Source organism: Cydia splendana, chromosome 13, assembly GCF_910591565.1.
Source record: "Cydia splendana chromosome 13, ilCydSple1.2, whole genome shotgun sequence".
Lineage (NCBI taxonomy): Eukaryota > Metazoa > Arthropoda > Insecta > Lepidoptera > Tortricidae > Cydia > Cydia splendana.
The window spans coordinates 12,534,916-12,775,093 of record NC_085972.1 but is presented as its reverse complement, the minus strand read 5'-3'; the positions used below and the strand labels follow the sequence as shown (position 1 = coordinate 12,775,093).

The following is a 240,178-nucleotide window of genomic DNA, read 5'->3' as shown; positions in this document are numbered from 1 at the left end:
TTCTTGGTCACCGGGGTACTAGTCTGGATATGCGGCAGATACGTGCCCTTTGAGCTTTTTCCAAGAAATCATATGACGGCCCAGGATTATAGTGTTATCTCACGCTCAAGCCATCTGCTGATTCCCTCTCTAAAACAAAACAGTCACAAATTAAACAATATAATCTAACTGCCTAATTACTAACGTCGCTAATTGCTACCGGGTCTAAATTTACCAGCTTTAACAATGTGAGGTTTTACATCTATGATGAATTTTGATTAAAATTTCGGACGCGATATAGCGTCCGCGGGACTTACGGGGATAATTAGATTAAATTATTATATTTGAATTTGGCAATTAGTACGCTCATTTTTATTTAAAGATTAATATATGTATTTCTTACCTTGAAATTATCGCTGTTTCTGGTTTACTACAGCGGTTTAAATTTAACTAAGTCTGTGCGAAGACGTATTTAGATATGTTGCTCGTACATATGAATAGTTTTTATTTTAAAATTAATAGGTAAATAAATATATTTCAAGTGAATAAATCGTTTTATATGAAAACTGATATTTTTGCGTTAAATGACTTTAATGACAGCATTGACATTACAGACTTTTGTCTTGCCTATGTTCTTACCGGCCAGACCCAAATCAAGGCCTATCAAAGAGGCCTATTGACAAAGATTTTTTTTAATTTTATCATGGAGGGTAGAGGCACGTCTACCCTTCATAGATTTTATGAACATAGACAAAGACAAACTGAAATAGATAATAATTTACATATGACTTCGACTACTTCATAAAATACAAATCAAAATATATTTGATAAAATAATTGGATTTGTTCCTAGAAATCGTATAGACAAAGCCAGTTCTAGCAATGTTGCTGTAGTAAAATATTTTTATGGTAATTACTGGCAATCTTCCTCTAGGAACGGAGCACACATGTACAATTATGAAGGGTCACGTCATTCCAAGGAAGTCAATAGGCCTTGGTCAATAGTGTCTAAGTATGTTGCGAACTGTTGCGAACGTAAAAAAACTTTGACTTTGAAGAAAGGCTTCAGGATATTTATTAATACCAGCGTTTTACCTACCAATAAAACGCTTATTAAACAACTTACTCATTCGAAGCCTAATAAATGAGAGTGGCAACCCTGTTTTTCGTGACTATGTTGGTTGAAGTGCCGTTTTTCAGTACTGGTCACCCTACATTCCCGCCATTTGTTTCCGTTTAAAACCCCACCATGGCAGCCATGACGGATTCTCGAATTGAAATCGAGCTTCATTGCGTCTTATTTACACCAGGCAGCGATAGAAATAGGCTTCGAATGAGTAAGTTGTTTAATAAGCGTTTTATTGGTAGGTAAAACGCTGGTATTAATCAACTGTACGTCATTCGAAGCCTAATAAATGAGACGTGTTTGTTATCGTCTGGTGGGGTTTATTTATGATTTCTAGCCAATGTGATGAAATGATTCTGAAGGTACTTAATATCCCAAGTGATTCCTTGGGCCTATTGGTAAGTATCATGTATGAAAAGCAAAATTATATGAAAAGGTATGCAGTCTTCAGAATCATTATGTTTCACTAGAAAAATAACTGGTAGTAAGTATTACTTGGTATTATTGAACTGACAGACAAGTGTATAATTATGTATGTTCACTTACTACCTATTATGATTTATACAAAAGAAACCAAGCTAAGGAAAATCATATGCTCTGACGCTTAGTAAAAGACACTTAGCTCAGTTTCTAATCAGGGAAAGCCGGGATAAGCACAACTTGTGAGAAATTAAATGCAGACATCCAGTACAATAAACGGTATTTATTGTCATACTCACAAAAAACCATATAATGCTAAGTTATTCAAAAACATCAGGATTTAGTTAGCACATAATACCTAAATGTTTTATTTTGAGAAAGAAACACTTGTGAGATACATCAATCACTGTTAATATTAGACATATTTTAAACCAATCTCCTTATATTTATAACAGTAATCATTAGCTATCTGTAAGGATAATCACATTATCCCTTCATCCGGCAAACTCCTGCAGACGGCCCAGCGGGAATATGAAACTTTAATTAATTGACAGAAACTATAAATTGATAAACTACTACTACTAACTAGCGGCTCAAAATTGTGTATGCCAGCTGAGGGATTATATAATACAATGACAATGTATTTATACATAAATCTAATTAATATTTACATGTGTTAGCTTCTTTAGCTCATTAGAATTGATTAATTATCACATTCTAGTTTCCTACAATTATTCATAATTACTACTTCTGAGGGGTTAAATTCTTTGTGATTTAATAACTTTGCTACAATAACAATACAGCAATCTAGAGATCATCTCAAGCTAAAACACATTTTAGACTTGGACCATGTCTGTTTACACAAACCAAATGTACAGAAAAATAAACCAACATCATTTTAAAAAATCGCAAAACACCAAAATGGTGTTTGTAAACAAATAAATCAACACGTTATTGTTTATTCTTGAGAAAAACTTAATGATATTTTCATTATATATATATGTAAATGAGGTTATATTTATAATCAGTCATTTTAGTATAAATTATACTATTATATAGGCACAAACGAGGATACCCCAGGTGTTTGGGGCAAATTTATTGGTTGGATTTCACGGCGGTAAAAGCGAGTGAATGTGTCCTGGCTACGCCAGTTACCTTGCGCTAAGATGTCGTCTAGAGGTAGTTGTAGCACCCAGTTTTTGGATGCCACCGCCGGCCGAAGACTCCCTGGGCTAGCTTTAATGCCTGCCTCGTTTAACGTCCGTTTCACCCACCCAGCAATCACTGTACGTGATGCGGGTTTTGGTGGTCCACAGCAAGTAAGAAACAGATTGTCGTTATTACACACACTTCGCCGGTCTGCAGACAATGTAATGACCCGCTTCACCCAGTGAACTGGGTCAATAGTAATGTTGTTTTTATTGCGCAATAGGCGCCAGCCAGATTGCCTTTGCCTCTCATTGTCTGTTTTGGAACCAAACATTGGAAAAAAGGACACTGAATCTTCTTCTATTACACATCGGTTTTGATTTATTGACAACAATGTGAGGTCATGAACCCTACGTCCTGAACATAGCAACAAAAGTGTTGCCGTCCTTTTGGAGCACTGAAATAAGTTATTTTCATCGCAATTATTATTTATGAGATAATTAGTCAAAATATCTGTATCCCAAATTGGTGGTTTATATGTTTCGCGTGGTTTTTGAATAGCTATTGATTTTAGAATTTTCTTTACCAAAATATTTGAGCTTAGCCTGTCTGATACATCGGGATTACATAAAGTAGCAATTGCCGATTTATAAACTAAAATAGTGCGATATGATAACTTATCTTTTTGGTACAAATCAGAGAGAAATCTAGCTAATTGAGACCCACTAGGATCATAAGGAGACGATATATTATTATCTGAGCACCATTTTAACCATTTACTCCATGCATTTTTATAGGTCTTTAGAGATGATTCGCGCCAACCTGATTGTAAAAGTAATTTTTGTTCTGGAGTCCAGTCTGTTAATTTACAAGTCCACCCCCACATCTCCAGACTTGAAGAGTCATTTCGTGGACTTTCTTGGGGGGCAGACCCGTTAGCGTATCTACTAGGACCCGGTGAAGGCGGTGTATTGTGAAAGGAGGGCTCAGGGATCTGTTCCGTATATCTGGCTTCCAAAATACTTTCTCCCACTTGGGAGCTACAATCAGATAGGTCCCTTTGGCAGAATTCAGGTGAGAAAGTACTTTCGGAATTAGGAACGGCGGAGGGAAGACCCATGCTAGAGGAAAGTCCCAATTTCGGCTGAAAGCATCGTGAAACAGTGCCTTTTGATCCAATATGTCCAGACTGACATACTGTGGTACTACATGAGCTGTTTCTGATGCCATCAGATCGACACGGGGCACTCCCCATTTTTGAAATATGACTCGTGTTACCTCGGGAAGAAGATGCCATTCTGGATCGGTCCTGAGACGAGATATGTGGTCCGCTTCTCCATTGAATCTCCCTGGTATGTGGTGAGCCGTCAGGTAAATGTTGTACCGGTCCAATAGTTTGAACACTTTCCTGGTTATGCTCATCAGGCTGGTAGACTTCGTCCCGCCTTCCTTCCTCAAGTACGCTATTGTCGTCTTGTTGTCGCATTGTAACATCACAGACGAATCCTTTAGGTAAGGACCTCGTTCTCGCAAAACGTGGAACACAGCGAGCATTTCCTTTTGATTGGAGTGTAGGAGAGTCTCCTGCGGTGACCATCTGCCCGATAGTTGCAATTTGTCTAGCCGCGCTCCCCACGCCAAGCCTGATGCATCGGTCGCCAGAAAGTGATCGATTGGTGGCTTGTGTAGGGCAGACGGGTAGTTGTGATGTCTCAGCCACCACTTTAATTCTTTTAGACCCTGTTTGGGGACCTGATAGCGGCGAGAGAAATTGTTGGCCGGTAAGCTTAAGGAAAATTGGATTAGCTCTCGATGGTTCAAGCGACCTCGTGGCACTACAAAACTTGCGAAGTTTATAAGACCTATGAGGCTTTGAATTTCTTTTAGTCGAACCGATTGTCGAGACAAAACATGAAGTATTTTCTCTTTCAACGCCGTGCATTTTGCATTTGGGAGGCTTTTTATCCCGTGCCACGGGTCCCATGTGATCCCTAAATATTCTAGACGTCTTTGTGGGGTCAGTATGGACTTCGCATAATTGATCTGCCATCCTAAGGTTTCTAGGAGGTGTACAGCCTCGATTGCTTGTACAGATAAAGTCTGCTTGTCTTGGTGGGCTAACAAAAAATCGTCTAGGTATACTATAACCCTGAGACCCCTTTCTCTTAATTTTTGGGTGACCCAATTCGACAAGCTGGCGAATACCTTCGGTGCCGTGGCCAATCCGAACGGCAATGACGTCATCTGATATATTTTGCCTTTGAACATTATTCGTAAGTATCTTCGATGTGACTCCGCAACGGGGAGATGAAAGTACGCGTTGGATAGGTCGATTTTTACTAACCAATCGTGTGGTTGAATAAAATCTGGTATTCGTTGAATATTTATCAGTCGAAACTTGGACACAATTAGGTAATTGTTCAAATTGCGCAGATTGAAAATCGGACGCATTGTCCCGTCTGATTTGGGGGCCAAAAACATTGGGGATATGTAACTTGGGGATGGCAACACCGGTTCCAGTGCCCCGATTTTTATTAATGATTTTACAGCTAACTTCATTTCGCATGAGAATTTTGTTTGATGCTTGTGATTTATCTTTGGCCAACAAAGAGGCACTTTTTGTTTCAGAGGTAATCGATACCCTCGAATCATTTTTATTAAGGAGTCTGGCGCCTTCATTTGTTCCCAAATATGAATGAATTCTAGAAGGCGACCCGCTATGAAAGTCTGCGCGACCGAGTCAGAATTTTCGCTTGCCTCGAAACCTTTTGTTGTCTCGACGGCCTCTAACGCTAGAATTTGGCATTTGTTCGTCATTTTTCGGGGTACTACGATTTTTATTATATTTCCTATTTTGTTTGCCATCTCGATTTTGCGAAAATCGTTGTGGCATATAATAAGGCGCCTGCTGAGAAGGCGGATTCATGAAATATCCTTGCGGAGGATATTGGTAGTATGGGAAACCATGCGCTGGTGGAGTAGGCAAAGGTTTGCCAAAATAGCCCGTATTAGGACAATTATTTGAGCCCTGCGCGGGCTGTCTAGCACGAGACGGTCCAGCTTGCGCAGCCGGCCAGTTAGACTTTGATGAAGTTTGACTTGGTAACGGCCAAAGGGTTTTCGCAATCCCGCCGTTCTTCTCCAGCTCAGCAGATAGCAATTGTATATCAAACAACGCTTCGCACGTTGGCGGAATCTTGCGAAGGCCCGCGCGAATGAATTTATCCTTCACATACCTTAAAATACCGTCGCGCCTTTGTTGAATTAAATCTGCTCTATGTCCACATGCCATTTGGAGAAGGTCCACAGAAATTTTATTAAAAGACCCACTGATAAAAATTTCATTAAGTTTCTCTCTTAAAACAGCTACAGTAACATCTTCAGTAGATGTGGAAATCCACGAGAGTAAAGACTCTAACCCAGATTGCAACGATTCCTTTTGTTTAATTAATGCCTGAGTAATGGCGGCAAAGCCCTTCTCAGTAACACTAAGCGAGATATTTCGGTCGTACGGTTTAAATTCATCGTTACACTCGGTTTCGATGAAACCTGGGGTCGAGCTATACGTCTTCTGGACTTCCGCGTATCGCACGTCAGCCCAATCGGGTGCGCCAAAATGCTGGACAGTATTTAAAAAATCAACATGAGCTTGGCATGATTTAGGAACTGTCGGTTCTTTTACAGTAGTACTAAACGGTAAATTAATGCTTAAATCTGCCGATTCAGATGTACCCGCGCCACGTGGTTCATTGTCGGGACAAAGTTCACCGCTGACATTCAAACTGATATTATCGTCCCCATCTTCCGAGCTAAGATTCAACGAGGGCACGGGCATGGGCGGCGGAGCATGTGGGTATACCATTGAGGATAAAAAGCGTTTTACCTCACTCACCTCTTTGGCGAGGTTATGAACCATACCGTCTTCTCGACGTTTCCTTTTTGAAGATTTGTGTGGCGCTCTCCGTTTCCTCTTTGAAGGCCCTGGTATTGACGGATCCACCGATTCCATGCTCGCTTCCGAGCTATCTGACGATGAGGAATTACTCTCGTCGTCGCCCATTGTACGTACTGAAAAACAAAACTAATTAAAATCTATCATACGAACGGTTACACCGTTAAAATGTTTTCAATATATACATAAATAGATATGAATAATGAAAAATAGGCACTTATTTTTACCAGATCGCAGAAATATCGAGCGTGCTTTCTGGTAACAACCTTCTAGTCGGAAAACAAAATTGCCAATGAAGCTCGATTTCAATTCGAGAATCCGTCATGGCTGCCATGGTGGGGTTTTAAACGGAAACAAATGGCGGGAATGTAGGGTGACCAGTACTGAAAAACGGCACTTCAACCAACATAGTCACGAAAAACAGGGTTGCCACTCTCATTTATTAGGCTTCGAATGACGTACAGTTGATTAATACACGAAAACAGATTAGGTACTTTTAAATGGACAGTTGATGTAAATAAATTACCTATCATACACGGCTGGAATAACACACAATTGACCACGAAAAACAATTACACGCAGCAGGTTGTGAATCTACCCGCCATAATTTTTGTAATTTTTTTGGTAATAAAGATCTCGGCAACTGTGATGGCGTATGAAAACTTTGTTTCTTTTAACACTGTAAAACTGAAAGTATTTTTATTTATCTGAATTATGTCGTAGTACAGACAATAAATGGGGTGTTATAATATTTTGAGTTTTATTTGACAAAGTTGTTTTTTTGTGACAATCGCCTCCATGGCAACGATGGCCATAAATAATCTGTTCCAACAGATGTTTTTGTTTGATCCATGCCATGGATACAAGACTTTTAAGACATTCTGACGAAATAAAGTGAAGCCATATTAAAAAAAAAGTTTAGCGTTAAGTAATATAGATGTCGCTATTTTTTCGAATAAAGTGTTTTATATACGACTGTCCCTCCCCTGGATTTAAGTCATCATAGAAATCATAGAGATTAAAATTAATAAACTGTATCTGTGCTAAGCCGAAATATTTCCTGTCAAATGTGAAATACCTATATTATGTTTATATTATTTTATTTTTATCTTGCTAATTATTTCAAAATGGTAAATTTAAAAACGATATTATAAAAGTGCAAACCGAGCACTTTCATTTGATATTAAATTCGACCATGTTTTTTGCAAATAAAATGACCAGAATAGCAAGACCTCTCACAAACCACTTTTTGGCCTTCTAAGCTCTTCTACTTTAATAATCCCATGATCGAGCCTGCTCATAATTTAATGACTAAAATATAATGCCCTCAACTACACGTTTACCCAATTTCATTTAAATTAGAACAAATTTACTTAAGTTTTTGAGTATCAAACTATCTCCTGACAGTTCAGCTTAAAAACATCGAAATGCCGGGACGTGCCGCTAGCCAGCCGCGTGATCCAAGTCAAATGTAAGAACTTCGCTTCGCTTCGCTCGCTCGTTCGATAAATAGGTACACGTTTACAACAATATTAAAAATACAATACATAAAACAATTAAATCATTGGTTTGTTTGATTTTTTTCCACTCGATTCCTTTTCTGTTTAGGGTCAAACAAAACCTTCTTAACAAACCAATGTTCCCTAACATAACTTGAAATGTTTTTCCCACATTAAATCACTCGTCTACTTTATTTTCCATTTTCCATACATTTCCTTCATCTCAGCACTATCGGTTCCGTTTTTCGACATTTCTAATAGGTACTCTAAATTAATTAAATAGGAAAAAGACGTAAAAAATTGATACGTGTGATAATATTATTTTGTTTTGTTATTTTATTTTTTAGGTACTCTAAATTAATTAAATAGGAAAAAGACGTAAAAAATTGATACGTGTGATAATTTTATTTTGTGTTAGGTATGCTGTTTGAAAGTTGCTACAAATAGATCCCAGGTACCTATATTGGTCAAAGAGACGCCACTGGAATACGTAGATAGTTATATATACCTAGGAAAACAAATATCTTTTAAACCTTCAAGGCATTTAGACGAAGTAGAAAGAAGAATATATATAACTTGGAGAAAATTCTGGGGATACAAAGAGATTCTTAAATCAAAAATGCCAGTTAAACTAAAGAAAAAAGTTATAGACTCATGTATATTACCCAGCTTAACTTATGCCTCACAAACTTGGACGTTTGACAACAGAATAAAAAGAAAAGTACAAACACACCAACGGTCAATGGAAAGGAGCATACTTAATATCAAACTAAGGGAAAGGCAAAAATGTAAAGACATTCGAAAACAAACAAATATAATAGATGCTGTACAGCACTCCTTGCACCTGAAGTGGATGTGGGCCGGCCATGCGGCACGTGCACCAAAGGATAGATGGACTAAAAAGGTTACTACATGGTCTGGCCCAGTTAACTATAGAAATAGACACAATTTATAACTACATATTCAACCAAACGCAATTGAAAATATTTGTAATTTAAGGAAAGAAAAAGGCTTAATATATATGTAATATATGCTGTTTGAAAAACTATTTCTTTCATTTGTATAATCTAAAACGTAATGCCTTAAATGCACTTAAAATTGTGTAACTGTAATGAGTTAATGACGATTTATCTCAAGCTTTGCTGACTTTGTACGATGACCTCGTACCGTTTGGCCAGTCATAACATAAACGAACCATCGAGTCTATTCTCGAATGCATTCGCATGACAAATCGAGGCTAAATTTAAAAGTTTTTGGTTGCACTCCTGTACGAACCAGCGTTTATTCAAAATGTGTGTCAGTACGAGGCATGGATATACAGGGTGTCCCATAAGTGACACGTCACAGTGACACTGGAGGTAGACCAGGCCAAGAGGACCCAAACCAACTTAACATGACCCCAGTAAAAGTGGCACGGTTTTCGAGTTATTGCCAAATTAAGGTTTTTCATGAATTTTGACCGTTTTTAACATTGTTAGTGCCAGTGTGCACTCGTAAAGGTCTCGAAGTTAGTTTTTTTTATGTGTACGACATCATGAATAGTTAATTAAGTTAAAAGAATAGGTATTTTATCGATAAACAATGTAAAATGCAAAAAAGTACTGGTTTAATCTTGAATTAAATTCACAGCGGAACGCGGAACATTAATTTCGACTTTAACCACCTGTCGTGAAAAAAAATTACTAGTTAAGTAATGAGCAAATAACGTCAAGCTATTAAGCATGTATGACACATGTACCTTCCTGCAATAAAATAGGGGTGTACTTTCGTTTGGGCCAAATACCTTTCGCCAAATTTCACTTCCCAACAAACTTATGAGTTTCATTTCCCAAAGGAATCTTCAGCAAAGTTACACTTCGCATATGTATAATTTATTTGGTCAAATAATAATTTGGCATGATTTTATTTTGTCAAATGTTATTAGGACAAAAACTTATTTAGCAAACGTCAGGTCGGTGTAGGTACGACGACGAGCGAAGCGAGGAGGAGTGTTAGGTTAAACTGCGACCTTTTTTATAATGACCAGAACCGACTTTTTTATAATAATAAAAGCTCCCTTTTAAAAACATCAATCTTTGGTCGCGTCTAACTCGGCCAATTTAAAATTTAGAGAGTTTATTAATAAAAAAGTGCTTATTTCATCAAAATCTTGTAAATTATACTGTTTTGAAACTAATTTTACATTTTCTCAAAAAAAATGCTAAGTTCCAGAAACGGCCCTCCTTTGGTACAGTCTGACCGGCATCTCTATTTAAATTTGAACCTAAATTTGTACTGTTAGAATTTTTAATTGATATAATATTTCTACTCAGAATCAGTAGCTTTCTCCATTCTTACTGAAAAAAATATCCTCAAGTTTTTAGTGCATTTGTACGAAATTTTTGGGGACACTTTTTTTGTCGTAACGCCATGCAATATTTTGGGACATGTACGTTATGCTTAATGATATAATGATACATTTGACTAAATAATACTTGGTAAAATGAAACTTGTCCAAGTAATTATTTGCTAAACAATAACTTGCCAAAAAAGACTATTGCTAACTGAAAAATTGCGATAAGTTGTTTTGCCAAACATTTTTTTTAGAGATGATAATTTGGGAAACATAGTTTGGGATGTGATACTTTGGGAAACGTTTTTGGTCCATTCGTTAGTAAACCTAAAATAGGAATTATAATCATCTTTCGAAAGCCTCATAAAAAATAAGTTAAAACAAGGAAATCTGCAATCCGTTGCTTCTTAGTAAAAATAAGGATTTATGTTAAGATTTATGTAACTCTGGATACAGAAATAAAAAAACGCCTATTCAGTATTTGTCAACGCCTAAAGGAAAGAGATGGAAAATGGTTATCTCCCTTTTTAAGGACATCATAAAGGTTCAAAGAAAATAAAAAAATGCATCTATCTTTAAGTATCCCCAATAAAAAAAAATCTAATGGGTTTAGGTCCGGGGAACGCTAGGCCATGCCACCAGATAAATTTTACTCCAAGCCAATAAGGTCCCAAGAGGAACTACAGCGGCGTATGTTCGAGGCAGCACGAAACATATCCGAAATTAATTTAAGGAAATTAACTTGAAGTTTTACAAGACGGTGCCAAGCGTGCATACGAGCCGGGGAAATACAATTCGAGCTCCTATTGTAAAATAAAATTATTTTAATAAATTGATTAAACTTCAACCTGCAGTATTTTATTTTCTTTGAAAATTTATCAACTCAATGATATCCTTAAAAAGGGAGATAACCATTTTCCATCTCTTTCTTTTAGGCATTCGGCAAATACTGAATAGGCGTTTTTTTATTTCTGTATCCTGAGTTACATGAATCTTAACATAAATCGTTATTTTTACTAAGTAGCAACTGATTGCAGATTTCCTAGTTTTAACTTATTTTTTATGAGGCTTTCGAAAGATGATAATAATTCCTATTTTATTGCAGGAAGGTACATGTGTCATACTATTTTTGAATCTGCATAACATGCTCAATAGCTTGACGTTATTTGCTCATTACTTTACTAGTAATTTTTTTTCACGACAGGTGGTTAAAGTCGAAATTAATGTTTCGCTGTGAATTTAATTCAAGATTAAACCAGTACTTTTTTGCATTTTACATTGTTTATCGATAAAATACATATTCTGTTATCTTAATTAACTATTCATGATGCCGTACACATAAAAAAAACTAACTTCGAGACCTTTCCGAGTGCACACTGGCACTAACAATGTTAAAATCGGTCAAAATACATGAAAAACCTTAATTTGGCAATAACTCGAAAACCGTGCCACTTTTATTGGGGTCATGTTAAGTTGGTTTGGGTCCTCTTGGCCCGGTCTACCTCCAGTGTCACTGTGACGTGTCACTTATGGGACACTCTGTATGTACCTATTATTATTATTTTAGTAGGTATCTTGTCGCTTAATTCAATCCCGAAGCAATGTAAGTAAACCTATTATAAGCCATAATGTATTAGAACGTGATTGGCCCTGCATACTGGTATGGTATGTATTATGCAAAATTTTGGTATTTATAGAAGTGTAAGTGTCTATTTATATAGTTCGTTTTTTTTAAGCATTAGAAATAAGGTCTTGTCAATCTTGATGTGTCTTTTAACTGAAAAACACATTTTATAAATAAGTTACGGCAAATATGTAACAATTATGAATCTAATAGGTACGATGTTTATTATTCTTCTGCTTTCATAAGTAATAGTTATTGATTTTTAAAAAGCGTTTTTCAATTAAAAGACATGTCAAGATCGCTTACCTTCTTACAAGTTCTTTCTAATGCTAAAAAAACGAATTATAGAGATAGGCACCTAACGAAAGTAAAAAGAAACACCAAATACAAAAACATTTTTATTCATCGAAAAATAAAGAAATAATACATTATTCAGGTAAAAAACACATTTCATTAAATTGTGAAGCCCAATTGAATAAAATTCATTGAAATAAAAAATTAGTTATATTTATTATTTAAGAAATACAGGTTCCATGTAAACCTAAATATTTTTGCTGCTTGATTTTATTTTTATTTTTCATTGTTTGCAATAAAGATGATGAATTACCATTAGGAACTAGTCTTTTTATCTACTCTCTCCAATATAGGATAAGTAAGGTATTATTTGGTCCAAGAAAGTACCACTTACACACATCAAATGAAAACAAAGCATACTGGTCATCTAGTAATTATCATTAAAATAAATAGAAAGATTACGTTATTCGAGGGTAATAATACTACAGCTACTCAATCTGTCAGTTCGGAACCTTATCAAGAATGTGGTTTAAACAAAAGATATGACAATTGTACTTGTTAAAATGTAACAAGGGAATTTAACCATTTTCAAACTACGTGAACTTCAAATCGTTTTTACTGATCTGCGGGCTAGCCGCAAGCGCTACATTTTTACTTAGGGTGATACTAGCACCACAAAACTTGCTGCGTTGCGGTGTTCTGTCTGTGGTGCCTTAATGTTGTTGATTCCGATGCACACAATCCTCATGCACTGTATTGTTTGCAACCGAGATACAATCTGTTAAGATATAGCGTGCTTATCACGCTCTCGGTTGCAAATCGTGACCAATCGGTTGACGTTAGACGGAGCCTCAGTCGCGCCCGGTAAGTTTTATAGTATCACAATGTTGGGATATATCCGTCTCAAGCATTGTAATACCATCGTTCCCCGTGTGTTGTTTAAGGCATGGGGTGGAAGGTGAGCTCGGTCTGTGAGTGCGCGAACAGGAGGTTCAGCTGCGAGTCGAGACCGACGTTGTAGACCTTGACCAAGTTGGCGACGGCCTGGCCCGGCTCCTTGCGGACCAGAGCGACTCCCGACACCTTCATCAGGTGAACTTCAGAGTCGACGGAGCCACCGCCAGTTGTGGCCAGCTTCACGTGACAGGTGACGTCGACGTGGATGTACTTCTCCACGGCTTTTCCTCGCTTTCCCGGGACGTCCACGTATTCAGTCTTCTCTTCGACCTGGGGCAGGTCGGCGCGGAACACGCTCGCCTCTCCCAGAAGACCCTGTAAATTTTAATTACAATAAATATGAGCGTCAACGTACGGGAACGGCCAAGCCTGTCAAGGTTAAATTATACTTCGTTTGGCATCTATCCAGAGTTATTTTTATACTATTTGTCCTTCTGCCAAAACATAATTTTTTGAACTTTAACATATGACGAAATAAAAAAATATATAAACCAATGTATGCGCCTGTCGGAACTATGGCGGCATTATGGCGAGGTGCCAAATGTTACATCCACAATTTATTTACAGTGACGTTTAGTAATGCTTTAGCTATTCCACTTACCCCGTTTCCTGTAATAGTGAATTTCATGCCAGGCTGGATCGCGCGTGGTTCCATGCCAATGCCCTCGGGGTGCGAGTCGGACCAGAAGTAGTTTTCTGGGGCATTAAGCGTATCCGGCTTGAATGTTATGCGCTTTCCATAACCCATGCCGACGGACTGCAGGAGGAGGCTCCGGCCCTCGAACAGGTGGCGGCGGCAGCCGGCAGGGCGCACTCGGTAGTGGAATCCGGGCACGATCCGGGGATCTACGTATGTTCCAATGACAGGCAACTCATACTTCTCGAGTCCAACTACGCTATACTGGCAAGGAATGTCATTAATGTCGCCACCGTTGACGGTGACCCTCCTGGACGATGACTCGATACCAGGCTTGAGTTCGTAGCCCTTTCGGAGCTGCTTGATGCCAATCGCAACGTTGACTACTCTGGTCACCGCCGCGTTTCCTCGACCTTTCTTCAAGATGGCTAGTCCGGAAACCGGCACCAATTTAGTAGCTCCATCATTTTCATACCACTCTACTTTACAAAGCGTACTGATCTTCACTTTCTTCACGATTGATCCGTCTTCGAAGATTTGCTGATCCACTTCAATTTGATTTTTCTATAAAAGAAAATCAACGTTATTCTCAGTTGAACATAAATAAATAATAAAAAGCATGAACCACATTTGAAAGACACATCATTAGCAAACTTACCTGTTGTTGGACAACTTCAAGAATGCCCTGAGGTTCATGGTTCGCATCATAGACCGTGAATTTATCCCCAATGGAGACGGCCTCAAGCTCGAACAAGAATCCTTCCGGTCTAGAGTCGGTCCAGAAATAATTGTTATTGTCATTGAGCGAGGAGTCATGGGGCTCAAATGTGATGCGGCGCGCGAACCCGCGCCCGATCGACTGCAGCGTCAGGGCCTTGCCTCCAAACAAATACTTGGGTTTCACCGACAATGGGGCCGCATCTAGAGCCTGAAAATTTAAATTTTAATATAATTTATGCCCACAAAAGTTAACTAGAAAACCTTACAGTTTACCGTTCAAAAACAAACAACAAGTTCAAATTATTTACATAATTACGATGCAATCTTTAATTTTACTTTAGAGAAAACCATTTTGTGGAAGACATGATTACTTTTCCAAATGTTCTTCAATGCAAAATATCTGATTATGATTAATGACTTCATGAATCGACGTTATGAAGATGATAACCATATGTGTATTAGAACTCAAGCATTTTTGTTTTTATTATACCCACGGATTAACATTCTAGGAGGAGTGCTCAGATGAAAAAATAACCATACCAATACACAAATGAAATTTTTAATTTTCAGATCATTGATATGATTGACATGGCAAAAAGCCCTTATGAATGATACTAATGTTTACCTATTGTAGACACAACATGCTGCCGGCCAGTATGTCACTTTCGACCCGTCAGGTCTCTGCGCGTTTCTTGAAGGGGTATGGATTTCAGAACGCCGCTCTGGGCGAGGGTCTGAAAAACTGGACGATCCACATACCAACGCCTACAGCGGAAGTGCACAACCAGTGGCAGACCACGCAAGTTAGCAGTGTTGGTCGTTGGTGACATTTTCAGTCTGTAAATTTCATCAACGGACACCGCTACTCACTGAACCAACCCTACACAAACCTAATCTCCTTCCAAATTGCTCTGGACTGCTGAAATCGGTTCGCCGGTAGGAAATTAAATTTAGATTTTCACTGTCTAATTACAATCGACTGTTTGAAACTTTTAAGCGCAAAAACCATTGTAATAAATAAAAGCACAGCATCTTTGAACATTTGTATGTAAGGTTGCCATTACAATATTTCCTGTTATATTTCATAAACACAAATTTTGCAAAGTGGGAATCAAAATAATATTTACAATTATCATAACATCACTTAAATTAAAATAAGTGTTCATAAGTTGAATAGAGTTAATAATACGATTATGAAGAATGATGTATTTTTTATGTTTAATACCTTTAACTCCTACAGTATTGAAACAACATGACAACCTTACTTTTATTGTCCCTACCATAATTACAAACTTTATCAAATCGTACGTGGTTAAGTATAACTAATGATACTAATCGAACATTCTGTTTTTTATGATTTTTTTATGTGAGATTATTTGGATAAAAATAAAACTCCTTAAAATAAAATAAGATATCAGAATAGTCGATTAGGTCATGAACATTTTTGTAAGGCACAAAGACACTCACCATCCTCTTGGTTCTGAAAAGGATTATCCTTACCAAAATGTTCTATAAATAACCACAGCCAATTTTCTAATCAGTAAAACATTTCATAATCAAATGTTATTAAATTGTTTGAAAATCTCATATTACCATATAAAGAAATAACTAAGTATACATACTAAAGTATGTTCATAGATCGCTGTAAGTTGAAATATCCAAACTCAATTTCCTTGATATTTCATTTAATTTATTAATTATTATTTTGATGCAAATCCGTTTCTTTTGCAGTCCAGTATAAAATTTTGCCCCAAACTAATATGGATCTTCGTAGTTTTTCTTTTCGACGTAGGAAAGCTTGACATTGAAGACAAAAGCCATAGTTATGTACGAGTATATGATTTTACAGTTTAAGTATATCCTGCCATGGTTAAGCAACATTCAACTGAACTAATGAGGAATAGTTTTCTTACTTTTAAATTATTGTTGATATTAATGTATCGTTAACATTTTTTTAAGAATAAAATAAAATGTAGAAGATCGCAATCCCATGCAATCGTCCACATTTAATGACAACGAAAAACGATTCCTCAAAGTCCCGCCTGTGACAAATGAAGTGAGTTAAGATTGAAATAAAATTACTCGTCTTACCTGCATGGGTCTAACTTTGTATCGGAAGCCGGTTCTGACGCGAGGGTCGATATAGACCCCAATGACGGGCAGCTGGTGCGGCGCCGGCGGTGGCACGCGGTACACGGCCGGCACATCGCCGAGGGTGCTAGCATCCAACAACACCTCCTTGGCATAACTATCCGTCCAACCCTTTTGCAAGCACTCAGGCTGCTCCTGAAATCACACGCCCAATTATAATTATAGTTGATTATATGTGCAATTACGGCTTGAATTGAAAAGGTAAGTCACCAAATCAGTCACTTCTAAAATCAGGCTATCAGTGTCAGATTCCTCAATCGATAATTTTAATGCCATATAGTGTTTAATATGCGATTACTAAAAGTAAAAAAAACCAGACCGCTAGCCGGCTCGGTATGGGATAGAATAAAGGAAGTCGAGCTAAAGATAAACACATTTGGAAATGTGTCTTGCAGATCATTTATACGCCGCCAAAATAGAAGCCAAGAAAGGCGTAACCCGCTTACATCATAAAGAAATTGCATATGTGCTACGCATCAAATTGTTCATAAGTAACCGAAATTCTTTCTAAAATATAAATATAGCATAGCTAACATTTTAGAGGACATTTCAATGAATGCTCGTTATCTTATGACGTACCAAGACAATTGAGTAACAATCAGCAATTTATAGGTAATAGAAAATCTGCGTCGTATCACTTGCGACAAATTGGTTTATTGTGAACACGAGAGTACAAAGTCCGCTCGTTGCGCTGATCGAGAGTTATATTTACACGGTTTCATCTATTTCCGACACAAGAGACGGCTTGCAGATTCCATTCCGCTTACACGAGTGTATTTGCGGAAGCTCAAAACCGGCATCGAACCTTCAAACGAGGTTATCACCCAGGAAGGTACGATAAAAATAAAATAGAAATATAAAAAAACTTTACGCAAATGTTATCGACCTTAAGCTCGAATGAATGAACGAATCAATGAAGCATCACAAATACTAGATTGATGTGAAGCCCTACAGAATGTGGGTATCTTTTAATAGTAAGGACGATGGTCTATTTAGCATTATAATTGGCAGCGTATACTACGATTAAATTACTTACCCGTATCACATCGTATATAAATATATATACGATGTGATACGGGTAAGTAATTTAACGAATGTTATCAATTACGTGAGTATTGTGTGCGAACGTCTAGACAAGAGGGTCAGGGCATGTGACGTATGTGATAACATTGCGGGGGTGTGTCGGCAATACGATTGCAATAATTAGTACGTATTGGTAAAGAGCAGAATGTTGTTTACGTTATAACTGAACCAAGTACGGAAAGTTTATTAAAAAATTCCTTCGGATATCGCACTGATTTATCGACCAAGACAGCTATATAGGTATATGAAATCTTCTATGTATGAAAACAGTTATGAAAAAAATGGTAACTACGTTTTTCCTTTAAGTTGAAGGAAACAGGGAGACCCATGCGATAGGTTTTTCTAGAAAGGTCTATGGTCTACCAACCGCGCCCAGTGGGAGGCAATCTAAATATATCTATACTACGTGGCGCCCGCGTAGCTGCTATTATGTGTGAATATATTTTGGTCCTTTACAGATGTTGAGTATGAAAATTTGAGCTCGCTGAAGTGCACAATAAATATGTTTTTTTCTGGATGACCACCTCGAGTGCGATAATTGGTCTTCGCACGTAGCCAATATGGTGAAATCCTCGAAATAATAACCTTATACTTACGGGTATTTCTAATTCCGGGAACGCCTCCTCCCCGTCGCTTTCATAATCACTCGGGATTGGGAGTTTACTCTTTGAAGTAGTTTCGGATTCCTGTCGAAGAAGATGAGTTTCTTGTAAACAGTGAATGTACTCGTACTGATTGTATAATGGGGGCGAGACAATTACGATCGATCAAGGCAATTTATGTTCGCCCTTGGACCAAAATAAACAAGATGTTTACTTGCAGAACAATAAATTATGTATGTACCTACTTAGTAAATTGATATAAAATTATTTATATAGGGGTAAGGCAATTTTGTTAAATTACCTTTTGGAGTTATTCTTATTTATAAAAAAATATTAAAAAATAACAATCTATGTCAGAAAGATACTTGCATAAAAGATTAATAACGACGAGAAATATTGAAACATCGCCCAATAGGTTGTCGAACCTAACGGTCATAGAAAATGCCGATTCTGGCGCCAACAATAATTTACTCACTACACCATAGACGTATCTCAGGGTTACTACCAGGAATGGGGCATGAATGGGGCCAGTACAGCGGTGTGACACCGCTACAACGCGATTGGTTGATGAGTTAAAAAAAAAAAAAAAAAAAATTTAAATCTATTTATTTCCCAAAAAGTACTTAAATCTACATACATATGTGTGCAAAATCTCTAGTATGAGATTATGTGCGCGGTCACTAAACTCGCGTTTTGTTGTTACCTAACTAATTCAGAATATAAACAAGTATCTACTTACCTTAGTTCGCGTCACGTGCGCGATTGGTCGCAACTTGTTGCGTTAGACTGCACAATTGGCTCGAATTCGTGACACCGCTGAACTAGTACCATTTTTAGTGGCCGTAACGCCCGTCCTGAGATACCTTTAATACTCCGAGCTTTAATACGTCAATGCACTACACTTAGTCATAAGACCAATTGACCTTCATGCTCGTATTGATTTGCAGGGAGTAAAGTACCTAATACTGATAAAAATGTCTACCACGAGTGTAAATATCAGCATGCAAATTAGCATGTATAATAAATACCAGAGACACATAAACTATAAAGACTATCTACTCGATACTCCTACTATCGCGAGTTCTTGCTATAACCTGCCTACTTTTTCTGTGTAGGTAGATAATACATAAATACCAGTCAGGCTCTCATGATTAGTCTTGACTACAAAACATGTTAAAAGCTTAGGCTTTTAAACAAACAAGCTTAGCTTAGGTTTTTAACATGTTTAGTGGATTTTTGATGGTAAGTATACACTAAGATCTACATATATTAATAGCTACCTGGGCAGAAGGCAAAGTCTCCACAAGTGCTGGCTCCTCATCCAGAGCCGTAGAGGTCCCGGCCAAACGGGCCCTGGTCAAGTTCCAGAGCCGTTGCAGGGCCAAAGGGGTCTCCTCAACTTGCATTTCCATGGCTGGACTAGCGAGCATCTTGACAATTGGTTTTTAAGTTATCTGTAACGAGAAAAACCACCGTAATGACGTTTGCTGATAAGATGGTTAGTCAACTAGAGTAAATAATGAGTCATTGATTTTAATGAATAAGTGGTATTTTCAAATAGTCCAATGTATGAGGCAAGGCACATATATAAATTTATTTACTGTTGTCAACACGTTCAGAAACATATGTGAATAAAAGTCCTACTCTGACAAAAGATTAATGGTATTGCCTCGGAAGACTAAAATACTTAAATAGGAGCCTCCATACTTTGTTATTAAACCTTTATTGCACAACATAAGAAAGTAGGTAGGTACATATGTACAAAAGTGCAAATATACTTACAAAAGGCGAAACCATACACATATTTCATTAACTATGGATAATAAAACAATTTTGAACTTTATTTTATTCTCGCATGCTCTAAGTTTATCTAGAATCAAATATTGATAAAAAAAAAGATTATAGGACCCATGGACCTGATTTATTTTATAAGATATTTAAAAAATATAATTGAAATAAATTGCAGGTGGCTATTGGAGAATGAAGACATTGCACAAAACGTACGCGCAGCACACCTGCATATATAGTGCATCTTTACATCGTTAGTGAGCTTTGGTCTGCCCCAAACTGTGACGTGTATATTGGCACAGCCGGCACAGGTGGTCCTAATGAAAGGAGTATCTGACGTACGGGCAGAGTTGAACAAACTGTTGGTTAAATACTCCATTGTATTAAATGGAAATTTCCTACTGCATGTATGTTTTTTTTTTATGAAATAGGAAGCAAACGAGCAGACAGATCACCTGATGGTAAGCGATTACCGCCGCCCATGGACACCCGCAACACCAGAAGGGTTACAAGCGCGTTGCCGGCCTTTAAGATGTGCCTTTACTTATTTTATTAACACATCGCGTCATGATTCAGACATCCTTGGCCCCGAAATGAAGATTGTGAAGGAAAGTAATCAAATAAATTCTACCAAATGTAGGACAAGACGATTGTATTTGCATACTGTACCTTCATATTTCCTACCTGTCTTTTTTTTAGGCAGACACAAAATAAAACAATTAAGACAAGAAAAATATTTTGATATTTTTTTGATTTTTTTTTTTGTGGTATTCTGAACGTACCTAAATAACTAAATGCAGAGCACCTTTCATCTTTCAGCAATAAAACTACCCGTAATCTTAACAACAGGTTTCTACTTTTTATACTTTTCAATAGCTTCACGGTCAGGTAAACGTCGAAATCCCAGACGGGGAGGTCAACTACCTGCTTTGACAAATACAGCTTGTCTAGCAAGAGGGTAGAAAAAGTTTTACCGACATCCAAAAAAGAAGGCGGTGTTTAAATTCAACCGTAGGTACGTTTTTTTTTGCCTCCATGACCTCCATTCCATTATATAATTTACTGAAAATTTTGGAAACATGCTTTTTAAATTAAATATCCAAGTTTAAAGTTTTAAACTCCCTGGTTCATGTCTGGTTCACTGTGACATAATAGTTGATCCATTTCATAAAATAGTTGTTATGTTTTAAGATACTTATACATTTCCATGCTTGCTTGTGATTATATTGTAAATTTACTTTTGTATGCTATCAAATAAGAAATGTAAGAACATCGTTAACAATAAAAAAAATAACATGCTACAATAACTAGAAGTTACGAAATACTGTTAGGCAAACCCATTGATAAGGAGAATAAACGCATGGACATAAAAAGCATAAAATATTCAAATCCGGCAGACCGGTAGACCCATATCTGCGAATGTATTTATGTATATGGTAATGTGGTAAGGATGAGTAATTATTAAGTCAAACGAAGACTTAAGAAATCACTTTTATTATATTACTTATGGATCATGTCATATGAGGCGGTACGGCACGAAGTCACGATACAAAAAAAGTGTAATAAATAAAGAGTAAAAGTTGACCACTTATTTCTTGGTAAGACTTTCTATTCACATATGTCACGAAAAGCAGTAGTGAAAACTAATCGATTCAAGATTAGCCAAGTGCGCTGCGGCGACCCAGCGAGAGAGAAAGCGCTCGATGCAACCAGTCGGCCATTGCTTGCTGCGCCCGTTAACTTGCCAGAACATTCTATTTACATGCACTGCTTTTTCCTCCTTATACTTACTTGCTTTTCAGGAAAAATCCAATATGTTCCAAATGTATCATGAACTAACAGAAAACGTTTAAACATGCCTTACTTAAACTTACCTCAATAAAATTTTATCTGAGAAATATAGACTTGGCTGGTCAGTGGCAATTCTCAAGAATCCACAAATCTGCAATTCAAAAATTCACAAATTGCGAAAGTATCACACAGTGTAAGAACAAGGTTCTGACAGTGCAGCTCGAACACGACTGGCGGTTAGTGTAAACGCGATGGTATTTTAAACTTGATTTAGATAACACGGCGATCCCCGGCCGTTTAGCTGACTCTGTCTTACATAGGGATTTCTAGACTTGAATGATCGAAAAGTGAGAAGGGTATACGGGCACGCACCGACCGCGTGCTCCGCCAGACGGTAAACCCACACATCGACAAATTATTACGCATGCGTGGAAGCTATAGAGAAGCCCGACGTCACAACTTGTCCCCCTTTCAGAGCAAAGTTCAGGGCAGTATACGCCCTCGATGGTTGCGAAGTTTTCTAGAAAACACGTGAGATCTGGCAGCTTGTTTGACACAGTCCCTTAGAATATATCTTAGTCTTGGACCGTGTAACTGATCCATTAGAAATTTAAGTAGGTAGGTATGTACATATATTCCATTCTGTATTTTCCACTTGATCCACTTCCATATGAAAGAATTCGAGCATTAAGTGTATTTAGGTACAGAACTTGTCACACTCGTCATAAATATTGTTTAATCGATACTAACTGATGACACATTGAAAGACGTAAGTAAGAAATTTGTGGGTGTTGGAATCACGATTCAGGCTGAAACAAAATTTATACAAGAAAACATAACGCTACGCTAATATGTTTGACATATAACTAAATTAATATAATAATACTTCATGACTAACTAAATTATTATAACTACCTAAATAGGTAATATAGACTGCTTTTAGTTTCAGCAATCAACAGCAAATGGTTTTTTTCCTACGATTGAAAATCAAAGAAATATTCACTCGTGGACGGAATAGTCCCTATGACGGAATTAGCCACATTAACCTTAGTAAAAGAGAGTCAAAAATGTAAATCGACGAAATTTGTGGGTGTTGAAATCACGATTCAGGCTGAAACAAAAATTATACAACAAAACATAACGCTAATATTTTTGACATACTTATAACTAAATTAATATAATAATTCTTCATGACTAACTAAATTATTATAACTACCTAAATAGGTAATACAGACTGGAAGAAAACCAAATACCTTACATTCCTCTGGTACAGCTATTAACTAGTGTACAGAGTGAAATTTTTACGCAGAGTATGGCTGGTGATAATAATTTCACACTGTATTTAATTTCAAAACTCTTCATATTTTTATCACTAAAAGCAAAGTTAAACACTGATCTTACAAAAGTGTTGCCATTTTCAATATGATTTCGCTAAGTTATGAAATAGTAGGCAAGCAAGTTTACAATACACTTTAAATAACAATAGGTACACAGGCGTATCGGGTTCTACATGCTTAGTGCCTAATTTGAAACCGAGTAGTAGGTATGTACGCGCGTGTCTATTGGAAATAGAAACGTTACGTCACATATTGACCAAAAGTTTTAGTATCCCTAAAACAACATGCAGTTCATGCAGAAACGAAGCTCTGAGTTACAGGGTATTTAAAACTCTTTGCGTCACTGCCAGCTTGTTTTGTTCAGAACTCGAAATAGGTAGCGGGACTCACCCATGTTGCTTTCGTTATAAAAACGTATTAGGTTATCTTATTATATTTAAATTAATCTTCTTACTAATCTGCATTATTAAACATGATAGTTACTAAATGTGTGCAATCTTAAAATCTCTTTAAATTGTGTACCTAATAAAACACAGCCTTCAAGTATTTTACTTAGGTACCTACTTCCTTATCGAGAAAACCCATAAATCTTATAAAAGTATAAATCGCATTTATTTCGCGTATTACATACGTGTGCTACACATATATATGTACATATTTAGAACGTAATATTTGTTTAGAGGCCCTTCATAGATAAGCTTGTACTTATACGAGCAAGGGCGTTACCAATTTTGTTTATTTTACTATATTCGGCTTATTAACCGTTGAAAAAGATATAAAAAGCTAAGTATGTAAATATGTCTAAGGTAGGGGTTCTATACCATAAACAGGAAAGTAAGTAGGTACCTAACAAATCTATTTCGTATAAATCCTAACATATAAAACATTAAAATTAGAAATAAGCTAAGATTCAAAATAATTGGTATCCATTTTTCCTTCCGCGATAGTCACGATACGATACGAAGAAAATAGACGTTAAATCTGAACACTTTTCTGGAAAATTTTGATATCGTTGATATTAAGTAATGAATCATAATCACAAGGATATGATTTTAAATTCTGTATAAATAAAACTCGATGCGCAGTCACGTTTAAGATAAAATTCTTAGCCCGTGTCTGGGCAGAATAAAAGATAAGATAAGATAGCATTAGTCCTATAGTTTTATCAAACAAATCTGGGGCTTAACCAGAGACTTATCTACCAAAACAAATACGCACCTACTCTGAAAGATAATTTTATCAGTGGCATAGCACGTGTTTAAATTTGCATACTAAACATACAGCTAACCGTCTACATTTAGCAGCAGAAATGGCTAAGCGGGTGACGTGGTCAAAATTATCTGTACATGCTCTTACTCTTTAGTATCCAGTAGAATAAGCTTTTGATCAGATAATTATGAACGCTTCGCTTGCTTAATCACTTTTGCTGCTGAATCTACTGTAACATTACCTACCTAACAAATCCTTATAGATATTTACATGGTACGTAAATATAATATTAATGCAATTAATATACTAAGTACGAAAAGGTAACTAGTTACGGTAACAATTAACATTGTAATACTTATATAATGTTACTACTACATTACTAATATAATGTTAAGAGTTATTAGGGTTTATTATCATTTGTATGTCCTTGCCACATCTCGGGACCATGGGATCTCGGACCTTTGGGAGGCATGCGTCGGGCCGAAGCCAACAGCGCAGATGCCCTTTTAGACAAATTTTTATGTTATGTAATAGAGCTAGAAGCCATTCACGGGTACAAATAGATACCTATTATTAAAGGTGATTTAGTCTTTAGGTAATTTACTCTGTATAAATGACTAAGCACATAAGCAAATACATTCCGGCTTAAACAAAGTACCTATCCTTTTTTTATTACCTTACGATACTTCAGCACAACCTGCACCGATATTAATAGAATGTAATTATTTAACTAATTAAACACATCGGTAAACTCACTAATGTAGCAAGAAATTGCCAATTTCAGTTGAAATGATTAATTAGAGTTAATAACGGTCATATGGACTTTAATTAACCATTTACCTTGGAATTATCCACAGATTTCTTAATTCAAATAAATGATCTTCTATCAAATGCTACAAGATTTTCGATGTGTAGGTAAATTGATACTAGTAGCCTTACCACGACTACCTTACCAGTGTCAAACTGCGAATATGTAATACGTTAACGTCTGCTGCGTCTGTCGCTCGCACTAATATGCGAGTACGAGCGAGATGCATCTATAGAAACTAAGTTACGCACACGCTAGCGTATATGTCAGTGTCAAACTGGTGGTAGCCGTACTGGTGTAGATAATACCTACAACAGTAATTTATTAGGTTAGGTAGGTATGTCATATTTTCTTATCTTACATAGCAACTCTGGTTGTATCATAAAAACCTCGATGCCCTAAATTCGTTATCCGACTTATAGGTAAACATCCAGTAGGTAGTAGTTAGTAGGTATCTCTTCAAGGGAATCCTCAGCAGATTGATACCGTTACGCTAATAAAATATTTTTCACGTCAGCAGCTCGAACAAGGGTACTTTGCTTCTTGAAAACAGTGAGCAAAATGCGATTTTGCTCACTGAGTGAGACAAATTGACATTCAAGTGACCTTTACAGTCAAATGTCATTTCAACATGCGGGGTCTAATACAAGTTCGAAATACTTGGGTTCTATTATCTCTGTCCCTTTCACGCTGTTAGCAGAAAGAAACAGACAAAAAAAAGTTCAAACGTCATTCAACGGTATATTGACGGTTTATAATAGACCCCCCAAAAACTTCAGTACGCATCGTTCCAAACCACGTACGAGTATGAATTCTTAATAATTAATTAATAAAAATAATGTTTAAGATTTGATAAAAACTGATAAAAATACTATATTTTAGGTATTTTATTGTACAATTAAAATAATGAACTCAAAAAATACACAGATTATCATGCAAAATTAATTATTTTACTTTTAAGAATTTCTACTATAGTTGACAAATAGTACGTATCCGCAATTCGGACCGTATCTTACAAAGTTTTTTTTTTACAAAAAACGTTTCGATTGAAATGTCAGTTGTTCGTTATTTCCATATTATTTTAAGGCCAAGCCACACCGGATGCGTGTGCGTAGACGTGCACGTGCACTTACGCGTCCCGATGCGTTGTATAATACGAAAACTCATACGAGAGGACACACCGCTTGCGTGACGTGTGCGTGACGTGCGCGTACGCGTGACTTGCACGCAACGCAGCTCCGACGAGACAAACCGGCTGCGTACTGCGTGCACGCGTCCACGCAGCGGAGCGGCAACGTCGCTTCGTTGCGTGCAGTGATGACGTTGTGTTTAACTGCGTTCCCTATGAGAGGGCGAACCGAGCAGGTTCGGACACGCACAGCTCGGTGCTGCATAGGTGCTGTGCGTGTACACGCGCAGCTCGCTTGTATTTATTTACAACTCGGCCGGTGCGCGTGCTGGTTTTTAATATGGATTCAGTGATAAAAGAAAAACTAATTAAAATCGTTCGTCAATACGAATGTATTTTACATCATAGCACAAAGATTACAAAAAATACGTCTTATAAAAATTTAATTTGGCCTGTGGGAACAAATCGATGTTAGGTATTAACGATACTATTGGAAAACAAGGTTGTTGTATTGTGAACTATTGTGCGTCGGTGAATAATATTATGCTCTCAATTATCTCGATTCAAATATGAGACATTTTTTTCCTCTAATTGCAATGGCGGCATTAGGTGAGCTGCTTCCATTTGCAACGGGAGTTATAATAACATGATGTAGGTACTGTCGCAGCAGTATTTTATTTTACTGCACGCATGACTGAGCTGCAGCGTGCGCCTGCGTGGCGTGTGCAGCACACTGCGTGGCGTGCGTTGCGTGACGTGCGCGTCACCCGGTGTGACAGGGGTGCTGCGCACGTCACGCAGCGCACGCCACGCAGCGTGCTGCACACGCAGCCGGTGTGGCTCGGCCTTTACTGAAATTTATTATTACGTTTTGTTTTTGTGTTCGATTGCGGAAATTAAACTTAATTGTTTGTATATCTTAAGAAAACATGAGTGTATAGGTATTAAGTGATGAAGAAGGATTACATTTTTCAAGTTTTCTAATAGGTATGTTCTCACTGCTCCCGTGAAAAATTTTGTGTACTACACGAGATCAAAGTTATTTACATCTCGTGCGCTTTTGAGTCCCTTACTACGCTCAAGATTCTAAATTAGATTCACTCGCTACGCTCGTGAATCTATTATAGAATCTTTCGCTTGCACGGGACTCAAAATAAGCACTCAAAGAAATATCAAACTTTGATCTCTTGTTGTACAAATAACTATAACTGTGTTATCATTATCAATATGTTATGTAGACAGATCCGGTTACAAAACTAAGGCGGTTCAGATTGCCGTCGAAATACAATTGCAAGAAGCTGTTTATACAACACCAACGACATTCTCGGAAGCCTGTTTTATAAACAAGTCATTATATTCAGGAAACTGATACTAATACATCTGTCTGCTAAGGAAGATAGCTTTTGTGTTGCTATTGGGGGCAGTCACTTAGAGACATATGCAGAAATATGTGAGCGTGAAATTAATGAGGATATCTAAATTTAAAAACAATTTTCTAGTCAGTCCTAGTCAACGTAACTTTGAAGAACTACTTAGGTACTACTTTTAGTAAACACTTATAAGTATGTCTAAGGTGTTCCATGACAAAACTGAATATACAAGAACAGGCACAAGGACAATATTGTAATTTCAAGATAGGTAATGCCGTTTGGAGTTTCTATTAAGTTTTTCTATTTCTCGATTCTATTAATCCAGCAGTGGGTCTTCTTCGGCTGATACGATGATGATGATTATGATATGAACTAACGATATAAAAGTTCTATATCTGATGCCTAGCCGTGGAGTCTTAACATTAACCGTTTAGAACTTTACATATTTTCTTTATATCGAGCAGAATTAAAGTTAACCTGACCAGACCACAGTCAAGCCTTTTTACGAGATTGGCGATTCTACGATCTATACTCTGTATCTCTGTATCTGTATCAAAGTAAACAAATAATTTGTAATTTTTCGGGTAGTTATAATATTTATTGATTAACCAACCAAATACAAAACCACCTGGATCTGTCACTGAACGACCTGACTTTAACCTACATTATTTGATCATGTAATGTTTTCATCTACCCTCAACTCAACTGGCTTAAGAAGCCATTTGAGGGTAGATTTTGTTTACTCTTTTCTAAATACCTTAAAATACAGTCTATACAGCTACAACTTATACAATATATGAAGATAAAGGCTTCAAGGCTCAACTGAAATATAATGCCATCCGTACGTAAGAATGATTGTCTTATACAACCATGTACACGCGGTCTTCACATGAACTTATTTGCGCACAATATTACAGGACAAAGCGAAAACCAGAAATCTCCTAATTGGACAAGCGTGAATTCTTAAAAATTAACGCCTTCGGCTACACTGGAACATTTTCAGACGTGACTTTCATAATGAGCACAAATAGATATTGTAAGAATAGCAATTGTGTGCAAAATCATAACATAGTCATGTTCAAACCACATGAATGAGGCTAGTTCGATTTATTTATGGACGGCTCGTGACATATTGTCTTTAAGAAATAGTACTTACCTGAAGATATTAGGTAGGTACTTAGGGTTCCGTACCCAAAGGGTAAAACGGGACCCTATTACTAAGACTCCGCTGTCCGTCCGTCCGTCCGTCTTGACAGACAGACAGGCTGTATCTCACGAACCGTGATAGCTAGACAGTTGAAATTTTCACAGATGATAGCGGCAACAGAAATACCGCTATAACAACAAATACTAAAAACAGAATAAAATAAAGATTTAAGTGGGGCTCCCATACAACAAACGTGATTTTTGACCGAAGTTAAGCAACGTCGGGCGGGGTCAGTACTTGGATGGGTGCATGGCCGTTTTTTTTTTGCCGTTTTTTGCATTATGGTACGGAACCCTTCGTGCGCGAGTCCGACTCGCACTTGCCCGGTTTTTAATTTTTTACATATTAAAAATAACATAGACAGGGTTGAGTGGAGGGAGCGAGGGGAGGCCTTTGCCCAGCAGTGGGACACTTAACCAGGCTAACAAAAAAAAAAATAACATAAAATTAGTAAGAATGAACGGCTTTTTATTTTTATTATTTTTTAAGTTAGTTACGTTCACGCTAGCTCACGCTACGTTTATATCAATGCCAAACTGGTGGTAGCTGTACAGTAATTTAAAATTGCAAGACACCTTTTCCTTGAAAAGTTATGTGCCGTTTTCATGTTCATATATATCGAAATTTGGTGATACGACTTTAAAAGAAAGTGGCGATACGTACGTATTATGAAGTATCGAATATGTTGAATACTAGAAGTTAGAATTTAGACCTATATGTTGTGCAGTATGCAATATCTCAAGCTGTCAAAAAAGCAATGTAGAATTGCGCTTCAGCACTATTCGATTCGAAATTCACGCAGGAAAATCTTGTATTGCAAAGACGAATTGGTCTTTATTCGTGATGTATAAGGTGCAAAATTGAATAAATTAATTACAATGTTATTGATTCATTAACATGTCCAAACAAGTGCCCTTGGATAGGGCACCAAAATATTATGGATAACGGTTAGTAAGTAGTTAAGTGTATTGTCGATCCGGTTTTATCCAGTTCGTGAGGTCAGTGTTGGCGTAGATCAGTTCATAGTCTAAATTAAGCCAAATTAATACAAAAATATACCTGTTTGTCAGTAAATACCATCAATGCTATTTATATAACATACGTTTGTATGTATATGAGTAGGTACGAATTTCTAAACAAGTAACGGGTTCGGTTTACAATCTATAAGTACTCGGTTCACATTAAGCTAAGCGAAAACTATTTATTTAAGTAAGTTTCATACTTTCTGTATTTTTTCAGTCACCCACATATTTTTTTCATATACAGGATGTCGCATTCAGTAGGTACGCATACGCATCAAAATTAATTCCAAAGATAGAGGATCTTAACTAAAAGATACCGATTTTACCCTCTAGAGAGTCTAGAGCTTTACCCCCTCTTCAGTATGGCTGTAATATATGTTCTGCGAAAAATAATGGTTTCGAAGAAGAAGAATGGTTTTGTTCCATATTACGTACAGTCATTTTAACATATAATTATGTTCTGTCAACCGAATACACGTGCCGTAAAACATGACTACTTTATTTATACTTACAAAGCAGCCGTGCTGCGGTACAGGCACGTGCCAACTGTTTACATAGTAAACCTACTATTTAGTAAAACATTTATGAGTCTCTCTCTACTCTGATTTAACTATAGTAGACATATAAATGCACAAGAGTACCAAAACTATATCGACACGTTGTATAGAAATTCCGTACAACTGTACCTACCAGTTAAGCAGTTTGCTTATTCGCTGAAATGGATTATTCTATAGCTCATTTGCAATTATTTAAGTCCAGTCAACCAGGGGTCAAAACTCATTGATTTTTAAGTTATTTGAGTTTCTTGTTTAATAAACCCGTCCTTCGACCTAAAACTGGTAATTGTAAACAATCTACTTAACTATAAAAGAAAAAAAACATTTGCCCAAAAAACTACTGACTACGTGAAATAAAAAAATCATCAGTTACAATCTCGGGTCACAATGGGAGGGTATGGTGGGGTAAAAAAATTGCGCATCTTTTTAAAACTGTTGAAATAAATGCAAATTATAATGTCGCTTTCTTAATATAATGGCACCCGGGAACATAGCATGTAGTTAATTTGTTAATGTCATTGCATAAAAGTGCAAAATGATTGCATAGGTAAAAAATCAAGTGTAAATTAAGTTATCGACAAAAACTTGCAAACGGTATAAATTAAAAATAGACATTGTTTACTCGTACTCATTACAAATGACAAGCGTGTTGCGTATTAGGTACCGATTGATAACCTCAACTTTAATTTTTCCATTCATCTGTAACCTTCGATATGATCAATATTAATTGTTGCTACTGAAATACGTCAGTAGTGCTTATGTATTGTTTCAGGTTTCGGTATAAACAACAGCATTAGAGTAATTTTAATAACAAAACTTCCATTAACTTAGCATTAGAGTAATTTAATGATATATGTTAAATGTCCATATCATTAGCAAAGCATTAGGTAATTACCAGACATCGTAAAGTTTATAGCATTTTGGTGCAGCGGAGTGGTGTTAACGGAATTGGTATAGATAATTCCAACTGAAATGGTAAATTAAGGTTAATATTAACGTAATTAACGCTAATTAATCATTAGGCTTGAAATTGTTTATACCAATTCCGTTAACACCACTCCGCTGCACCGAAAATGCTATAAAATTTACGATGTCTGGTAGAAATTACCATGCTGAAGGAATCAATAAGCTTTGCGATGTTTTCACTATATAGGCAAAAGGAGATAAACCTACATTATTATTGGTACGAATCTCGAGAGTAGACTCAAAAAAAATTTCGCCAACCAAGAAATTATATTCGACGAAAACAACTTTATGTCCAAATTGTTTAGTAAATATTTACCATGGGATAATGAAATTGCTCTGCAAGGAATCGCGTAGGAAGTACGTATTGAAACCCATCACCTAATTAATTGGTTGGCGAATATAGGTACCTACCTATCGTGAATGAATAAGTGACATAACTATCAAATTACATTAACTAAATTAACAACGGCCCACTTGATCGCAAACGGATGGCACTTACCTACATATCTATAATACACCCTCTCTGATTTATCTGACAGACGAGGGTGTTTATACGGTGGGTGGGCATCAAAATAGCATTTTATACAATCGTGATATAATGGAGAGCTTTTCAGTCAAGTTACCTTAAGCCCACGAAGCTTGCTGAGTAGCCTATGTAAGGTACGAGATTGAAAAGCTTGACTATATCACTATTGTATACGATTATTATCTTCGTATACCGAACTTTAATCGTATACTTTTTATGAACTCATAGTAAAAAGTATACGATTATAGTTTGGTATACGAAGTTTTAACCATTAAAATCGACGAGTAGAAAAAGCATAGGTATTATATTACGTATAGGTATAATATTATTATAGGGCAGAGTGGCGCTCTCTTGTGTCAGAGGCCAAGATCCTCTTTGGGTCACTGAGCCAGTGATGTATGTATGTATGTATAATATTATTATACCTACTACGAGTAGGTATAATAACCTGGATAAAATGTTATGAGATCTGGAACGGCATTCAGATTTAAAATATGTTACCTGTTGATTTGATAGGCGTTAAGTGCATGTTCAGATCATTGACGTATTATATCTATGGACTGGCCTTACGGGCACTAAAAATAGTACTAGTTCAGCGGTGTGACTCACCAATTCGAGCTAATCGCGCAGCCTAACGCAGCTAGTTGCGACCAATCGCGCGCGTGATGCGAACTCATCAACCAATCGCGTGCGTGATGCGAACTCATCAACCAATCGCGTTGTTGCGGTGTCACACCGCTGTACTGGCCCCATTATTATTGCCCGTAAGGCCAGTCCTGAGATTTTATACGTCAATGGTTCAGATATTTTTGAGCACCTGAGGCGTTCCAATATCTTATGGTGACTATACTTCAGAACATTCCGAATCGAGCGAGATTAATTTGAAATGTAAATCTGGTACGTTTTCTTCGATCACGACCTACGCGCGTGACATGACTAACTTATATTATTCTTAAAAACTAAATATAGAAACGAGATAACGACAAAAATCCTCCCGGGAACAAGAGATAGGTATACATTAAATGTTATGTCTTTCTTCCACACGTTACTTTTAATTGTAGAGGTAAAGTTATCATCTGCCCAGAGGTCACCTCTGGGCAGATGATAACTTTAGCGCCGTGCGTCAATGCCCCTCGCTGGCCAATTAGTGGGATAATTCCGGATTTTATCTATGTTGCTTTTTCACCATGCCATAGAGAAAAAAATACATAAAGTGCTCACTCCATACTTCAGTTTTAGTACCAAAAAGACAAAGAGAAAAAAAAAATATTTTCGTAGTTGACATCTAAGTCGCTACTAATTGGCCTGATGTCAGTAACAAAGAATCATGGAAATAATAGTTTCAAAGAAACATATATGTTAATATGGTTCTAAAAAATGGCCCAATCTCAGTATAAACATTAGGATTATTAATATATATTCAATAAAATAAAAGTGAAAAATTCTCCAATCAGCCATTTTGACTCATCATTTGATCAGAAGCGACCTAAGGAGTGACGTCATCAATCCATGACGTATTTCTTAGAGCAGCATAGACAACTTCATTGACCGTAATCCATACCTATAATATATCCTCACCAAAGAGTTTGGAGGTTCAAAAAAAATGTTATTTAGCCACTAAACATTTATTACGTCTAGAAAATATTATCACACGATATAAAGTAAATATTTATTTGTCATTAAATAAATAAAATGCTAAATAATATGATATTTCACCAAAAAACTTTTTTAATTATTTAGCTGAATGGAACTATCATTGCCATGTTGGCTGTCGTAACCAGAAAAAATTAAAAATTAAAAAGTAAAACCGGCGCACGGTGATTTTCACTCAGAATTTGCATGTATCTAAATAATTCATCTTAAATTGCAACCGTGTGAGAGTTTTTGTATAAAATGAGTTATTGTGATTAAATTTTGTAATGTATTTATCATCCCTAATCATAATATGTATATGGTGCTGAATTTACAATATCATTCGGATTCAAGGGAAAATTCGTAACTGTAAGTATGTAAACAATGTCTATCACCCTTCCACCAACTAATTAATGACGTCACAAATGGCTTGAGAGGCGTTTTCGCGCGAGGTTTAAACTAGCTATAAAAAAATGCAATTATTTATGTTAAATCTTATGAGTATAGCTGAAATATTGTGTTTTTCGGAACCAGTACAAGTGTAACGACAATAATAAAAGTGATTTCAAAATTTGTCATCAGGCCAATTGACAATAGATGTAGCACCGACCGAAAAGTCTAATGCTCAACAATTTTCAGCTAATATTATAACCGGATTAACCGGAACTCTATTTTCAACGACTTCTGCTTTTAATATTAGTTGTAAATTGTTCTCAATTTTCGTGAGTCGCGACACTAGAGTATTCTAGTATCGAGTAGCGGTACTGATAATTCCGCTACTCGATGCTAGATATCGACTGCGAAAATAATAGTCGTTTTGGTACCAAAACTAATGTATGGAGTGAGCACTCTATTCTTACTATATTTCTCTATGACCATGCTGACATCTCCTCGTGTGGAGTAAACACCGACTAGATTCAACCAGATACTGAATGACTCACGGAATTTGGAATGTTATGGTCATTGTTTATATTTACACATTCTATACACCGTTGATGTCTAAAATAGTTTTAAGCCTTGAAGCTTGATGCTCGGTAAGTGCAGGTCAAAGTGAATGTCATCTCGCTGTTGTTTGAAAAAGTAGACACTAGGGAATTACCTCTCATCGACATACTTTACTCTGTAGTGTGGGGTTCTATTCGTGGCGCTTATTGTTGCTAGAGCTCCTGATGATGAACTTATGAAATGAAACGTACGTATGTAGTAACCTTAAGAGCTCTCGCGGATGTCGTGTGTGGATGGCGAAGGGTCTAAGTCTTATAGCCCAGAGTGGAAGATACCTTCGTAAGTATGTAAGTTAAAAGTTAAAAAAAGCTAAATAAAAATATTGTACTGACTTCGGTTCATAATAAATATAAGATTATCCCGGTAATCCCACCATCACGTAAGGGTTCGACATATGTTATGTCGACGCGGAATCGGCAAAATCCGATAGGAAAAAGCTTTATGTCTGCGCAATAAGAGCGAAAAAGTCGTCGTTCGGCTCGGCTCGCATCGGCCGGCGCCTGCCGACGCGTCGACAGATTTTTCGCTCTTTTTGGGCGGACATAAAGCTTTTTCCTAGCAGCTTTTGCCGAATGCGCGTCGATATATCTGGGGAGACCCTTAATGTTAGATTACTGAATCGAATGCTGAAAACCATTAAACAGTGGTTTATGTCTGTATCTTATCCTCAATCTGTAAATAGTATCTAGGTGTATGCTAAAGTTGTAAATATTGCAGTTAACTTCTATGTGGAAAGGAGTGAAAAGACAATGTAGTGAGTAAAAAATATTTATTTCATAAGTAAATAACACATGCTTAACATTAACCGGACGACGCCCTTTTAAAAAACAAATAAGATACTTATATGTGCACAATATTACAGCGACTTATAAATAGAATCCAGCATATGTATCACATTTACTAGTTTTACTATTACATCAAAGTGATTGCATTTCATTTTCAGAAAAGTCATAACATTTAAATATTACTTAACGTCATAATGACCGTCTGCTACAAAATATAAGAACAATAAATTGTGATATAGAAGACTTGGTAAACAATCACACAAGTAAAACATTAATATCACAATCACAACAAAGAATAACAAGCAAATAAATTAATTATTACTCACAATATTATCATAAATAGGTCAAATCATGTGTTTACCTACCTACAAAATGCACGGCCACGGAAATAAATCGTTAAATTAATTACCCTTACTGGATTTAAATAATCAAGGCTAAGTCACTAGGTACCTACTTCAAATCAGCCTCATTGAGTATTTAGTTTAGATAAAAATTAATTGAATAAGTTATCGCATATTGCCGAAAATCTGTATTTAAAAATGAATATTTGCTTGTTACAGGAATTGACTCGCGAAATAAAGCCATGTCGGGGTCTCACTTTCGAAAAATATTTAACGACTGTTATTTGGCGCAGTCGTATTGGATCACCAATCCTTAGCATTCAATAGCACTTCATTTTGTTCCTTAATTATATAAGCAAGAAATATAACGTCAGCACTTTGTCTCTATTTCGAGGGTGTAAGACGACGTAAAGAAAAGAAAACATTGAGGATAATGACGCAAAGTTAAACGCTGTAGTAGTAGCAGATTCCAGTATTCCAGATAATATATTTATATGTACAAGCCACTATAATTTGGTTAAACAGTTGCTCACATATCCCAAATAAATATATCCTGCAGCATACTCAGCGACTGAGACTGCGTATCGTTAGCGGCTGTCAAATCTATTGTCACGTACTTGGCAGCCTCCAGGATCCTGAGGCAGGAGCTGTTCTCAGGCGGCAGTTTGTGGCAGAGCTGGGTGAGGAGGGACTTTGCGCAGTCGAAGTGGAAGACGAGGGGGTCGAGGATGTCGGGCAAGTCGGTCTGCTTTAGGAGACAGCAGAGGTGGGCTAGTGTCACGCTGAGCTGTAACAATGATATTTTATGAAAGGCAACGAATTGGCTAAGCACTAACATCTAATTCATAAAACTTAGCAAACCTCTGTTATATTATCGTGGGGTGACAAGCAAAAGTTACTAACTAACACCATTGAAATTATTGGACAATAAACCGTGTTACAAGTGTAATAAAGTGCATTGTTACTTTAATTTTTTGATAGTACTTAGTGACTCTTGCTTGTCACCCGACGTTATGTCCCTTTCTAACAAACACAAACGTCAAAATGAAGTATAGGTACAAACGATTATCAAGACTTTTTAAACTTGACAAGCTTCAAACTTCAACATTTATTCAGCAAATAGGCCACAAGGACACTTTTACACGTCAACATTGAATTAACATACAAGCAAAAATAATAACAATATATCAACAATTTTATAAAATACAACTAACTGCAACTACCAATTCAAACTAACGTATTACAATTACTTAGAGATGTATATGGTATCTTAATGTCGAATTACATATAAAATAAACTATAATAATAATATAAGAAAATACAGATACAAAAACACAAAAAAAAATCTATAATATTTAGAGGTGTTTATGAATAACCCTATTTATTGGCAAAAGATGGGTGGGTGGGTTCAGATATGGGTAAATGTACCAAAAGGCTCAAGGACTCAACCCATCGACGCGCTTAATGGGTCGGCAAACAATATAAAAAAAGTACCTAATTCTAAATAAAACGTCTATTTAGGTCGTCTTTTGACTGGCAAATTTAAACCCTTGACTTCAGTGCGTTAAATGGCGTATAGCTTAGAATTTTAGAGTTTAGAATTCCTTTAATTGGTAATTTGAAAGGAACAACAAAACACGATGGAGAGCTGAGAGAAGCAAGTACGAGTCGGACTCGCGCACGAAGGGTTCCGTACCATAATGCAAAAAACGGCAAAAAAAAAACGGTCACCCATCCAAGTACTGACCCCGCCCGACTTTGCTTAACTTCGGTCAAAAATCACGTTTGTTGTATGGGAGCCCCACTTAAATCTTTATTTTATTCTATTTTTAGTATTTGTTGTTATAGCAGCAACAGAAATACATCATCTATGAAAATTTCAACTGTCTAGCTATCACGGTTCGTGAGATACAGCCTGGTGACAGACGGACGGACGGACGGACGGACGGACGGACGGACGGACGGACGGAAGGACAGCGGAGTCTTAGTAATAGGGTCCCGTTTTACCCTTTGGGTACGGAACCCTAATAACCTGGTTGTAATTTCTTAAATTGTAAGTAAACAGCATTCTCGAAAGAAAATTCAAGTAACTGAATAAATAAAAAAATCGCGTTTGATGTTAACGCCGTAACTGCAAGTGTTCAATAATCTCTATACTCGGTAAAGTCCCAGAAACCTTCCCACTCGGTACTTTGGAAACATTTCCCTCTTTCCTATAAGCAATTCTTGATAACGATAAGTTGTAAGCAACTACATATTTTCACAAACTCATCGCGTCTAGTTAATTAAATAAAAAGTAATTAACTTTTTTCCTTTTATTATCTATTTCAAGCGAAATAATATTGCTTAATTAGTTCACTCATTATTATTGTTTACTTGTATTCATTTCGGTCGCCTAATTAAGCATACTGTTGTTGTGGGGCAGATAACGAAAGTTGTTGTTATGCTACCTAGTTTTACTTTCTTTAAGCTGTAATCTGTGGCCTAGAAAAGATATGATTCCGGTATCCTGCGATATTCGTGTCGAATATAATAATAATAATAAGTATTGTTAGTCTTTTCTAATATTTATATTAATACTTAATTCCTAACGATATGATCTAATCTAAGTTGACTTTTTAACATTAATAAAAATTTCTGCCCAAAATGTTTCTTTCATCCAGGTTTGAACCATACCATAGGTATTACTAAAAAGAGGCGAATGAAACAAATGATAACTAAATAAATGTGTGACACAGGCAAAAAATGTAGAGATAAGAATTCTACACATAGTATGGTTATGTCTTAAGTACATATGTCTATACACGACATAGTATTGCATATGGTGCCCTATTGATATTCCGAAAAAAAATACGCCGATTTTTGTTTCGCCGACAACGATTCGCAGACGGGTTGTTTGGCAGAGTAACGATTCGCCGAATCTCGTTACGCATAATAGTCGTTTGCGAGAGTAGTCAATAAGCAGAACATTGATACGCATATTTACTATTCGTAGAATAATCATTTAGTAACTGTCATAATTGCCCGAGAAACCATTGGTCGAAACACAATAGGTCGAATGTTCATTTGGCATTAATATTGAATGTTCGTTTTTTTAGCATAAAAAAAAAGGTAAACAATCTTGACGTGTCTTTTAATTGAAAAACTCTTTTTAAAAATAAGTCATGGCAAACATGTAACATTCACGAATCTAATACGATCATTTATATTCTTCTGCTTTCATAAGTAATACTTAGTTACTGATTTTTAAAAAGCGTTTTTCAATTAAAAGACATGTCAACGTCGCTTACCTTCTCTCTAATGCTAAAAAAAATTATAAAATAAGCTGAGATTTCAATTATTGATGAAGTGCACCTGATGATGATGATTGTTGATGATAATGATGATGATTTTTTTAAAGTAGTATGTTTAGCGATTACTCCAGCACCCATGGTCCGATTTGAGTTATTCTTTTTTTGTTTGAAAATTTTCCATGAGGAATTGACGGAACCCCTAAATTTTTAAAGGCATTATTGTGATTTCGGTATTTTCTAAAGTAACTCAAGCATTTCCTCCTGAAATCCACCAATTTCATGAAGTACAACTGTAGCCTTACCACGAGTTTGACACTACATATTCGCTAACTTCTTCGTAACTTTATATACATATACTTAACGCATTTACTTAAAAAATGATAATATTTTATTTCATTATTTTGTTTCGAAAATAACGACTTATATGTAAAATGTGAAACGTTATTAGACTAAACATAGCTTAAACGAAACGATTACTCTGCCAAATGGAAATCGTCCAATGATAGTTTTGCGAATTTACACAGAAGCAAACTGAACGGTATGTGAACCAAGAGTCTACGTAACGTTAGTTGACCAGAAGTTACATTGACAAATAAATGACTCTGCGAAACGATGTTCGGCGAATCGTTGTCGGCGAATCGATGATCTGCTACAAGTTTATCGGAGAATCATTAGGTACCCATTGCATATCGCTGCCCCAATATTACAGGGTTCTATGTTAAATTTTCAAGATAGTTGAAATTCGACTTAATGTCACTATGACAATGTTCAAATTTCAGTTCGATAAAAGTGAAACATAGAACCCTGTAATATTGGGGCAGCGATATGTGCATGGTTTCTTATTCTAACTACCGATGAAAACCTATAGCTTAGCCACGTGAGCTAAGCACACACTCAGTAACATAGGTCTGTTTTCACCTCAGATTATCCTTATGCTTGTACTCAGTGAAATCAACTGAAATCATTCATATTGGCAGCGTTCTCGACTGCCGCCATGACGCCTCGCCATATTCTACTCTGGTGGTCGATTGCACTCTCTGGTTAGGGTGCAAGGGTATGGAAAGACTTGGCCCTACAAAGCCATATTCTCACCTATTCAATCAGATTATCCTTATGCCTGAACTCGGTGAAATCATCCACATTGGCGGCGTTCTCCATTGCCGCCATGACGACTCGCCATACGAGCGGGAATAGTTTCGCCATATTGCGCTCTAGTGGTTGGGGCGCGCAGTGCTACCGCTGCGTTGATGCGCACTTTGAGGTTCTTGCAGTCTCTGGTTAGGGTGCAAGGGTATGGAAAGACTTGGCTCTATAAAGGCATGTTTCTCACCTGTTCAATCAGATTATCCTTATGCCTGTATTCGGTGAAATCATCCACATTTGCGGCGTTCTCCATTGCCGCCATGACGCCTCGCCACACGAGCGGGAACAGTTCGCCATATTGCGCTCTGGTGGTAGGGGCGCGCAGTGCTACCGCTGCGTTGATGCGCACTTTGAAGTTCTTGCAGTCGCGGGTTAGGGTGCAGAGGTTTGGAAAGAATTGGCTCTACAAAGGCATATTTCTCACCTGTTCAATCAGATTATCCTTATGCCTGAACTCGGTGAAATCACCCACATTAGCGGCATTCTCCATTGCCGCCATGACGCCTCGCCACACGAGCGGGAACAGTTCGCCATATTGCGCTCTGGTGGTCGGGGCGCGCAGTGCTACCGCTGCGTTGATGCGCACTTTGAGGTTCTTGCAGTCGCGGGTTAGGGTGCAAGGGTATGGAAAGACTTGGCCCTACAAAGGCATATTTCTCACCTGTTCAATCAGATTATCCTTATGCCTGTACTCGGTGAAATCATCCACATTGGCGGCGTTCTCCATTGCCGCCATGACGCCTCGCCAAACGAGCGGTAACATTTCGCCATATTGCGCTCTGGTGGTTGGGGCGCGCAGTGCTACCGCTGCGTTGATGCGCACTTTGAGGTTCTTGCAGTCGCGGGTTAGCGTACAGAGGTTTGGGAAGACTTGGCTCTGAAATAAACGGTGTAATGAATGTAGATTCGTCAGACATCGCCGGAAGACCAGCGCCGACTCTCGGGTCAGCATTATGCTGAGGCGAGCCCATTTCGTGGTAAACAATTTGTAATTATGTTTGTATTAAGCATTTAATTTTACTTTTGTATGTACACTAAGTTTATCACGAAAAATAAATGATTTATGATTTAGACATGCCCGGCCATATTAAAGCACTGACCAGTAAAACAAATTGCGCTTCATTCTATTCTGACCATTTTCTTGGTTGCATAATAAAATTAATAAAGGAGCTTGTGGTCCGCTTTAGGAACCTAATCCCACGAATTGGCGCAGGCATTAGAAACTCATTGGTACGAGTCGGAGAATTGGAGTTCAAAACCGCGGCCTTCGGTTTGAAAGTCACAGCCGCTACCGCTAGGCCACCAACACTTGTTGTAAACCATACTGGCCCATTTTAGCCGAACCTCTCACTCACTTATTCGGACAGGGTAGCTTATTTGGGGTTCAATGTCCTAATACCACACAATACAAATAATAATACCATATAATACAAATACCCTCCAATGAAATTTAAATTTTAATGAAATTGAAACAGAGTTCCTTTTATTTTGTTTCGCTAGATTTTAAAACAAAACAAATTCAGCTCTCTAATACCGTTGATTCAAATTCGAGTCCAATTTTCCTTATATGGTGGGCCGCTACATTAACGTACCTACTTACTATTACGTTGAAAGTATCTAGTGATATTTTTATAAAGTAATTCAAACCCTTGTGTTCTCAGTCTCACCTGCCATCCACTAAAACAAGTGAACAAATCGTCATTCTTCATAGCATTGCCCATCGCGTAGCACGCGTTCCACCGCACCTTCATGTTGCTCACTTTGCACGCGCACTCCAAGAGCTTCCCTATTGCGGCTTCGCATAACACCTTGAATTGCGGATCCCGTTGCAGGTTGGTCTGTTTTATTAAGCGCAGTATGTTGCCAAGTCCCCGCATTGCACTCATCTTTACCTAAAATATTAGAAAAATAACCAATAGAGCCTTATGTTAATTTGCCAAATCAAATGACGGAGAAGAATGCGAGAATGGGGTATTTTCCTACAAGTCAAATCGGTTACTTTTTTAGAACTGTGAAAACGATGGAATTTATATGAAACATTACATCGTGACGTCACGGTCTACTCGCCTACTTTTTACATTTCTATCCAATTTATTAAATAGAACTTGTGTTTTTCTAATAATTATCTGGTGCTTTATTTCATGCATGGTGTAAAATAATTTATTTTAAATACAGTATAATACCCTAAAGAAAAAAAAGCGATAGCGCTGATTTGCGCCAGGTGGCACGTTACGGTACCTTCTTTTAAAAATAACAGTGTAAGGACCGACTAAGACTACAGGTAGACAACAGGCAACCTGTGAAAATAATATCTAGCTCTTAGCGCTCTCTGTAGTAAGCAATAAGATAGTGTACAAACCAGTCAAACTGTATGAAACGTCAAAACGAATTAGTTACTAAGAAATTGGTATAAGAAACGAAAACGGAAACGTCACAATGAATCTACCTCCTTGCAACGATTTAAAGATAATTGAAATCGAAAAACATATGTGATTTTGTATTTTCTTATTTCAATTGAAATAAAATAAAATAATTAAATTTATCTACAGACAGACTGACTACTACTGTAGACAGTCCCTTTTAACAGTTTACAACCCCTTTTACAAACATTGCACATTCTCCACACAGTTGGGAAAAGCTTGATCAAAGAAGGAAAACTAAATATGCTCAGTTTCATTATCAACAAGTCATATCTATTTACAACCGCATTATCCCGCTTTTAGCCGCATAATTGCTTATATAAATATTCCCTTTATCTACTGCAAACGTGGGCTAATACAACATAAATCGCACGTGTCCATAATCCGTCAGCAAATAATTACATATCCTGTTCAAAAACAACGTACGTGACAAGAAAATTCAAATTACATCCGCCGTTCTTATATTCGTTCGTAAGAACACATTAATAATTCTACTCTCAGAGCGGAAAGGCCGTAAGCGGTAAAAATAACATTATGAAATACGACCTTCGGCAATTAATTCAATTATGAGCTTAGTAATGTGCTCCGTGCTAAAAGGGTGTAAGCGACACGCATGTTCTAATGAAATACGTCCTTCTTTCACTAACCTTATCATTATCAGCGGCGCACTGTATGCTGACCTCCAGCAGACGCAGCAGGAGTCGATCGTCGATATCGTCTATCTCCGGATCATCCCTGTAAGTCATTATTCTATGTAGACTTGAACTTTAAACACATACATGTAGAGCGCATAATAGTATGAAAGGTCGGGGGCCACAGGCCAACAGAACTTTTATAATAGGAAAGCTTAGTTAACGTTTTCTTATCGGTCAATGAGATGAGATTAGTTCTGAACAAATATTTAATATAATATAATAAACGTAATTGAAGCGTCAACTAACAAACATGTGGTATATTATAAAATTATAATGGGAAGTTAAGGAAAGTAAGCAATTTCAGTGCGTGTTGATATTGTTAAACAAGAGCGAATTTAACTGTTTTGTTACGACACGAGTTAGTGGGAAGAAATAAAAAGCCGGCTAAGTGCGAGTTGGACTCGCGCACAAAGGGTTCCGTACCATTAAGCAAAAAACGGAAATAAAAATTACGTTTGTTGTATGGGAGCCCCACTTGAATATTTATTTTGTTTTGTTTTTAGTATCTGTTGTTATAAAGGCAACAGAAATACATCATCTGTGAAAATTTCAACTATCTAGGTTCATGAGTTACAGCCTGGTGACAGACAGACGGATGGACAGACGGACAGCGAAGTCTTAGTAATAGGGTCCCGTTTTTACCCTTTGGGTACGGAACCCCAAAAATATATAAAACATTAGTATTATCTCAACAAAATATAGCGTATTTTCAGTGATATGCAATATCACTGAAACTAGCGCACTATCGAATATAATATATACTTCTTACACATTCAACACGAGCGCGTCGCTAAGGTTTCCTAGCGCCCAGGCGCCTTTCGTTCTCACCACCAATGACGACTCCGCTAGAGCACGTAGTATGTTCTCCCCGCAGTCGCTCACAAAACCGATATCCTGGAAATCAAAATTCTTATTACATAGTAGGTCGAGTTGGTAAGGACTCAGAACTCAGTTTGACGCGACTTTACATCAAGTAAGGCTACCTTGAAAAATATGCCACGGTACGGAGTTACTTATGTCACAAGTGAAACCTGAGAAATTCAAAATAATCAAAAATACAGTAAAATACCCAATTTAAGACTATGAAACCGTAGTAAGAAGTGGTGTAATACGTAGACGTAAAAAACACGAGTAGATAATTGGAGCAAATTGAACGAACTAGCGTCAATGATCATAAATTATGTAGGTACATACTTATATTTCGTAAACAAATTGATTATGAAAGCGTTTAGATATAACTGCGTAACTATTTATTATGTATTGATGCCCGTCAATGAATGCCTATTCAAATTAAGTACCAATCTATTGCTTAGGGTGGTATTCCACCTGTCCAATTCGTTGGCCCAATGTGTATTTGCGTCTCAAATTTTGCCTAATGGGAGAGTAAGACACAATGACGTTGAACCAAGAAATTTGACAGGTGGAATACCACCCTTATTTACATAATTTTGATAAGTCACACTTGTACTATAGGTAGGCACATGACGTGTCGTGATAAGTGTTCATAGTCAACGCGTCATATGACATTTAGAAATAGAAAATATGTTTAATTTAAATGAACAATAAGAGATCAAGGCTACGGCTTGATAAAGGAAAATTATAATTACATTTCTTTATAAGGTCACCTAAATGCCACACACGCAGACACATAATATATAAACCCTGTTTTTCCTAAATAAAGCAGTTCAGTATATACTCAACAGACTTTCTTTGTGTTAATTACTACCCGAACGACTCACATTTCATGGCGACCCTGCCAGGATTCATTTAGTCAACCATGCGGGGGGTTTGTAAAATTTTAACTATTGACCAACTACAGTCAACCGCTTACCATCACGAAAGCCTCGGCTCCTTAGAAAATTCGCATAAATCACTAGGGGCATTCCTAAATATACACCATATGAATTGGTGTTTGGTAAAACATGTCGCTTACCAAGCAAAGTTATAAGTCAAGTACCTAGATCCAATTTATAATTTTAACTCTTATTCCCTGGAACTTCAGTATAGATTGCAAAAGTCCCAGGAGGATGCTAGACATAATCTAATTAAGACAAAACAAATTAGAAAACAAAAATATGACAAAAAATTAATTCATGTAACTATAACGTTGGAGACTTAATATTAATAAAATAAGTGAAGATAGAGATAAGATGGACCCAGTATACACGGGACCCTACACTGTAATACAAGACCAAGGTCAAAATGTAAAAATATTAGTGTCAGGAAAAGAAAACATTGTACACAAAAACATAACAAAGCACTATTACTATTAAAACTCACCTCTTCGGCACACTAGACACGAGAAATACACACACAAACACACAAGTCAAAAAATAATCTATTCGCACACGAGGTCACGCCAGTCTAATTCGCGAAGGTTCAATTCCGCCCACAGTCAGTTCAGTTCGATACGGGACCACGTAACGTACCAGAACAACCCACTGGGGGACAGTATGTGGGTAACAACACGACAGAACACACAGTTCGGACAGCAACACGTCCCCCAGGATCGCCGATGGATTATGGGGGCATATAGAGGGTGCCCCTCCGGCGCGTCGAACCACGTTACGAACGTCACCACTAAAATCTATGGTGGTCCGGAACACTCGGACCCCGTGGCGGCGTCCAAAGTCATGGCTAACTATAGACCGACCGCTTAAATGAGTCCTCGCCTGCGCGGTACTACGACGTGCGGGTGGCGGGGAAGGTGCGGGCGCCGTACGCCTGCCACCCGCACCTTCCCCGCCACCCTTTAGTCGTCCCACCCCGTCGCCCCCGTACCGCGCAGGCGAGGACTCATTTAAGCGGTCGGTCTATAGGAAGACATATTCAAAAGTAATTGCAACTTCTATGATCGACACAAATCCGCGAAGCAATCGACAGAACTGATCTGATAATCTAACAATCCACATTTCTTATTTTACAAAATGCAATTTAAAACCGATCACATTTAAACTTACCAAGCCGACAGAATCCAAATAAGGATCTCCATCTTCCTTATTAGAACATAAGAAAGCAAGCGACGCATTGTTTACAGTGTCATGTCTAACGTTACATAGGAATAATTACAACTAAGACACATCGCTGGCCCAATATTACAAGGTTCTATGTTTCACTTTTATCGAACTGAAATTTGAGCATTGTCATAGTGACATTAAGTCGAATTTCAACTATCTTGAAAATGTAACATAGAACCCTGTAATATTGGGCCAGCGACATGCTAAATGTCAATACCGCACTTTTAGCTAGAAGATAAATGTTAGAGCCAATAAGCCATGTAGGTAACCTTTATGATATTTAATAGCAGAGTAAGCAAAATAATAAACAACGACACCAAGGTGTATTGTAATTTAATAACACAGTAAAAATACGTAACATATAGTCAAGTCAAAACCAAGTATTGTAATTACACTTAGAATATAGAGTAGAATAATTTTAAGTACCTATTAATTTATCATAATATATTAACCACTTTTTTTTGTTTAGTGAAATATTGTCAAGATGTTTATCCTTTAATTGTTTAAACTGTATTTACGACAAAAATATACTGTAACCTATTTTTGTCTCATAAAAAAACGGGGAAGATGACAGATGTACTGTAGGAAGGCACATGACGTGTCGTGACGAGTGTTCATAGTCAACACCATGGTATAATAAAATACTCCGCCTGGTACTCTATTCCGAGATTCGCGTATGACCTAACTGACACGGGCCGACGTCATCATGCTGTTTACAGGTTCTCAAACTTTAAAATGTGGGAGAATTTTAACCAACGGTGAAAATTATTTTAACGGCATTCATTTTAAGTTATTCATGTAGAAACATAGTAAAATAAAACAAATCTAATGTATTGAATTAAACTTTATTTATCTATACAAGACAAACGTTTGAAAAACTAATTCACAGTTACACATTAATTACCAAGCTTACGACGTGAAAAGTTTGGAAAACACTGCGACTGCTGACACTGAGCGACAAGGAAATAACAATTAACACGTGTTCGACAAGGATGACGGTCAGGGCATGAAGTTATCTAGATCCGAATTGTCAAATGTGACAGCGCTATCCTGTGTTGCCAGTAATGTAAACAGAATTACCCGAACGTCTGAAATTTCTTTCGTGAATCGGAAGATAATGCTAACGAATAATTAAAAATGACGTGTTATTGTAAAATCTAAGATAAAATACATATAAATGAAAATTATAAAGAAATATTTTAACTTATTAACCATAGGTATAAGTCAAATGTGACAGCGCTATCCTGTGTTGCCAGTAATGTAAACAGAATTACCCGAACGTCTGAAATTTCTTTCGTGAATCGGAAGATAATGCTAACTTATAATTAAAAATGACGTGTTATTGTAAAATCTAAGATAAAATACATAAATGAATAATTATAAAATTATAAAGAAATATTTTAACTTATTAACCATAGGTATAATGTACCCGTGTAACATGTTATGTTGAAATAAAGTGGCAATGTTATTGTGACGTAGGCCCGTGTCACTCTGGGAATAGAAGACCATGTTTTATTAGACCATGGTCAACACGTCATGTGACATTTAGAAATAGAAAATATGTTTAGTTAAAATGAACAATATAGGAGATCAAGGCTACGACTTGATAAAGGATACATTTCTTTAAAGGCCACCTAAATGCCACACACGCAGACACATAATATATAAACCCTGTTTTTCCTAAATAAAGCAGTTCAGTACTCAACAGACTTTCTTTGTGTTAATTACTACCCGAACGCCTCACATTTCAACACAACATTGCAAAAAATAAATGAATAGGTACACGTATGGCCGGATTTTTAACTTTATAAAAAAGGAAAGTAGCAAAATTATCATAGTTCATAACAATTATAACATACGGAATGACGGAGCTAACCCTAACCCTGCCCTACCCTAGAGAAGATGGGAAGAGAAATATCAAAAAGAGAAAAATTATGTCTGTTCATCAAAAAACTTACATCAGAAATTAATCAAAACTTTATATAAGTACATGGGCATCGATTGAGAATTTAATGAAGAGTCTTCTAACCTAATAGGATTCTTCTAACATTCTGACCTTTTTACTGTCCATACCTTGTTAAAACTTTGAAATGCAACGGACTTACTTCTCTGAGTGTCCGGAACATGACGGTCATAGCGAGGGCGTGCCGCGGCCACGCGCACCGCCGCCTCCTCGTCGCTGCACGAACCCACCAGTAGAGTGCAGCATAGTACTTGTAAATGTCGCTGAATGTACTTACTTCTCTGCGTGTCCGGAAGATGACGGTCATAGCGAGGGCGCACACCGCGGCCGCTCGCACCGCCGCCTCCTCGCCGCTGCACGAACCCACCAGTAGGGTGCAGCATAGTACTTGTAAATGTCGCTGAATGTACTTACTTCTCTGAGTGTCCGGAAGATGGCGGTCATAGCGAGGGCGCACACCGCGGCCGCTCGCACCGCCGCCTCCTCGTCGCAGCACAAACCCACCAGTAGAGTGCAGCATAGTACTTGTAAATGTCGCTGCAATGTATTTACTTCTCTGAGTGTCCGGAACATAACGGTCATAGCGAGGGCGCACACCGCGGCCGCTCGCACCGCCGCCTCCTCGTCGCAGCACGAACCCACCAGTAGGGTACAGCATAGTACTTGTAAATGTCGCTGCAATGTACTTACTTCTCTGAGTGTCCGGAACATAACGGTCACAGCGAGGGCGCGCCGCGGCCGCTCGCACCGCCGCCTCATCGTCGCAGCACGAACCCACCAGTAGGGTACAGCATAGTACTTGTAAATGTCGCTGCAATGTATTTACTTCTCTGAGTGTCCGGAACATAACGGTCATAGCGAGGGCGCACCGCGGCCGCTCTCACCGCCGCCTCCTCGTTGCTGCACGAACCCACCAGTAGGATGCAGCATAGTACTTGTAAATGTCGCTGCAATGTACTTACTTCTCTGAGAGTCCGGAACATGACGGTCATAGCGAGGGCGCGCACCGCGGCCGCTCGCACCGCCGCCTCCTCGTCGCTGCACGAACCCACCAGTAGGGTGCAGCATAGTACTTGTAAATGTCGCTGCAATGCAAATAAACTAGGAATATAATTTCTGGCACAGTGTGATATAGTCGTAATTAATTTAATTTATAGGTAATTGGTGTTTTTTAGTTTTTAAGATATAACCCATAATATGTAAGTATGCAAATTTTAAAGTATTTATCTGTAGGCGAATAGCTGCCTGAAAATAAAGATTTATTTTTTTCATAAACGAACGAGTGACGCGAAGTAATTAAATACACTAAAATTATCCCATTAATAAGAGTTTCCTTGCTTGTGAACACCGTAAAAATGTTAAGAGTTTAGTAGACTTTGGCAGATAAAAACTAAAATACTTAGTTGAAACTTAAACATACCGGTAACTCCTTAAACGACCGCTCGCCTATATTAGCAATACAGTCGCACACCGTCGCTTTGCACTGGGGATTATCGTGACATTGCAGCACAGTTGACAGTGGCGTTAGTAGTTTCTGCCACATATACACACATTGGCTCACGGGTGGAGATTCGTTTGTTAGTTCTAGAACAACGCGTAAAATAATAACTATAAGAAATACAAAGACCCCTAAAGTAGTATAAAATGTTTCAAGTTTTGTGTTATAGTTCGTTTTTTTTAGCACTAGAAAAAGACTACGCGATCTTGGCGTGTCTTTAAATTTCTAAACGCTTTTTAAAAATCAGTAATTATTACTTATGAAAGCAAAAGAATGAAAATAATCGTATATGATTCATAATTGTTACATATTTGCCGTGACTTATTTTTTAGAAAGTGTATTTCAATAAAAAGACATGTAAAGATTGTTTACCTTTTTTCTAATGCTAAAAAATCGAACTATAACAAGATTTCCAAAAGTTAGCATTAGACTAGCTACCGTATATTTACAATGCCATACAGCGTCAGCTATTGCAGCTTTCAAAACTGCAGATTCATTATAATCATTATTTTTATTCAATGATTTTTTTTGTCTATGCATCGAACAAAGTATTATTTCAGATATTGATGTCCCACGAGCCTTTCTGATTCTTTAAAAACCTGTATCTACTCTTTTTTTTTGAACACCATATAGTAATCCGCAGAGATAACCTCGACGAGTATATCATCAGATAATAATCATTCAGATAATAATTAAACACTTACCTAGTTTCTGTATAGCATCTCCAATAATGCTAACGGTTTTCGCTGCATGTAACGTGACATCCTGGTGCTCATGTTGCAACATCTCGACCAGAACGTCCTCTAACAGTGTCAAGTGCGGTTGTAGCAAGTTCCGGAGGTGGTGGAAAGCTATGGCTGAGAGGACTTGGAGAGATTCTAGTATCACAGGGATCGCAGAGGGCTTACATTTCTGGAAAGAAATAGGTACCCTAAGCGCCACTTGCACCATCCCACTAACCAGGGGTCAAGCGGTTAAATCGTTAACCCAGTGTCAAATTGTATTGGTAACCATGGCAACTCCAGGTTTAAGCGGTTAACCCCGGGATAGTGGAATGGTGCAAGTGGGCTTAAGTATAATTATTGTAAGCAGGCAGTGAGGTGCGCGCGGGCGCGAGTACGAGCGCACGCGTCTGTGTGCGTGCATTACACACACAAATACAGTCTCTCACGTCGCGGTTACGCCCCGTCAGAGCGACGGGTATATTCACCTTGAAATCTCAAAATTGAGAACGGGCTCAGCTCCTGTTTCGTCTTAATATATATAATATATATTAAGAGTTTAGTTAAGAAGCTCTTGTAAACCAGTACTTTTGGAAGATTATATCAGTTCACTAAGAAATGAAGCTTTTTATTTGAGTCTTCGAGATCCTGACCTGCACGGGCGGCTACAATTTTAATTCGGGGCGTCTTTTATCTGTGGCCCTTACCTTTGGCCCGCTGAAAAAAAGCGAGAGGCAAAAACCACAAAACTCGGCCACAGAAAGGCAGTGGGATAGCCGAGAGCCTAACTGTGGCCCTTGGGACAGAGTTTGGAGACCCTAGAATTAATTTAAAATACTTACAATGACTTCACTATCCTTGAAACTCCAACCCATATTTCTAAAGCATATGTCTAAAATCCAACTTTTGAAATAATGTACATTCTTCTCATCACATATTTTTTCTATACATGTTTGTTCCGCTGCAGTAAACATTTCATCATCAGAATATCCTTCTTCAAAGTCGTCACATTCTTCATTAGTATCATTTTCTTTCTGTATTTGATTAACAGGTTTCGCTTGAGCTGTGTCTTTTTCTATAGACTTTAGTACCTCGTCTACTTTGGGATCAATAGACAGAACACATCCCATGGTGATTAGAGCCCCGACTTGCAATGTTACATCTGAAACAATAACACGATTTAAGAAAATATACAAATAAATGGGAACCTAAATTTGGACTTGGCAGGCTGCGTCTGACGAATGCAAGCTACAATTCTAAAGAATATATCTCATAAGATTGATATCTGGGTAGAGGAAGACCACGATGGAGATGGCGGGACGATACAATATGTGTCCAATTGCGAAGAGTATGGGAATGTCCATGTGCATTCGATTAGCGTTTGGCTTCGTGGTAATAAAATAAATAAAATCGAAGCGTTTTCTTTATTACTAACACGCTCCGTGCCCTCTATCTTCCTCACCACGTCACCAGTACAATAGATATTAACCCCCTTATTCATAAACGTTTACTAAAGTTGACAAGCCGATAATAATCGTTTGTCCCTTTCCGACGTATTGGTATGACGGAAAGGGACAAACGATTATTATCGGCTTGTCAACTTTAGTAAACGTTTATGAATAAGGGGGTAAGAAGTTAGATACTTTTTAATAAACTAAAGGATACATTCTGGCATTTAACATGATAAAAGTGAACATAAACGCCCTCCTACCAAGGTGGCGATATATTACCTGGAACCGATCACCTTTAAGTGCAGAAGTAAATTATTTGCTATTATACAGAAACGCATATATTTTTGTTACAGATCATAGTATGCGCGATCAATAAGCGCTGGTGGACTAGCGGCAAAAGCGTGCGACTGTCAATCCGGAGATCGCGGGTTCAAACCCCGGCTCGTACCAATGAGTTTTTCGGAACTTATTGTACGAAATATCATTTGATATTTTCCAGTTGCTTTTCGATGAAGGAAAACATCGTGAGGAAACCGGACTAATCCCAACAAGGCCTAGTTTCTCCTCTGTGTTGAAAGGTCAGATGGCAGTCGCTTTCCTAGTGCCTTGTTCCTTGTTCCTTAAAAACTAGTGCCTAGGACAATACTTGGGATACTAATCCCAAGTTGGGATTAGTTGTAAAGCAGACCCCAGGCTCCCATGAGCAGTGGCAAAAATGCCGGGATAACGCGAGGAATCATATGCCTATAAATTTCAGCTTTTAACTTACCCTTGTGCACCAGGAATTTCCTCGACGCTCTAACCAGCTCACTCACAAGTCCTGTCCTCATCTTATAGTACGGCGTCGCCTGCAGCAGCGCCGCGCAGCATTTAAGCGCGACTAGTATGACCGCGTGGCTTCGCTCGCTGTCCAAAATGCTAGTTAACACTTTGTGCATACAGTCGATCATGTAGCCGAGTGATACGGAGAAGGGGATGAAGGAGGCGTTGTCTTTTTTGCTGGAAGTAATAATAATTTTAATGATTTAACACTACCACAATACTAAGAGATTGATAGCTAAAGTAGGTGATGTTGTATGGTGCCGTACATTATGGGGTAGCTAACCAGGTCGTAGAAAGCTAACGTTTAACAATCCGGCCAAACGTACGGCACCATATAGCACCAATTACTTCAGCAGTCTAGGGCGTGGGGCGCACTACTTTAGGCGCCTTATTCCTTTTTCTATACTGTATATTAAAGTTTCTTTCATACGACTACACTATAGCAGGCGGCCAGGCGTGGCTCACTCCGCGTTTTAGTCCCGTCGCTAAAAGTACATGCGGCCTACACCAATTTTGGTGGCTAGCAATAGCAGTTGCCACGCCACCTTGCGGTCATATCTGTCGTAATAAACGCGTTAGAGAGTGAACCTTCTGTAACTAGTACCTACTATTATTTATTTTGTGACTATAGTCTGTTTCATACGATTCTTTAAAGCATGTATAATAGGGTATTTTCCTACTAGTCAAATCAGTTACTTTTTTAGAACTGTCAAAACGATTTGCTAATATGGAATTTATATGAAACATTACATCGTGACGTCACGGTCAACTCACCTACTTTTTATATTTCTATCCGATTTATTAAATAGAACTTGTGTTTAAAAATAGCTCCTATCTGTTTTTTTCTAATAATTATCTGGTTCTTTATTTCGTGCAAGGTGTAAAATAATTTATTTTAAATACAGTATAATACCCTATTATACACAATAACTCGTGACATTGTACACAATAACTCGTGACTAAGTTGACCGGCCAATGAGACTTAGGTACTTACAACATTGTTATCCATGGGATAATTTTCCAAACGACTGAGTCACGATGTTTTTTGTTTACATTATTTAAAGATCCATATGGAATAGACTAAAACATATATATATGATCCAGACCACCAATCAGATAACATACCTATCTGTGATAAGTACATCTTAGTTAGAGTCAGACCAAGCTAAGTTGGCAGCGATTTTGATAGCCCAGACGGTGCAAGTGCTATTTTAAACGTCAAACTTCTATGAAATTACGACGTTTACTTTAGCACTTGCACCGCTTGGGCTATCAAAATCGCTGCCAACTTAGCTGGGTCTGACTCTATTTGACGTAGGGTCAGTGTGACCGTACAGTAGGGTATTTTCCTACTAGTCAAATCAGTTACTTTTTTAGAACTGTCAAAACGATTTGCTAATATGGAATTTATATGAAACATTACATCGTGACGTCACGGTCAACTCACCTACTTTTTATATTTCTATCCGATTTATTAAAAACCGGGCAAGTGCGAGTCGGACTCGCGCACGAAGGGTTCCGTACCATAATGCAAAAAAAGAAGAAAAAAAAAAAGCAAAAAAAAAACGGTCACCCATCCAAGTACTGACCACTCCCGACGTTGCTTAACTTTGGTCAAAAATCACGTTTGTTGTATGGGAGCCCCATTCAAATCTTTATTTTATTCTGTTTTTAGTATTTGTTGTTATAGCGGCAACAGAAATACATCATCTGTGAAAACTTCAACTGTCTAGCTATCACGGTTCGTGAGATACAGCCTGGTGACAGACGGACGGACGGACAGCGAAGTCTTAGTAATAGGGTCCCGTTTTACCCTTTGGGTACGGAACCCTAAAAAGAACTTGTGTTTAAAAATAACTTCTGTCTGTGTTTTTCTAATAATTATCTGGTGCTTTATTTCATGCATGGTGTAAAATAATTTATTTTAAATACAGTATAATACCCTGTTGACTAAGGTTTTACCCTTGCCAGAGTTTATTTCGGTCCAATTGTCTATGTATTAAACCAACAGGTAACATACCTAACTTCAGCCTGCGACAAGTATATCCTAGACCCGGAAAACAGCGCCAATATCACGCTCAGCACGCTCGCTCTGTTGTTAGACGTGGGGTCAGTGACCGCACAGTAGGCTAGGGTCTTCCTTGCAGCGTCTGTTGCTGTCCAGTTGTCGACTTCTGGTGAGTCGGGTAGGAGGGCCCACCAGTATCCGAACATGTCTCGCTTTTCGGTTACCTGGAATGACAAGTGTCAACTTGTTAATGTTACTTCAATGTTGACTCAAAATTCAAGGTGCAGGGAAGGAAGCCAAAAGATTTAAACCCCTAGCACCAGTGTAAATGTATCATGCGGGCAACACACACTTCTGGTTGCTGTATAACTGAATTAAATAGATATTTATTTATCGTATGGCAATAGGTACACACAATTAGATAGAGGATGGTAGACTGTTTCGTCCACAACTTAATTAATTGACAGTCCCAACGTCTGCTAAAGGGAGCATAAGAATCGGCCTTGCGACGTCAGCCTACCACACTAAGTTTCAATAGTATATTTTAAGGGCTGATTAAGACGACGCGCAGGGCCGTCTTAAACTATGCTGGGGCCCATGGGCACATAAGAATTTGGGGCCCTGTAAAGAAAGCGAATTAGAAATACTATGGGTAGTCAAATATACTGTTACTGTCTGTCGTTCGGGGCCCCCTGAGGATGGGGGCCCTGGGCACGGGCCCCGTGTGCCCTTATGGTAAAGACAGCAATAACGACGCGCGAACTCGCACGCGATTTTAGTTACATTGCGGACTGTTGGTTACGTCCAATTCAACCGACCGATCAAAACCCGCAATGTAATGAAAGTCGCATGCGAGTTCTCGCATCATCTAAATGAGCCTTGGCTGCGAATTAGAATCTCGCCTGATGCAGTGTAATTTTCCGGTATTTTAATAAACTGTACAGAAATATGATTTGAATACAAACTTACCCTTATTAACACTAATAAGAGATTAGCAGCACTCTGTCTCACTCTCGACTTCAAGGCAACCAATTTAGCTTCTCTACTGCTCTCAACATCAGAAGCGTCAGAATCGCTGGTCAGCACCCAATAGTTCCTGGCTTTCTGAGGCTCCAAGTAGTTTTGACTAGCCGGTCTATATGTTGAGTTGTTTTCAAAAGTATCCACCTCTCTCATTAAACTCTTTTCTGATACCGGTATTTCCTTTTTCAAACTTTCAATGGCATTGTTTCTCTGCCTTCTCAGTTTTTGTTTCTGAAGTGAAATTAGAAAATTATTTACTCAAACTAAATTACAAGACTATTTAGACCCAGAACTATGATCAAAGACTGTGTGGCCCTAATTTTATATTCTAACTAGACTAGAAGTTTCTGAATTCTATATTCTATTTCTAGAAGTAAAAAGTGAAGTCATGCATTTTGACTTTATATAGGAATAGATGTATTTATTATATTATAATACTCTACAAGACTAGTAGTTACTCAGGACCTTTTTGATTCCTAACACACACAAAGGTGTGTGTAAAGGTAACCTTAAAATAAACTATGATAACTATGCAAAATATGTTTGTAACCAAAATCTGCCTACAGATGCAACCGATAGGTTAATAAGACATCAAAAATATATTCATACCTTACCACCTTTTGGATTCCGATTTATAGTATTAGGTACAGCTGCAATGGTTTGTTGTGCTGGCATGATCTTTTCAGGTTTCAGACCCTGAACCACAAGACCATAGACAAGGAAGTATCGAGAAATGCCCATAAGTTCCGGCAGTGGAATACATACATTCTGGTCATTGAAATGGGTTTGAGACAGCACTCTCAATGCAGTAACAACCACCTAAAAATAAATTAAAAATTGTAGGTAAATATACTGCAATTTAACGTCGTAATTTACTACAATAATTTAATAAAATAAATAATGTGTCAGATTCATGAAAAATTGTAACTCTTAACCTTTGACATGTTTTTTTAAATGATTATAAAACATCTTAACAAGTATGATGTCATACCATATTACGTATTTCAGTGGTTACCTAAAGGTTAATCAACACATGACTGAATGAAAAGTTTCAAACAAATAAATAGCTTAAAAAATACATACTCAAAATTAAGATAAACTTACTTTACAATACTGATATTCATCTTGCCCTTTTGTTATTCTCAACAAAAAGTTAACAACTAATTGTGATACTTGTTCCTTTAAATCAGAGCTCAAAATTGGTTGTTCAGATGTCTTGTTTTCATCTGGCACCGAAGTTATTGTACACATGCATTTTAAGGCACTGAGGCAGAGGTGGAGTTGGTTTTGTGTTGTGGTCAGATTACATTTGTTTGTGTCTAGAAACCTATTTAAAACTCCTTGGCTGCCTATAAATTCTTCTGAAAACTGAAAATACATACAATTCATATAATTAATGGAAAGACACTCATAAAAACATTTAGTTTAGTGCAGTGGTGGGCAAAGTACGGCCCGCGAATGGATTTTATCCGGCCCGCCGCCGGTCCTATGAAATAATTAGTATGTGGCATTGGCCCACGATTATCAATTTATCACAAATCAAAATAAATTTTGGCTACAATTCCGGCCCTCCACTTAAATTTTCTAAACTTTCTGGCCCCCCACGAAGAAAGTTTGCCCACCACTGGTTTATGTGATTTCAAACAGAAAATATTTATACAACTTTTATTGCATACTGCATTTAAAAAAAGCTGTACACATCATACAACTTGCAACTATTTAATGTTAACATACCTTTTGAGCCGCAGCCGCATTTAACTGAATAATACACTGAATATTGTGAAGTAAATCAGGTACAACCATCTCAGAGCATGTCTTGAAGCACTGAATATGCCAAAACACCACTTTTTGCACATAATCTGAGTCCAATTGCAAGTTTTGCTTTGTAAGAATGCTATTAATTAGATGTGATGTTTTTGCAGCTAAAACTTCATCAGTAGGTATGATGTTCGAACATAGTACTGTTATCAACGTCAGTGCATCCTGAAAAGTTCAAATGTACTATATCTTACTTCATACAACAATGTGTCCTGAATTAATACCTGTAGAACTCTTACCTGGTTTTTAACAATCAACTCGGCTTTATAAGGTTTTGCATTAAGCTCATCGATAAGCAAGTTTATTCTTTCTCTATCGTATGCTTTCTTGTAAAAAAGATTACACAGTTCACCGGTAATGACCGAAAAGTTACGGGGTAAATTTGTGCCCATTATAATTCTTGTGTCACAAACCAGGTCATGGAGTAAATGAAGCAATAAACTTTTAACGATAATAATTGTTTTTTTGCAACTATTAATGTAACTCTAAGCTTTATTATGCTTCTAACAAACCAATATTTTTACAGATTGGGCCATTTGTGCCACAACCAGTCAACCACACTCAATCACTCATGCATTCATGACAGTGACTTTGACATTGACATGTACTACGTTTCGTTATGCATTTTTATTAGGGTTCCGTACCCAAAGGGTAAAACGGGACCCTATTACTAAGACTTCGCTGTCCGTCCGTCCGTCCGTCCGTCCGTCCGTCCGTCCGTCCGTCCATCCGTCCGTCCGTCCGTCCGTCCGTCCGTCTGTCACCAGGCTGTATCTCACGAACCGTGATAGCTAGACAGTTGAAATTTTCACAGATGATGTATTTCTGTTGCCGCTATAGAGTCTGGCTACTGAAATATTACACAAATGTTTGGCGGGAAATTCAAAAAATCTTGGGCTGGTCACACTTTGTGTAGTAGGAAATATAGTTTTGATACTAGAAAATATTTTTGATTTTCTGTGCACACGTAAGGTACCTAAGGATATAAATTAAATATACGTTGACGTGCACTCAAAGTCAGCTCACATCATTTCTACCACTATGTAAAGTACAGTCAACGATAAACACATATGTTAACACTTTCTCACCATATACCATTGTAACAAGGCGAAAAATGAAATGTAGTGTAAATAAGACCTAGCTCTATAATACCGTAATATTAATCCATCACCAAAAAAATACATAAGTACTATGCCAAATATGCTAAATGCTAAGTATCAAAATATTTATAGAGCACCTCCTAATTTGTTTAGGAGTTGTAAACATTGCAGTTTTTCGTTATACAACGCTACACGTCGACTTCGCACATTGTCGTAATTATTTACGAGCTTAAATAATAGTTTGCGAACCACACTCAGCTTAGTATAGACATTATTAATGTAATTTAAAATAAACCCCTTATAAACCGCAAACAATTTGAATTAATGACATAAATTGACAACTGACTTTTAGCTTTTTTTTTAAATCATAGACAATTGGTGATACAACAACGAAATATCTGTCAACAATTTTTGGCTAGCCAGACTCTAACAACAAATACTAAAAACAGAATAAAATAAAGATTTAAATGGGGCTCCCATACAACTAGCAAAAAGCAGAGCTTTGTAAGGGCTCGCGGAGTTTTTCTACCTATATACATGTAGTTATAATTACTAAGGTAGTTTAATAAGAGATTCATCTTAAAAAACCGGACAAGTTTTTTTCCGATAACTTAGAAGTTTGAATTTTTCACAGCTTTTAGGACCTTATGCTTTAATTTCAACTAGATACATCCACGCGTTCCCGAGATAAAAGGTCTTAGTAGACAGACGGACGGACGGACAACAAAGTGATCCTATAAGGGTTCCGTTTTTTTCCTTTTGAGGTAAGTACTGAACCCTAAAAATGATATGATGTGATATAAGGGCTTCTGTCCGTCGCTACCTTCTGGTCCCGCTTAATATGAAATACGAAACCATTGACACGAGAAGAAGAAGAAGGGCTTCTGAATATATTTAATACCCCAAATCATTTTCAGACTGTTTGTATTATATTATATCAATAGGTACCTACTCCTCGTACGAATATATTCTTGTTTCCTACATTTCAATACATTACGTAATCTATTATAAGGGAACCATCTATATCTATATCTCGATGTATCCAAAACATCTCATATTTTAATGCCGTTTAGTACAGCTTTTATGTCTACCGTTTTGAAAGAAAGAGAGGAGCTTTCTCTTCAATTGCTCAAAGGTTAACTGGAAGAGATCCATGAAAGAGATACATTCGCCTTTGTACTATAAAACTTTGTGTGTGTTTTCATGTTTTATGTTTCTTTTTGTACAATAAAGTGTTTTACTACTACTACTACGAGTACTACATCTCATTAAAATGTCAAAAGGGCCCCACGTGTTGGCTTAAACTCCGCGCACGCCTTACAAATGTCCGAAGCACCTATAGGTTCTTGATGGGTAGACATGAATATGGGCGTAGCGATGTGACGAACCCATCGCCTGCTGATAGACCAGTACAATCAGTCAACGCAGGGCAGTTTATGGAGAGCTGTTGGGAAGAAACATTCCCACTGCTCCTGGGAAGTGAGAAGTTCTACCACCATATGGATAAAAAGGGCCCTCTGCCTCTGTCTTGCTTTAGCCGGTCGTCCAGAGTGGAAAGCGACATCCATTTTGACATTTAAAACAGTAAGACAGTAATATCGCACTGCAATACTGCTGCTGACTGCGATATTACTGCCGACTATATTACTGCAAATGTAAATAATATTAATTAAAAACTCGATATCGACATTTGCGCGCTGCAATACTACTGCCGACTGTGCCGACCGTATTACTACGGCAAATGTCAAAAACCCTGGCAGCGACATCGATTTTGGCATTTGAAACAGTAAGGCAGTCCTATCGCCCTGCAATACTGCTGCTGACTGCAATATTACTGCCGACTACATTATTGCCTCAAATGTCAAAAACCCTGGCAGCGAAATGGCTTTTGGCATTTGAAACAGGAATGAAATACATAATAATATCGTGCTGCAATACTGCTGCCGACTGCGATATTACTGCCAACTGCATGCATTATTGCCGCAATATTGAAAGCAGTCACGTTTGATTTTAACCGCCATAGTAGTAAAAACGATTATATATTCAATAAAAAATAGTCACGTATTCACTCATAATTAATTATTGTTACTAATAGGGTATTAGACTGTATTTAAAATAAATTATTTTACACCATTATCATCAGTTATTTTTAGTCACATTTATATTTTAAATCCCGAATAAAACTATAAAGAGTAGGTAATTTGATTGTGACGTCACATGCTAGTGTTTCATGTAAATTCCTTAGTAGCAAATCGTTTTGACAGTTCGAAAAAAGAAACTCATTTGATTAGTAGTCAATTACCCAATTATACTGAGCCAAAAACCCAGCGCATTTTTAACGGAACAACCTTTAACCTTGTTACTACTAACGCCATCTGTTAGGAAAATAAATAACCAACATTAGGCCAACAGATGGCGCTAGTAGTAATACACATTATTGACCCTTTTATTTATTTTTTATGTTTATAAAATGATATTTTTATGTTTGATAACACATCTAGACATGAATTTAAATTACTATGTTAAATCTCAAACCTAACAGTGCGATAGTTTTTCCGTAAAGTGTACCACAAGAATGCATAGTTTGTCGAATAGTGATAGGGCTCGCTTCGCTCGCCCTAACAAACGTGATTTTTGACCAAAGTTAAGCAAAGTCGGGAGTGGTCAGTACTTGGATGGGTGACCGTTTTTTTTTTTGCTTTTTTTTCGTTTTTTTTTGCATTATGGTACGGAACCCTTCGTGCGCGAGTCCGACTCGCACTTGCCCGGTTTTTTACTTTAAAAGAGGCTTACAATTCTTACAAAATTATTATTTTCATGTGCAATGGTGGCGCAAGTAACATTTGTGCATGATTGAAAATATACTTGCACGGATTATGTGCGACGATTCTATAGATTACCTTAGTTGGTACAACTGACTCGGTGGTTCGTTGCAGTTCGTCTACAGTTTTGGAATCCAGCAAGGTCACCTTGGCCGGAGGCTTTGTTGGCGACAATCTAATATAAAATAACAAGACAAGCGCATGCATAGGTATCGGCAAGTATCGGTATAGCTTGTGCATGCTGTTCGCTAAGAGCCTACGCCTACATGTTCCAGCTACATGCGCATTAGTTGGCAGAGATTTTGATAGCCCAGACGGGGAAAGTGTTATTTTACACGTCCAACTTCTATGAGATTATGACGTTTAAATAACACTTGCCCCGTCTGGGCTATAAAAATGGCTGCCAGCTTGGACTTACTCTATTAAATGCCCTTTAACTTAAAAAAATAATTAACGTAAGTATATAATATTTGACAGGTCAGTGTCAAATGCCCTGATATTTACCAAAAATAATACTTTTTTTCTACAAAAAATTATGTTTCCCATGTTTAATCTTGATGAAGAACTGCAACAAGAAAAGACATATAGTCATCCTTGGGAAAGATCTATAAAAGATGCTTACAGAAACAGAATAAAAACTGCACATAATTCAATAAATAATCGTCGCTATTCAGCAAAGAAAGAAAAAAGTACTGGAAAATCCATTGAGCGAGTAAAGTTTACGGTTATTGGCAATAGAGTTACCAAAGAATTTATTTATTGTATCAATTTGGTAAAAGGTCTTTATAAGTACAGGAAAGACTACTTTGAATCTCCTGTTATAAGAGGTAAGTTATTTTGGTTAGACTGTAGCAAAGCGGGGCCGTTTCTAGGACTTCGAAAATGTCATCATCATCATGTCAGCCGTTTATCGCCCACTGCTGAGCATAGGCCTCTCTTCTAGTACGCCACTTGTTCCGGTACTTAATCTAATCTCATCCAGACGTGACCCGCACAAAATTTGAGTGTGATATTTTTATCCCAGCCTAACACCAACTTTTTATTACTTTGTCATGTCGGAAATGTTAAATTAAGTATCCTTTGTCAAAAATAATAAGTTCCTGCAAATACAATAACAGCAAATTATTCAATGGCGCTCTTTGCTACATTTTCTTGCATGCCGCCAACCTTTACCACGCCAAGCTGTTGTTATAGATGGAAGATTATAGGTTTAGTCAAGTCAAGTTCATAAATATGAAATTGAAATCATTTATTGCATATCACATAGCAGGTACAGATGTTCTTAAATATAAGCTGTTCATGTGACGCCCTGTTAGGGCACGGCAACATAGTTCCACATGGGCAGCATAATAATCCATTAAAATAAGGTTTAATGTATAGGTACATATTTATGAACTTGACTGTAGGTACTTAATTTCACTAAATTCGATTTTAGATCTCCTAATTCAACGTCCTTTATAATTTTAGTAACTTACTTACAAAAATAATGCGTAAAATTAGGTACATTAGGATTTAGGACCGGGCATCGAATAATGTGTTCACTGCATTATGTATTGTATACATTGACGTATTATATCTATGGACTGGCCTTACGGGCACTAAAAATGGTACTAGTTCAGCGGTGTGACTCACCAATTCGACCCAATCGCGCAGCCTAACGCAGCTAGTTGCGACCAATCGTGCGGGTGATGCGAACTCATCAACCAATCGCGTTGTAGCGGTGTCACACCGCTGTACTGGCCCCATTCTTATTGCCCGTAAGGCCAGTCCTGAGATTTTATACGTCAATGATTGTATACAGCAATACAGCCTATACAGGGTGACATTTTTGAAGTATCTAAATTTTGTCCATGCGTCCCCATATTTTATTTTGGCTTATTATTAACCGGGCAACTAAAATATTAAACAGGAACTTTCACTGGGCATATTATAATAATATAATTTGGCTGTGCATTAAGAGCGCTCTTACAAGAAAAGTCGAAATAATGCAAAATTGATGATACTAGTCGACGAAATTCAGGACTTTGCGCTCATTATTAGAAACAATGAGTACTTGTTCCAGTAAAAGCGTCTTCTTATCTTTATAAATATCGTTGTAAATATTAGAAAAAGGACTTATTCAATTAGTAATGATTTTTTTTCTGATGGTCGTTTCCGAAAAACCCCGTGAAGCACTGAATGGCGAGCTCTTATTTGGAAATGTTGAGAATTTTACTCTGCTAAACCTGGCTATTTTGTATTACTAATACCCTGTACTTTAGGCATATCAAACTATATTTTTCCTACATACCTTTGAGAAAGAGAAAATCAAAGTAAAACGAACTCGATTTTCTCTCCGAAACAAGTGTCAATTCCTACGAAAATCTACTTAATATCGAAGTCATTTTCATACTCAAGCAATCTGCAACGTTTGCTTATACTGTTGGTATACATTAGTGTTTATGAAATTCTACTATAATTTTTTGGCAATTTTTTGAAAACTACTCTATATTACCGATGACGCGCGCTGCGCCAGCTCAGTGCCGCGGCAGAGCTTGTAGAGGCAGGACGTGTGTCGGTCGGCTCCGCACATTTTCAACGGCGACGACGAGGTTTTTTATCATTGTGTGCGGCCGGCGCCGTGTAAAACGCTATACTGTGTGCGTGTAAACCGCAACGAGAGACTTTGATCCTAGCACTGTTTTTATAGTATTATAATTTATAATGGTACAGTTTAATAAACTACCGGACAGGATTAAAAATATTTGAAACGACCTGACATTCTATATGTATTTAATTTATTTGACTCAAGATAGTACTCAGGGTCTGATGATGGAGCCGGAAGGTGGTCACCGGTACCAATCAACCATGCAACTAAACCACTTCGTGTTTAGGCTCGTTTTATTCATCTCAACAAGATCTTTGACACAAGATAATACTCAGGGTCTGATGATGGAGCCGGAAGGTGGTCACCGGTACCAATCAACCATGCAACTAAACCACTTCGTGTTTGGGCTCGTTTGATTCGGCTCAACAAGATCTTTGACTTAAGATAGTACTCAGGGTCTGATGATGGAGCCGGAAGGTGGTCACCAGTACCAATCAACAATGCAACTAAACCACTTCGTGTTTAGGCTCGTTTTATTCGTCTCAATAAGATCTTTGACTTAAGATAGTACTCAGGGTCTGATGATGGAGCCGGAAGGTGGTCACCGGTACCAATCAACCATGCAACTAAACCACTTCGTGTTTGGGCTCGTTTGATTCGTCTCAACAAGATCTTTGGCACAAGATAATACTCAGGGTCTGATGATGGAGCCGGAAGGTGGTCACCGGTACCAATCAACCATGCAACTAAACCACTTCGTGTTTAGGCTCGTTTGAGTCGTCTCAACAAGATCTTTGACACAAGATAGTACTCAGGGTCTGATGATGGAGCCGGCAGGTGGTCACCGGTACCAATCAACCATGCCACTAAACCACTTCGTGCTTAGGCTCGTTTTATTCGTTTCTATAAGATCTTTGACACAAGATAGTACTCAGGGTCTGATGTTGGAGCCGGAAGGTGGTCACCGGTACCAATCAACCATGCAACTAAACCACTTCGTGTTTAGGCTCGTTTGATTCGTCTCAACAAGACCTTGGACACAAGATAGTACTCAGGATCTGATGATGGAGCTGGAAGGTGGCCACGGGTACCAGTCTACCATGTAACTGAACCACTTCGTGTTTGGGCTCGTTTGATTTGTCGCAACAAGATCTTTGACACAAGGTAGTACTGAGGGTCTGATGATGGATCCGGAAGGTGGTGACCGGTACCAATCAACCATGCAACTAAACCACTTCGTGTTTGGCTTCGTTCGATTCGTCGCAACAAGATCTTTGACACAAGTTAGTACTCAGGGTCTGATGTTGGAGCTGGACTGTGGCGACGGGTACCAGTCTACCATGTAACTGAACCACTTCGTGTTTGGGCTCGTTTGATTTGTCGCAACAAGATCTTTGACACAAGGTAGTACTGGGGGTCTGATGATGGATCCGGAAGGTGGTCACCGGTACCAATCAACCATGCAACTAAACCACTTCGTGTTTGGCTTCGTTCGATTCGTCGCAACAAGATCTTTGACACAAGTTAGTACTCAGGGTCTGATGATGGAGCTGGACTGTGGCCACGGGTACCAGTCTACCTTGTAACTGAACCACTTCGTGTTTGGGCTCGTTTGATTCGTCGCAATAAGATGTTTGACACAAGATACTACTCAGGGTCTGATGATGATAGACAGGTACCCGTCGCCACCTTCGCGCTCCATCATCAGACCCTGAGTACTACCTTGTGTCAAAGATCTTGTTGAGATGAATAAAACGTGCCTAAACACGAAGTGGTTTAGTTGCATGGTTGATTGGTACCGGTGACCACCTTCCGGCTCCAACATCAGACCCTGAGTACTATCTTGTGTCAAAGATCTTGTTGAAACGAATAAAACGAGCCTAAACACGAAGTGGTTTAGTTGCATGGTTGATTGGTACCGGTGACCACCTTCCGGCTCCAACATCAGACCCTGAGTACTATCTTGTGTCAAAGATCTTGTTGAAACGAATAAAACGAGCCTAAACACGAAGTGGTTTAGTTGCATGGTTGATTGGTACCGGTGACCACCTTCCAGCTCCATCATCAGACTCTGAGTATCATCTAGTGTCAAAGATCTAGTTGAGACGAATCAAACGATCCTAAACACGATGTGGTTTAGTTGCATGGTTGATTGGTAATGGTACCTTCCAGCTCCATCATCAGACCCTGAGTACTGTCTTGTGTGAAAGATCTTGTTGAGACGAATCAAACGAGCCCAAACACGAAGTTGTTTAGTTACATGATAGACTGGTACCCGTGGCCACCTTCCAGCTCCATCATCAGACCCTGTGTATCTTCAGTGTCAAAGATCTTGTTGAGACGAATCAAACGAGCCTAATCATGTTACTACATGGTTGATTGGTATCCGTGACCACCTTAATCATCATCAGATCCTCAGTACCAGTTCGTTTTTAAACCCTCGTTGATACAAACTTTACAACCTATAGGTACCAAATGCAATGACGAAACATGTAAATAAGCAAGTAGGTACCTATAATTTCTTTCGAGTAATATACCTTCATAAGTACGAGTATGGGGCTATTCATAAATTACGTCGTTTCAAATGGGCAGAGTGGGGGGGGGGGGGGTCTGGACATCGGATGATGGTAACATGACTTAGGAGGAAACAGATTCATCCGAAGCTTGATTTTTGGATGATTTGAGGGGTGGGGGGGGGTCAAAAATCGTCAAAAATAGATGACGTAATTTATGAACAGCCCCTATGTACATTTGCACTGCATTTAGTATTTTCGTACTTACCAAATAACAGTTTTAGAACTTTAAAAGTTAAGTACAGTTAGTGTTGTTATGGTTGATTTCAATATGCTTCGCGAAGGATCAAGAATGTTTAATCCATCATTGTAGTGCGAGTGTGGTAGAAGGGATCGGCATACTGAGCTCGCACGGCCTGCCGCAGCGCGTAAAATACCTAAACTCGCTCAACGCCGAAATGTAATAGCGCTCTTAATATTTTAGCGCCAATAAATTTATATTAGCCTCAAATTTAAGCATCATATAATTAAAAAACTGGCAGCAAAATCAAGCCACCAAAAAGTTATAGGGAACTTGAATTGATAGGTTGGAGTCTAAAATAATAAGTTGGCAACTAATATTGTAAAGCGGTCATAAAATTTGGTTGTTTATATATGTACCTACATATACAGAATACCTAAGATACCTATATACATAAAGCTTTAAATACTCAATTTTTAAATAATTTAAACATATGCATACAAATTTATTTACCAATGTCCAGTACCTATACTTATAGTCGAAATTCCTAATCATGAAACACCTAAGGGGTCATCCATTAATTACGTCACACGAATTTCTAGGTTTTTTGACCCCTCCCCCCCCCCCCTTGTCACATTTGGTCACATTTGTCAAACCCCTCCCCCCTAGTGTGACGTCACATTTTTTCTCCGAAATCGCCAAATCGAATTAAGTAAGTACCTAAGTATTATTAATATTTTATCAAAATATTTTTGACGATATAAATATTAGTAATTTTATAACCCAAAACTGCTTAGGAAAGAAAATTAAAAGAATAAAAACGATTATCGTTTTAAAAACTTGTTATTTAAATGTACAGCGAATAAAATAATTTAAAAAAAAAATCGGTTACAGATGAAGTTAAAGTGACGTCACAAAGTTTGTGTCTCCCCCCTCCCCCATGTCACAATATGTCACATTTTCTTGACCCCCCCTCCCCCTAAACGTGTGACGTAATTAATGGATGACCCCTAATGGTCATTAAACCATTAAGTCTTTAAATTATTAATTACTAATTTCAATAGTTATCACGGTGTTCTGCAAGAGTCAACAGATAGGTGCGACGACGAGCGAAGCGAGGAGGAGCGTGTTAGGTTGACCGCATAGTGACCAAACAAAATATTGTATAAAAGAACTATTTTTTTTAGTTAATAGATAGCCGTTTTCTTTTTAAAATGTGCTTCATAAATGGTCTCCAATATAATAAATTTAGTTGCTAAATAAATACTTGGTACCTGCCTAAAAATAAACAAAAGCTGTACGGCATTAAAATGTTGTCTCATATTGATATATTTTAAGGCTCTGTTTTTGTTGCCAAACTATTAATTTTAGTACCCATTTCTATTTTTTAAACTACTCAAATTCGATTAATTAGTTGACCGGTTAAATACGTGCCTTTTATTTTCAGGTGTAACTGGAGTTGATTGGCCACATGTATGGAATGATTTAAAAATTCAATACGGTGGCCTAGCCTACTGCTTGACGTCGCAACTCGTGGTATTCCTCAATGACAAAATCGTTGGCGGAGAAAAGGAACTAAAAGAGTTAATTGAAACGAGATTCACCTACCGCCTGTCTTTGAATTATTATTATGAGAGTGTGAAACAGTTCGCAAATTTTATTAAAGGCTCTGGTGTAAGTTTTTGTAAGCTAGCTGTAATGGTTTTCGCCATTGACATAGATATCTAGGGACTGGCTTTACGGGCAATAATACTGAGGGGCTACAACGCGATTGGTTGATGAGTTCGCATCACGCGCGCGATTGGTTGATGAGTTCGCATTACGCGCGCTATTGGTCGCAACTAGTTGCGTTAGACTGCACGATTGGCTGGAATTCGTGAGTAACACAGCTAGTACCATTTTTAGTGCCCGTAGTGCCCGTCCTTAAATATTATACGTCAATGGTTTTCGCTATAAATTTAAGCTAGGCTTTATACCTACTTACCTATTCTACCTATAATGTTATTTTTTACGTGTTAAATATTTTGCTCAATTTATTAAGTGGTTTATAAATAGGTGCAAATTTAATTTTAATTGCGTTATATGTCAACAGAGACCTACAGTTTTCATGCACATATCGATAAATGATGAACACATTGGGACAATGATATTTATGGTAAGTGGCTTGGTATATATTATAGCCCCAATCGATTCCTGTTGATGCTTCATACCGTTAAGACCTGTGAAGGAACTGGAAGCTACCGCTAATTGTAATTTCGATAGTGAACATTTTACCACCATTATTCGAATATAGATATCATATACTTACAAGTCTAATAAATATAACCCTTCCAAGTCTACAACGTTTACGGCACCTTCCCGACCTTTGAGTTGAAGGATGAGGATCAAGTAGGTACGCTATACATACCAATACTAGGTACTATATACCAATATAGTGCAGGCAAAATATGTAAGTACTTAGAGCTAAAACCCGTCTCAATGGCATCATCAATGTCAAATTTCAATGAAAATATATGACATTTATAATGACACTCCCTCACTTTGTGTTGTTCAAGTCTGTGCAAACTTAGCTTACCTATATGGACTATAAAGCTCTGGAAAAGAGCTTAGTATTTTTTAAGTGAACAATATTATATTTGGTCAATGGGACGATAACCCTTCGCGCCTAAATTTTTTAAATTTGCTGCCGTTTTCTACTGACAAGATTTGCTTGACCAACTATAATTAAGTCAAGTATTGATTTGTTTAGCTCTATGCCGATGTAGTACCATACACTTGCGAGAACTTCTTGCGTTTGTGCAAGACAACAAAAGGCGGGTACAGCGGCACCCCAGTGCACCGGATCGTGAAAGACGGCTGGATACAATGTGGAGGGTATGGTTTAAAGGGCACGAATCTGGATTGCGAAAACTTTATAGTACCGCCTGATAAACGTGGGGTGCTTTGCATGGCTAACGCTGGCAGGTCAGTCTTGATTCAATAGTAGGTAGGGTAGGTAGGTACTCTATTAGAATTAATATCTTACTTACTTACTCCGTTGGCTCAGCGACCCAAAATGAGACTTGGCCTCCGACACAAGACAGCGCCACTTTTCTCGGTCCTGTGCGACCTCTCGCCAATTGTTGACTCGAAGCTCGCGCAGGTCAACCCTTAGGTCAGTCTAATAGTACGTTGCTTCTGGAAAAAAATGTATGGAAAACTTGGCATAATTAATAGAAGACTTTTTTCAATTGGGATATGTACGTTATGGACCGAAATTATTTTTCATCAACCCTCCCCAACCCTCCCCCCTCTGCGTCACCCCCCTACACCCCCGCAAAGTGCCCGAAACGCGGTTTTTCTAAATTTTTAAGAAAACCGTTCAAGATATAGAAAAAGTGTGTTGGAACGAAGTGATCCTTAGTAAATTTGCTATTTATCTCTTATACACACTATAGTGCTATCACTTATAGTTTTTGTGAAATCTGTCACCATATATGCAACTTTTTTAGAATTTACGTTTTTTTTCTTTTGTAAGATAACTTTTCTCAAAATATACTTACGATATCGCCAAATTTTGTTTAATTTAAATAAATAGTTAATATGTTCTTTAAAATGGTGTATTATTTATTATTAAACTCCTTGATTTGATGATGCTATGCCATTTTGAAAATACATCGTCTTCAAACATTTTTAAGCTCACCGAACATCATTACTATTAACCACTTGACTGTGAAACAGACCGCACGGTCGCGTTTTTATAGCTTGCCTCACATAGAAGGTAGGTAGGTTATTTGTTGCCCACCATAACCCATACTAAATGTATGGTGGGGAACAAACAAAAAGTGAGACTGTGACAAGGACAAGCAATAGTACCGCTTTCTTGCTACTCCTACTGAAAGTTCTATAAGTGTATCTCGTTCGGTCATTTGGCCCCTCCCCCGTTTCCTCTCTATTATTGTACCTCTATGTTGCCTCACCATGCCTGTCACCAGGGTTGGGCAAAATACTGGCTTCCACGTATTTCAAATACAAATTACAAAATACATTTTTAAAAGTATTTGAAATACCAAATACAAACTACTTTGGTGACTGGTATTTGAAATACAAAATACAAATTACAGTGTTTAAAATAATGTATTTCAAATACAAAATACTTTTCTTTTTTTTTGTTTAATCATTTGGTTTTTTTTAACGAATATCCTTTCCTAAAAACTTATAGGGTCATTGCGCTTGTTTTCGTCCTTCTCTAGTTTTCGTCCACTTGACGAAATTTGAATATAAACCTACATTGCTGCACAAATTTGGACTGATTTCAATCCTTAGCTAAACAATATATCTGTCTACATATAAAACATATATTTCGCAAATAGTAAATTAAAAATGTTAATATATTACATGCTAATCTGTCAAGTGGTCGAAAACTAGAGCATGGACGGAAACTACTACAATGACTCTATCCCCTGGCTGTTGACGAAAAGTTCTGCGCAGAATAGCTCGCGCAATGTACCTATTTGCGCTCGTACAAGTCGTACATTATATTTAAAAAAATGTTCCATTTTAGGATCATAGAATTTAATAAAATATATTTTGTAGAAATGTATTTAAAAGCTTGAAGTATTTGAAATACAAAATACATGTGAGTGCAGTATTTGAAATACCAAATACAAAATACTTTTCCAGGTAGTATTTGAAATACAAATACAAAATACTAAAATGTATTTCAAATACGTATTTCAAATACATGTAATTGAAATACTGCCCAACCCTGCCTGTCACGCTCTAACAAGTAAGTAAGTGCGAAAGGGACGCGCATAGTGATAGGCGATAAAATTGGAACCGTGCTGCGCCCGCTGACCGAATTTTATACAACACAAACGAGGGTGAACCCACGATTTTTGACCACCACACACATGAAAAGTTCATCATCTTCTTCGCGTTGTTCCCGGCATTTTGCCACGGCTCATGGGAGCCTGGGGTCCGCTGGCAACTAATCCCATGATTTGACGTAGACACTAGTTTTTACGAAAGCGACTGCCATCTGACCTTCCAACCCAGAGGGGAAACTAGGCCTTACTGGGATTAGTCCGGTTTCCTCACGATGTTTTCCTTCACCGAAAAGCGACAACCAACGCAAGGAAGAAGATGTGTGTGGTGATCAAAAATCGTGGGTTCATCCTCGGTTGTGCTGTACCTATAAATTTCGGTCAGGATCCGTTTCATATACAGACAAGTGGTTAATAACGATATTAGCTGACATTAAAAATATTTGAAGGCGATGTATTTAAAAAATGGCATAGCATCGTCAAATGAAGTAGTTTAATAATAAATAACATATAGTTACATACATATAATCACGCCTATTTCCCGGAGGAGTAGGCAGAGACCACGGATTTCCACTTGCTATGATCCTGACATACCTCTTTCGCTTCCTTCACTTTAATTACATTCCTCATACACGCTCGCCGATTTAGGGTGTTCTTGACCTGGCCTTTCTTCAGGATTTCCCCGATCTGATCAGAGAAAATTTTAGTCACTACATCTACATTCAGTCCACACTTTTCCCTTATCACACTGTTCCTAATCTTATCTTGCAGTCTCACACCACACACACTTCTCAGCGCTCTCATTTCCACTGCATTCACTTGGCTCTGATGCCTCTTCTGCCATACCCAACTTTCGCTACCATACATAAGTGTAGGCACCAACACCCCTCTATGAACAGCCAACCGTGCTTTTTGCGACAGCTTCTGGCTGCTCATAAAAGCGTTAAGTGCCCCATTCACACGATTTCCAGCATTTACTCTCCTTTCAATGTCTTTATCATGCTTACCGTCCCACAAACACAAACTCTTTCAATAAATAATACCCATTTTAAATAACTATTTACTTAATTAAAAAAAACCGGTCAAGTGCGAGTTGAACTCGCGTTCCAAGGGTTCCGTACATAAGTCCGACTCACGCTTGACTGCACATTTCTAATAGGTTTTCCTATTATCTATAGGTGAAGTACTATCTTGTGTATTTTTTTCAAAATTTTAGGCCCAGTATTTTTAGAGATAAAGGGGTGGGGGGGGGGGGAATGGTCGGACAGACAGACAGACGCACGAGTGATCTTATAAGGGTTCCGTTTTTTCCTTTTGAGGTACGGAGCCCTAAAAACGTGGATGATATCGTAAGTGTTATTTGAGAAAAGTCATTAGAAGAAAAATAACACTGAAAATGCTAAAAATAGCATCTTCCGTGACGTATTGCGCAAAAACTATAAGTGATAGCAATATAGTGTGTATAAGAGATTAATAGAAAATTTAATAGGGATCACTTCGTTCCTACACCCTTTTTCTGTATCTTGAACGGTTTTCTTAAAAATTTAGAAAAACTGGGTTTTGGACCCTTTGCGGGGGTGTGGGGGGGTGACGCAGAGGGGGGAGGGGAGGGGAGGGTTGATGAAAAATAACTTCGGTCGTCAACGTACATATCCCAATTAAAAAAAGTCTTCTATTAATTATGCCGTAATTTTAGCTAATTTCACTGAACTATAAGGCTTAGTCTTAGGCTTGGTCAGTCCTTAGGAATCGTGATATCGAAGACCTATTAGTGGCTGAACCTAATCATGGGAGAGACTAAAGCTCACAGACTCCGTTGGTCGGGCCACCTTGAGAGAACGGATGAAGATCGGAACGTGAAAAGAGCATACCTGGGCCGTCCAGCAGGAAGACATCCTATCGGACGCCCCAGATTTCGCTGGTGCGACATGGTTTGGGCGGAGAATTAATATATTATCTTAGATACTTTTAACTTTACAATCTTTATATGTCTAATTAGATTACTAGTAATACTCTATCTGATAGAGTCTATCATAACAATGTCGGCGATTTGTGCACAACAAGTGGCTCCATCTGACGGCATGTAAAAAAAAGCGGTACTTAAGGTGCATGGGGACAATTTCGACTGCGGGGAAAATTCAACTAATCGAAATATCTTCCATGTTTTAATTATTAACCAGGGTCACACACAATACATACTACACATCTTTTTAGCAGCGAAATTGCCCCGATGCACCTCATTCCGATTCGGCCATGCTGACAATAGTAGATTGTTAACCAAGGGTTGAAAGGCACCCATTTCTGTCGAGGTAGTTTGGCGCTCGAACGCAGTGAGAGCGCCAATAGTCCGAGACGGAAATGGTGCCTTTCACCCGAGTTAAACACTCTACTTTTCATATCGAATGCGAGGAAACCAAGCAAGACAAGGCAATTTCGCAAAATCAGTAATTGAAGTACCTAATAGACCTACGGCCATGTTTTTTTCCCTTAGGACTTACTTGCAATCGGAGACTTTACATGTGTGAAGATTAATAACCCCTAGCGAAAATCATTTAGATTGCAATATTTACGAGAACTCACATTTTTTAACAAATTGCAGTAATTTTAAAATTATTAGTTCATTACAGTATGAAAATCAGCGGGATTGCCTCTTACTTTTTAATTTTATACTTTTTCGTTCTAAAAGCCGCAACGGACTACCGGACCGCACCACGTAATAACATAATAAAAGTATTTTAAATGTTAAATAACAATTTAATTAATAATATAAGAAATTTTTATGTTGTATTTTATTTTATTTTCATGAATATAGTGCTAAATAACTTTAAAAACCAATTTAATATCGTACAAACGTTTAACTGTGGCTGTATAAGATTCTGCCTTTGCTCATTTACGCAAGTGTAAGGTTTAAAAAAATATTTTTGGTGTATTCCTTTTGGTTCCCGCCTTATAAAATCGAGTAAATAGAATTCAACGAAAGAAATCAAGAATAATTTTTTGTTTTTAACAATTTACTTACATCATTTTTTATAAAAAAATGATCAACGTGGGATTAGTAAAATGAAACAATTACCAATTGTTCCAGGCGAGGAAATAAAGACACTATTTTTCCATTTTGTTCCCACCCAGTTGTTCGTGGGACGGGGACGCAGAGGAGCACACCACTTTTCTGCGCTAGAGCATAAACGTATCACTTTCTGCGCACCTTTTAGAACAACAACGACCCACTTTCAGAGCATGAGACATGAAAAAATATATGCATGTACCTACTTAATATACCTACCCTAACATTCTTAAAGGCACGTGGATTGTTCAACTCAATTCTTCGTCCTTCTTCAACCATCCCCTTGGATGCTACACAAGTATGTGGCGTTCGGTCAGCTCATAGACGGAGATAGCACTTTACGCAAAATTGAAAATGTTGAAACTTGGTATGAATCTCCGAAACAAAATATCACCATTTATCAAGCTGGAATTTTGAACATAGACTGTCAAGATATAATGATAAATCGAGGCACACATGAATATATACATGGACACATTGAAGACCTATTCGCATTGGGAGAGGAGTTATGGGAGGTAATTGTATAGACAGGACGAACGAGTATGAGCCCTATACAATTTGTCAGTAATTATGATTAATTAGTTTATATCGTTTAGGAAATAATTGGAAGAGTTTTCTTAGAAATACAGATGAGAGAAAATGCAATGCTTGAAGTTCTGTTTGAAGGTGAAGAAGAACATGTTTCAAACGAATTGCACCTTCATGCAACCGCGAGGTACCTACCTACCAATTAATCACTTTTGTTGTGTGTTTGCCTTTTATGTCACATAGGTATTTTATGTATTTTTATATACCCTATAAGGTTCATGAAAAAAGGAATTGCACCAAATATGTCAAAACTTCAAAAATCTAAGAGCCTAGATGAGACAAAGTCACCGGATAGTGAGCATGAAAATAATGATTTCGATGTATCTGAGTACCAGTATGAGGAAGAAGAGGACTTGTACAGGGACTTGATATCTGTGAAAGAATCAGAAAGTCTCGTAGTTAAACCTGAAAAGCCGTATTACCTACCACTTACAGACGTGCCTTATCCTGGAGAAGTGAGCTCAGAATATGATTTGAAAAAGTAAGTACTTACATGCTGTAAGTCACGATGCTCGTGACATTTTTGTTTGATATAGTTGGTCAAGTGGATCTTGTCAGTAGAAAAAGGCTGCAGATTTGAAAAATGTAGGCGCGAAGGGATATCGTCTCATAGAACATTTGAATTTGGCGCCTTTTTCTACTAACAACATTTGCTTAACCATCTATAGATATATAGATATACCTAATAAATAATAATAAAATAAAATATTATTATAGGGCATTTTTACACACATTGACTAAGCCCCACGGTAAGCTCAAGAAGTATAGGTACCTAAACACGGATGTACAATCTGCTGTCGGTATGAATGCTGTAACCCTAATTAGCATAGTCAAATAAGATAGAAGATAGAATACCTACGATACGTATCATATCGAGATACGCATTAGGTATAGGTATGTAGGTGATCGAAGAAACAACACATATTAATCAAGCTAACGTTACAGATTTGTAAGGGGCGATTACTGCTTAGAAACAGACTTGATGGAAGCGGATAAAGTTAAAGAAAGTGTATACGTCCATAAAGTTGAAACATTCCCGGCTGAAATATTGCAGTTAGCATCAAATGAGTCTTCGGATGCATCAGGTAAATTTAAAAACCCGAGCGTTGGCGACGTTGGCGTCTAGTCTAGTCAACTGGGGGGCTACCGCGAAAACCGAAATTCGCTAATTGCGGGGATCTTTTCCTTTTACTCCAATGAAAGCGTAGGTAATTAGAGTGACAGAGAAAGATGCCCGCAATTTGCGAACTTCGATTTTCGCGGTTATATAGCCCTCGTAGCTGCTCGACGTAACGTTGGCGCAACTGCGCAGCAACGCCATTTTCCAGCGCTATGAAAATTAGAGATAAACACATTACCCTCCTTTGCGTCGCGCAGTCGGGTAAAAATAGATCCACGTGTTGCAAGTTGCAACGAGCCCGACACACGATGTCGCGCCCGAGCTATAGTTCGTTTTTTTTAGCATTAGAAAGAACTTGAAAGAAGGTAACCGATCTTGACATGTCTCTTAATTGTAAAACGCTTTTTAAAAATCAGTAACTATTAATTATGAAAGCAGAAGAATATAAATGATCGTATTAGATTCATAATTGTTACATATTTGCCGTAACTTATTTTTAAAATGTGTTTTTCAATTAAAAGACACATCAAGATTGTTTACCTTATTTCTAATGCTAAAAAAAACGAACTATAGTGTCGTGATCCGTTTCACGAAATACCGAAACATCTATCTTATCACAAAATCAAAACTCATCCACGAATTGCCCTTTCCCGGCCTTTGCAACAATGTACAGTCGACTTCAAAGATATGTTTACACTTTTGCACCTTACCCCTTTGTGATAAGGCGAAAATTCTAAACATAATATATCTTTGACGTCGACTGTACCTACTATAAAATCTACATTTCAGAGAATTCGTTAGATTCGGACGAGGAAGCGGAAATAAAACAGTTTTTAAAGTACGTAATTCTTTAACTTCATTACATAATATATATTTTTAGTATTTTTTATAATAAAATCCATACTTAATGCTTATCTGGTATTAATGACCATGCAATATTATGATGACATGGAGCTGATCTGATGATGGAGATAGTAGGTACATGGCCATGGGAATGGGAACTCTGTGATTTAAACAACGCCAACTTATTGTGTCTGGGGTTGTTAGAATTGTCTCGATGAGTATTCGTTGCCTGTTGCATGCGGAAAGAAAAGTACAGACAACAAAAGCTGGTACCAAAAATGAAATTTTACCGAAAACCTGTTTGTTTTTCGCGTAATATTATTTTATTACCTACTCTAACTTAGTAATTTATTTTCATCAGACACAAGACTGACACTGCTAGTTTTGCCGGCGAGGTCATACGTGGTATATCAAGAGCTAAGCATGATGGAATCTTGCTGAACCCAAGAAAGTATGGGCTAAGTATAATTATTGAAGTTCCGTAGTCAACTGGGAACAGTGGGAACCCTTATAGTTTCGCCATGTACCTATACCTACGCCTCTGCCTGTCTATAGATCTGTATTGTCCGTCCGCGTCTTAGCTCGCTGACCCTTAGTGCTAGAATGCTGCAATTTGGCATGGGTAGGTATACATACTTGCTAAAGACATTGCGGCTTTTGCCTAAACTAACTCCAAACTACAGTTATTAGTTTAAAAAATGGATGATATTTTCACACAATTTGGACTCAAAATAAACTGCGTGGAAACCAAAATTCTGACCATCTGTAAACACCGATCTTTACACAATCCAATATCACTTAAAAGAACACCGCAATAGGTTCAACAATATAAGTAGGCACCCAGGAAGTATTATGACCAATGACTCCAGTTGCTCGGCGGATATCAAACAGAGGATTGCAAATATTGCAATGGCTTAAAAAGCATTCAATAGCAAAAACACCTGGTCAAAGCACACATCTCGAAGAATGTGAAAAAACGCTTATTTAAGGTGTAGGTATATCTAGAGCATTGCTTTATATGCGTGTTATGGCTCCTCTACACGAATGGCCAACGCCGGCCAATCCAAGGGACGCAGCCATGCGGTAGACTGAGATAGCAATATCACTTGCTCCCTCTAATGCATACATGCGTCCCTTGGATTGGCCGGCGTTGGCCATTCGTGTAGAGGAGCCATTAGACGTGGACACTGACACAACGGGACAGAGGACGATTGGAGCCCTTTGAAATGTGGTGTTGGCGGAGGATGCTACAAGGATTAGCTGATGGACAAGAAAGGAAGACGAACGAAGAGGTACTGAGCATGGCAGGAGGGAAAGGATGCCTGTTAGACACAATAGCTAACAGAAGGGGCAAGATGAAACTTAGCTTAAAAATACCTACTGACATAAAAGTAGGACTTTCCAAAATACGTTCTCTCTGGCCCCAAGAAAAAAAAAAATATGTTTCTCTTACCCCACTTGATCTTATTGTTATTTTTTTCAGGGCAGCATTAACTGACGATGAACTCCGTTACAAAAAGTATGATTTTCTTATACATATTTCTATATTTTCTTATACGTATACCCGGTATACCTAGTAAAAATATTTTAGTGGTTTTCCTAACAAAATTGAAATTTATACTTACATTATCGCGGTGAAAGTATTTATTTCGATTAAAGTACAATCAATGCAAATTAATCAAAATGTTTCATTTAGTTTCACTATTTCATATCCCATCTAATATTTTCACAATATTAAGTATATACCTGTAAGTATTTAATAAAATATGTTTTATAACTTTTAGGTTAAACTCGGAGAAAATCAACACAAATAGGTATGTCAGCCAAATGTGTTTATTTAATTTTCTACTTTCAGGTTAATTTTTGTAATACTGAAAGTGAAAGTAGGAAATTAAACTAAAACAGTTAAATTTAAATCTCTTACAACAATCTGTTAAGTACCTACCAGGGATGTTGCGGATGCAGATTTTTTGACATCCGCGGATGCGGATGCGGATGCGGATATTTAAAGGCTCTCATCCGCGGATGCGAATGTCAAGATCAGAGATGTTGCGAATATTCGCATCCGCATCCGCATCCGCGGAACATCCGCATCTGCTTCCGCATCCGCATAAAATCGATGCGGAGCATCCGCATGATGCGGATGTCGACCAAGTCGGTAACAGGAACGTATTAGCGGCGGCGCCGGCGGCGTAAGTGCTAGGTAATTTCGTCATTATATTATATACACGAAATCGTCTAGATCCCGAAAAGTCGGCCAAGTTACTGTTTATTAAATAAAACGCACCTATATACTTGCTCAAATACTAAATGTTTCGTTTTTTTCAATAAAAAATGCTAAAAATTTAATATTTGACGTTTTTTAAGTACCAAATCTTGACATCCGCATCCGCATCCGCGGATGTGAGGCTTTAAATATCCGCATCCGCGGATGTCAAAAAATCTGTATCCGCAACATCCCTGGTCAAGATTAAGTTCTTAGAAAACGTCAAATATTACATTTTTAGTATTTTATTATTTAAAAAAAACGAAATATTTAGTATTTGAGCAAGAATATAGGAGCGTTATTTAATAAACAGTAACTTGGCCGACTTTTCTGGATCTAGACAATTTCGTTATAGGTAATAATGACGAAATTACCTGGCACTTACGCCGCCGCTAAGACGTTCCTGTACCGACTTGTTCGACATCCGCATCCGCATAAGCTCCGCATCGATTTTATGTGGATGCGGATGCAGATGCGGATGTTGAAAATAATGCGGAAGTTCCGCGGTTGCGGATGCGGATGTTCGCAACATCCCTGGTACCTTACGACTGATATATTAATATATACCTACCTATGGCTATTTTTCTTATCAACTAATGAAATGACCCTTTGGTAACTACGAAGTTCTTCGAATCTCGGAATAGAATCATGTAGGGAAGATATCACCAACCGCAAAGTAAAAAATATGCTTAGATTTTATTTCGTTATTTTTTTTTAGGCAAGTGTCTATGTTAGTTCCCGATAATTCACAACCAGCAAGGCAAATAAAAAGGAAAATAACGGGTTTTTATAAGCCCTGCGATTGGAAACATGAAACAAGTGAAGATAATGACAGTAGCGATGGTCTAAGGTTAGCTACCTAACTTTTTTTTTTTTTTTATTAAGAATTATAAGTACTATTAACAAAACTGCCTGCAAATCAATACTGGTTAATAAATAAAGAGAGAGCTAGTCAATTTATTGTTATTTGCAATGTAGGTACAGTCAACCAAAATACGCATAGCTATAACGAAGTGTGTGAAATGAAAGCGCACTCGCACTTAACATAAAGTAATGAATCTGAAGGCGTATCCAGACTAGTCAATTTTTCGCCAATCTGATTAAATTGCCCGATCGAATCAGGACGTGCGGACGCAAACGCCAATTTGGCTCGCCTAATTCAACCGCCGATAATGACCGATATTACCGATAAAACGAGATGCGGACGCAAGAATACCAATTTCTGAGGCTAGTATTTTCGTTCTAGGGCATCGGAGATTGACGCCAATTTCATTTCTGATCAAATCGATCGATTTGATCAGTCCCGTCTGGATACCGCTTGAAGATCATTTGTTTAATCGTCGCCCGCTTAGCTTCTTATTAAGCTCTACTACGTTGTTCTAGGTCTGTGCGCATAGACCCAGGGTCAGTGGCCTGGGCCCCCCCTTCGAAGATAATTCGCAGGCCCACTACGTTCTCACGACCCGGCGCCTTCGAATCCGGCATGGACTTGCCCGTCCTAAGTCGCAAACGTCCGCAATTGTTCCGTTTCCTCGACACTGAGGACGAAATCTCGGCACCAACTTTAAAAGAATTCAGGTTATTTGCTTATTACAGCACACAGATACTGTTTACAATATTACAATGCATTCACGCATCAGCATGTAAATAAATCGTCAGATGACAAGCAAAACTCACTAATTACTAAAAAAATACTAAATAAAAATCAACCTCATTCGGATATTAATATGATTCACTATGGCTATTAACTTGTGGTAGTAATTAGTGAGTTTTGGTTGTCACCTGACGAAATATAGATTCCAGGTGCAGGCCTTCAGCCATCATTACTCACGGCATATACATATCTCACATGGAACTACACGAATATGTTGCCAGAATGGGCTGCTTTTTAGGGTTCCGTACCCAAAGGGTAAAACGGGACCCTATTACTAAGACTCCGCTGTCCGTCCGTCCGTCCGTCCGTCTGTCTGTCACCAGGCTATATCTCACGAACCGAGATAGCTAGACAGTTGAAATTTTCACAGATGATGTATTTCTGTTGCCGCTATAACAACAAATAATAAAAACAGAATAAAATAAAGATTTAAGTGGGGCTCCCATACAACAAACGTGATTTTTGACCGAAGTTAAGCAACGTCGGGTGGGGGTCAGTACTTGGATGGGTGACCGTTTTTATAGATAATGGTACGGAACCCTTCGTTTGCGAGTCCGACTCGCACTTGGCCGGTTTTTTACCCACCGTCCTACCTTAAACGAGTATATTTATTTATTTATATATATATTTCGGGGATCTCGGAAACGGTTCTAACGATTTCGATGAAATTTGCTATATCGGGGTTATCGGGGGCGATAAATCGATCTAGCTGTCTTATCTCGGATATTGTCAATTAAGTTGATAGGTACCCAATAGCGGTCATAGAATAGCGGTCCTAATAAAAAAAGCGTATCAAGTTATCAATCCCTATAAAATATTGTGACTACATTTTCAGTATTATAGATTTAATAACTCGAGTTGTTTTTAGGCGTTATACTTCAGAGAGGAATAGCATGATGTTGACACGTACAACATTAGAAATTGGATCAGATGACCAACTCACACACTATCGTCCCTATTTCGCCAATGAGACCTCGTCTCATAAGAGGCCCGCCCGTAGTCTCGAATCACTGAAAACTTCTATGCAAAGTGTCGCGTTCGCGAGAAAACGACCTTCCATGTCAGTCGAAGAGTATCAATTGAGAAATCAACAATATAAAGCAAAGACGCAAGAAAATAACTAAACATATCTACTTCATGTGACGTTGTTATAGAAAATATTTAACTTTTTTTACCAGTACGTATCTATTGTATATGTATTTTAAGGAAGTAAAAAGCGCCCTCCACATACATGCGCGAATCGCGGTGCGACGCCGCGAACGCGAGCGTGGAATCGATTTCGCAGGTCTGCGTTCAGGACTCCACACACTCGCGTTCCGCGGCTCGCACGAGTGTGGAGCGGGCTTATTAACCTAGTCTTCGTTGTCAACGATATATTGATGTCAAAGCCATATCGTAGAATTAGCTATTTCCTGTGGCCTATTTTATAAAGCTACAAGTTACAATTTACAAGCGGAAGTCTCTTTCTAACCCTATGTGTTAGAACGAGACTTCCGCTTGTAAATTGTAACTTGTAGCTTTATAAAATAGGCCACTGATCTGCTTTTTCATAAAACAACTTGTTTAATTTTTTTTTAACAAATATAATTAATATAAACTTCATGCTGACCATCATATATGTACCTATACTTTGTTTCTCGAGTACCTAAGTCTTGTTCTTTTGTTAAACCTTAGAAAAATTGTTTGCTTTTGTCTTACAGACACGGCGGCTGGAAAGTCATTCTGAAAATACGTATTAACTATTTTTTACCCTCGTACCATAAATTTTATTAAATAAATTTTACATTGATTTTCTCTTCGTTTTACTATTTGTGGCTATCATAATCGGAGCGACATTCGAATATTCATTTTGTTATTATTCGCGGCGTATGTCGCACAAAATATTTGGATAAGTTCTCAAAAATTGAAAGGATTTTTTTTTAAATCCACACGAAATTACAGGAAGTTTTCGAAATTACTTATTCCATACTGGCGGAAATTACGCAATTAAGGAAAATTTCCAATGGCACATCAGTCAGTACAATAGTCTAACCAAATGCAACATTCAGTTTGAATGTGAGACCTTTGGAGAAAAATAAGAAGACGATGAATAATAAAAACAAAAGAAAACATTTAATCACACCGAACTTGCACTTACAATTTCACATAACATTTTAATTGTAGGTAATACTAGGCACAATAAACATTATTCGATACCTACATTATTAGCTATTTATCTCACTTCCCATTTACTTTATCCTCCTAAGGCCCAGCCATACAAATGAAAAATCCAAAATTTGCCGCTGAAATTTGAACCTATAATGCAGGGAATAGAGTTGAGTTTGTTTTGTTTGAAAACTCTATTCCTATTTTAATATGGTTTAAATTTCATCGAAATGATTAAGCACTTTAGGTAGTACCTTGGTCCTTAGGAGGGTATATTAGATACGTCCTATCATGAACTTTTGATATAATTTCATGGTGTATAATCACATAAGCGGTATAATGAACTTTTGATATATGTAGCAACAAAATAACTATTTTCATGGGGTATAATGTTTAATCGATATAAAAGCTATTCGATATAACGTTTACTGGATATAATGAATATTTTTTATAAGTATTTATGGTATAATGTATTCAAATGTATAAAAAAGTCGGTTCTGGCGCTTCGCCGGCTGCTACCGCGGCACGCTCGCTTCGCTCGCTCGGCTTGCGCGCTGTAGGGTCGCAGTTCTACCTAACACTCCTCCTCGCTTCGCTCGTCGTCGTACCTAACTGAGACCTGCCTTAAGTTCGAATACGTAGGTTGTTATAATAGTAGTAAATATTACAAAATTATACCAGTACTACATTATGCCAACTGAGCGTTATATCGAACATAATTATATCACATATACGTTATACGCTGTTAATGTTAGATTAGAAGTTGTTATATTACAAGTTCATTATACTTGACGATAGTTAGACTCTCTAAGAATATACCATGTATTATTATAGCAAAAGTGCATTATGTCCATCAATCGTTATATCGACTAATAATATATCAAAAGTTGTTATATGGACCGTTACGCACCCCCGTCCGTCTGTCACCAGGCCCCAATTTCACCACGGTGACAGGTGCGACAAATTGTAAAATCACTGTTGCTGACGTCACAGGCATCCATGGGCTACGGTTACCACTTACCATCGGGCGGGCCGTATTCCTGTTTGCCACCATCATTGTATTATTTAATAAAACTTTAATATATCGGAAAAAAACAGATATTTCTTTTGCGAAGTTTCTGACAATTGTCAAGATTTAGAAGAATTGTAGGTAATTCTTGACAGGTAATGAGTTATATGTCGGAATTTCGTGACAATTGTAGTGTTTCTTGTGACAATTGTCATAAACTTAGCAAGAGAAATATCTGTTTTTTTCCGATATAATAAAGTGTTTTTTAATAAAGAATGATGGTGGCAAACAGGAATACGGCCCGTCCGATGGTAAGCGGTAACCGTAGCCCATGGATGCCTGTGACGTCAGCAGCAGTGATGTTTTACAATTGTCGCACCTGTCACCGTGGTGAAATTGGAGCCAGGCTGTATGTCGTGATCTGTGATAGCTAGACAGCTGAAATTTTCACAGATGATGTATTGCTGTTGCCGCTATAACAACAAATACTAAAAACAGAATAAAATAAAGATTTAAGTGGGGCTCCCATACAACAAACGTGATTTTTGACTGAAGTTAAGCAACGTCGGGCGGGGTCAGTACTTGGATGGGTGACCGTTTTTATAGATCCCTTTCCTTACGGAACCCTTCGTGTGCGAGTCCGACTCGCACTTGCCCGGTTTTTTAGAGAATGTATGCTTAGTTTGCCCACACCTAAAAACACTTCGTATGGTAGGATGAGAAATTCTATCATTGGACTGTTTAAGGCGCTGTGTTATATGGCGGCCAACCAAGCTTCCGATGGTCCAAGATTAACCTGACCTTGGACGGGGCGCAATGAAATTTGGTGGCAAACCTGTAGGTGGTTTAAAACCTGCAAGTTCACCTTTTCAAGCTTTGTTGGCAGTCGTGTAGAAGGGACTAACGACGTGAAGGTACATACTTTTATACTATCGAAAAATTGCACAAAGATTGATTTTAAATATTTGAGATGATTCGTCTTCGGTACATCAATGGGTATAATGTCTCGTTTTTCTATTTAAATAGAAAATAAAATATAAATATTATAACAAAATCCATTGAATGTTATTATATCCGTAAAAAATCAGGTACCAGGTTCTACTGTGAAGCGCGGAGTCTGAATTCCCCTTTAGACATTGTTTATGATTTTGCACTATAACAGCGATAATAACTTAACTATACTGCAAAACGTAATTCAAGACCAAAAAAAGTAAGAAAATGTTGCCACTTTTTACTAGCGCGTCTTGTATTTAAGTAAAATTAAGTAAATAAAAGTACTTTTTTAAATAGTAGGAGTAAAATTACTAATAAATAAATTATCTTAGCGTGATTATTTATCAAAAGGAATTTACTATTTTACAAACAAATCATTGCAGTGGCAACATTTTCTTACTTTTTTTGGTCTTGAATTACGTTTTGGAGTTTAGAATGTAATTTAAAGGTAAACAAAAATTTCATCTAAGAATAGGATTTTAAAACAGGCTTGTTTGTCATAATTGAATCATAAGAATTGTCTATTACACTAAACTATCACAAGTCGACGAAACGCGTCTTGTATCTATTACAAACTCGATACAAAAGAGCATATTCACTCAGTACATTCCTTAAATTTTATTTCTTGACTTATCCTTTACAGCTAACCTGTAGACCAATCAACGAAGTCTAGTCTGAAAATAGTTCTCCCGTCAATGTTTGCAATAGTTATATATTTTCATCCAGTTGGTACGTATTCAACATTTTTTGTACACGACCCTTTCAGTATAACTCAATTAAACTCTAGGGTGTTATCGCATTTATCGACGTGGAATTGACTTTAGCACATGGTAACAGACTTTATTCGCAATTAGTCAAGTCATTTTGAAGTTTCGTTTACAGCGAATGCCTAAAAATGTTTCGCAATATTTCAAACAGAATGTGACCACAAAAGAAAGTGACGAGTAGCGAACAGGACCGGTTCGGTCCATGATGTCTAATTCCCTAGATGTCTAGTCGAGTTACGTCAATTCCCCGAATGTCTAGTCGTCATACGTCCATTTACTGAAACGACTAGTGTCCACAAGCCTAATTCCCCGAATGTCTAGTCAGTGGCGTGCCTAGGGTTTCGGAGTAAGGCAAGCCGAAAGATATGTTTTTGTAATAAATGTCCAATCTCACTCTTTGGACTCAAATGAATTGGTTAGCGTATCGCGGCGAGCTATCATAGCGCACAGCACAGGGCATACTAGGTACTACCATAACTACTAGATAGAATTTTACAAACATATCAGAGGGCCTACCGCGTACACTGAAATTTGCTAATTGCATGCTTCTTTCTCTGTCACTCTAATTACGCCTTAATTGGAGTAAACCAACAATGTTTGTGTTTTGTAAACGGCCGTACAAAATTTTCTCTTAATGCGACTGACTTATCTGAGAATACACAAGTCGGGTGTTGGTTTTGGCGCGGAAATGATATATATCCCGTTTTTCTACAAAGTTTAACGATTTTACCTTGCTTTCGTTGAGTAATACGTGGACGCATCTCATACCGTCACAAGGAACAACTTCATCCATTGTTAACACTTATAAACGTCACAACAAACGAACAAATCCACATTCACTACTTAATTCAAATTCACTTAAATAAATTGACCTTTCGTTACTTTCGACTCGACTAAATAATAATACACTTGAAGTAAACGCGTGCCCGTGTAAACTTATGCAGCTAACTTCACACCAAAAGCTCGGCTTAAATCGCCTTATAAAATTGTTATACATACCAACAAATAGTTACATCGTTCTATGGCGTTTGTAGGCTTAGACCGCCTAGAGCGGGACGAAAAAGCAAGCTCGCACTCGTCGGCTTGCAACCGCAAGCCGTCGAGTGCGAGCAGGATAGCTGAATTCTCAGCAGATATTCATCCTACGCCTGATTTCTTTCGCGCGGAGGAGGCGCCGCGGCAAAATTTTGCAACACGCTGGCGCCGCGGTCCGCGCGCTGTGGCTTGAATTTAATAATACGGGTTCATTTGGCGCGCGGTTTAAAAATAATCTATATTGATTATTGATCTTATCACTACTTTCGGTAAGGCAACTAAAGCAAGCCCGGCTTTTGGGCTTGTATGGAAGTACCGCCACTGTGTCTAGTCGTCATACGTCAATTACTTTTTAGTCGTTCGCTATTAGTCTACATCGCAAACGGGCTAGAACGCAAAATGACCACATTATTTATTCCGTTTTATCTTAACTTTATAGCGATGTCGACGGAGACCCGCTTGTCCTATTCTGTGCTGTTTGGCCTTCGGCCATTTGAAGAAACCTAACGAACCTAACCTACCTATATCAAATGTGGTGATATAAAAAGTGGTCATTTGGCATTGGAACTAGACATTCGGGGAAATAGACACTCGTGGAACTAGACGATCAGGAAAATAGACATACGTGGAAATAGACAATCAGGGAAATAGACATTCGTGGAAACAGACATTTAGGGAATTAGACATCATGGACCGAACCGAACAGGACCTGTATAGAATCTATCAAAAGGGACGAGTACAAAAATTGTATAAAACCAATGAAATAAACTGATGCAAAAAACTTTATTTTGCAAGAACGGAACTTCGTTGATTGGCATAGAATATCACCACCACCTCCCGATATGTTAGCGTAATTGTTGTTAGTATTATCTCTAACGTACCAAATATACAAATATTACTTGCGTTGGACCATACCAATAAGTATACTATTAACATCCTAAAAATATATGTATGGTTTTGAGAGATAAAATCATTTAGCAATTAAATTATCGTAAAAATAAAATAAAATTTTCCGTTTATCTACTGATAAAGCAACTCCAATATTAGAAATGTATTATTACATTTTATTTTCGTTCGTTACGAATTTAGGTAATTTAAATCTTAAATAAAAACTGTTACTGTATTTGATCATATGGGCCAACACTGAGCCTAGCACCTTCCCTTCTGTAAAGTTGACTAAGAAAATGTTAATATTGTTTATTATAGGTACTCGGTCATAATCAATGCTGAAAAATATCCTTCGAGTTTTTCGAAACACAATTCACAAACTTACGTTATCGACGACGGCACAAATTTTATCATAGAGCGTTATTTCTTTTATTTTTTGCCATTTTTATTTATTATGACCTTTTTGCCACTTTTGTGTTATTTCTACTCAGAATCACTGCAGAGCTCAGAGCTCTTTCGATCCTAATGGGATAAAAAAATGTCCCAGAGTTTTTTTCCTATTGTGTTACCATTTTCCCATACACTTTGTATGGCGGTAACAAAAAGGAAAATTTGAAACTTGTATGGAAATTTTAGGACACTTTTTTCTCCTATAAGGATGAAAAGGTCTCGCGATCCTGACTAGAAATAACACAAAAGTGGGAAAAAACGTCACAATATATAAAATGGCAAAAAATAAAAGAAACGCTCAATAAGCAACCCGTTATTCGAGAGAGGCGGAAGCTCGATAGCTCAATGACAAATGAGACAACACAATTTCACACAAACCCAAAGGATATTTTACATCTCATAGATTAGCTTAATATTTTCATCAACATACATCAGTGACACAAATGACTGATCATTTATAAGCTTTACTGCATGGAGATAAGGTCTACCATTGATCAGTCAAGTGTTAGACATCTATAAATGTCCATGGCCGTGTCCAAAGGTGCCGTTTGGCGGGAGCTGCGGCCTCTGGTCATTGTTGTTGCTCTCTTCTTCGACGCCGTTGCCGTTCGTGTTTCGGTTCTCGAGTTGGTCCTGCCACATGGAGGCGTAGACGCCGCCTTGTGCTAAGAGGGCTTCGTGGCTGTGAAAGAAAATTAAAAAGTTAGCTGGTTCAAAATTGCTTTTCGGTGAAGGAAAACATCGTGAGGAAACCGGATTAATCCCAATAAGGCCTAGTTTACCCTCTGGGGTTGGAAGGTCAGAGGGCAGTCGCTTCCGTGAGAACTAGTGCCTACGCCAATTCTCGGGCTTAGTTGCCAAGCGGACCCCAGGCTCCCATGAGCCACGGCAAAATGCCAGGATAACGCGAGGAAGAAGAGATCAAAATAGTAAATTAGGAGACTTTTTTATATTTGTTTTTTCGGAATGAAATGTAGCCTAAATGCCACAGTCTCATTTGGGCCTAGGTCACTCCGTTACTTCTTCACTCTCGAGAATATATCAAATGTACAGGTCTGATTTTGAGTTTATATTAAGTTCAGCTACGTAGGTAGCTTGCAACACATGATTTTCAGTGTAAAAAATAGTAATTCTAATAAATAACAGAAAAGAAATAAAAGCACTATACATAATCTTCGTCTTTTAATGTGTTTTCATTCTTAGACAAAAAGTAAAGTTCTATTTAAACAAATAATAAATAAGTTTTTTTCCTAACTTAGCAGAGTTTGTGTTTGAGTTTCCGTAAGTTTGGGAGTCATCTGAAAATGAATACATATTGTATAATAATAAGTAAAGTGTATACTCACTTTCCTCTCTCGATGATTTCTCCCTCCTTGAGGACTAGGATCTCGTCCGCGTGGATGATGGTAGATAATCTATGGGCGATGATGAGCGTCGTTCTGTTGGCGCAGACACGCGCTAGAGCCGCCTGTAACATCATCAGTATGATTTAATCATAAAACATAAATCATTTATTTCGTGATAAACTAACATACAAACATACAGAAGTAACATTATAAGCAAATTTAAATTTAAAAACATATTTACATATTGTTTACCACGAAATGGGCTCGCCTCAGCATAATGCCGACCCGAGAGTCGGCGCTGATCTTCCAGCGAGTCCATTTGTGGGCCACGATCGTAGCTGTACGGCACGGCCTAGTAAAACTGAACGCATCCACTTGCGGTTAGTGATCCAAAAGACTCGAGCCTTCGGAGCTCTATTTTTTAGAGCTCGCCTCATCTCTTGACGCCTAAAAGGCTAAAAGCCTATTTAGCTCTTTAGCCCCCGAGCCTAGACTCTTGGGGCTAATAACCTTATTAATCCCCTAAAAAAAAGCCTTATTTAGCTCTTTAGCCCCAAGCCTAAATAAGGTTATTAGCCCCAAGAGTCTAGGATCTTAAATAGAATGAGGCTCGGGGGCTAAAGAGCTAAATAGGCTTTTCTAACCTTTTAGGCGTCAAGAAATGAGGCGAGCCCTAAAAAAAGAGCTAAAAGGCTCGAGTCCTTTGGATCACTACTTGCGGTGGCTGCCAGCGCCATCTGGCCTACGGGTGTGACAGATAACCTAAAAGACCATGCCGTACAAGGTGCATCTATTTGTCACAGCAATAATCACTACACTTTATAAAACAAAGCCCCCCGCCGCGTCTGTGCGTATGTATGTTCGCTATAAACTCAATAACTCCTGAACGGATTTTCATACGGTTTTCACCTATCATAGTGATTATTGAGGAAAGTTTAGGTATACAATTTGTTAAGGTTTTGTGTAACCCGTGCGACGCCAGGGCGGATCGTTAATTCCACATAAATAACAAATTAACAACCGGACTTGTCAGCTGGATGTATCGAGAGTTTAGCTGTTGAAAGTGTTGAAACCGATTACTATGTAGGTAATTTATTATCAGTGATTCCATTTGCTAAAGGTTCCGTCACATAGGCGTGTTTTCCGGGCGGGGCGTGAGCGTTTTATATGTAAAAGCGGCGCGCCCCGCTCACGCGCCGCCCGCAAAACGCGCCTGTGTGACGGAGACGGTATTCACCTATCCAATTTCTTTGTCCAATATTATAGCGTCTCACATTTTGCTTAATGTACCTACTTATGTTTTAAGGCCTTCGGGCTACTTGAGACGTCTTATATAGTCTAGTGAGGTGTAAGTAGATTCCCTCTGTGCCAGCAAGATTTAAGGTAGTTTTTATTTAATGCATTAATGGTGTAACCTTAACAACATTGATTGAGTAAACATAACAATCATATCATAATATATCGTCAGGTGACAAGCAAAACTCACTAATTAGTAATTACTAAAAAATAATTAAACAAAAATCAACCTTATTACTCTTATTAGAGTACTAATGTGGTTCACTATGGCTATGCCTTGAGGTGGTAATTAGTGAGTTTTGCTTGTCACCTGACGATATGTAATGCCTCGGTTTACCTACCTGTATATTCCTTTCAGTATTAGTATCCAGTGCGGACGTGGCTTCGTCTAGCAGGACGATTGCAGGATCTTTCAGGATTGTTCTAGCTATAGCTATCCTCTGCTTTTCTCCTCCACTTAGTCTCAGACCTCTCTCTCCAACCTGAGGGTCAAATAATAGGATTTAAGTTTCCAAGTCTGGAGTACAAACAGCAAAACTCTTAACTGTCCATAGGTGGACTTTATGCCTTTCGTAATAAGGTTTATAGATAGACAGTTAACAGTATGGGCGATGGTGGAGTATCCCACCAGTATGGCACGATACCATTCTCTCTCTCTCTCTCTCTCTCTCTCTCTTCCTTCCTTGCCGTATCCGGCAATGGCGACTCCATCAACAATTCTTATCCGGATTATGAAATGCCCTAATGTGGCTCGCAAAACCAAACTTTGTTTTGAAGATGCGGTCACACAATGCGCAATACCATTATGTAGGGAGGAGTATGGACATGGCAAGGGGGGACGGAAATCTTTACCAATGAAGAAAAGTGTAATTTTTTGGTCTTTTATATATAAAAATAAAAAGTTGGACCGATATTTTTTACTGTTACCAAGACTCGACACAAAAAAGTTTTACGATGACAGTCTAAAAGTATACTACATAATTATTTTCCATCGCATTTCACGGAAACTTACGAACGTGTCTTTGCTATTTCAGTCAGTCTCGATGCAAAAAGTACTGACGTTGACAGAACTAGCATGACAAATACGAACGTTTCCGAGAAGATACGAGGGAAAACAATTATGCACTACATCTGTAATCCATTGTAAACACTCATGAACTTAAGAGATTCAATTTACCTGCGTATCATATGCATCTGGGAACGTGAGTATCCTATCGTGGATATCAGCGTTCTTGGCTGCCGAGATGACATCTGCCGACGGAGCTTTCAAGTTCCCGTATTGGATGTTGTACCTGAAATAAGTTTTTGGCAAAAATTTAATTTTTGGTTCTAGCTTTTATCGCTGACTGTACTTTTTTTTCCACATGCAACTAATACTCATCCAGACAAATATAAAAACCCCAAACACAGATAGGTTGCGTTGTTTTATCACAGAGTTCCTATGGCCACCTCCTGTCTCCATCATCAGATCAGCTCGATGGTACCATAATATTGCATTGTGACCCGACTTCCATATGTATGAAAATCTTCATCTTCATCGGAAATCGGGAAGTGGGTCAAATTTAACTTGCAAGATTTGACCCTTACTAACATACATAGGTAGGTACATACATTGCAAGCATATTGCAAGTTAATAAAAAGCATGTAAAGAGAGCCTTTTGTATTTTTATTCTGTAAAGAAGGTCCAATAATAGGTTGAGGCGAACTTGGCGCGCGAGGGACCGATTACTACTCGAGCGATATAAAAAGTATGACTAATAGGTACCTAGAATATTCGCATCACCGCTGACAAGCATAACTAACTAACTATTTTGGCTCAGCGATCCAAAGAGAATCTTGGCCTCCGAAACGAGAGCGTGCCACCTGTCCCGATCCTGCGCAACTTCCTGCCAGTTACTGACGCGAAGCTGAAGCAGATCCGCCGCCACACTGTCTTCTCAGCGATACCTGGGCCGACCCACCGGACGGCTACCAGTCGACAGGCATAGAGGTGTAATTTGCCCGTTTAGGTAAGCGTACAAAAAAAATCCAAACGAACGTTATATATATAATAATACAATATTTATCATTCAAAAACATCATTTAAAAGTCAATCTACCGCCAACATAAGGAAACAACTCAAAATTTGCATTAAACTATTTTGCCTCTCTTGTGGATAAAATAAATTCGGATCAGTTTGTGAACAATCAAGACAGCCTTTACGAGCTAGTATGGTGAAAATATACGAGTAGGTACAGTCGACGTCAAAGATATATTTACACTTTTGCACCTTATTTCGTTGCAATAAGATGCAAAAGTTTAAACATATCTTTGACGTCGACTGTACCATCACGCTCCGCGATTGTTGCTCCATTTAGGGTCCTGGCTAAATCGGTTGTGCAATACTTACGCTATAGAATTTCCAATTTAGCAAGAACCCTAAATGGCATAACAATCCCGTGTGGTGACTGTAACTAACCGGACCGTGTTGTTGAACAGCACCGTGTCCTGCGGCACCACGCCGATGCTGGCGCGCAGCGAGGCCTGCGTCACCGTGCGCACGTCCTGCCCGTCCACGAGCACGGCGCCCTCGTTCACGTCGTAGAAACGGAACAGGAGACGCATCACTGTCGATTTGCCGGCGCCGCTGTGGCCAACCTGAAAGGATTAATAGTACATTATTGTCGAGGCTCGGAAGTAGCTACTTGCAGGCTGAGGATTCGTTTTAAACGGACGACCTTGGGAGTCCGTTTAATTGAATCCGAAGCCAGCAAGTAGCCTTCCAGCCGAGTCATATATAGTGCTTTTCTCAAAAAAGGTGCAAGAAATATAAATATCATAGAAATATTTTACAAAAGCAACGTTCTTACGTATATATTTTCACAGAAAAAAGTAGAAACAATTGAAAAAATTTGCATAGCCGCCTTTTTATTTTTTTAATAAAAAAATAGAAGTGTATTTTTCTGCCGAAAATACGTCAACCTATTTGAGACAGCTAAATAGTCGCGGTACTAATCATCTGTTTGGCTGTTTAATGGGCCTGTGCCTTCATTTGATATGGCCATTTCAAGTTTTAAAAAGTTTGGAACTCGACAAATAATGGAATTTGTATGCAACATTGCAGTCCCAAAATCGAGACTGCAATGTTTTTAACTTTTTAATTTTTGACTGACCATAAACTACGCGCTTCGCGACCTATTTTTTAAACGGCAAAGTCGACTTTGCCGTCCATTTTTGAGAAAAAGTCCATATCAGCGCGCAGTCGTGCCTGTGAAGCCGATGGTCCCGAGTTCGAATGCCGGTAAGGGCATTTATTTATGTGACGGCACAGATATTTGTTTCTGAGTCATGGTTGTTTTCTACGTATATAAAAAAATATATATTATATATAACCTTGTCTAAGTACCCACAACACAAGCCTTCATGAGCTTACCGTGGGGCTTAGTCAATTCGTGTAAAAATGTCCTAGTAGTATTAGTAAGTTACAATAGTCTGGTTAAGATTTAAGATAATAGGTATAATGTATAACCAAAAATGTAACAACCTTTATAGGTTAAGTAACTTTTTTTTTTTTAATATTGTGTGTTCTGTATTCGCTGTTGTGGCAATAAATACATCTTCTTTCTTTCTTTCTTTTCCTACATTATTTATTTATTTATTTATTCGCATTAACCAAGGAAGGGGTCCAAGGGACTTTAAATACTGCAATTTATTCTGATTCCCAGGATTCGAATTCCGAGATCTGCGGGACGGGGTCATCCATTAATTACGTCACACGAATTTTTAGGTTTTTGGACCCCTCCCCCCTCCTTGTCACACTTGGTCATATTTGGCAAACCCCTCCCCCCCTGGTGTGACGTCACATTTTTTCAACGAAATCGGCAAATCGAATTAAGTGTTACCAGAAAAATCTTTTTGACAAAAGAAATATTAGTAATTTTATAACCGAAACCTGATTAGGGAAGAAAATTAAACGAATAAAAACGATCGTTCCACAAACTTGTTACTTTACTGCACAGCGATTAAAATAATCTAAATAAATTTTCGGTTACTGATGAAGTTAAAGTGACGTCACAAAGTTTGTGACTCCCCCCTCCCCCTTGTCACAACATGTCACATTTTCTTGACCCCTCCCTCCCCCTAAATGTGTAATGTAATTAATGGATGACCCCGACGGTTAGATTATAAATTGAAGGCAATTGGACCATGTACAGTCACTGCAGAGATAACTGACCCCACAGCATAGAAATTTGTTTGCAGGGGGGTCGACTATCTCTGCAGCTGACTGTACTTAAAACTTTAAAAAAGCTATTCCATTTCTCAACGCATGGCACCGAATTATAAATTTCTCGGAAACTCAAATATCGGTAAAGAACGCAATCGGACTATGTATTAAATAAGTTTTAGATGGCGGAGAACTTTTCACTCCTAAAAGTGGATACATACCAAAAAGACTGACTTACCAAGACCTCTGTTTTGTCATCAGCCATTTAAAACGTAACTTTCTTCAGAATAAACCTCGTAGATGAACTGGACAATGTAGCACCTTGATTCCACCGCGGCATACAAGTAGCTTAGTCCCGTCTCGTCTTTCTCCATGTCTATGCAGTTCTTTGGGATAAAATCTGACTTACCAAAGCCACAGTGCTTCCTGGAGACACCTTAAACGTTACGTTCTTCAACACAAGCCTCTCCGGCCCGTATCCAAACGAAACATGTTTAAACTCGACGCGCCCCGCCGAATTAGTAGTTCAAAAGCCGGGCGCGTCCACGACGTCTGAATCCACTCGAAGCAGGTTGAACATGTTCTATACTGATATACTTTGGCATAAAATCAGACTTACCAAAGCCACAGTGCTTCCTGGAGCCACCTTGAAAGTTACATTCTTCAACACAAGCCTCTCCGGTCCGTATCCAAACGAAACATGTTTAAACTCGAGGCCGCCCCGCCGAACTAGTAGTTCAGGAGCGCCAGGCGCGTCCACGACGTCTGAATCCACTCGAAGCAGGTCGAACATGTTCTCCATGTCTACGAAGTTCTTTTGGATTGCTCTGTAATCAAGAAATATCTATAACTAGTAGCTCTGTGACCTTAAGACTTCGCGAATCCGCATGGCTCCGCTAGAAACTTTCCGAAATCTGAATAGACAAAAAAGATATATTTCTCACAAAATTTCACGAGAATCGGTTGAGAAATGCGACCTGTAGACGAGAACATCCGGACATACATACGAAAGCATTTTTGTCCAACCGAAACGGAGACATTCGCTAACGCTCGGTCAATTAGTAGCAGTGGAAGCTGTGGAATAACATTGTGAAGAGAGTATACATACACAAAAATGTAGCCGCAAAGGGTTGATCTCCCATAGAAAATTTTAATTTCGCGCCTTTTTCTACTGACAAGTTGGTTGTGTTTGAGTATATGTATTCCCTTGACATCAACACTTCATAATTGGACCTTGTCTTAAAACTACGTTGTTACCGCTAGGCTTACCTGTAATAAGTTCCGAACCAGTTGAGCGGTATATACAGCTGAATGATATAAGAAGCGAAGAGCACGTAGTCACCGACCGTAAGCACTTTAGTGTTGACCACCATGGATATACATAGCAGGGACCCCGTTAATAGACCTGGATAAAATATTAGAGGGCGTACTGTACACGCAGCACTCCTAACTGTACATCGTTGGACCTTATTACAAAAGGCATAATGTCCGTTGTACAGTTAACAGTGTGGCCGATGGTACCATGTGAATCCAATACACTGTAACTTTATACACTGCAACTGCAGATACAGTGTATTGGATTCACAGGGTAACTTATCTTCTACTTCAAAAATATTAAAGTTGAATCGAATTTTCCATCTTAACCCTTTTCCAGGCCGCACCAATTTACACGGTTTTCCCAAACAATCCAAATATATTCCATCCGGCTTTGATGATTAATTTGAAGACAAGTCACATTTCACGAAAGTCCAATCTAATTTGAACCTTAAATCGTAATGCTAAAGTTGAAATTGTATTAGTGCGTATGTGGTCGAGAATCGTACTATGATTGGAAAAAGGTTAAAATTCTAGATAACTTTAATTTGTTGTAAATCACAACTTTGACCCAAAATTCTTGCCTACATAGGATAAAGCAGTGGTTCGTATTATTAATGAATAAGATTTACGATCAAATACCTCCACTAATGATGATATTTTGCACCGTATTCAAGATGTTCAATGTCAATAAATTCCTGAATTCTTCTTTCTGAAAAAAAAAAAAGTAAAAATAATCATTTTAAATATATTGTCAAGTCGTAAGCTATACATATGTATATGTTGATATCACACTATAGAGAGGCCACGCACACAACAACACGACATGTCAGGACATCAAACTAAGAGCAATATTTAATTTAGAATTTTAAGAAATTTTCGTTATACTATTTTCACCTGTGTGTAATTTCAATAGCCGGGTCCACACATAGCGAGCATACGTGCGAGGCAATGTCCTCGCGTACAAAACGACCAGTGTAGACGCTCGCTCGCGTATGCTCGCTCTGTGTGGACAGGGCTATTCAATACAGTCGCCTCTCTCTAAATAAATCGCAAGACCCACAGCGTGCATTAGTTACTGACCTGATAATTAAGAATAGCATCCCGATAGCTCAAAACTTCATACGACTCTGCGCCATAGTACTTGACAGTTTCGTAATTGAGTAGAGAATCCACCGATTTGGCCTTCTGTTCGTTGTCGGCGAGATTCATGCGACGCTGGTACTTTGTCCGCCATTCCGTTACCCAGATTGTTGCAACTGAAAACAGATGGTTATTGTGTGATGTGATAATGATAGACCGAAATGTCCTCTTTTGATTTGCCTAAACGTACATCGTGCGGATACTCTGGTTGATAAAATTGACGGACCAGTGAACACGAAACACCATGACTCCAAACCAGGCATAAACCACATTGTCACAACGTACACGATAGCTAAAACCAAAGAAAATTTAAAATAGAGGCATAAATATTGTCAAAGTAAATTATTTGACGACCGGTCTGGCCTAGTGGGTAGTGACCCTGCCTGCGAAGCCGATGGTCCTGGGTTCGAATCCCAGTAAGGGCATTTATTTGTGTGATGAACACTAGTATTTGTTCCTGAGTCATGGGTGTTTTCTATGTATATAAGTATGTATTTATCTATATAAGTATGTATATCGTCGCCTAGCACCCATAGTACAAGCTTTGCTTAGTTTGGGGCTAGGTTGATCTGTGTAAGATGTCCCCAATATTTATTTATTTATTTATTTATTTATTTATTTATGTACATTTACTGCCATCTTTCGACACAAATTATTAAAATTTTTAGAACGCCATTTGACTTTAATCCTTATTATTTCACCTGATATGTGTTAAATTTGTTAAATATCAAAAAGTATCGCCATCTACTCTAGAGTACGCCAAATGTATGGCGCTATCGCTAAAAAAGATGGCCCTGTACTGACGTTGACTGAAGTAGCATAACAAACGTTCGCAACGTTTCCGAGAAAATACGATGGAAAACAATTATGCACTACATCTTTAACTATATCCACAAATAGTCAATTTTATTTGAAACAGGATGTATAAATGCTTTTAGTCTATGGTACAGGTACTTACATATGTAAAGAGCCATCGTCACAAACACAATAAGTCCGAACCAGGCATTAAATATCGTGACAAAATAGACGATAGCTATGACTATATCCACAATAGTCGGTGTGATTTGAAACAGGATGTAGGAAAGCAGGTTATCTATGGTATGTACTTACATATGTAAAGAGCCATCGTCACAAACACGATAAGTCCGAACCGAAATTAAATATCGTGACAAAATACACGATAGCTATGACTATATCCACAATGGTCGGTGTGATTTGAAACGGGATGTAGGAAAGCAGGTTGTCTATGGTATGTACTTACATATGTAAAGAGCCATCGTCACAAACACGATAAGTCCGAACCAGGCATTAAATATCGTCACAAAATACACGATAGCTATGACTATATCCACAATGGTCGGTGTGATTTGAAACAGGATGTAGGAAAGCAGGTTGTCTATGGAATCCGTGCCTCGGTCCATAACTCGCAGTACTTCGCCGGTCTTGCGTGATAAGTGCCAGCGGAGAGGTAGGCTGTGGAGATGCCTGAATAATTCCAACTGGAAAAAAAATCAAGGTATAATAATAACGGCATACTTTTAGGCCGGTATATATGAAGATTGAAGTCTGAGCGTAGTGAGAGATACTAAGGTATCTTATTTCAGACGTTATAATCCTTACATAATTGTAAAATGGTGTAAAACTGTTTGTTATCAATAACCGCTTACAGCGCTCGAGTCTCGTAATAACTACCTACAAATGGCAAGTAGTAGTAGGATAAACTACTCAGTAATTGGCACTGAAATGTATCAATTGTTAGCATCTTTTTACGAAAACTACCACTACTGCCTTAAAATAAGGTTGAAAGTGCCAACCATTAGTGGGGTGCCAAGAAAAAAAAACCGGGCAAGTGCGAGTCCGACTCGCGCACGAAGGGTTCCGTACCATAATGCAAAAAACGGCAGAAAAAAACGGTCACCCATCCAAGTACTCACCCCGCCCGACGTTGCGTAACTTCGGTCAAAAATCACGTTTGTTGTATGAAAGCCCCACTTAAATCTTTATTTTATTCTGTTTTTACTTTTAGTATTTGTTGTTATAGCGGCAACAGAAATACATCATCTGTGAAAATTTCAACTGTCTACGGTTCGTGAGATACAGCCTGGTGACAGACGGACGGACGGACGGACGGACGGACGGACAGCGGAGTCTTAGTAATAGGGTGCCGTTTTACCCTTTGGGTACGGAACCCTAAAAACCATGTCACCGTAAAATTGTAAAAACTCGTCAGTTTACATCTCGCTAGTTAAATTATAAACTGACGGTAGGGAGATTATTACCTACGTTAGATTGTAAACTAACGGATGCACAATCGTACGATGTCGTATTATATATTTTAGCTACCTATTCGTCGGCTGAGAATACGTTTGTGCCATATCCATTTTTGAGAAATTTTGTTTTTTAATTATTCCTAAAATACCAAAAAATATGCTATAATTGACACTAATCGGTTTTTGATAAAAACCATTTTTGAAAAATGTTGTGCCATATCCGCAATTTACTATAGGATAATTACACTCTGTCAACAGAAAATTATCACAAAAGTGTGACATATCCACAACTTTTGTGTCATGTCATACATTATGCGTTTAACATTTACTCATCAAAACGGATATGGCAAAAATAAAAATTCTTTTATTTCATGATTACCACTGTATTCACTATATTTGTTTGGTACTATAAATAGTAAACATATATGCCTAAATGATATATAAGTACGTTCAATATTTCCTAAATGTAAAACTTTTCGAAAAATATTTTTTTTTTGCTTCGTTTCGCTCTCTTGCAAACCATGTATGTGGCGTATGGCACAAACGTATTCTCACCCGACGTATTGACGTCTCTGAAGACCATCCATAATTAAAAAAAAACAACGGGTTGCACTCCAGGAGTGCCGGCAGAAGTGAAAACTCAATGACATTGTAACAGTTTTTCGATCAGGTCACGTGTCCGTCTTACGAATTTTACGTCTTACGGTCACGTGACCTGTCGCGAGTTTAACATTTTTTCCCCATCACAAAAAGTGCACAGCGCCGCTAAACAAGTTTTCACTTCAAAAATATAATCACCTGTAACTCCCTAGTGGTGTACTGTTGCACCCGAATCCACAAGAACGTCCTAAGGTTATTGATGAAGCCCATACCGCCGGTGCCGCCGCCTTGCAGGAACTTGAAGAACACGTAGATAAGCACTAGGTCCCATCGGAATAGAATCGGCGGTATTGATATACTATCCACTGCGAAAAAATGGACAAAACTTAATATAAGGTTTTTATAAACAACAGGCACAAACACATTAATACAGTAAAATTATAGATTTTTTGCAGGCTTGTTTATGATGTTGGTCCAATGAATAATCCAAGTTTGTGACCTCGAGCGCCGAACGCAACTTTGTCAAAAATCTAATAAACCGCAATTTTTTTTAGATTTGGGCGATTATAACCCTGAAGTACTAGTTTTTGATAGTAACTTCCTAGGGCGTTTTTAAAGTAGACTAAATTTGCTACAATAAGACATAGAATTGTCTCTGTACATCTAATATTTTCCGAGATAAAGCCTTTCAAAATTTTATAATTTTACGTCAGTTCTTAGCTATAATATAAGAGCTAGGTTGGTAATTTATATGGAATTCATCACCGGCACGTTCTACAAAATATTTATTTCCCATAAAAAAATGTATGAAAATTTTTTTTGAAAAAATATTTTTTTTAAGGAAAATAAATATTTTGTAGAACGTGGCGGTGATGAATTCCATATAAATTACCTGCCTAACTCTTATATTACACCTAAGAACTGATGTAAAATTATAAAATTTTGAAAGGCTTTGTCTCGGAAAATATTAGATGTACAGAGACAAATCTAGTGTCTTATTGTAGCAAATTTAGTCTACTTTAAAAACGCCCCAGGAAGTTACTACCAAAAACTAGTACTTTAGGGTTATAATATAAAAAATTGCGGTTTATTCGATTTTTGACAAAGTTGCGTTCGGCGCTCGAAGTCACAAACTTGGATTATTCATTGGGCCAACATCATAAACAAGTCTGCAAAAAATCAGAACTACCGGATTTGACGCAAAAGAGCCAGGTTACAAAATTCGACAAAGTTACTGGATTACATCAGAGTTGGGCAAACATTAACTTGAATAAGAATAAGAATAAAAACAGAAATTTTATTCTTATTCAAATCGATTTGAATTAGAATTATTCTTGCACTAGTTATTTTAGAATAAAATTAAGGTGATTAAATCATGTGACTTTTATTTTAAATGCGGAATAAAAGACGGAATAATTATTCTAGAAGTGGGGCTATTCTAACTAAGGTTTTATTCAATTAAAATGTTATTTAGAATTAAGTTAATTTTTGTAGTACAATTGGTTATATTTGGTAAGTTGATTTTCACTCTTTTATTTAAAAGTCGGATTGATTTGATATTTGTTATTATAGTTTAGGTATAGTACACATTGAAGAGTTCCGCTATACACTATCTAGTTCTATCATCCGATCAGGGTGCTTAGCCAACATGCCAAACGTTGACGCTCCGTAGAGTTGCGCATAGTCTCTCTCTATCACTCTTACATATTAGTGCGATAGAGAGACAGATAGCGTTTCGTTGTCGTAGCACTCGTAGCGCAAACGATTGGGTGCGTAGCTAAGATGCCAATTTTTGTTTTTAATTTAATAACCAAATCATTAGGACAATTTAGGTGTTTCTAGCGCTTTCTGTCTCTATCACTCTTACATATTAGTGCGATAAAGAGACAGAGATACCGTTTCGTTCTCGTAGCGCAAACGATTGGCATATTGGCTACGCACCCAAGGTGCCTAGCCAAGATGCCAATTTTTGTTTTTAATTTAATAACCAAATCTTTGGGTACAATATAGCTGTTCAGGGGCCTAGCCAATATGCCAATCGCTTGCGCTCCAACAACGACGCGCTTTCTGTCTCTATCACTCTTACATAATTATTAGTGCGATAGAGAGACAGAGATAGCGTTTCGTTGTCGTAGCGCAATCGTTTGGCATGTTGGCTACGCACCCAATGTGCCTAGCCAAGATGACAATTTTTGTTTTTAATTTTGTTTTTTCAATTTTTGTTTTTAGTTGTTACGACAAAGAAACGCTATCTTTGTCTCTCTATCGCACTAATATGTAAGAGTGATAGAGAAAGAAAGCGCTTCGTTGTTGGAGCCCAAACGATTGGCATGCTGGCTAGGCCCCCAAAACAGCTAAATTTACCTAATGATTTGGTTATAAAAATAAAAACAAAAATTGGCATCTTGGCTAGGCACATTGGGAGCGTAGCCAGCATGCCAAACGTTTGCACTACGACAACGAAACGCTATCTTTGTCTCTCTATCGCACTTATGTAAGAGTGATAGAGACAGAAAGCGCTTTGTTGTTGAAGCGCAAGCGATTGGCATGTTGGCTAGGCCTCCAGAACAGCTAAATTTACCTAATGTTTTGGTTATTAAATTAAAAACAAAAATTGTCATCTTGCCTAGGCACCTTGGGTTCGTAGCCAATATGCCAATCGTTTGCGCTACGACAACGAAACGCTATCTCTGTCTCTCTCTATCGCACTAATATGTCAGAGTGATAGAGACAGAAAGCGCTTCGTTGTTGGAGCGTAAGCGATTGGCATGTTGACTAGGCCCCCAGAACGGTTAAATTTACCTGATGATTTCATTATTAAAATAAAAACAAAAATTGGCATCTTGGCTAGGCACCTTGAGTGCGTAGCCAACATGCCAATGGTTTGCGCTATTTCAACGAAACGCTACCTCCGTCTCTCTATCGCACTAATATGTAAGAGTGATAGAGACAAAGCGCTTCGTTGTCGGAGCGCAAACGACTGGCATCTTGGCTAGGCCCCTAGACCAGCTAAATTGAACCTAATGATTTGGTTAGTAAATTAAAAATAATACGGTTACTGAAACTATGCGTTATGCGACAGTCAATTTGTAAGATTTTATTCCATAAAATAGGTATAAATTAGACAAGAGACTAACTACTATTACATCTACCTAACTATACGTAATTCGTACCTATACGGTACCCGGACTAGATTTTTATTCGTGGAATATTATTTCGATTAAAAATCATGATTATATTTATTTGATTAAGAATAAGTTATTCTCGTTCAATTTTTTCTCATACGAATTATTCCCGACCAAAATTATTTGAATATTTTTGACGGGAATAAAATCGAGATGATTTTATTCCTACGAATTCTTATTCAAATAATGATTTTATTCTTGAATGCCCAACACTGGATTACATACTGTGGAGGTATTTGAGTGTGCTCCTGGAATACCAGTAGCTTTTCCATTCAAACAGTACACGAACCAGGCATTCCTTTTTCTATCGATCATCATAGTGCAGGCAGCATTTGCTAGGTGGAATGTCACAATCTAATGTAATGACATAATTTCAAATGGACAATTTTCCACGACATCGTGAAATGAAGTTTTAAGTAGCTACAGGTGTGTAAGTGTAAGTCAAATTTGGAAAACTCGACGGAAGATTTTACTTTTGTGATTTAGATTTGAGTTAAATTTGTAATATGATAGTGTAATATTCAGCAAAGAAAATAACAAAAGAAGTTCGTTAACAGGTAGCTGAAAGACACAGTAAGGTACAGCATCCATCCATTCCTCTCCTCGGCAGTCTGTACAGTAAACAGTAATAAAAGTGTACTCACCTATATATTTACTGTAAATAGGCACAAATAGATTGATCACACGGCCAGAGATGAGCAATAGAATGCAGATGAGCACATTAAATTGCAACAGACAACTCTTCTTCGGCCATAAGTACGGCATGAGAGTGCGAAGCTTGCTGAATACATTGCGGAATGTGGACTGGTTCTCGACCTGAAATATTTATTTTTAATTTATTTCTAACATACACAATAAACAAACTTTACAGCCTTGGTATTTCGCCAAACTGCAGAACAGTTTGTTGGCGAATTTACACACTTATAGTTCGTTTTTTTTTTTCATTAGAAAAAAGATAAACAATCTTGACGTGTCTCTTTATTGAAAAACACGTTTGAAAAATAAGTCACGGCAAATATGTAACAATTATGAATCATATACGATTATTTACATTCTTTTGCTTTCATAAGAAATAGTTAATTTGAATAAGCGTTTTTCAATTAAGACACATCAAGATCGCGTAGTCTGTTTCTACTCTAATGCTAAAAAAAACGAACTATAATAACTTATAGTACCTATTAAAAGCTTTTTTCGAGTTTAGCCCATTTCATATGTTTTAAGGTAAGTATGGCGAATTCCCTACGAAAGCCTCACTAACTGCTAGCGTGCATTCGAAAGTTTTGGTGCCTAGCGCATTTGTCAGATCTGAACACACTTCAAAAGTACTGTTTCATAGAGAAAAGTGAAAATAAAAACTAGAATAGAAAAAAAAAACATAATTCGGGCGAACTCTGACGGTGTGTGAACAGCGATCAACGACTAACAGGTACCTACTAGGTATCTTCTCTTTTATTGTTTTACAATTTTTAAGTTTTAAATATTATCGGATTTATTAATTTGCTGAGCGAGACAATAGTCTAGCTAGTTAATTCCATACAGGGCTGTGTGACAACTGTCTTAGCAGAATAGCCATCATTTATCTAATCCTAAACGAAAAATTATACATTAGTTATTGTGTCTTCATTACGTTGTTTTAGCATGTTTAATTGAGTTTAGTCTATTTTGTTTAGTTTTGAGTTTAGACTATAATTATTTTTATGAAATTTACACGAATGGAGCTTCAGAGGATGTTCAGAGGGCAAAAATATTCTCATTTTAGAATGAAAAAAAGTGTTATAAAAAAATATCTCACAGGTGGAGAAGTGTAGTAAAAATGTTCCATTCCCATTTCTTACGTTTCAGTAAACAGTCTGGAAATATACATACATCTTAGTTAGTACAACAAAAAACAGTACAAAAAAATCTGTTAGATTTGTATCGAAAATTAGGAAGTTGTATTGGTTTCTCAGACTGTTTACTCACCTTATTTTTCCAAATTTTAAATATATTTCATAAAGAAACATGGGGGAAACAATAAATAACCTGATTAACATCTTTTTTGAAATCTCCTGATAATACTTTAATGTGATTTTGATATGGACATGACATCTTAACCTAAAACGTAAACTAAATAAAATAAACTAATCTGGCAGTTGACATAACATCAAACAACTTTTTCTATAAAGTTCACAAATGGACTAGAAAACTTGTTGCATTTTCCATGTAGGTAATATACCAACATAATTGCTCTTGCACACGGTGCACTCTTGTGCAGTTTGTGATATAAATAGGCCCACTGATAACCAGTTCGCCGGACGATATCAGCCTGTCAGTAAAACGCAAAAAATGACAGCTCCGAACAACTGACCGGCTGATATCGTCCGGCGATCTGGTAATCTGTGGGCGCCTTAACGCAGTGTCCAGCCGTATAAAAACGCAAGACACTCTTGAAGGCAACTAACCCTATTACAGGATTTCTCAAACTTCAAAATCTTAATCAAAAGAAAGTCTGGTTAAAGATACTTGTCGCTTGTCGCGAACCCTTTCGCATACCGCACTTTGAGAACTCCTGCCCTATTACTTGCACTGCCGCGACTATTCGGCAAAACTTATACGGATATAGGTAATTATTGGCATCTAGAAAACTTGAACCCGGTAGATGGGCTTGGTCTACTCTATTTTTGGAAACTCCTCTAATATTTCAAGGTAACCTAATTACAGTAATACTTAGTCTAACTAGAGCCAACTTTAACTTACCCTAGGCGGGATGAGCCTCCGCTGGTCGTCCTCCGCCAGGTGCTCAAACTGGTGCATGATACCGGGCGCCTTCATTCCAAGAATAAACATGATCATGCATGACACGTATCGGCCCACGAATAGAGACATCTCCAAACGGTCTTGAAGACTGAAACGAACAGATTTTACAACGCGTATGCTTTGAATGTGCTTCTTTTTAAGGACCACAAACATAGAATTGACATACGGCTTTTAATACACTCGTTTAGAATTGCTTTCTAACTTTAAGTCTTCCCATCCAAATATTAAAAAAACACAATCGTAAATATGTACACATTTGGTCACCTAATCTCAACATTATGAATTAAGTAACTTTAAAGTTTAAATTAAAGTACAGTCTGGCTACGACATAACATATACATGTTATGTCGTAGCCAGACTGTAGAGTTAACCATTTCATGAAGCTGGGGCCGCTCGGCTTGGCAAAACTGGCTTTATTCTTTTTCAATATTCTTTAAGCCATATAATCTATCACTACACCTTATAAAACAAAGTCCCCCGCCGCGTCTGTTTGTGTGTTTGTATATTCACGATTAACTCTAAAGGTAATGAATGGATTTTCATGCCGTTTTCACCTATCAATAGAGTGATTCTTGAGGAAGGTAAGTGTATAATTTGTTAAGGTTTACCCGTGCGAAGCCGGGGCGGGTCGCTAGTAGTATAAAAGAGAACTTACTTTTTCAAATGCCACCACCACCCCTCCTTATTCAAATTGAGGAAGGACAGGTTCTCAGACACAAAGATCAGCGCCCAGAAGACCAATAGCACGAACCCGTGGCCCCGCGGCGGGACGGATGGCAGAAGGAACCGCCTTTCCAACACAGCCAGGTATGCTGATAGTGGGAACATCACTACTGTTATTACCATTGCTAGAATCTGGAATTTTTAACAAATTAGGATTAAGAGTAAGTACAGAGGAACTATGACAGTGCATGTTACGACACCTTTCGTCTACGTTTGTTTAGGATTCTGCTCCCATTTTCAGTAGAATTTCTGCATTTATTTGGCAGTTATTAAAGAACAAATATTTTTGCTCTATACAACGTGACTGAGTTTGAATTGACCTGACGATTTTAGTACCTACCTAACCCACACACATCGAAAATCATACGAAAGGTTAAGAAAATATTTGCCTTTTGTATTCAAAGCACCGTAACATACATTACATTTTTTTAATCATTTTTGGGGGTGTATAATGTTAAAACTATCATACACTTGTTATAACGCCATTTGATGTATTATTGTATGTTATAATGTAATTTTTATTATACGTTTCCTTTATTATATAGTGATTTCATCTAAACTTTCATTGATATAATGCCTAATGTAATATAATTTTCAAATAGTTTATTAGGGTGGTTCAAAAAACATTTTTTTTTTATTTTCCTACGGGGTACCCCCTTATTTTGTTACACTTATTATGCTGATAAAATACACCAAGTTTCGTTATTTTATCTCAACTACAAGGGGGTGCTACAACACTTTGAAATTTTTCAAAGTTGTATGAAATCCAAAAAAAAAAGTTTTTATTATTCAGAATTTTATTTAAGTATCTGGTTTCACACTATTTGCACATGTGATTTATAAGTTTTTAAGTAGAAAAACATTTTTATTTCTATTTTTTATAATTTTTCAAAAGTAAGATTTTTTGAATTTCGCCTAAAAAAGTCATAAAAACTAGAAATAAATTTTTTTTTTACTTAATAACTTTTAAATCACACTTTCAAATAATGTGAAAACCACTACTTACATAAAAATCTAAAAAAAAAATAAAAATCTTACTTTTGAAAAATTATAAAAAATAGAAATAAAAATGTTTTTCTACTTAAAAACTTATAAATCACATGTGCAAATAGTGTGAAACCAGATACTTAAATAAAATTCTGAATAATAAATACTTTTTTTTTTGGATATCATACAACTTTGAAAAATTTCAAAGTGTTGTAGCACCCCCTTGTAGTTGAGATAAGATTACAAAACTTGGCGTATTTTGTCAACATAACAAGTGTAACAAAATGAGGGGGTGCCGCTTCTTCTAACTAGAGTTTGAATTTTTCCCATACAAACGTGAACCACCCTATAGTTTATAGACATGTTTTATAATGACATTTGTTATATTATATTTTTGTATAACGTAATACTTCATACAATTTTATCAAGTATAAATACATATATCGTATAACATTTTTTGTCATATTTCATTTAAGTACTGATAACGTAAAGTTTTTCATACTTTTTATAACTAGTACGCAGGCCTACTGCTTTTGCTAGCTATTTTATTCTAGAGAGGTCGCAGTTCTAACCTAACCTATTTTTTCACGGATTTCGTTCTGCGGGGACCGCAGTTCAAACCTAACCTAAACCACTTTTTTGATAGAATATTTTATTCTACGGAGGGTCAAAGTTCTAACCTAACCTAACCCTCCTTTTGTTAGGTAGTTATTCGTTTGTGCGGAGTCGCAGTTCTAACCTAACCTAACCCATTTATGTCATGCAACTATTATGCTACATAAATTATTATGTGATGTCACTTGTTATAAGAAATAATATGCTTTAGAGTATGTAATAATTATGGCAATGTATATTAGACGAAGTGTAAATATACCTTATGACCATTATACCAATAATAACATTATGTATACCGTGAATTAGGTATTACGGTAGTATGCCATTTATTACGTTATTCAAAATAACGTTATATCAAACTATAATATATGACAAGTAATTATAACAAATGTAATGCACCCCATTTTTGGGGAAGGAGTTAAGCATATTTCCTGAATACCAGAAAATTATCGCCTCTTTATCGTATTTCCTCTGAATTCATTAATTCGGCAAGATCGGTACCTACCTAAAGTTAATTATTTTATTCAGGAGACGGGAACTTAAGTAGGTACCTATTAACGGGAAAGGAAAATAGCGGCTGAATAATGTAACCTACTACACTTTTAACACCAAGATTTCAGATTATAATGATCATGAACATGTTATAAAAATAGTTTTATTTCCGTAGTCATCATTATAATAATTTTACGGTTTACTACGCACGCACCTAGACTCACCGACACACACATTGTTTGATGTGAGGGACCTAAAAATGACGCAGTTTATTTGCGCCATTATTATAATAGGTATTTACGGTGCTGTCTTGAGCTGACGCGAATGGATAGACTAAAAGTTGAATAATAAATAGTTTATCAAACATGCGGGGAAATATTGTCATTAAGTTCGAAATAATAGGTCGCGAAGCATCGTGTTACACGGGCTTAAGCCAAGCGCGCCGGCAATAGACTTTCATACATTGCCGGCCGAGATCAACAAAGTAACCTTGTCCGAGCGTCTTGTGCCACGTCGTACATTGAAAGTTTGGGTTATTATTCGTTTTAGGTTATATTTCCACGTATTTCACGAGAAAAGCATTAGTTACCGGGTTAGGAAAATAATTACCGGCCTTGTGTTAAGATACCTGCTTCGCTTTCGGTCGGCAGTTCTCTATTTCCCTACCATTGTAGTAATGTCTATTCTAGTCTAGTCTATTTTATTTGAGTGATGTTTGTTTATTTGTATCTTACCATATATCCATATATCTGGCCTCCTTTGAACACGAACGCTTGTAATAGGAACCTCGCCACAGCTAACACCGGCACGAACAGCGTAAAAAGTATCTGTACACAAAATAGTCGCGAGGATCGTACATCCATAACCTCCGTCGCATATCTGGAAATAAGTACATACATATTAATATTATGTTTCAGGAACTACCTGAGCCAGGAGTTAAGCTGTGTGTCACGACGCCCCGTAACGTCAAGAATAAGTACGCTTACATCGTCAGCTCCAGATTTTAGAACTACGATTTACAAGGGAGTTGGATAAATAGAATATCGTCACTAGTACTTTGAAAAAAACTCGTATCTTGTTCTGTTAATGAAAGGGAAAATGTAGTAACTATGTATTGGATGCATATAGAGTTACTGCGTTTCAACATTGATTAGCAGGGGAGAGATACGATATTTTTTCAAAGTAGTCACGATATGTAAAGATAGTCGCACTTGAAAAAGTTTAGAAACCCCTGGCCTAAGCAGCAGGTGGACGAAAATTATAGCAGAAGAAGTTGCTAAGCGGGCGAGGTGTTCAAAATTACCTTGACGCGCTCTTATTCTCTCAAATATCATTTTGAACACCTCGCCCGCTTAGCAACTATTGCTGCTGATTGTACTAGATGAGTTCAAATTTAAAATAGTACCTAGTGTTGATTGGCTAGAAATTTAATATTGTAGCCACATATTTGATCGCTCAAGTAGATGGCACTATACGGCTTTGTACATTTCTGCGGTAACAAAGTTGTTAAGAGCTACCTAACATATGATAATCCAGTCGGCAAGATACTGTCGCGGCGCTCCTGTAGGTACAGAGGGCTTACCGTGAAAACCGGAATTCGCAAATTGCGAGGATCTTTCTCTTTTATTTACTCCAGTGAAGGCGTAATTAGAGTGACAGAGAAAGATGCCCGAAATTTGCGAACTTCGATTTTCGCGGTTATAGCCCAGCTTACTAGTTACACCGAAAAAACGTACTTCGGCTGTCCAATTTGCGTCTACAATATTTTGCATTGTTTTACGCGTTTTACTATTCTACCTATGGTAGAGTAGTTTAAAAAAACAGATTGTTTCATGTAACTTGCCTGAAACAACGCTACACCATAGCTTGAGCAACACACATGTGTCGTAATAATAAGGTCGTCGAAAAGAACCCACGTCGACGAAAAGAAAGGAAGGCTAACAACATTTAAAAAGTTTTTTGTAAGTCCTGTACAAGTGGAATCCGAGAATTTATGATAGTCGAATTCGAATGTCATTGTACTCATTGTCTTAGCGTAAAATGTGAACTATAATTAAATACTTGACAGCCCATCCTTTAAACAACTAATCATACATACATAATAAAGTAGAGGCGTAGGTATGAAATCGAATCTATTATGTGCGCAAACCGCCCCTTGTATTGTTAGAAATGGTGAAATACGTAATTGATGCGTCACGGGCAGAAGTAGTTAAGTATGATATGTTTGTTTATTTAGCCATCAACCAACCGCTTTTGTTTGTTAAAAATGGCGTTTTAGTAGATACCATCGTTCAATGTTAACTACTGACGATTAACCTAAACCTTCTTATTACGTCGAGCACTCAAAAATCCCGCGCACGACCGGTCCCGCGTCCGCTGCCTGTGTATATTCATAAATAAAAACCGGACAAGTGCGAGTCGGACTCGCCCACCGAGGGTTCCGTACTTTTTAGTATTTGTTGTTATAGCGGCGACAGAAATACCTACATCATCTGTGAAAATTTCAACTGTCTAGCTATCACGGTTCATGAGATAAATACAGCCTGGTGACAGACAGACGGACAGTGAAGTCTTAGTAACAGGGTCCCGTTTTTACCCTTTGGGTACGGAATACCCAAATCTAAATAGGCAAATCCTCTTCTATCACCATTATCAGATAATTCATAAATCAGATATATATTAATTTCCTTTGATAGAAACTGGAATGCTGTATGACGATTATGCAAAAATTATTGATAGCGCATGATGCGCATGAACCGGTTTATCAATTTTACACGTCACTGAGATAAGAAATCAGCTCGTAAATGTAATCTGTACACACCATTACACATGCCTTAAAAAATCTGAGTGTTGCGTTTAGTATGAGTATCTGAGGTTATACTCGTACTAAAAGCAATACTCAACTGCCCAATAATCGTTCTTACATCTTTGCTTATAAGGTTTAAGAATTATCAGATATATGTGTGGATGATAACTTTTCATTTGAATCAGATTCGGCACACTCTGCAATTAGGCACTCAAAAATCTGTGCAATCATGCACCCTAAATTTCCGAGTATAGTCGTTTTTTAGATATTTCCGGGTTCAAAATATAAACTACACTTTTCCGTTCACACCCTCTTAAGTGACCATCAATGGACCTTACGTCTTTGGAATATGGTTTACAATTTACGAATATTCAGTTGACCATTAACTGAACGTTGGACTGTGTTTGTTTAGATTTTATCTGTTTAGGGCTATTGATTGCAAGAGATAAATGTTCCTACGTGACTTGTTTAAAGTAAATATATCTTATCATATAGTATAAACATCTTGACTATATATAAACTGATGTATGACATAACATCTTCATTCAGTAGGAGATAACTGTATGTATGGTCCGTCAGATAATTATTCAGCTATGAATGTATAAATAGTATGCAATTATAAGACATGATAATGTTTGATAAGTTCTATTTCAAACAATCATACTTCAGTTTATTATAATGGGCTATTATAATGTGTTAGTGAATGCCTTGTTAGGGCAAGGAGATCAATAATAATTGTTATTTAATTGTGTCAATTTAATTAATGTATTGTGGTATAAAGCACTAATAGTGCATCATCATTTAAAGAACTATTTAATATAGTAATTTGTCACTCTATATTCACTGATTTCTCTATCAGCATTCAGCTTAGATAGATAGATAGATAATTTATTCATTCATACCCACAACACACATGGCATTGAAAAGTACAAGATAAGAACATGCAAAACAACTTAATTACTAAAAACTATTAACTATTACTTTATTAAGCCATGTGTCATGGCACAGAAAATGCGCTGGCTCAGCGTTGCTCAGCAGCTTCTTAATTTCGTAAAAACTTTTTCAAGCAACTTTTTCATCTAACCGCGTAAGGCCCATGGTCCTACCTTTACCACTAAATACTTCAATGTAATGAAAACCATTTTGCATTGGAACAGAGTTGCATAGATTTTATTTCAATCATTTTCAATACAAATGAAAGTCATTTCTTTCACCATTGATTTCAAATCAGTTTTTGTCAACTAATTGTTATTCAAACTTGAATTAATCAACCATGCCCTGTCACCAGGTTACTCTGAAGATTAATTAGCTTTAATATTGTTTTCGGTTGCCGCAATAGTTACTCATGAAATAAAACTATTGAAACTGGTGTCACCCGTTGACCACAAATGCTGTAAAGGGTTCGAAATGTCGAGATGTAGTATGAATTCAATATATGCAATATAATCCGTTACAATACTTTTATTTCATTAATTAGCTTTATTAATTATTTCAAACAAAACTTACCTTTTATACATAATGACTTGTATTAATCCGAAAACGAGTAGAAATCCACCAATGAACACTGCAGAAGCAGTTTCCATAAAACATTGGGAAATTCCATGGTCCACCCATATTTCCCCCAAAGTAACATTTGGGGGGCAGTATTCCATCATGTTTCTGAAATAAATAAATATAGTGACGAGTCAAAGTTGTTTTAATTACCTACTAGTGTAGTGTTCATGACAAAACCATTTTGGGAATTTCAGAATGTTTAAGTTTTACTTGATATTTCAAGGATATTGCAATCATTCGCTCTTGCACGTGTTTATTAATATAAACTAAAGAAAAACGTGGGTTCCCAATCATGTTATCCTAGTATTTTAAAGTTTTGCTATATTTATCCTGCTATTAAAGTATGGTAGGTGCAAATAGCAGATTGCGTTTAACCTTAAGCATATTAATGTAAATGAACTCTCAGCTTCTAATACTTTATTACATTGAATGAGAAACAGATTTTGGTTAAATATTTTGTTAATAAATACATAAATAAAGAGACAAGCTTCGCGCCGGACAACATAAAACCAATGTTATTGTAAGAAAGTCCCAACGTAATACTTACAATAATATTTGAAAAGCCGGGTCAACAGCGCGAATCTTTTCCTAAAGCGCGTGTGTAAAAAAATACTTAATCACGATTTCATTACGAATTCAATACGAATGAAACTAAAAATCGAATTGTAATTAGTGACAATGACAATCTGCTTGACAATCAATATGACACTGTCAATGTCAGCTGACAGCTGTTTTTTTTTAATGGGGTGTGCTCTATTTGAGCCTTTGTTAGAAACGCTATAGGTAAATGTATGGTTATTAAGTATGTTCGTCACTATTCCACCGGATTCCACGGCTGAGTCTGTGCGGAAAGAGAAGAGTCGTGGCAGAAACGGGAACTAACATTTTAAATTTTAAATGGCAATCAAACCTTTGACACCTGTCTTGTAAAAAGTAAACAAACTGCTGTCATTGTATATTTTTATTAACAAAAACCGCAAGTTTTATGTATAAAATATTTTCAAAACACGATAAAACCGTACATAAAACCACAAGGAAAATTATATTTAACATTGTTCGGTTTTGTCAGCGGGAAGAAACCGGCTAAAAGCCGACTATCGACTTACAAAAAGTCGCGAAACGTGTTTCCGCTATTCACGGGTATTGATGTTGTATTTAATATTAAATAATTACCTATTTAATAAGCCCCTTAAGTAACTTGTCTCCGCTACATAATCGGTAAGTATATTCATTCAAAATATATTAATTTTCATAAATATGCAGGTCATTCATGATCTTTAAAATAACTGTTAAATAGTCTTGATACTTGCCTTTTTATGCATATTTATGAGTATTTTTTTTTCAGGAATGTGTAAAAGTACCTACGGTATCTCGAATAAAAGACCGCTAAGTAGGTGATATGCAAGTATTCGTAATCTACGTGCCGGATTCAAGCACATCCAGTTCAGATGAAGATAGTTCTATGAGTGTCCCTGGCTGTTCTGAAGGTAGCTCAAACATAAGTGACATTGAAGATTTTAATTCAGACTTCGATTACAAAGAATAAAACTTTTTCTAATAAAATATTTCTTTATTTGTAAGTTCGTTTACTAGGTTCTGTTAGTTACGAAATTATATTTCATCTTTAGCAGTGACTTTTCGGCGAAGTAAAATATCGTGAGATGAGAGAACCGGACATATCCCAATAAGGCCTACCTACTTATGCACTATTTTTATTCATATTCATATTTATTATTAATAATGTACACACTACAAGTCAAGTTTACAATGCGTGAAATATATCCCAGATAGTAAAATTACAGTTCTATTGCCCAATTTCTACCCGATCTACCCGGTTTTGTATTAACCTTTTGAACGCCATGCGGCGCATCCATTTGCCGTGCCACTGACGCCACGGGGGTAAAATTTAGTTTTGTGAATAAATAATGCCAACCTAAAAGTGGGGTGTTTTTCTGTAGATTTTCATCAAAAAACGATCGACGTCAAATGCCGTATTTGGCGTCGTTGTCACGATTTTGTGTTGACGTCAAATGCCGTCTGTGGCATTCAAAAGGTTAAAATAACTGTTGGACTACCTTGAGACTATCTTGTTTGGTACTAAAATTACTGTTGTATTGGGCAGATTCTTAACTAGTTTTAGCAGTTTTGTCAATCGCACTGTCACTTTTTAGTATCTGAGACATAAAAACAAGAGTGCGTTTTAAAAAGAAAACTAGTGCCTGCGCTAAATCAGAGGATTGAGTTGACGAGCCGACACCACCACCAGGCCCCGTTTAGTAAGCCGTGGTAAAAACCCGGAACAAAAGGGATTCAAGTATCATGACCTTTAGTGTCGTACTATAATCACGTGACCAGTGTTGTCAGCATAGCAAAAACCATAAAATAGCACTGGCGCGCCCTCAAATCCCACGACTCTTCTCTTTCCGCACAGACTTCTAACACTAGAATAGAACTTGGATAAAAAAAACAGAACTTTTCACAAATATAATGTTAATTATTAGGTATATTTAGAGTATAAAAATTAAAGACATTTTTTTTATTAATATAATAATGTTACATTTTCAACGACATGCCATGCTTTTATCTATGCGTTTGTGTTGACCGCAGCGTTTTCAGTTTGAATTCATATTGTCGGTTTAATAAATTAACCAATTCTATGTTAAGAAAAACTACAAGTTTCTTAAGCCAGAAGGTGTAAAACTGGCTTAAAACCTGACCGAATGAGACCTGATTATTGAACGAATGAATGAAATTATTGCAATGGGCGATTCTCGACCGAATGATTACGATGGTAATGATGGTATCGTGCGTGTCAGTTGTGAGATGACGGGCGGGTGATGGCGAATTTATTAATTGTCGCGATCGCGATTGTGGTTTTCTGTCAGGAATAGGCTTGAAAACCGCGAATGTGTAACACAAATAATACAGAACATTTGATGTATGCACGACAGTGTTGGCTATTGTGTCGATTTGTGGAATAAATAACGAAAATGTAAATGATCAGCATGTGTCACCATTCATCAACAAATGTTTTAATGAAAGACTGTTCAGTGGTCATGTGTGGAAGGTTATGACTGTCGTTGGGTACGCGAGTAATTCGGGCAGTGTTTGTGTTGTGAAGTGTTGTTTAGTTTTTCTCTAGTGAAGGCGATAAATCTACTCTCAAAATGGCGGACCTCGAAGCAGTGCTGGCCGACGTCAGCTACTTGATGGCTATGGAAAAGTCGAAATGCACTCCTGCAGCACGAGCTAGTAAAAAAATAGTTTTACCAGACCCAAGGTAAAAGTTCGTTTCTGTTTCCTTGACTGGGTGAAGCGGAAGGGTGTATGTTTACATGTTGTAGCTGTACGTCTATCATCTGGATCATTGTTTACAAAAAATACGTTTGGATTGTAACTCTATTTTGAACCAAGACACATTGTTGAATCCATGATATAAAAATCCTACAATAGGATTCCAATAAGCTTCATAATAAATTTAATTATCTTATTAGAAAGCTGTATTAGTACAAAATGTATGTAGACCAAAATTGATAAACAATATTTACTATAGCCAAATAGTTATTATTACGACTATATTTGTTTACTATCATTACCTAGTATTTTATTGTCAATCAGGATTCATACAATGCATACCAGCAAGGCAAGACATTACTTTTCTGTGAAGTGATCTGATGAATCATTGAAAATTAGTGAGAAATTGGTATGAAAAGTCATGATCAAGATAGTAAATTTTTGTGAAAAAGTTTAGTCAGTTATTTGAAGATAGGAATTACAAAGTAGTTAAATTATATAACAAAACCAATTGAACCGATGAATATAAGAATTTAATTCAATTCCAGACTAAAATTAAATTACATGTTCAGTAAACCAAGCCCTGTGAGTTGCAAGTTATGGATACAAACTAGAATTTTAGCTTTCTAGTTTTCAAAAACTAACATTAACACAGATCAGTTTAAAATTTCTGTCTTTAACCAGGATTCAATGAACTAGAGCCCACAAGCTGGCCAATTTGGCCCATGCAAAGAATAACATTTTTATATTCGGGTCCCAGAAAATGCAGCGAGGGCCTGGTGGTGGACCCCTAGTGAGAAAGTTTGGTGACCCCTGTCTTAAACCATATTACTTAGTATATTAGAGCTAGTACCTGGGTGGTAAAAAAATGTATGTGATCGACTATACATACATACACTGCTTGGACTAATAAGTGAACCTTATTTTCCAAAACATGAGACCTAACTTATACCTACAAAACTTTAATTAAGTGAAATTATTGACAAAAACTTATATGCAGTCACTTCTAAATAGGAATATTATGGAAACTTAATAAATATTAGAGTTGTTTTCAAGATTGTTGTTTATAAAGAAATGGAACATGAAACTTATTTACTAATTTGTTATTTTAATGAAAATAGAGATTGTTTTCATTGCCATATCAGAGTACCTGTCATAATTATTTGTTGAATAGTGTCACTTATAAAAAGCCTTGGTTGTGCAATATTGGAGAAAACTGTAGTAACTCTCAGCTTTTAATTAACCTTTTTCTACTTACTTAGTTCTCCGAAACCAAAACTGAAGGTTAGGTTTTGCTCTAGTTTCAGCCAAATCATGATTTTTATGCCAAAACCTGCCGAAATCGGAAATTCGGCTGGACACTATCGAAAATATAGTTTCAGCGCAGTCGAAAGGTTCAGCAGTTTTTTGGTAGGTGACACTAATTCTTCTTTTATATGTAAACCCCTTTTCTATTTATGATTCCACTGACAAAATTGAAAAAAGGCTGTAGGCACTATACCAACTTTTAGCCTATAGGTAGAACAATGAATGTTTTAGCACTGGTCTTGTTTGGTTAGTACACAAAGATAATACAAACACACTTATCTCTCTTTGATAGCACTTCTGTTATGATATTTAGTATCAAATTGCCTATTTTTACAAGGCATGATTTTGTTTTAATTGCTGTAGTTTTGGTGTTCACAAGTAAACCAATTAACCCATATACCTATATATACTGTTCCGGCCGGTTTGGCCACGGTAATTGCTCCAGCTCCGCTGTTGAAGATGTTCAATTGTTCATGCGCTCACATGTGGCTCTGGTAGCCAATCTTATTTACAAAGACCTGTGCGGACAATGCACAGGAAAGCACATCATTACTGAAATAATACCTAAAAGCCACTTATAGAATTCATACAATAACGTTTGGCAGTCAGAAAAACATTCAAGTAGCTAAGATACTCATGTACCTATACTACGAAAATAAAATGTCTAACTAATTCCGCGTGTATCATCGTTTACCACATAATAGATATAAAAAATTTAAGAGTCTGTGCAGAAAGAGAAGAGTCGTGGAATGTATGGAGCCCAATACATTCAACGACTCCTCTCTTTCCGAACCGACTATAAATACGGGTTCTCCAGATTGCATCATAGTATGACAGATAGTCAGATACACTACTCAAACAAAAACGAAAAATTCAGTTTTCAAGGTCAGATGAGAAATTTAAACCCTAGCATCCATCATAAGGACACAACATTTTTCCGACCTACTAAGGAATAGATGTGCCTCAGGCACAGAATAAATAATAGTACTAGTTACAGTGGACTCAATCTCTAACAAAACGCGTCTGTTACGATCAGGACAGATATGGCCGCTAGGTGGCGACAGCGCCACGGCTTATGGCTAGCTAGCCACCAAAATTGGTGTGGAACGGATGTACTTTTAGCTACCTGTTGCAAACCGACGAAATCGCGGAGTGAGCCACGCCTGCCTCAGGTATCACAGGTAACCCCTACTAGGTATTTAGTTACTTACAAAGTGTTTTATGTGTTCTGTTTGTCGTTTATTTTTCTAACAGTTTACCGAAATCATACACATACGATATCATACGCGTAACTGTTACGGAGTCGGTCGGTTTTAGTTGGTCATTGGTGTGGAGTGGTGCACATGTTGTAATCTCCGTCAATTCTTCGGTCATGCGGTTCAAACTGCCGCACCGTTTCGCACACGCTCTTATTAGAACAACAGATTTACGATCGCATGTCGTTCCTATTCATTTGGACACGCTAACATGGCGACAGTGAGCTGTGTGTGATTCATTACTGCTATTGAGCGCTCGAATTCTCAAACCTTAGAAAAGCTGGATCACTAAACAAATAGGTACAGTCGGCGTCGGCAATGTCGGCATACATCAGTAGTATCCGGCCGAAACCAGATTTTTTGCCGAATTCGAAGGCTCGACTTTTTAGGGTTCTGTAGCCAAATGGCAAAAAAATTGTTTAAACTGAATCGTTTGCGCGAGAGACACTTCCAAAGTGGTAAAATGTGTGTGTCCCCCTGTAAATTCTAAAATAAGAGAATGATAAAACTAAAAAAATATATGATGTACCTACGTTACCATGCAATACGTCCCTTCATGGGCGAGTCCGACTCGCACTCGGCCGCTTTTTTTCCTTCCTTCCTTTTTAAATTCCTTCATAAATGTCCATAATCTTATACAGCCCATGAATTAATTTCATTCATAAATGTGTCCATACACTTTTGCAGTTTGCTGTACATAATACAATATATTGCCATATGTGGCAATTCTGTGTGTTGTGTGTTCAGAATTTCAATAGCAGGCAGGTATACCTATACCTATAGTAGGTACCTACCTACTTACGTACAAGCCAAGGTTCGTAGGACCGTATCTGCGCCCTCTGGTTTTGAATCTATATGCCTTACCACTTGGTTATACCTACTCGTGGTCCGTTATAGAATCGGTAGGAACCTACCTAACCTTACCTTTTCACTCAGTTCCACTCTAAAGAATATATTATAAAGGCTGTGGAATGAGGTACCTACCTGCCGAGGGTTTCTTGAGGGGCTACGGTATGGAGTCTTCAAAAAATAAGTTAACAGGTTTTTAAAGGGTCGCAAGGCGCATGTAACACCCCTGGAGTTGCGGGCGGGCCGTATGCTTGTTTGCCACCGACGTATACCAAAAAATAAACCTAGGTAGATAACTGACATGAGCCGAGATTTGCAATCTGGGTCGAACAACGCACACAGACACCTGAAAAACCAGTTCTATCAACACATAATGAATCATGAAACGAAGAACCGTCAGTCCGAGACGAAGAAACCCATTTAGCTAATAAAATATCTAATCGAAGAAGTCATTAAACACTTAACAACAATTAACATTAACACTCAATCGTGGTGATGGAGATGCCGTTTATTTAGCTCGTTAAATGAAATAGGGTGATCTCACTAAGTAGTATCCATAGTTAGATAGTTAGCTAAGCCTAGAATAAACTTACAGCTATTTGAAAGAATATTTGGTACATTTTTAGGGTTCCGTACCTCAAAAGGAAAAAACAGAACCCTATAGGATCACTCGTGCGTCTGTCTGTCTGTCCGTCTGTCACAGCCTATTTTCTCGGAAACTACTGGACCATTTAAGTTGAAATTTGGTACACATATGTAAATTAGTGACCCAAAGATAGCTATGTAATGTAAACAAATGAATTTGAATTAATATGGTACCTACATAACTGGTTGGCGCTTTTGGTTTTTAGCCATCAAAAAACTGGAGGAGCATTTCCTTTAGGTCAGTAACTCAGTAGTAAAGTAACCTAACTAAGGTTACGAGGGAATTCCCTATTGTAAACAATGGATATCTAACAAGATTAACACATTTCCAACAAAGGACCATGGGCAAATTTGTATGGGCACTGTCCCCACCCACCAACAGAAATGAAACATGTCTCATTTAATAGATCTTGGCAAACTGATGATTTTTTACTATGACGAGAATCGCCCTATGTATGGGGTTTTTTTCTGTCCCTAAGCAGTTATGTTTTCATGGCGGTGTTCCGGTTTGAAGGGTGAGACATGGCAGTGCAATTACTGGGTATTGTGGCATAAGATCTTTACGTCACATGGTCGGTAACGCGTATTACGTGATAACCATGAGTTGTTACATCCGTCTATAGGCTGCGGTGACTGTTTACCATCACGCAGCCCCGCATGCTTGTTTATCAATCAACTAGTATAATAAAAAAACAAAAACTTTCAATGAAATGAGCAAAAAATATGTAAAAACAAAAAAACCCCATACATATGGCGATCCTCGTCATAGTAAAAAATCATCAGGTTGCTAAGATCTATTAAATGAGACATGTTTCATTTCTGTTGGTGGGTGGGGACATTTCTGCCCATGGTCCTTTAATTAGGTTTATGATGGGATTCAACAGTCTGATAACTCTGATCAGCGGTCTGATGCGGTTTGACCCGCAGAAGTACATAAATATTGAGTTGCCAGTTGCTGTGAGTGACTGAGTTGATAACCAATAAAAAATAATGAAATATTTTCTCTATTTGACTACCAAGATAATGAGAATTGTTTTTTTTATGGAGTTTAACGTTTTTATACGTAGGTTTACCCAAAGTATTAAATTTACCCACTCTCGGAGTAATACTGTTGCGATCCAGAATACAGAAATGTTGGTCTAGTATTGATTCAGTAGGAAAACTTGGCTTACGCAAACGACTACCCGAGATCGAGTTCGTGGCAAATAACGAAGTTATTTGAAAACAATGCACTGTGTGGGTTGCCCGAAATAACTTACCCTACAGTAGTTGTGTACGGTGGTAGTATGAAGGAAATTACATATGTGCTCTTTGTGTATACATATCAAAGACAAGGGAATATAACAAAACGCACAAAGCAGTATAAAATATAATTATGGACAGAAGGAAATACGACATATCGCTTTGCATGTGCTACTATTAGGTTGTCAAAGCGGTAACCTTTGACAAACCAATGTTACCACAAAATGTCTTCCTTTGCTGTATGTTACGATTCTTAGTATAAAATTTGTTTGTTTGTTATTGTGTAAATAAACACCTCAGTTCAATTCAGCGTCGTTGTTTGAGGATTTATTTTATGTCTGTCATTGCAGTTTATATGTTTACGCCAGCTTTCCTCTATCCTCTATTCCAGGGGTCTCCAAACCCCGGCCCGCGGGCCAAATCCTGCTCGCGACGCGTTCCAATCCACACACACACCCAAAGCGAGTGCCCACTGTTCGGCCGACGGGAGCCAGGCTCCAGAGGTTTAGCATTCATTGAGTGGAACTGAATTTTCACGCGCAAAAACCGACAGTAGCCCGCGCGAAAGTTTCTGAGGGGCAATATGGCCCTCAGATAAAAAAGTATGGAGACCCCTTCAGGCAGTCTTCCAACATTTGAAATAAAGAAAATAAAAACGTACACCATCGGGTTAAACTGGAACTTTCCATCTCCTATTTGCACTTCGTTCGCCTCTCCCGGCTAGCTTTTGTACTGTTATGGTATTTTTTGTATGTATTTAAATAATTCTCATAGGGTTGAGAGTGTAGGAGTACCTACACCTACTTATGGTTATCTGGATAAATGTAACATCAGCCAAAGGACTTAGTAATCGTTATTCCGTCCTCCCTTTTATGATTATTGGATCACGATAAAACACACGAAAAAGTAATGTCCCGAGCAATGACGTTTACAAACTCGGTTTAACTTCGATTTGGAAGGGTCGTAAACCGGCGTTAGGCATTATTGGATGAAATATAAAATGTCCGTCCGTTTCATTGCCTTTTCCGGTCTAAATATCGGTGTACTTTTCGGATTCTTAGCGATCGGGTGCATTCAAAACAAATAACTATTTTATTAACATTTATTTAACATTCATATTAACATTTTAGAGTTAACTTATGTAACATTGTAAAACAATAAACATTTTAAGAGCGCTCTTACAAGAAAAGTCGAAATAATGCAAAATTGATGATACTAGTCGACGAAATTCAGGACTTTGCGCTCATTATTAGAAACAATGAGTACTTGTTCCAGTAAAAGCGTCTTCTTATCTTTATAAATATCGTTGTAAATATTAGAAAAAGGACTTATTAAATTAGTAATGATTTTTTTTCTGATGGTCGTTTCCGAAAAACCCCGTGAAGCACTGAATGGCGAGCTCTTATTTGGAAATGTTGAGAATTTTACTCTGCTAAACCTGGCTATTTTGTATTACTAATACCCTGTACTTTAGGCATATCAAACTATATTTTTCCTACATACCTTTGAGAAAGAGAAAATCAAAGTAAAACGAACTCGATTTTCTCTCCGAAACAAGTGTCAATTCCTACGAAAATCTACTTAATATCGAAGTCATTTTCATACTCAAGCAATCTGCAACGTTTGCTTATACTGTTGGTATACATTAGTGTTTATGAAATTCTACTATAATTTTTTGGCAATTTTTTGAAAACTACTCTATATTACCGATGACGCGCGCTGCGCCAGCTCAGTGCCGCGGCAGAGCTTGTAGAGGCAGGACGTGTGTCGGTCGGCGCCGCACATTTTCAACGGCGACGACGAGGTTTTTTATCATTGTGTGCGGCGGGCGCCGTGTAAAACGCTATACTGTGTGCGTGTAAACCGCAACGAGAGACTTTGATCCTAGCACTGTTTTTATAGTATTATAATTTATAATGGTACAGTTTAATAAACTACCGGACAGGATTAAAAATATTTGAAACGACCTGACATTCTATATGTATTTATTTGACTCAAGATAGTACTCAGGGTCTGATGATGGAGCCGGAAGGTGGTCACCGGTACCAATCAACCATGCAACTAAACCACTTCGTGTTTAGGCTCGTTTTATTCATCTCAACAAGATCTTTGACACAAGATAGTACTCAGGGTCTGATGATGGAGCCGGAAGGTGGTCACCGGTACCAATCAACCATGCAACTAAACCACTTCGTGTTTGGGCTCGTTTGATTCGGCTCAACAAGATATTTGACTTAAGATAGTACTCAGGGTCTGATGATGGAGCCGGAAGGTGGTCACCAGTACCAATCAACAATGCAACTAAACCACTTCGTGTTTAGGCTCGTTTTATTCGTCTCAACAAGATCTTTGACTTAAGATAGTACTCAGGGTCTGATGATGGAGCCGGAAGGTGGTCACCGGTACCAATCAACCATGCAACTAAACCACTTCGTGTTTGGGCTCGTTTGATTCGTCTCAACAAGATCTTTGGCACAAGATAATACTCAGGGTCTGATGATGGAGCCGGAAGGTGGTCACCGGTACCAATCAACCATGCAACTAAACCACTTCGTGTTTAGGCTCGTTTGATTCGTCTCAACAAGATCTTTGACACAAGATAGTACTCAGGGTCTGATGATGGAGCCGGCAGGTGGTCACCGGTACCAATCAACCATGCCACTAAACCACTTCGTGTTTAGGCTCGTTTTATTCGTTTCTATAAGATCTTTGACACAAGATAGTACTCAGGGTCTGATGTTGGAGCCGGAAGGTGGTCACCGGTACCAATAAACCATGCAACTAAACCACTTCGTGTTTAGGCTCGTTTGATTCGTCTCAACAAGACCTTAGACACAAGATAGTACTCATGATCTGATGATGAAGCTGGAAGGTGGCCACGGGTACCAGTCTACCATGTAACTGAACCACTTCGTGTTTGGGCTCGTTTGATTTGTCGCAACAAGATCTTTGACACAAGGTAGTACTGAGGGTCTGATGATGGATCCGGAAGGTGGTGACCGGTACCAATCAACCATGCAACTAAACCACTTCGTGTTTGGCTTCGTTCGATTCGTTGCAACAAAATCTTTGACACAAGTTAGTACTCAGGGTCTGATGATGGAGCTGGACTGTGGCCACGGGTACCAGTCTACCATGTAACTGAACCACTTCGTGTTTGGGCTCGTTTGATTTGTCGCAACAAGATCTTTGACACAAGGTAGTACTGAGGGTCTGATGATGGATCCGGAAGGTGGTCACCGGTACCAATCAACCATGCAACTAAACCACTTCGTGTTTGGTTTCGTTCGATTTGTCGCAACAAGATCTTTGACACAAGTTAGTACTCAGGGTCTGATGATGGAGCTGGACTGTGGCCACGGGTAGCAGTCTACCATGTAACTGAACCACTTCGTGTTTGGGCTCGTTTGATTCCTCGCAATAAGATGTTTGAGACAAGATACTACTCAGGGTCTGATGATGGAGCTGATGATGATTGACAGGTACCCGTCGCCACCTTCGCGCTCCATCATCAGACCCTGAGTACTATCTTGTGTCAAAGATCTTGTTGAAACGAATAAAACGAGCCTAAACACGAAGTGGTTTAGTTGCATGGTTGATTGGTACCGGTGACCACCTTCCAGCTCCATCATCAGACTCTGAGTATCACCTAGTGTCAAAGATCTTGTTGAGACGAATCAAACGATCCTAAACACGATGTGGTTTAGTTGCATGGTTGATTAGTAATGGTACCTTCCAGCTCCATCATCAGACCCTGAGTACTGTCTTGTCTCAAAGATCTTGTTGAGACGAATCAAACGAGCCCAAACACGAAGTTGTTTAGTTACATGATAGACTGGTACCCGTGGCCACCTTCCAGCTCCATCATCAGACCCTGTGTATCTTCAGTGTCAAAGATCTTGTTGAGACGAATCAAACGAGCCTAATCATGTTACTACATGGTTGATTGGTATCCGTGACCACCTTAATCATCATCAGATCCTCAGTACCAGTTCGTTTTTAAACCCTCGTTGATACAAACTTTACAACCTATAGGTACCAAATGCAATGACGAAACATGTAAATAAGCGAGTAGGTACCTATAATTTCTTTCGAGTAATATACCTTCATAAGTACGAGTATGGGGCTATTCATAAATTACGTCGTTTCAAATGGGAGGAGTGGGGGGGGGTCTGGACATCGGATGATGGTAACATGACGTAGGAGGAAACAGATTCATCCGAAGCTTGATTTTTGGATGATTTGAGGGGTGGGGGGGGGGGTCAAAAATCGTCAAAAATAGATGACGTAATTTATGAACAGCCCCTATGTACATTTGCACTGCATTTAGTATTTTCGTACTTACCAAATAACAGTTTTAGAACTTTAAAAGTTAAGTACAGTTAGTGTTGTTATGGTTGATTTCAATATGCTTCGCGAAGGATCAAGAATGTTTAATCCATCATTGTAGTGCGAGTGTGGTAGAAGGGATCGGCGTACTGAGCTCGCACGGCCTGCCGCAGCGCGTAAAATACCTAAACTCGCTCAACGCCGAAATGTAATAGCGCTCTTAACTGAGACTCTCCGGACTTTCAACAACCACCGCAAGCTACCATCCTCAATATATGGAGGAAACTAGTTATGGTATTATCGGACTAAGAATCATTATACGAGTATACATAACATCCCGAAAAAATAACCTCTGTCTCCATACGTTCCGGCTACTAACCTTGAGCTCTCGAGATTTTCTACAGAATATATTTGTTATTTTGCGATTTCGTTTTGGTCCCATGAAAAGTAATGTGACCATCTTCACCACTTTTTTCCGTATCATGACCCCGGAGTCACCCAGTCCACTATATTGAAAGGTCATGACATTTTTTGAAACTATTAACATATATAAATACCATCTACTATAATGTTCGATTTTTGCTCAATTTTGACATGTACAGAGGTTTTTGACTTTCGCTCGATAAATAAAAATCACGAACATAATTTAAGGGACGCCTATTATAGCCTTTTAAACTTATGCTAAAGAACTGGGTTACATAATTCAATAAAATTGAAGGCGAAGTCGAGAGCGTGAGTTGCAAGTTGCAGCAGAACTTACGGAATCCTGTAACGCCGAACTTTGGTAATGTAATGTGTATCCTGAAACTAGTTTGATAATATATACCACATATATTCCTGCGCTACTACAGTATTACTTACTACGCTAGTATGTCTTAGGTATACATATTATAACTTATAGGTCACAACCACATGAACCACACTGGGACAGTCGTGCGCGTTGTAATATTATACAGATCCTTATGAGAGACGGCACACCGCTTGCGTGACGTGCGTGCGCAGCTCCAACATTTTAGCGCACGTGCACGGTTACGCACACGCAGCCGATGTGCTCTGGCCTTTAAATGGTAAATAATATTTGGCGCATACATTAAGGGCCTTCATTTAAGGCCATTAAGCGCTTGATATACTACTTAACTCAGTCGTCCTAATTATGATGATATTGATGATGCTATCTAGCATCCTAAAAATTTGTTACTAGTTAGTTCAGTACACTTACTACGTTTCTTTTTAGGATGCTTTACTTGCTAAACACGGTTACACCTACTAGCTACTAGCTGGCTAGTGACTGATTCCAACTTAAGTAAGGTATCATCGGCGCATTAGTCAGGACCATAGTCTAATAAAACATGGTCTTCTCTTCCCAGAGTGACATCACAAGCCTACGTCACAATAACATTGCTACTTTATATAGCGCTATCGCATATTATCATATAGCGCTGTCGCATGATGACGTAGGCTTGTGTCAGTCACGTGACCACGAAAAGACGGGAAGAGAGAAGAGAGTACCAGGCGGAGTATATTATTATACCATGGTCAGGACAGTCAGATGAAAGACGTTCTCCTGACTGCATCGTTTTAAGATTCGACAATGTCGGTTGCCTAGCAATCCCATACTTCGGTTCGGCGACCGCATTAGGCGAACGACACAGAGTACTTGCACCCTAATTGCACTTTTTTGTACATTTGAATTTCTGCTGTGACTAATAATAAAATATATGTTACAACAATTAAATAGAAAGCGTTTTAAATAAAAATACTTTGTTTTCAAGTTTAAAAGATTTGTAACAATATGTAAATACCCAAACTAGACGTAACTACTCTATGGTTCTACAATCTAACATGTAAGATCGTGTCATATATTTTTGCGGCCTTCGTTGTGTGACATATTATTGCAGGTTAATAAATATTAAAATGCTAGATTATTTATTTACAAACAGCCATTGTAATGTATTTTCTTTCTTTTCAGTGTACGGAGTGTTATGCACAAATATATGGAAAAGAAGAATGAAGTAAATTTCGACAAAATATTCAATCAAGTATTAGGTAAGTACTTGTATGTTTACATATATGTATGTCATCATCATCATCGTCATCGTTGATAACCTCTTCCTTTTTTTGAAGTTGGTTAATAATACCCCGACTATCCCGAGTTAGGTACTTAGGGTTGTGCACAAATCACGCGAGGTGTTTTCGGCTGCTTGGTTACCCCCTCCCCCTTGGTGATATTTCGTGAGGTTATTGGCTACCCCCTCCCCCAAATAACCTCACGTGTATTTTTTTTTTTTAATTTTTCTATCCGACCGGTTAAGGCCACGCGCTCCAAAATTTCGTAAAATAGACTCGCTATTTTGAAGTGCGGACTTGCGGAGTTAAGATTTATGTTTAACGAAACCGAGAAAAAGTATCTACTCATGTAGGTATTTTTTCTTAGTTTTGTTCACTGTAGAAAAATACACGTGAGGTCTCCGTTTACCCCCCCTCCCCCAACGTGATCTCTCGTGATTTTTTTCGTGACCCCACCCCCCCCCTATCGAACTTCGCGTGATTTGTGCAAAAGCCCTTACTATATAGTTGCACATACGGATTTTATTTAATACTGACAGTTTCATCTATGAAGATTCCATTCCAATGAATGCGTAATAGCACTAATATAATAGCATTAATAGTAAGTAACTATTTATACTAATTTACCCACATAAGTACGGTTTGTTTACGTCACTAAGTACGTACTACGTAATTATGATGTTTCATTGTACATATATACAAGTACGAGGAATACCCACAACATTACGAGCATAGTCTAATAAAACATGGTCTTCCATTCCCAGAGTGACACGGGCCTACGTCACAACAACATGGCCGCTATATATAGCGCTATCGCATATTATCATATAGCGCTGTCGCATGATGACGTAGGCCCGTGTCAGTTAGGTGACCTAGAAAAGACGGGAATGGAGTACCAGGCGGAGTATATTATTATACCATGATTACGAGTAGGACTGGTTATTGAACAAAATGCAGATAGGTATAGTTCAATAGTTGAATTTTTTAAGCTGACCTGACCGTTATAACTTATAACTGTATATTATATATATATCGTGGTCTGAGTACCCACAAGAGAATATTTCTTGAGCTTACCGTGGGGCTTAGTAAATTTGTGTAAGAATGTCCTATAATATTTATTATTTTATTATTATAAGTATGATCTCTCATAACCTGTCCTAAACGGTCAGCTTAAAAAATTTCAAATATACGTTAAGGAAAGTTTTGCGCAATTGTTTACAAATACATCCCTATCTATCATATTCGCATTATTTATAATAATTAAGTAACTGCGTAATGAGTTATGTTCCCCGTATCGCCAATTACATGATAGATAAAAAATGTTTTTGTACATACAGCGTGACGTCGGAAACACATTCAAGTTTACCTAAAATACCTCCAAAAATGCCGAGAATCGATTGAGCAGCTCAGGTCAACCTCCAATCAATTTTTCAACAATTTTTATTTGTTTCAGAAGGGTCTCTATTGTTTCTCAAAAAGTTTTAAGTCATAATGTTCGTTAGTAATAATTTTGGTTCAGAAACGCGTAACTTTTCAGCATTGCCATAAAACAAACCTAACCTAGGATAACCTTACGAAAATCCTAAAAAGTTAACGGTTTCAGTATTAGGACTATGGATAATATGACAAACAATACACTATGACTTAAAACTTTATGTCAAACAAAGGGACCCAGTTTCAGAAATATTCATGATTTTAATCAGAGAATGTTAACATCTGCAAGATACCATAATTAATGTATTATTCCATTTTTAGTGCTCCGTATAAGTCTTCGGTCTTGCAAATCGGTTTAATTATGCGTTTATTACTAGTATGAGTAGTATGCCACTATAAAAATCTACGAACACATAATAGTAGTTTATGTGACTGCTACATAATGAAAGGCATTAAAATACGAGTGTGGGTTTATGAAACGAATGAAATGAGTTTCATAATAGTATCACACGAGTGTTTTAATGCCTAATTATGTACAGTTACATACACTGCTTTATCTACACACATATTATAAACTTTCTATGATATATTCTCTAACCTCATATTACAGCCGACTTTGCTCTCTGGCGGAACTCGCGGATATGAGATGGCGTCTCCGAAATATCTTTATCGCACATTTTACACGAAACTTTTGTTATAGTTACTTTAAAAACAACAAAACAAATAATTTTTTACTTACAAACTAATTAAAAGATAAACTGTACGTCAAATGGCGGCAAATGAAAACTTTTTTCATGCACGTCCCGCATTCGTAGTTTTTTTTTAATTCAGAGACAAACTAGAGTCGGGGTCGATTACCATATCGTCCGATACCAACTTACATGCGAGATATGTCAATATTGTATGCAATTGTCATTTGATTTCGAATAAAACGTCATCTCGACTGATATTAGAATAGGGATCAAATCAAATTGCTTTTTTTTTCAGAGATGTTCGAAATTTGAATGCATTACCAAATCGATTTTGATATAGTAATGAAGCTATTTAAGCTATTACCACATTTTCACAGATAAGAAATTTGCTGTAACAAAACAGTTTATCGTAATGTTGGCCATTATTTACGGATTTTGAAGGCATCATAGACAGTTTATGATATGTGTGTAGATAAAGATTTTAAATTCATGTGTTAGGTTGAGTCATGTGTTACTCGTAAGTTAGGTTAAGTGAGTTAAACACTTAACATAAGTACAGTCACGTTTAAACAAAGAGATGGTTTTGAGATGATTCTTTGAACTTCCTATATTCCCTGATAACAATTTCTATGCCACCCTGTATATGCTATCATAAGCCGAAACTAATGCCAGCGACCGATACGACCTTAATAGGCTATAATTAAACAGTCGATTAATCTGCGTCGCCATCATTATTTTACACTGGATTTAAAGCGGTTTGGTTCGCCTGTTACAAGTATTTTCTGCTTTCTTGTGGAAACAATAAGATTTGAACCGAGTCAAAGTTTACGGTAGCATATTATATGCACGAATATATCTTTCATTAGTGTAAGTTTTAGGTTCAGCACGTGTTTTGCGTCGTGGGCCCGTAACGCAATGCTCGCGCTCGGCATGCAAGCTATGTGACAGCTGACATACAATTCCATGCAATAACAATAGGTGAGCGCAGGGGCGTAACAACGCAGGCAGTTTGTGGTTCGGCCTTTAAGCAGAAGATTTTGCTATAACGTGTTGCGCTACGGATGGGGGACACTTCTACTTTCCAGCATTTTTTGTCCCTAAGTCCAGTATCAGAATATAAGTCAGAGAGTAAGATCAAATCGTTTACGTTTCATACGTCGTTTTTAATGAAAAATGGGTTACGATTCGCGTTTTTTTTTAATAAAAAATATTCAATTAAATTCACGGAACCCGTAGTCACCGTTCAATCATTTGCCTCGTTAGTGTACTACGTAGATAGTTAGGTATTATTTTGGATGGTCTTAATGGATGGTCTTCATGCTCTATATTCCCGTAACTAAACATTAGCTCCAGGCGAACCAATATAAACGTAACTCTTGATTACGTGTAGTCGTTACAGGTTCAGAGGTCATTTTTATACTGGATTTCGTTGAAATATCTTTGGCCTGTACATTAATAACAGCCCTGGCTCTAAATTCTTGTAACTAGCCGACCAAGCAGTCGCTCTACGGAAACCAGTATAACGGAAACCTTTATACTAGAGATGCCCCGAATAGTGAATTTGGCCGAATACCGAATATTCGGCCCCTCTCGGCCGAATACCGAATATTCGGCATGACATGCGAACATTTTGAGTCACAATTATTATGAAAACTGTTCGCCAACAAAGCACAACGTTTGCTTTGTTGGCGTAAAAATATGTTAAACAGAATTAATGAATTTAGTTAGAGTCAATCAAATCAGACCCATGATAAAAAAAATATATTTTGTAATCGACAAATGCTCAAAAACGTGCCTTCGTATTTAACTACTTTCCAAGAATATATTTGAAATATATATATACTTACCTAGTTTTTGGTTATTTCTTTGTGTAATGTTTCTTTTTAGGTAGGTGCAACAGATATTCGGTATTCGGCCGAATAGTAGGCATCATTCGGCCGAATACCGAATATTCGGCAAAGTGGCCGAATAGGCCGAATACCGAATAGTTGCCGAATATTCATGGCATCTCTACTTTATACCCACAATTTTGCGTAACAAGTGATCACTATTATATTGGCTGAGGCAATTATTTGACTAGCGATGTGTAATAATAACCAAGCAGTCATCTAATGGACGTCGCCCGAGCGGGAAGGAAGCTCCTTAATGCCCTCTGTGACATTTTGCTACTTAGTAGGGTAGGTTCGTACTTACCGACGATACATTCTTGTTACATTCGCATTGAACGGAATGTAGCGAACTTTAGCTACCTGATATGTCTACGGCACTGTTGCGCTTTCATCTTCATGTCGTTTTTAACTGCAAGACGTGTTGCAGGCATAGGTTGTCATGTGATGCATGCAAGTTTAGGCAGCGCTTTTTCATGCGCAATGCGTGGCTGATATAGCTTAAAGACGACGCAAGTTAACATATCGCTGGCTCAATATTACAGGGTTCTATGTTTCACTTTTATCGAACTGAAATTTGATTAGTCATAGTGACATTAAGTCGAATTTCAACTATCTTGAAAATGTAATATAGAACCCTGTAATATTGGGCCAGCGATATGATGATACAGTATATATACCTTTTAATACATATATACCTGCATATTATTACATATACGCGCATGCACACGCTGTATTGTATGGTTAGTTATTTTGCATTACACAACTGAAGCAGCCGTGCTTATGCATTACGCCTCTGGTGTCGTTCGACCTTTAACTGCTGCGTGGGAAGTTTAAGCTATCAAATTTGTCATCATGTACCTAATTCAACACTGAATCGATTTAAACAGATAAAATTTGATAAATTACATGATTAACCTAAATAAATCTAAAGAGATTCATCGTTCGTTTACAGCCGGTATCTTCTCTAAAGAAAAGGTGAATGAGTCAACTTTATTCAGTTCGTCGAAAGGGTGGGGTCAGAGCCTTTTAAATAGTCTTTGCAAGTACGGTAACTTGCGAACCTATATGAACGTATTGAATTGACGTATTCTAAACTCAGTAAAAGTACTCAATACATTTTTGTGAAGCCATAATGTCACGTGAAACATCAAGGTCCGTTTTAGTGATCTAACTTCAATTATAGAATGATGTCTGTGATAAGGTCAACGAACGGAAAATAATATTTTCATTATCTAAACGAACCGGCTTGTAAATTCGACTGTGTAATCTCCAATTAACCTACTTTACTAAAGATTAGTAATGACTAGCTGTAAATATGTACAAACAAGCACGTACTTGAGGGCAAAAATGGTGAGTATCGTGGAACACTCGATTTGAACGACGGGCTGGTGGCTTCATGCTCATGCTCATGCTCAATGTTATGTTAATGTTCTTCGTGTCTGTGTCGGTGCCCATGTCGGTCATCCTCTTCCTCATTCTCATTCTCCTTCTTTCTCAATCGTATGGGTTGTGGTTGTGACGGTAAAATCTTACACATTTTTTCGTCTAGCCCCCATCCGCCAACCGTCTGATAAGGAACTTCGTTCCAAAACCAACAATCATTGATCCATCATCGATTGCGATGCCCCAGAGCTATGATTGCTAATGCTTACCGAACTGATTGCCTCAAGCCAACCAGAAGGCCACGGCCATACATCACGCGGCGGGAAGGCGTTCATGGCGACTCTTAAGTGTTATCTCCAATTGTGCTATAGTTGTAGAATTCTCGAGGCCATCACAAATAAAGGTGGCCATCGAAGAGGTATGAAAACCTTCCATTTATTTAGCCCGTTCTGAAAAAAAGTTAATTGATTATTCTATAATAGTACTATGATTCTTTTTTGTAGGATTGTCAACTAACTGATTGTTTTCCACGTCTTGACATTCTTGACGTTAAATCAGCGACCGATCGTAAAACATAGTGTTTCTATCATCTCCCTGCACACAATTAATCCACCCCCATTGCCATGGAATCCCTTCCATGCTAGAACCTAGCTAGTTACATCGCGTAGTCACTTTCCTGGTTTCCCTGAGGCAATACGATAAAGCGATACGAACAACATCCTAGCTCGTACGGAGTCTGTGTAAACAGGAGGGCCCTTTGACTCGCTCTTTTCATCTTGAACGATTTACGTCTGAGCTTTTCAACAACGTAGACTAAACTCGTCCACTTTTGTATTGGCAATTACAAAGCAGTGATTCAATGGAGATAACCACGCTCGGAAAAGATTGTTTGTCGAACGTACGTTTGAACTTAGAATTTGTTTTATTGAAATTGCTACACAAGTACACGTTATGTATGTAGAGTTAGACCAAGAAAAGTCTGCAGCGATTTTGATAGCCCACGCAGTGCAAGTGTCATTTTGAACGTCAAACTTCTATGAAATTATGACGTATAAATAACACTTGCCCTGCGTGGGCTATCAAAATCGATGCAGACTTTTCTTGGTCTAACTCTATATGTTTCCCTTGACTTGTACTGGTCTGTAGGTAAGTAATATTTAATATTTTACTAGCCGCTTCCCACCACTTGGTCCATGCAGAAATGGTCTCGTAAATTAGCAGCATCCTGTACGATAAAACCATCAGGTTAATGGATATGGAAGAACTGCTTACTGTCTGTTATTCAATAGAGATGTGGCGGAAATTGAATGCCAAAATGATAACGATGCCGTCGATGCCTGATATATTACCTACAATCTTTAAGACATATTCAAATACCCTAATTGAACTAGCTAGCGAAGTTCTTACATTTAACTCGTCAAAAAACTTTTTTATAAGCAGGTTTTTTTCGAATCACGGGTTCTCAATTAAGGACGATGTACTAGTGTAAATAGGCTGAATTGCATTGGCCGTCTCAACCGCTCTTGACACAGCGTTGCAACAATCATTCGTCAGGGATGCAGTGGCCATTGATGACTAGTGTAAATACATTCATGATAAATACAGATATGTACGTATGTATTAAGTTTTGTCCGGCCGTAATGAAAGCTTTTATGGACTTATCTGTCTCTGCTACTTTGCATAAAGCTGAACGAAGAAGCTTTCTGTTAAGAAACGTCCCACAACAGTCACTACCTTCAGCTATGAAGAGTAACGACTGAGAAGAAAGTAATACTCGTAAGCACAACACAGCGGACATTTTGTAAAACGCGAACACGCTACGCTAAGATGCCTCCGTAAGCCAGCTGAGCTACGGCTAAACCCTAGACTCGTGCGTTCGGATTACGAGATTGATCTCGAGAGAAGTTTATATTCACGGTCGCTTTCCTATACTTTCTTGTAGGGATTTGTATCGTAAACAAGATTAAACGTAAGCAAGGCCAAAGCAGACCATGTATTCGTCTTACTTACCGATCGATGTACCGAAACCAGTGTAACTCTCACTTAAGAACTACACCTAATCGGAGACTTACACAAACTGGTTATACTGAGCGTTAGAGTCGTCTGTCGACGCGATTGTAATAATGTCCCAGACCGTGTCGTTTGCGCACCCGCGCTTATTGCCGCCCTGCGTACAATTGCTTTACCAATCCACTCCAGAACAGCTTATCCGCCCTCAACTCTTTTCTACACATACGTCCTTCCTTATCCGTGATGAATCCCTCCCTCCAATGAAGTTAGCTCATGTCGCTAAGGATAATTTTCTTCTCAACCAAACTCGGTTTTCTCTGATACTGTTTACTGAGATTGCGGTTGGGAGTTTAACTAACTGCACACGAAGGGCTTACTATACGCCAAAACACACCATGTTTATTAACATAAATTAAAATAAATTGCTGCATGCTAATCGTAAGTCATTTGCAAGTTTTAATATTTCACCTTTCTTGTGATCGTTTCGCTGGAATACAATTACCGCGCTGTAGGTCCCCGTTTTAGGTAACACACTTAAGAGCTATGCAAAAGGGTTCATTTCACACTTACAAATTCAACCGTTTTCATAGCTCTTGAGTGTATTAACAAAAAGGAATATGGTTGTCTGTAAAGTCGGGTTACGGACGATAATTTTGCGTGATAACGTCATAAGAAAACATTTATGAAAAATTTCATACTTTTATTTATGAATTGAATTGAATTATTATCACTGAATTATCATTATTTTGTATAATACAAAGAAGGAGTTCATTGAATGTAATTAACGTTACCATGGAGATCTGTCCACAACGTGACACTTTTTCTTTTACCTTGTTAAAAGTGTAAAATAATTAGATACACACTATATAATATCACTTTACTACATACTTCGAGTTACCAGTTCTATCAAATACAGTTTCATCACTAATTTGTTCCAATGCAATTCACTCTGCTCTCAGACTGCACTCTAATAGTATGCATCAATTGTGTGTTTCCCTCGCGCTATACAGGGTAAGCTATGCATATGGGTCATTGAGGGAAAATCAAAGCTTAACTAAAAGAAGTACGATGGTAGGCAATTTTTTTAGAGACCAACGCCCGTCGCAATAGAAATAATAAAATAATAATAAATTCAGCCTATATACGTCCCACTGCTGGGCACAGGCCTCCTCTCACTCGCTAGAGGGCTTGGGCTATAAGTCCCCAAGCTGGCCCAATGCGGATTGGGGACTTCACAGACACCTTTGGATTTCTTCGCGGATGTATTGCAGGTTTCCTCACGATGTTTTCCTTCACCGAAAACCAAGTGGTAAATATCAAATGATATTTCGTACATAAATTCCGAAAAACTCATTGGTACGAGCCAGGATTTGAACCCGCGACTAGACGAATAGAAATACACAAAAAAATCATAAATCTGAAAATCGTAACGTTGCAAGACTGGTTATTGTTTTTGGGCTTTGATTTGCAACCAAAATGTGGCACTTTCCTTTGATGAAATATGTATAAGATTCGATGTACATTCTTTATACCCAACCCGAGAACTCCATTTAATTAAGGTTAAAAAAAAATATTTTTCTTCTTCAAAATTGTTGCCTTAGTTAGGTACTTCATAAACTATCAAAAATTACTAAAACTGACACATTTTGATTGTTCACCATGTATCGCAAAGGACAGCTGCATTGCCTTATTAATCGAACGTTTCAGTTCCTGATACATATTGTTGTCGAATGGGATTAAACGAGGCGGACTACGACCACGTATCTTGATTTCTCTTGAGGGTAAACTGTAGGTACAGTCTTAAGTGTACACATAGTGATGTGTCCTTGCAAAGAATATTCCTGAAATAAGAAATATTAGGGAATGTTTGATATTTATTATTTTAAATTACAGTGGAAGAATTTATTAAAGAGGCCGACAAATAAAGCCTAAAAAAAGCTCAGTAAAAGGATCTTACAGTCCTTTTGCATTTTATATTTTAGACTGTTTCATGTTCATGTATGAACCATTTCTACTATTCCTAGGCTTCCGTAGCCAAGTGCAGTTGACTAGGTCCTATTCTCAATTGGCTGTATATTCTTTGAATGCACTTTTTCTTACGCTGTGGTTACACATCTGTTATAGTTTAATTTTGTTCTCTTCTCTATTTTAGCTTAGGCACGAGAATGTTTTATAAAATATCGCCATTAAAAAACGAAATTCAATATTTAGTATCGTATTCAATACCCCTCAGTGTACGGAATCTTACGATACGACACATCACTACAACATCCACAATACGAAACTGAAGTGCACATGCTGGCGTAGGGCAATTTTGAGCAGTGGCTTGATTTGATTGCCTTTGCTCGCCGCTTGTCGTTACTCGTCTTGGCTTGCGGGATACGTACTTCACTAAGTAAAATTATTTAAAACTGGCCAAGTGCGAGTCTGACTTTATAGAGTATGGACCTCCTTCGAACGGGAGACCGAATTCCATGGACGCTACCACGGGCACAGCTAGTTTTTAGGGTTCCGTACGCAAAGGGTAAAAACGGGACCTATTACTAAGACTCCGCTGTTCGTCTGTTTGTCCGTCTGTCTGTCTGTCTGTCAACAGGCTGTATCTCATGAACCGCGTGATAGCTAGACAGTTGAATTTTTCACAGATGATGTACATATTTCTGTTAACAGAATAAAATAAATATTTAAGTGGGGCTCCCATACAACAAACGTGATTTTTTTGCCGTTTTTTGCGTAATGGTACTGGTAACCCTTCGTGCGCGAGTCCGACTCGCACTTGATCGGTTCTTACTATATGACATACATTTCAGTTTATAATGACAAGATACTAAAGTGCCAGTCCGAGCCCGACAGTACCTAATGAATTATTCTAGGCCCCTCAGTCGTTGTAAACGAGGAAATTGTTGTATAAGCCTGTTTATCAGTACGCTAGGTCAGCAACAGCAAACACGTTATTACCTAGGCCAAACATAGAGATCGGTTTGCTAGTCATTGTGACACGCAATATTCATGGGTAAACTAGCTTAGCATGCTTCGCATGTAAACAGTGTGTGTTGGTATTAGAAATACCATAGTGGACAATAATATAGTGCTCGGGAAAAGGTGATCAGTTGATAGTCGTCTAAAATTTGTGACTGGTGAGTTAATTATATTTTGAGGGAGTTTTCTAGAAAAGGTAATAGTTTTAGGTATTAGAAATTGCGACAAATCTACTTTCAACTTCCTTTGTTGTTGATAAAATATCCGACTGATGTTTTTTTACCAAACAGGCCCTCGAGCAGGGGTGCGAAACTCCCTTTGCGTGCACGACCACAGATAATGGCCTGAATTTTGACAACCCTAAATAGCCGAAAGGGATAGTGCTATATATTAGAAAGGGACAGCATGATTCGACCCTGAACCGCTGTCAAACTTCGGTTATGTAGGAAGTTTCCTTTCTGTACGGTAGTACTTTACTTATTCTGTGCGTAGTATGAAAATAATATCAAAAGGTTAAAAATAAGTAGAAACGACAAGCATTTATTGGCTACTATTATGTATATCTTATTCCTACTATTATTAAAGTGGATTAAACGACTCTTCGAATTAATAGTTATCCTTTGTAAGATATTTATAATTTGTTTGGTCAATAATTATGGTTCTTATACATATTTTGTCAATCTAATTTTATATTAAATGGCCTTCAAAGTATTCAAGAAATAGCAGCTTTGAACAGCTTTATCTCGGTAACTATAAGGTCTTATTGAAAATGTAGTCTTGTTTATATGTATTTATTTATATATTTATTGTAACATACCTGTTTGTTGGGAAATTATGTTGGAAATACGGTTCCCGGACTTTCCACGTGGAAAACTCGGATTTGACATTTCCATGTACATATTACTCGCACGTTTAGCTATTTTTTATAACGGACTCCTGGAAACAACCTCACTGAACCTTACGGGTTCCACGGACTTTAAAGGGGTCCACTGATTACCAGTTCCCCGTACGATATCAGCCTGTCAGTTAAACGCAAAATTTGACAGCTCCGAACAACTGACAGGCTGATATCGTCCGGCGAACTGGTAATCTGTGGGCCCCTTAAGAGTGATCTAGATAGTTACAAAAACAACCCTAGTCTCTCTCTCTAGTCTGTGCGCGATATTGCAGTGGACCGAGACGAGTTACAAATGCAATTTACGGCGGCCCCACTCCGACTTGCAGTAAATAACTTTATCGGCGCTGGACATTGTCGGGGCTGCTTAACTAGGGCAACCACTACTTACCTTGCTGAGATGCTTTGGAATCTACAAAGACTTGAGGACTTGACTACTTATCTTTAATTGTTGCTTTCTTAAGTAACTACTTTATACAATGAATGGGAGACTGAGCTTTGCTCGGAAAACATATAAAAACTCAAGATGCGCGGTTTCCCAGAGATAAGACCTAGCACCTTGCTGAGATGCTTTGGAATCTACAAAGACGTGAGGACTTGACTACTTAACTGTTCAATGTTGCTTTCTTAAGTAACTACTTTATACAATGAATTGGAGACTGAGCTTTGCTCGGAAAACATATAAAAACTCAAAAATGCGCGTTTTCCCAGAGATAAGACCTAGCTAGATCGATTTATCGCCCCTGAAAACCCACATATTGCAAATTTCATCGAAATCGTTAGAGCCGTTTCCGAGATCCCTGAAATATATATATATATATATATATATATATATATATATATATATAAATAAATAAACAAGAATTACTCGTTTAAAGGTATTAGATAGATACTAGGTAATCTAATACTTAATTTCAATTCAATTTCTATTTCTGTTGCTCGCTTTACTCGAGTTCAGAACACAACCACAACTAGACTGATATCTTACTACGTAAAAGTGAATTCGAGTTTGTTTGTGCCATAAAGTGAACTAGTGTTGTCGGATTTTACAGCATGTTTTAACCTCGTAAGACCCAGCATATAAAGTGTTCATATTTTTAATTTGAACCTTATTCTATAAGTAAATTGGAACGAATTTCGTTTGTTTTAAAAAGCAATGAAACAAAAGAAATGCTACTTTATTTGGTTCATGAAAGGTTCAAATTAGATTGCACGATTATGTACATTGTAATGTACATTTAGTCTCAGGAGGATAAGATTGCACCAATTATGAAGCGCTAAATGCTATAAACGACCGTTCACCCACTACACCCGTCTCTATTTCTGAAATGCCCGTAATCAATTCGAGATTTATGTGTAGCGATCTAATAAACAGAGTAATTGATATAATCGCACTGACAAAAGCAACGTGGGCATATGAAAATAGGTGATGTATTTGAATAATGCCGGCATAGACATCTGGAGGTCGACACGGCATGAATGGCGGGCATATTGGGCGCGCCGGTACTTGAGATGAAATTTATTTCACACATGGATAAAAATAAAACTGAGGCTAATTTTAACTATACGTAAAGTAAACTAGCGATTTGATATGTTTAATGTGTTTAGTAATAGCGTCATACAAAACGCCTTCAGATTTTCTTCTTCTTCTTCTTGTTGTGCCATGTCCTCATCGGACGCCGGCGAACATCTCTCGGAACTTATTCCTATCCTGTGCCATTCTGCTCAGGTTGGCAGCATCTTTAATATGAGTCCAGCTTTTAATATTATCCATCCAGGCTAGCTTCCATCATCCTCTACTTCTTTCAAGTTAATCCAGTTATTTTCTTCAGTTTTTACAGTTTCTCATATTATAAAAGTTCTTCATCTTCCGAGGATTGTTAGGTACTCTTCTTTATCCTGTCAAGCAGCTTCAGCCTCTGGGGAGCTGGTTGAAATGCCCTAATTCAGCGCCGACGCTAACGACTGGGTACCTCAAGCAGTTAAAATAACAGATTTGAAAATGTTTACTTGTAACCAAGGAAATCTCCAGAGCTAAACTGGACAATTTCTCTCGCTCCTGTAGTATCTAAAACGTGTGTAATTAAACAAGTCTTATGTATACACAAACCTTAACAAAATGAAAGGTAGTAAACTTGGCCTACTAGCTTAATAATGCAATAAAAACACGGAAATAATACAGTTCACCGCTTACTGTATGGCCTGTTTTTACATTGATTAGTGTTAAGTGCGAGTTCATACATTTGCTACTAAACACAAGTGGTAAATGTATGAAATCGCACTTAACACTAATCAATGTGTAAACGGGCACTTAGATTGCACCCTTTTTATCCCCTTTTTAGGGATCCGTTGCAAAATGGTAGGTTAGGTACTTACCCTTAAAGATTCGCCATTACCGTCTGTCAGCGCCTCAGCTCAGAGGCCCTTAGCAGTAGCAGTTATAAATTAGTTATCGACGTTGTAGAATAAAAATAACTTGGGTAGGTACTCCGTCGTATTAAAGTAGTACCTAAGAAAGTTTTTTTTCATGTCTAGCTCATATTTAGTGTGGGGTGCCAGATTTACGCGTCACGATTTATTAGACGAAAAATCGTTTATACACTTTATACCTATTGAAATCCTAGTATCAGCTACGGAACCCTACATTGAGGATATCCCGATAAACTGTATAGGTACCTACATAATATAGTTGTTACTAGATAAGGCAAGCATTACCACTACTATCTGGCTGGTCTGTTTTCTGATATTAAATTTCCGCTGCAAAAGGGCGGAAGAGGGGAAAATAATTCAGTCCGACCTAACTGGACTTTAAATTATGAAATGCAAATCGGCGGACTAATCTTGTTAAAGTGAATTTACAGTAAAAGTCACTAAGCTAAATGAAATCTTGAAAAAAATGCAGTATGCAGGTATGCACCTTTAATATGTTTTATATGCTATCAGATCTGTAAAAGGGAAATGGGAGCTTGAAATAAATGTCGTTATTTCGAGATGAGGCTATGGAACTTTCTACTCGCGGACCTTTTAGCCTTGCCTTTTACTACTAGGTTTTAGACTATGTTATCGAAAATATATTTACTTACTTCATTAAAATTATGGACAATCGTTTGTTAATATCAACAGGATAGACGCAAAAAGGTGTCATTATGCAACTTTTGCGGAAAATACTACATTACAACTTGGCACAGTAGTGTATAATTTGTAATTATCAACGTGACCTGTCTAACTACACGCATGATTTCGATAATATTGTGACGTAAACGAACCGTAACTTAACATTCAACCGCCAATTACCAGTGTAAACAAGTACTTGTAAATAAATTCAACCAAGCTAATTATTTGTCAATATTTATCAATATCGTACTTAATAGGTGTTTTTCTCTTTTGTTTCAGGTTATTTATTATTTAAGGAATTCTGTGAACAGACGTCAGAAGAACCAGTGCCACATTTAAAGTTTTATGAAGAGGTAATTTTGAAGTTACTAAAAAAAAGTTACCCTTCCTGCATGATTACTGCGTTATATATCCAAATATTATAGACTCTTAAGGATTTCACAGTTCCACAACCCCAATGGAAAGTGTATAAAGTTTATTTTATCTATAATTTATTTCGTTGACAGATTAAATTATTTGAAAAACAAGAGTGCCCAGAAGAAAGGCGGCGGATCGCTAGAGATATATATGACAATTTTATAATGAAGGAATTATTAGCACACTCACATGTAAGTATCCTTGGTCTGCAAATGTGTCTGTTGGTGTGGCTAGCAAAAGTTCAAATGAAATTACATTACTCGCCGACTCGATACATATTCGTACATTTCGCCCTATAATAGTGTGGCCGTATAAGTGAATCAAGTTGAACCAACAACTTCTCTTTGTCAGCCTAAATATTACAAGTTTAAATGTTCCTAGTTCCTTAGTTCCTTTCTAAACACACATTAAATAATAAGTGCCGTCATTTAAGTAGTATTAGTTATACTGGGCATTTTCCGCAAATCAACAACCATTGTGCCTATTTTGCGTGAAAACGAGGTTATATGTATAAGTAATATTATTAGAAACATCTAACTTTGCCTAAAACATAGCAAAAGTGAACGTCGACTAATTGCACGGTAACTCTGCAACGGAGCGTGGTTGCAAATCCTCTGCAATAACGAACATAATCCCCAGCGGACAACATGAGATGATCGCAGGCTAGCTGCTATCGTGGCTTGGCTCCAGCTCAGCTCTACAAACAATTCGGGTACCAATGTTTCAAATGGTGAACTGAATTAACAAAACAGATCAATACCCACTAGTTAGAATATGATTGGTTCATACTTTCACAATAAAACACATACCCATTGATGAAATTTCTAATTCACCACTGGGTATGAGCATATTGAGCATTGTGATATGAGTATGGTACTAAGAATGAGCTGACCTGACCTGTTGACGAACACAGATTTTTTTATCGGGCCTACATAGATAAATAATATTAAATTATTATAGCTATTGAAAGATGAAGACAACACATTCGGAGCCAGTGCGAGCGTAGCCCATAGCAAGGGAAAAACCGTATGTAGCCAAAAGCGGCTACGAACAGAGAATCCGCTTAGCGGGCCGCTGAAATATAATGGTGAATGTAAAATAAATGATAAACAATGATTACTACAATTTAGGCTAATGATCTTGATCAACATATTGCCCGCACTTTGGATTTATGGTGTTTAGGTTCTAAAAACTACTTCACAATATCCATTCTTGGGTGCTATAATTCACTGTAACGGTTGTTTGCCTTGTCAGTGAACTGTTGGCATTCTGCCCAGTCTCGAACCTTCAATTGCACGTAATCATGACAAATTCACTGCCTCTTGTAGTGCCAACTTCGCCCGCAAAATATTACTTTTAAAATGTAATTTCTTTAGCAAGTCTTAAGTAAACAAAGTAACTGATACTTTGTACGCTATAACTTCTCTTCGAAACATCTAAAAATTCTGTAAATACGATTACCTACATCTAGATTGACATAAGTTAATATTAAAAATAGAGGTTTACCGCGAATATCTCAAATCGAAATTTCGTTATTTACTCTTGCACATACGAGCGATAGAGAGGCAGGTACAGACATTTCGATTTTCGCGGAAGGCCAGTTCTATTTATAAAAACAACATAGCTGTCAAAAAATAACATAGGTAGCATTAACGATAGTACATTAGCCGGTAATGTAACAAATATTTTGCCCACCCCACCATAGATTCACTGTACACAGCTGTACCATAACAGTAGAAAGTTACGTATTCATGGATATCGATTTATCTAATTGTCTATTAGCTATTGTTCGTCGCTATCAAAATACTAATACCTACTTATATAATTGTTACAGGATTATTCAAAAGAATGTGTAGCGCATGTACAAAAATATTTAATGAAGCACGAAGTACCACCGAATCTATTTGAGGTATATTAAAAATATTGTAGTATTATCCTTATTTATATCGAAGAATAAATGTACCTATTCATTGTTTTGTTTTAACGTTTTAGCCATATATTGAAGAAATCTTTCAACATTTACGAGGGGAGCCATTTAAAAGTTTCTTAGAAAGGTAATTATTTACATAACAATAGTAATACTGGACTAAAATGTTTTGCACTTTATAATTTTATGGTAGCTAGGTACAATCGCCTGCGCTCGCGGTGTTCCACCATTAGGGCGATACTCGTTTGAACGCCTTGCTAGGTAGCAGATAGTAAGGATTAAGGCAATTTTTTCTTAACCGGACCACCGCGAACGCAGGCGATTGTACCTAATTTTAAAGGCATGGTCACAGTGCGGCGTACTCTACATGCATACGAGCCACCTGAGCATTAAATTATGGCTAGTCATTGTTTCAACGACGAGTATGCATTTCCGAATTTATGAGAAAAAAAAATACCAACCAGCGTTTACGTTACCCAATCTACAGGAAAATGTCTCATCGACTCAGGCATTTTAAAACGCGCTCATCATAGCGTGCGCCGCAGTCGGATGCAACCTTCTGGCCTTTGCACACGAATGCGTGTGCGTAGACGTGCACGTGCGCGTTGTAATATATAGATCCTTATGAGAGACGGCACAGCGATTGCGTGACGTATGCGTTCGCGGTTCTAACATTTTAGCGCTCGGGCACGTCTACCATACGCAGCCGGTGTGCTGTGGCCTTAATGGTCAATGTTCACCATCATAAGATCTTCCCAGAAATTCCATGGATCTGATACTTTGTGTCCGAATATAAACCTCTTTATTTTTCAAGTATTTATTTCCAATTCCATTGAACAAAGGGAAGAATGTACCAAACTACCCACTACCATTATCCCACATGCAAATTGTAACTAATATGGCTAATTTATTGCAGTGACAAATACACAAGGTTTTGCCAATGGAAAAACTTAGAATTAAACATTCAGCTTACAATGAATGACTTTAGCGTACATCGTATCATCGGTCGGGGGGGTTTCGGAGAGGTGAGTACATAAATGCCTTAGGTACGTCCACATCTCGCGAATGCTCTAGTCTAACGCATTCGCGGATCGCTCGCGCTCTGCTTGCGTGCTGCACTTACTACTTAAGGTGAAATCAGACGGTTCATTTTGTGTTCATTTTCGTGTTTCATTATTCATATTTCACTCAAAGTGTCACGCGTGAACACAAAATGAACCAAAATTAAAAAATGAATTCATTAGTGAAATGATCCAACAGTGTTGGATATTTTCATTCGGCATCTTTCACTCGCACTCCGAATGAACAGTGTGAACACAGAGTGATTGTTCTTCCGATTATGCATATTATTCTCGAATCCTGTGGGTAGTAGGTAGTACCTAGACTTCTTGGAAAAAGCAGGATATGGTATTTGTAGGTACTCAGTAAAAATATTTCAGAGTTCCAATACAATCGCCAGTAGCAAGGTATTAGAAGATGTTCAAAGTTATTTAAATTCATCCGCAAATGATTGCGATACAATTCAGGATCTTCAATGGCTACCTAGTTTACCCAATGTATTCGAAGCTCGCACCCACCACCGTCGACGTTTTCTTTGCTTTTTGCTTGTTAACATCTTTATTAAATGGTCACAAATAAAAATTTATCCAAGACGCACAACTTCATTCAACGCCATAGTGAAAGAAAATGAAAAGTGAATAATCTTAGCACCAGCTCTGTGTGAACATGTAATGAAAGAAAAATGAACATTCACTCAAGTGAACATTCATTTGAGTGAACCGTCTGATCCCACCTTTACTACTATGTAGGTACTTGTAATAACCAGACGCAATCGCCAGATTTGAACGCATCCTTTGTAAATTTCACATTTTATAAAGAAAAATTTACAGTTTGTCAGTTGTTAATATTGTATGTGGATGATTTCTAATGATAAGTATTTATCTATGTAGCAAAATCTATAAAGCGGCAGTCCTTTACAGACTGACAAAACAGTACATTTTTACATACAAAAAGACAAAGTATACCTAATACTACATTTCAAACAGAAATATGGTGTGGTGCAAATGGGTCACGCTTTGTAATAATTAATAAGGTGACCAACGGCATGTACGTACGTAATGTAGCTACTTAATTCGACCTTTTTAGCAATGAGCATACTAAATTACTTGAACATTCCGTACAGGGATGGTATTCCGAACACTACCGAGTCGAAAACGCTAATTTCGCGTCCGACTCGCCTCAGCTAGGATCATCATCATCATCTCAGCCATAAGACGTCCACTGCTGAACATAGGCCTCCCCCTTGGACCTCCATACGTGCCGGTTGGAAGCGACCCGCATCCAGCGTCTTCCGGCAACCTTAACAAGATCGTCTGTCCATCTTGTGGGTGGATGTCCTACGCTGCGCTTGCTAGTCCGTGGTCTCCACTCGAGCACCTTTCGACCCCATCGGCCATCTTCTCTGCGTGCAATGTGGCCTGCCCATTGCCACTTCAGCTTGCTAATCCGGTGGGCTATGTCGGTGACTTTAGTTCGTCTACGGATCTCCTCATTTCTGATTCGATCACGTAGAGAAACTCCGAGCATAGCCCTCTCCATAGCTCGTTGAGCGACTTTGAGTTTTGAGATGAGGCCGATAGTGAAAGACCACGTTTCGGAGCCGTAAGTCATCACTGGTAACACACATTGATTAAAGACTTTCGTCTTGAGGCACTGAGGTATGTCGGACGAAAAGACATTACGTAGTTTCCCGAACGCTGCCCAACCGAGTTGGATTCGGCGGTTGACCTCTTTCTCGAAGTTGGACCTACCTAATTGGACTACTTGTCCTAGGTAGATGTACGAGTCAACAACTTCGAGTACCGAGTTCCCAACAGAGACTGGGATGGGCACAACATTGGCATTTGACATAAGTTTCGTCTTGTCCATGTTCATTTTCAAGCCCACCCGTTGTGAAACTCGGTTGAGGTCATCGAGCATCATGCTGAGTTCCTCCATCGACTTTGCCATGACTACGATATCGTCGGCAAACCGAAGGTGAGTGATGTATTCGCCGTTGATGTTGATGCCAAGTCCTTCCCATTCCAGGAGCTTGAAGGCATCTTCCATTACGGCAGTAAACAGTTTCGGAGAGATAACCTCTCCCTGCCTTACGCCTCTTCGCAATGGAATCGCCCTCGTGCTCTGCTCCTGTACTCGGACCGACATGGTGGCGTTACTATACAAACACTTCAACACTTCGATGTACCGATAGTCAATATGGCATCGCTGAAGAGACTCAAGCACCGCCCATGTTTCCACCGAATCGAAGGCTTTCTCATAGTCCACAAACGCTAAGCATAATGGCAAGTTATACATACTCTTCGGTCTTCTGTATAACTTGCCGCAGCGTATGTATGTGGTCTATGGTACTATAGCCTTTTCGGAAACCGGCTTGTTCGGGAGGCTGGAAGTCATCAAGTCTGTGTTCGAGACGGTTCGTGATGACCCTTGAAAACAGCTTATAGACATGGCTCAGAAGCGTGATGGGTCTGTAGTTCTTCAATAGGTTGTTATCACCTTTTTTGAAGAACAGCACCACCTCGCCTCTATTCCATGTTTCAGGCGTTATGCCCTCGGACAAGACGGAATTAAAGAGCTTCTGGAGGACTTTAAGTACCGGTGTTCCACCCGCTCTCAGAAGCTCTGAAGTGATTCCGTCTTTGCCCGGCGCCTTGTTGTTCTTAAGCTGCTTCAGGGCCATCCTAATCTCGTACAGACTGATGTCCGGGATATCTTCGGTATAATGTCGGGACAGCTTTCAGCTAGGATACCAATGAGGAATACAAGAGGCTTGGGCGGTAAAAAAATGATTCAGCTTTTAGGTCCTATCACGCCTGAACTTCGCAACGTATAAGGTAAACGTACTAGTGCTCCACATGCTAATACCCAATAGATGACACCTTGCTGTCACCTCTATTGACAATGACTTAAGTTTCAAGATAACATGTATTGGGACCGCATCGAGCACCAGTAGGTACGTTGACCTTACACGAGGGAATTGTCCGAATTCCGAAACGCACCAGATACATAACTCAGCAGTTTTACCTAATGTTTGGATTTTTATTATGTATATTTTAACTCATTGTTCGTTTCTGTTGCGTGCCCGTTGCGCAGGGCACGCAAAGCAAGCTATCTAAACGCGACATATTTTCCATACTTTATAAATGTTGCGTTTTTGTCATACAATTTATGATATGGCTGGTCCCTTATATTATAAGTCGGTTTCCTTCGTCCTCATAAAGGTTTGACGGTTTCATATATTCAAGAAAACATGTTTTCATGCAACTCTCAAGAACATAGCCAGTTACTTGCACGTCCAACTTGCAAATTTGTTTCAAGTGCATCAACCGTTATCCACTCCAAGTTTCGCGCATATTGGACAGTCCCGACAGTCAATATCAACTAGATAGTGACGGTTAAAATAACCAAAATATCGAGACTCTGGAGTCTCAGGACACATCCTTATTTCTATGGTAATAAAGGTTGTTTACCATATATTTGGCCACTTTGTCCTTGCAAACTTTTTCAAATGCACCAAGCGTTATCCAAGTTTCCCGCATATCGTAACACGAGATCTTTGTTCCAGGTTTACGGCTGCCGGAAAGCGGACACGGGCAAAATGTACGCCATGAAGTGTCTCGATAAGAAGCGCATCAAAATGAAGCAGGGGGAGACGCTCGCCCTCAACGAGCGGATTATGCTTTCTCTAGTCAGTACGGGGGTGAGTCTAGACTATCTTAATAGTTTACGGCGCTTTTTCAAATTTTCTTGCCGACAAACAGGTCCAGGGTTTGTCACGCGATGGTATATTTTTTACTTTAGATTTTCGATGAAAGTATTTGCGCTTCGTAGAAGGAGTGAAAACAATTCTTCTTCCCTATCAGTTTTCCCCCTTTCGGGTTTTTGAGTCCATTGTCATACAATCTACTGCTGTCAAGCAGCAAGGCCCGTAGGGATAGCGAACCCTTTATTAGTACCAAAACGCGTTTTTTTAATAAGTTTTTACGTCTTTTTAAAATTATTTCTTTCGTTACATAAGAGTCACTAATCCATAAGTTCTTCATAAATTGTCACTATTCGGATTGCGTGTTATTTATTTATTAGCACATTCCTAACGTGATATCCTTGTTAGTTTGCTGTTTGATTCTTTAATGTTATAATTTTAACTAGTAAACGTTGACCTTGATACTTATCGCTAGCTTATTGTTAGTTAATATTCTTACCTTTAAATACATTTTGTCCGGCAGAAACCAAAACTTGGCACTCATGTAGCTTTTATAAAGGGGCCCACTGATTAACAGTCCACCGGACGGTATCAGCCTGTCAGTTGTTCGGAACTGTCAAAATTTTGTTCTAACTGACAGGCCAATACCGTCCGGCGGACTGTTAATCAGCGGGCCCCTTAAGACGTCGTGTTTTTCCACTCCGCCCCCTAGTGCCTGAATATCAGTAATTCATATTTTTCTATAACAGCAATACCGCCAACGAATAATACAGTAATTGTAAAATCCTCTATCGATTATTTTATAAATGAAAGAGAGCCTTTTCAAGTAAAAAGCTTCACTGTAACAACCAGTTGCAACAATTAGAGACAAATTCGTGAAACACCGCCGGGTAAATCGAGCCAAGTCGGATCACCTAAGCTGTCCCCGTACCAAACACATCGCCTTAAGGTAACCACAACTTTTATAAGTCTGACTTCAAGACCCATAACGAACTACGTCTTCATAGAACAAAGCCTGAGTACTGGTTCTTCGGCGGCAATGCCCACTTAAGCGATGGTAATTAGAGGGTTGAAATGCCACCACCCACGTAACAGTCGTGATTATAAAGCAATCTTGAGAGACAAGTGTTTTAATTTGTCTCGTTTTAAACTTTTAAGGGCGGTCATTCCTGCTGAGATCAACAGTGGAATTAAATTTAAACCCTTGTGTATTGTAGAATAGAACAGCCATTCTCAAAGTGTGCGCTGCGGACCCTTAGGGCTCCGCAAAACCTCTGTGGAGGCTACGCGAGAAAAAGCGAAAACAAATCAATAACCAGCTCTCTGGTCCACAATTAATTTGACGAACGATTTTTTTTAAAGTTTGGGCTCCGTCAAATATTTTGCTTTCAAAAAGGGTTCCGTCACCAAAAAAGTTTGAGAACCGCTGGGATAGAACTATGACAAAGGGATGCTATAAATCGGGTTGTAAGGGATCATTTCAGGGTGGCCCGGTGTATGTTGTACAAAACAGCAACGTTCGCACTGTGGTTCAATAGGGTAAGACAGATGGCGAAGTATTTGCAAGTACATAGATAAGCAATTTCTATATTATTTTCATATCTCATGCTCTGAAAGTGGGTCCTTGTTGTTCTAAAAGGTGCGCAGAAAGTGATACGTTTATGCTCTAGCGCAGAAAAGTGGTGTACTCCTCTGCGTCCCCGTCCCATGAACAACTGGGTGGAAACAAAATGGAAAAATAGTGTCTATATTTCCTCGTCTGGAACAATTGGTAATTCTTTAATTTTACAAATCCCACGTAGATCCTTTTTTTTATAAAAAATGATGTAAGTAATTTGTTAAAAACAAATTATTCTTGATTTCTTTCGTTGAATTCTATTTACTCGATTTCATAAAGCGGGAACCAAAAGGAATTCACCAAAAATATTTTTTTAAACCTTACGCTTGCGTAAATGAGCAAAGGCAGAATCTTATACAGCCACAGTTAAACGTTTGTACGATATTAAATTGGTTTTTAAAGTTATTTAGAACTATATTCATTAAAATAAAATAAAATACAAGATAAAAATTTCTTATATTATTAATTAAATTGTTATTTAATATTAAAAATACTTTTATTATATTATTACGTGGTGCGGCGCACCATGGTCGCGGTGCGGTCCGGTAGTCTGTTGCGGCTTATAGAACGAAAAAGTATAAAATTAAAAAAGTACGAGGCAATCCCGCTGATTTTCATACTATAATGAACAAATTATTTTTAAATTGTTGTAGTTTGTTAAAAAATGTGCGTTTTCGTAAATATTGCAATCTAAATGATTTTCGCTAGGGGTGATTAATCTTCACGCATGTAAAGTCTCCGATTGCAAGTAAGTCCTAAGGAAAAAAATCATGGCCGTAGGTCTGTTATGTACTTCAATTACTGATTTTGCGAAATTGCCTTGTCCTGTTTGGTTTCCTCGCATTCGATATGAAAAGTAGAGTGTTTAACTCGGGTGAAAGGCACCGTTTCTGTCTCGGACTATTGGCGCTCTCACTGCGTTCGAGCGCCAAACTACCTCGACAGAAATGGGTGCCTTTCAACCCTTGGTTAACAATCTACTATTACTCATAAGCCAAGGATACGAATAGCCATAAGCGAGTAACAGATGCCTTCGGCTTGCCACCGTCGGACTATTGTTCGTTTATTCTTACAAAACAAAGTCCCCCGCCGCCTCTGTCTGTTTGTGTGTATATAGGTATGTTCGCGATAATCTCAAAAACTAATACTGAACGGTATTTCATGCGTTTTTCACCTATCAATAGAGTGATTCTTGAGAAAGGTTTAGGTGTATAATTTGTTAACCCGTGCGAAGCCGGGGCGGGTCGCTGATACATATTAATATCAGCGGAAATACCGACAATGATTGATATTCATCTCTGATTTTCAATTCGATACTGACCACATACAATAATAGGTACGTGCCTACGTGGTACGCCTTTATCATCGTTAAATAGGTAATATTTCGCAAACAAAGACTGTATGTAATATGTACGTTAATTGTGAATTAATTGTTTACTGATTTATCTAATTTTGATTTATCTGGCGAACGAGATACAATGTGAAAAATGTTCTATCTTAGTAACGTAATAAAACAACATTAGGTATTCCTCGTTTCAGTCATATCGGCGTGTAGTTGGAGACTCTGCAAAAGTACAATATCAATAAAAAATTGGAACTAGTTGTCCTAAATTTCCTTTATTTATTTATTTATTTTTTATTTATACTCCGGCACATTAATATATTATCCGTTGTTCATCATCCTGGTATACAACTAAGTACCCGATTTCAATCTGAAAACATACCCCGATTATTTTAGCTGTTTTGCATTAACGATAACTATAAAAATATTCAATAAGGATTCCCCGTCTTGTATACATGGGCGCTGCCTTAAATCATAAACGACTTTTTCGTGCGAAAACAGCCGTAAAGCGTAGAGCCAATGGCCTGTAATAAATATATACTCCCAGATTCAATACGAGCGAAATTTCACCCTTGAGGAACAACGCAGAGTCCTGAATTGTATCTCGTGCGAAATAGGTTAAGAAAGAGGCGCCAGTGCGCAAACTCAGTAGGAAAGGGTCTTTGTATTTATACTTATGATTACTTATTTGGAATGTACTTAACTGCACAGCAATACTTTGTGTTTTAAAGTACGCCTTAGCGACGGGAGCGACGATTCGTCGATAATTGTATGCCATACGTTTTACAAACCTAACTCGTATGTTTTCTTCACTGGTTCAAGTATAGCGAATGGTGGCACGGATGGATTGACTGCTATTATTTATAATATACCTACTCACACAGACAACACTGATGCACAAATTTGTGGACATATTCATACAGTCCCTACTTGTCAAAACGGTTGAGTACAGGATGACAGGGGATTAGAACATCCCGATCTGATTTCGGTAATACTAATTTATTTGAAATTACATAAGCATAAATCAGATGACTAAACGATAGATTAACTAAGTGCCATGAATTGAAATAACTTGCCGATACAAAAGCTTAGTGGATGAGTGAAGATGAAGTTTAATTTTTACCATAAAAAAGCCTAATCACTACACCTTATAAAAGTCCCCCGCCGCATCTGTCTGTTTGTGTGTTTGTATGTTCGCGATAAACTCAAAAACTACTGAACGGATTTTCATGTGGTTGTCATTGTCACCTATCAATAGAGTGATTCTTCAGGAAGGTTTAGGTGTAATTTGTTAACCTGTGTGAAGGCGGGGCGGGTCGCTAGTGTATAATAAGGACTTCATATGATATTGCTATTTTAGATCTCGCTTACAGCTAGCTTGGTTCATTTCATAACATTATATTTAAATACTTGAGTCAGTCCAAGTTCATGAACACAAATATACGACAATTTGGTCTCATTAGACTTGTTTGTATTCTGAACAACTATTTAGATATTTAACTAATAGATTGAATTTTAACAAGTGATACTATCAAAAATATACTCTGAATATGAATACATATGAAAAAAGTATTAGGCACTTACTATAGGCGAATACAGGTGTTAATTCTAGACCTCAGTTTAAAGTCTGTCTCGCTCTCACTTGTTCACACAAAAATGTTGGAGCCACGAATAAAAAACGCAAACCGCCAATAGAGCTATTGGAATTAAAACATGCTTGACTGACTGAAAGCCTCAAGACTCTTGACCCTCCATACATTCTGGCGGTGTCGCGCTCAAGTGGTAGCCCTACAAATACACTTAACTGACATTTCGTAAACCTTATTTAACCGTAAAAAGTTAATTGAAGTTTGTATGAAGAAAATGCAGTCAGAATTCAATTGCGTTTTCGATACAATTTCTAAATGTTTCATAAGTAACACTTTATTGTACGGAAGATAGGAATACAGGTACGTACGTAAGTTAAGTACCTACATTGTTTGTGCTTTAAACAAACACCTGAATCGAAATTTTGATACAGATAACGTACGTAGAAATATTTTAAGGCTTAAGTTAAACAAACGCGGTCATGAACAATTAACTTGTAACGAGTTACTTAGTAACTTACTACTACTTACTACTACGAGTACTACTACTACTACTACTTTTAGTAGTGATATTAAATCAGCAACATAAGGACGTCTGTAAATAAAATTCGAGCTATTTTTATCGGACTTCCTTGAAATGTCAATTAACGCTTATCATAGTCTATGCAAACAATGTAAAGGTATATGATTAGATAATAATGTGTTGTATCGATTTGATCTGCGGTCCCTATCGGTGAACAGGTGATTACTCACCGAGGATAGTTCGCGTCGCGCACTCTGAAAATAGATTATAGTATCGTTTCGTATGAAATAGTTAAGCCACGCGTTAAGCTATTAGTTTATATGTTTGCGGCTCTAACTAGAGGGGCTTCTGATTCCATAGGCTATGAACACAGGAGGATCCTATTTGTTGCAATATTTAGGACGGCCCCATCCTGTAGCCCGCATCCGATGGGTTTGGTCTCAGATATACTTACTATCACGCCGCACTAATGCGTCAATCCTGGCGGAATTGAAAATCCAGTGCCGTCTATCAGCCATTTGCCTCCAGCGGATCCTTAACTACTTTGGACACGTGGCCAGACGGGAGCCGGACAACTTTGAAAAGCGCATTATGGTTGGCATGGTGGATGGAGGACGGAGTAGTGGACATCCACCAACTGTAAAGAAGGCCTGCCAGGGATCTACACAGGCGCCTATTATTAGGAAGTCGGAAAATCGTGCAGAATGGAGAGCCTTGGTGCACAATATAACGACCCCATGTGGTCGCGCGACCCTCAGTCATGAGGAAGAAGAAGATACTATCATTGGTAGTAAGTACGTAGATCAAAATGATTGCGGAACCATTTTCATTGTTCTATGGTTAAGAGAATTAGGTCCGGTTTAAAATAGAAGGTACAACTTTTTTACCAAAAGCCTGAGCCTATGAAGAGTTGATACACGGAATAGCGCATCGGGAACATAAACGATATCCGGCCAATTGGAGTGAAACGAATTGGCTCGCCCTCAATTTGCCGATGTAGTCCAATCTGCTTCCGATGCATTTTGTTTTACCATTTCAAATTGTATATCCATTTTTACCTGTCTGATTAAGATGGGGAGATTACGTTTTCAACCGCCTAGATATTTGTCGGAACTATTTGAAAATATTTCCTTGTGTGCTTTTTGGAATTTTGAGAATCATATCATTTCAAGCTTCCAGAGTCCGAATATTATACCATCGAGTGGAGCAAATGCCTATTTATAAACCACTTGCCGTAATGATTACTACACGTTAATGTGAAATAGTCACTTTATTTTGAAACTGGTACCTACGCTATAATAGTTACCACCGTTACAGATGAGATATAGTTACCTGGAATAATATCTTGCACATGCACAAAAAAGCGCTCAAACATATATGACACGCTCTATAGAGACTTATAGCTCTCTTTAGCTTCTCATCTCTCATTTCAATTGGTGAACGGACTAGTTAATTAAATTAGTTCTATTTCGAACGAACCTTTCTTTAGTTTTTTTTTGTTATTGTGCTATAGGTAACTACAACTGACTTTATGTGGCATAGGCATATTAAGCTAATGTTTCTATTTTTATTCCGGCCGTTTTAAATATTATCATAACTTGTTCCATTTCACTATTATGCTAAACGTAAACAAAACACCCTTTGGTGCTATTTTACACTCGTTTCCAATTCATAAATATCTTAAAGGTGTGCTGTTTATTATGTTATGGCATGCTCACTGCTCCTCAACAACAGCTATGGTGCAGACAAGTCATAAAATAGAACAGATTTTGGATAAAAATATTACATGCAGGAAACAACAACTGAACAGTGATAATGTTTTAGTTTATGTATAATGTATAATGCTAAAAGCACAAAGGATCTGATTTGTTCATGTTCGTATATTATTGATTTTTTTGTTGAAAGAGTCATTAATAAAGAATCATATTCAGGACGCCATTATGGCACCAATTGTTAATTAAATATCGATTAATTCTTTAAAAAGTCCTTCAATGTGATGTAGATTTAATTAGTACTCGATATATTCAATAGAAGCATTTTGTTCGATTTCTACGACTTAGGGCTATTGGCTTGTTTATCATGGTAGTCAGCAGCTAGCTAAGCTAGTTCCAAAGGTGTACCCTTATTTTATCGCCAAATTTTTTGCAGAATTTTGTTATACAGAAAATGATTCATAGAATAATCGAATCGCACATTTTTGTTACAATTAATTCTGTTTCTTCGATTATTCATTTCAAAGAAAGATATTTTGTAACTTGATTAAAATTCAGAATATTTATTCAAAGATTTTTAAATAAAATAAAAGACTGACTAAAGAATTATTAATATTATTATTCATTGAATATTATTTGTGCGACACTACAGTTTTACATAATGACCTTTGACATACTCGTAGTACTCATTGAAATTGCTAAAAAAGGAGTTTGGGTTACTTTAGAGCTACAACTTCTAAGAAAACGAACCCTTGCTGGAAAAGTGGGTTAGGTTAGAACTGCGACCCCCAAGAAAACGAACGGTTGCCAGAAAAGTGGGTTAGGTTAGGTTAGAACTGCGACCCCTAAGAAAACAAAATGTTGCCAGAAAAGTGGGTTAGGTTAGGTTAGAACTGCGAACCCCAAGAAAACGAACTGTTGCCAGAAAAGTGGGTTAGGTTAGAACGGCAACCCCTAAAAACTAATTCCTTCCAGAGAAGCAGATTGCGTCAAATTAACGACAAAATAAATAAAATTCGACTAAATGACTATTCTGTATATTAAATTTTGGTGAACCGTATTTATAAGAAGTGACTTTTCTACAGATCGATGATTCTGTGAAATGAAATTACATGAACAAATTGTTTTTAAAACAAAACTAATGTTTTAAATTTTTGGTGAAACATAACTAATCCGAACTAAAATTATTTGAAGTAAATATTCTATGTAAAGATTATGTTGCGATTTGAATATACTTGAAAAAATTTCTGTGAAACGAAAATCTGCAGAAAAATTAACGGCAAAATAAAGGTAAACCAGTTCCAAATGATCAAAATGCTGGATACAACTTTATTGCTAAAAGAATAAAAGCGTTATCAGATCATTTCCAAAAACAGCTTTTTCTGCTGACATACATTAAATTAATAAAATCGATTATAATGTTACATTCGTTTCTGAAAAACCTGAACAATGTATAGAAACATTCCCTGTATAATTTATTAGGAGCTTTAACTTGCACGGGCGATAAACCAACTTTCCCGCCCCCGCACCCCGCAAGATCGGGGACTGTAAACCTCAATCGGGTATACATGTATGTACCTATTCATTCTTTTGTTCCTCGTGACCTAAAGCGCTTCCCAAACTTTAACAAGGCCATCTGAAACAAAGTTTATAAAACGTTCCAAACGGTTCGTGGTTACGAACTACATATGTGTCCTTTTGTGTCTATATAGCTCAATGGGTTACTAGCATAAAACATATTTATAACTCTTACCCCCTAAGTTTTCCTCTTGTGGTTAGGAGGCTTGTGTCCAGTGGGACATGTACAGGCCGCGATTATTATCATAGTAAATATAGCTTTGTTTATTTTCCTCGCAATCCAAGTGAAAAACAGAGTGAATAACTCGAACATCTATCTCATTTTGCCCCAGATCTTCGGTCGGCTCTTGCCTACCGACTCGGATTGATAGAGTGCTTTTATGCTTTTATTGTAATCTACTATTTAGCTGAGTTTGCTTAAAGTTTATGTGTTTTGCGGAGACATATTTGACGTTTATGGTTATGTAGTCGCGCCGCAGTTACTTTTATTGATCGTCACGGTCCAGTTCAATCAAACTTGTGATCAGATTTTGTTCATTTTGATTGTTATCATGCGCCAGCAGGAGCCGCCTATCTAAAAGCGCTATTTGAACATGTACAATTGTACATGCTCTGGGATGGAAGGGAACGGTTAAAATTAGTCGGCTATGCAGTCTACCAGAGGTTTAAACGTTGGTTGAGGATCTTTCTTTCTTTCGCTGAAGAAAAGCGCTATCTAATTAGAAACCTTAACGAAACGAGCTCTAGTATGCCACAGTTTTGTAATTGCACGAGTAGGTACCTACGTGCTCGTTCGGCGAGCACTAACGTGTAAAATTATCGAATTCGATGGAGCTCTTTACGGTTAAATGCACTTTACATCATTCGCTCCGTACGAACATAACTTTTATTGGTCTTAGGAACGGGCGCCGCCTCGTCATCTGCGTGTCGCCCAGACGAGTAATGAATAAAAACGGCTAATTTCTATACAGAGTAAATCTCGTCACATCATGGTTAAGACTACATTGAAACTATCATAAGATTCATAAGTCTTGCATTCAAAATTGTATGCAACGCTTAACTCACGTATTGGCAATTTGTTTTGTAAGCGTAAATAGGCCCATCCTCTGTTTCGAACGTAACGTAACGAACTAACGAATATGACGTAGATGGAGAGATTATGTAGATTGATCTGCAACTTCTAAATACGTCTATGAAGTCGTATTGCAAATGTAAGGCAAGACGCCTTAACAACTCACTCACAGTCCTGTACAATATGGTGAGCAATCCTAATAAGGTGGAATCTTGAACTATAAAGGGGCCCACTGCTTACCAGTTCGCTGGACGTTATATATATAAATAAAACCTGTGCGTTTTGAGGTGAAAATCTTTCCAACTGCGGGAGTAGTATCTCACCAAAGTCTCCATACAGAACACACAACACACTTCAAAGCTTTGTATGAAATGTTGCATTCTTAACAAATTATTTACATGTCTCTGTCTTGAACTATCGTTAGGTATCCGAGATTTAGCTCGGACCCACCTAGCCTATTAAACTAACATAAAATCCCGCTATCAAACATTTATCGAGCACAGCACCGATTCACGCCCCGTACATAAATTATGAACTTGACGACATCTGCTGGAAGAGAAATTGAGCATTCCTTTTTGAAGCACCCCGGTAAAAGACGTGCCTTTATAATGTATGGTTGAAGGGTGCTTCTAAATTGTGCTTCAGTTCTGAATCGTGTGCGTAATTTTGTACGATCGACGTCAAAGATACAATGGAAATATGCGAACATTTTTGATGTCAGGTATGTGGTTTCCCTTTATCTTGCGTAATATGAATTGTCCGAAATACTTTTAATATTAAGCATTGTCGCATGACATCTTACCCATCGCATATGACCAAAGATAGAATATTTTCTAAAATTTGTGTTATCAAAGGACGATTTATTTTGTAATACCTTATTTGTAATTTTGGACACATGCAAAAAGGATGGGCAATGCTTACGTCACAATCGCAAGTGCGTTTACAGTCGTCTGTGTATCATTTATTACTTCGTTTTTTAGCATTATATAGCAAATCTGATCATTTACATTGTTTTGGTTTCATAAGTAAATAATTACTATTTTTAAATTGTTTTTCAATAAAAAGACACGTCAAGATGAGATTGTTTACCCTTTAGCTAATGCTTACCAAAAAATAAAGTATAGGGTTTGGCCACTCACGTTTGCCATCACTAAAACAAATGCGTCTACCGTGAAAACCGAAATTCGCAAGTTGCGGGGATTTTTATCTTTCACTCCAATGAATGCGTAATAAGAGAGACAGAGAAAGATGCCCGCAATTTGCGTACTTCTTTTGCGGTTACAGCCCAGGGTCGCCGGTGGCAACATAGAGACAATTAAAATAAAGAGGAACATTGCAACGGGGGCAATTACTAGCCACAGATACTTCCACACATATCATATCCACCGTTATGTTCAATTGAAAACTATGTCAAAAGTATACTTTGCTCCATGAGAACAAAATTCACAATTGAATGACTTTTCAATTCGAATAAGGTGGATATGCTAAGCGCGCAGTATAATGGGTCGAATAATTGAGAACGACCGAAATGCATTAACGATTGCTGGCGGACTGAGATAATTACCATTGACAATGATTGACTTTTACAATTCCGAGTTTTAATGACTTATTCCCAAGTATTTGTACCTATGCCATGATTGGCCGCCGTGCGGCACGGAATATGTGATATTGATATCGGTACTACTTTGAAAAAAACTCTTATCTTGTTCTGTCAATCAAAAGAAAAATGTGGTATCTATGTATGGGTTGCATACAGAGTTACTGCCTTTCAACTTTGAGTAGCAGTGTGAGATACGAGATTTTTGAAAGTAGTAACGATATCTACAATATATTATTATAGTTTAATAAAACATGTCAATTTGTTGGACTTTGTTGTCTTATTCCATTTAAAATTTTAAACAGAGTGTCATTGTCATTACGAGTATATATGTCGCAGTCGGATCGTATAATCCGCCGTATTACATTACGGCTAGCCGTTTTCAAAAACAGGGGCGTTTTGAAATGCGGCGGTTTAACGATTAGCCGGATTGAATGCGGCTGAATGAGAATCCGCCGGAATGTATTCGGCGCCATACGTTCTTCAACACGGCTAGCCGTAATGTAATACAGCGAGTCATTAGCCGCCGCTTTGACAGTTTTTAGTTCCCATTTTTAACACCCGTGGCGCTGCCTGACAAACGCTGGGGTGTCCATCAAATCTGGAGTTCGTCGGACTGTTTCTTTTCAAAAAACATTTCTTTCGCAACTTAACTAGACGGAGCCCCGCTTCGCGGGGCTCCTATTTCTGAGCGGTTTGCCCTTCGGGCATCTGAAGCTACCTAACGAACCTAACCTACCTACCTATTGATTTAGTGAGACGTCCGTGAAAACATTACACTTTGGGGAAAAAAGCGTAGGTAGGTAAGTAGGTTAGGTTCGTTAGGTAGCTTCAGATGCCCGAAGGGCAAACCGCCCAGAAATAGGAGCCCCGCTTGCGGGGCTCCGTCTATTTAAGTTGTGAAGGAAATGTTTTGGAAAAGAAACACATGTAGTGCGGTGGGACCATGGTAAAAATAAATTAAATTGCAAACATTGTCAAACTCCGGTTACGTAGGCGACCGAAAGAACTGGTCACTCTACAATCTAAAATAGTAGTACGATGCGGCTAAACGTTGGCCGCCTTATTGAAGAACGTATCGCAATGACAATCCGGCTAATCGTCGAACCGCCGCATTTCAAAACGCCCCTGTTTTTGATAACGGCTAGCCGTAATGTAATACGGCGGATTATACGATCTGACTACGACATATATAAAACAATCAACTACCTATCAAGATGATTTTATCACGTGGGACCCTATGAGTATTTAAGACTAATGTATGACCATCTTCTCGCTTCCGTTATTAACATACACAAAAAAAGGTGTTTGGTTAATGGGAATGGATTCGTAAGATTTAATTATAAAGAGACAGATAAACGGACATTGACACTGCTAAAACAGGTGGTATACCTAATCTTGCAGATTTCCTGATGGTAAAGCTAAGAATCCACGGAAGCATACAGTTTGCTTTGATACCTATCGGATACAGTCGAATTAACTAACCGGCAATAAGATAACCATCAAACCCAACGAGTAGTGTAGTGTAATGGAATCGATGTGATCCGCTCGATTGTCTCCATCCGATCGTCGGCCACCCACACAAAGGGAATGCATTCGTAGCATATTTGTATATTATCCGTCAGTTAAATCTAACTGACCGTTAACAGACAATCTCAAAAGCAACCTCATGGAATTGATGATTGGCCCGATCGTCCCCATCCCGTCTGCCGGCCATCGGCAAGGGGAATGCATCGGAATGTGTGATTAAATATTTCCGTTTCCCACTATACAACGTTATTTCATTGGTTTATTGCAGTTATTTGCATTGCAATGCAGGCTAAACTTAGCGCCGGCCGAGTCAGGGTTTACTAGCGTCCATGTTTTGTGACTGATTTTCAACTGTGGAACAAAAGGCGATGAAAAATTGTAAGTTATTCTTTTGTTATCCTTGAACTGCGGCCTGCATTCATGCAATGCTAATCAATGAAGTCATTCGTATAAAATATTGCATTTATTTACCTTGTATTGCCAACTATATGGATAATAAGTGCCCTGATGCAGTAGAGTTCGTCTAGTGAAATACAATATTTTTTTTACATATTTTACCGATTCAGTAATGGGACTCATATAGTAATGTTTAATGTAGTTTGTCTGTCTGTCACCAGGCTGTATCTCACGAACCGTGATAGCTAGACAGTTGAAATTTTCACAGATGATGTATTTATATTGCCGCTATAACAACAAATACTAAAAACAGTATAAAATAAAGATTTAAGTGGGGCTCCCATACAACAAACGTGATTTTTGACCGAAGTTAAGCAACGTCGGGCGGGGTCAGTACTTGGATGGGTGACCGCTTTTATAGATAATGGTACGGAACCCTTCGTTTGCGAGTCCGACTCGCACTTGGCCGGTTTTTGTATAACTGGGAGAACCTCAGAAAATACTCTGACTAGACGAGAATATATATCGGGGCTCGTATTACTTTTGAAGTACGTAGAAATGGTTCTTAAGTAAATTTTGTCAATTTTACCGTGGGGATATATTCGAAAATTTACAGATTCAAAGGATCACATTTATGTTACTCTTATGTAACGTTTACATCGCTAAACCTATCTCTAGTTCAAACATTTTGCTGCATTGCTGTTCCACACTGTAGCGTTCAAGGCATTACCTAAAATCTTGAGCTAAATCTCCGTGCACTGCACTAAAGTTTGTCATTTGCGGGAGTCTGTATATTTGAAGAGTAATCTCTAATCTCGGCAGCTTAGTGGATTTAGATGCGGCAGATACAACTGGGATGCTGATGTAGTAATTTCTGATTGCAGACTGGATTAAATGCTTCTTAATGTTTGTAACGTCAAACTGTAGAGAAAGGCTATTTGGGCTCATGTTTCATAAAGTAATATTGCATTTCCAACTAATACCGAGTCACAATTAAGTTCGAATTGTGCTCTAATGTAACATTCGGTTGGATGATATGCGTGGTGGGGCAGCTTTATCTATATTACTTACTCTTTACTCTTTCTTAGCTAAACTTTGCTTGTTCGCTACGCCGTAGCCCGTAGCACTGTTTCCTTACTATACGGGTGTTTTTCAACCTTTATCCATACTTTTTTAGATTAATATACCTACAGATGATACTGAGCTACTTTTACTATGGGACCAACCCCGAAATCGCAACAAAACATTTGGGCATCTCATAGAAAACATCGACATCTGATCTAAAACGTATGAAAGAGACAACTTTTTTCGTGATTTCCGGGTTATTCCTATAAAAGAATTTGCTCAGTAGGTATATTTTTTATATTTACCTCGGAAAATATGGCTAAGGGTTGAAAAACATCCAGAATAGCAAAAATACTCCATAGACGTGAAGGCAGGCGATATTTTCTTATTAAGTTTTATTCTTCAGTTGCGTAATAGTCTCGTACTACTGGAACTGTCATTTTGGTTATTTATGTATACCGCAACGCCATCCTGTCTCTTTCAGACATTACTTAAAAGCTGAAATCGATTATACTATCGCGTGACAAAAAAACATGTTGCTTTTTGATTGCTCTTGACATTCAAAATTGTGTAACATGCTACTGCTACTGCGATTCATGAATGTCGTCCGTTTACTTAATTTTTTAGGGTTCCGTACCTCAAAAGGAAAATACGGAACCCTTATAGGATCACTCGTGCGTCTGTCTGTCTGTCTGTCTGTCTGTCTGTCTGTCCGTCTGTCACAGCCGATTTTCTCCGGAACTACTGGACCAATCAAGTTGAAATTTGGTACACATATGTAAGTTTGTGACCCAAATACGGACATGTAACGTAAACAAATGAATTTTAAACATGGGGGCCACTTTTGGGGGGTAAATGAAAAAATGAAAAAATTAATTTTTTCAAACTATATCATGTTACATATCAAATGAAAGAGCTTATTGTAAGGACCATTCCCCCCCCCCCCTTATCTCCGAAACTACTAAGTCTTAAATTAAAAAAAAAATACATAAAATAGGTCTATACCTATAGATGACAGGAAAATCTATTAGAAATGTACAGTCAAGCGTGAGTCGGACTTAATTACAGTTTTTGATCCGACCCCTACGGATTTTTTAAAGAGATTTCACTCACGTTTCACATAAAAAATACATTGTTAACAGTGCCGGATTACTTAGAGTAATTGGTGATAATTTTCTGATAAGATAATCATTTTAAGTATTTAACGGTCTTACCTACTTACGAGTAATTGTAAGGTCAAATTAAAAATAATGTTTAAAAAAAAATGTTAAATTGAGAGCTAGCTCAAAGTTTTTTGTCTTTACTGGTCGACTTTAATGGTTGAATTAATAAAGACTTTGTAACCAATAAGCAAAACAAGCACGTGCTTACGGCACCACGTTCAGGGGGGGCACCAAAATGCCAGGTTGAAAAAGGTGAACAAATTTTAAAATTAGGGACAGACACATCGTTTTTACCACACGATTTTTTTAGCTGTCCAAAAGCTAATTTGCAAAAATAATGGCGCGTAATTCTTTGGGAAACAATCGGTAGCAGTAGAAGAGTCGTGATTACATGCATAGATTCGATTTCAACCCACTCTTTTGCGGTTCGGCGTTAGGTCTTATGCGAGGCGGTCTGCCTTACGGCAAAGTTGATCTTCTGCCTTAATTACACTTGGGCGTGGATCTAAATCCAAGCTTTCCTCTTTCGCAGCTGGGCCTACTGCCTTTCTCACACTTCGCCAATTCAATTCCAAGCTCTGCTTTCTTGCATATTTTATGCATGAAAACAACCTCGCTGAGACTCTTAAATATCGAGCCCTATGCGAAGCTAGGCTGATAGAAAACTGTCCCATCCCTTCTCTGTATGAGATCCTGGATTCGCGCCTGGTTGGGACTAAAACTAAAATTGCGTTTTTATATCGAAAAATTTTCGCGCTCGCTTCGCTCGCGTTTTCAATAACTTTATAAGGTATGATAAAGGTGACATTCGGGTGGCGACTGCAGCAACATTACTCTGTTACAACGTTACTGCTGCAGTACTGTCAACTTCCGTGATAAAATGATGTGACTGATTTCCATACTAAAAGTAAAAATGTACAACTGTCTATCATATTGCGTTTTTATATCGAAAAATTTCCGCGCTCGCTTCGCTCGCGTTTCTATTACTTTCTAAGCTATGATAAAGGTGACAATCGGGTGGCGACTGCAACAACATTAGGTACTCTGTTGCAACATTACTGCTGCGGCACTGTCAATTTTCGTGATAAAATGATGTGACTGATTTCCATTCTCAGCTGTAATGCGGCAATGAACTTCTCTAAATTTACCAAAAAATCAATGTAATCTGGATGACCCTAGGAAGAGGGGGCACCTAGAAATGCTTAGGGCATCAAAATATCTTAATCCGGCACTGATTGTTAAAAATTGTGTAATATACGGAACCCTTGGAACGCGAGTCCGACTCGCACTTGTTTTAAATAACTACCATATAGATAGTTACGTCACGAACTATCTTTATAATAGGTCAAATTAATTAGCTTTTCCAGTTTTACTATTTGCTGTTTATCTGACTAAAGCATAAGTTTTCATACTGTTTTGTGCACACTGCACACCAAAAGATGCCAAGACGCAGATACCTCTACAAAGAGGCGACAGGAAACATTTGGAAAACCATTAAAAATATGATCTACATCGTTTACTTCTTTTCCAGGTGGACTGCCCCTTCATCGTCTGCATGACGTACGCATTCCACACGCCCGACAAGCTATGCTTTATCCTGGATCTCATGAACGGCGGCGACTTGCACTACCACCTGTCGCAGCACGGCGTCTTCAACGAGGCGGAGATGAAGTTCTACGCCGCTGAAGTTATATTAGGTCAACATTTTTATATACCTACCAATGCTGGGTACAGTACAGGTCTCCTTTCTGTGTAAGGGTATGGGCTGTAGCGCCAACGCATACTTAATCATTGCGGATTGAATTTCTCCGCAGGATGTACGTTTAATCAAAATGTATTTCGTCACTGAAAAACAATTGGTAAATACTTACTTACTCCGTTCGCTCAGCGACCCAGAGACTTGGCCTCCGACACAAGACAGCGCCACTTTTCCTGGTCCTGTGCGACCTCTCGCCAATTGTTGACTCGAAGTTCGCGCAGATCCGCCTCCACCATGTCGCACCAGCGATATCTGAGGCGTCCGATAGGATGTCTTCCTGCTGGGCGGCCCAGATATGCTCTTTTCACGTTCCGATCTTCATCCATTCTCTCAAGGTGGCCCAATCAACGGAGTCGGTGAGCTTTAGTCTCTCCCATGATGTTAGGTTCAGCCACTAGGTCTTCGATCTCACGGTTGCTAAGGACTGACCAGCTTCCGTCCGGTCTTTTTTTTTGGGCCCAGTATCTTACGAAGGATCTTCCTCTATGTTATATATTATTGATAAATAATAGATGATATTACGGACATAAGTTCCGTGAAAGTCACAGGTACAGTCGTCAACAGATATATCAGATGGCGACTGTACAAACCAAGGTTCGATCGCCACTTAAATTTTTGAAGCCGCATACTAAGTACATTTTCTTCAAAGTGCCACTTCCCACTCACATCGCTGTATAAACATGTGAAATTAACGTTTGTATTGTTTAACAGGTTTGGAGCACATGCACAAACGCCACATAGTGTACAGAGACCTGAAGCCGGCGAACATTCTGCTAGACGAGCACGGCCACGTGCGGATATCGGATCTCGGACTTGCCTGCGACTTCTCTAAGAAAAAACCTCATGCCAGCGTGTAAGTATACATCGAATATATTAAGAACGGGACACTCGCATGTTTTAAGTCGAAAAACGCTCGACATGTTTCACTCCGTACCGAGGAGTGTCATCAGGAGCTCGCGTTGACGGTGACGGACCGGCGCAGACTGCGGGCCGCAGCCCTCCGCGCCCGATGACTCGGCGCGGCGCCGGTGCGGCGGCGACAAGGGGAGCGAGAAACTACCCTCGTTTATGGCATTATTGTCAAGTGATGGGTTCGTTGGGTTGGGTATATTTAATATGTTTGTGTCTGACGGAAGTTTTGTTATTAAAAGTATACATCGAATTGTCGTACTGGCGAAAGCCCCCAGCAACTGTACTCACGAAGTCTAAAAGATTGCAGGATACAGTTGGATAAAGATAAGCACCATAGGCAGGTTTGGAGCATTGGATAGGAAGGATATTGACAAACGTCACATAATAATAATATATTAGCGTATATACGTCCCACTGCTGGGCACAGGCCTCCTCTCAAGCATGAGAAGGTTTGAGGGGAAACGTCACATAGTGTTCAGAAATTCCACCACCGTCAAAAGTACATAGTTTATTTTGATAAATTAAAGAGATAAGTAGGTACGTGTCTAAACTCAAGAGGCTCATAACTCATAAGCAGGCACTATTTGCTTATAAAATATATTTTATTATGGATTTTCGTGCTGTCATTTCTTTCTCTGGGATTAAAAGCAGCCCTTAGCCGACACGTGTCAGTGACATGCAAATGCGTGGACAGTTGACGAGCGGTTTACAAAACGTGTTTTGAGAGTTACATGATTTTTTTTTACTGACTAGCTTTTTGAGCTGGTTTGGATTTGTGTGGACTCCTTTAGCACGTCCTACAGCCTAAACAGCTCAACTAATTTTGACGTATTCCATCTTAATTATAGACTGGCTAAAGCATGATCGCGATAGTTTACATCCAGAATTAGAACTTTACCATTATTGCTCAGAAACGAATGCAGTGCGTTAGTTTAACCTAAAATAGCGCGATCCATCTACCAGTATTATAAGATGGGAAAAATGTTTATGTGGGCAGTACCTACTACCTATTTTAATTTTTAATTGCGCAAAACCAATTGGTTATGGACAAGCGTCATGTGTTCTTCGAAAATGACGAAATGTGACGACAAAATCTGCGGTCAGAGGTAAACAAGTATACGAGAGTAATACATAGTACGAATAGTTGACGCGAATGCAAACCTATATACAGTCACCGTAGTTCTTTGAATATCGACGATAGTTCAAGGTAGAGTAACCGCGTCCGGGTATTCCTAATAAATAAACTCATGACACGTGTATAAAGTTCGTTTAACTCTACTCACGTTCATTGGAAACGAATAGTTCATACACATATGTAAAATGGAATATACTTAATTTAATTGCTGTCGAGAGTGCCGAGAGTATCATGTTTTTCGACATTGACACGTGTTTGTATTTGATCTGTTTATGGCCATCTGGCAGGCACTTTATCGAATGAAAAGGCACGTATGCTTTATATCGATTTTTGATCAAATTCACTCTAGAGGGAAACTGCATCTTAATTAGAAGCATATTGGTTCCTTTGACAGAGTTTGTAACTTCGTTATGAAGTGCATGTAATTAAGTAGAGTAGTTTTTAGCACAGTGAGAACGAGATATTTTTTTTCTTAGTAACATGATGATGAAAAGCTCTGAAAAAGCTCAACAATGTGAGTCGTGGAAATCAAGGGGAGAGGCCTTTGCCCAGCAGTGGGACACTATAACAGGCTATTAAAAAAAACATGATGATGATAGTCTATGGATAAAAGTCGATGCATACGCATCGTCATTTTTCCCCTACATGACAAGAAAGTTTTGTAGGAGGCTGTACAAAACTTGTGTAAGTCTATAAGGCTTATAGTTCGTCGGCATTTTTTTTTATTCTAGGATTTTGTCAGTTAACAATGCGGATGATGGTACGTTGATAATATAGACGCAATTTTTGGTGTAAAAGTTGCAATGTGATTCAATTACTAAGAAATATTAAGATATTTACCTAATGCCTATATAAGAATAAATACTAAAAACCAACTGAATTATGTACGCCTTCTACGGCATATAAACTAATTTATGACTCTGCTAATGGCTTTGGCAAAAACAGTTTTGAAAAATATTCTAGTCAAGAACATATTACATAATATTGCTGCGCTGTTTAAATGTTCAGAACTTACCGAGCGTATTACGTTTCGCACCAGTATAAGTCTGCATCCCTAATATACAAAATGACAACGAGTCTCTAGGCCAAGTTATACAACAGTTGAGCTCTAAGTGAATCTTATGAACACGGAGCCATAACCATAATTAGAGTTAGCAGTGGGCAAATATAACAAATGCTGATAGTCACGTCTCTCGCTGCCTTAATGGATTTGGACAAGGCAGTTAAGTTAAATAATGTAATAATATTTTTTTTAATGGCCTCATATCACGTACGTACGGAGATACATGGACCGCAAAGTTTTGTCAGATGAACAGGACCTTTTGTTAGGTTATTTAAAATTGGAAATAATGTGTTTGGCAGGTAAAACAATATATACCCAAGCGACAACATTTGAGAAAACATACCTATCTCTTTTAGAATCGTTACGTAACAATTGATATTACTAAGTAAAGCCAGAAGCTGCAACCAAATAGATTTGCAATGAATGAATGAAAATCATCCCCCTATAGACAGCCTAAACTGATAGCGCTGTACTTCGCTATATGTTTTGTGGTCACTTGCAACCGTAATTTTTTGACAACCAGTGTTACCACATAATGTACGGATCCGTACGGCGCCATCACATCATGCTATTTTTAAAGTTTAAAGCCTTATTTATTTACAGGCAACTGTTTACCCATAGATAAATACCTTAAAACTAGCATACATATTATTATAAAAATATATCTTAAAACTAAAAACACACAATTATGGCTGCGATGCAGTTCGCAACCCCGCAATGTCAGGGAGCCGGCTGCGGAACCGCCGGAACTTGACACTCTTCGGCCAAAACTCCTCGGTGAAGGTAGCTAGATGCTTAGTCGGAACGCTCAGAACAAAAGAATTAAAATTCACACTGTGTATTCATATTGTCTGATATTAACGTTTCTCTACAGCGGCACCCACGGCTACATGGCGCCCGAGGTCCTCTCAAAAGGCACCGGCTACGACTCGTCGGCCGACTGGTTCAGCTTCGGCTGCATGCTGTACAAGCTGCTCAAAGGCCACTCGCCCTTCCGCCAGCACAAGACTAAGGACAAGCACGAAATTGACAGGATGACTCTCACAATGGTAAATACCTCACTATTCAATATAGAAATAAGTCAAATAAGTTTCGAGTTCTTGTACTTCGCATTTTTGTATAATTATGCAGTCAACCAAATAACGAATCTCATTATTGTTACTTGGACATAGTAGAAAAATTCAGATTGCACAACTGTTCGTCATAGCAACAGTATTTTAATTTTCTCAAAGAGCTGACTAAACCTACTACAGATTCTTGGAAATGCATCTATAAAAAAATTGTGTGAGAAATGGGAGCCCAGGATACCAAGATACTTTTTCCTTATAGTCATTCATTCAATAATGTTTAAGTACCTACATAAAGTTTCTTAGGTAAAAAGACAATTCCAATAATAATAAAATTTGTAGTATTCAATATATTTAGGTACGTCCTGTTTGTTCTATAGAATTGTGTTATCGCCATTTATTAATCTTGTATTTTTTTGACGTTCTGTACTAAATGTTGACATCTAAAAAGTTCTACTTCGTGCGATAATCGCATATTCCATAGAACTACAGGGATGTTTATATTCTGTCCTCACTTGCTCAGTATTACATAAGAGGTTGTGGCTGCCAAAAGTTGTGCCATAAAGGAGAAGGAAAAACATTGAAAAATGCGTCACCTTTTAGTGACTTTTTCCTGTACGTTGTGACATAGACTAATGAATACAAATGACTCGTAAAATATTGTTACCGTAAATTCGACAACTGAAGAGATGACGCCGTGCGGTGCCATTCGTTTTGTGGTACTGGATTGTCAACCGTGCGCACTTTTCAACCTGGTCACCGTACAATGTACGGGGCCGTACAGCCCCATTTACGTCAGCTGTGGAATATATCTGGAATACAGTAGAACCGACTTAGGGCGATTGTGCACTACAATGAATTTTACTGTCCGGCAGTCTGAGTTTTCATGGTCCGATATGGCATGAAAAAAAACGGATGATTGGCTTGTACACTTGTCCGTCTTTTTACTCGCAGGTGCGGCGCAGTGGCATGAAAAAAACGGATGATTGGCTTGTGCACTTGTCCGTCTTTTTACTCGCAGGTGCGGCGTAGTAGCAACACCCAAGCCAAGGCCAAGTCATAAATAATACTAATTCCAGACGCAGTGCACAAGCATAAACACGTTTTTCATAGCTGTCATCTCGGACCGGAAAAAGACTGTCCGGAATGGCGAAAAGTAAAATGTCGGGCGGTAAAATTACGTCTAGTGCACAAGCTACTATATACATTTAATGGCGTGCCATATCGGACCGTAAAAAACTCGGACTGCCGGACAGTAAAATTCATTGTAGTGCACAATCGCCCTTAATACGATCACGTTCAATGAGATTTCCCGCATAATGCGCCTTTTGCACTGGTCCCTGCAACTAGTTTCATACATTTTTCACCTTGTAGCTCCCACTTGTAGTTCGTTTTTTTTAGCATTACAAAAAGACTACGCGATCTTGACGTGTTTTTTAATTGAAAAAGGCTTTTTTTAAATCAGTAACTATTACTTATGAAATCAAAAGAATGTAAATCATCGTATATGATTCATAATTGTTACATATTTGCCGTGACTTATTCTTCAAGTGTTTTTCAATAAAAAGACACGTCAAAATTGTTTCCTTTTTTAACCGACTTCAATTTCATAGAAGGAGGAGGTTCTGTATTCGGTTGTGGCTATTTTTTTTTTTTTTTTTTTTCTATGTACGTTCACCGATTACTCCGACATCCGTAGTCCGATTTGAGTAATTCTTTTTTTGTTTGAAAGGAGCTACCTCCGAGTTGGTCCCATTTTAATTTGGTTCTGTTCTGATGATGGGATCCATGAGGAATTGAGGGAACTCCTCAATTTTTAAAGGCACATGCATGGTGTTTTGGGCGTTTTCTTAAGCAACTCGAGCATTTTCTTCCGAAAACCACCAATTTGATGAAGTAGACCTGATGATGATGATTATTTTGATTATAATGATGATGATTTCTTTAAATGTAAGTATGTTCAGCGATTACTCCGGCACCGGTGATCCGATTTGAGTAATTCTTTTTTTGTTTGGAAGAAGTTACCTCCAAGGTGTTTCCGTATTATTTTTGGTTCTGGTCTGATGATGGAATCCATGAGGAATTGAGGGAACTCCTCAATTTTTAAAGGCACGTGTTAAGTGATTTCGGGGTTTTCTAAAGTAACTCGAGCATTTGCTTCCGAAAACCACCAATTTGATGTACTGCAACTGTAGCCTTACCACTAGTTTGACATTGACACATTCGCTAACGTCTTATGCATCTAAATGTAACTTTTTATGCATCTCGCTCACACTAAGGTTAGTACGAGCGAGATGCATAGGAAGCAAGTTACAAACATGCTAGCGAATATATCAATGTCAAACTCGTGGTAAGCTGGTAAGGCTACTGATCGGGGATTAGGGTTAGGAGTTAAGGGGTCAGGGATTAAGGGGTCGGGGAATGGCGGTTGAAGGGTTGCTGGTTCAGGATCGAGGGGTTCCTGGATCAGGGGTTGATGTGCTGTGAGGTTGAGTGATCGGGGGGCTGAGGGATTGGGTCAGTGGCGGGGCGGGCGGATGGATTTAGTTGACAGGAATTATAATTTCCTAGACGGACTCGAGAAAATTTCTGGTTCAGGGTCGAGGGGTTCCTGGATCAGGGCTTGATGCGCTGTGAGGTTGAGTGATCGGGGCGTTGAGGGATTGGGTCAGTGGCGGGGCGGAGGATGGATTTAGTGTAGTAGTGACAGGAATTATAATTTCCCAGACGGACTCGAGAAAATTCCAAATTATATATTTATTAAAGAAATAGGTACACGAATTTAGTGTTAAACATGATCTTGTTTTTCATTCATGCGTCGCGCTCTTAACAATGCGTTAAAACTAAAAATGGAAAAATAAAAACTTTTTACAAAAAAAAGCAAACCGACTTCAAAAAGGATGAAATAAAATATTATCCTTTTTGAAGTCTATGCGTTACCAACTGATATGTTTGAAGTCGGTGCCAAGCCAAGTAGTAACAATACCAGTCAAAAATAATCAGCTTTATGGCTATAAATCCCATTAGAACTGTACTAATAACTATTACAAATGTGTAAGTAATTCTGTCTGCCTCTTTGTCGCCTTTTCATGGCTAAACAACTGAACCGCTTTAGGTGAAATTTGGCAAGAAGGTAAAGGACCATGGGCAAATTTGTATGGGCACTGTCCCCACCCACCAACAGAAATGAAACATGTCTCATTTAATAGATCTTGGCAAACTGATGATTTTTTACTATGACGAGAATCGCCCTATGTATGGGGTTTTTTTCTGTCCCTAAGCAGTTATGTTTTCATGGCGGTGTTCCGGTTTGAAGGGTGAGACATGGCAGTGCAATTACTGGGTATTGTGGCATAAGATCTTTACGTCACATGGTCGGTAACGCGTATTACGTGATAACCATGAGTTGTTACATCCGTCTATAAGCTGCGGTGACTGTTTACCATCACGCAGCCCCGCATGCTTGTTTATCAATCAACTAGTATAATAAAAAAAAACCGGGCAAGTGCGAGTCGGACTCGCGCACGAAGGGTTCCGTACCATAATGCAAAAAAAAAAACCGGAAAAAAATGCAAAAAGAAAACGGTCACCCATCCAAGTACTGACCACGCCCGACGTTGCTTAACTTTGGTCAAAAATCACGTTTGCTGTATGGGAGCCCCACTTAAATCTTTATTTTATTCTGTTTTTAGTATTTGTTGTTATAGCGGCAACAGAAATACATCATCTGTGAAAATTTCAACTGTCTAGCTATCACGGTTCGTGAGATACAGCCTGGTGACAGACGGACGGACGGACGGACGGACGGACGGACAGCGAAGTCTTAGTAATAGGGTCCCGTTTTACCCTTTGGGTACGGAACCCTAAAAAGACAAAGCAGCGGGTAAGTTGTTATTTATGTATAAGATTTTTTTTGCAATGAGTCATACTTTTCAAATTATTAACGAAAAAATACAAACAAGGAACCTTAGAATTTATTATAATTAACTTTCCTTCTTTATTATCTTTTTAAATATTGATCCCTGCGAAAAGTATACTAAATCTTTTTTGTACAAAATTTTGTGTAAATTATTAACGTTTTACAACATTTTTTGATATTGGCCACCGTTTACGAGTTATTTACGAAAAACTAAAAAAAGGGACCTTAGAAGTGATTATAATTGAATTTCCCGCGTTAATATCTCTTTGAATATTGATCCTAGCAAAAAATTGTACTAAATCTTTCTTGTATGCAGATTACTTATGTAATAGAATATGTTTTGCTATGCGCCACCGTTTAAGAGTTATTTACGAAAAAAACCGGGCAAGTGCGAGTCGGACTCGCGCACGAAGGGTTCCGTACCATAATGCAAAAAAAAAAAAGCAAAAAAAAAAACGGTCACCCATCCAAATACTGACCACTCCCGACGTTGCTTAACTTTGGTCAAAAATCACGTTTGTTGTATGGGAGCCCCATTTAAATCTTTATTTTATTCTGTTTTTAGTATTTGTTGTTATAGCGGCAACAGAAATACATCATCTGTGAAAATTTCAACTGTCTAGCTATCACGGTTCGTGAGATACAGCCTGGTGACAGACGGACGGACGGACGGACGGACGGACGGACGGACAGCGAAGTCTTAGTAATAGGGTCCCGTTTTACCCTTTGGGTACGGAACCCTAAAAACAAAAACTTTCAATGAAATGAGCAAAAAATATGTAAAAACAAAACACGGTTTTCCAAGAAAACCCCATACATATGGCGATCCTCGTCATAGTAAAAAATCATCAGGTTGCTAAGATCTATTAAATGAGACATGTTTCATTTCTGTTGGTGGGTGGGGACATTTCTGCCCATGGTCCTTTCTTGAATTGTTTTATATTTTGAAATGTAGTCCTCTGGATAAGGGACGGGAAATTACTCAGTCCCAATCTCACACTTGCGTGCTATAGACTGTTCAAGCATTAGTAAGAAATGCTCTTTAAAAAATACGACGGAAAAAAAATGCATTGGATTTCCACTAATGTGCCGACAAACATGGTACAGACTGCGCCAAGAAGGTTTGATCGTGTGTTCTGAGGTGTGTTCTTAGATACAATAGACGTCAAAGATATGTTTACACTTTTGCACCTTACACCTTTGTTATAAGGCGAAAAGTGTAAACATATTTTTAACGTCGACTGTACCTACAGAAAGTATGTTCATATTGTTCATTGTCGTCGTGTAAGGCAATCCAACGTAGGTACATCCTTATCGAATCGCACCAAAATCATGGTATGCTTCAAAATTTGGCTTGGCACCGACTTCAAACATATCAGTTGGTAACGCATAGACTTCAAAAAGGATAATATTTTATTTCATCCTTTTTGAAGTCGGTTTGCTTTTTTTTGTAAAAAGTTTTTATTTCTATTGCTAAAAAAAAGGCACTATAACATACATAATCCTTTCAGAATGTTCTTATGCGGGTTTTACTGAAAATGGTACGGTTTCTTTGTCTGTTGTGGTAAAACTTTTTGCAGCCAAGCCCAAAACTGTGTTCAAATTGCACTAATCAACAATAGTAAAAATCCCATATGTCTGCAATAGAATTACAACGTCTTCCAGAACGTGGAGCTGCCAGAGTCGTTCAGCCCAAGCCTCAAGTCCTTGCTCGAAGGGCTGTTGCAGCGGGACATCAACAAGCGGCTCGGGTGCAAGGGAAGGGGGTGAGTTGGTGGTGGTCGTCTGGTCTTTGCTCCCCTAGGGTGTGGTCCTGCTTCCCTGGTAGCTGGTAGCTTGCTATTCCTCTATGTCTATGGGTATAATCGGAAAAATAGGTAAACTGACCTTATGACAGACACAAACTTTGAGACCTGCTTAACATTTTCGACGCCGTGTCAAACGCAAAAGCTGTCACTCGGAAGCCACGTCACCGAAGTGTCAAAACTGAAATTGAACTTTATGTATACGCACGTAGGTCTATTTTGCTCCGTGGTCTGTGAACGATTAATCCGTCTTTGGCGTTGGACCTGCGGTGCCGATATATCGGTCATTGGCGTCCAAAAGGTTAAAGTGGACTTAAGTGGAGTCTGGTAAGTTAGTGAGATCTGCTTTTTTAATTCAAGACAACTGTATATGTACGTTTACACGCTTCTATAATTATAACTGTAGTAGTAGTAGAAATGAGATCTTACTTTGTTTAATTAATGTCATTACAAATTACAAGTTTGTGTTAAAAACCTGAAAAAAAAATATGAGTCAGTTTGCCTATTAATATCACTATATATAATTCTTAATTCTTATAAAGGTGAATGCAGAAATTGTTTACAATACCGTGCTTGTAGAGTCCTCGGTATAAAAGATATGATGTGCCATGAATACAAACTACATATTATATCTCGTATGAGGTAATATGAATGCAACAATTGACGTATTTTTGCGTTCGCCAATTTTTTTCCTTATTAAGAGACTTCGTGCCCTCACGAAATGATATTGAAATAAAAACGAGTTATGAATAGAAAAATACGGCAAATGACGTTATAAAGGGAGTTACTAAATTGAAAAAGAAAAAAATCATGGTTGCTATCTTTGTAGGTGCATCGGGCTGCCAAACTGCTTGGATACATTATATGAATGGAATTAATTAATAAAGTGGCCATGTACTTTTGCAGCTGGGTGTACATTCAGTAAAACTAATCTACTTCTAGTGTTTGGATAGAACAATAATACAGCCTTAAGCGTTTACGGAGTTTTTGTAACATCATGAAAATATTGATGTCTATTAACCATGTGAACTTGTATAAGGTGTATTTACGGAAGAACCTTCGTTATACAATGATGGTGTATTTCCCACGAAATCTATGTTTTGTATCGCTTGACATGCGCGGAGTTTTTACTTCGATAAAACGATTAGTGTAATTATTATGTTGTTCACATCAAAACGAAAACCTGAAAGCGTCGTTTTTATTGTAGTATTTTTTTATTTGGTTAATTAATAATGTATTAAAATAAACCTGCATTCCTAATTCTAAGCAATAGAGGCGATAAACCGGCATATAATTTGTAATAAAGCATTGAAATTAGACTGTCGAATACTAGTGTTACATAGGTACATTTTGCCTTTTACGAATGTTGGTTCACGATTATTTATTTCTTAATCGCCAAGTAAGTCGGCCATAAAACAAAATATTATATTTACACTTACAATACTTCTTCCATCTACTGCAGTCGCCGTATACTACGCAAACATAAGGGACTAAGCAACCGGAATACTAGGCACGCATAACATTTTTCCATCGGTGTCTTATCCTTAATTTACAATCTTGTATTACACTTGCAGCGCGGATGAGGTAAAGGAGCACATGTTTTTCGCGGGCATCGACTGGCAGCAGGTGTACCACCAGAAGTATACGCCGCCGCTGATTCCTCCGCGCGGAGAAGTCAACGCGGCCGATGCCTTCGACATTGGCAGCTTCGACGAAGAAGACACTAAGGGAATTAAGGTATACATTTTATAGACGTGTAACTTTATAACTTTTACAGCAGTGTTATTCAAATTCGCGAAGTAACTAAAGAGGGATCGCGGAAGCTCGTAAATCCTTAATAAAAACATAACACGGGTGTCGTGAAATTTTTCTCATGCTACAGGCGTCGCATCATGAAAAAGTGAAAAACATTGCGCTATAGAAACACAGATGGAAATGGGGAATCTAGGCCTTATTCTGATTTATTCACCGTTATTCATTAATCTGGTTTATTCACGGCGGTTTCCTTCACCGAAAAGCGGCTGGTAAATATCAAATATCATAAATTTAGATAAATTCATATGTTACATACATAGGTCTAGCCCATAACGTCCGGGTGTTAGGGTTCAACACATAAACTTCTCCACCTTACTCTCAAAACTAAAATCTATGTTATATCCATTCCAGCTCACGGAATCTGACCAAATGCAGTACAAAGATTTCCCACTGGTGATATCGGAGAGATGGCAGTCGGAGGTGGCGGAGACGGTGTTCGAGACCATCAACCAGGAGGCGGACAAGATGGAGTCCAAGAAGAAGTCAAAGCAGAAGCAGAAGTTTGACGCGGACGAGAAAGGTACGTTCTTCTGTTTTTTGTAGTGTTCAGTGTTCAACTAAAGAAGTTTCTGTTACGAAACTACAGCAGTTTTGGTCGAAACCGAACCCTGGGCAGAAACCTGCCGAAACCGAATCATCGGTCGGACACTACCGAAAATACAGATTCGGACAAAAGACTGTCGGAAAAAAAAGTCGAAACATGATTTTTATGTCGGAACCTGTCGAAACCGAAACTTCGATCGGATACTAGTCTTTTTAATCGACTAATAAAGAAGTACCGTTATGCGATTTAAAGCTACTCCGTGAAGATGGCATATACAAGTGTGCCAAAATATCGGTAACTCGTTAAATAAATATACCTACATAGTGAATACCCCGTTTTCAATATTATTTTAAATATCTTACGTTTTTTATATTATCATTGTATCATTAACTCAATGGCATTGTCGATTGAAGTGTTCGATTAAATTTGTACCTTACTGCGTCTCTGTTGTGTCCAACGATGCAGGCTGTTCCGTTTTATGGGGACATTCATGATGCCTTTAAACGAATTGCATTCAATCGCTTTAATGGCTATGGTATACCAAACTATCATAGTAGTTTTATTACGGTGGCACTCTAATTATATCTAGTAAATAACCTACCTATAAAGGGTATTAATTAAATACTAATAAATCTATGGTTTCATACCATAGACCAGCGATCGGCAACCTTTTAGCAGCCAAGGGCCACATAGCAGTTAACGAAGTGGACGCGGGCCGCACTTTGTTAATATTTATGAATTTATCAATATTACAATACATACATATACATTATTATTATTATTTTTATTAATATTACATTGCCATTTGTCAATATTACATACAAAATAGCCAGGGAGGCTCGCGGGCCGCATGCGGCCCGCGGGCCGCTGGTTGCCGACCGCTGTGGCAATATTTACAGACGGAAATTAATAATTGTTTTTCATTTGAATCAGGAGATATGCCATGATGCCATACTTTTGAAGTGCGTGCGACATAATTAAGTGGTCTAGAGGCTAATTCTAACTTATATTTTGGCATGAAAATGATATGTTTCTGTTATCATAATACGCCCGAGCGTCTCAGCGCGTTTTTTGCGTGCGAACAGTACATGAAAAGTCGTCTAGAATCCGACCAAGCTAAAGTGCTAACTTATTTCGTAAACTCCATGTAGCGTCACAAATATTAATGTTCTAATTATCTCTCAGAATCCGACTGCATACTGCACGGCTACATAAAAAAGCTCGGCGGCCCGTTCGCCAGCGCCTGGCAGACGCGATATGCCAAGCTATACCCGAACCGCCTAGAACTCCATCTAGAGAACAGCGCCAAGCCCGAGATGATTCTTCTAGACTCCGTCGAGGATGTATCCTCCGACTTCGTGTCGGTGAAGGGCGAACAGTGCATCGTGCTCCGCACTAGGAACGATACGAAGATCGTACTTACTAATACGGTAAATTTAATATTTTTACACCTACAGGCTACATAAAGGATCTCCTACTAAATATTTAATTTTGATACACCGAGTTATATGATACCTATGCTAAAAAATAAGTATTATTTGGTAGTGCTGTGCTGCCATTCTTTTAACTTATAAATCAAGGTATCTTCTTAGTTTTTCTGGTATTTCTTATGGAATGTGTTATATAGATGAAGAGTCTCGGAATATTTTGCGCTTTTCCTCGCTTCTTTCATAATATGAAAAATCTTTGGCACCACTGGCTCGATCATAACGAATATTTACAAGATCGTTCTTCTGTTCGTCGTCCCCCGTCACTTTTGAAACAGATGGTAACATAAATTTAGTCGACCCGTCTTCTCCCGCATTCCAGGACGAGATCGGTCTGAAGGAGTGGGCGCTGTCGCTGCGCTCGGCGCACAAGTGCTCGGTGGAGCTGCTGGCGTCGATGGCCAAGAAGGCGGGCAAGATCTACGGCACCGACGGCGCCAAGGAGGGCGGCGCGGCGCCGCGCACGCCCGCCGGCACGCCGGCCGCCGCCGCCGCCGCCGCCGCCGCCGCCGCCGCCGCCTCGCCCGCGCCGCGCGCGCCCAACGGGAACAACTAGCACGAGCTTCCCGCGCCCAACAAGGGCGCGAAGATGTTCCGCCGCTCCAAGAGCGCCGCCCAGCTCATCAAGTAGGCAGCGTGCGGAACATGCCCCCCCGGGCGTCCCCGAGACGGCACCCGGAGAATACGGACTTTAGGAGTGAAGCGACTTCGCCCGGTGCCCGTCGAGTCCGGTGTGCCTATCGGATCGGTGCAGTGATTTGTGTCAGAGGTAAAAGTGCCGCTGACGGATTTGTGAGTGGATTAAAAAATTATTAGCGGAGGCTTCTATGGAACCGGTGCGATTCGGTCGGGAGTCGGAGTAGCCTATGTGCGGCTCGGTGCCGCTCGTGTGATAGTTGTCCTCGTACGTGTTAGTGCCGTAGCGGGCCGGCGGCGCCGGCCGTAGCCGCTTTAGGTCCCGCCAATTATTACCGAACGAATGCCGTTCGCAATTTTATTATCGTACGAATTATTGTGATAGGACCGATCAAATTGTATAAACTTTTCCGTTCGCCCGCGTTGATTTTCGATCGTGGACGATGGTGACTTTTGTAATCGTTTGCACCGATTGAATTTTGTAATTATTAATGTAACATTCTGAATGTTGTATTTAACTCGGTAGGACGTAATGTAAAAAAATTAATAACTTATAAATCGAGTAGATAGTCTTAGTGATACCCGCGTAATATGTGTTTGTGCAATAGGTCGAATCGAAAATTATAAGTACTAAAATGAAATGTAACTTAAACGTTGGCTCGGGTATTGATATGTTAGAATGTCGACCACTTTGATGCTGATTGAATTGTTCGTTGTGCGTAATTATTAGAAGCTTCGACTTAATCAATTTGTATTCTACTAGAAAACTCAGCACTTTGGTTAATGCCTCTTGACTATTGCACACAAATAATAATTGTTACGACCCTTATTTTGTATTGTCTCGCTCTCTCATAATGTTCCTCCTTAGTTAAAGGTAACAAAACATGTCGGTACTTAAACACTGCTTTTCTCTAAAGTCTTCAAACGTTTTGTATTCATTTTCAGTGTTATTGATAGCGATAGAAAAATGTAACTAGATCTAATAAAACTCTTTTTTCATGTAATATTTAGAGGCAATACTTTTCTAACAACATTTAGGTGTGGTGATTAATAAGTTAATAACAATAGTTGTAAAGGCTAAAATATCGCAAACCGTTTAGGAAAATTTTAAAGCATGTTTTATGTACATCAATTTATGTGGGGATTTATTTATTTTCGTACTCTACACAAATTGGCTTTGCCGCTGTGCGTCGTATCCGTTTGTTATTGACAATGCAATTATGTGTATAACCTTGTTTATTATGCTTCGTCTGATGCAGATTTAGTAAACCCTTAAATCAGTCTACTAGCGTTTCTTATGATGTGAAATAATAAAAAGTAAAAACTACAATCTTTGTATTTCGACCAGCAGCTTTCAAAGTGAAACGTATTCACATGTGTTTAGAGCAAAAGTTATTATTTTTATGTATTTTTTCTGAAGCCCCTGGTTGGGTATAATATTTTGTATAAACAGACTGCTTACATTCTCAAACTTAACACAGGCATTTTTTACGACGTTATTTTAATGATGCAATGCTCATCTTACCAACAATAAAGTGACATACAAAATTGAGAATGTAAACATTCGATATTTCAATTATCTGCTGTGCCTTTAGTTGTGTTGGTCGTGTAAATCGTTTCCTAGATTATTAATAAAAACTTGCATAAACAACTTGGAGAATTAGCATAGTGTGACTAGTTGTAAACTAGTTAGGTTGTCCTCGAGTTCATAGACTTTAGTCAGAGTCCAAAATAAAAGCAATAAAGATGGATCACTATTTTGATATTACAAGTACTTTTTTTACGTTTCTAATATCTGCAGTTACTATGCATTAACTATCTGTAGTGTACAATTAAGGAAGCGGAACATTTTAAGTTTTACGTCGTTTTTAATATTTGTAAGCATTCGAACTCCAAACTCGCAGATCTAGGCAGCAACGCGGCGTAACATTGAAACATTTGAAGAGGTCTCGCAGACAAGTCATAGACAAGCTACCAAGGGGCTACGATTATCAGTGAGTTTGCAGTTTTATATAATTGTTATGTATCGTTTCATTTTTCGTTTTATATACAATTAACTGTAAATAGAATAATAGTAGGCTCAGCGTAATCACACGAGAAATATAATATGCCACGGGGCTACCAATATGCAACATTAGCTAGAAGTCGAGGTAAGAACTAGAGTGTGTCGTGGCCATTCTTCACTAAGTAGAAATATCGTATTGAGCTTAGAATATCTAATAAGATATAAAACTATTTAGATGCTAGTCAATTGGATTTTATGGAACTGTTATAATCAATTTAATTAATAAACATTACATATTTAATAATATTTATAGTTATTGTAACAGTTTGTGCAGTATTATAGGTTAGTTGTTTTGATTGTAAAAATCTTACCTCTTGTGATAGGTTTCATAACATTGGCACATTTTTTTAAAATTCGCAACATACTTTTTATGTGAAACTATATACATTCTTAATTTTATGTATACGATAAATTGAACCATGGCGTCTAGTGGTGCTATTATTTTACAACCATTATACAGATAAACAAGGCTGAGACTAAAGTAGCGATAACTGTTTTAAATCAGCATGAAGTCAAACGCCAAAATATGTATGTTTATTCAACATTCCGGTTTGCCAAATTAGTTTGTAAAAGTAGATTCTTTTTTAATGCATTTAAGATTTTTTATGCGTTTTTCACTCTGATGATACGAGTAGGTAATGAAGTAGTTTAGGCGACATAATTGTACATTTAGACGACGAGGCTAGATCTGCATCAGGCGAGTGTTACGTACCTCTGTTAGAAATATTTTTATTGTGACCTACATTATGTGTAGTAAATTGTTTATTTAATCAATTGGGCGTTTTTATTTATTACAAGAAATAGGCCCATAAAGTGCCCATGCAATTTTGCAGTTGGGTGTACAGTCAACGTCAAATATATGTTTATATTTTTCGCCTTATTACAGTTATTACAAAGGCATAAGGTGCAAAAGTGTAAACATATCTTTGACGTCGACTGATGGTTAGGACAGATGTCGCCACTACTCCCGGCTTTGTTTACGTTTTGTTGTCAAGTGACAAGTGCGAATTTTTCAGTAATACTTGCGATTATTAAAGTAAAATGTATTCATTTATGATTGTACGGGAACTGCAAACCGAGCTTCGAATGAGAAATGCTACAGTTGGTGGAAAAAAGGCTGATTTGATACAAAGATAATCACTTAATATATTTGAGGTTATCTTGTGTGTTTTACCGTTTATTCAAATTTTCGAAGGCTCACGTGCAGTTTTTCTTCTTATATTACAAGTGTTCGATCGAAAACAAAGCTTTGGTACAGTCGCCATCAGATATATCGGAGCGGCCAAGGTGTTCACAATATCTGAACACGCGCTCTAACGCCCTGACAATAGAGGCGTGTTCCGATATTTGTGAGCACCTTGGCCGCTCCGATATATATGATGGCGACTGTATGTACCTAGATCACCTGGTTGTACAAGAAGGCTTTTCATATACGCCGCCCTACGACACATCAGATACGTACACAAAGTCGTGATGCGTATGGAGTACAGCATGTGTGGCCAAGCCATTATACCCTAAATTATGTACTACATTAAAACTTAGCTTACCTGTGTATTTACTTTTTCCAAAATATTTATCTTCCCTAAAATGCCATTTGCCTTAGTTTTTGATACTCAAAGCTTTTTCTCGCCGATTTATGCATATCGGGACCTTGGGAAAAAAGGGAGATCCCATATTTCCACAATTAGTCGCACAATATTGCAGTATTATGGAGAAAAAAACAAGTTCAAAAACTAACACCCGACTACTGCAAATCGCGCTCTAAAAAGTATGAAAGAAAGTTTTAGTTTTTGAACTTATTTTTTATTTAATTAATTTTGGGGTCAGGATTTCGTTACTTACTAATAATATTTGAAGTCACTTTATATTACTTTTGCGAGGGCGTCCTCAGTACAGAAATGCACGCAGAGCGCCTCATACATCGGGCTACGCCCAACAACCTTTGGCATGAAGGCGCCTTCGGCGCCTGGCTTTGGAACGCGTACATCGTGCCTCGTACGTCGGGCTACGCCCGACTCTTTTAGTACGAGGGCGCCGAAGGCGTCCGGCTTTGGAACGCGTACATCGTGCCTCGTACGTCGGGCGACGCCTGACTCTTTTAGTATGAGGGCGCCAAAGGCGCCCGGCTTTGGAACGCGTACAGCGAGCCTCGTACGTCGGGCTACGCCCGACTCTTTTAGTATGAGGGCGCCGAAGGCGCCCGGCTTTGGAACGCGTACATCATGCCTCGTACGTCGGGCTACGCCCGACTCTTTTAGTATAAGGGCGCCGAAGGCGCCCGGCTTTGGAACGCGTACATCGTGCCTCGTACGTCGGGCTACGCCCGACTCTTAGTATGAGGGCGCCGAAGGCGCCCGGCTTTGGAACGCGTATATCATGCCTCGTACGTCGGGCTACGCCCGACTCTTTTAGTATGAGGGCGCCTTCGGCGCCCGGCTTTGGAACGCGTACAGCGAGCCTCGTACGTCGGGCTACGCCCGACTCTTTTAGTATGAGGGCGCCGAAGGCGCCCGGCTTTGGAACGCGTATATCATGCCTCGTACGTCGGGCTACGCCCGACTCTTTTAGTATGAGGGCGCCAAAGGCGCCCGGCTTTGGAACGCGTACAGCGAGCCTCGTACGTCGGGCTACGCCCGACTCTTTTAGTATGAGGGCGCCGAAGGCGCCCGGCTTTGGAACGCGTACATCATGCCTCGTACGTCGGGCTACGCCCGACTCTTTTAGTAAGAGGGCGCCGGAGGCGCCCGGCTTTGGAACGTGTACATCGTGCCTCGTACGTCGGGCTACACCCGACTCTTTTAGTATGAGGGCGCCGAAGGCGCCCGGCTTTGGAACGCGTACATCATGCCTCGTACGTCGGGCTACGCCCGACTCTTTTAGTATGAGGGCGCCGAAGGCGCCCGGCTTTGAAACGCGTACATCTTGCCTCGTACGTCGGGCTACGCCAGAGTCTTTTAGTATGAGGGTCCCGAAGGCGCCCGGCTTTGGAACGCGTACAGCGCGCCATGTAAGTAAGTACATCGGGCTACGCCTGACCCTTTTAGTGTCGCCTTTTGGACCGAGTCCGGTGCGTCACATAGGTACGTTTCAGTATGCTTCGCCTGACCACTGCGAATTTTAGGAGGTGAATATACTAAGCAACTTTTACCATGGGACCAAACCCGATCTCGTAAAAAAATTTACTGATCTGGACCTCTATACCTATTCACGTTATAAAATATTGCAGGTCATTAAAAAACACCATGTATATAGCGGCCAAACAAATTTCTTTTGAAAAATCCTTCTTGTATCGCCGTAGTCGCGTAACACGCGGATAGATAGAATCCAGAGTGATTGTAGATTCGTAGTTCGAATTACCTACCAGATAAATTAATGTTTTATCGGGTGCATGCAAGCAAAGCCGGGTGCAAAAGCTAACAATATGTATATATTTGAAATGTGCTAATTGAGCTCTTTCAAATGATATACAACACGTCATCATTACTTATTTTTATTTTTTTGGTTCGTGACTTTATGACCTCTAGAGGGCGCCGTGTTAATTTTTTTGTGACGTCATATAGCCTATAACCAGCGGACGATTAAGACGATTCGAATGACACGTCGTTTGTCAAATTTCAATGAGTACTTTAGAAGTAATGAGGGAACAGATGAACATACATACATACATACATACCCACATACATACCGGTCAAAATCATAACCCTCCTTTTGCGTTGCCGTAGTCGGGTAAAAAAGGAGAATGTTTACAATTTATTTGAAAAAATGTGTGTGATTTGACAGTGACAGCAACTCCATTATGGAGGCGCCACCTGGCGTGATAAAATGTCAGTTTGCCTCCTCATTATAACCGCTAGCACGCTTTGCACACGCAGCATAGATACGTAATTACGCATGGTAATCAGTCGCTACATGCGTCATGTGCAAGCGTCATGAATTGACCAAGTAGCGGTAATCAGTGAACGGATATCCGTTCACTGGCGGTAATGTACTTGCATTACTTGCCATCATACTTAAAACAAAAACGCATCTCTATTATAAGTATTACGGTTCGAAATCCAATGACTAGAAACCTAGAAAGGAATGTCAAATGGTTAAGGGTTAAAAGACAAATCTCACGTGACAAAACGTTCACGTTCCTTTGCTGTCTAATGATTAAAATCATAGAGTAACTTAGGTATATATACTGATTAAAATGCATCGTCAAAATTGACAAGTACACAAGTCAAAACATTTTTATATTTACAATAAATGGGTAAATTTCGGTTATGCCAATAGATTCAGCAACCGCTATATTTTACACATCGCTTTTAGCATGTGTACCTCTTGGTTGCATGTATAAAAAGATTCAAGATGAGCAAAAGCGGCTTGCATTAGGTACTGGGATAGGAATACTGATTGCTCTAACTATTTGTGGTTCTAAAGCATTTTACACAGTTTTTTTGGTATCGGGAAATATTATCGTGATTAGATGCTGCGATAAACGGTAAATAATGTACATTATCTAAGGATCACTTTATATATCGTTGTTACTGGTAGAAATATCTCGTAGGTTAATGTTTGTTCATATTTACAGTTTTGTCCATAAAATGAGCCTCTTGTTTACATGGATGTTCCTTCTATATTTATATTTCTATGTTGGATGCACAAAATACGCTGGATGGTTATTTCAAACTTTATCATTGCGGCTGGTCGGATTAGCTTTTGAAATTTACCTCTACGACCAAACTATAATCAACAAGACAGAAAACAAAAGTGATCCTCATAAAGTTCCCGCGAGTTTACTTGACGAAAAGGTTACTCAATTAACCGCCGCTGACATTGCCACGTATGCATTTTTCTTTATTGGCATACATAGAGGTAAATTTAATGTTATAAATATTTACCTACTAAGTGGGCGATTTTATAGTTGTCCCCTACACTTTTTTTTCAAATTTGGGATTTTTTATGTTATTTCTACTCAGAATCATGAGCTCTTTTGATCCTAATAGGAGAAAAAAAGTGTCCCAAAATTTCCATACAACTTTGATTTCGATCTTTCTATTCCGCGACCGCCATACAAAGTCGAAATGGTAACGGAATGGAAATAAAAACCTTGGGACACTTTTTTTCTCCTATTAGGATAGAAAAAGCTCGTGATACTGAGAAGAAATAACATAAAAAGTCCCAAATTTGAAAAAAAAGTGTAGGGGACAACTTTAAATAAAATCGCCCAACTCGTTAGTTACACTCTGATCACGTTAAAGGCCAATCAAGACGGGACAATTTTTCGCAGAATCTGTTAAATTGTTAATTTAATTGTTTGGTGTGGACGCTAAAATGAAATTCAAAGACATTGTCTTGCCGGTCTCACTATGAACGTCATCATCATCATATTAACTTGAGAGCTTTGCTCTTGGCGGTGGAGTAATCGCCAATCATTTCTTCCTTGTGCCAGTCTTTTAATTTCCTCATTACGATGCATTATTATTTTTTTGGCAGAGATAAGTAGGTAATTCTAGGATTCCCTCCTTCTATTGTCTTTTCAATCCTCCCTTCCAGGATGTTTAGGAAAAAGTTATGTTTAGGTATGACTATGAACGTGTGGACGCTAAATGAAATTAATGACGCTAATTTAATTTCTGATCAAATTGTCAATTTGACTGTCCCGTCTGAACTAACCTTCCGTGGCAGTGAAAATTGTATGGTCGCGTTCCTCACTTAAAACGGCGGGCGACGCGCGGAACATTGATCGCCCTTATATCTTTCTTTGCAATAAGGTGTACAGTCAGTTAACTGTGTAGACTATGGTACGTACCTACTTGCCATAATCTTACCTACTACAGAACTGCCCTCCTAACGAAAAGTGCAATAACTAGAGTCAAGCTACTTTCGAGAAAAACGCGGTAAAAGATTTTAAATTTGTTTAGTTGATATCTCCAATATTACACATCCTATTGACTTGAAACTTTGACCAAAAAATAGATAATATTTTTGAGTTTATTTGTACGTACCAAATAATTATTTATTTATTTATTTATACTATAAAAAATGAGCAAACGCACTTATGCTTAGGATGGTCCAATACAGACATGATATAATTACAAGCCATAACTGCAATAAGTAGTATACTTATCGCACTTATCGTTAGTAAATCAAGATATTACGATTATTTTAAGCAATTATAGTATGCTGCTGTACTGTATGCTTGAATCTTAAGTACAATAAGTAGTTTACTTATTGCAGTTTTAATTAGTAAGACGATGGGTTTAATTTTTTTTTCTATTATGGTTGTTGCAAAAGTGTATTTTTAACCGACTTCCAAATCTAAAAGGAGGAGTTTATCAATTCGGTTGTATGTTTTTTTATATTTTTTTATTTTTATTTTTTATGTTTTTTACTCCATACCTCCGTCATTACAGGACCGATTTTGAAAATTCTTTTTTTAATTGGATGTACAGATTGGTCCCGTGTTTGTCAAAACCCAGTTCTGATGATGGGATCCATGAGGAATTGAGGGAACTCCTCAAATCAAGCATATACATTAAGAAAGGTGACATTTGATGAAGTGGAACTGCTGATGATGATCAGAAGGAAACTCCTCAACGACGCATAGTTCACGTGTGGTGATTTGTTCTCTTCGTTATGTTTATTGAGCAAGTTAAGTTTTTAAGCCACATTTATGTCAAGCTCGAGTTCTGAACATGGGATCCATGAGGTCGAGGGAACTCCTCAAATCTTAAAGGCATACGTATAGAGATTTTTGTATATTCAACAGAAAATCAAGCGTTTACATTAAAAACTGTCGCATTTGATGAAGTGGAACTGCTGATGATGATTAGAACAGAACTCTTCAACGATGCATAGTTTGGCGATTTCGATTTTGTGGGTTAGGTCAGGATAGAACTGCGACCCTTAAAGAAACGAAGTGCTACTAGAAAAGTGGGTAAGGTTAGGTTAGAACTGCGACCCTTACAGAAACGAAATATGCTACGAGAAAAAGGTGACGAAGTGGATTACTATATCAGTTAAACACCAGCCAATAATGTATATATGGCATTTCAAACTATTTTGAGAAGTCGGTTTTTTTCTATTAAAGATTATATGACATAACATTATATTAAAGATTATATGATATAACACAAGTAATAAAAAAATAAACATTTATTTTTAGAGTCCTACTTCTGGTAAATAATACTAGTTTTTCATGTCTCACTATTGCAATTATATTTTTTTTTACTAGCCTATTTGAGTGTCCCACTGCTGGGCAAAGGCCTCTCCCCTTAATTTCCACGACTCCCGATTTGGTGCTTCCTCCTGCCAGTTGTTCAGGAAGCTGTCCACAGGTCATCCCGCCATCTCCGTTTGGGCCTACCGCGGCCACGTCCCTCTACCGGCATCCACCTGGTGGCTAAGCTAGCCCACCTCTCCGGGTGCATGCGGTAGACGTGACCAGCCCAGTCCCATTTGAGCCTAGCGGTTTTTTCGCCTACGTCAGCAATGCGGGTTTTAGAGCGCAGCGTGGTGTTTCTTATGCGATCAGTTACTTTGACAATTATATTATTCGGTAAAAAAATCTAACAAAAATAGGCGACTGATGGATGCTCATGGCACAAAATCGAAACTTATTCCGTACCCTTCGCCCCGCAGTGAACATTTTACTACTCATAAATGCGACAACTTGCCATCATATTGCACCGTTATTGGTAAAACTATACTGTCTGTGCCCCATCGTCCTAAACATAAATGCAATAACTTAGTTGTATTGCCTTGTTATTAAATAAACTTATCATTAAAATTTCGACAATCCTAAACATAAGTGTAACAACTTCACTTATTGCGTTTATGATTAGTTATTGGACTAACATTTGTTATCACAATTTTACTAAGCATAAGAGCGATAACTACAGTTATGTCGTTCTTCATAAGTAAATCACAAGTCATTGCTTCAGATATTGCAGTTTTGATTAATAAAAAACATGTTTACGTTACAGATACCTTAAAACTGTCTAAGAAGAAAATATAGAACTCGTTATGCTCAACGCGAATATGTATATAACTCAACTTGACCCAAAACTCGAGTTATTGCACTTTTCGTTAGGAGGGCAGAGAACGCCACCCGAGTATCCAATTTATTACCACCAAGCATCTTGGCCAAAGTAAACTGCCGAGCCCGTCGTGAATGAACCCGATCCAATAATTCTTTTGTTTTAGGGCCGTATTTTACGTGGAAAACCTTCAACGACCATATAAATAGCACTGTCAGCGTGCATGGCGATTTCTGGGTGGTCACCGGGCAGAAGCTGAGAAAGACTTTGTTGCTGACGCTTGGATATGTTGTCTTGCGGTCGAATTACCCCATCTCCGTAAATATTATTTAGTAACATACCTAACTAAATCAAGTGATGAAATTGTTAATAGTTCGAAGCTAACCCGCCATAGCATTGACGTCTCAAATAATCTAGAAAGACTTGCTCGTAATGCTCTGCTTCATTTAGAGATTAAATATAAAATAAGTATTTAATAAATAAGTAAGTACCATTTACTAACACAAGCTCCAATCACGTTGCAACAAATTGAATACGACTTTAGATTGAATAATTTTACGGTTTAGCTCACTTGTTTTTAACATGTCGCGCGCGTGACTAAAAACAAGTGAGTCTAAACCATAAAATTATTCAATGTTAGTATGTCTCACAACAGTTTAAATTCGATCATTGCCGTCTAAGTAGTCGACTCGCAGTTGCAACGAATACAATCGATCTAACAAATGCCGCAAAACGCAAATCGTACTTATGCAATTATCGGTGACGTGACTGGAGGCCTCAAAACTTTCACAGATGTACGAAGATGATGAGTTCTACACCAACTATGGCACCGATTATCGATTCTTATTCTGTATGCCACAACTAGTGATTTACTACCTGGAGTCCCAGATCATCCTGATGATTACCACCAGCACGTGTTCGGGAGCGGGGTTTGGTGTGTATCCTGCCAAGTCCATGGCGGTCCCGGGCGCTGGACCTACAAGGCCTGTGTAAGTTCACATCATAGGGTCTAAGATGGCTGCTGTTTATAGTTTATCACTGTGGATGTCACTCTGGCACTTACCTACAAACAGCAGCACTCCTAACTGTACATCGGTGGACCTTATTAGGTACAAAAGGCATAACGTCCACCGTTGTAGTTAACAGTGTGGGCGATGGTACATATACTTGTACGTTATGTACCTAAAGCCACTCGCATGATCCGACAGGCGATAAAAGCGCAACCATATAATATCATATAAATAAAATTAGCATATACCTATCAGTACTGTTATGTAGGCGTAGAGAGCTGTTGTGTATATAGTTGAGTGTGCTCAGAACATAAAAAGGTCAACCACGGCGTTGCATGAACAAGAGATTTCCTTTAGCAGGATTGGTCCTTAGGACCCAAGGATGGATTTAAGAAGTGGAGCCACCCAGATTTTTGATGCAGGTGGGGGGTGGGGGGGTTTTAAGCGTCGGCGACGTCTGATGTTAATAATTGTTTAAGTTTAGGTTCTATGTCAAGTTTAATATCATTTTCAAGTAAATCAAAGATGTAGACATAGATTTCATCTAAATCGGTTCAGCGGTTATTGAATCCCCATACAAATTTCCACCTCCCTTTTCACACCCTTAAAGGATGATTTTTGAGATTTGAAGTAGGCTATGTTATTCCCTGGAACTCAAACTATTTCTGTAGCAAATTTTAACTAAATTGGTTTAGCGGTTTAAGCGTGAAGAGGATCATATTTTATGTGTTTTTACTTCGGAATGGTGTCATTACGATATCATAAATGAATTCGGCATCCCCGATTTATACGAAAACGATATAGTTTGAATAATCTCAGGTGAATTTTTCGAGTTCGGGTGCTAATCCGTTAAACAAAAGCCTTTGTTTCTTTTAAGAGTGGTCTACAGCCACGTGCCAAAGCAACCATGTCGTTTAAAAAGCAACTGTCGTGATAGTGTTAAGGTTCAAATTCATATGACAGCTTGTTCAGAGAACAATTAGGGTGGTCATGTTTTTAGAGATGGCAAAAAACGTGTTATCTCCGAATGAGCTGATTCAAGAATTTGAACCATATAATTAGAATGGTAAATTTGCTTTTTAAATGGGTTTGTTCCCATTACTTACGTCGGGGCTATTAGCAGTAAGCATTAATATTGTAACCACTGCATAAAGGAAACAATATCTTTTGTTTAACAGATTAGGGTCCGAGCCCGAAAAATTCACCTGAGATTATTCAAACTATACCAAACTTGGCCTGGTAGCTTAAATGATATAGATATCAAGATCAAGTTGAGAGCTTCTCCCCTAAAAATTTACATCAAAAATCTCGGTGGCTCCACTTCTTAAATCCATCCTTGGGTCCTAAGGACCAATCCTGCCAAAGGAAATCTCTTGTTCACGCAACGCCGTATTTTATGCCCAGCACCATCCGCTAATATAGGTACATATAGATAGAATATTGTCCTTACACTTAAAACACTTATATTAGGTTTTACACAGTCAAGTGTAAAAATATGGGTGCACAGATCATACTCAAAAATATGTCTCATATTAGCTCCTTATGTCAGCGAATTAAGAACTATGGGACATAGTTTTGAGTAAGTTGTCTACACCCATATATATTTTTACACTTGACTGTACTCAATACAGCTCTAAGTAGGTACCTATATTCGTAGGTATTTAGGTAAGTTTCATAACATAAGTCACAACTTTCTTACCAATTTTGATCCCTGGGTCCTACACCCACCTGGAGACTTACTGGCACTCACCTACATAATTATACTTGTAGGTATGTACCTAAACTTTGGGAACCCACCATTTTTTTAATGCTGTTAGGTATTAGAGTTACAGTAGAAAATCAAATCAAACGCTTTGTAACCCAGGTGTACCCAAGTGGGTACGAGGGTCGCACTGAAAGATTCGAGACGAAAGATTTGATTTAGTTAGGTATGTTACATTCGAGAATGGGACACTTAGAAATAACATAATAAAAAGAGGCATATAATTTATAAAAATGTAACTCTTTATAAAACTTTTAAGGTATATTCCATTTGGTTGTCATTTGTATTTAAGAATTACTGGCAATTTGAAAATTGTATGTCGAACATTATTTGAATTTTTGGCCAAGTGATTTTTCGGATCATATTTTTAAACGGTTTTCAATATGCCTTCAGCGAACAAATAAAAGTTAAAATTGCGTTCTGTAATTTTTTTATGAACTAGAGTTCATCGTAGGCTCGTTTGCAGTTAAAATTAAATATGACAGTCACTTTCATTTTATCCCATGGGTGATCTTAAAGAAGCATGTCATTCCAAAGCGACGTCAAAAATTAAAATCGCATTTATTGATGCATACACATATTATACACACATATTATTGATGCTTTAACACGCCCTACAACCTAAGTACTTCTTCTACTTTCTCGCACTGTATTTCAAGTACCTACCTACATAATAAATGTATATTTATATAACTAACCATTCTATGTTGTTGTTGGCACCGTGAGTCCTTAAGACTGACGGTGATTAGTTTGGCTCTGAATGAACATTACTCATAGCAATAAGTGGTAAGCGATGTGGGCCACACATATTGTAGTGATTATAAGTAATTAGTTTAATAAGTACCATTTGTAGTGGCTGTTTGTTTACCTAAATAAATTAAAAAAAAAAAAATCAGACCCATGATAGAAATAAAATATTTTGTAATCTACAAATGCTCAAAAACTTGCCTTAGTATTTAACTACTTTCCAAGAATACATTTTAAATATTAAATATACCTAGTTTTTGGTTACTTTTTTGTGTAATTTTTCTTTTTAGCTTAGGTGCAACAGATATTCGGTATTCGGCCGAATAGTAGGCAACATTCGGCCGAATACCGAATATTCGGCAAAGTGGCCGAATAGGCCGAATACCGAATAGTTGCCGAATATTCGTGGCATCTCTAGTAAAAACCTCAACAGTAGTGGTAACTTTTTTCCTCCAAAATTAAATCAGAGTATTGGCTATTTACAAATGCCGGCCGCATACAGATTCTCTGCGCTTTTATGAATTTTATGATATAAGGACTAATACTCGTGTATAATGGTTATAAATGCACTGTTTTTATATAAATATAAACTATAAAAATAACAATTCGATTGACAGATAAATGTGGCACACTTATAAAGGGTTATAAAGTGTTTGAAATAATATAACCTAACTTTCCTATTTGTGCTGTTAATTAAAAAGACTGCCAAAAAAGTTAATTGCATATCGGCAGATTTCGACATTCATAAATATTCATATGACAACAGTAAAAAAATCTTTTATATATATATATATATATATATATATATATATATGTAAAAAAACTTCAATTCCGTTGGCTACTCCACGAATTACATACAAAACCACTAAGGCCCCAAAATCGCCATACAAAAAGGACTTTGGGATTATGAGCCGTGTGCATTACAGAATGATTACTTTCAAAAGAAAATTTATATGCGTGGTCAGTTTGAGTTTAAGTAGGTATGCATTAAAATAAAGATTGACTGTCTAGATGCGACAGTTTTCTCTATTCCAGACATTTTCAGTGCAACCCTCGTACAATGGCGCTAATGGGTTAAGAAAATTTGTTTAAATATGTACCCTCACATTCAGACAGCACAAATAGTAGCGGGTGAAAGTATTATATATGACTGTACCTTATATAAAAAAAATCCTAATTATGACTTTCCAAAGATTGCATGTAATTTTGTATGCTTGCAGCGTAGGACCAGAACTGACACCGGATAAAGAAGAATACAATTTTTCAATGCTAAAATGTTTCGATAACGAGAAAATATTGATGGGGCCGAAATTGAAGGACACGATACATGGCTGGGACATGGCCACGCGGTACTGGTTCGCACAGTATATCGTCAAGAACCTTATTAATAATAACTTCGAAGTAAGGTACGACGTACAGTCGCCATCAGATATATCGGAGCGGCCAAGGTGCTCACAAATATCGGAACACGCCTCTATTGTCAGGGCGTTAGAGCGCGTGTTCAGATATTGTGAACACCTTGGCCGCTCCGATATATCTGATGGCGACTGTACACTGAATAATTCCCCGCCAGTGGCCTTCTGGTGTCCGAGGCCGGAAACAGTTTATAATTTAAATATAGTCGTGTAACTTAACTACTGAAAGAAAAAACAATAAAAATAAGTTTATAGTAGAAGAGCGGGCCGCAAAATTTCTAACCGACTTGATACCACGATGAAATGCACAATGGTTTCCCATAAAAGTGATGCTTAGTCCGAATTCGATAGTCTGCCACGGCGGAACTTGCCGAAAGTACGAAAAAGAAGGCCACTTCCGGTGCGAAAAAAGGGGCTGATTTAACCCATCTGATACCGAAATAATAGTTATGGCAGCAGTTAGAAATTTACATGTAGACACAGAAAAGCGAAATCTGCCAGTATTTATTTTGCCGGAAGTGCTTGGCAGACGCTCTCAAAGGTGGCCACCGGGACCCCTAATTTAACCCATCTGATACCACAATGAAACCAATTCCAGTCGGTAGATAAGAACCCTCATGTCAGGAATATATAAGTCTGCCAAGGCTTTTCCTGCCGAAACACCTTGGCAGACGAGATTATGTAAGCAATGTCGCCATCGGTTACCCTACACTAACCCATCTGATACCACCATGAAACCAATTCCAGTCGGTAGGTATGAACCCCCAATTTAGAAATATATAAGTCTGCCAAGGTTTTTCCTGCCGAAACACCTTGGCAGACGAGATTATAAGCAAGATGACCATCGGTTACCGTACACTAACCCATCTGATACCGCCATGAAACCAATTCCAGTCGGTAGGTATGAACCCTCATTTCAGGAATATATAAGTCTGCCAAGGCTTTTCCTGCCGAAACACCTTGACAGACGAGATTATGTTAGCAAGGTGTACATCAGTTACCCTACATTAACCCATCTGATACCACCATGAAACCAATTCCAGTCGGTAGGTATGAACCCTCATTTCGGAAGTTTTATGTCTGCCAAGGCCTTTCCTGCCGAAACTACTTGACAGACGAGATTATGTAAGCAACATCCGCATCCGTGGGACCCGTATACGTAATTACTGTAGGCTTATTTATTACTTTATGCTTATAATATAAATGTATATGATTATTTTGTAATAAAATATATTTATAAATTATTAATATACAAAATATACATTAGGCATTCATTACCTGCTTACGGCAGTAGTAGGGATTAGTGGGTGAGTTCTGGCTCACTTAGCCAGGCCAACAGTCCCTCCCCCTTTTTTTCCCTTGTTGGAGCCTTGCAACCTTGCCTTGGACCCAACTTAATGTCATCGTAGTTAGAATGTAACCTAATCTATTTATTATTACTTTTAGAATATTTCAGTTACATACCTACTTTTGCAAAGCTAAATGTTGAAATCTCTATTTTGCACAATGGAATTTTAATGTGACTTTAATGTATGTGCAATCTACTTAGAAACTGGGTTTAGAAATATAAAAACACACATTTTATATAGGATAAGTTTATTCAAGTAATATTCTGAACATTTGAGATAATTATAGTAACATCATTATTTATTCTGTGTACAGTGGAGAAAACATGAACGAAACCATGCAATTTGACATTTACCGTTTTAAAATAAAGATAAACTATACAGTATTTGCCACAAACCGATGTAAAAAAAAACTTTACAGTTGTTGATTACAATACCATATCTTACAACACCATTGACATCAATATAAATGGCTATCCAATGTCAGCCAGGTTAAAAATCCGGATCTAAATTGATAATAAGCAATTTAAACAGGTAAACAGGTAGCTGAACAAACATTGGCATTTTGTTGGCTGCAAATACATTCGATTTCACGCCTATATTCATTTTACTCATATAGTGTTTAATTTCTTTATTTCTTTATTTCTTTATTTAGAAACAAACAGTCTCTTATAGTAATAAATTATTACAGTAAACGGTTATTAGACTTATAGACCTACAGTTTCCTTAATAAGAATATATAAACCATACAACTTATATAAGTAGTACTAAAACTAAATGGAATTTCAAAGTTGAAATGAAATTAAAGTTACTAAAATACTCAATGGAATTTCGAATTTGGAATGAAATAGAAGTTACAAAAATACTCGTGCATCCTAACGAAAACGGATAAATTTAATAACAAACAAAAAGTGCACTTAGAGTTATAAACTATCTAATTAAAGCCTATTAATACACTTCAAGGTCAGTCGTTTGAAACTATATAACTTTTCATTGAAAATATTTAAATTTTGAAATTTATCATCGTACGTCCTGCATGCTCTTCTAATGAAACCGTTTCTCGCGTATGAAGTTCGGCTACGAGGAATAAAAAAGAGGTTCTTCTTTCTACATGCTCGCTCACAACGACGGGGTACTCTAAAGGAAAGAGATTTTAACAACTCAGGGGCGTCGATAATGTTGTTTATGATTTTATAAAGAATTATAGCATCAGTGCGTTCACGACGCAAGCACATGGATGAAATATTATATCTCTTCATAGCGGTAGAGTAATCTATGTATTTATTTCCAGTGCGATAATCAATTGTTTTACAAACTTTTTTTGCACTTTCTCAATTCTATCGCTATGGATTTTATATAGCGGATTCCACACCGCGCTAGCGAATTCCAACCGACTACGGACATAACTATTATACAATATCTTATAAGTCGAAGGTCTCCTGAAATCTTTACCTACGCGCAGGATGAAACCCAACTGTTTAAAAGATTTATTTAAGATATTGTCAATGTGGGGCCCAAAGGTAAGCTTTGAGTCCATGATTACGCCGAGGTCACGAATCTGGTTTACACGGGTTAGCTCTTTATTGCAGAGATCATACTTGAAATTAATATTTGTCCTTTTTCTACTAAAGCTAATAACAAAACATTTTCCTGGGTTTAAGAAAAGATTATTTACATAACAGAAAGTCTGGAAATTATGTAAATCGTTTTGCAATAAATTACAATCGTCTGGATTTCGTATGACTCTGAAAATTTTCGTGTCGTCGGCGTATAAAAGCATGTTTGAATTCTTGATACATTCCGTGATATCGTTTATATACAGTACAAATAATAAAGGCCCCAGATGGGAACCTTGTGGAACACCAGAGCTGATGGACCTATAATGAGAAATATGCCCTCTCACAGCTACAGCCTGCGAACGATTTTCTACATAAGACTTTATCCAACGGTAAAGGTCCCCGTGTATACCAAAATGCCACAGCTTTAGAAGTAAGCGCTCATGACAGACCTTGTCGAAAGCTTTGGCAAAATCGGTATACACAGCATCCACTTGACAGTTGTTATCTAATGCAGTTAATATGGCTTCTGTGTAAGATAGAAGATTCGATTCAACACTACGACCACTAAGAAAACCATGTTGGTTTGGGATGATATGACGTCGCATAGCAATAGAAAGCTGATCACTAACAATCTTCTCTAAAATTTTCCCAAACTGACACAATTTTGATATAGGGCGATATTTCTCTATGTCCGAGCTAACTTCACCTTTTGGTACTGGGGTAACTAATGCCTGTTTCCATAATGATGGTACACACCCCTCCCTGATAGATTTCTCAAAAAGTAAAGTAATCGGCAATGTTAAGCTAGAGGAGCAATTTCTAATTATGATGGGAGGTATACCGTCAGGACCAGCGCCCTTATTAATATTTATACGTTTAAGATATTTATTAACAAGGTCTTTAGTTATAAAAATAGTGTCCATGTCAAACACTGTGTCATTAACAGGTGGAAGATTATTCAGGTCAACATAACTAACAGTTGGTTTTTCGAAAACTGAGTGGAAATGTTGATTGAAAAGATCACATATTTGTGTACCATTTGAGGCTGTCATACCCTTATAGTGCATAAGCTGTGGGAGACCACTTTTAACAAAAACCGATTTTATATACGTCCAAAAGAATTTAGGGTGACTGCTAATTTTGGCTTCAGTATTGTTTATATAATTTCTGTAATAAATTGGTTCCAATTTTAAAATTCTTTTTCTTAGAGTTTTAAAAGTGTCGAAATCTAAGGGATTACCGAAAGTCTTCCACAGCCTATGATATTTCTTTTTCTCATTCAGAAGTCTTCTAAAAGATCTAGTATACCAAGGGGGCTTAGAACACGATGTACGTTGCGGTACCTTTGGAACATATCTGTCAATCAATCTATTTAATATATCATAAAAAAGTAATACACAATCCTCAAGGGCACGGCCCTGAAAATATTCAACCCAGTGAATTTTTGATAATTCAATATTAATTTGTTTAAAATCCGCCTTATAAAAACGATATACGTAAGTGGAAGCTGGCTTCATGGGTGGCGCGTAATCTAAGTTAAGTTCAATTTGAAGTGCCTTATGATGCAAGTCCTCAGGTGTTAAAATATCATCGCTAACGGTTACTGTGCAATTTTTATTGCAAAAAATAAGATCAAGCACACGTTGATTAATATTAAAACAACCATTATATTGTTCTAAACCTGTGAAAGATAAAAACTCACTAAGCAATTGTAAAGGAAAACTGTTGCTGCAAGCTAAGGTCATTTTGCAACAATCATTTTTAATCCACTGCGCGTCAGAAATATTAAAATCACCTGTTATAAGAAATATATCATTTGGATTTTCTATTATTAATTGACTACAGATTTCAAAGAAGTTTTCTAACGTATCCCTGTACTGCGGCCCGTGCGGAATGTAAATACAACAAATATTTAAGCATGTTTGTCCTTGAGCGTCAGTTTGCGATAATGGTAATGACAACCATATACACTCGGAGGATGCAGGGGAGGGGCAGGGCCAATTTCGCGGAGTCGGCAGGAGCTCTCGGCGCACAGCGACCGCCACCCCTCCACCCCGCTCCGCCCCACTCGAGCCAGCTGATCTATCGCAACGATAAACAATATACCTACTGTCGAAGATTTCCCTATCAAAAAAATGTGCATTTAGCCAACTCTCAGTGATACATATAAAATCATAATTTAACATTGCGACCTGCGAATAAAAACTGTGAGTTTTGGTACGCAGTCCCCTTACGTTCTGATAATAACCTGTTAAATTTATAGTTAGGCCGGCAATAACTTTATATATACTTGTATTAGTATTAAAGCCAGAGTGAACCATGTACTCTCTGAGTACCAGAATATGTTAAAGATAAGTGGAGAGGGTTGGTATTGCGAGTAAAACGAAAAATACGTATTATTTTTTGTATGTCTAGACAAGAAGGCGATTTCATTAGCGAGGCATGCTGAGGATTTCATATGGGGCACTGTTAATATGCATAGTTTACGAACATTTATTTTTATAACAATGAGAAACACTAATAAACATAGTCACTTAAACTTGTTGAAATTGAAGTTATTGTTAATCACCATAACTTTGGATGTCTCGGATTTTCTTGCTAAAATTTTACAGTCTCTTATCCATAGGTAGGCGATCTTGTTTTCCTTTTTGAGCTCTCGCGCTTGCTTGAGTAGCATCTTACTGGCCGGAGTGAGGTGGTCCCCCAGGTACAGGTTCACAGCTGGCCCGGGGAGGCCGATAGAAGATGTCGTAATGCCCCTTCGTGCCCGCACCGCAGAGAGAAGTTCGTCCTTATAAATACGTCGGGTAAACTTTACGATCACAGCCGGTTCACGTGTAATCGACGACCGGTCGCGATCGTTATCGCCTCCAACTTCGCTAGTCACAGTATGGAACCGTCGCACCCGTTGAACATTATCTATATACTGAACCTCCAATTTTAATCCCACTACGGTGTATATGTTTTCTAAAATGCTTATAAGGTTCTCTCCTTTTTTAAAAGGCAAGCCAGAAATCTCAACATTGTTCAGTCTTGAGTATTGTTCGCGAGCCTCACATTCCTGTTGGAGGGTGGAGATAATAGTCGTGGCTTTATCTAGATCCGACTGCAACTTAGGCAGGAGAGTAGATTTATCCTCTAATATACTTAATTTCTTGTGTATTTATCTTGAGTTACATTACACGTGTGATGAAATAAGTCATTGTCTGTTTTACTTATCTAGTAATTAACTGTTGTAATCGACACTTACATCCCGATTTTTATTGATTACTATAACGTTATCATGCAAACTCGGCATAACTGAACCATTAAGCGTTGCTGTTAACGCTGTATCAAAACGATCTTCTAGCCTTACACTACCATGTCTGACTAAATTCCAATATGAAGTAGAGCTCGCTGAAATATCTGGCCCCTATTTCACCACGGTGACAGGTGCGACAATTGTCGACATTACTGTTACTGACGTCACAGGCCTCCATGGCATGGCATGGCATGGCATGGCATTTGATGAAGTGGTACTACTGATGGTGATCAGAACGGAACTCCTCAACGACTTACGACTTGTCCTTTTCTATATGATTGTTAAGCAAGTTACCCCACTGGCAAAACAATCAAGATTTTGAATTCAACTTCTACCTGAACCTGGACCCGGACGCGGACCCGGACTCGGGATCGCGAATTCGGACACGGACCCGTTTTCTATTTGGTTGGTGTAAATGGTGTTGGTGAATTTTTTGATTAATTCGGGCGAAAACAGAAAGGTTAGGTATCATAAAATGTTAATAAAGAGAAATTGTAAGAGATGGTATTATGCCAACCAACAACTGCAAAGTTTTTTCGCATCGGTTTGTGGAAAATACTGTTTGGTTTATCTTTATTTAAAAATAAAAAAAATCAAATTGCATGACTTCATTCATGTTTTCTCCACTGTACACAGAATAAGTAATGATGTTACTATATCTCATATGTTCAGAATATTATTTGAATAAACTTAGGATAGGATAGTAGACATAAAATGTGTTTTTATATTTTTAAACACAATTACTAAGTAGATTGCACATACATTAAAGTCATATTAAAATTCCATTTTGCGAAATAAAGATTTCAACATTTAACTTTGCAAAAGTAGATAATTGTAATATTCTAAAAGCAATATAAATAGATTAGGTTAGATTCGAGCTACAATGACATTAGGTTGGGTTCAAGGCAAGGGCCTCAACAAGGGAAAAAAAGGGGGAGGGACTGTTGGCCTGGCTAAGTGAGTCAGAACTAACCCACTAATCCCTACTACTGCCGTAAGCAGGTAATGAATTTCCAATGTATTAGGTATAGGTTTAATAAATTATAAATATATTTTATTGATACCATAATAATATACAAATATGTATAAGCATAAAGGAATAAATAAGCCTACAGTAATTACGTATACGGGTGCGGATGTTGCTTACATAATCTCGTCTGTCAAGGAGTTTCGGCAGGAAAGGCCTTGGCAGACTTAAAAAATTCCGAAATGAGGGTTCATACCTACCGACTGGAATTGGTTTCATGGTGGTATCAGATGGGTTAATGTAGGGTAACTGATGTACACCTTGCTAACATAATCTCGTCTGCCAAGGTGTTTCGGCAGGAAAAGCCTTGGCAGACTTATATATTGCTGAAATTAGGGTTCATACCTACCGACTGGAATTGGTTTCATGGCGGTATCAGATGGGTTAGTGTACGGTAACCGATGATCATGTTGCTTATAATCTCGTCTGCCAAGGTGTTTCGGCAGGAAAAACCTTGGCAGACTTATATATTCCTAAACTGGGGGTTCATACCTACCGACTGGAATTGGTTTCATGGTGGTATCAGATGGGTTAGTGTAGGGTAACCGATGGCGACCTTGCTTACATAATCTCGTCTGCCAAGGTGTTTCGGCAGGAAAAGCCTTGGCAGACTTATATATTCCTGACATGAGGGTTCATATCTACCGACTGGAATTGGTTTCATGGTGGTATCAGATGGGTTAAATTAGGGGTCCCGGTGGCCACCTTTGAAAGCGTCTGCCAAGCACTTCCGGCAAAATAAATACTGGCAGATTTCGCTTTTCTGTGTCTACATGTAAATTTCTAACTGCTGCAATAACTATTATTTCGGTATCAGATGGGTTAAATCAGCCCCTTTTTTCGCACCGGAAGTGGCCTTCTTTTTCGTACTTTCGGCAAGTTCCGCCGTGGCAGACTATCGAATTCGGACTTAGCATCACTTTTATGGGAAACCATTGTGCATTTCATCGTGGTATCAAGTCGGTTAGAAATTTTGCGGCCGGCTCTTCTACTATTAGGTAATAAAATAAAAGTAAGGGTGTCAGCTCTCTGACGCACGCCATTCATACATACCCCGAGCTTATACTTATATGAAAATCGATTTTTAAGAGCCCATCAACGTGCACACTAGCGCCACAGCTAAATAATCGTGATTATTTAAATTTAACGAAAGATATTGAAAAAAGGGGGCCGCTACGTACTGCATTGTGTATTTAAGGACCTTTTGAATACATCAAACTAGTTTTTATGTTGCTGGTTTCGTCGATCTAGGAACTCAAAACAAAAACGGCCGTTTTAACTTTGGACGCATAGATTGAGGAATCTAGCAACATAAAAACTAGTCTGATGTATTCAAAAGGTACTTAAATACAAAATACAGTACGTAGCGGCCCCCTTTTTTCAATATCTTACGTTAAATTTAAATAATCACGATTATTTAGCTGTGGCGCTAGTGTGACAGCCAAAACAGATGGCGCTGTACTGTGCCATGTTTTTGGCCACTGTATTTTCAAACATCATCACAGGGTTATAGACCGCGGGCCAGGCGCAAATTTCGTCAGTCCCGGGTGAAAACTCGTATAGTGGTTAACGGCCATATATGATGAACCCTCGTGGACGTCAGCTGCCGCTCCGTTGGTGGGTTGAGGAATGGCAGCCACCGAAACACGTAAAAAAAAACTTTTCAGTCATTGCCTCCCGTTTGATACTTTGCCAGACGATAGTTTAGGTGCTATTGTTAATAAATAAAAACAATCGTCAGCCGGTTGTATCGCGGTGGAATCACCGTCAGCTGTACACCTGAACATGTAAAAAAAAATATTTTTCAGTCATCGCCTCCCGCTTGATACTTTGTCAGATGATAGTTTAGGTGCTATTATTAATAAAAACAATCGTCAGCCGGTTGTATCGCGGTGGAAACACCGTCAGCTGTACACCTGAACATGTAAAAAAAAATTTTCAGTCATCGCCTCCCGCTTGTTACTTTGTCAGATGATAGTTTAGGTGCTATTGTTAATAAAAACAATCGTCAGCCGGTTGTATCGCGGTGGAAACACCGTCAGCTGTACACCTGAACATGTAAAAAAAAAATTTCAGTCATCGCCTCCCGCTTGATATTTTGTCAGATGATAGTTTAGGTGCTATTGTTAATAAAAACAATCGTCAGCCGGTTGTATCGCGGTGGAATCACCGTCAGCTGTAACCTGAACATGTAAAAAAAATTTTTTTTCAGTCATCGCCTCCCGCTTGTTACTTTGTCAGATGATAGTTTAGGTGCTATTGTTAATAAAAACAATCGTCAGCCGGTTGTATCGCGGTGGAAACACCGTCAGCTGTACACCTGAACATGTAAAAAAATATATATTTTTCAGTCATCGCCTCCCGCTTGACACTTTGTCAGATGATAGTTTAGGTGCTATTGTTAATAAAAACAATCGTCAGCCGGTTGTATCGCGGTGGAAACACCGTCAGCTGTACACCTGAACTTGTAAAAAAAAAATTTCAGTTATCGCCTCCCGCTTGTTACTTTGTCAGATGATAGTTTAGGTGCTATTGTTAATAAAAACAATCGTCAGCCGGTTGTATCGCGGTGGAAACACCGTCAGCTGTACACCTGAACATGTAAAAAAAAATTTTCAGTCATCGCCTCCCGCTTGATACTTTGTCAGATGATAGTTTAGGTGCTATTGTTAATAAAAACAATCGTCAGCCGGTTGTATCGCGGTGGAATCACCGTCAGCTGTAACCTGAACATGTAAAAAAAATTTTTTTTCAGTCATCGCCTCCCGCTTGTTACTTTGTCAGATGATAGTTTAGGTGCTATTGTTAATAAAAACAATCGTCAGCCGGTTGTATCGCGGTGGAAACACCGTCAGCTGTACACCTGAACATGTAAAAAAATATATATTTTTCAGTCATCGCCTCCCGCTTGACACTTTGTCAGATGATAGTTTAGGTGCTATTGTTAATAAAAACAATCGTCAGCCGGTTGTATCGCGGTGGAAACACCGTCAGCTGTACACCTGAACTTGTAAAAAAAAATTTTCAGTTATCGCCTCCCGCTTGATTCTTTGTCAGATGATAGTTTAGGTGCCATTGTTAATAAAAACAATCGTCAGCCGGTTGTATCGCGGTGGAAATACCGTCAGCTGTACAGCTGTCAGGTGTACACCTGAACATGTAAAAAAAAATTTTTTCAGTCATCGCCTCCCGCTTGATACTTTGTCAGATCATAATTTAAGTGCTATTGTTTATTAAAAAAATCGTCAGCCGGTTGTACCGCGGTAGTGAGAGCGTCAGCTGTGCACATGAACATGTAAAAATTAAGAGTATTCTTAGAACAAGCCTATAGCTAAGTGGGTATAATTCTAGTGTTGCATTTAACCTATTGTACAAAAATGAGCCCAAAACACGCCCAAAAAGCAAAAAATCTAAATGAAAATCAGTGTTTTCTTTGTACGGTTTGAATACCTACATTTATAATATCTTTGCGCCTTTTATTTCTATATTCAGTGTTGAAAGGAGTTCTGGCGTACTGCTTTAGTGTTGTGCTTTATATATTACCTATATAACTGACGAATAGTTAGTACAGTCCGTTAACTCTTAGAATGACCTTCGTTTTTCGGGTAAAATCGGACGAAATCCCGTAATAGAAAATGACAGTGTATTACTGATTTAGTTGCAATCCAACACCCAAAGATTGCAGTAATCTTTTAGCCTTAAACTATATAGAGTAGTTAATAGCACTATAACTAGTAGGTAAATATTTAATTTCATATTTTTTGGCAATTAATTTAATGGGTAGATACACATCTCAAAAAGGGTATTTCTGTAAATAGTCAATCACGGGAAATCATATATAATGTATATAAATATTTTTCAAAAGCAGCGGAAAACTTTTAAGAAGTGATAATAGTAAATATTCTAATAAAATTCACGACCGGTGATAGAAGCAACAGGAGTTTGCCAACACGCAATTAAATGTGAAGAAAACTTCCGTATATGTGAAAATAAGACAGACGATTATAGTGACTGATTTATAATTAATACAAATGACTCTGCCGTGAATAGGCTCACAGTATAATAAAGAGTATTAACGTACAGTATGGACACTCCCTGCCTCCCGTTGAAAGTGCCGCCCACCCGCTCTCGGTTACCTCACAGTTACCGGCTGGCAAGGACGCGACGACGCGGTGCGCAGAGCGGAGGCCACGTAAAATATTCAAATATTAAACAAATATTTACAAAACCTATCAGATCACACTGAAAACCACACAATATCTACATGAACAAAAAATCATGTTTTCAGCTTACGTAATATTTTGGTGGCCTGAATTTCCTTACAAAAATGTAGTTACTTCGTTTATACTGATTCAAAATAGGAAATTATTGTCGAGCTTATTATTGTGTGTTTATCGAGCTTAGATACCCACCTTACAGCATAATACGATTCTTATTTCTTCCTAATTAGCGCAATGAGTTTTGAGTCATTGAGGTCATCGAACTTGACAACAAAATGGCGGGAACCCTAGCACGTCTTATCTCACTCACACAAGCATGGTACGCGTTCACCTACACGAGCTTAGACTGTGTGCGTAGGGACGCGTTTGTTTCATACATTTGATCGCCAGTGTCCGAGGTGTGCTATAGTTTTAAAAATTACAATAATATGATAATATTGTAATTTTTAAAACTGGAAAATTGTGATATTAGTAATATAACAATTTCCCAGTTGTATAATTTTACCATATGAATTGAAATATGTGTGTGGTATTATAAACTCTATATTATTTCCGCCAGTAGTAAATGACGATGTGACGTCTGTTTTCAAATTACCTTCGGACGAATTTCAAATTCTGATTCTATTTTATTAAGATTATGACAAAAAGTTATATCGCAATTATAGTCATCAACCGAATATTAAGCATAATGTCATTGAATTAGGGCTTATTTTACATTGAGACAATAGGTATCCTTAACTTTTGCGGTATGTTTAAAACTTTTTGGGAGTTAATAAGAAAGCAGAACAGCAGTATCACCTTCGCGTGTTACCGCCGATACCCGATGTATCTTTCTAAAATTCGAAGGTCATTCTAAGAGTTAACGGACTGTAGCGACCTTTAATAAGGCTCTCTGGGCTATTTCTATTCACTAACCACATATTTCAGCCGACATGGGGCATCGTTGCTCTCTGGCGGAACTCGCAAAGAACCCCGTACCAAAAGTATGGAAAATGTGGTTTCAGTTAAATATTCTGAGATTTTGATATAATATAGATTTTAACGTCCTGAACAAAAGTGTCTATGGGGGCTACCACTGTTGCCGAGTCCCTTTCAGAGTTACGACTGATTTTGTACCCTCAAGGAAATCGACTCTAGTACCAATTCGCACCTTGTCACAGTGACAGTAATATCAGTAATATGACACCTCCAGCGTCTTTTTCAAGTGCAAAATAAATCGTTTCATAAATATTTTACGAAGTTCTTATTACAACGACATACAGATCATTGGAACATATTTTTGTGCATTTTAATGCACCCATATTTTTACAGTAGACTGTACCAGACAAAACAAACTATTAATAACGGATAAAATGAAAGAAAAATAGTGTTGCTCGTTAAATCTTATCTACATATATTTACATATTTTCATAGATACACATGTACACTTTTAAACTCGGTTTATTAAGGGTTCATTTCTGTTCGCACAGTCAAGTATGTGGTTTAATAATGCAGTACTTGGGTATTTCACGTTTTCTTGATGTCGTGCATAACCAAGGTACCATATGGCATATGGCATATGGCAACATCAGCACAACAACCAATAGTCATTTTATATTTCGTCAAATGGCCAGCTTATCGCAAATATCGCAATATAGGTTCAATCTAATGTCAATTGTTTAAATAAATAGTTGGTAATTACATCTAATTAATGATTTGTTATCTGATACAAAATTAGTCGTAACTCTGAAAGGGACTCGGCAACAGTGGTAGCCCCCATAGAGACTTTTGTTCAGGACGTTAAAATCTATATTATATCAAAATCTCAGAATATTTAACTGAAACCACATTTTCCATACTTTTGGTACGGGGTTCTTTGAGAGGTGGCGTCTCCGAAATATCTTCATCGCTCATTTTACACGAAACTTTTTCTTTAAGTTTGCTTAAATACAACAAAACAAATTAATTGTATACTGTTCCAAATTTAAACTCACTGTAATAACATTAAAGTACAGATTAAACAACTGTACCGATATTCGGAACCTAAGAATAATATTGAGAGTGGCAACACTGTGTTGTCGGTCGTATTGGCCTTTTTAGGGTTCCGTACCTCAAAAGGAAAAAACGGAACCCTTATAGGATCACTCGTGCGTCTGTCTGTCTGTCACAGCCCATTTTCTCCAAATGGACCAATTTAGTTGAAATTTGGTACACTTATGTAAATTCGTGACCCAAAGACGGACATTTTACGTAAACAAATGAATTTTAAACATGGAGGGCACTTTTGGGGGGTCAATGAGAAAATAATGTTTTTTAAACTATATCGTGTTGCATATCAGATCAAAGAGCTCGTTTTGAGAATCTCAATTTTTTTTGTAATTTTAAAAATAAATAGTTTAGAAGTTATTTAAGAAACTAGCCAAACAATGACCCCCCCTCCCGTTTATCTCCGAAAGTACTGGGTCTAAAACTTTGAAAAAAAAATACATAATAGTTCTTTACATATAGATGACAGGAAAACCTATTAGAAGTATGCAGTCAAGCGTGAGGCGAACTAATTTCTTCGTTTTTGATCCGATCCCTATGGGTTTTTTAAAGGCAATTCACTCGCGTTTCACATATTATATAAAATACATTGTTAAAAATTGGGTAATGTACGGAACCCTTGTAACGCGAGTTCTGCTCGCACTTGGCCGGTTTTTAGCATATACGTCTCTCTCTCTCCCACACTCCCACCACTCAGCAGTTGCTTTTTGACAGACACAGCAAAAGAAAGGCTGCCTGCGCGCACCGTCGCTATGCCAATGAAAATACTTTTGCTTGTCTAAAAATATTCTTGAGTACTAAATATTCGATTTTATGGATATTTTGTACGACAGACGAGTCTAAGACCTAATGTTTCTTGGGGAAATGTATTAATTAACATTAACTGTATCGACTAGTAGAAAAAAAATAGCGAGTGTTTATTTTTTGGAAGTTTTACTCGGTTCGATTCCCGGTCGAGACAAGCGAATTAAAAAAAATCTTTGAATGCAGTTTTGTTTCTTTTAAAATATAAAGGAATGTCTCCATTAAGTAAAATGAGTCAACTTAAGGATTTAAGGTAGTTTCCCTCCAGGGCCCGACATATCTTTCTACACTGTATACATAATAAGTACATATATAATCACATTGGCTTGGCGTCTTCCCACCACCAGGCGATAACAAACACGTCTCAATATTATTCTTAGGTTCCGAATATCGGTACAGTTGTTTAATGACAGCGTTTTACACAAAAATAAAACGATAATTAAATAACTTACCATATTCGAAACTTAAAGTTTTAATCCTGCCTGGTGTAAATATGTACAACTTTGAGACAATGACTTGGAAATTTGCTTTTGCTGTATCTGTCAAAAAGCAATTGCTGAGTGGTGGGAGTGTGGGAGAGAGAGGGACGTATATGCTAATAAAGGGGTCTATATTAATTCGCATAACGTAATACTCCTAATTCAAATTGACATAACGTATATTACGCATATTCTAACTTCTAAATCGCATGACATTATTATGCATAACTGAGTTCGCATAATGTTAATGCGCATAACGTAAATTGTCAAACGATGACTTGGGATAAATAAAATAAAATAAGCATAAAGTTACTTTGCATAATTATTAAATGGTATAAATATAAAAGGCAAATAAATATAAATGTAGAGAGAGCGGCTCGAATTAAGGTTCAGAAATCGAATTTTAAGTAAAAGTAGCGCTTTTGTAGATTACAAATATCACAATACGGTTGCCAAAAATTTAATTAGCAATCTTGCAGCCTTTCTCTAGGGACTTCAGCGTTTCGAATCCTGAGTTTTTGACTTTTGCTCGATAAAAAAAAATCACTAAAATAGGTCTAACATGCACTTAAAACAATTTGCACAAAAAAATCATAATATGAAAATTATTGCTGAAACCTAAATATAAAAAAAAGAGGAACACGAACTTACGCCTTAACAATGTTTTACAGCTATAAGATTATTATTTGTTACAAGAGCTTCGCTTCGTTTCGCTCGATCCTGCCTTAGCCTTGTGAACCTGACCTAACCTAAATAAATTATGCTAATTCATTTTGTGCCAAATAAATTTATAGTTAATAATGTTATGCATATTTAAATTATGCGTATTCATTATTATGCGCAATAAGAGTTATGCTTTTTTAATATTATGCCTGTTCAATGTTATGCACAATTATGTTATGCCAAATCTGTTATGCGAATTCATATTATGCCAATTAATGTTAGGCGTATTAAGGGGCACCCCTAAAAAGGCCAATACGACCGACACAGTGTTGCCACTCTCAATATTATTCTTAGGTTCCGAATATGGTAAGTTATTTAATTAGCGTTTTATTTTTGTGTAAAACGCTGTCATTTTACCTACCACCACAGATAAGAAAGTTCTCATAGTCAAATTGGTTGTAATAATGCTGGTCATTTCCTACGTTTCTGAACGCATTATAGAGCACTAATGATATGTGCGTAGATAAAGAGATCATTCGATTTTTAGGGTTCCGTACCCAAAGGGTAAAAACGGGACCCTATTACTAAGACTCCGCTGTCCGTCCGTCTGTCTGTCACCAGGCTGTATATGAGCACCGATAGGCATTTAGCCGGCGGCGGCGCGCTGGTCAAAATCGGTCGGCGGCGGCGGCGAATCGGCGGCGTGGCCTTGAAACACCTTTGATTAATGAAAAAAGAATTGAAACCAAAATTTTACCGAAAACACATGTTTTTGCTGTAAGAAAGTTATAAAATAAGTGCATTTTTCAATTACAAGCAAAATTTATTGAATAAAGGAACGAAAAAAGTTTTATATAGCATAAACGGTATCGCGCGGCATCAGTGGCGGTCTTAATCTTGGCGAAGCCCTGGCCGGAAGATCTTTGCGAAGCCCTTATCTTTTGTGCTAAGTAAAAAGTAGCGGTTTGACTGTATCAGGGAAACGTCTGGTCGACATTCCAAAGAGCCGAAGTGAGGAAAATTCAAGCTCCGTCATTAGCCAATATCGACCCAACAAACCGATTTATGTCAAAAAGTAAGACCCAAGGCCGAGCTCCACCTAACACCGAAGACCTGATTCCGACGCCTTCCCATGCGAGGCCAGAGGCTAAGCTGCAGGTAAGCTTACAGCTTAGAATCGAATGCCAAGTATGAGCCGAATGCCCGGGCATCTAAGAAATAGTTAACCAAACTACTATGTATAAAGATAACAAGAATAAGAATAAGAATAAGAATTCATTTATTGTTTACCGTGTCAAACAAGATGTTAAAATAATACATAGTCTCAACGGCTACCCTGTTCGGGTATACAATATTACATAATTACAATATTATATACAGATCACTTAAATTTATAATAAGTACATCTAAAATTACATAGTCTTAAATAAAAAATACTCATTTAAATCGTAAAAAACATGATCTATTAGCCATTGCTTTAGCTGTCGCTTAAATAATTGTCCGCTTAAACAATGAGTAAATGAACATTTTACATGTTCATGTGATCAGCTGACGGTCTTGCCACCGCGATTTTTTTTATTAACAATAGCACCTAAACTATCATATGACAAAGTATCAAGCGGGAGGCGATGACGGAATATAATTTTTTTATTTACATGTTCATGTGATTAGCTGACGCTCTTTCTGTCGCGATACAACCGGCTGACGATTTTTTTATTAACAATAGCACCTAAACTATCATCTGACAAAGTATCAAGTGGGAGGCGATGACTGAAAAATATTTTTTTTTTACATGTTCATGTGTACAGCTGACGGTGTTTCCACCGCGATACAACCGGCTGACGATTGTTTTTATTAAAAATAGCACCTAAACTATCATCTGACAAAGTATCAAGCGGGAGGCGATGACTGAAAAAAATATGACTGAAAAAAAGAAAATATTTTTACATGTTCAGGTGTACAGCTGACGGTGATTCCACCGCGATACAACCGGCTGACGATTGTTTTTATTAACAATAGCACCTAAACTATCGTCTGGCAAAGTATCAGACGGGAGGCGATGACTGAAAAAAAATTTTTTTTTACATGTTCATGTGCACAGCTGACGGTGTTTCCACCGGGATACAACCGGCTGACGATTTTTTTTATTAACGATAGCATCTAAACTTTCATCTGACAAAGTATCAAACGGGAGGCGATGACTGAAAAGACTTTTTTTTACGTGTTTCGGTGGCTGCCATTCCTCAACCCACCAACGGAGCGGCAGCTGACGTCCACGAGGATTCATCATACGTAGCCGTTAACCACTATACGAGTTATCGCCTGGGAGGCGATTGGTCATGAAATCTGTTCGTAGCTCGCGGTCTATTACCGATGTATTGCATATATAATTGTTATCCATCGTATTTTGTCGGAAACGTTCGTATTTGTCATGCTACTTCAATCAACCTCAGTAATTTTTGTAACGAGACTGAGTGACAAGACATGTTCGCACGTTTCCGTGAAAATACGATGGCAAATAATTATGCACTACGTCTGTATCGCATATTGTACGGAACCGTACAGCGCCATCTACATCTGCAGTCATGAAGTAGAAACTTACACAATTTATGAAAGTATGATAAAATTCATAATTTATGTTCAAGATTATTTTTTAAAACTGAACCCTAAATTTAATACTTACTTCTTTTAACATCGGTTTGGTTAAGATTTTTAAACCTTACTCTACATAGGTATATCTAAAAATTAATAAGACTACGATATAGAGGAAGGTAACTCACTAAAACGATTTATCGAAACGTGGATTAAATTTACTAAGTTCCTAAAACAAGAGACGGATTCTCTAAATTTGCAGATTATAATATTTATAATTTGTATATTTTGCTAATAAATGAAAAGGTCTAATGTGATATTGCAGAAGTGCGTGCTCATTCCTGCTTTGGACGATATGGACGGGTTCCACAATCCAAGACACAATAATGGCACTGACCCTCTGGGTCTACATTCACTTGGAATCCGATTATTCCCAGTTGTTCTCGGAATCGGTGAGTAGATGTCATTTTATCAATAAAACCTTGAACAAACTTAGTTAAAGAGGGCCGGGTTCTTAAATCATCGGGGACCTTTGTTTTTTATGTACCGTAAAACGGGGTGAAAAGACACGATTTTCAACTTCGAGGACAATTTTCGCCAATAATCCAAATGATAAAAGTAAAAATTTTGATATCATTTTTTGAGTCTTGGTTAGTTCTTCAATTTTGCATTTGTGAAATAAATTTGTACCTACCCAATTCAGAGAAAATCAAAGAAAACTACCTGTTTTTTCTCCATATCCTTGAAACGGGGTCGATAGACACAAGAAAGGGGTGAATAGAAATATTCAGTTTTAGTTGTCATAGGTATCGAATTTGGTCATTATTATGTTGATACTCAATTGGCAAATGGTATATATATCAATTAAACATCTATTTCACGCAAAATATTTTTTTCGTGTCTTTTAACCCCCAAGGCGTGTCTTTACACCCCTTTGTTGTATCTAATCACCTTCTATGGCGTAATTATTCACCCCATATGCGTGTCCACTGACCCCTTTATCACGTAAAATTGCTTGTTATTAGTTTTTTGCAAAAAAATGCTTCTATATAGAGAAAATTAGTGATATTATTTATTATTTAGGTACTACAGATACTATATTACCAGGTTAGCTAACTTTTACTTAGTTAATGTCAAAACTAGGGTTGCAAATAGAAAAAAAACCAAATGTTTTTTTTTTCAAATTTATGAAAAAAAAACATGAAAAAAAACCTGGCTCCATGGTTTTTTCTAAATTAAAAAATCTAATTTTAGAGATGTACGTTTTCAAATACAACAACTTGAAAGAAAAAGTTCAAAATTTCTCTATGCACCCCGCGATTTCTGTTGACCCCGTTTTACGGTAAGTACCTACAGTTATCTCTGCACCTGCAGCTTAGGGTTATTCCCACTAGTTACCATCAAGTTCTTACCAGTGGTAACTACTGGGAATTTTTTTCCCACCTTTTACCACTGGTAACTACTGGGAAAAAAAATCCCACTAGTTACCACCAACTCGGCTTGGTGGTAACTACTGGGAATTCTGGTAAAAGGTGGGAATTTTTTTCCCCCGTAGTTACCACCAAAATATTGTTAGAATTCAATACTAATAAAAAGAGTATAAATACTAATAAAAACAGTATAAATACTAATAAAAACAGTATAGTATAAATGTAGCGTGCTGTAATAAATAATTATGTGTCAGTTAGTGATTCAGTAAACTGCTTTAAAAGTGATCAAAAATATTAAAACAGTTTTACCGGTATAAGTGTAAAAACTAAAATAGAAGAGTCTCATTCTAGTTAAGTAGAAATTAACTTAGTATCCGGATCAAATTTATCTCATTAACTGTAGATTGAATTACATATTTATACAAACGAACAAACAAATCAGTCAAAAACCGACAGAACTGATTTCGTTTTATTATTTACAGCTACTTCATTTCGTTCTATTATAACACGACGCAGAGCTGGAATATGTAGGTATTCATAATTTGTAGTCAAGCTAAATAAGTAAAGCGCATGGTTGTTATTAAAATCGCTTAGGGCGCCCTTCGGATGGGCTGACTGCTCGGTCTAATAGACCGGGAGATAGTGACACATTTTACTGGGTCATTTGTACCAGTATGGCGGTTCGTCAGGGGTCTAAGCATGTAATGAAGGAAAGAAAAATGATGGTCATAGCGCTGGTACCGGCGGCCCAATCGCGTGGGCGTTAGTCGAACGTGTCGGATAAAATACGAGTGTCGAACGATTTGTTCCACAAAAATCCTCGTATTTTCCGATAGTCCATAAAAAAAGAAGTAGGCGGTAGCGTAATGCCATACTTCTCCGGTGTGACTTACAGCCCGCCATACTGAGGCGAACACATTAATTAAAAAAAAACAATTCAACCATTTGTGCCAAGCTAATTTTTGCACAGGTGATCATCGTCGAGCAGCCATTCATGGACATCACCATGCCATACTCTTCGGACGGTTCCAAATGGCCGCCATACCGCCGCAAGGGAGTTAATTTTTTTTTTTTTGTTAATCTATTTGTACCAGTATTGCATTTAAATTTTTGGAAAGTATTTGATAAAATGTGACCGTTATTATAATTGCCATACTTATAGTAGGGGGATAAAGTGCTGCCATACTTGAAAAACTTATTTAATCGACACGTTTCAAAAATACGACTATGTATACGTAAAATAATTTTTTACAGCATGGCATCATCATATTCTGTTTGTTTGGATACAATTGTACCTAAAAAAATATATTTCAGATTATAACTACGGGGCGGACGACTGTGAGACTTAAGCCAAGACTTAAAACAAAAAACAATTTTTTGACGATTTGTACCAGTATGGCATTTGGATTTTTGGAAATTATATGATGCAATGTGACCATTATTATATTTGCCATACTTCTAATAGGGGGAAAAAGGGGCACCATACTTGAAATAAAAAAAAAATATTGTACACATTTGCCACCTCCTACAGGTATGGCATTATGAGATTTCCATTTATGATCACACAGAAAGTCTTGAAAAAAAATTACAAGATGGTACAAATCGTTTAGCAATAAAAAAAAATTAACTCCTTTGCGGCGGTATGGCGGCCATTTGGAACCATCCGAAAAGTATGGCATGGTGATGTCCATGAATGGCTGCTCGACGATGATCACCTGTGCAAAAATTAGCTTGGCACAAATGATTGAATTGTTTTTTTTTAATTAATGTGTTCGCCTCAGTATGGCGGGCTGTAAGTCACACCGGAGAAGTATGGCATTACGCTACCGTCTACTTCTTTTTTATGGACTATCGAATAATACGAGGATTTTTGTGGAACAAATCGTTCGACACTCGTATTTTATCCGACACGTTCGACTAACGCCCACGCGATTGGGCCGCCGGTACCAGCGCTATGACCATCATTTTTATTTCGTTCTTTACGTTCTCTTACAGTGAATAACACGATATACTATCCAAACGTAAACCATAGTAATCTTAATATATATTACCAAAATGTCCGTGGTCTTCGAACCAAGTGTTTAGATATATACAATAACATACTTCATAATGATTACGACTTAATATTTTTAACCGAGACTTGGTTACAGAGTGACATTTTGGACTCAGAACTTTGCGATTTCCGATACGATGTATTTCGGTGTGATAGGAATCTCCACCTAACTAATAAGAGTACGGGCGGCGGGGTTATGGTGTGTGCACGTCGCAATCTTTGTGCCGCGGTGTACCGTGAGTGGTCATGCGCGGGAATTGAATCGCTTTGTGTAAGAATACCGGGCCGCGCTCTCGGCGCCCCAACCGATTTAATTGCTGCATTAGCATATTTACCACCTGTTGAGGAAAATTTACCTTTAAACCTAGATGACATAAAAATTAATATGACACGTATGATTGATACGTTTCCCTCATGTACCTATCTATTATTAGGCGACTTTAACTTACCGTGTATATCATGGAATAGTAATGTAGGTTTCTCTCTGTTAAATCAGGGCAGGTTAGATTATCAAAGCGCGGCGTTATCTTTCGTCGAAGATATGCAATATTTAGGCCTAACACAGTACAATTTTATTATGAACTCATGTGGCAATATTTTAGATCTGTGTTTTAGCAATCTGCCTATGCTCGTGTCTCAATGTCAACCAATTTCTAAGTTAGATGTTTATCACCCACCACTCTTAATTGATATCTTAGATCTGTTTATAACGCCTTTAAAACATAACACGACACCTCGCTTTAACTTTTTTAAATGTGATTATGTTAAAATAAATGCATATTTATGTAATATAGACTGGAATACAATTTTAAGCACAAGCGACGTAAACAAAGCTGTTGACATTTTTTATAACACGCTAAATGAGTGTTTTCTTAAATTTGTACCTATATCATACCCAAAAAATGACTCATACCCTATTTGGTACAGCTCATCGCTCATAAAGATAATAAAAGAAAAAAACAAAGTCCATCTACGGTGGAAAAAGTTTTTAAACCCACGTGATTATGACGAATTTTCGATGCTTAGAGCTAGGCAAAAGCATGTACAGAGTGAATGTTTTCAGCGTTTTAATAACAACACCGAATCTTACATCAAGCGCTCTCCTAAATTCTTTTGGAAATATGTCAAATCTAAACGGGGAGGCTCTAATTACCCTAATTGTTTCAATTTAGGTAGTAATCACTACAACAGTGGCGTGGATATCTGTAATGCGTTTAATACATTTTTTGAGAGTGTTTTTGATACCTCAAACTCCTCTTATAACCTTAACAATAGTTCTATGAGCAGCAATCAGTGCGATGCAATGTCCGGAATCGATGTAACTTGCGAGATCGTGTTAAGTTTCTTAAAGCGACTAGATAAAACTAAGGGACCTGGTTGTGACGGCGTTCCACCTATCTTTTTATCTTCTTGTGCTGAGAGCCTTGCATGCCCACTAACCATTCTATTTCAACGATCTTTAAAGGACTGTATTTTCCCCTCCATCTGGAAAAGGGCCCACATTATTCCTATATATAAAAAAGGTTCAAAGTCCAATATCGAGAATTATCGACCTATCTCTATCCTCAATACCATAGGAAAGCTTTTTGAATCCATAATTTTTAAACAAATTTACCCCCTTGTCTCTTGTGGGATCTCGGATAAACAGCACGGTTTTCTAAAGGGACGTTCTACAGTTTCCAACCTAGCTTGCTTCACGAATCATGTTTTAACAGAAATGGAAGGAGGCGGTCAAGTCGACGTGATATACACAGACTTTGAAAAAGCGTTCGATCGTGTCAACCATGCTATACTTCTCATGAAGCTTGAAGCACTCGGAATTCATGGCGACTTGCTCAGATGGGTCAAATCATACCTCACTAATCGTTCCCAAGCTGTAGTTCTTGGCGGCTATAGGTCTGATTACATTAATATTCCCTCCGGCGTGCCCCAAGGCTCCCATCTCGGTCCTCTCTTTTATAATGCTTATATATACGATATTAATACATGTTTTGTAACCGCACGCCATTTATTATATGCAGATGATAAAAAAGTATTCATGCGTGTTAAATCTTTAGCAGACTGCGAACTCCTGCAAAATGATCTTAATAACCTAGTCGAGTATTACTTCCGTAATAAGATAACAATAAGTGTTAATAAGTGTCAGTGTATAAGTTTTACTCGAAGTCTTAAGCCATTTAATTACTCATACCACTTTAATGGCGTAGCGGTGAACAGAGTCGATGTTGTGCGTGACCTGGGTGTAATTCTAGATTCTAAAATGACAATGAGAAATCACGTTGACTCCATTATTAACAGATCATATCGCAGTTTAGGCTTCGTCATGAGGACCTGTAAACCTTTTCATAGCTTGTCATGTCTAAAAGTCGTATATTACGCATATGTGAGATCCATCCTTGAATATGCATCACCTATCTGGTCAGTTTGTTACGCTGTTCATAAAGACCGCATCGAAAAAATTCAAAAAAAATTTGTAGCTCATTTAAATTTTAAATTTAAGAAACCATCTGCTGGGTACAAAGGTAATTGCCGGGAATATAACCTAGTTTCACTTGAAGCTAGGCGCAAATTAGCTGATATGAGTCTACTTTTCGATATAACTAGAAATCGTTTAGACTGCCCTGAATTATTATCTGGTCTAACGTTTCGAGTTCCAAGACGTCGAACTCGACATACAACTCTATTTCATGTTCCCTTCCACTCCACTAACTATGGTTCTAACGCCGTGTTATCACGGATCCCTCACTTGTATAACACTGAATTCTGCACTGCCGATCCTTTTGTAGGTTCTAAAAATAAATTCAAAAAATATATATATTCCATTTTGTTCAAAGAAAATTAACATAAAATCAGTTTCTGTTTTTATTACTATTGTGTTTCTACATTTAACTTCAGTACTGGTACTAATTGCTCCTTAAATAAATACATACATTTTATTACAACATCTCTTTATATCATAAGATCATAATTTTTTCAAGCTATGTGTTCCTGGTTGCCAGGGAAATGCAGTTAGTTGTACGTTCAGGTAGGTGTACTTTTTAGATTCTAACTCCTATAATAATTCTATGAACAATAAACTTTCAGTTTGAATAACTACTACATTATGATGTTTATCTTGATATTTTTGTGAACGTCTGCTGGTGTCTGATTTTCAACTAATACAATGTCATGGTTTTGTTTTGTATTAGAAGTAGGTATTTTTAACTAGATTACTTATACATTTTACAACCGGTTTATAGTATTTCTAGCGTATCGAGCATTTGTGTGTATTGTACATTCTCATTGTTTTCTTATCTTTGTTATTTTTAATCGTTATATAATGTAACTCAATGGATGACTGTTATTGGCCTTATTTTTATGTAAGCATTAATATGTCTTAGTTATATTTACGGCTGTTGTTATCCTGAATACCAATAAATAAATAAATAAAATAAATAAAATACGTACTTAGACCCCTGACGAACCGCCATACTGGTACAAATGACCCAGTAAAATGTGTCACTATCTCCCGGTCTATAACCAGCATAGGCTCGCATTCCAATTACGCTCGGGCAGTACATCGCTCGGTCATGTTACGCTGGTTGGCTAGATTGCTTAAACACCCACGCTAGCGGGATGGTAATAACACTCTACCAGAGGGGCATGAGGTACTATTTATAGACTTCTTTTTTTGTATTTAACTTTTATTCTTTTGGAAAATCAGTTTTTTGGAAGAACTAGTGGTTGCAAATATGTAATAATAATATCCAAGCTATCTAATTAATGTTCCCTCTGCACCACAACTCTCATTGCATCTTGGTTAATCATAAGACAGTGACAAAAACTACCACGATCCGTGAGCTTTCGGTCTAGCTCACATGCCACCCTATAGGTAAATATAATTATCAAATTATGTCAACCAATACCATTCTTATCGGCCATTTTTATCTCTCATAAAAATCGTATTCTCATATACGTAGGCTCATATTTCGTAAGGGTCAGACACGGGCGACACGGCGGTTAAGAACAAAAGGGTGCGCGGTGTGCGCCACACTCGGTTCGGCATTTATGCACTCGTGGTATTTAATAAAACAACACAAAAGATATTTAGGAACTAAACGATTGTTTTGCAATTACAAGGCATAGGTACCGATATTATTCATACTTAGGTATATTGCAATAAACCAATCAAATATGCATAAGGTATTAAAGGTCCTACATTGTTTCTTAATTAACCGTGATAAATATTAAGAAAACTTAAAAACATCTATACCAAATTTTATTGCAAGATCACATTCACATTTCCAACTCTACTAGGTTTTATAGACGTTCGCATTCGCACGCCATCGCCATCAGAATCAGATAAAGTACATAATTATTATTTTGCTCTTTTTCTGAATTTTGCTTTTAGCCTAACGCCCTCTTGCCCCTTCGTCGTACTCAATTTAAGGTTGTTTTATGTGATTTTAATTACTTACACGTTCTTCAAATAAACATATTTTCCAAAAGAATAAAAGTCAAATAAAATAAAAAAAACTTAAGGCTACAAATATAATGACCACCAAAAAATACTTTGGTACCCTAAATAAAAAAATCATGCTTACCAAAAAAAATTATTGAACACCAAAAAAATAAGGCCTAAAAATACAAAAGTACCACCACTTTAATTACGACTGCACTTCAAATTGTATTCAAATACCAAATATATTGAACGATCACCAAAAATCATTAACGATCACCAAATCTTAAAGACCAAATTAATGCGATATTTTCACCTAAATAAACCACTATGATTACCAAAAAATGTATACATATTACCAAATAAAGTAAACTGATGCCAAAATTACTAGCCCCTCCCGCTCAACCCCCCGTAGCCCGCACCGCATACCTACCTAACCTAATCTACTTTTCTAGTAGCATTTCGTTATGCTACTAGAAAAGTAAGTTAAACTGCTATCAGTTAAGTGGGTTAGGTTAGGTTAGCACTGCGACCCTTACAGAAACGAAATGATACTAGAAAAGTAGGTTAGGTTAAGTTTCAACTGCTACCCATACAGATACGAAACGCTACTAGAAAAGTGGGTTAGGTTAGGTTTGAACTGCGACCCTTACAGAAAAGAAATGCTACTAGAAAAGTGGGTTAGGTTAGGTTTGAACTGCGACCCATACAGAAACGAAATGCTACTAGAAAAGTGGGTTAGGTTAGGTTTGAACTGCGACCCTTGCAGAAAAGAAATGCTACTAGAAAAGTGGGTTAGGTTAGGTTTGAACTGCGACCCTTACAGAAACAAAATGCTACTAGAAAAGTGGGTTAGGTTAGGTTAGAACTGCGACCCTTGCAGAAACAAAATGCTACTAGAAAAGTGGGTTAGGTTAGGTTAGAACTGCGACTGTTACAGAAATAAAATGCTACTAGAAAAAGGTGACGAAGTGGATTAATTAATTTAATAGGATAACGATATATTAAATGTTTGCACATTTTTAATTAAAATGTGGTTACAATTTTGTGATCATTTACTATTTTTGCGTTTACAATTGATTATTTTGGAGCCATTTGCTTTAATAGGATAGCAAGATTTAAAAATTTGGTTATCATTTTACATTAAGGCGCGGTGTGTAGTAAAATGCACTTTTTTGTCACCATATTTACAGACTTTTACAAGGATTTCATGCATTATTTTCTAGTATGTATAACTTCAGTCCTTGAACTACGTTATTGCTTGTCAGAAACACGACGGCTCATTATTTTCTCGATAGAATCTTAAGTTGAAAACATGCCTAACACTGTCTTTATTTCCTTATGTTAGAAGTACTAGGACGAAAATGTATATGAAACTTACTTCAGTCGATAGCTTTTAAGTAAATCTTAATTATTGCTTGTCCTTTTATCGATACGTTAATTTTTTCATTCATCATTTGATGAATTCAACATTTTGCCTACTAAATTGCACCCTACGCGGCAATACCTTGCGCCTATTCCTCACGCCAGTACGCCCGTGACCACTGTCAGCGTCGGACCTGTGCTAGTTTAGCGGACGTTTCATAAAATGGGTAATCACAGTATAAATATGCAAATATGTTATACACACAATGTTTTTCAACATACTTACGAAGAAAAGCAAAATAATTCTTAAATACGGTGACATTTCAGACATTCGTCCGTCATATTGTCATTTTATAACAAGTTGGGCAGCAAAGGCACACACCCATCTAACCAATCCGGAATTCAGTCACGATTGATAAATTGTGTAAACATATTTTAAAAGGCTATACAATTAATCAAATTGAATAATTTAGACTGGTCACATTTTTGTAAAAATCGATTTCTACTGGCAAAACATATTACTTTTTGGCAACCGGGTTTTTTAACCTAATTAGACCCCGCTGAATCCGAATTTGCCGGTTGCTTGATCGAAATCTTGACTGGAAGTGAGATATTTGATATTAAAGGTCCATTTTTTTAGTTTTTCGTAAATAACTCGTAAACGGTGGCCAATATAAAAAAAATTAACTAATAATCTACACAAAATTTTCAATAAAAAAGATTCAGTACATTTTTAGCAGGGATCAATATTTAAAAAGATAATAAAGAGGGAAAGTTAATTATAATAAATTCTAAGGTTCCTTGTTTTCATTTTTTCGTTAATAATTTGAAAAGTATGACTCATAGCAAAAACAAATCTTACACATAAATAATAAACATAAAATTTCCTACAAGAAACATGTAGAACACTTTTCGCTAGGATCAATATTTAAAAAGACAAAGCAGCCGGTAAGTTAATTACAATCAATTTTAAAGTCCCTTTTTAGTTTTTTGTAAATAACTCGTAAACGGTGTCCCATAGCAAAATAGGTTTTTATGAATAAATAATCTACATAAAATTTCCTGCAATAAACATCTGAACACTTTTCTCTAGGATCAATATTTAAAACGATATTAAAGGAAGAAAGTTCATTACAATCAATTCACATGTCACTTTTTTTAGTTTTTAGGGTCCCATACCTCATAAGGAAAAAACGGAACCCTTATAGGATCACTCGTGCGACTGTCTGTCTGTCTGTCCGTCTGTCACAGCCCATTTTCTTCAAAAGTACTGGACCAATTAAGTTGAAATTTGGTACACACATGTAAATTCGTGACCCAAAGACGGACATCTTACGTAAACAAATGAATTTTAAACATGGAGGCCACTTTTTAGCCAAGGGGGGTTAATTAACATTAAGAACCTATTTTGCTATGGGCCACCGTTTACGAGTCATTTACGAAAAACTTAAAATATTGACCTGGAAATTGATTATAATTAACTTACCCCCTTTAATACCTCATTAAATATTGATCGTAGCGAAAAAGTGTACAAAACCTTTTTTGTGGACAATTTAATGTTCAATATTTATGTATAATATTTTTTTGCAACGGGGGCACCGTTTACGAGTTATTATTGTTATTATTATGAGCCTGTTGTGTCCCACTGCTGGGCAAAGGCCTTCCCCCTCTTCTTCCACTCGTCCCGGTTTTGAGCTACATCTGGCCAGTCTCTCAAAAAGGAGTCCAAGTTATCCCGCCATCGCCGACGAGGTCTGCCGGATCCCCGGTGTGACTCGTGGGGCACCCACTCTGTGGTTAACTTGGCCCACAAATCGTTATTTACGAAAAAAAAGCGACCTGTGAACTAATTGTGATTAACGTTCTTTCTTTAATATCGTTTTAAATATTGATCCTAGAGAAAAGTGTTCAGATGTTTTTTGCAGAAAATTTTATAGAGATTATTTATTCATAAAAACCTATTTTGCTATGGGACACCGTTAACGAGTTATTTACAAAAAACTAAAAAGGGACTTTAAAATTAATTATAATTGACTTACCGGATGCTTTGTCTTTTTAAATATTGATCCTAGCGAAAAGTGTTCTACATGTTTCTTGTAGGAAATTTTATGTTTATTATTTGTGTAAAATTTGTTTATGCTATGAGTCATACTTTTCAAATTATTAACGAAAAAATAAAAACAAGGAACCTTAGAATTTATTATAATTAACTTTCCTTCTTTATTATCTTTTTAAATATTGATCCCTGCTAAAAATGTACTAAATCTTTTTTTATTGAAAATGTTGTGTCGATTATTAACGTTTAACAATTTTTTTTTTATATTGGCCACCGTTTACGAGTTATTTACGAAAAACTAAAAAAAGAGACCTTCAAAAAGTGATTATAATTAACTTTCCCGCCTTAATATCTCTTTGAATATTGATCCTAGCAAAAAATTGTACGGAATCTTTCTTGTAGGCAATTTTATGCAGATTACTTATGTTTCAGAAAATTTTTGCTATGCGCCACCGTTTAAGAGTTATTTACGAAAAACTAAAAAAAGGGACCTTTAACATCAACTATCTCACTTCCAGTCAAGAACTCGATCAAGCAACCGGCAATTTCGGATTCAGCGCGGTCTAATTAGGTTAAAAAACCCGGTTGCCAAAAAATTATATGTTTTGCCAGTCGAAATCGACAAAAACATGATCAGTCAAGTATACACTCATATTGTATATAATTAATAATTATTTAGGTACACTCACCGTCTTACCTACCATTTTTAGGGTTCCCTACCCAAAGGGTAAAACGGAACCCTATTAGTAAGACTCCGCTGTCCGTCCGTTCGTCCGTCCGTCTGTCACCAGGCTGTATCTCACGAACCGTGATAGCTAGACAGTTGAAATTTTCACAGATGATGTATTTCTGTTGCCGCTATAACAACAAATACTAAAAAGTACGGAACCCTCGGTGGGCTCGGTAGGCGAGTCCGACTCGCGCTTGTCCGGTTTTTAATTTCATTAAGTACTCATCAAAATTCGAATTTACTAATAAATGTTACTGAATATTAATTGCCGAACTAAAAATCCCGGAACTGACTATTCAGAATACCGAAGTCGTCAGAATAAGGACGTAGACGTGCTGCGCGGGAATGGTGCGGTGCGCCGCGCGGGGCGCCCGCCTGCCCGTTCTACCACGCGTCTGCTTCACCCCCTTGAAAACGTAAAACTCGAGTATAAGAGCGCCTTAAAATGGAGTTCTAATTTTGGTGGTCATTTACTATTTTTGGGTTTACAATGATTATTTTGGTGTCATTTTCTTTAATAGGATAGCAAGATGTAAAAATTTGGTTATCATTTCACATTAAAATGGGGATTGAAATTTGGTAATCATTTACTATTTTTGGGTTAATAATGATTAGTTTGGTGTCATTTCCTTTAAAAGGATAGTAAAATGTAATAAAATTGGTAATCATTTCACATTAAAATGGTGTTATAATTTTGGTGATCATTCATGATTTTAGGGTGGTAAAATAGATTTTTTTGGTATTAAATTTTACTAAATCTGGTGATCAGTTAAATAGCAGCCAAAACTTAACACGAAGTGTACGAATAGTACCTGTTGCCCCTCTAGTAGAGTGCTATTACCATCCCGCTAGCGTGGGTGTTTAGGCAATCGAGCCAACCAGCGTAACATGACCGAGCGATGTACTGCCCGAGCGTAATTGGAATGCGAGCCTATGCTGGTTAGTCCGAGCAGTCAGCCCATAGAAGGGCGCCCTAAGCGGTTTTAATAACAACCATGCCCTTATTTAGCCTGGCTACAAATTATGAATACCTACATATTCCAGCTCTGCGTCGTGTTATAATAGAACGAAATGAAGTAGCTGTAAATAATAAAACGAAATCAGTTCTGTCGGTTTTTGACTGATTTGTTTGTTCGTTTGTATAAATATTAAATTCAATCTACAGTTAATGAGATAAATTTGATCCGGATACTAAGTTAATTTCTACTTAACTAGAATGAGACTCTTCTATTTTAGTTTTTACACCGTATACCGGTAAAACTGTTTTAATATTTTTGATCACTTTTAAAGCAGTTTACTGAATCACTAACTGACACATAATTATTTATTACAGCACGCTACATTTATACTATACTGTTTTTATTAGTATTGAATTCTAACAATATTTTGGTGGTAACTACTGGGAAAAAAAATCCCACCTTTTACCAGTGGTAACTACTGGGAATAAAAATTCCCAGTAGTTACCACCAAGCCGAGTTGGTGGTAACTAGTGGGATTTTTTTTTCCCAGTAGTTACCAGTGGTATAAGGTGGGAAAAAAAATCCCAGTAGTTACCACTGGTAAGAACTTGATGGTAACTAGTGGGAATAACCCGCAGCTTACTGTACCTATGTGCCCCGATTTCTCCAAGTAGCTCGACCAATTTAGTCATACACAGTCGGACCCATTGCCATGAAGTCAAGACCCGATGATATTGGGGTACGGAAACTTAAAACCAATAGAATATTTAGTAAAAAAACGAATTATTTATTTCAGCTAACAGGCCCATGGGATCTCGGCTTTGCGATAATGCGCATTTTATGCTTATGCTACCTTACGCCATGTCTCATCATAGAAGACTGGGCCGTAGCCCTCAGATATTACAATTCAATCTATTGGGTTTACCACATGGTACTCGGAGTTCTGACCGTGGCAGCGATTGCTATAGATAAAAGAAGAGCAAGAGCGAAATTCGTCTCGAAAGCAGATACTCTAAAAGATATTACCCCGGATAACGGCAAAACTGATAACGTAGCACCAAGCAAGCCTGAAAACACGATCCAGGACAGCGGGCCGTCTACAAGTGGGAATAAATGATAGGGGTTATTAAATCTATTCTTTCCAAGGACACTTGATGCTATGAGCGACAGGGAAATAATACGCATTTGTCCCTCTCTGCAGAAAGCGTCCGATGACAGGATAGATGCAATGATGGCTGCGCCGTTGAAGTTGCGTACCTAGCCCGTACCATGGGGCATCCTTATGGCATAGCATAGACAAAGAACATAGACGACTCAGGGGGGAAGGTGCGGACATCGAAAAACGAAATTTCGCATATAACTATGCCTTAGAGCATTTAATAACAGAAGTCGCCTTTAAAAGCTTACCCCTCTGCCGAAAACCTTGCACAATTGTGCAAACTTTTGTATGGACTAACGTTTATCTGACATGGCTTTGGCTATTTGTACGTTACGTACGAATCATGTACAAATAGCCATACATTTGACGTGCCCCTCCCCCGCAAAAATCGGCAGAAAATGACAGCCAAGGCGTCTCCAGTTACTAAATGCTCTAAGAGCCTGCCTCTGTCTGTCTTGCATATTTGAGAAAGAAGACAGACAAGGGATAAACGAACGAAATGGTTCGCAGTCATAGCCCAGTTTTGACATCTGATCTACATGGTACTGTATGTCTATTTGTTATGGTTAACTGGATTGTTAAAAAAACAGTGCTTGACAACCTAGTTGCCGCGAAATATACAGTAGACGTCTTGTGCCATCTAATCAGTTACCAAAACAGCACTATATTCTTGAAGAGTGTCCCTTTTGTATACTTAGTTGTTTTGTAATAAAGCTGTCTAAATAAAGTGTTCGTTACTGTATTCCGCAGCTTACTTCAATTTCACAATAAGTACTTACTTATTATATAAAATTATTCACATGCTTGTGTAAAAGAATATACTCATGGAAAACCATACTTAGTCTCGACAAATACCCGCTCTCGGAGTTTCTACCAAAAACCCAAGTGGGATAGTGAGGGAAAAATACTGTAAGAGTTACGGAAATTTGATTTTAGCGTCCGCGCTTTATTATTGACAGCAATGACCCAGATTATCAAAGCAAAAAAAAAGAAACTGTTTTAAACATGTAGCTTTTATATTTAAAATAAATTTTGTACTCATAACAGCATAAATCTAAATTAAACATAACATAATAACAAAATTGCAACATTCGTAAATTTTAATTTAGCAATATTCATATTATTATTTATACTTATTATTTTTTCCTATGGAAGACTGCTTGGACCAACTAGTTTTCACCATTGTCTCGATAAAAATTATATTATTACTAATTAGCTAGTAAAATTAAAAATAAAACTTTATAATTTAATTATTATTTTATAATATAGTAACATGGATTTCTTCATATTGCCATTTTTATTACAAACGTTAGCAGGTGATTCTGCATCGTAAAATCTATTTATTTTTTTATATACCTACCCAGTATTATGTAGGTAAGTCAGTAATAAGTAAAAACAATTTAACTACTAAACTATATCACATTTTGCTACGCGTTGTCATTCTTCTAACATTCGTAAGTCGACGATCGTTTTTTAGCTCACTCATAAAAAGGTTAATAAACTCTCAGGAACTGCAGGTACAGATGTAATGCATAATTAATTTCCTTCGTATTTTCACGGTAACTTACGAACGTGTCTTGCTATTTCAGTCAGTCTCGGTACAAAAAGTACTGACATTTACTGAACTAGTTTGACAAATATGAACGTTTTCCAGAAAATACGTTGGAAAACCATTATGCACTACATCTGATTTAATCTGCCGTATGAATTGTAGTGGTAACAATTACATATAACATACTACTTTGGCTGTCAATTTCAGCTACAATGTTTTGCACTACTTGACCCTTTATACCAGTAATATATGATTAATATGATCATTGTAAAGAGGGCGCTGTTATTCTCATTTATATAGTGACAGTTCAGTATAGTATGAATAGTTTAGTTCCAATGAAATTCCGCAATATGGCGCGCGATCATACATATATCACAGGTCAGGTTTGCCTAACTTTAGTACTTATGCGGCCATTTGCCACTTAATTTTGATATGTCGAAGTACTAATACAAACAGCAAAACTCCTAACTGTACATCGGTGGACCTAATTACAAAAGGCATAACGTCCACCGATGTACCGTTAACAGTGTGGGTTATGGTACATAATTATAATACAGTTTAACATAGTTCTAGACTTCAAAGTCAAATGGTTGCAAGCATCTGTCAGCCAGCTAAATATAACGTTAACATAAATTTATAAATCGCATTTAATAATTTCGTCAGGTGACAAGCAAAACTCACTAATTACTAAAAAACAAATTAAACAAAAATCATACTTCTTTTAGTACTAACATGGTTCACTATGGCTATGAACTTGTGGTGGTAATTAGTGAGTTTTGCTTGTCACCTGACGATTTGCTCTTGACAAAAGCGTGTCTTCGTACGATCTTAAAGCTGTAGAGTCGGACCACGCTAAATCTGCATGGCATTGGCAATGACAAAGTATGGCAATGTCATAATTAATATCAAAATTCGTTGTTTTGTTCAAGCTGGTGCAAAGTTAACGTAGAAGGACTCTATCTATATAACAATAAATTATTATAGTTTCTTAACAACTACATTCCAGTTTCTTAGCATTAATTTGTATGGCCGGATCTTCGATGGTGGCCTTGTTCTGTATCAATCTGAGCTCTATCAGCGCCGGGGGCACCTTGCCAGTAGGGTGTTTGGCTGGAAAAGAAACAAAATAATTGTGAGTACCTACTTAAATATACCTATAAAATTATATGTATTGCTTTTGTCTTACAATATAGAGAAGCAAATGGAACGAAAGATGAATGAATGGGATTGGGTTATTCCCACTAGTTACCACCAAGTTCTTACCAGTGGTAACTACTGGGAATTTTTTTCCCACCTTTTACCACTGGTAACTACTGGGAAAAAAAAAATCCCACTGGTTGGTTGGCCGAGTTGGTGGTAACTACTGGGAATAAAAATTCCCAGTAGTTACCACTGGTAAAAGGTGGGAATTTTTTTTCCCAGTAGTTACCACCAAAATATTGTTAGAATTCTATACTAATAAAAACAGTATAAATAGTATAGTATAAATGTAGCGTGCTGTAATAAATAATTATGTGTCAGTTAGTGATTCAGTAAACTGCTTTAAAAGTGATCAAAAATATTAAAACAGTTTTACCGGTATGAGTGTAAAAACTAAAATAGAAGAGTCTCATTCTAGTTAAGTAAAAATTAACTTATTATCGGGATTAAATGTATCTTATTAACTGTAAATTGAATTACATATTTATACAAACGAACAAACATATCAGTCAAAAACCGACAGAACTGATTTCGTTTTATTATTTACAGCTACTTCATTTTGTTCTATTATAACACGACGCAGAGCTGGAATATGTAGGTATTCATAATCTGTAGTCAGGCTAAATAAGTAAAGGGTAGGGTTTCTGCTCGAGAATTCTCGAGGCGAGAAATCTCGAGAAATTTGTCCTTCGTCGAGACGGGAAAAAAATTCTTAATGCCTCGAGAACTCGAGAAATAAATCTCTTGTGATAAGTAACAAGAAACACGCGTAAATTGCGTGATGTGTCACGTTTACATGTCTAAATAATTTGTCTCGTATTAGGTTTATTACTATAAAGCGTGTTTTTAGCATTAGAAAAAGGTCAACAATTTTGACGTGTCTTTTTATTGAAAAACACTTTAAAAATTTAGTAACTGTGACTTATGAAAGCAAAATGATATAAATGATCGTATATGATTTACAATTCTTATATATTTGTCGTGACTAATTTTTTAAAAGTGTTTTTCATTAAAAATACACGCGCAGATCGCTTATTTTATTTTTACACTAAAAAACTAATTATATGGCCATGTAATAACAAAATATTACAAAACTAAATTACTATTGATAAATCAAATCATCCTGATATATTCCTATTAGCAAAATAGCACAATGTAAGCAGCTTCGAGGGTACGTTGAGTACGTATTCATATTACTTAGAAAAACTTGAATATTCTTGCCTTATAAAATACCATATTGTGGTTTATTTACATTTTGTTAAATACCTAAAGAAATACACTATGGCATAATATCACATCGCCGGCGCGCACGCCTGCACCTATACCTAGTCTTTTTGTTGTCGAATTTTGATTATTGAGTGCAGTTTTTGGTAGCTATAAATTTGTCATTTGTTTGATCATTGATCTTACCTACGACTCCTATGAGTCTGATTTGTAATAAAGCAAAAAATTGAAAATAACATGGCGTTTTTTGAAACTTTCAAAATTTCTCGAGATACTCGAGAAATCCTGGTCGAGAATTTCCGTGCCTCGAGAAATAAAAAAGGTCGAGAAACCAGAAACCCTAGTAAAGGGCATGGTTGTTATTAAAACCGCTTAGGGCTCGCTTCGGATGGGCTGACTGCTCGGACTAACCAGCATAGGCTCGCATTCCAATTACGCTCGGGTAGTACATCGCTCGGTCATGTTACGCTTGTTGGCTCGATTGGTTTAAACACCGCATTACACACCGGTTTTATAAACGTTCGCATTCGCACGCCATCGCCATCAGAATCAGATAAAGTATATAATTATTATTTTACTCCTTTTCTGATTTTTGCTCTTAGCCTGACGCCCTCTTGCCCCTCCGTCGTACTCAATTGAAGGTTGTTTGATGTGATTTTAATTACTTTACACGTTCTTCCAATAAACATATTTTCCAAGAGAATAAAAGTGAAATACAAAAAAGAAGTGTACGTGTAGTACCTGATGCCCCTCTGGTAGAGTGTTATTACCATCCCGCTAGCGTGGGTGTTTAAGCAATCGAACCAACCAGCGTAACATGACCGAGCGATGTACTACCCGAGCGTAATTGGAATGCGAGCCTTTGCTGGTTAGTCCGAGCAGTCAGCCCATCCGAAGCGCGCCCTAAGCGATTTTAATAACAACCATGCCCTTTACTTATTTAGCCTGACTTTTGACTTTTGTAGTAGTAGTAGTAGTGTAGTAAGTAGCCCTTGCGTTGTGTTATAATAGAACGAAATGAAGTAGCTGTAAATAATAAAACGAAATCAGTTCTGTCGGTTTTTGACTGATTTGTTTGTTTGTTTGTATAAATATGTAATTCAATTTACAGTTAATAAAATAAATTGAATCCGGATAATAAGTTAATTTCTACTTAACTAAAATGAGACTCTTCTATTTTCGTTTTTACACTTATCCCGGTAAAACTGTTTTAATATTTTTGATCACTTTTAAAGCAGTTTACTGAATCACTAACTGACACATAATTATTTATTACAGCTAGGGTTTGCACGACGGATCCGAAATGTATGGGAAGATCCGCGGATCCGGATCCGGATAATTTCATATATTTCGGATCCGGATTGCAAACCCTAATTACAGCACGCTACATTTATACTATACTATTTATACTGTTTTTATTAGTATTGAATTCTAACAATATTTTGGTGGACACTACTGGGAATAAAAATTCCCAGTAGTTACCACCAAGCCGAGTTGGTGGTATTAACTAGTGGGATTTTTTTTCCCAGTAGTTACCAGTGGTAAAAGGTGCGAAGAAATTCCCAGTAGTTGCCACTGGTAAGAACTTGGTGGTAACTAGTGGGAATAACCCATGGGATTGCACACTCAGATAAAAATTGTATCAGAGATTCAGAGCTTAGCTAGCTATAGAAGCTTATTAATCAATACAACGCCACGTGCATCGTTTTTGTTGTAGGTGGCTCTATTTACTATGTTTCGCATCTTAGCTTTGTGCTTATGAGAACTGCCACCTTACTGCTATTTATAAGAATCCGTACTAATATCTGTCTGTCTGTCTGTCTGTTACCTCTTCACGCTTAAACCGCTGAACCGATTTAGTTGAAATTTGGTATGGGGATAGTTTGAGTCCCGAGGAAGGACATAGGGTAGTTTTTATCACAGAAATCACCCTTTAAGGGGGTGAAAAGTGGGGTGGAAGTTTGTATGGGGAATCGATAAAAAGCAGATTGGATAAAAAATAAGCTACCCAAATTACTAACTCCACGCAGACGAAGCAGAAGCTAGTAATAATATAACTATGAAATGTATAATTGGACTTGCTGTCAGCCTGTCAAATATGGCATAATATACAGTAAAACGGTTAATTAGATTTGTACGTATGATACGTATCATTTTACATTGTGATACTCATGTGGTAGCACAGAAATATATGTAATAGTTAGATTCATATCAGTTCTATTTGTATGCTTTAGTTTTTAGGGTGCTGTACCCAAAGAGTAAAAACGGGACCCTATTACTAAGACTCCACTGTCCGTCTGTCTGTCACCAGGCTGTATCTTCATGAACCGTGATAGACAGTTGAAATTTCCCCAAATGACGTATTTCTGTTGCCGATATAGTAAAAAATCATTCTGTTTTTTCAGAGTAAAATAAATTTGCGTAATGGTACGGAACCTTTAGGTTGCGAGTCCGACTCGCACTTGGCTGGTTATTTTTATTTGTCACTTGTAAACAATTAGGTACCTCTAGCTTTCTGGTACGTGTCTCTGACAATGGCCTGCAGCGTAGCAATCGTCTTCTCGAGCGTGAGCTGCAAGTTGTCGGCAGTTTTATACGACCACGCCAAGAACAGTGCGGCGAACAGATCCCCGGTGCCCGTGAACGTCGCGTCCACTTTCGGGATCTGGATTGTGTAACATTCACCTGGAAGACGGAAACAAAGTTCTGTTAGTTGTTTTATTATTATTGTTGTGTCTTAACAACACTAAGGAAGGCTTGGTTACTAAGGTCTGGTTACAGCAACTACAAATGTAGGGATAGTTATGAAAGTTGCTGACAGTAATGCAACTCGGCGGCAATGGAACTCTTAAAATACATCTGACATTTTAAATAGTGAGATATACAAACATTCTTAACCACAAAAGTCGTTTGCGAAACGAATTGACTATGATTGTCTAATCTAAACTACCATTCTATAGCAAATTTTATATTTACTGAAAACATTAGTATTGAATAGAGAAAGTTAATCAATTGATAAGATGCGAACTGTTGTAAGATACGGCAGTAGCTATGTTAGCGATTCAGCCTTGATCGCGCTAAAATACCTCACTCATTCTTATTTTATTCTCCTACTGATAACTTATGGGCTACTTCTAAACTCGCGGCCATATTAATAATAATTTCAGCCTATATACGTCCCAAAGCCTACTCTCATGCGCGAAAGGTCTTGGGCTATAGTCCCCACGCGGATTGGGGATTTCACATACACCTTTGAATTTCTTCGCAGATGTATGCAGGTTTGCTCACGATGTTTTCCTTCACCGAAAAGTTACTGGTAAATATCAAATGGTATTTCGTACATAAGTTCTGAAAAACAAATTGGTACGAAGCAGGATTTGAACCCGCGACCTCCGGATTGAAAGTCGGACGTCATATCCACTCGGCCACCACCGTTTCACCATTTAAAACTCGGCTATATTACTGGAAAAAAATGTTTCATAAAGACTTACCTTTTGAGCTGGCTATTGCAATCATATTGTCACTGTCACCCAAATCCGTGCTCGAAAGCACTACAGTCTTCACGCCTTTACTATGCAGCACTTCAATAACTTTGCAAGCTCCCTTTACATTCTCTACTCGTAGGCCAGTCATTAGTTCAGCTTCAAATTGGTTGGGAGTGATGATGTCTGCTAGTGGCACCACTATGTCCCGGTACACAGGTAATATGTCTTCTGGAACGTACATTTTGCCGTTGTCGCCCATGACTGGATCGCAAACTGAAATTGAGAATGGTAAATGAAAAAGCTGATTTTACTTTGAGACCGGTTCTCGAATGGACACCACGAATCGGCAAACAGAGTCAGTAAACTCTATACAAACATTTTATTGGTCTCCTTAATGTGTTTTGTGTCCCTCATAAGGGACAAATGTTTATTAAGTTAAAGAAGAGACACTTTCCAGATAGATTTTGCGTCTGCATGGATAACAATTTCATATGGTCACAAGCCTTAGATAGTGTCTTCGGAAAGAGAAGGGTCATGGAATGTATTGGGCCCCATACATTCCACGAGTTCTCTTTCCACACAGACTCTATGAGGAAATGTATGAGGGAATGACTAGAAAGACAGACCGATGGCTTACCATATATTAAGTTAGAATTCTTCTGTTTCAGCTTTTTGATGATTTCAGCAATTTTTTTTAAAGAGTCTGGTGATCTTGAGTAGCCAGTAATGAGGTGTGTGTAATAGTCAACCTCATTTAATGTCAGACCATCAATGAGTTCCTCCATCTCTTCGTTTTTCAATACATTGCCTTTTATGTGTTTATATGCAGTATGTGTTGAGAATTGGACGGTGTTGATAGAATCAACTTCAAATCCTAATACCTGTAAATAGACATAGAAAAACTTAAAGTCCATATACAAACTATTTGTTTTTAAAGTTTGAAAAGATTGTGGAACATAGCTGTACACCTAATCCCCATGTGACTTATCCTCTAGCTGCTCATAAACCTAATAAAAGGCTTTCTGTTCTATTGTAGTTTGCATTTTGTTTCGGACAAATCGAAAAATCGCATTTGTCTAAATATTAGTTTTGGTTTGAGGGCAGCTAAGAGTTAATCCTCTAAAGTGCTTTTGTAACAAATGCAGTACATTTTTAACATATTCACTGCCAAGTACATGCTAGGCATGTTCATGTTGTATTGGAAATGAGGCGCTTGGCACTAAAAGTATTAAATAAAGTATCAAATTATATATTTTTAAAGATGGATTTAAAACACATACATCATTCTGCAACTTAAGAGGATAAAATGTAACATGTCAATTAAAAAGACAGAATTATTTGTTGTATATCAAAACTTTTCACTGTTGAAGTCAAAACCGAGTCAAAAGAGTAACTTCAAACTCAGTTTGTTTTACATCAAGGAAAATTACTGTATGGATAAATTGTCTCAATTACAATGTGTGCATAGTAAATTATACTCTTTAGGTATTATTATATTTACAAAGCACATATTGTGAGAGATATCATTCTCAAGGTAACATGACACATAGGTATGTAATATATGAAATAAATCAGTGCATAAGCAAATACCTACTTATTTAAACAGTGCATATTCAATTAGGCCACTTATTCTTATTGGGCTAAGTCACATAATACAAAGCATTGAGAGGCAATAGGCAAATTCCATCCAATTACAACATTCATCTATTAACATTGTTGACGAAACAGAAATATGACCCTGACCTGATGTAAGAAAGCTGGCATTATCAATTTAGGCGTTATTTTATCATTCTATGCTTACTATGTAAGACAAAAATATTCAGAAAAATAACTTAAGTAATAAAAACTGTGGTTTGTTCTATTAAGTGAATAATTGTGTAAAATTTTGTTTTATTTTATTAAGGTTCACCAACAATTGTTGACATCAATACATTTAAAACATACAAGCTAATACATGTAGGGAGTGTGGTCACAATCACTTACAGGTAAACACCGCATGCAAAACATATATAAGTAAACAACTAAAGAAATATCTAAATTTAAACTTATTTTCTAATTATTTATGTTTTAGGAAATATTTTTGGACAGATGTTACAAATTTATTTAGTGGGTCATAATGCATATCCGCCTTGTCACAGCAACCATTAGCAATTTTACATAACCTGCATATTGGAGAGTTAGTGCCTGAAACTGATCTTCTAAGCGGGGCGTAAAGAGGGGTGATAGCATTACGGGGGAAACGAGATGGAGCACGAAAGTTCAGCAATGTCAGTAGTTGTGGACAATCTATTTTGTGGTTCACTAACTTGTACAAAAAATAACTGGAGTAGAGCAATATATTCCTGGCAAACTTACTTGCAAAGGAAAAACTGCACTTTTATTACCGACGTATCCGTGCACGACATGGCTTTGAATTGAGAGAACTCTGGGCGTATCGTCAGACATATTTTATAATTTCTGGCTGAATAGTTAAGCGATCTGTAACAAAAAAATCCGTATTATTACCTGCTACGATCCTTTATTTAAATAAAAACAATACGAATAGAAATGAACTTACTTTAATTAACAATACGATTTCCTGTGCACCAAAAACTATCACGATTAAAGCGCTCTAGCCTAACTGATACAGCTTATAATTATTTTACAATATTCTTTTTATACTTATCAATAGTAAATAAACTTAGTAACTTACATCACTTCACTCGCAGCACCAGCAGCACTTGACACTGACACAACCAAATAAAAACAACTACTACTAATACAATACAACTACACTCTGAAGTCTGAACTGAATGAACGAGTTCAACGAGTGCAAAGATGTCACAGAACCATAGATGACAGGATCCTATAGACGAGCTATACTATACGCGTGAGGGAACATACGCAATGCGAATGCGACACTATTAGTAGTAACACACTATCGCACCGCACCAAGGTCATTGTGCGACGCACCGATAAGTAAGAACGAGAAAGAGATATCGCTTTCTCGCTCTTACGTATGGGTGCGTCGCATAATGACCTTGGTGCGGTGCCATAGTGTGTTACTACTCTATGATTGGTCAAGTTTATTTATTGCCCGCCATAATGGCTCCTCTACACGATGGGCCAGCGCCGGCCACTCCAAGGGACGTATTTATGCGTTAGAGGGAGCAAGTGATATTGCTATCTCATTCTACCGCATGGCTGCGTCCCTTGGAGTGGCCGGCGCTGGGCCATCGTGTAAATGAGCCATAAGTCTGGCCACACATTCGGAATTTTCCGTTCTGAATGACATGTGCAAGCGAGACAGCGCTATGCATTTGTAGAGCGACGTCCCGCTCCCACCTGTCAATCCGTACGGAAACCGGATGAAAATTCCGTGCGTGTGCGGCCAGGCCATGGCCAGGCTAACCCTGGCCGCACACGTTCGGAATTTTCCGTACGTCTGTAAATTTACGGCGGGGAATAAAAAAAAATGAGACTGACAAGGACCAGTGGGGCAGATACTCCTGGCTTCGGGCAAACTCGGCTCTTGCTCGGCTCAGCATTGCTCCGAGCAATTATAAGGGTTGGCACCACTTTACGCCCTTTTGCGTGCA

At 37.8% G+C, this 240,178-nt stretch overlaps 7 protein-coding genes across 13 annotated transcripts; 3 read left to right on the top strand and 4 right to left on the bottom strand.

Annotated features, from left to right (window-relative positions):
* Positions 1 to 13,091: 13,091 nt before the first annotated feature.
* Positions 13,092 to 22,348, bottom strand: LOC134796091 (uncharacterized). Of its 3 annotated transcripts, none has more exons than XM_063768039.1 (7): positions 22,187 to 22,348; positions 19,805 to 19,978; positions 18,519 to 18,608; positions 16,780 to 16,974; positions 14,627 to 14,896; positions 13,933 to 14,532; positions 13,092 to 13,646 (listed from the first exon to the last, which is right to left on the bottom strand). In XM_063768039.1, exons 2-7 carry the CDS (start codon positions 19,952 to 19,954, stop codon positions 13,314 to 13,316), a joined length of 1,638 nt encoding a protein of 545 aa, XP_063624109.1. In that variant the 5' UTR covers positions 19,955 to 19,978; positions 22,187 to 22,348; the 3' UTR covers positions 13,092 to 13,313. The 3 variants fall into 3 exon arrangements, with proteins under 3 accessions (XP_063624109.1, XP_063624110.1, XP_063624111.1); XM_063768040.1 differs by having other exon boundaries at positions 19,805 to 19,954; XM_063768041.1 differs by lacking the exons at positions 18,519 to 18,608; positions 19,805 to 19,978; positions 22,187 to 22,348 and adding an exon at positions 17,050 to 17,194.
* Positions 22,349 to 35,623: 13,275 nt separating this feature from the next.
* LOC134796082 (HEAT repeat-containing protein 6) lies at positions 35,624 to 58,419 on the bottom strand. Of its 2 annotated transcripts, none has more exons than XM_063768019.1 (16): positions 58,110 to 58,419; positions 57,787 to 58,035; positions 57,157 to 57,420; positions 56,662 to 56,871; positions 55,999 to 56,283; positions 55,042 to 55,253; positions 52,969 to 53,198; positions 51,591 to 51,910; positions 50,731 to 50,938; positions 49,949 to 50,112; positions 48,943 to 49,065; positions 44,318 to 44,442; positions 43,501 to 43,588; positions 42,101 to 42,325; positions 41,095 to 41,310; positions 35,624 to 36,784 (listed from the first exon to the last, which is right to left on the bottom strand). In XM_063768019.1, exons 1-16 carry the CDS (start codon positions 58,260 to 58,262, stop codon positions 36,527 to 36,529), a joined length of 3,330 nt encoding a protein of 1,109 aa, XP_063624089.1. In that variant the 5' UTR covers positions 58,263 to 58,419; the 3' UTR covers positions 35,624 to 36,526. The 2 variants fall into 2 exon arrangements, with proteins under 2 accessions (XP_063624089.1, XP_063624088.1); XM_063768018.1 differs by lacking the exon at positions 48,943 to 49,065 and adding an exon at positions 49,491 to 49,613 and having other exon boundaries at positions 58,110 to 58,418.
* A 3,844-nt stretch (positions 58,420 to 62,263) lies between these two features.
* Positions 62,264 to 83,263, top strand: LOC134796089 (uncharacterized). Of its 2 annotated transcripts, XM_063768035.1 has the most exons (16): positions 62,264 to 62,619; positions 68,581 to 68,807; positions 69,226 to 69,288; positions 69,883 to 70,097; positions 75,238 to 75,517; positions 75,599 to 75,717; positions 75,805 to 76,071; positions 76,536 to 76,675; positions 77,500 to 77,548; positions 77,915 to 78,004; positions 79,037 to 79,072; positions 79,338 to 79,367; positions 80,538 to 80,669; positions 81,203 to 81,397; positions 82,342 to 82,650; positions 83,174 to 83,263. In XM_063768035.1, the coding sequence occupies exons 1-15, from the start codon at positions 62,328 to 62,330 to the stop codon at positions 82,595 to 82,597; spliced, it is 2,391 nt and encodes a 796-aa protein (XP_063624105.1). In that variant the 5' UTR covers positions 62,264 to 62,327; the 3' UTR covers positions 82,598 to 82,650; positions 83,174 to 83,263. The 2 variants fall into 2 exon arrangements, with proteins under 2 accessions (XP_063624105.1, XP_063624106.1); XM_063768036.1 differs by lacking the exon at positions 80,538 to 80,669.
* Positions 83,264 to 89,042: 5,779 nt separating this feature from the next.
* LOC134796087 (ATP-binding cassette sub-family B member 6) lies at positions 89,043 to 114,792 on the bottom strand. Of its 3 annotated transcripts, XM_063768034.1 has the most exons (18): positions 114,639 to 114,792; positions 114,044 to 114,196; positions 110,466 to 110,610; positions 107,570 to 107,769; positions 106,855 to 107,002; positions 104,763 to 104,934; positions 101,132 to 101,298; positions 99,325 to 99,562; positions 98,004 to 98,179; positions 97,563 to 97,632; positions 96,876 to 97,011; positions 96,253 to 96,433; positions 96,016 to 96,042; positions 93,861 to 94,039; positions 92,580 to 92,694; positions 91,744 to 91,884; positions 90,107 to 90,228; positions 89,043 to 89,442 (listed from the first exon to the last, which is right to left on the bottom strand). In XM_063768034.1, exons 2-18 carry the CDS (start codon positions 114,190 to 114,192, stop codon positions 89,274 to 89,276), a joined length of 2,535 nt encoding a protein of 844 aa, XP_063624104.1. In that variant the 5' UTR covers positions 114,193 to 114,196; positions 114,639 to 114,792; the 3' UTR covers positions 89,043 to 89,273. The 3 variants fall into 3 exon arrangements, with proteins under 3 accessions (XP_063624104.1, XP_063624102.1, XP_063624103.1); XM_063768032.1 differs by lacking the exon at positions 96,016 to 96,042 and having other exon boundaries at positions 89,044 to 89,442; positions 96,226 to 96,433; XM_063768033.1 differs by lacking the exon at positions 96,016 to 96,042 and having other exon boundaries at positions 89,044 to 89,442; positions 96,226 to 96,433; positions 114,635 to 114,788.
* A 2,086-nt stretch (positions 114,793 to 116,878) lies between these two features.
* Positions 116,879 to 181,830, top strand: LOC134796461 (G protein-coupled receptor kinase 1). Its single transcript, XM_063768653.1, has 16 exons — positions 116,879 to 117,371; positions 128,984 to 129,060; positions 143,757 to 143,830; positions 143,984 to 144,085; positions 145,729 to 145,803; positions 145,887 to 145,948; positions 146,738 to 146,846; positions 150,449 to 150,583; positions 167,300 to 167,465; positions 168,239 to 168,380; positions 171,512 to 171,686; positions 177,289 to 177,389; positions 179,003 to 179,165; positions 179,595 to 179,763; positions 180,973 to 181,217; positions 181,597 to 181,830. The coding sequence occupies exons 1-16, from the start codon at positions 117,259 to 117,261 to the stop codon at positions 181,828 to 181,830; spliced, it is 2,142 nt and encodes a 713-aa protein (XP_063624723.1). The 5' UTR covers positions 116,879 to 117,258.
* Positions 181,831 to 188,172: 6,342 nt separating this feature from the next.
* Positions 188,173 to 229,860, top strand: LOC134796092 (lysophospholipid acyltransferase 7-like). The gene is made up of 7 exons (XM_063768042.1): positions 188,173 to 188,458; positions 188,549 to 188,832; positions 192,166 to 192,317; positions 192,792 to 192,988; positions 196,739 to 196,924; positions 215,275 to 215,401; positions 228,777 to 229,860. The coding sequence occupies exons 1-7, from the start codon at positions 188,241 to 188,243 to the stop codon at positions 229,095 to 229,097; spliced, it is 1,485 nt and encodes a 494-aa protein (XP_063624112.1). The 5' UTR covers positions 188,173 to 188,240; the 3' UTR covers positions 229,098 to 229,860.
* Positions 229,861 to 231,529: 1,669 nt separating this feature from the next.
* On the bottom strand, positions 231,530 to 239,078 carry LOC134796094 (pyridoxal kinase). The gene is made up of 5 exons (XM_063768044.1): positions 238,956 to 239,078; positions 237,238 to 237,481; positions 236,607 to 236,873; positions 235,621 to 235,800; positions 231,530 to 231,801 (listed from the first exon to the last, which is right to left on the bottom strand). Exons 1-5 carry the CDS (start codon positions 239,043 to 239,045, stop codon positions 231,680 to 231,682), a joined length of 903 nt encoding a protein of 300 aa, XP_063624114.1. The 5' UTR covers positions 239,046 to 239,078; the 3' UTR covers positions 231,530 to 231,679.
* Between the last annotated feature and the right edge of the window lie 1,100 nt (positions 239,079 to 240,178).

Coding starts and splice junctions, on each gene's coding strand:
- LOC134796091 (XM_063768039.1), bottom strand. CDS start 19,954: ATGCTCGCTAGTCCAGCCATGGAAATGCAAGTTGAGGAGACCCCTTTG. Junction 16,975..18,518: donor TCCCGGAATTAGAAATACCC/GTAAGTATAAGG, acceptor GTGTGATTTCAG/GAGCAGCCTGAGTGCTTGCA. Junction 13,647..13,932: donor TCACTATTACAGGAAACGGG/GTAAGTGGAATA, acceptor TAAAATTTACAG/GGTCTTCTGGGAGAGGCGAG.
- LOC134796094 (XM_063768044.1), bottom strand. CDS start 239,045: ATGTCTGACGATACGCCCAGAGTTCTCTCAATTCAAAGCCATGTCGTG. Junction 235,801..236,606: donor TGCAATAGCCAGCTCAAAAG/GTAAGTCTTTAT, acceptor TCCGTCTTCCAG/GTGAATGTTACACAATCCAG. Junction 231,802..235,620: donor CACGTACCAGAAAGCTAGAG/GTACCTAATTGT, acceptor TTTCTTTTCCAG/CCAAACACCCTACTGGCAAG.
- LOC134796087 (XM_063768034.1), bottom strand. CDS start 114,192: ATGATGGAATACTGCCCCCCAAATGTTACTTTGGGGGAAATATGGGTG. Junction 104,935..106,854: donor GGAGGCTCATCCCGCCTAGG/GTAAGTTAAAGT, acceptor TAAATATTTCAG/GTCGAGAACCAGTCCACATT. Junction 98,180..99,324: donor GACGATGGCTCTTTACATAT/GTAAGTACATAC, acceptor ATCTGTTTTCAG/TTGCAACAATCTGGGTAACG.
- LOC134796082 (XM_063768019.1), bottom strand. CDS start 58,262: ATGGGCACAAATTTACCCCGTAACTTTTCGGTCATTACCGGTGAACTG. Junction 56,872..57,156: donor ATGAATATCAGTATTGTAAA/GTAAGTTTATCT, acceptor ATTTATTTTTAG/GTGGTTGTTACTGCATTGAG. Junction 49,066..49,948: donor GGTCGTTTAAGGAGTTACCG/GTATGTTTAAGT, acceptor AATACATTGCAG/CGACATTTACAAGTACTATG.
- LOC134796089 (XM_063768035.1), top strand. CDS start 62,328: ATGTTTCCCATGTTTAATCTTGATGAAGAACTGCAACAAGAAAAGACA. Junction 69,289..69,882: donor TTGGGACAATGATATTTATG/GTAAGTGGCTTG, acceptor TGATTTGTTTAG/CTCTATGCCGATGTAGTACC. Junction 80,670..81,202: donor GACAGTAGCGATGGTCTAAG/GTTAGCTACCTA, acceptor ACGTTGTTCTAG/GTCTGTGCGCATAGACCCAG.
- LOC134796461 (XM_063768653.1), top strand. CDS start 117,259: ATGGCGGACCTCGAAGCAGTGCTGGCCGACGTCAGCTACTTGATGGCT. Junction 145,804..145,886: donor TACCACCGAATCTATTTGAG/GTATATTAAAAA, acceptor TTAACGTTTTAG/CCATATATTGAAGAAATCTT. Junction 177,390..179,002: donor CTCGGGTGCAAGGGAAGGGG/GTGAGTTGGTGG, acceptor TTACACTTGCAG/CGCGGATGAGGTAAAGGAGC.
- LOC134796092 (XM_063768042.1), top strand. CDS start 188,241: ATGCCAATAGATTCAGCAACCGCTATATTTTACACATCGCTTTTAGCA. Junction 188,833..192,165: donor CTTTATTGGCATACATAGAG/GTAAATTTAATG, acceptor CTTTTGTTTTAG/GGCCGTATTTTACGTGGAAA. Junction 196,925..215,274: donor AATAATAACTTCGAAGTAAG/GTACGACGTACA, acceptor GTGATATTGCAG/AAGTGCGTGCTCATTCCTGC.